The sequence below is a fragment of the Leptonotus elevatus genome, chromosome 5 (genome assembly GCF_054856555.1).
Source record: "Leptonotus elevatus isolate MCC_2025b chromosome 5, RoL_Lele_1.0, whole genome shotgun sequence".
NCBI classification, from domain to species: Eukaryota; Metazoa; Chordata; class Actinopteri; order Syngnathiformes; family Syngnathidae; genus Leptonotus; species Leptonotus elevatus.
The window spans coordinates 8,662,896-8,900,839 of record NC_141243.1 but is presented as its reverse complement, the minus strand read 5'-3'; the positions used below and the strand labels follow the sequence as shown (position 1 = coordinate 8,900,839).

The following is a 237,944-nucleotide window of genomic DNA, read 5'->3' as shown; positions in this document are numbered from 1 at the left end:
ATGTATAAATGCAGCTGCTCAGGTGAAGAAAAAAAAAATGGAACAATCAATAGGCTTGCATGTAGGCAAGGAAAGCTATATACGTATTGCATAGATGTCTGCTTATGATTACATTTATGGTTGAATAAATGTTTCCATTATATTACCCTCAAAGGAAATAATTTGAAATAGTTCCACAATTCCCCATCATAACCTCTAATGGAAATTTACTTGAAATTTTCCACTCCTTTACATCTTACTGTGAGATATATTTTTCCGCCCGGCAGATTTTAGATTGACATTTTTTTTTCACAAAACTGGCCAAGCAAGGTACAGAAATATTTAGCCAGCTGCTGTGCTAATGACACATCTGAAAATGGTTGTAGATGTACTGGAGCCTATCCTGGCTGTTGGCCGGGGGGACACTTGAGTGGTCGCCATTGCCACGTCACACCTACGGACAATTTAGCATTGAATAAATCCAACATGCATGTTTTTGTAATGAGGGAGGAAGCTGGAGTTCCTGCAGAAAACACAAGACAAGCACAGGAGAACATGCACGAGTTGAGTAGCATCAAACATCCCTAGTTACAAGTTTTACAACACATCCCGACTCAAATTAAAATCAGCTTTGTACCAACTCCCACCGTCTTGACTTTGAAGCGATTTTTGTTGCCTTGCAAGTCTGCTCTTGTGTAGCCACGATCGTAATTCAGCACACAACACGCACACGCACACACAAACATACGTATAGAGAGCGCTGTGATGGACTTGTCTGACTTTGCATAGTAATTAACAACATTCCTGCGTGCTTGTAAATTGGAACACATTTTTCCGGTGCCAAAAAAACTGGATCAAGTTGACCTGTCAAATTGTACTGAAATACCGAGAAGATGAATGACGTGATGTTTTACATTATGCAACACTATGCGTGTCAACAGGTGTCCGTTTTTGCTTCTATTTGTCTTGTGCAAATATTGAATATACCAAAACGGCTTCTTTCTTGTTTTGCATTATAGTTTCTCTGTTCTGGACACATTTGAATGTGTGAGGAAATATTACAGCAGCACTAGTACAATAATAATAACAACTTCTATTATTTTGATTATAGGCCCATGCAAGTCATGGTTATGAAGAATTTGAACCCTACATTGTATTGTGTTATTATTCTTGTTTTTAATGAAGTACAGTATCATAGAGTGTCATTTTGCTTATTAAAAAAACACAAACAAAATTCTCGTTTTTATTTGCAGGGGCAGAAACAGATGAATGAAATTTCCATTCATTTCAATAAGGAAAGATGATTTGAGATCCGAGTGTTTTGAGCTATGAGCACGGTCATGTTATCTGAAGGACCGTACAGGTAATTACACTTTATAAAATATATATACATTTTGATTGTTTTATTTTTAAAAATAAACAAGAGAATACTATTTTTGCTTTGTTAAAACACATGTAAAATTGTAATGTGTAAGTTAGTTAGTTTTTATTTATTTATATGTAACAATTGTAGACCAGTCACCCTCAATTTTTTCAGCGGGATTTGGGCAGCTGAGACGCGGATCTCCTCGCGGACCGAGAGTACAACTCCGGGTGAAGCCCCCCGACCTCGCCTGAAAGCGCCATCCACCTTGAGCCCGAGCTGCGTCGCACCTCATCCAACTGTGGAATATTTTTATGTTGTTTTTATTTTTGCCTTGCCTTTTTGGGAGCATTTTTTTTTCTTCAATCGACCTTCCCTCCGCTAGCTCGATTCAACTCACCCCATAAGTTGCACGTCTCATAGCCAATTTGACATATCGCTGGTGCAACTTCCATTTCAAATATCTCACAGTATTGTATTCGTTGTGTTTCTCCAAAACAGAAAGTAAACAGAACGTGGTGCCTCTATAGGTGATTGAGGGAATTACGACTTCCTCAAGCGCCGATCAAATGACTAATTCGTCCAAAAGACAACATCAATTATCGCTACATATATATATACATTTATTTTTCGTATTTTTCTAATTTATATTTACAGTTCAGCAATCAGCACGCTTTTTCTTTTCCAAAATATTTTAAAATATTTTTTTGTATATTATTTTTTTTTCATTGTTCATATAAATTTTTGAGGTTTATCCTTGTTTTTTTCTTAAACATTTTTAGTGATAGAGCTAAAAAAAAAAAAAAAGGGGGGGGATAGTTTATTGCCAATGCATTTATACTAGCCGTCAATTATACAATTTTTTTTTCATTTAACCTTTATTTAACCAGGTTGATCCAGTTGAGATTAAAAACCTCTTATTTCACTATTTGCGAGCCGGGCCAGTCGTTATCCTTTTGTGAATAGTAGGGTTACACTGCCACTGTATTTTCAAGGAGAAAAAAACAAATGGAATATAACTTCAATATGATTTCCAACATTTGTGATGCAAAGGTTGATGAGCTTTGCGAGATTAACACAAACTCAATGCACTAACTCCACATTGCTCTTCCCTCGTGTCCAGAGTTTAAGGGACACCCCGTACATAGACCACAATGGCTATTATTAAGGCTGTCTTTATCCTCACCACTCCCTGCAGCATGTGACCCATTTTCACCAAGCGGGACAAGCTGGAGCAACCTCAAACCGTGTAAGCGAGGACAAGAAGGTTTGATGTTGTGCCTCGTTGCTTTGGTGATCTCATAGTCCATCTGCCTCTCGCATGTGCCACACCGCACAGACTCTTTAGTCACTGACTGCATTATAAATGGAACTTTCATATGCGTCATGCTTTTTTGGACAGACATACACACAAGTGCCTGTTTGACCCACTTGGATGTAAAGTATGTGTCCATTGCAACGTGGCGTGTGTATTGTTGTGATTTTCTGAAGCAGTTACACTGTATCAAGCTAGGTCAACATACATTATTTAATTAAGATATTTATTTATATATTTATTTATTTTCATTATGTGGTGGTGTTGGGAGCAGACCAACTCTCTTCACTTCTTCAGTCGCTTCATTCCTGGAGATACGAGTCCAAATCGTTCTGTGCTCGTATCTTAAATAACGTGCATCTCCATGCAAACATCATGCAAATCCTCTTTCCCCATTGAAATGAACAGGAATTCAAATAATCTGTTCCAGTTTCCCCCAAAAACAAGGACATTTGTAAATTTGAGTTTATTTTTTAGAAAGATAACACTGTTTAATGTTGTCATTTATATGACAAAAAATATCGCGCAATGACGTCATTAAATACAATCTAAAATAATGAAACAGTTTTTGTTGTTGTATCAGTTGAATAGCCATTTCAATATTGTCAAAAAGTGCATTTATTTCAGTAGTTAAACTCATGTTTAATAAAGAGATTCATTTAATATATCTAACCCTTTTCAATTGTTTATTATATGTTATTGTAATTTATTTAGCAATACAGTAAATGTGGGTGGCTTATTAGCTCTAAAGTATAATCATCAAAATTGTACACAATTACCATATTGTCGATGTCCTGTGAAAAACAATTTTGTCAATTTTTTTTAATACGGTTTTGAGATGTCTGATGTCTGATTCTGCATTCCATTTCATCCAAAAAAATGTAAAAATAATAATAAATTAAAAAAAATACATAAATGCACATAACTGTTTTTCACAGGACAGCAACGATTGGAAATAAATATATACGAATTTACGTTTTTGAATTAAACTACTGAAATAAATGCCATTTTCCATAATATCCAACTTTATTGCCATGCAGCTGTTTGGCCTACTTTTCTACTACAACTCTAGTGACCACAAGCAAGAGTGTGTTTCTTGTCTAAACCCTGCAGACAGCAAATACTGTATAATCAATTTGAGTTGTGTGTGTTTTTGTTTTTTTGGTGACACTGCATGAGAATGTCGGGTTGGACGTGGTTGGAAGTGTACACAGTCAGCTCGATGTCAAAAGGTTCAGTCACCTCAAGAACGGAACATGAAGGCTCCTGAACTGTGAATGCCCCAATTTTGTCTTTTTGTCAACACACACCCTGACCCAAAGGAACAAAGTATTCCTGATATCATGTTACAGTTCTCTTGATAATTTTCCTACTCAACTGGGAGGAGGCGGTGCATCCATACTGTTACCACAAAGCCCCTCAAGCGAAAAAAACAGCAGATGATCCGGAGAGATTTTGGACCAAGTATCACAAATCCCGCAGTTCTTTTGCGTAATTGAAATGAGATAATGTAGTTTTCAGAACAACACTCACTGGATATAATGTAAGGTAGAGCTAAGCTATCTATTCAGAAGCAGTGGAAAAGATAGGATTTATCCAAACATGTCTTTACAAAGATAGCAGGGGCACGTCATTGAGCAGACTGACAAGGCTAAACTCCAGAGTGCTTAGCTCATTCACTGAACTTTTATTCCCAATTGAGCCAAAGTACATATCGGACTGTATGTTCAAAAAATCTCACAGCACAGAAGACACATTTGAAATTAAAATTAAAAAAAGTATTTATACTAAAATAATTTTCTCACAAATTCACATTTGCCTGATTTACACAAGATTTGCACATGCGAAAAGGTGCGCAGACTTCACACAAACTTACAAATTTGTATGTTGAAGCTGATTTACTAACCTGGCACACTTTTGATTACGTCTACCGAATACAAAGTACTGTCACCCATTTTTTTTCTTTCTGAGAAGAGTATATGGGAATAGAATAATTTAGGAAATTTAGTGTGATTCATAAAGGCATTTTTCTTGAGCAACCTCTTGCTTATTATTAGGGCCCGAACGATTAATTGGCTGCCGATTGTAATCAAACATCAACCAAAACTATCCGCCAATTGGCCGATTACTTTCCCTTTAAAACCTTATCGAAGAAAGCCAAAGTTTCCGACGCTGTGAAAGTACCCTGAATGCACTATTTTGCTTGTGTAACATTAGCAAATAGCAAGTGTGTAGCGTATGTTATTTTGGTTATTATGTTGTCCCTAAGCGTCCTTTAAGCTGTTTAATGACACCCCAGTTGGAGTTAACTGTAAAACTAAACACACGACGATAAGAATTACATCCACTGTATGTTTAAATACAAAACGTTTTTAAAACATTGCTAGCCTAGCGCTAATGCTAAAAGCAAAGGAAGGATCCCATTCAAATGCTAACAGGAAGTTAGCATCGACTTTGGAGTGTTTTTCCTTCAAATAACTGCCGTGAACACGTACCCACAGGTAAGGTAACACTACGCAAAGGCACAAATGTGTGAAAAACGAGTTATTTTAATATAATTCAATGGTAACTTTCTTCTGTACTTACTTTAAGTGTGTATATTTATATTTGATATATTTTATATTTGAAGTTGATATTTCAAGGATTCAAAGATCTTCTTTTCCTCAAAATTCTCAAAAGTCCTAACACACATTTCCACATCACATGGCACCAAATACAATCCCGAGGTCCCAGGTTAGCCCAGCAAGTCCCAACACTTGCGAGAATAACACAAGATAAAAATCTTAATAGCGAAAGTTTGTGCGTAAGTGACACCTATTGAAAAATAATTCGGGGCATGAATTTTTATGCATTAAATACATATCATTAAATAGTCGGCAGATCAACCTCTTTTCTGCCAAAAAAGATGCATATCGGTCGGGCTCTACTTATGATCTCATATACAGTATTAATGTATGTTTAATATCCTTTCAATAGACTTCCTTTAGGCCTATTAGCTGTTCACATAGCAGCTGCACATGCTAGGCAGATATTGGCACGTTTGTCTGAGTATCTCACGAGCTCCCGCCTGGGTCACATGAGGCCAAAAGTGATGCACACATTGATGGAAGTCATCCATGTAGGTGAGGAGCCGCTTCCCCAAATAGTTAATAACGTGACAACAGATGCAGTGGAAACTCCGGCCTGTTGCGATAACCTCAGAGCACCCACCTGGACAGTTCTGGTATGCCGAAAGGTCCAATCCTGGCCAGAGTTGAAAGAGCTCAGGTCACATGGATTGTCTGGCTTTCGAAGTAAAAGGGTCCAGCAGATTTTCTAGGAAACTTAAGGTGAGAAAGGGAAAAGCTTTTACTTGAATAAATACGTCGTCAAATCGAACTCAGATGTGACATTTTGAAGATGTCAGGTTTTGCGTCAGTCAAGTTTTAGCAAGCCGATTGTTTTTATTTACAGTGCGCAGGTTTAACTGGCTTGTAATGAGGAAAGACATGCCAGTAAGTCTACATTGCTGATAATGATGTCTTGAGGGAGTTTGGCAGTCAACAACATAATGATAGTAATGTCTACTCAGCTGTGTGCAGGTTTCCCTCAAGGCCAAAAAATACAGCAGGTCCTTCATTTACAACAGAGTTCCAAACCTGGGAAAATTAGTCAAAGTTCCGTCCATCCCTATCACTAAAACAACTACATAACTCTATAGCACTGTAAGAAAAATAAGGCCATGGTGCGCAAGGTGCGTTTATTAGGATGAGCAGATGATGTAAACAGATCACTTGACCATTTCAGGGCAATTTGACAATTAATTAATGTGCAAATTTTGAGAGTTGTCTGGTTTTGTGGTAAAATCACATTAAACACCTCTTTACGATATGAATTAAAGGTTGGGTTGAGTTAAAAGACTTTTTCAAAAAACTTTATGTTTTTAGAAACAAATTTTACTCTATTCACAAAAAATCGAGATATCTTATCTTGCGTTTTAAAGTATTTATATATAAGTATAATAATGACAATAATAAGTATGATAATATATAATAATAATAATAATATATATCTATGCAGCCCCACTAGTCTAAATACGGTATATTGGTTAATATTGCGTTAGTGGATTAGGAGCTAAGCATCAACATCCAGACGTTTTTTATCAATATCAGAAGGCGGCCATTTTGCCACTTGCTGGCGAGTGAAAATGACATCACAGTTGCTCAGGTCTCAGGTAACAACCAATCACAGCTCCGCTTCAGAAAACAGTTGAGCTGTGATTGGTTGTTACCTGAGCCCTGAGCAACTGTGAAAAATTGCAAAATAGCCGCCCTCTGAGATGGATAAAAACGGCTGGATTTGAGTCTGTAACTCATATTCCAAAAACGTAATATTATTCAGAATGTCAACATATTTATTGTCAAGAAATGTTTAAAATTGAATTCTGCTTTAAGTCTCTCTATGTTTTCAGCAGTTTTATCTCCAACACAAGCCACAAATGAAAAATGGTGCCATTATGTATAAAGTCACCTCTCAGTCCTACTGTTGACTGGAAACAGTGTTCTCGTGACAGTGTCCCCGCGACAATAATGTCTCACGGGGTTGCCGTGACGCCACGAGAGCACAAAACAGCACCGCGTGTGACTATTATTATGAAGCAATAATCGACTGGCCGGTGAACGTCCAATCGGGGGACGCATGCCAGGAGGTCCGGTCTCGCGTTTAAGGCTGGTTTGTTTAAGGGAGGGGGTGGCGGGCTTATGTTAAACGCGTGACAGTGGGTGACATTCAAACAGAACTTGACGTCAACGTTGTGGTGTCACGTTGATTTGCTTTTGTTTTTATGGCTGCCACTTGAAGTCATCTTTGACTGCAGTCAAAACAAAACAGGTCCTATAGAAGGGTTGGGCAACCACATGTTGATTTTTAGGCCCACTATGGAAATAAACGGTGCGAGGCGAAGTTATTTCCAAAATGTATAACAATTAGAGTATATTAGTACTCACTGCTTTTTTAAAAAGTTATTTAATTATTTTAGAATGACTTTGAAGTGTTCATTTCAACAAAACATAAATTTTCAAATTTTCAACACTAGCCATAACAATGCCACAACAACAGATTACAAATCATAATAATTTTAAGAGGTTTACGTTTGATTGAACAAATATTAGGTTTGTGCTGCTTTAAAGATTAAAATACTAATGCGATGGCCTACTTTTACGACACGAGCCTGCGGCTGAACGCAGTCATCTAAAATATGTTGTTATATATGTTCTATATAGACAATGGCGTTTTTTTAAATGAATTTCCTGAATTTCCTTATTCACTGGGGATTTATCTCTGCAGCGTAACATTTAAGGATGGAATGCTGATGATGACCTGTGTTGGGAATAATGGCGTTTAAGCTAAATCTAACTAATTATCCTCCCCATATTTTAAACCCCGTTATTGCTATTGTATGTGAAATGCTTTGCGTTACAATTCATTTATTAGTTTCAAGGCTCGACGTAAGCTTTCAAGAAGACGTTGTGGGGCGACTGGCTCTGAAAATGTCATTTGTGCACAGTAAGAGGCACTGTTGTTGTTGTCGGGCTTCGTCACAATAAAAGTGTCTCGGCAGCTGAAAAGTATAGTGACTTTTATTTTGGAGGTTTTGTGGGAAGCGTGTCACCCTGAACTTGTTGCCAGCCAATCACAGGGCACACAGAGATGAACAACCATTCATACTCACAATCACACCTAGGGCCAATTTTGTGTGAGTGTTCACTTAACCTGACATGCATGTCTTTGGAATGTGGGAGGAAACCGGAGTACCCGGAAAAAAACCCACACAGGCACGGGGAGAACATGCAAACTCCACCCAGGAAGGCCGAAGCCCGGACTCGATCTCACGTCCTCTGCACTAGGAGTCGGACGTGCTAACCAGTCAGCCACCGTGCCGCCCATTTATCACCATACTCTCTTAATTAAAAGTGTACAAAAGTTTTTTCAGAGTGATCAAGTGGAAGATGATGATTTTGAGAAGGAAATGGAGTAGTAGTTATGGCAATGATTTTGGCCATGATAGCATCAAGCACTGCATATTTCATAGTATTGGTGATTTATTTGATATATTATTGATTATTTTAGCCCGCAACAATCATAAAAAATCCATGCTCGTAAAATCCTGGAGGATAAATGACATATGTGCCACCAAAAAAGATTGTGGTAGAACATACATCACCACTCCAAATGTATTATTATTATTATTATTATTATTATTATTATTATTATTATTATTATTATTATTATTATTATTATTATTATTATTATTATTATTATTATTATTATTATTATATGATATGTCATAATGGAGTGAGGCATTTGTGTGACATGAATATTGACAAAAATAGATGAAAACACCCTATATAGCCTGGACATAATTTGAATTCCCTGTATAAAAATATAATAATAATAATAATAATCATAATAACAAAAATAATATAAAAACATTTAAAAATCCAAATTATTTGACATAGGCTAAAACGTTGTTTTTTTAAAGTAGTGAAAATAGTTTCTTTGCCTGGTAACGAGTTACTTTTATGATGACGTAATTCAATTACTAACTCAGTTACTTTTTTAAGCAAGTAATGAGTAACTATAACTAATGACTTTTTTTTTTTTAAAGTAACGTTCCCAACACTGATGATGACAATGTTAAATCTCCCTATTGTTGCACTTAACTTGTTTATTACTCCACAGCTTCCACTAAACTGCCGTGGCCCTTTTCATGCTGTCCTCTTGCTCCTCATGAATACAATTAGCCTCTTAACCACATAAAAATTCAATTAATTCAAACTGAGTTATTAGAATAGAATTAAAGGTGACTCTCCCAGCATGTAAACACAGCCGCTTTATCTGCACACAAAGGAAGCAAAAGGTCAAGTTTGGTGAATGCTTGGACTCCTACTCATCCGGATCGCTCAGTGGTTCCAAGCAGCCTACTCGGTTCTCTTGGATTGTGCCAACTATCCAGTCATGTGGTACAGCGCACGAACACCCGTTCGTTTGGGGAGGAATGTCGTTTTGGCATAAAGGGACAACAAATAATGGAAACATGTTCAAAATTAAAATTAAGTTTTCTCCTATATTTTCACATTTGACAAAGATGCAAAAAAATAAATAATATAAAATTCAAAGCAAGATATTTGACCACCACCTCAGTCAATGAAACAATGCTTTATTCTAAGAGGCGCACACACACACATGCACGCACACTAAAAGATGCTGGCTGCAGCATTATTATTTTGCTCTTTCTCTGCTTTTTGGGGGTCTCTGAAGAGAAGGCTGGGACTTTCTCATGGGAACAAATATAAGGAATGCAAAGAAAGCTGGGAAGGAGGGGAAAAAAGCGGTCGCATTCATGTACAGTAATTCTCACTTCAATTTGAAAAGGCGGCGTGTTAAAATGGTTTTATTTCGGCTGCCATGCGGCTTAAAATTAGCTTAAAGTCACAGTTAGAAACAGGAACGTTAGGATACAGGAATGTTGTTGTTTTTGTAGCTTAATGAATTAAAATACTGTCCAAGAATCTGTCTTGGGGAAAAAAACAGCCAAAAATTGCAATACACCACCTGTGCCACTACTTTGACCTGGTGTCACCTGGTCTAAAGACTAGTCTACTTTCTGTCACCAAATACGGTAAACTAAACTTACCCAGGCGCGAAAATGAAGATGTTTTTGTAACTATAGCCGAGCGGCATTTGAATGGTGTGAATTCAGGTCAAGCGAGCGAGCGAGCGAGCGAGCGAGCGCTGTGCTGTGCGGCTTTCCCATCGGATCTATACAGTAGAAGGGATTTGACCTGCAAAGTCACATGAGCGGATTCATGAGATGTGAAGATAAAAAAAAACAGAGTGGCGTGTCAGCGGAGGCCAGATCCCACCTCAAAGCAAACTTCATCCCTCATCAGGACTACAGTAGAGGATTTACTGTTAATCTTTTAATGCCAACACATGTTCGGCGGTAGTGCGTGAGCGGTGGTGAAGTGCAGCGAGGTCGATGAACGGCTGATGATGACTTTTACGGGGACAGCAACAATGAACCACCGCCAATTTGTTCATATTTGGAAACAATTTTTCCTGCGGGAAATACTGGAAACAGCATTATTATCATCCTCACAAAATATGCGGGGGAGGAAAGTGATTTTACAAGCTCAGGCGTCACGACTTTCAAGTGACTTGACTGACAATGACTTACTTACGTACATCATGTGACTTACCTTTGTCACATGACTTATGTTGAATGACTTACATAGGAGTCATGACTTACTTATGTCACCTGACTTATTGTACTCCTCCTAACTCACATGCACCCGACTTACATACATCACGTGACTTACATACATTCTGTGACTTGAATAAGTTACATGATTTATATGATTTCATTGCTAACACTCGCCATGTGACTTACATGGCGACTTACTCCTTAAAATAATCGCCTTAAAACATTTTTTTTAAATTATGTATTTATTTGTTATTTTACTTATTGTATTTTAGTACTTTATTGACTTTAAATTTTTTATTTTTTATTATTTTTATTATGTATTTATTTATTTATTTTACTTATTGTACTTTATTTACTTTTTTTTTTAATTTATAGTTGGTTTTACTGGATTTTACGTGTGTAATAGTGGAAACTCTTGATAATAGGTGATAATAATCCGGATGGATTGGATTTTGCATGACTTAACATTGCCTACCTCGCATTGCCTCGCATAAATTAAATGTGGCATGACACATGTTGCATGAGACAAACGTACATCGTGTGACATGCCACATGGCATTCACACGTCATGACTAAATATGTATGATTGAAATATGTTGCATGGGTTACAGAGTCACATTTTTAATGTCATGCAGTGTATGTCACCCATGTACATAAGTCGTGATGTCTGTAAGTCATGTCACGTGTGTAAGTCATGTGACTTAAGGCATGGTACGACGTGATGCATCGGGCGCCACTGCCTACTGGCAAAGTAAGTGCTCTGTATTGTATTAAAGATGATCTGATGTTAAGTGGAGTCAGCATATTTAATGACGATCAGCAGTTGTTTACATTCATGTTCCGGGGGACTTTCCCGTGTAATATATTCAAAAAAGGGCAGAACAGTGCAGTAATGATTCCCCCGTACGCCTCACAGTTTTTAGTTTCTTCCTCCCACATTCCAAAAGACACTAAATTGTCCATAGGTGGTAATGTTTGTTTGTACACCATAACGCTGATGAGGAGAAACGCCTTACAAAGAAAAAATTGGACAAAATAAGGCCTCTCTACTAGAAGCCACCACCCAATACACGCCTCATTTGCAGTCAAGCTATTTACTTAAAAAACGTTTTAAAATGCAGTTATCGTCAATAAATCATACAGTGTGGTTTCATTCGTTTTCATGATACAGTGTTCGTAGTTGGCAAAGACATCCTATAAGTGACACAATAACCGCAAAACGTCTGTGATGTGGAGCATGCAGCAACAAGCAGGTGTCCAACAAAGCTTTGTGAAAGAAAACCGAAAAAGAAGAAATTGAGTCATTAGATCAGCCACCAATGAAAAACTCACAAATTGTCTCCTGATCTTGCGTAGTTAGGCTGCTCATTGACATCATACGAAATGTTCTTTGTTTCTGATTAAGACTGAAGAAAAAGTTTCCGTGCTATAAAAGAACAACACCCAAACGTGAGATAAAGGCAAGATAAGCGACAGGCGGAGAAGTGGAACAGATGTTTTGTGCTTCTCCCACGTATCTCGATGAGATACCGGAAAAACTGAAACAGTTTTATTACTTACAGTTTTTACTTCATGGCTACATTCTGCGGGTGCTTTACTGTGTCGGAACTGTTCTATTTGACATCGGCTAGCCTAGCATTTAGCTAAGCATTTAGCATGCGACATTAATTGACTTTAACTCGGAAAAAAGAACTCATGGGCATTTGAAAGTATTCAATGTGAACCTACCATTTATGTTTTAGGAATGAGGGAGAAAGTACCCCAAGAAACCCACGCAAGAGAATATTTATTCAAACTCAGAACCTTGTAACTGCGAGTCAGAAGCGCTAATCACGAGAACACCGCGCAGGTCCGTGCTACCTGCTGTCAAGTCAAACAAACTCAAAACAAACCCTCCTTTCCCATCACCACCTTTGTTTGGGATGAAAAACGTACACTCCATAAAGCGTTTTCTGTTACGTTCTCGCAAAAAGACGGTCTCCAAATCAAACAAGGAATGTTTTGAGGAGCTGATCTCTCAACCTTTCCATCTCGCTCATGTTTGGGAACGGACCACCTGAGTCTTGACGCCGCGTTATGGGATTCTGTGGGAATGCGAGTTGAGGACGAAACAGACACAGTCCTGTCTTAGCTTGACGCGGATTATGCAACCGTCGTCCGCAGATGGCGGCGTTCCCGCCTCAAATTACACTCTGCGCTCATGCGGCATCTAAGTATACATCCCGGCACGCCAATATGGGACAACTTTTTTTTTCCCTTCTTAAATCCTGAGGTGATCATAAATGGCCGCCGCCGGTGACGCAGTGTCGAGCACATGGGACGGTTGACGTGGGGATTTGCCCCAGGCTATTGTGCACTGCGCAAATGAATGAGCACCGCATAATGGCGTGGCAGAGCAGCTTAAAAGAGATACGAGGACAAAAGACGAGCGAGCGACACACACCACCAACGGTAACCTAACTTCCGCCCACGGCGCTTGTGAAAGCGCATTTCATAAAGAATGAAAGGGAGCCGCAAAAACTGAAAGAGTGGAGGAGGAAGAAAAAAAATCACAAAGCACATGATTGGCTCAGAACATGCTGCCTGATTTTTGGTCCATTGTGATTGGCTGAGAGATGTGGCCTCACCTTAACCGAGGGTTACTACGGTTCAGTGACATGGAGATTTTCTTCTGCGTGTGTGCGTGTTGGTTAATAGTGCGTGTTCAGACATTCTGCACATTCCACAGCTTTCAGTCACTTCCCTCACTGTCGCATTGCTTCTATTGATTTGTCAACGCTCCATTAACGAGAATGTGTCGATTCTGGCGGGATTATGGATGACAAATTTCCGGAATGTGGAAATAAAATATGAAACGTGTCACCTGTTGTTATATGTCAGTGCTTTCTAGCAATTCTGAAACAATCTTGGTGGAACTTTTAGGAATAATGACTCATGGCTACAGTAGCTGAGTTTAAATGTCATGTATACATTTTTATTTCTATCTAGTGTCCAAGGATTATTGTTCTCTGTCAAAGTGAGAATCATATATTTAAAAAAAAATTCAACCGGAAAAAAAAAAAATAATAATCTTGACAATAATAAGTTCAATGCAGCCCCACTAGTCTAAATATGGTATTCTGGTTAATATTGCATTAGTGGAATATGAGTTAAGCAGCAAAATCCAGCCGTTTTTATCCATATCGGAAGGCGGCCATTTTGCCACTTCCTGTCGAGTGAAAATGACATCACAGTTGCCCAAATCTCAGGTAGCAACCAATCACAGCTCAGCTTCAGAAAACAGGTGAGCTGTGATTGGTCGTTGCCTGAGCCCTAAGCAACTGTGATGTCATCTTCAGTTGACAGCAAGTGGCAAAATGGCCGCCTCCTGAGATGGATAAAAATGGCTGGATTTGGCACATAACTCATATTGCACCAACGTAATATTAATCAGAATGTCATGTTTAGACTAGTGAGGTCACAAGAAAGGTTTAAGGTTGAAAAAAAGACTACCCAAACCAAGATTGTATTTGATTTTATGAGGACCCGCTCCAGCAAAAGTGTCCGCATGTCGGCGACATTAATTTTGGCTCGTGACAAAAATAGATTGTTTGGACAAAAATGTTGATTTCGAGAAATCTCCAAAAATAGCCTTTTTGAGGTCTCTATTTTCATTCTGTTCTTGAAAGCGTACAGCCACAACTAACACGGAACTCTTACAGCAGGCTTTTGCGCAAAAGCCAGAGAAAGTCTGGCAGATGCTCCAGAGCGTGATAAAGCTTTATCCATTCTGACTTTAGGTTGTTTGAAGACTTTAAGTGGAAGATTGCGACGCTTAACAAACATCCGCTGAATCCATCTTCTGTCTGAATTCATATTGCCAATGAAAAAGGGGCCGAAACAGTGAAACCCGCTCTGTTATTTATTGATATATCCTAAACGAATTCATAATAAAAAAAAATTGTTGTCATGTACACATCGCCTCGCTGCGGACAACCTCCCATCACCCCCTCGCCAACCTTAACCCTGACCTTCTTCCTCCTCAATTTCCCCCAACATGCCTTTCGGGGTGACCCTAATCCCTGTGCCGTGACCCCGAGCTCTCTTTGAATATTAGCCGACGAATGTGTGGCACCGGGCCAGACAAAAGGCACTTTGTGTCGCGCCGGTGGGAAAGTGCTCATGATGAGTTACTTCCTGAGTGAGCTTTTGCTTAATACACATAAATGTACATATATCAAGGGAAGTTAGCATCTGATAGCATCTATCATATAGCAGCTAGAACCCATTAATAGTCAGTTCAAGAAATAATGACGTCAAGTAACGATGATTCCTGTATGCTGGGTGTACAGTGTGTACGAGTGAATCATTCTGTGCCCCCCTCATTTGCATATCGACTCTTGCCGCTCTCAAAAGACATCACCTGATTAGCTTGCACAGGTGTACCTAATATAATGGCATATACTGTATAGGCCATATAGAGACAGGTTGAGAGACAGGCGGGAGGGGTGGCCACACGCATGGGGGCGTGCATTACGTACACTCGGAGCTGTAAGGCCGCCAAAGGACAGCTGGGGAACACATGAGCCTGCAGCTGCCACCTCTGTATGTGATGCCAACACACACGCGCACACACGCACACACACACACACACGCACATACTACAGAATGGATTGTAGACCGTTGGCACAACTCAAGTGGCTTTGAGGGAGATTTTGTATGACCTTATTGGTTATGACTTTTTTTGGTGAGATGACAATGACCATCAAATATGAAACTGTGCTGCAGTTTCATCATATCATAAGAAGATAAAGTTGCAATGTTACAAGAATTGAGTTGGAATTTAAAGTAGCAGATGTCAAAATTAGGGAGTGAATTTAAGGCAACATTCGGCTATAAGAAGTTGATTAAGGATGGATCAAACCCAGCAAAAAGAGTGATTTGGGTATGTATTATTTGATCGTATTATTATTGCTTTTTTTTGTGGAAAAGTAAACTTTTCCCATCTCAATGCGCTTATTCTCATTAAAGTATTTTTTTTATTATCTGATAACATTTGGATTTTTCTTGCTATGTTGTACTTTATTTATCACACTATTTCCACTTTGTTGGCCCAATATCACAACTTGATTCTATTGTTGCGAAAAAAAATTGCTTATTTTTTCTTAAAAGGATACCCCTTGACCTCGACCTTGGAGTTCTTTGTCATAATTATACTAAACTGCTATTCTTGTGATATTATAAAATTATTCTCCCCAAATGATGACTTTATTCTTATGAAAGTAATATTATTACAGTATGTTACTATCATTCTGAAACATTTTTTTGTGTTTTTTTTATTACATTTAATTCCCACATGTTTTCTCAAAATGTTCTTCTTTGTCCTTTGTATTCTTTTTTATAACTTTTTCCGTTTTTTATTATAATATCGTGACTTTATTCTCATAAAAGACAATTTCTTTCCTCACAATTTTGTTTCATGAAAAATCATGACTCTTCTTTTAATATTACAATTTTACTCTTGTAAAGTTAGGAAGTTTCGCTCACAATGTTACAAGTTTAATAACTGTGTCTTTGGTTTAGTGATATTACAATTTGTTCCACATAATATTTTATTATTTATTATTATTATTATTATTATTTTGGGTAAGAGTAAGACATTTTCCTTACACTTAACTCTTGAAAAAACACATTTGTTCTTGCGATTTTACAACTTCATTTTCGCAACATTCTGACTGTATTCCAGCAAAACTCTGACTTTATTCTTTTTGCAATGTTTTGGGGTGAAGCTTGAGTACTCCTTTGTAGTTCACTCACAATTTTCATGACTCAGTGTTTTAAACCGTTCCCTGAATCTTATCAAGATGTTGAAAAGGAATGCAAAATGAGCCATTTCAAAACTAGATGATGTTGAAACGTAATCGTTGCAAGATTGAAACTGTTGTCTAGACTGCTGGTTTCCCTTACGGTGTCCTACTTAGTTGACACCCATTCTTATGATAATTTAACAATTAGCAATAGAATAATGGCGGCCAAGTGAAAATGTATATATTTTGATCTATTTTTGTTCTGCTGTCAAAATAACCACAGCCTTTTTTTTTTACGCCACATGTGGAGTTACCGCCTTGTTCACGGTGAGTCCAAATGGCGTGCCGGCACCACAGCAACAATGTCGAGTAAAGGTTATAAACATTCCTTGGTTGTAGTGGACACGAGAAGCTTGAAAGAGTAACCACAACCTGCACGAACAGCGAACCACTTCAATGGAAATGTATTTGAAACATTTACGTTATGCCAAAACTCCATATACAGTTGTACTTTGCCTGGCAAGCGTTGCTCAGCCATATTTTTTTTTAGGTCTTAGGTTATGAGCAAAAATTTCACTTGCAAACTTCACAACAAGCAGCACTTTTGGCAGAGGCACAATTCTTCAAGAAGACACATTCTTGCTGTTCATTGCAAATCCCAGTTGAAGTTTATTTTAAAACTAAACGCCAAACAAAGCGAACTAACTACATGTTGTGTTAATCAAAGCACAAAATTTTAAAGAAAAACTTAAAGTCAGCTAGCTTAATGCTAACACAAAATACAACACCATATAGTACCAAAGTCACAGTAGTCATAACACTTTGACAGTGGAGCAATACATACAGAAAGACGATATTATAATACTTATAGGCATATCATATTTTTTATTCTCTGGAAAGAACGACTAATATAACTGAAGCTTCTCATAGAAGAGAGTCTTCCTTGTGTATGTTGTTTTGTGAGCATTATACTGCCCCCTGTTGGCCAATACATACACACCAGAGCGAGCCACGAGACGAGATGAATTGAGTTTGTATTTTGTGTTTTGTGTTCCTCTCAACTTGAAGAGCGCAGGTGGGCGGAGTGTCCTAGCTGCGCACCTGCTTTCTATTTGCCAATCAGTTGGATTGGAGCTGATGCAGCTGTGGCAGAAAGGAAACGTCAGACATTCCTATTGCATAATGAGTATTTCCCCCGAATAGATGGATGGATCCTTGAGTGTGCATACTCTTTTTTTTTTTTTTTTGTGCTCGTCTCCTTTCTACAGTACACCTTAGATTTCAATTTCATATGTGTTCTAGGTCCAATTTGGTATTTTTGACTAGATTTCTAGTGTCTTTTCCGCCATCTATTACTTTTTGTAATATTGTTCTCTTTACTCTTTGAGTGTTTTTTTTATGCTAACCTTTCGTCTTTGTCATTTTTTTGTGTCCTCGTGATCTACGTGCCGCCCTGAATGAAAAGCATTCACATCCATTTAAAGGCTCGGAGAGCAAATCTGATTCAGACATGTCCATCGCGCCGTAATGAGTCAGAGACACATTTATAACAATATTTACATAGCAACCATCTTATACTTGTAAAGCACTACACTTCCTTTGGGTTTAAATGCAGATCAGACATCAAATTTCCTTGTCTTTTCCTGCCGAGACACAGGATAAGCAATATGTGTCTATGTACTTTATAGTGGCCAATTATTGGCAGGGCAAGGAACCGTATTTCGTACAACCTGGCTCACTATGAGGAAATAAAAAGACGTAGCAACTATTATCTAGTATACTGTTTCAATGAGATGTTTATTAAAAAAAAGAAGCGATAATAAGGATAGATTTGATCAATGCCAGTACAGTTTGTACCTTCCATCCAACTAAATTGTGCTGAGTGCAGCAGTAACAAGTGGCCATCCCAACAAACGTGACATTATTTTCGTGCTTATATAATGAAGGAAATATCTGCAGCGGAAGGGAATGTTCTCATCACAATGCCGCCAAATTTGTCGCAGGACCAAAAGGTTTGGCTGCAGAAGGTTCTTGTTAACGTGTTCAGTCATCTGCAAGACACACTCGTATCATCCGCTCCGTCACATCATTTTGGAAGCCCCCCCCAACCACACACTTTTTTTTTGTTGTCAAGGGGTTACTCAGCTGAGACAATGTTATTCACGACAACCTTTGACCCCCCCCCCCCCTCAAAAAAAAATAGCATTTCGAGCTTTTAGGGCAGTCCTTCTCAAAAAGGGGAGTGGGCAAGCGAAAAGTGATGCATATCGATTCATTATGTTTGTAGAATTAGAACCCAAAGTTCACCATCTAAATTCATTCGATTATTACATAAGGTTAGGGGGAAACGGAGCAAACTCGCCGACTCAAAGTCAAAGTGCCCTTGCCATTGCACACACTAACACAAACAGAGTGACACAAACTCAAGTCACCTCTTACACATCCCACCATTTCTCACCAATCAGATGTCAGTGAGCCTGCAGTAACTCTGATTACAGTATTAAGCAAATGATAACAAAACATCAGTGCCCTAGCTAGCTAGCTAGCTAGCAGCTAACTAGATAGATAGATAGATAGATAGATAGATAGATAGATAGATAGATAGATAGATAGATAGATAGATAGATAGATAGATAGATAGATAGATAGATAGATAGATAGATAGATAGATAGATAGATAGATAGATAGATAGATAGATAGATAGATAGATAGATAGATAGATAGATAGATAGGTAATGTTGAAGGTGACCCTTTTTGAGTCTGAAGTTACCATCGGACATGCATGTTTGTGCACATGTGTGTGCACGTGTCACCAATCAGCCATTGGCAGTCTTCTTTGACACATTATGTAAGCAGGAATTTGAAGATTATATTCAGTTCGGTAAACAACAGCCTCCTAGTTTAGGGGCTAACCAATGGACGTTCTAAAAATACTGTATACACAGTACAGTAATAAAAAGCCCCCTATTGCTGACCCAACAAATGCTAGCAATATATTTATTACACATTACTTTTTTTTTTTTTTATGTGATGGTTGCATCCTTTTTTCACGAAGTGACTTTCAGAGAACTTTGTAAGAAATGGACCATGATACGAGTCATTGCTTCCATTGATGTGCCATTTAAATCATTAAGGACTTGAATCTCCAGCACGGCACCACTTTAATCTCTTTGGACTCAAGTGTAAGTCAGCGGATCTCGTCCACATATATCAACGGGTCCGAGTGAACGTTTACATTGCTTGAGTCAATGTTGAGCACACACACAAGCGACTGAGTGTAATGTTGGCGGAGTGACAGAAAGTGGATAACGGAATGTCATGCCTGCGTCATAAAAAAAATATGCTGGAATGACATGAAGTACACAATCTGTTATGCTTACAGTGGACGTATAATTAACAGTGAGTGGCCAGGGTAAATATAATGTAAGGTCGTGGTGGCCAGAAGTATATTTAACTGCCTCCGCAATGTTTTGTTTTAAGAAACTGGATCACTCTTTGACTAATTCAACACACGTGGGGGTGAAAATGCCTTTTGTGCCTTTAGGATACAATTACACATATTTAAGATCGTTTTCTAAATGAATCAAGGTTGTCATTATGGTTCACTTTGTCAACTTGTAGAATTGTGTCAAATGAAAAAAAGATTGTGTTCTCTCGAGAAACCGCATACATGATATTGCTACCCATCCATTTTATATAGTGTAGCCCTTGTTGCGGGTGAGTTGAAGCCTATCCTGAAAGATTTTGGATTTGACTGGATGCAAATCGCAGTGTACGTATAAAAAGTCCATTCACACTCACATTCACACTGATGGAAAAAGTCTTTAATGAACCTAGTTTGCATGTTTTTGGAATGTGATTCTGAGTCTGAATTTGTGAAAGTTTTTTTTTTTTTTTTAAATATCAATTAATCTTCCAATATGACAGTGGACATGAAAATTTCATAAACATATGTTTTCATATTTATTCTGGAACTAGCCACTGTTTCAGCATCCACTGAAAAAAGACAAAAATGATGGTCAATATTACTGAAAACATATTTTTAAATGATTATTATTAAAATTATCCCATAATAACAGGCTGGACAGCAATTTCAGAGACACATTTAAAACGTTTAACATGGTGATGATGCATTTTATGAGACTTATCAATCATCAATCAATCAAACTTTATTTATATAGCACTTTTCATGCAAAAAAAAAAAGCATCTCAAAGTGCTTTACATAGTTTAAAAACAAACAAAGGCCTACAAAAACAAAACAAAGACAAGAAAAAATGAACATGGAGAGGTTATGTGTAATGTTGATTTATATCCTATTACAAAGCATGTTACGTGACCTGGGGGTGTTGATGTAATGAGGGGATATGGCGGGGAAACAGATGTGTCTTCCCCTGACACGAAACAGGTGTGCAAGGAGGAACATGCTCAACGAGGAATACGGAAATAACACAATCTACCATCGGGATCATTTTAGTGACTCCCTGAGTTCAGTGAGGTGAATAAAAGAAGCACATTTTTCAATGGAAGATTATTTTAATGAAACGACCTGCATTTTTTCTTTTCTTTATTTTTTCCCAATCAACCAAGTTGGCCGCACTTCGCTCATTGCTTTGAAGAGAAACTCCCCTCCAAACGGCGCCACTTGCCGCAGGTGAGTGCAGAGGGGCCACTGACGAGCTGCAGTGGGCTTCAAGGGTGTCTCGGTCTTGTGCAGCGGCCCATCAAAATATGTTGTTATGTGAAATCAGTCACCGGTGCAGTAAAGAGGGGAGGCCCGAGAACGTTGCGCCAAATTAGATGCTAGTGCGGTCCCGTACTGTAACCCTTGTCAGAAAAACAACCTCTGGTGCTCTTTTTAGAAGCAGACCAAAATTGTCACGTGCACCCCTTTATATAGACAATCAAACATTCACGCTCGTGAACAATTCACAGTCTTCAATTAACCTAACATGTTTTTGGAATGTGGTAGGAAGCCACAGTACCCTGACAAAAACACCAAATAAAGACCAGATTTGAACCTCGAACCACAGAACTGTAAGGCCCTACCCCCCCACCAAAAAATAAATTAAAAATAAATAAATAAATAAATAAATAACAAATAACAAATAACAAATAACAAATAAAAAAATTATTTAAAAAAATAACAAATAACAAATAACAAATAACAAATAAAAAATAACAAATAACAAATAACAAAAAATAAAAAAATAAAATAAAAAAAATGAATAATAATAATACAAGTGTAAAAAATTACAAAAATAGACAAAAAAATTAAAACAAAAAATAAAATACAAATAAATAAATAAAGAACATCATTTTTTTTAAATACAAAAAAAATACAATTAAAAAAAATTATATATATATATATTAAAAAAAAATTAACATTAAAAATTAAAAATACATTCAAATTCTGGCTTTACCACAGTGTCAGGATTGCGCATAAATCCACTATTAGCCAACAAAAGAACAGAAAACATATCAATTATGTTATCTGACACCCTCTCATTAGATTGTGCAAGTGTACCTAATGTTCTAGCCAGTGAGTGCATGTTTCATTTCCTGCCTTGCTCATAATTTCAAAAGACAGCGGTTTCCCCAGCCCCCTACTCGCTATCTGATCTGCATTTCCTCTGACACTTTGACACCTGTGCCACGGCACACCGCCAACTCTCAATTCCCCTGATCGGCTTTTTGAAAATTTTGATTGAAGTCTTTCAAATAAAAAGCCACTGTTTCTGTATCAGTCCCCTGAGGTCAAAATCCTGAGTACTAACGAGTTTTGAAGTCACGCTAAGATATTTCATTTTGAAAAATAAAAACACAAGCAACAGAGGTGTCTGCTGGAGCAGACCACAGCACTTGCTCGCATGTTCTACGCCAAAGCTGGACTGGCACCATAAAATCGGCCCTGGCATTTTGACTTAGACCGGCCATCCCGCTGGTTCAGTTTTCTGTTTATATTGTAAATTGATTAACTCATTTGCAACCAAAAACATATAAATACTTTGTATTTTAAATATTACCATGCTCCCAAAGACGTATGCATACTATATATTTATATAGTTGATGCATCCTCAGAACTGGAGAGAATGCTTGAAGCAATGGTAGTTATTACCAAACAGCCAGCAGGTGGCAACAGAGTATAAGAGATCAACCAGGGCCATGTTGTAAAAAAGTTATTTTTCCCAGTGTTTTCAACATGTTTGTGAATAATGATGAAACTTAGCTATATTCTAATGCTAATTGTTGCAAAATGAAAACAGATATAAATATACTTTTTTTCCTGATGAAAGAAGAGACTCTAATATTTATTTTGGTAGGTTCCATGTTTTTATAGCAATAGAACACAATATTCTGTGGGCCTTGCAAAATCAGCCAAAATCCAGTAAAACAGCCATGAGCGAAGGGGGTTGCTTCAGTGAAAATGGGAGTGAATTACTTATTTGTCTTCTCCCTGTCTTGGGGTAAAATAGAGGAAAATACTAATTAAATAGCACAGTATTTATGCCAGATGGCCAGTCCAGCCCTGCTCTCCGCATGGTCCATGTTGCCTCTCAACCGTCTTGGATCCGTCTCAGATGCGCTGTCATCCCGAGCCCATCACGACCTCCAGACAGAACCTGGAAAAAAGAGGATGCGGGACGTTTTTATGGCACTGAGTTAGAGGGGATGAAAGGAAGGAAGGGGCAAGCGGGGGTGACAGGCGATGGATGTGATGAAGGAGAAGGAGGGCACACTGAGCTGGTAGCCTGCCAGGTGATTAGAAGCATTTGTTCTCACACACATCAAATGTGAATTAAACCGAGCCTGGTCTTTCTCTCTCACACACGAAATTAACACAATGAGACACTAATGACTGATTAAGCCATTTGACCTTTTTTTATACTCAACTTGTATCATTTCTATGCTTGTATCTCAGCTCCCTTTAGAAGACGATCACTATGTCGCAATACCTTCTATGGTTATAATAACACTTTTCCTCCAAGCCATCACTGCTACTTTCATTGCAATGCCATCACACACACACACACACACACACAAAATATGTATTTCTACAATTTTTTATCTGGTCATGTGGTTAAATAAGGTTTAAAATTTTACAAGTAAGATTAGTGTATAGTTGGTTGAGGTGTGGTGAGATTATGATATTACTGTACAATGGTCCTCTGTGTGGTCTTGTGTAAACGTGTTTATTATCCCTGGATGACATTCCAAAGCTGTGAGGGAAAACTCAACAACATGTGTCATAATGAGCTGGATCCAAGAGTTACCTGCGTTTTTAAGGTTTTGCAACATTCTTATGCAGGATTGTGTTCATCTCCATTCAGATGCAGACAGATCATTCCAGGCATGTGTCATAATATATTTAAAGATCTTACTATTTATAAACACAAGATGGCTGAGGTTGCTAAGATTTAAAGGTTAAATAAGTACATTTTCAGTCATGTCGCAGTTATGTTCATATTCAAAATTGTGCAGGAATCACGAGGCTCATTCATGCCTGATTGGGTAATGGAAAAAACGGGGGGCAAACCACAGCATGATAAGCAGGACAGCAATTCAGGAACAGAAACATATGAACTTATTTGTTCCCAAAAACGTATCAAAAACGTTCTATTTTAAATATTGCCATGGTCCAAACAGCTTCCTTATGTTTTTGTTTTTTTAAATGCTAGAGCATACAGAAGGCTTTGATGCAGCCTCTGAACTGAATAGAACACTTAAAGCTATGGTAGTTATTGCAAACACAGCCAGCAGGTGGCAGCAGAGTATAAGAGATCAACCAGGGCCATGTTGCAAAAAGCTCTTTCCCCCAGTATTTTAAACAGATTTGTGAATAATGGTATATATATATATATATATATATATTCTGTGGGCCTTGCAAAATCAGTCAAAATCCAGTAAAATGGGAGCGAATGGGGTTGCTTCAGTGAAAATCGCTGGGAGTGAATTAGTTAAGGGGATTTCTTCAAACTGCACAGTATTATTTGCTTACACATTCAAAAAGGAATTACTACTCCGTATTAAACATAAAAATTAGGTATGGGCAAGTACCAATACCAGGTATCAATACAAGTCCGACAGGAGCCGATTAATTTCACGCAGTTTTAAGGAAAATGCTTTATTAGGATATATAGGTATTTATTCTTCTTGTTATCTGTCATTGTTTTTTGTGTGTGCGTGTGTGTGTGGTGGTGGTGGTGGTGGGGGGGATTGGCAACCGGCGGTATGTGGCCCTAGACCTTTTTCCCCCCAAACATTTATTAAAAAAAAAAACTGCTAATAAACATTGAATACCAAAAAGGGCAAACCCCAAATTATGAAAAAAATATTGAGAATTTTTTTTTCAAACAGCGTTTTTGTCATACATCTGTTTAGGAAGTGCGTGATCCTATGTGGCCCTCCCACAAGCACTGATGAAAAATTGAGGACCCCCTCGAGCATTTACTAAGTTGCCCATCCCTGAACTAGCCACTACTACTACTGCACTGACATCAACAAGATACCGTTAGACCTCCTGCATATCACCTGAGCTTTACACCCAATGGCACACCTGTTCACACGCTAGGCCACGCCTCTTTCTCACCCCCGAAGACTTTTTGTCAAACCTGTTCCACCAGCTTCTTGAACCAAAAAAAAAAAAAAAAAACTGCACCTACTGGTAAATGTCATAGGAGCCATAACCAAAGTGTCTCCCATTGTTTGCCTTCACGGTGTATATCAAAGTGTACAGTGCAAGAGTCGTGATCACTCGTGTTCTCTTCACAAAAATGTTTGTTGCCATGGAGTGTTGTTAAGAATCCGGGCAGTGGACAAAAGGCAGATCTGGGTCCAGCCTCAGTCAGCACAGAAGCCGAGCCAGAATAGTTAGGTGAAGGTTTAACCATTATTTGTACTGGAATTATACACACATTTTCCTGTGAAAACCGACAAAATACATTAGCTTGCCATAATTAAAAAAAAGAAAGAGAGAGAGAGAAAGAAAGAACCTTTATGCATGCTAGATAGAGACTATTTGATACGGCTAAACTGTGGAAAGAATGTTAGCTGTGAACACTGCACGCTCAGAGCTGCAAAGAAAAACAAAAGGTGCTGAATTTGCAGGCCATGCCTATGCCGTTTTACCGCTGCAGTGGTGGGGAGCGTGCCATGCCTTAAAAAATAGATTCCGTTTGTTTTACTGACCCATGTGAAGGACAGATGTGCGCGTGTGCTCTTGAACTCGTTTTCTCAACCCCGTGGATTGTGCTGTCGTTAAGGTATGCCACTGTTCTGTTCTGAGCACGTAAGCAAAACAAGCTCTTAATTGCCATCAAAGAATAGCTCGAAAACATCAAACGCAAACAATGGCCTCTGTACCTTTAACTGTCTGCACAATGTGTTCAGTTTTCACGTGACCTCGTTGGCAACCAGACTGTACCGAAATGCTTCAAAATGGATTAGTAAAAAAACATGAAAAGAGCAGGATCGTTCCTAATGCCCTAAGATGACATTTTTACAAACGTAGGTTTCAAAACTCCATCCAAAGAAAAAGTAAATTCTTGAACATGAAACTGTAACCCTATTAATTATAATAATGTAAAAAACACAATGAACTCATTTCAATCCATAACTCTAATTTTCAACAAGGGGTTACCAACGTAAATAGCTTACCAGTTTTGATAACATTGTCAAGAACGCTGTAAAATGGAACAATAATGAGGCGTACCTTTAAAAAATATTTATATATATATTTTAGAAGCTTGCCCAGTGACACCACACCTTTAGACTAAGATCTGGTCACTTCTTGACATTTGCGTCACTACGATGGATTTATGTGATTACTAATTTTGCTGCCTCAGCAAAGAGTGACAAAAATCAGATGTTTCCCTTATTTGCAGTTATTTAGATGTTAATGTTACCCTGCAGTCAGTGCTACAAGACCAGATTTCCAGACGGATATTAAACGATATAATCAGAGAGACGCAGCTGCTGCACAAGGGATGGCGAGAAGATGTTCGAAAAGTTTCATATGTCTGTAAAAGTTATACCATTCCATTTGCTCATAATGCATGTGGTCAGGCTTGGCCACAACGTGAATGAACAAAGACAGAAAGAAAGCCCAAGGTGAGGTGTCCTTTCTCATTATGCATTTTCTTGGAATGAATTGGCGAAACATTGCATGATTCAAGAATATTTCCAGTGTGGCTCGCCTACACGGAGGCCTCCTGTATTAAATATTATATAGTCATAGTTGTCTTAAGAAGCAGGAATACCAACTTGTTCCTCTATGTCAGAGTCAGTAAGGAAAAAAAGCGCTGAGAAACATGTTCTGCTTAAGTAAAGGGGGTCATGATCGTAATCGTCGACACGTTATACCCGCAGCAGAAGCGTCACTTTTATTCTATTAATACACTGTCACATTAGCCTCTTCCATTTGGGTAGGGTGTCCGTGCAAAAGATGCAACAAGTTGATGACAAGTGCACCTTCACCTTTGAACTGTCTTGATAGTAAATAAGCTTTTTATGCATGGAGAGTGTGTTTACATTGCGTGACGCAGCAGCTCATCGTCATGCATCAGCAAATGTATTTTTATTTTATTTTAAAAGAGGGCAGTCCATTGGACTGAAGCTTCTGTTGACTCACTGGAAAGAAACATGACGCACTGCAACTTGACGCTCGGACTAAATAAAGACGTCAGTGGCGGCTGGCCAGTAGAGGGTGCTATTGGTCGCCGCTACATCACGTTTCTTGAAGACAAAATAAATAAATAAAGTACAAATTCGCTGGTGCCGGGCCAAAACCTCATAAGTCAATATGATAAATTTAATATATATATATGCAGACACGCACACGTAAACTCCACTAGCCACAATTAAAAGTCACAAGTGTATAAGGGTTGCAGCGGGATCGGAGGTCCAGCCGAACCTGTGGAACCTGAGAGACACCATGCACGTGTGCTAGCCGTCATTTACAGTCCAGTATTTGCTTGCTCCCTTTTCCCACAAACTCTCTTATCTGCGTTATTCCCTCCTCTCCCGCATGCTTGAACATCCTCACTGGCTTGCTGGTATTCATGCTGTACATCTCAATGGCATCTCTGTATCGCTGGAATCAATCACAGGGCCCCCATGAAAAAAACCACACACAAAAAAAAAAACACACACTACACTCAGAACTCCCCCGTCTGGGTGTGATTCTGGGCATTGGGATGCCTAGAAACTGGGCCTTGCGGTCATTGCCAGTTTCCATGGCATCCCCGGCAGAATCAAAGGGAGGTCCTCTCTGAGCCTGGCGTGTGTTTGTGAAGCTCGCGTGAAAAGATGGCTCTGTATCCTGGAGGTCCTGGGCCCGCTGACAGCCGCTTTACACTGCTGCCCTGCTCGAGTTGTGCAGTGTGGAAGAGGAAACACAGAAGCGACATTTCTAAGTCGTGGCTAGGGGCCATGCGTCAGTTAGGGGGAGTTTGTCCCAGTAGGTGTTTACAGGAGGAAGTAAACAGTCCCAATGTGCACAAATTGTAACCACATAATAATGACATGATCAGGCACCACCAATATGAGTTGGAAAAAGGTTGTATTTAAGCCACGTGACATTTTCTACACCAATTATCCTGACCGTGCAGGAGGAGTGATATGATATTAGAACCTGCATACTGTATTAATTACCAAAAATTTAGAATGACATTGCAAATATTTACATATGACTCATCTCTTTGCTATTGGCACTCCTTATGATGTCCTGATCCGCATCTGAAGGATCTTTTACACACCTTCATCGGAAACTGCTGTTCAACGCCCACGGTGACTCACCAGTAGGTGAGGGGGAGGTCACGCCTGCCGACATCCTGAAAGGATTCCCCAAGAAGAAATTCATTCTTTTTTTTTTATATCGCTTCATTAGGGTCACAGGTGAGCTGGATCTTGATTTTGGGTAAGAGGTGTGCTACATCCTCGACTGGTCGCCGGCCAATCACTTTGTTGACAAAGAACCATTCACACTCACATGTATACGTGTATATGACACAATGTTTCTAGTGACACCAGCTCTTCGAGTTATTTCAAATGAAGTTCTTGGACACCTTGAGAATGTTAATTTAAATTGTAAGGAGGCCAAGATTTCCCGTCAGCATCTAATTTATGCCACCATTGTTATTATTCCTCACTTCACTACCAACTCAGCGAACTGTTATTTAATCGAGCCCACGTTTTCCATCCATTACATGTTTCAAGGGCTCCCTGACACACAATTTAGGTTTGTTCACAGTTATTATCTTAGCACCACTGTGAATACAATAATTCCACGAAGGATCATATCATTCCTAAACAAGCACGGGGCAACTGTTGTGAAATCTTACCGCTGAATTGAAAAGGGGCTGACTCGGCTTTTAGGCTGTCAGACGAAAGCCTGACTTTGCACTATATATATATACATGGCAGCTTCTATTCTATTGTGGCATTTGGAAAAAAAAGCACCTGGGACTCCCCACATCGTGGCAGATGGAGGAGCAACCACACACCCACTCAGGTTTGGAGGCTTCGCTCCAAGGGGCCAAACATAACAATAACCTTTGGATTGGTACAGTGTTTCGTGAATTTGCACGGAGAGGTTCCATGTTACAGGGCCAATGAAAGCAGACCAGAACCACATTATGGATGCTGGAAGTTAAAGAGAGTAATTTGTTAATCTAATTTGAGGGGTCAAAGAAATGTGACCCAGGCACATTGACTTTTGAATGACAACTTGCCAGGATGTTCTCAATACACATTAAACAAAGTGCGAACCCCATTCTGAAGTCAACATTCTTTATTTTCAAACCTTGAACCCGTACTTATTTTCCTTTTGTTATGCTAAATGTGCAGTGTTATGGAAAGACCATAGCTTGTAAAACGATGGCAGGCCAGGTAAACTACAGTCTTCTCTCTCCATCTGCTGGACAAAGTGATCCCCTGCAGCCTTTTTTGTTTTAAATTGATTCCGGCCTGAACAATATTTTATTTTGTCAATTGCGAGGAACCACATGTAATTTGACATAAAACTAAACCATAGCGTTTAAAATATGACAAACGCAAGGCTACCTTATAAAGTTCGGCACTTCCGGGTTATTACCGAATCCCATACATTGGGAACAAGATGGTAATCCTCTCACCCTGAAACGAGAGCCATTGTTAGTTTTTAAATTACAAATATGAGTTAATTGACTTTTAAATAACGCAACTGTAATTAATGGATAGCTAAAACCACATGACACGAACGCTGTCGTCATGTTCTTAGAAATTTGGGACGGTATATTTATTGTTAAACCCGGAAGTGTCGTGCAATGTTTATCTTTGCTTATGTCAGTGCAGTACAGTACCTGGACGTATTTTGGCGGACAAAGATAACGATACCAAATCCGTCATTTTCACGTTCATTCGGAGGTCGACTGTGACTCTTCTTGTAACTGTATCAATGTACGTTATCGTTTTGTTTTGTTTCACTGTATTTTCGACCATTTGCTGGTGAAAAAACTCGCAACGTTGCGCGTCGAAACAGGATTGTTGACCTACTTTAACATACACTTCCTCTTCACACATTTAATTATAATCTATTTATATTATGGGAAGTTGTGTCACTATTCACTAAGTGGTTAAATGTGGAAATACCGAGACAAGCAGACCCGTACTGTTATTGGATTTTTTTTAAATATATTTTTAATTTTTTTTTATTTCAGTCAGGTTAGACTTTGCACCACTGGCCTGAAGCCAGAAAGGAAGAAACATTGCCAAATTTGGTTCAATTAGTGTGCTTTCCTTCAGCGTCCAATTAAATGTGATGCTGCTACGTATTTGGGGATTGACAGTTTAAAAAAAGAGTTATATTGTATCAAACAACTTTGTGTATCAAACATTATGATGAAGTAACTGTTATTATGTTTTCTTTTCAAGGTCAGGGTTCAATTACCACTTGTGGTTGCCAGTGGCTGTGGGCGTCATGTTTGTGGGTCTCCCATATTCCATCTCTCTGACTGCCCAGTTGATGCTTGGCTGGCCCACCAAACCAGGCTATAAAAAGTACCTAGAAGCTGTAAAACCGAGGTAACTTAAAAACAGTTATGTTTGCTCTGAAGAAACACAAAGTTTGATTCCTTCTTACCTGACACTTTGTCTCCACCAGACGAATTTACCGTATTACAAGAGCTATGTTGGAGTCACTGAAATGCTTGCAATATGGGAGACTTTACTTAGAGATGAAGTCATGGTACGAGAATGACAAGAACAGGATGTTTTATGAAAAGGTGTGTTTTCTATTCTTTGTGTTGTTTTTGAAAACATTCTTTAAAAAAAAAAATACTGTAGTACTAACGGTATGAGGCACACTTCCTCGAAAAACATCCAATCCGCGGAGTCACTAAAAGACTAGCATATTGTGAGCATAGATCTTGTGCTGGAATATATTTTGTAAAATATTTATAAATATTTTTCTTGACCTTTATTTGGTCATTAGGAAATGCTTCTTCATAAATCTCACTTTAAAGGGTATCGCATTTGGTCGCCGTGGGAACAAGCTTGACCTGTACCACCCTCCCCGGTTGTCTGAAGATAAGGCAGCGCCACTGCCCCTGGTGGTATTTGTCTACGGCGGTGCTTGGTGCTCCGGAGAACGACACACTTACTGTCTGCTGGCCCGACACCTGACCAAAGAACTCAATGCAACTGTCATCTGTCCTGACTACACTACTTATCCAAAGGTCAGAACCCTAAACCTTTCTCCACTCTTCAAGATTGAAATATAAAGAGCTATGAGTTCAAAGAGGACTTTTAATCAATGTTACTGACCACATTTTTCTTCTAATTGCCAGATGAACGTTTTAGGGATGGTGCAAGATATTGCAGACTGCCTGATTTGGGCTCAAGAGAGTGGCTCACAGTTCAACTTTGACAAAGTAAGAAAATTGATGTTAATGATTTTAATCTTCATGACAAGCAGACTGACATTTTTCAATTAACGAGTTTACTTCTGCAGCTACAATATTAGTACTTCCTTCCTCTATGGATATTAATAGTCAGACCGTCATAATGTATCTGAAGGGACTGATACTGGATTTTCTCATACATCATTGGATGAAAGCATAATAAGCACTCTTGCGCCACCTAGTGCTGAAGTTGGTAAATTACTGTTTCATCCACCTTTTACAACCTTACACAAAATGTTCCAAAGGAAACGGCATCTTGTGTCCTGCAGACGAAATACAAGACAAGACTACAAAGCAGCAATACAAAATGTATTGTTTACTCGCATCAGCAACCATCGTGGTTGTTTATTAATGTCTTAAGGGATTATGGTACTTTTCTGAGTGTTTTTTAGCATAACTAATTTCTCCAAACTTTGCTATTAAAAGCAGGAGCGTTATTAATTCTGTTGAAAAAATATTTTTATCGTGTCTTGTATATAATCTACAGTACATTCACGCAGTGAAGGACTATAAGCCCCTTTTATCTGTTTGTCTTTTGCAGGACAACATTGTTTTAATGGGCCATTCGGCGGGCGCACATCTTTGTGCACTGACTACGCTGTTTCTCATAGATGCAAAGGAAGAGCTTTTCATCGAAGCGAGCAAACAGCAGCGCCTTGCATCTATGATTAAAGGAGTCATCTGTAAGGATCTAATTCCTGTTTCTGTTACAGACAAAATCATACTGAAAGAACCAATTTCAACATTTATCCGTTTTCTATACCGCTTATCCTTGTGAAGGTTACGAAGAGCTTGAACTTTTGGTTCAACCCTAATAATAACTCTGCAATGTGAATCACCATTGCATTACATTAACATATTTTCTTGATAGCTAAGTTATACATATAATAGTTGTTGACAATGTCACTGAAGTATTTACCATTATTTCCAATGTAGAAAAATATGTAATTCATGCAAATTATGGCTGACATTTTTCTACAGGTCTCAGTGGCGTGTATAACATCATGGAACACTACCAGCACGAGCAGAAGCGAGGAGTGGAGTATGTCTCGTCCATGCATAAAGCCATGAATGGAGTGCAGAACTTCCCGTTCTACTCACCCACACACTTGCTGGAGACGTTCGACCAGGAAAAACTAAGCAGGTGATGAAAGATGCCAAGAAGCAGCTGATATGTCATATCTCATTGTGGTGACAGCACTTTTTTTTTGTAAAACTCCTTTCTCCTTCTTCCAGAGTGCCACCATTCACTTTGATCCACGGGATCAGGGACATCTTGATTCCGGCGGAAGCTACCGTCAAGTTCTCTGAGCTACTCACCTCACTGTCCGTGAAGGCGTCGCTCTACTTGTTGCCTGCTGTCGACCACTTGGAGATGATCACTGACCTCATGGAGGCCAAGCGACGCTTCTATCATACTATCCACAGTTGTATTAAACACAAGTTCATGGAACTTGTGGAAGTCAGCTGACCTCTCGTCAGAAGATTGATTTTATGTTATTTTTTAAATAATTTTCCTGGCTTTGAAAATATTTGTATATGATTGTTCAAAAAGCGTGGCTTCATATTTCACCAATCAGGATTTCAATACATTTCAAATCATTTATTCGTGTTATGTGTGTTATTCATTAAAATACTGTCAATAAAAGAACATTATGTGGTCTATTTTAATCCTGAAATGTAATTAGATATGCCAGTGTTACTCTTTACTTATACATACCGGTAGTTTGTCTATCTGTGCCTAAATATTGTTCCTTTGCGAACCTCGTGAAGATAAGCGGTTCAGATGATGGATGGATGTACTTTATTTTCAATATTTATTGAGCCAGAAGTCCTAGAAAGAAAACCAAAAATCCTTCCACCGAGGATTGTAAAGCTTTGAAACATATTTCTATTTTAATATACTTCTAATTATGGCGAGCTTGTGGACTTTAATTTAATTAAGGCAGTCTGCAAAATACAATAATGATCATGTTCTGGATATTACATAAAAGTTTGCGTGATGATGGACTAAAACATGACATAATGGTCTTTTTTTCTTTTCTTTTTTTTTGTATAAAGCAATTATGGATAAGTGGGCCGTCAAATTTATGTTTGGATGATCATTGACCAATTATCATTGATTAAGTGCTGCAGTATTTACATTTCTTACAGATTGTGAAATTTGCATGTGTAAATAAATAATACTAATATGTCATGTTATGAATGTATTAATTATATTTATGATCCTGTACATGTGTTTTAAACGTAATTTAATTCAAAGGGACTACACCATGGTATTTTAAGCCCTTGCATAATTAACTATAGGCATTTAATGATGAAATCTTACCTTTGACACAATCGCGATGTAATTTCTTATGAAATATTAGTTATTTCGGTGGCTATTTTTCTTACCCGGAAGTCAAACGCTCGCTTAAGACAGCCAATTGTCATTTCATTGCACTTTGGCATTGCAAATGTGAAGAATAATTGATTGCTTTGAATTAATTTGGACAGAATGTTTATTGATAAAAACTACTTTTGTCATTATCCCATGGAGGGAGGTCTCAGAGAAAGTGGGCGTGCGGGGGTGGGGCCGCACGCAATGACGTCAAACCGTGCCAACAGCTCGTTTTCTCAGGTTGGGAGGGGCTGGTGCTTGGAGAGCAGAATAACCTAGAATTTCTCATACTGGGTCGAATGGAGGAAAACACAACTTTGGTCATGTTTTTGGTGAGGAATTAGCATTTTAACATGGCTAAAAGCTCTAAAAAGTAGATTTTTCATGTTGCAGTCCCTTTAAATATACAGTATATATTTTATTTTTTATTACGTTAGTTAATGTTTTGCCTCAATGGGAAATTTCATTAGTGCGTGTATGACTTCTTGTTTGTTTTTTTGCTTCAATCTTTACCATTTAAATAGCACAATGGGCGTGGTTACACATACCATTTTTCTAATTGGCTAAGAGGCACATGTGATTGAGCCCAGTGAACTCCGCCTGGCAACAGGTGACCAGCCGGCAAACGTGCCTGAAAAAACAAACAAAGAATTCAAGTAATTCCGCTGTACTTTTATTACTGTTGTAAAAACCCACTGCTCATGACTTAAAATTGTAAAATAAAATACAAAAATAAATCACGCCACTCGTGTCTTTTGTGCTGTTATTTTGGGAAGCGCGTTCACGTGCGCACTCGCCGCGCGCTCACGAGGCGGAGTTTCTCTCGTCGTCTGTCTCGAGCCAGTGCTTGGTGGGCTCGGTGGTCCACTCTTTGCTGCGGTTTCCTCACGCACAACCCAACCAAACTGTTAAGCCGTGTCTAACTACACGCCAAAGAAGACAGAGAACCAACGTGTGCGAGCATGTGAAATGTCGACTTAGCGAAGAAAAATGTTCTCCTTTGGGAAAAGAGCCCCGAAGAAGTTAGTGCTGTGGCTCTGCGGGCTGCTTTGGTGGTCGCTCCTGGTCGAGCTAGCGTCGGGAGGTAACTGAGCTACTTTAAAACTACTCACAAACCAGGATAATTTCTCTTGCTGCATGATTACTGTACATTGCCCTCTTTTGGGTTCAACTTTTTTCTTTTTTACATTCATTCAGTATTTGAAAGCAGAGAGGTAAGGCTACCACTACCAACACATACATAAAAAGGTCAAAAGTGGCGTTAGCTGTTGCTAGCTGTTATTTCAAGTGACATGTTGCTTACAACGATTTCATTAAAGTACTGTAGTGTTAAGTCACCATTATTACAACGCAATGCCGTGATTTCTCATATTGTCCACTCACCGACCATTTCATTAGGGACACCTGTACAATACTGTCTAATGGCATCCAATGCAAAAGCTGCATAAAAAATAATACTTTATTTTCATACCATAGAGAGTTAGACACTGTAGTGCAAATTGGGCACTGCGGTCTTTTTTTCCAAATACAATACACATGCATATTTCACATGTACTTAAAAAAAAAAGTCCATAGGTGTAAATGTAAGTGTGAATAGTTGTCTGAGTCGAAGTAACCTAACTATTCATGTTTCTTTTCGTCTGACTGGTGAGATACAGTATATGAGCAGAAAATGAATGTTTTTTGTTGTTGTCTTTTTGGTCCTTGAATCTTGCTTTCTTAACATATACATTTGCATTAAATTAAAATTAGTTGTTTTGGGGGCTGTCAAAATATTGGATGTCAAAATATTGTGCAGGTTTACCAAGTTTTTATGTTGTATGTTTCTGTTAACAGCATAATGTTTCAGTGAAATGATTGGTATGAAACATTTATGCACATAGCAGTGCAGCAAAGCACACTCATTGCACAGGAAGAAGAGTATGGTGACGACAATAACACACTCAAGTGACTTCAGCCTCCTTTCCCAAGGGTCAAGGCTGTGCATGTGTGTTATTTTTATGGCAATATACATTGTTACACTCGTGACTCATATGTGTATACATTAGCCTCTCGTCTGCTTGATTTCATCCTGGGCATGTGCCATATAAACTCAGTGGACTTCACGCATCCCGGCTGTGCCAGTGGCGATAATCAGGAATAATTTCACTGTGACTCACTCACTCCATCATGCATTGAAAATAGCAACAGTAGTGGACGCAACTCGTTATGTGACAAATTGACAATGGGCAACCAACATTTATTTTTTCTAACAACATTTGCTGAATCCTCTGTTTATTTGAAAGGCGCCCGAGTGTCCCGACTCCCTACTGTAATGGTACTTAATTCATAATTATGTAAATATATGAATGAAAAAAAATTGTAGGTTGTCAATATAAAACAAATCAAGTCAAGTTTATTTATATAACCGTAATGCGATGTGCTGGTGATTCACGTGATATGCTGATGTCGCACATCATGTCCAAATTATCGGCACCATTTTGATACGTCTCCAAATCTTGCGAGCTTTCTGTTCCTGACATCCCCTTTGCTTCCCTTTGTGCCCATACAGATTACTAGAGTATTCTGTAAGAAGCCAGTTCCCCATGTAGGGCTTTGACAAACAAAAAGAGACACTTGAGTCAAGTTGCATTGCCGATTTGTTGGATAAACTTTGGCACACAAGCAGTGACAAGCTCTGGCCTTGCCTCTAATTAGACAGGCTTTGTTGTGTGCTGTGCTGACAGAACATGCTTCTTCTTACTTGTAGCAATTTCCGCCTCTCTCGTTGCCTTCGTTCCCAAAATGTCCACGATTCAAGAGTTTATGTCTCGAAACGGCTGACACCAGTCTCCTCCAACAGAAACAACAATTATTGGTCTCTTTCCACTACTCTCTAAGAATGCAGCTCTGCACAGCCAAGTGCATTTTGAGGGAAGACCTGTGTTTTTAAGTGAGCGTGACAGTCAGTCAGACATATTAAACGTCATTGTAGTCGCATCAAAATGAATCTGAGCGTGCATGTCCATCCTTGTCAGTACAGTAAAAGGGCAAAATGTCACAGATTTTTTTCATTCTTTCCACTGAAAGGGATGAGCAGTAAATGCACTTTCCGTCTGTCTGTGCCAAATAATTCTGTTTATATTTGGCTTTATATATTTAATGATTCCCTAATGGACACAATGTCATTTGCATCTGAATGACAAGAGTTTAAATCTAGGACAGTCAGGTAATAACTGCTAATTAAACGTCACCACAAATAGAAACAATACCTAAGAAACTAGAATGCACTCAGTGGAGCAAACACTAGCTCCACCAAGGCTGAACAGTTTAACCTAGTTTGCATGAGCAACAAATTGTTGATTTTCACATCTCCTTATCTCCTGTATTCACCTATTTTCTCCATTGAAAATTAAGAAACATTTTGAAAAAGATCCCATTTTATAATGTTGTAAAAAAAGAAAAAGAAAAAAGAAGTTGCACCACCACCCTCACCACAAAAATTTGTCAAAATCATTACTTCTTTTTTTACATTGTCAACCGAAACGAACAGCATTTTAAGATACAAGTTTCTCATGGATGTGGAACTCACTCATGATGATTGATTATGTCTTGTTCTGATCCAGAACATGCTTTCCTGGAGACCGCAGTATAAGAAAATATTACAATAAAATAAAAGAAGAAATGTACTTTTTCAAGAAAGACATCCGGGAGATATATATGTAAATTAACTCTACATTTAGATGACAAAGATTTGCCTTTAAATGAATGAAGTAAGTGGTGGGGAGAAAATGTGTTTGATACAATGATGGCATTTGATTCTATGCAAGGTAAGGTGTGGGGGGGGGGGGGGGGGGGTGGGGAAAGCTACCTACATTGTTAAGCAGCCCACATTAACACTGTGAAGTTTTTCTTGCTTCTTCATTGATCTTACGCAGGAAATCCAGCCACTTAACCTGTCTGTCCGTCTGTCATGTCTGTCTTTAATTGACACAAATAATACAAAACTAGAAAAAAAGACTAAATAACTTACATATACACTACGCAACTGTATTTTTAACGTTGTTTATTATGGTCGAACTTGGAGCTCTCCAGTAATGAGTTTTTTTTTCTGTGGTGTTTGGTGTAAAAAGGTTGAGAACCACTGTGTTAAAGCCCCCATTGTAGGATCATCCACTGTATACTGTGATGGCTGTAGTTTTAATTAACACGGTTTAGTGGTTTGTTGCGCTAATTTGCCTTGAAGGACAAAAAGAGAAGAAAACATTAATTAATTAGTAGTCATTCATTTCTACTCTCTCTTTATCTTTGCCTTTGCGTCAGGTGGAAGAAGAAACGGGGGATATGTATTTGACTACAGAAGCAAATATGTTTGTGGATCTTTGAATTATGTCAGTGGGAGTTGATTGAAAAGCATGCTGCCGGTGCCTGGGCATGAAGGCTTGGATGGGACAGCTTCAGAGCACATTAGTCTAGATTACAGGCTGATGTGAAATGTCAGGGAAGTGAGCTAGAAGAAACAGATGGATCTGCCCTTGTTTGTATACCGTTGCAAGAACTGGTGACCTTAGAAAATGTGGGGATGGTGGGAACCTTTCATGTTCAGGTTGAAGGTCTCCTTCGGGGAAGGATGGGTCTCAACTTGCCTGGCTCATCCAGAACCTTCATTTGAACATGCGAATGATATACCTGCTAAACTCACAAGGCATGCTGAAATTTAAAAGCCACTTGCTTTCAAACCAAGTGTGTTTCTTTTTAAATGCAATAACTCATTTGAATTCATGACTGTGCTGCTATTGTACTTAAGTGTGAATTATTAATTATGGCACAAAAAAATACAGCTTGTCCAACAGAGATGCATGGTAAAGCAAATTTATGATGTACACTGTCAGCATGCTTTCCTTTTGTGCATGAACAGCAACTGTGCATAATGCTAAATATTTTCAGGCAAAAACTTGCTTAAGGTCATGGAAACTTTAGGTTAAGGTTACTTTAAGACCCTCTGGAAAGAAATGTAATGTGCTCTGAAGTCTTTGTGCGCACATGCGTGCACGCTACTCCTGTAAGGGCAACCAGAATGCTAATTAGCCTGGTGCTTTTCTATCTAAATGTCAGATGTGTGCTATATTAAGGCCACAATACTTTACCTACTCCTGGTTTTCTGTATTTACGCCCTTGTTTTTCTTCTTCTCAATGATATACTATGACCATAATTGATTATTGTGAAATTCAGCAAAATAAATGAGTTATATGTGAGAAATATTTTGTCTATTTTTTTTCAAACAAATGTGCTTCACTCCCTTTTCTGCTATTTTTCCCCAGCGTCCTTTTATGGCGATGGCTTTGTACAGCTGAAGGCAACAGAGTCGTCCGACCATAACAAGCTCCGCATTCGCTTCCGAACTTCCAGTACCAATGGCCTGCTGTTTCTTGCCGCCGGTCAGAGCGACTATATTCTACTAGAGCTCAATGCCGGTCGCCTGCAGGTGGGTACATCCATTGCCCCCACGCATGAGCACATGTGCTCAAGCATACATTGCATGAGCACACTCAAGCATACATTGCATGAGCACACACATGCATGCCTACAAAAAGTTGTGCTCACACCATCGCTGACCGACCCGAAGCGATGACTCCAGCTCTACTGACAGTGTCAGTCTTTCGACCCGGTAACACAAGCAGACAAGTCTGCGTGACGTGGGCTGAGTGCTAGCTCCATACCAGTCCCTTCATGTCACAGCTGCGCATTCTGAAGGCTGTCTGGTGTGTGTTCCTAATTCTATTTTGTATATTATAAGCATGATTAACATTGGGAATTAACTATTTTGTTAGGATTTACAATCACTGTAGGAAATACATTTTTAATAGAAGTAATCCATTCTACAATCAAACTCTTGGCATCATTACATCAATATAAACTTTACTTCAAGCATTGTTTTAAGTCGGTTTTGATAATCATAAAAGTGAAAACGGAAACACAGTTAACATTAAAACAAAGTCCTAATTGTAATGGCAAAGTTGATAATTGTTTCCATACAGTGGCCATCCTAGCTTGAATGGCACCCTGTGTGAGACCCCTCTATAGCACAAACAAATTTTGGGGCATCAGAGCAATGTCGCCCAGTGCAGCCACACATTATACACAATTACACATGCTAGAAACCACTACTGGTTTCACACACGCTTATTTGACTTTTACCTGCTTATTTTGCCCAGTAATGATGGACATATTACGATTTGAATGACTTTGCATTTAGAAGGAAGTAAATTCCATGCTAAGAAATTAATTGTAAAGTCTGACATAAAATGATGGTTTATTTTTTAGAACCTGTGCATATTGCTGGAAGGATTTAGGAGTAAAATACATTTGTAAATTTCTGATTCTTCCTAATCTCACTCTAAGCAGCTCTGCCAGGTTAAATCTCCATACAGGGTGAACATACATGGAAACATTTAATTTACGTATTCCAAGGTAAAAGTCCTGAGAAATTCATTTTCGTAAAGTCAAGCAACTATTTTGTTAAAAGTACAAAGTGAATCACACTGTGTTTCATGACTCTCGTTCAGTGAGCATGGGGAGGGCCTGCTCATCCCCTCTTCCTTCAACAGGCTCAGGCCACCAAATAATTGTTGGGTTCACTGGCACAAGTGAACAATTGTGAGTCATGCTTGAGCGTCTCTCCCTGGAAGCCCGCGCTCGATTAGCAGGGACTCAGCAGCAAGCCTTGGCAAGCATGTCATCAGAATTAGTTTGAGAAGGTGACATGATGCACTCGGGGTATGGCTCAAGGCAAGGGGATAATCATTCTCTTCCTGTTTGGAATCTCAGACAAATTCCACCCTTATAACAACAGGTGTCATCCTTTAACACGAGGCCTCAACTAAAGTGTGTCTGACTGTCTTGTAACAAAGTGTGTCTTTCTTTTCCCCAGCTGAAACTAGACTTGGGATCTGGGGAGCAACTACTGCGATCCGAGAGAGGCACGCATCTTAATGATCTTGCCTGGCATTCGGTGGAGGTCAACCATTTCAAGCACAATGTCACTCTGACAGTAAACAAGAACTCTCACACAAGTGCAAAGATCCCTGGCCCCCATCATGTTCTCAACATCGTAGATGGTATTTATGTAGGCGGTTCAGTTGGCCTTGACAGACTTTACCTCCCCAGAGACCTAATTGGCTTTCGAGGCTGCATGGAGGATGTCGTCTTCAATGAACATGACTTGCTGTCATCGTTGAGGCCATACACTGGATTCAAGACTGTCCATGAGGTGTCGCTAGGTTGTAGTCCCCAGTTTTTTGCCACAGAAGAGGACCCTATTAGCTTCTTTAGCTCCAGGGCCTACGTTTCGCTTCCCTCCTGGAATGGCCAAAAAGAAGCGGTGTTCGAGTGTGTTGTGCATACTTCAGCCAGAGAGGGCATAGTCCTGTACAGTTCTGCCAAAGAGGGGGACTTTGTGGCATTGGAGATTCAAGAAGGTTTGCTAATGGCTATCATTGGGAAGGGTGGTAGCAAAACGGAGCTACGTTCACTTACAATTATCAATGACAGGAAATGGCATGCCATCAAGATGCGCTTAAATTCTAAAATGCTTGAATTAACTGTTGATGGGGAAATGGTGAAAAGCAGTATTAGCTCTCGCTCAAAGGGGCTGCAGTTTAAAGGCTACGTTTTTATTGGCGGCATCGATGACAGCACCAGATCGGAAGTCAGAACGGTTGAGTTGATGTCCGTGTCAGGAAAACGAATGCGTGGAGGCTCCTTCAAAGGATGTATGAAGAATATTCAAGTGAGCGCAGGGAAGGTGGGGCTTGCCAATGCAGTCGTCACAAAGGATATCTCAGTTGGCTGTGAACCTGAGAAAGAACCAGTGCCATTGACCTCTACCAGTCCAACAAGTGTGCCGGAATCGCTGTTTTTCTTGGTGACCCCAACACCGTCACTGCACATGTCAACACTTGCAAGGGGTTTGGACAGAAGGTATGGCTCTAATTTCGTTCAAGTAAAACCCCTGATAGTTGAAGAAGGCGGCCGAGCATCTCTTGAGGCCAAACACATCAAGGTGCTCTTGGATTTCAAGACGCTTGGTATTCGTCAGTCTCAAATTGTGTTCCAAATTCAAGATCAACCAATGCATGGTCAGATCAGGCTTGATGTTGATCAGGACCAACCCGAGAATACCTTCAGCATGTTGGACCTTTGGCATGAACGAGTAATGTACATCCATGGAGGCTCTGAAGATCCAGATGACTTCTTCATGTTTTCAATAGCATCCAGCAGTCGGAAAGAAGTTCCGGATTATCTCAGGGCTAGCAAATTGTACCGCTTCAACATTACAGTAACACCCACCAATGATGCACCTGAATTGAGTCTCCCCGAAGGCAATCTTTTTGTCTTGGTGGAGAACTCAAAAAAACGACTCGCTACAGATGTTCTGAAGGCCACAGACACTGACAGCAACTATAGCAATCTTGTTTTTACTGTGCTCGGGAACCTGAATGCAGACGCAGGCTATTTGGAAATTGAAAACAACCCAGGAACAGCGGTGACCTCATTCTCTCACTCAGACTTGCAAGAATTGAGAGTGTATTATGTTCACACAGGGGTTAGAAACTCAAGGATAGTGCTTAGAGTCAGTGATGGGGAGAAGGTTAGTAACACTGTAGTTTTAAGGGTGATGACTGTAGCACTTGAGTATAAAATTGCTAACAACACAGGTCTGAATGTCAATCAAGGAGAAATAGCTGGAATTGGTTCACAACAATTGTCTGTAGAAACCAACGCTGTCAAACAAGTGATTGACATCCGCTATGATGTCATTGAACAGCCGCAGTATGGAGAGCTCCAGAGACTTCACTCAAGTGGTGAATGGAGGCCCACTGACTCGTTTTCCCAAAGGCTTCTAGAAAAAGAAGGACGTTTGAGGTATGTTAGCACATACCGCGAGATCCAGACATCCAATGCCACTGATTACTTTAAATGTAAGGTCATTGTGGCTGCAAGGGCAACCACAGAAATCGTTTTCCCAATCACCGTGAATTGGGTGAGGTACAACTTGGTGAGGAATGTAATTATGAATTTGGATAAGGTTAGGAAAGTGACACTTGACTCAGAGTATCTGTTTGCTGCAACCAAGGGTGTGATTGTTTCTGAGGCGGATCTCTATTTTAGGGTTCTCACCACACCAAAGAAAGGAAAACTGCTACTGGACTCTACAGTCTTGACAAAGAACTCAACCTTCAGCCAAAGAGATGTCAGTGATCTAAAAGTACGCTATGAACTAGTTGACCGGCCTCATGAGGACACACTTGACAGATTCAAGTTTCACCTGTTTTCCAAACATGCTCAGTCCCAGAACTATGATTTTCAGTTTTCAATTAAAGCTGATGTTAACAATGTTTTCATCAGGAATGCTGGACTGGATCTCCAGGAGGGGGAAAGTAAGCTGATCACAAAAAATGAGCTCTTTGCAGAAACATTGCTTACTCAGGATATGCACTACACTGTGATAAGTAGTCCCAAACATGGAAGCCTTGCCCGTATTACTCAGTCTAATTCAAACTCAAGCTATAACAACATCTTAACCTTCAGCAATCAAGATCTTGTAGAGGACCGGATCATGTATGTTCACGATGACGGTGAAACAAGTCAGGATGAGTTCACTTTCATTGTCTCTACCACCCAAGGTTTCAAAGCTTTTATCGCAGATGATGAAATTGGGTCCAAAGAAGGAACGTTCAACATATCTATTCAACTTGTCAATGATCAAAAACCAGTACGTGTCATTGATAAAGTTTTCCATGTAGTAAGAGAGGGACAGAGGCTGCTCACTGTTGAAGATTTGCGTTACCATGATCCAGACTCAGATTTTGATGACAGTCAGTTGATTTACATCCGTCGTGGAATTCCCATGGGAGATTTGGTGCTGGCGAATGACACGAATCATCGACTATTTGAGTTTCGGCAAAAGGATTTAGAAGAAAAGAAAGTGTTGTTCATTCACAAAGGCGTAAGCGTCGGCAGGTTTGTGCTCTTTGTCTCTGATGGCAAAAACTTTGTGTCAAGTCTTTTAGACATCAGTGCACAGGACCCTTTTTTGAAATATGGCAATAACACCGGTTTACTGGTGCAAAAGGGACAGTCCGTTGCATTGTCCACCAATAATTTTACCATCACATCAAATCTGGATATTCGAGATGACCAAGAAGTTGCATTCAAGTTGGATGACACGCCTAAGTATGGAAGACTTTACCGAGACGAAATAGTGGTGGAATCCTTCACACTGTCTGACCTCAAGAAAGGATTCATCTCTTATCAACATGATGACAGCAAACATCTGGCAGACCATTTCAACTTGACAGTAACGGCTAACGACATGCACCTTGCAGCGAGGATCAACGTGAAGGTTTACCTGGAAAGTCATCAGAGGCCACCCATTGTTCAGCATCACAACAATCTACTGGTGGAGGAAGGAAAACCAGTCAAGATTGACGAGACAAAACTTGAGGTTAGTGTGAGAGACGTTGCCAGGTTTGTCTTTGTTGTTGTCTTTGTGTTTGTTGTTGTCGAAAATGTAACCACACAGTGTTTCCTACTGACACACAGGTCACACATGAGGACAATGTGCCATCTGAGATCGTGTTCACAGTCAAGACGGGACCCTATCATGGCTTTCTCCGGCATTTTGTGGAAGCTGACGAACGTTACGTCGGAAGCAAGGAGTCTCCCGTCAAGACGTTTACCCAAAAGGACATTAACAGCGGAAACATCCAGTACGTGCAGGCAGAGCCCAACAAAGTGAACGACACCTTCACCCTGGAGGCTACCAATGGCGTCACCGACGTAGGCGATATTAGCATGTCAGTCGATATCATACCCCGCCTCATCCCACTTCAAGTCTACAATTTCACCGTGGAAGAGGGTGGCTATAAAGCCCTGACAAAGGAAGTACTTGAAGTCAATAACCGACACTTTGCTGGAATGAACTTCCTGTTTAATGTGACCGAGCCCCCACATCACGGCCACATCGAGCACTCCCGACACCCCGGTGTGCCCTTGACAACTTTCAGCAGGAGGCAGGTATGGTACTTCACAGACAATCAAGCAACTACTGCAAAGCTACTGCAAATTTTAATGTGGATATAAAGCAAGTTTCTGGAAAAATACAATTTAAAATCACATGAACATTTTATGAATTTTGCTCAGTCAACATCTGAAGGATTAACTAAACAATTTGTGTTTAATAGGGCTGCAGCTATGGAAAATTTCCAGATTCTAGCAGTTATCCCATTAATGAATTGAGTAATCACATGGCAAAGCCAGCATTAGATTGGAAAAAATTATAAATTAAATGTTCATTATTTCCTATGGGAGAAAAAATATTTTAAATCTGAACAAATTGGAGGTTTGGTTCCCAAGTACATTGTAAATTGTGAGAAACTAAATTTACTTTAATCTGTACTAAAAATAATATTTTCAAGTTCCATTGACTCTCCTAATATGACTAATTATTTTAATGTCTTTCTTCTGTATCTACTTAACATTCATCCTAATGATTTGCAAATTTTTACCAGGTGGAACATGAATTCATTTACTACGTCCACGACAGCAGCGAAACGCTAGCAGACAACTTCACAGTGGTTGCCAACGACACAGGCCTGAGGAAGCAGAGTGAGGCTTGCGCGCTGTTCGTCCAAGTTACAGCTGTCAACGACGAGCCCCCTGTTATCACCGCCAACAGGGTCCTCAGGGTGAGTTGACACCGCTGCTCTATATTTTAAACGTTTACTAGTATATCTGGCAATGCACTTACGGACACTTTTCATGTGTGTATTGTTGCAAGAGAGATGTTGAGGATGATGTGTCCACACACAGTTTTTTAAGTTAATTTTTTTTTTGTTTTTTTAAGAGATTCTAAACATTTTGTATTGAGAAGTAATAATTTTATGTGACCAATATACAGCAGATGTCCTGGGTTCAAATCTTGTCTCAGGCCTTCCTGACTCTATGTAGCTTTTGTTCTCATCTTGCTTACATGATTTTCCTCCGTGTACGCTGGCTTCCTCCCGGTCTATCGTCCAAGGTCGGCTGGAATAGGCTCCAGCTCACCTGTGACCCTAATTAGGGAAAACACTATAGAAGTGATGGATCATTGCATACTATACAGTTTCAACAGATGTGCGTAACAGTTTGCTGTCCACAAGGTGGCTGTCTTGTACTTTAATGTAAATTGCTCATAGTTAGTTTGGACAATGATGTAGTGTTGTGGAAACAAAATATTTTAACAAAAATTAAAATATAATATATATTTGCTCAAATTTAAAATAAACACTTGATTTCTAACCATGTCGTTCACAATAAACTAGCTACAATAAACAATAATACAAAAAACACAATAAACTAAACTAAAATAGCTGGTAACTATACACAGGGGTCTCTGAATAAATTTGATTTTGAAAAACGTACAAAATTTGATAAGTGAAATTATATAGATTCACTACAACGGTAAAATGGATTTTTAAATATTGAACTTTTCTTTTATGTTTTCTTTTGCATTCTATATTTTCTTCTAATTTATTAAGATGCACCTCTATACTTTGTGTGTTTTATTTTGTCGCATTTTTCTCTCATTAAAAGTTAGCTGGCTGTAAACATCATTACATATTTTAAACACTGTGTGTGTGGGGGGGAGGGGGGGCTAATTATAGGTTACAATAGAACAATAATAGATGTGTCTATTTGCCTGTGACTCAAGATGTGTACAGTACTGTTTCTAAACCTGAACACGTGTAATCTCGTCATGTATTCTATATAATAGGATGAAAAGTGTTGAGAAAGTGTTGACAGGGTTGCTGTCATCTCCACCGCTAAAGCTTGATGATCTTTTGGAACCCCATGGAGATCCTGAGATTTGACGTGAGGTCTTTAGGAGACTGTGCAAATTGATCTTATGTGTCTTTGAATTTGAATCAGCGCTGACGCCGCTCGTCAGACTGATCCCCGCTGCGACTTGCTGCTAAGCGGGGGAGTGCTCGAGGTGCTTGCCATTCCCTCCGGAGGGATGCTGATTAGCACGCACATATGGAGGAGGCGTTCTGTGGTGCTGCTGATGGGAAGTGTGAGGGTCCCATGTGTGTGGCTTACAGGTGCTAATTGAAAAAGGACCCCGTGCTTCTGTTCCAGTAAAAGCAGTTTACTCACAGAGCATGTGACACATTGGCGCAAAGCCTATCATTTCATCTCCACTAAGTCAAAGCCTGTAATTTGAACACCATTTCCTCTACACTAAGTCATGAATCTTTGGAAAAGAGAAGGGGTACTGAAACAATAATAAAGAAAATATACAAATTTTAGTCACCTTACACTTTTTTGCAAGAATGACAAGATGAGTCCTCACATTCGCCTTTATTTAGAACAAGGTGACATCCATTTTGTGCTTTGTACAATGCTCCTTGTAAGACTTTCCAAGCCATAACTGACACTGGCAACAACAAAAGAGAAGCACTGTCATAGTTTGGATCTTCACTGCACAACTGCCTGTGGGAATTATGACCTGTGTTCGTGGCGGCGTTACGCAATAGCTGCTCTGGCACAGCAAGTAGGAGCTCATTCTTTGTTGTCAACTCTTTACACAGCTCGCTAGTTTTGCCTTGGAATTAAATTTGCACATCATCATGAGGCTTTTGGATTTTCAGTGTCCTTGAATGTGTGCTTACAGTCTGAATTCTTACAGTATTCACTCAGAGTGAAATTCACTTTATTAGATGGTGTACCCCGACAACTTCCTAATAATACAATTGATTATCTATCCGTTTTTTATTTATTTTTTATAGCGCTAGACTAGTCCTCATTAGGATCCCAGCTGACTTTGGGCTAAGGCGGGGTATACCCTGCGCTGGTCGCCAGCCAATCGCAGGGCACATATATACAAACGACTATTCACGCTCAAGTCAACATCACCATAAGGTAGCTTTGAGACTTCCACATTTCACCCCCAAAATGTTGACAATTTCTATCGAACTTTGAACATATTCTTTGTAACAAGTAGATGTTTGGTTACGGTCACAGTTTTCTTTTGTTTTTGTTTTATTATTAATTTTAATATAAATTAACTGCAAACAGACAATGCACATGCAAACTGCCAAATATGTAAGCCTGTTGTAGTATTTGAACAGCGCAGGATGCTGGACCTTGAATATGATTCACTGAGCAAGCTGGCTATTTAAAATTTCTGATATATATTTTTTTAATCAATTGATGTTTCATTATGACAGAAAATGGACACGTTAACCATGACACACATAATATGACGACATTTGGTAAATGTAAGTGTATTTATTCTGCAACATTACTATTTCATTTTCTCCTGAAGAAAGATTAAATCATGCTTGTAATGTCACTGAAAATGTCAGAATGTTTCTTAAAGGGGCAGTCACTCTGTATCGACAAGTTGAACAGCAAACGTGATAAAATACATGATAAAAATGACTTATTTTATCTGATAACGTTTTGAAGCCAGTAAAATCTTTTAAACTATTTTTTAAATCAAATTATTATTATAAAGAGCATTTTACAGTAAACTCCTCCCCTTCTAAAACATGCATGTTAATATGTTTGGAAATGTTAGCACATTTCTACCGGTCATTCATGCTGTCCTTTCGTGCTTTATCTAGGAGACTTTTTTTTTCTCTTTTTTTTTTATCAGTTCTGCTTCATTGGATGATGTGCAATGGGAAAAGGCTAAAGGAGATAAAAGAACAGTGTGGGAAAATAGCCTTGGAGCTGAACATCCGCAGTTTTCCGTGTCCATTGCGTGTCATAAAGAAATAAAGGGCACAGATGAGATGCCTCCAATGGCCTTCAGCTGTGTTATTGCAGCTGTTTTGTGATATTGTGATACCGTCAATTGGTATTTACTATACATCCTATTCTGTTATAGAATTTGATATCACAATCAAAATTAGCATATTACTACAAATTTGTCATTTTTAATATTCAAAGGTGCAATTATCCACAAGTTTGTGGTATTTTGTGGAGATTTTAAGCACTTCATTGAGAAAATAGTAAACATTTTAAGCCTGTCTTTTTAAAGCTGACTGTTTTTGTTTTTTGTTGACACACATTTATGTCTGTCTACCTTGTTTTAAGGTTTGGGTGTCCTCAGTGACAGCGATCAGCCTGGAGGACTTGAGGGCGCAGGACCTCGACACGCCCCCGGAGGAGCTCCACTTCATGGTGACCCCTCCCAGCAACGGACATCTGGCTCTAAAGAGTGCTCCAATGACACCTGTGCTCAACTTCACCCAGGCCCACATAGACCAGGGGCAGCTGCTGTTTGTGCATGAAGGTAAAAGTCATTTCTTAGTCGGCTGGGAAGCAGCAAGAAATAGCTGTTGTTTCTTTTGCCTCCCCTAGGGGGCGCTGCTGATGTAAATGCAGCCAATGTGATACATTTGCTGTTAAAACCAAACTATTTTCAGGTCAAATGTTTATATTCCTGTAAATTAACACAATTTTTAGTGCTTGATAATAATACTCTATTTCTGAAAATAAATGGTGTCATTGACAAAAAAAAATCATAATTTGCATGAATTACTTGCATTTGTCATCAGCAATTCCTACCTTCATGATTTAATGTTGAAATTTGGTTTCTTTCAGGTGCCATGTCTGGAGGGTTGAACTTCCAAGTCAATGACGGTGTCAATTTTACTCCCAGACAGATCTTTAGCATCACTGCAAGAGCCTTGGTCCTCAATTTGGCGCAAAATCGCCCCCTTAAGGTATTTCCAGGTAAATCAAACCATGAAGTTTAGCTGGTATTTCATCTTGATGCCTCTATATTTAATTCATCTGCACTTTACTAACCAAGAGCTGACTATTTTGAAGTATGTCTACTGTATTCTACTCATTGTGCAATCATCTGTTCATACTGACTTCTCTTCTGCTAAATAATTTATCACCAATTGATGTGAGGTCAAAACACAGTTAATCAGAGCTGCTATTAATAATGTTTAATGGTAGCTATGCTATTTTCATACAGTTGAGCTAAAAATAGGCTGCTGACTGTCTGCAAGCTTTCCTGGGATTTCCAGCCGTCTAGATTGCGAGTTTGGAAGAAAAGGATATTATGAGAGTAGCAAACAGCCAGTTGGCATGCTCTGCTGCTTCTTCCCAGAGTGGTTATTTGAAGAGCTTTACACTCCTGTCTGAGGAAGCAGAGTTTTTGCAAACAGGATCAGAGATTTAGCAGACAATTTAGGGGAGCTTGATGGTGTGAGGAGTACAATGAATTATTCTCACAATGCAGGGAGATGAATGTCTTTTCATCTTTCTCACACTCCCCAAATGTCTTTGGTTGGCCTTGGGTAAATCCCCTCTTCACTAAATGTTTGCATATGCCTCATTATGGTCATATAATGGCTTCACAATGTTTCCATGAAGTGTCTGTACCATCACCGAGACAGATGAGGATGCTGCTGCTCACGAGAAGTGATCTCTTCACTTGCCTCTTCGGTGTTGCATTCATCTATTATTGGCATGTCTTATTAGTATCCTCCTAAAGTAGAAGGATCTCAATGAGTCAATTTTTTTTAATGAACTCTCACATTGCATTTGCACCATACTATTAAAAAGTATGTTTGCTTCATTTTGTGTCTTACAAATACAAAAGGCTTTTAGTAGAATTCTCGTTCCAGCCGAACTGCATAGTAGAACGTGATGGACGGCACAACAAATGCTTCATGATCATTAATTTGTGAGAAAAACAACGCCTTTTTTTTTTGTTTAGGGTCTTCAACGGCAATTTCAAAAGAGGAATTGCAAGTCGTAACCAACGATGTCAGCAGTGTTTCTAACCGCACAATTACATTCAGTGTAATCCGACATCCTAAACTGGGGCGCCTGGTGAAGAAGCAGTCTGAAAACGTCTCAGTTGACATTTCAACTTTCACGCAAGACATGGTGGGTAGAGAACAGGAGATCTTTTCTAGCTTCTGAGCAAGACAAATTCAGACTTTGTGATGCATTTCTTGTGATTGTACGTCAGGTGGATCGGAAAGAGGTCCTGTACATTCAAACCCCTTTTGAGTCAGTGGGCTGGGAAGCTATGGACGCATTTACCTTATCTGTGGCTTCACCACCTTCATCTCTGGAGAGTCTGACCTTCAAGATTGATATCTCCTATGAGAATACAGGACCTGAACATAACACAGTCCTTTTGGCAAACACAGGTAACAACATCAATAATCTGTGAAGTTAATTTTGAGTTGTTTGTGAATACATTATACATTATTAAAGGGTAAGTCAACCCCCACTAGTCTAAATACGGTATTTTGGTTAATATTGCGTTAGTGTAATATGAGTTAAACAGCAAAATCCAGCAGTTTTTATCAATGTCAGATGGCGGCCATTTTGCCACTTGCTGTTGAGGGGAAATGACATCACAGTTTCCCCTCAGGTAATATCCAATCACAGCTCAGCTGGTGCATCAGTGGTTATCTGGCACAATTGCAAGGTGCACTTAGCTAGCTTGCTATGACTGCATCCTGAAAGTGCATCTTTCCGCTGGAGTTGCCGCTTTAAAGCGCCTCATTGTCGGCCATGAGTGCTCGCGCACTTTGCAGAGAAAAACAGGAGAGTGACGAAGGGGTGGGAGGGAAATCATTTTATTGTTGCCTTGATTTGCGTGCATGTCAGGAAGAGAAGGCGGAAGAGAATGGTCTTTTCATATACCAATTTTTGTTTTTATAATCATTCAACTTTTTGTTGTTTAGACGACATATTTATTTTGACTTTACAGCGAATTTAAGTTTCAAACCTTGGAATAATACCATGTTCCTTTATACCAGGTGCTCAAGTAACGGAAGGAGAGAGCGTCATTATTGACAAGTCCAAGCTTGACGCAACGAACCTGATGTCTAAGCTGCCACTGCCTCAGCGGAGCGCCAATGAAGTCTGGTTCCAGGTGACGTCATTGCCACGGCATGGTGTCATTGTCGTGGGCGAAAGAAACCTCACGAAGGACAAACCCAATTTCTCTCAATTCATCATCAACAAATACGGCATTACCTACAAGCACGACAACTCTGAGACAACTCACGATTCATTCGCCTTCAGCGCATGGGTCAACCCAAAGGGCAAAACGGCTCAAAGGCCCGTGGACGACATTGATGTTATCGAAGAGTCTTTCAACATTGCGATCTGTGCTGTGAATGACCAGCCACCTGTGTTGAAGACTAAAGCACCCAGTCTGACTGTGGTACAAGGAGATACTGTAGCCATTAAGCCGGACAACCTCAGTGTGGAAGACTTAGACAATCCCCCTGATGATATTGTCTTCTCTGTGATTAGCAAGCCAAATAATGGATACCTAGCGCTTGACGGAAGATTAAATGAATCGATTGGAGCCTTCACTCAAGCCCAGATCAATAATGGAAGTGTTTATTTTATCCATGACGGTAGCCCTACCCCAGGCGTGTTTTATTTCAGTGTGACGGATGGCCACCATAAGCCAATTTACAAACTCTTCAACCTCGATGTGACAAAGATCATCATCTCTCTGGTCAACCACCAAAGTTTGACACTCGAGCAGGGCAGCACAGCAGTTCTTCTAACACAAGACAACCTTGCGGCCAAGACAAATGGCAGGAACGCCACAATTCACTACCAGATTTCAAGACCACCAAAGTTTGGCAAACTTCTGCTGGACACCCAAGAGGTATCACAGTTTGATCAGGAAGACGTACGGACAGGACGTCTTGCTTACCACATGACCAATCTCACGTCGGCGGAAGACAGCTTCGAGTTCGCAGCCTTCACTTCTGAGGCCAATCTGAGCGCGCAAGTGCTAAATATCACTGTCACTCCTCTGATCCAGGTTGGCAAACGTGTTAAGGCTCCCAGTGGGATTGCTGTAAAACTGAACTCCGCTTCCCTTGACGCTTCTAAGCTGGCTGATATTTGTAGCTGTGACCCCGTGTTTGAAATTCTGTCACACCCCAATTACGGGAAAGTGGTTCGGCCAAAGACTAAAAAGTGGCGGAAATCTGAACCTCTTGAGTCTTTCACTTTCCAGGATGTTATGCAAGAAAAAATCGCCTTGGAGTTGAATGCCAACATGACAGGAGTTCAAGAGTTAAACGACTCACTGGTGTTTTTACTTAAAGCTGATAACATCCAACCTGCTAAAGGGGAGTTCCATTTTACCATTGTGCCGTATGATCCCGCGGATGTTCCAACCACAAAAAATCCTGTGGCCGCAACATCATCTCCCTCTCAGACAACAATCCAGACTCCGAGAAATGCAGCCACTTCACCAGAGCGCTCCACAGCTGTCCTTTACACCCAGCAGCCAAGCAAAAACCAACAAAGGTTCAAAGAACGCAGCCGCTGGGGGAAGTCCAATCGAACAAGCATTTTCAGCACAACTCTTGGTAAACCGACCACAGGATCTGATCATTTCCCCTTCATCAACACGCCCGTTCGTGTGGAATCCTACCCGCAAAAAAGCTCCAACCCGCTTCTGGTTATCTTACCGCTGCTCGCTCTGCTGCTGCTTGTGCTCATTTTCGTGGTGCTTGTTGTTTACCTTCGACACCACCGGCGACGGAAGCAGAGGACCGACACGCCAAGGGAGCCCGGTCTTCCAAGCAGCCAGTCAGACCAGGGCCAGACCCATAGGAGCACCGCCGTTCCCACTGTCACTGTCACCCCGTTGAGCCCCACCAGCACAGGTAGCCCTGCTCTCAGCCACTTACTGGTACGGAACCAGCGACCGTACAATTACAACACTGTCGATTCCAACATTCTTGTAAGCTCTTGGAGCAGTGATTCTCCCACTGCATTTTCACAAACGGTCCACACTGCCACTCCCTCTCTTCAGAGGAATCAGTATTGGGTTTGAGCTCAAATAGTTGGATGCATAGAATTGTCCAAAATGTCTTTGAGAGCAAACTAGTGGTTCCATTCAAACCCTGTTTTAACTCATTCACTGCCAGCCCAGTTAAAATGGATTTTTGACATCTATAGCCATCAATGATACTGAACGAGTTAAGCAATATCGTCAAAGACGTTTTGTCCATTATGAATATGTCCAGGTAGTGACACTGATTTTGAATCCTGGTTAAACACTGTAAGAATATGTGAAATTTTGGGGGAAATTGTCTAGTGTCGCTAGTGCTTTTAAGGGGAGTGTACAAGAATGAGATCATGTTTGCTGCCTCTGGGCAACTTGGAGACAGCCATTAGGAAGAATCCAACCACCATTGTTTTATTAGTCCACCCTGCTGCTGTTTGTTTAATGGTCCCGCCGCTGCACCTGGTAAGACCACCAGAGGGTGCCGTTGTTACTACTAAACGTCACAAATAGTGACTATGTAAGTTTGGTGCATGAACACTGGGTATTTGTGACAATTGATGCAGGTGCTGTCCAAGCATTAATTTCACCACATGATTTTCTAAATTGATTATATATTTTCTAAACTCAGGTACCCCCCTCCCCTTCCCCCTTTATTTTATTTGTATGTGTTGCAAGTGGGACGCTCTGAACTGAAATGCTATGTATAGGCCTGATCACTGATGAAAAAGTAAAGACTGTTCATTGAACACATATTTTACTGCATAATGTTATTACTACTAGCATGTATGAACAACAAATGCAATGTTTAAAGTTTAACACTCTACAGTGCACGCTTTCTTTTTCTGATTTGAAATGCCGCATTCACATTTGTTGTCATCAGGGCTCATTCAGAGCCCAAGAAAATGGACTGAAATGTATCGTGGTACTTATGGTTTGGGATGTTTTAAAGAAAAGCTGCTGTCAATGGAAGGTACTGAATAATCACTGGAAACAATATATTATTTTATACTGAACTGATTAGAATCCTATACCCTGTGTACAGTATGCTAATCTCTAAATGATGTAAGCTACATGATGTACAAATGCCATATTTTATTTATATCACATTTTTATTAAACCACTTTAAACTATTTAATTGTCTCCTCAACAGGCTTTAATGTCTCTAATAATTCTGCTTTGGTAGCTTTTAGGATCACTCTCATTACAAGGACTTGATACCCTGCTGGGAATCACTACTCTTTGCACTAAAATGACATCTTACGACAAAAGGTCAGAAACCGATTCTTTGCTATTACTATTATTAGTCTGACTTTCACAAGTATTGTTACCAAAGACAATTTAATTATGCATCTGCTCAGCACACCCCAGTTCTACTCACTAATGCTAATATTAGCCTTCTGTGTCTTAGTGCTGGATACAGTTTTATACTCTTTTGTTTCCCCCAGTTTTGTCTCATTCTGGGTTCAATGCGTTTTTCTTTTTAATGTTTTTTACTGGGAATTGAAACAATTAGTTGATGAGTAAAGTCAACATTAAAAATCCACATCAAGTAACACTTAAAGTTGACTAACAGCTAATCACTTGTTTTTAGGCATCTTGTCTTCCAGCCTTCCAATTTTCAGAGGACTTTTGACTCGCCCGTATGATCCGAGGTGGAGCAGCGAAATGTCCGACCAACAAGACGACACAGATTTCATATGTCTGCAGGTCAGAGAGCAGTCAAATGAACTGGTTGTGGATGAGAACAGCGGTTAGCCTCATTAGCCTTGACTATTCCGATTGCTGATAGTCTTAAAATATTCATACTCGCCAAACCACGAGGCGGCAAGGAGCAAGCACAGTAATGTGAAGTGAAGCCTTCATATATATTTCTTTTAGTACCTATTTTGAGAGGGCCACAATCCAGCATTCAAAACAGCTCTTAGTGTGGAGTCGTTCATACTGTTAGTGTCGAAAGACCTCTTGTACGATCCGTCGAAGTGACGTCTGTAATTTAAGGTTCGGTAATTGCGGGCGCGCACCAACACAAGACAACACTGAGTGCTTTTGACTTACTCGCTTTAATGAGGTTTCACACTGATGCTTTATTGAACTTCTCCAACCTCCACGCTTGCGGCATTTCACTTCCTAAGAGGCCCCCTCTCTCTCTCTCTCTCTCTCTCTCTCTCTCTCTCTCTCTCTCTCTCTCTCTCTCTCTCTCTCTCTCTCTCTCTCTCTCTCTCTCTCTCTCTCTCTCTCTCTCTCTCTCTCTCTCTCACCGCCCTCTTAAATGCACCATTAGAAGCTGTTTAGTTTCTTCCTAAGAGCCAATCAAGGCACGTAAAATACTGCAGAGGCATACAGAATGTAACATGGCAGTGTCGAGGGCAGCGTGCGTCTGGAGCGCTGTAAACGTAGACAAAAGGGCACTGATTCAGTGCTAAGTGGCTTCATTGAGATCTGCCGTATAGTTCATCACTGCTACAAATCAACGTTAGGTCCATGTAGCTTTTGTAGCTACTCCTAAGGACATAAGAGTTGCCTTCAATTTAAATGATTAAAAACAGATGCCAAGTGTGTGCAAGTTGGCATTGACTCACTCGGCTTTACATTTGCCCTCGTTGAACTGTATAGAACACAGGACCAGACTGCAGTTTATCATTCCAAAAGTGAATCTTTTTCTTTTTTGTATCAAGGGTGCCGGTGATAGAGAGGTGGTAATAACCATGGAATTGGAAATGTAACTTAACATAGGAATAGTTAGACTCAAGGCTTTTCCCCCCCTGGTTGATCCTGTTCGTTTATTTTAATTAGCGTGTTAAATGAAGCTTCGTGATCGAAACTAGCCTGGGAGAATGTACAGTGGTCCACAAAGATGCAAAATAAAAGAAAGAAAGCAAACAACATGAAAAAGGTGTGTGTTGTGTATATTATGGAGATTAGCCAGAGAGGTGGAAGCTTATTTGGGTGGGGGGTCAGTCAGCGTTTTGTCAGACGACATGAATGAGGCCCCCACCAGAAAGAGAGAGAGAGACAGAGCTTCCTGTGTGAGGGCTGTAAAAACAAAAGCAGCACTGCCGAGCGCACAGCACTCCAACATTCCTGAAGCTTTTGCCAGGTACAGGACAGGACAACCTTCCCATGATGCATTGCCTGTGATCCAAAACAAAAACAACCCACAGGAATCCAAACATGAAACGCTACACAAAGACAGAATTGTATACCCGAACAATGGGTTTGGCAACAATCTTATTTACCATTTCTATTTATAATAAATTACAGTGTTGCTTTGAGATACGAGTGACCCGAATTGCGTGTGTTTTTTTAAGATGCAAGCTGTTGTTAGGCTGATTGTTTTTTGTGACTTGTGGGCACGAAATTCAAATGAGTAAATATTCTTTCAAAAAAGGCTTCAAGTTGATTATTGAAGTTTACGGTCAAATGAAAGAAAAACAGAATTATAGCGTTTAGCCTCTGTCTTAAGGCTAATGCTAACCTAGGCAATTTACCAAGTAGCATTTAGCCTCAAGCTTAAGGCTAATGCTAACCTAGCCAATCTATCACGTAGCCTTGAGCCTCTAGCTATCTTAAGGTTAATGCTAACCTAGACAATCTACCACGTAACCTTTAGCCTCTATCTTAAGGCTAATGCTAACCTAGCCAATCTATCACGTAGCCTTGAGCCTCTAGCTAGCTTAAGGCTAATGCTAACCTAGGCAATCTATGTGGCTGTCATAAGCCTTTAAACAACAGATATTTGAGCACAAACTGTCTTAACAAGTTACAACACGGACAATATAACAGTGCTCTGTCATACACTCTGTCCTTTATCTCTGCCAACGACCACTTCCTGTATATGAATTATGATTTTTTTATTATATATTTATATGTAATAAAAAATTTTTTTAAAAGAGTAATTGAAGCTAATTTATTTCAAAAGTGAGTATCAAACCGGTAGTCTTTTGCATTAGTACTGATAGAGTAGACAATATTAAGTATTGTACTCTTTGCGTGTTCAATTAACTGAATGGTGAGATTCTGTTGAAGGAGTTCCTTTGCAAAGATTTAATTACCAGAAGCTTCTGGTCCACATTGACAAATTCACCCAAGCGATGTCTCTGTCCTGATGTGGCTCCCTCTCTCCAGCTCACATCGTTATTTATTCACAAAAAGGGTTCAGAAAAAGGTCAGCCCACAACACACCTGTTTACAACTGGATACAAGAGAATCCGTTCCCATGGGTATAAATCAGATTAAAAGAATACAGAAATAATGAGCCTGACTCCCTAGGTGACATAGCCCCGGAAACCTCCCTTTTAGATTACAGAATGAATAGACAGACCCGTTGCTCTTTCTCATGAAAGTAACACAGATAAGAATATAGGTCTATTCATTCAGCCATACTGAGTTAACATAATTATACCTACATCTACACAGTTATAACTAATAACAAAATGGTTAAAATATAAAATAAAACAGTAAAAATGTATACAAAGTTATCAATCCTTCAATTGGGCTCTTTAAAGAGCCCAAAACAAACATTTTTACAAAAATATGCCAGCAGGATCCTCGTCCCTCTCATTGGATGCGATAGAAGACACGTATGGTTTAGCAGAAGCCACCATCATATGAGAGGGCTTATTTTGGACATCATGTTTTTCAATAGCAGTGGTAATAAGTCTTTGGCAGAGAGAACGAATACACGGTATTAAGCAACAGCCACAAATCGTTAATAGTGCAGAAAAAACAGCCGCAGATATTAAAATTGAGGAAATCAAAGTTTTATAGCGGCCAAACACATTCATCCAATTATCCCATACAGAAGTATCTACACCTGATTGCTCTTTCATTTTCTTATTGAGTGTTCGCAGTCCTTCAATTGCAATTGTCAGACTTCCATCTGGAGCAGTATTGTTAGGAATAAAAGTGCAACACTGATCTCCAAACATTGAGCAAACTCCGCCCTTTTCTGCCAGTAACATATCTAGTGCAATTCGATTTTGGAATGTCATCAAAGATGTGGCGGCTAACTGGCCGCGTACAGCCTCAAAGCCAGACTGAGTCCAATTTCCTAGCCTTTGTACATTATAATGTATATAGTTAATTCTATCTACATTTTTGTTTATGGTGCACCACCAGCAAATTACGGATTCGAATCCTGAGAGTACTTGATCAGTTAATTTGTATTCATCTGGCACACCTCTTGGTACTCCAATTGCATCAATGTAGGTGGGAACATTCTGCTCTTGCCAAGAATGTCTTTTGGTCCTCTGAAAAGAAGGTTTTGGTTCCCAATTGTCAATCATTTGTAACAGGTTATCAATAGAGATGGGGTAGATTTGTACTGGCATGAGAAGGGTTATGAGGGCACAATATCCTTTTGTATTTAAAGGCAACTTATCAAATATTCTGTTGTCGCCACACCACCAGTATATGTCCGCTCTGGATCGTGGTTGGAACCTCTGTCCCACATCTACTATTGCCACGCACTGAGTGATGTAATTTAGTCCCCCCAACTGTTCTCCAGTACCTGTCATTTTAATACATGTAAAATTACCATTTGCAACTGTGTTTGAAAATACTGGTTTAGTTTTCTGCCAATCGACGAGGGGATACACCTTATCCCATTTCGAGCATTTGATATTGGGAACAGCCTTATTCATTAGTTCCATTATACAGTGATTATCTATTTTAGCCGGAATGATTCTCAATAAAGGGCGCGGACCTACACATACCACACAATTGTTTTTATCAGAGGCTCGAGCCGCTTCGTTCGCCAATAATAGCCAATTGTTACTGCCCCCGGAAAATCCTGTTGTAACCCGAAACCTCTCAACTATTCCCTCAGTTGGTACGCTGACCGCCTTCACTCCGCTCTCCATTGTGTATTTAGTCATTTTTGGCTGTTCTAAATTACTCATTGCTTTATTTACGCATATTAATATGGGGAAATATGGGTCATGTCCGGAGAACCAGGCCCACAACAGAAATCCAAAACAGGAGGCGTTATCAATTGTTGTGTTAGGCGACTGTATTTTACCTTCTGGAAAAATAAAGTTCATATAGAGTCGCCCCCCCATATTATACAATGTTATTCTTTTGCTAAAGAAGACTGCCTCCTCACTTGTTCCAGGACGCCAGTATCTTCCATCTTGTGTTGTTATTAGAGCATTCCAATCTCGTTGTACATGACCTGTCAGATACCACCAGTAATTTATCCAATCTTCCCCCTTAGTCTGTCTCCCCCTAGCAAATCCCTTTAAGGATCTAATAGGAATTTTAACAGAAGTGTTTGTATTTGGAGCAACTGTCACAGCAATTGATTTAGCATAAGTCCAGAGTGTGACCCAGGGATTATATGTAGACTTAATACTTCGCTTATTACGATATGTTGTAATTGTGTTCAAAGTTGTGTCAAAAGGCTGACAAAAATACCAAATCAACATGAAAAGAAATGTCACGATACAGCAGACGGATATATGTTTCTGCTTTGAAGCCATCTTGTGATGAAGTTCTGTTGAATGAAAAAAGTGACGCAATAGTTCTTTTTCTTCTTTAAGAATCTGGGGTAGACTACCCAAATTCTTCGATTTGTCACCTGGGATTATTCTGCCCAAAATGTGACTGATCAAAGGAATGATTGCCCAAGAAAAGGCACTTGCTCTTGATCCGTTGACTGATGTCCTCAAACGGCAGCTCCGGAACCGGGCACGGATTCAGCTGACGTGGCTCCAGGTCGGAGGTGATAAGATTGATGCTCCAGTTGTGGAATTTCGTCTCTCCTTTCAACCTGAGAGCATCAGTTGATGAGATGGCCGAGCCTGGCACGTCTCCGGAAGCCTTGTAGACCAGATGTGGCATTTTCTCTGTGCAGAGAACTGCACAAGATTTCCTCACCAACCCCCTGGGGCCGTTCTCCTGAGTGCAAAAACTTTTCATTTTTAGTTTCTCATAAACTCACATAAATTTTATTTGGAGGAAAAAACCCTGATAGTTTTTGTTAGTTGGGATTAATAAATGTTATTTGATTAAGATCCGTAGGTCCTGTGCTGTTGGAACAGGAAAAGATCTATTTTTTTTTTTTTTTGACATTAAAATAGAGCCCAGCCCTTGATTGAGTTGAATGACATTCGCTCATTCATTAATATAAGACAGAGCTTTGTAAATATTTATCTTTCAAATAGGTTTTGTTCAATAATAGGTAATTTTTTTACCATGACTAAATTTGTTCTAAATTTGCATAACTGTGCCTTTCATATCTCTTATTCTCTTCCCAGAATCCCATGACCGGCCGAATCCTGGCATGCTGGGAAAAACTCACATATATTCATATTATCTATACTCTTTTGCAAACACTGGGCTCCAAACATTACATTGTTCAAATGTGATTCTGAGATAAAAGATATAATATAATATAATTACCTTTATTCGGCGAATATGCATTATTGTCCTTGCTTGCTTCAGACTTACTTTGCGATCGATTTCCTCTGATAGATTTCTTCAAACTGTGGATTATCATTTTCAAACTCATCCTGTCAATTGGAGTGTAGGCCGATACCCCACAACCTTTTTAATTTCGTTTTTAAATTTGATTTTAATTTTCTAACTCGTCTACATTGGTTAAATTCTTAAACATAAACTCCCTCATTTGACAAAGATCCACTGATTTTTTCAAACACGTCAAGATAAAGGGAGGACAAAATAGAGACCTCATGACTCAAAAAACGTCATAAATAACTCAACCCTCTAAATCAGGCTATGAGATAAACAAAAGAGCTACAAAACACTATAAAACTAAACATAAGCAGATACAACTTAAGACACTAATATATGATGACTTTGGGGCCATAAAAATAGAGGTAACCATATTACTCTAATTCTCCTAGAGTCCCAAAAATTATTTAAACTACCAATCAACCTCACCTCTTTTATAGATTAGTGGGGCGGAGGATAAAATCACCTTCAAACTGCTAATCTTTCACATATTAGCGGGGCTCATAAAAAACACAGCACACAAAATATTTCTGGGATTTATAAATCACAGTGCTGTTAAAAAAAAAATCTAATTTAGCCATCAAACTCTTAGTTAGTCTTTTACTCGTTACTACTTATTCTATTCTATTATTTATTTTATACTATAGCTGCAGCTGGACGAAGTCCAAAAAAGTTCCTCACGGGGAAAATAAAAATATATCATATCATAACATATTAATAAAATTCCCATTGTACCAATTCAGAAACTGATTCTCCCAAAAATATAGGCAAAAATTTAGTAGGCTATAGATTGAAATAAATTTTCTCAATTTCCTGAAATATCTTGCTATAGATCACAGCTCCCCCCTCAACACATTAAAAATGCCTTGTAATCACCATGTAGCATTTTACTGAATGGATCACATCTCATTCCGACCACCAACTTTCTTTGTCCAGACCCCCAGCAAAAGGCAGGACGGCAGCTGTTGTCAATGTTCAGTCCTGGCCAGCAGGGCGGCTGTTTGTGGCAGCAATGTTCAGAGCAGGCATTTAGATTTCCTCTGGATGCAAAACAGCCATAGGGGAGAAGTCACTAGAATGAGGCGTATACACAGTCACTGGGCATCGAGGAATTTGAACATCATGTTTTTCTTAGGCACAGGACGAGAAGACTGTTGCTCTGCGGCTTTTGACCTTTGATCTCTGCCACATCCATTCAGACGCAGTCTGCAATGTGGATCCGATGACACACAGTCTTTCTGAGAGCTCACCTGATCAAAAAATGCACATTCATTGATACAATGCTTTAAAAATGCCAGACTGAGGATATGGGATCATAGCAAGACAGTTCACTCCCTGCTTTCTCAAAAATGTTTCGTAAAAAACACAGCCTCTTTATTCATTTCTCTTTTCTTTTTTTTTTTCAATACCCCTTTGAATAGCTACTAGCCATACAACGTATCAGCAGCTGGGGCGCATCCCGTTCGCAGTTTGTAATCAGTGAAGGCCATCAAACCCTCATCTGCCTTGGAACTCAAACATCAGTTTCTGAAATGACACACTCAAAAAAAAAATAAAAAAAAATATTAAAAATCATTATCAACATGTCAATTTCAAAAACATTCATAACTCCTTATTCAATTATTTTATTTCCAGCCACAGCTATAAAGATGTAGGCATAATTATATCAACTCTCAAACAAAATGCCATTATTTTATCATTACTCTTTATTCATTTGTCCCGAAAAGGAAAAGTTAACAAATTAACCATCGTCATCAATCATTAAAGTGTAAAGATTTATTAGCTCAGTCAAATACTATTACTTATTTTATATTGTTTATCATTCCTCTCTTACCATTTTGACAAAAAAAGAGTCCCATTACGAGGACACATTATGCTCACAGCGCACAGCTCAGCCCCCACCTTTTTTTCTAACCTAGAAACGGGGGAAGGGGGGGGGGGGGGGGGAATCTTAACATTATAAATCGCAAAACCTATTTTATCATATTCCCATTAATAAAACAAACGCCACTATCACAACAGTATCATCTCACACAAAACAACACCAAACTTAGTTAAAATATTAAAGAAAAACAAACAAAATCCCCATATGCACACTTCTCACTTACAAACCCCCACCTTTTTTAGAAGCTAGGTCACACACTCAAATGCATACGCACACTCTTCAGTCATTATTTAAAAAATAAAATAAACGGTGTTATTCCTTCAATTCGTTGTCTACAAATCTTATAGCATTTAAACCGCAGCTTCATACGGTGATTTCAGTAAACGGGTTAACTTCGAACACATCACCCGTAAACTACTCCAACAATGCTGGAGTCATTTTAACATCAAATTCAGCCTTTTTCCATTACCAACAAAGAAAATACAAAAGTCTGACATACCATTTTGTCCAGCGAAAGCTTTGTATACAATCGATCCATAGTTCGTTTTTTCATTGTTCATCGACGCTTTTATTTTTCGCTGAACCGGAAGCGCATTCAGGACAAACCATTCTGCATCCGGGTCGAAATCGCCTCCATTTTTGTTTGTAGTTTTTATGTTTACTTCCGGATTCAATACAGTGACGTCTCACTTTCAATATTAATAGTTCAATATGTTAACACATATGGCCACACACAGACACACATAAGAATCACGTGACCTCTCGTTTATACACAGCGGTTACCCAATCCCGCTGAGCTAAACTGTTCTCCCTTTATTGCAAAATTTCTGCAAGGCGCTTTATTAAATAATGAAATTTATCACGTGCTAACGAACTCAACCGTGGAACAAAAGAAATTCAAACGGGAATCCTGACCTCAAACCACAATAAAAGCGCCAAAAAAATAAAAGTTACACGTAATCTCTCGATTGCAAATACAGTAACACAAATCCAATTATTACTGTAATCAACCTGGACCCTCAATACTGTTCAATTTCAAACAGGCGCTTTTTCAAACAAAAAAAAATATTACGTGTTTAGGACGTTTCACACCAAGAGCCATGAACAATTATGTTACTTAGTCCTCAAATCGGCCAAAAACTGCCAAAGCAGAAGCGCAATACTATAATCTACAGGCTGCACTTCAATGCACCGCCTCACGACGTGTGTAGTTCAATATCGTCGGAATTATCACAACTCACAACATCAAACTACAACTCGTTCACACAGATCTCTTTTAAAATTTAGATAATTTTGCAAGACGAAAAAACCAGCTGCAGCGGACCAGACAGACAAAATTTCTTCTACGTGGATAAAGATCTCCACTTACCGGAATTAATATGGCGCCAGAAATTCCGCCCGTCAGTGAACGCCGCAGCCTGCTCAATCGTCAACAACACCATCCGTTTGATTCAACGGAGGAGACCATTCGTTATAATTCAGCGTCGGTGGTCACCATTTGATAGAGTAGACAATATTAAGTATTGTACTCTTTGCGTGTTCAATTAACTGAATGGTGAGATTCTGTTGAAGGAGTTCCTTTGCAAAGATTTAATTACCAGAAGCTTCTGGTCCACATTGACAAATTCACCCAAGCGATGTCTCTGTCCTGATGTGGCTCCCTCTCTCCAGCTCACATCGTTATTTATTCACAAAAAGGGTTCAGAAAAAGGTCAGCCCACAACACACCTGTTTACAACTGGATACAAGAGAATCCGTTCCCATGGGTATAAATCAGATTAAAAGAATACAGAAATAATGAGCCTGACTCCCTAGGTGACATAGCCCCGGAAACCTCCCTTTTAGATTACAGAATGAATAGACAGACCCGTTGCTCTTTCTCATGAAAGTAACACAGATAAGAATATAGGTCTATTCATTCAGCCATACTGAGTTAACATAATTATACCTACATCTACACAGTTATAACTAATAACAAAATGGTTAAAATATAAAATAAAACAGTAAAAATGTATACAAAGTTATCAGTACCCAATAAGTAGCCCTCAGTTTCTCAAAAGTTGGTAACCTCTACAAATTGGTAGAATTTCAGTAATTGATCACAGTTAGCTAGAGTGGTAGGTTTGTAGTGTAGTTAAGGTAGCTGTTGTGCGCGTGTGCTCACGTGTGTCAGTTTCCAATCAATATGCGTGATGCACAAGTGCTTGCTCTTTTTCTGGGTTCATTACACCAAAAGTCCTGTATTTATGCTTCAGTAGACATTCTGTGCTAAAATAAAAGTGTTTTCAGAGCAGGGTGTTGTTGTTGCATCATGCGGTAGTGCTGAGGTTGATGTATGATCTCATGGGAGTGCGCTGACCAGGCCCACGTGCTTGTCTAATCTCACTTCCTGCTTGTGTAAGGCCACGAATGGAGAGGATAAGGTTATTTACACTTGCAAAGGAGAAATACAATCATACAAGGAAGAAAGTGGTGTTTTTTAAAATTGTTTAATCAGCTTTAAGAGAGGATGTGAAAAGATGCAGTGTCAAGTCCAGGAAAAACTAATTCACAACAGAAGTTATTTCAAGGCAGTAATAGTCCAATGTTGACGGGAACAATGACAATTCTGGTCTGCTTCCAACACCTCCCCCTCTGGCCTCACCACCGCCGATAGCAAGCTGGTTGTCATCTGGCCATCAAATAACAGCGGATAAGCTCAATGGCCACTTACACTCTTGCATGAGTGTGACTAGATGCTTACACCTACCTGCAGGAATTGACAACAACACCTGCATTGGGAAAATGCCAATTCTAAAGACCATCGATGGTTGTCATACTCGTGGACGGGTTGGTTACCAGTGTTGTCACAGATACTTTGAAAAAGTAACTTTACTGAGAACTTGACTTGCTTATATATATAGTTATTTTCAAGGCAACAGATGCCGACAACACAAGGTAATGCAGTTATTTGCTGTGTTTTTAAATCTAGGAATAGTGTCTAGTTTTGTGTGTTCCACATACATATAAGGTAAAAGTGATTGAGAAATAGGCTAAACCTATTCAAGTGTTGTCAAATTTTACTCACTGCTGCATCCTACAGGCAGTTAACAGCACGACACCCATATAATGAATGAATAAATAAGTGACTAAATTTTCTGTGAACTGCTTGTCATCATTGTCAGTAACAAATCGGCATCTTGCAAAGTAACTTTAGTCAGATTACTTCACTGAGAAAAGTAGTGTGTATAGTTATTACTGTAAGAACTTAAAAAAAAAAATAATAATAATAAAAAAGAAAGAGTTTTGTTGTTACTTTCTAATGTGTTACTGATATCATTGTTGGTTACCATGGAACTGCTGCTTCGCTCCATCATTACTGCATTCTTTTGGGACCATTGTTTATATTCTTGCCAAATATTATGACATGCTTTGGACACTTGGCCCACCCTTAAATGACTGCATCAAAACTGGTCGGATGATTCCCGTGCGGGACAGCAGGACACGTCACAACGTCGAGTCCTCCGCCATTGATTGAAAACAGATCTCGTCAGAATGCTTCAACCAAATTTAGTGCACTGGTGAGCCCATTTGAAGCCTATTGCCTGTCAAAACTGCAGCACCGACGTGTACATTTTTATTTATTTATTTTAATATGTCTGGGGACATGTACTGTACGCTAAGGCAACTTAGCTGCAATTCTCATATTAAATGATTTTATGAAATGTTATGTCTGTGGGCCTGGGGAGAAAAAACATTTCCCTAAACTTGCTAAACACATTTTGGTGCTTCCCCACAATCGCACCTCCACTTGAAATGTGGCACGGCCATCCCAAAGCAAACCATTTCCTAACACGGGAGAAAGTGTTGTCACTTCCGGTCGCGGCTGGATAGCAGAATGACACGGAGGAATAAACGGGATGAAATATTTCGCGGTGGACCTCAGGGAATTTCCTGGTGTCCCGCAGTACCGACAGGAGGGCAGTCAATAATGACATAGCATAGCCATGACGACATCCTGCTAGTGTGTGACAGGATAAGTGAGCTGTGATTGAGTGAGGCGCACAGAAGAAATGACGAGGGATTTTGTTGGCCTTTTTTGTGTTTTTCTTGAGGAAGCAGCGCAGCTGCAACAGGAAGTGACGTGGTGGTACTGATTAGCTTTATATTCTGATTTTGAGTGCCAGCCATTGAAACAATATCCATCCATTTCCTTTATTGTCTGCATTCAGCTTATGGTTGCGCTGTGGAGACTTTACCAGCTGACTTTTGGACAAGAAACGGGCTACACCCTGGACTGGTTGCCAGTTGCCACAGGGCATTTATGAGCCACCGAAACTACATTTTAGTCGTTTTTGCAAGAGGGTGATTTAAAGATTTATGGCTGCCATAAAAACTGGGTCATATAATAATAGCCATCAAATCTACCAACACTTTATGAAAGATAATAAATATTAATTTCTTTCTGTCACTTCAGTCAATCGCTGAACCTCATTTTGGGATGTTTTTGCGGGAAGCGAAGCCAGGTTTCATGTTTGGCCAACTTTGTTGCACTGATAATCAGGAAACGTGAGTATAATTGACTCCACCTACTGTTTGAAAACTGGAAGTAAACCTTGATTTATACCATTACTGCATTTACTTGTGAAGAGATACATTTTCTTTACTCATTTTCTCCACTGAACTGAACCTAGCATGTTTTTGAATGTGTAGTCTGGTTTAATGGGTGCGGCCATCTTGGAAAAGAGTCTCAGATGAATACAAAAAAGTGACTGAAAAGTAATGTAGGCTACTGCTTTCTCCCAAATTGGAACGAAACCTTTAGCCTTTTCTCTTCATTTCTGCACTTGCCTTAAAAATGGCAAAACATTTACTTAGTCAACTCGTTCTCAGAGGATCTTTAGTGACAACCATCTGGCCTCAAGTGCTGAGCACTGCTTGTAAAATAACATTGTCTGACAGCAACAACATGGAAAAGTCAGCAGTGAGAGATGAGTCAAGTTGAAAAGGTCATTGTGCTTCTGTAGCATGTATGCTTGTGTTGTGACGCGTGTTGCATCTATTTGTGGTGCGGCGTCTTCAAACGTCTGTTTCACTTGGAACACGTTTCCTGCTTCTGCTGATTTGTGCGGTTATAGATGACGCTGTATGGAGTTGAAAGTGGCAACATTGTATATCATGACTTTGCATCCATCTTTGTTAGGGTCATGGAGGTCCGAGGAGCTGGAGTCTATCCCAACTGACTTTAGGCGGGACCCTGGACTGATTGCCGGCCAATTGCACATATAGACAACCATTTACACTCATTCACAGGTAAGAAGAATAAAAAAATAAAAAACAAGGTAGAGGATTTAGTCCTAAAAAGTAGATTTAAATTATTGTAAGCCAAAATAACTCGTATAGTTTGAAAATGAACACTTCATTTCAATAAAATACAGCAAATTATTATTATTATTATTTTTACTTGTATAATGATTCACTGAGTATATATTACACAAAATAATCCAAACAACTGTGTGACCTGTGCACAAAACACAGGTCACACAAGCGAGAGCAAATGTCCCAGCATGCACTGCGTTTCTCAAGCAAACGTCTCCAAGCCCTGCGGGAGCTGTAGAAGCCGCAAAACAAGAACACCCATTTCCTAAAGTGTTGGCAGCACACATAGGAGAAGCGAGAGGCCTCAGGCCAGCATGTGCGCATCTTGTTCACTTTATATGCACAATGAAAAGACTTGCGGAGGAAATAAAGAGGCCAGGAAAGGGAAGTCAGGGTTGCCAGTTCCAGCCTCCACCTGACAGGATACCGGGAATTAAAAAGTATTAATTAGTATTAAAAAAACAACAACACTTTGATGTAATGGGTCAGCACAAAGTTGGAAAAAATTGCCAAATGAGCTAGGGCATGATGGCAAACTACTACTAATAATATTCAACATAATTTTTCTGTAAGATTCAGTGATACCTTGAGATACAAGTGACTCGACTTGTTTTTCGAGACCAAATCTAGATAACAAGGCCGAAGGCATCAATTTCAGTCCACAGCTGAGGGTGGTATAATGTCAAAATGCTAGTGCTTTGATTAAAATAAGGCAATATGAATCCGAATACCTTTTCGACTAGTGTGGGCACATTAAATATATACGGTGTGAAGAAAATCTTCATCTAGATTTCTGCTAACGACCACATAGTCTGAGACTGCTATGTCAATGCTAATGCTAAATAGCATCTATGTTGCGGTGCTATAACCCTTGAAGCGGCAACATATATAGATAAACAATATAACAGTACTCAAGTCATTTCAATTCAAAAATGTGTTTACTGTAAATTTTTTTAAATTATGTTGTTACTGTATGTTTAAGTAAAAGTAGCATTTCTCATTAAAAATGTTTTTCTTTTTTGGTCAGATTAACGGCATTTCCATTTATTTCAATGATTGATAAATTAATTGCAGTGAAAATAACTCTAGACATAATTGACAATAATAATAAGCTTCATAAATAATCAGTTTCACTTCATAACTGGAGTGTTTGTTTACGGCCATAAGAACGACAGCTGATGATTAAAAAAAAAAAAGAGAGAAAAAAAAATCTCCCCCCAGCTGTTATTGACGTCTTCCTGTCCACCACATGCCATCAGTCGGCCCCCACTCCCACTTTAACACGACCCACATGTCCCACCCGGCCGGCGTCAGCACATCTGAGGGTCGAGTAGGAAAACACTGACGCTGCACAGAGGCGAGCGTCCCACCCCTGCAACGCTGTTGCTGTCGATGCTGCGATTTCACAACACTGTAAGCCAAGGGTGGGCAAACTTTGGTGCTCATGATGCACGTTTGATTTTTAACACAATAATTGTGGTTAAATTCCACATGTGGAATTGTTCATTTTGATGGTAAAATAAGTCAATCATTTTTAATACATATATATTTTTTATTTATTTATTTTTAGAGTTGTGTCTTGAGATTATTTTCACTCACTTCACAACAGTTTGGCAAATAGTGGACAAAAAAAGGCTTCAAACTTGTACCTAAGTCATTTCTTTTAAAGTAACAGTATTCTTACTTGTGGATAGTTTTTGGCAACTTGACCCACTTCTGCTTCCAACCTTGCATCAACATGCATGTCATAAATTGCCCAGTGTGAGTGTGAATGATTGTTGTCTAAAGTAAAGGTGCCCTATAATTTGGCTGACCACCAGTCCAGGGTGTACGATCCCAGCTGGGATTGGCTCCAGCTCCCCTATGACCAAAATGACAAGCACTATAGAAAATGGAAGGTTGAATTGTCATTTAAATATAATAGATACAAATTGAGTATTTTTTTTTTTTTTGTTCATGGATTTATTTCTTGAAATGTTCGTTAGACTGCTCTGAGATTTTCCAGACAAAAAAAATGCCAAATTTGATGCATCTTAATGAATTAGAATATAGTAGAAATTTTCATTTATTTCAGTAGTTGAATTTAAAAAAGTGAAAGCTCAATTTCTATGTTCTGTAATAATTCTCATTGTTCTGAAATTTTATAGTCTTTTTTCTGGATGTGAATTTGTTTGTTTTTTAACTAAGCTCTACTCATCAAAGTGATGAAACTTAAAATCATGAAATATTTCACTTTTTGAATGAAACTACTGAAATCATTATGATTTTTTTTAAATATTGCTGTGCTGTTTTCAGCGAAATACTTCAGTAAAAACAAATACACTTTCAACATGTACAGTATATAAAGCTTTAGTGACAAAAGGAGAAGGCACAGCGAGAGGACATGTAAACACTTTTGTCTGGGTTAGCTGCAGTAGTCTATTAAAAAATAAGGCTGGAGGAAAAAAATTAAAGTCCAATTTCATCCTGATGACTTTTGTGGCCAAACTGATGCAGATTATTTCAACAGTAGTCTTAAGAAGTTGCATTAAATGAGGGGGTGTCCAAGAGAATAATTTCAAAATCATTTATCCTTAGTTAATAGTTGTCAAGGGGCGTTGTTGCACCCTCATTTTTTTCGAGCCCCAACAACATCCCCACGTTTTTTATTAGTTTTAGTTTATGCTGCCAAAAAAATGGACAGGCCACAAATGTCCCGTGGGCCGTACTTTGGACACCCCCGCATGAACTTAAACACATTGGTCCTCCCGGCCTTGGATTTGCCCTCCTTGGAAGTTCCACCGAGCGGCAGCACCACCGTCTCAGTCAAAAGTGTGTCGCGGCGGCGGCGCGCATTGGGCTACGCGTCGTCGTACTTGCGTAGCGCCTCCTCCAGCGTGGCGGTGATCTTGTGGAAGAAGGCCATCTGCTGCGTCAGGAAGTGCTGCATCTGCGCCCGGAAGTCGCGCACGCGAATCTGGTGGAAGTGCTGGATCTCGGCCAGCGTGGCGCACGAGATGATGTTGCAGCGCTCCGTGATGCCCTCCGCCTGCGCCGCCTCCATCTTGCCCTCCTCCACGTGACGCTGGCTCTCCTTCACCTTGGTCAGGGCGCCTGCTCGCACAAAACATAAAGAAAAATGGCTATCAAGACCAAGTTGGTCACACTCCCGTAGTTTGACTTGTAGTACACGTGGCATTTGTTTTCTCAACTGCAGACGGGGAAGGCATGCTTTGGGGTAAGTCATTATTTACACAAAACTGCATTTATTTATTCAAATGCAAATGAGGGAGGTATTTATTTTTACAAATTGTTTTTTATTTACTCAGCAGACAGGACATGGTCATTTATTTGCACCATAAATGATTTTATTTTTTTATTTAACTGCAGATGGGAGGTCTTTATTAGTGCAAAAACTGCATTCATTGAACTGTAAATGAGGGAGGTATTTATTTTTACAATTTTTTTTAAAAATGTTATTTACTTAGCAGATAGGACATTGTCTTTGTATTTACGCCAAACACGCAATCAATTGAAAATGTTTAAAAAATAAATACAAAATGGCATTTATTTATTTAACTGCAGATTTGTATTTAATAGTGCAAAAACTGCATTTATTTAATTGTAAATGAGAGAGGTTTTTATTTTTACAAAATTATATTTATTTAATTAACTATAAATGTTAGAATGTCTTTATTTGTACAAAACGGCATTCATTTAATTGTAAATGAGGGAGGCTTTTATTTGTATTAGAACAGCACATATTTAATCAACTAAAAATGAGGGAGGTCTTTATTTGTAGAAAATCCCATTTTTTGTCAACTACAAATGAGGAGGCATCTACCAGGAAATGTGTTTTGTACAATGACAGCCTTTATGTACTTGACTACAAATTGCAAATAGTATTTATATACTGCAGTTGGGGGAGGTCCTCATTTGTTAAATAAAAAAGGCTTTTATTTACTATAGCTTGAGGAGTTATTCATTTATTTACTCAATTGCAGATGGGCTCTGCAGAAAACGGATGAATGCGCGTGGCTTTGACTTAGTCTGAGACTGTTTATTTGCTTTGGTGGGTTCTGCTGTTTTGGTTAGCAACATGATTTAAACAAGATGGCATTTATTTGGTGGAGGCATTTATTTGTCTTGAATGGATAACTAATTGATGCATGGCGTTTATTAGAGTGACGGCAAAATGTGGTATTTATTGTTGCGGTCTGAGAGAGGAAGTCATGAGGGGAAAACGGCTCGCAGGTTCTTAATTTTTAACCAGTGTTTCTCACTTTAACCTAAAAACAACCTTACATCCACTTTTATTTTTTTATTTATTTTTTGTTGCTACAGTCTGCAAGTTAACGTCCAACATTGCGCGCACACACACGATTAAAGGATTTTGCGAAAGCGCCATTTAAGGAAATCCCCGCCTGCTAAGTCAGTGGCTATTTCAAGGGGAAAACATTAGCACCGCCCCAGCAGCATGCTTCATTTTGAATAATGATGTCATCATACAGGCCACGCGCTCAACCATTACTCAGTCAAACGCAAAGAAATCTTTTTCCGCACTTGTGGGAACGTTTGTACATGCGTGACGAGCAGATTAAGACACGATGATGCTTCGCAACCTCGTACTTTCACACTGAAACCACAGTGGAGCCACTTCCTTTAAAACACACACACGTTGCTGTATGCAAGCCATCCTGTTGGCCCAATTTAGCAGTCAACACAGGAAGATATCCCGAGAAAAAAAAAATCTGTTTAAAAGTCACGGAAAGCAAACCTAAGAAGTTCCTTCTTCATTTTTAATTCCCCCCCCCCCCCCCAGCAGCTATTCATACTGTAGCAAAACACAAAAAAAAACTGATGTCATCAATTCATCTGTCAACATGTTAGCATTGACGACAAAAAATCTGACGTGATATTTTTTAGTTAGTCTTCTTGCTTAATTTTGTTTGGCGATAAGACCCCCCCGGCCATTACAAGTTCTCCCAGGGGACTCTTGCTGTTGAAACATTCTCCTGGAATAGCATGAGAAAATATATCCAAGCTGGCCGATAAGTCACGCACTTAAACAAAACATTACTAATTTACTAAGCCATTTTCACACTGGACAGACACAAAGTACTGTTGATTTACCATCTCCCTCCCCTCGGTTGCAGCAATGCAGGCAACAATAAAGAGTGTAAATGCAGCGGTCCACAGTCTGAAATGCTTCAAACCTCAAAGGTGCGCACTTTACCTCCCGTCCGCTAATGCTCGAAACAGGAAGAACTGTTTGCAAGAAATACAACCTTGGCAACAAATCAAACAATCACAACTTGAAGTGGACATATTATGGAAAAACGACTTTTGAATTTGTAAAAAAAAAAAAATCCTCCTTTATGTTCAACAGATCTGCACCAAAATGTAAGATATCTTCCATGGATTGAGTTGGCCTTTTTTGGGGGGGGGGGGGGGGGTTGCGTGATCCTGTTGAGATGAGATGAGTAAACAAAGTCTCCTTCGTGAAGGTACAAGTTTTCTTTCTAACGGTTTATTTCAAACCAAAAACTAGCCTCAAATGTGGTCGTTCTCTGATGTCATCCATAAGGAGCTTTTAAATATCGCATCATCGTGTATGCTGCTATGTCGCCATAACACGCTTCCATAATACTAAAAAAATGTGAATATCATCCGCTCTCAACGGATCCACGGGTTCAAAGCTCTTCGGCCACAGGCAGATGTTGGACTGCATGGCCCACCACCCAATGCCTCTGAGGAGATCCCACCCCAGGGAGGTAGGCGCAGGAGGCACAGAGCCCCGCCGAGCCGATTTTACGTAATCCCTGATTACATAATACTCAGCGAGTCGAGCGTGCGACGCGAGCAACAATCCCTATCTTGTCGCCACGCTCGTCCGTTGACGGCCGCCGACCAGGTTGTTTCTCACTTGTGTGATTTTTGCTCATCAGTTAAATAATCAAATGTTGGGGAGGACATTCTATCTGACCCTATTTTAATGTTGTTTCAGATGGCCTTGTGTAATCCCGAGCTTCAACCTCGTTATCACTTTTGAGGTTTATAAATAGTGAAGGCGTTATTATTTTTAGCTTAATGATGCACTTTGTAACGATTTGCTCAAAAATATCTTTTCAATAGCCTTTTTATTTGACCATTTATGACTGAAACATTTTTTAATTAGTAGATTAACACTTTAGCTGTTGATAATGGATGCAGATGTGATATGAAGAAGGGAAAATGCAGTTTTATGTTCGGCCACAGGTGGCAGTAGCGATTCGAAATGCAATCAGCATTCAGTAGCTTTAACCACCTCTAACGTAGATTCATAGCAGGACCCAATTCCAATTTTATTCCTAAACAAATGCTAGGGTGTTGAAAATAAATGACACAACAGTCAACAGGCTTCCAAAAGCTGAATAAGGGCTCCTATCATGAGCAAGCCAACCCTGCTCAGGCTAATGGCTAATGGAGTCCCTGCAGATGTCGAGATCAATAGTGATGTCCAATTTATTTTTTTTTGCTACTAAGGTTGCCACACATTGTCTGGTGTGGCTTTCATTTCCGTTTGTGACTACGTGTGTGGTAAAAATGTTAATGTTTTTCTATGAAAAAAAAAGTCCTGCAAATAACACTGCCAGGAAGCTCATGTGCTCCGAGAATAAATAGCACTTGAGATGAATAAACATGCTGGAAACATCATTTTGGCTATAGTTAGAAAAAGGCCTCTGGCTGTCACTTTTATTTCCTGCTGTTAGCTACCGAGTCATGATGATCTCGAGGATATTGGACATGTTGTCACAGCAGTCAACACGGAGGACTGAGTCACCTGGTAAAGGTCCGCTGACTCATGAAAGATGGCACTTAGAGCTTTTTATCATGGAGTCAATGGGTCCAGTGTGAAATCGGACAGTCAACATCGTTACTTTGGAATGTTGGCAGTTTGTGCATTGCATTTGGAATTTAATTGTTTGACAAGAGATTTGAAAAAGTGTTGACCTTCTTAAATTCTTAACTTTTGTTGTTGTTGCATCATTTCTTAACTTTAATATTTAAGATCATCATCTCAACCGCTTGACAAAAGTAAATATCAGACCTAGATATGCCAAAAACATGTACCGGTAGTTTTTAAATGGTGATTTTTTATTTTTTTTACCTATATGGTTAAACCTTGGTGAAGGTCTGCTCTCTTACAAATTGGAGCGTTCCTAACCACGACGAAGATGGCATTCCGAGACCAGAATTGTAGCAGCTGTTGAAAGCTCTCAAGGTATTGAACGTGAACAGACACCATCGGAGCTTCGGGCATGAATTATTAATGTCTCATCCAGTGGTGGTATTTATATTTAGTGAGACATGGATGGAACATGGCATTACAAGGATTAATTTGCATTATCCTCTTATCTCGTCTTGGTTTCCACGTTCGACACGATGCTTTCTCCGTGGTGCTCAGCGACGGCTACAAGAAGTAAATATGCTGCCTGCAGCACATTAACCACGCCACGTACTTAATTGCGGAGGGTGTTTGTAAGTAAAGCCTTCCTATCTTCTCAGAAGGAAGCAATTGTGGCTTTATTGCAAGAAGCGGCGCTTACATCCTCCTTCGACAAATGCCTCAACTGTGTGTCTTTGTGTCACCACCGAACAATGTTGCCTCTCAGGAGGCGACCACTCCGTGAGAACAATCGAGTGTTCGCTTCTTGTGGGATGTTGACCTCGACCGACTTTCTGTGGCAATCAATGATTGGAACGCGTTAAGTATACAATAACATATGTCGCTGGGAACTTAGAAACTTTGGCAAATAGTGAACAATTCTTCAAAAAGAGGCTTTAGCTAATTAATGCCACTCCATATGAAGTTTAGTCAAACTAAGGATCCAACGAAGAGAATTACAACTTTAAAAAAAACACACACATAACTTAGCCTTTCAGTCTGCTAACTCAATGCTAATGCTAAATAGTATCTATGTTGCAGTCCAATCACATGTTAAGCAACTGGCTGAACACAATGTAACAAAAAAATAAAATAAAAATAATACAACATTACTCAGTCGTATAATATTTATCCTCTGCGAAGAATGACTAATATTAGTGCTGCACCCTGAGTACCAATACCAGTCTTATTTTAAGGTATTGGTACTTGCGGCGGTGACCGATACCATTATGGGCTGCCCTTTGCAGCCATTTTATGAAATTAGAAATTATATCAATATAATTTGCAATTCATTTTTGCAATTTTTTAACTACAATCATTTAAAATTCATCCCACTAGTACATATTAAATTGTAAATATTGTTAAGCATTGTTGTAAAACACTATTATGTTTATTGTATAAACTGTGTTTTTTTAGACTTTGGCGATGGCGTGTGCAACGGTTGCTCCATGATCTGTTTCTTCTTCGGTACATCAGAGTTAAAAAAAGAAAAAAAAGAAAGCTGTTTCTTCTTCGGTTGTTGCTTCAGGTCTTTCCGGTGAACTGCTGTTGATATAGCGCCTCCATAATGGCACAACACTGCAACTGCAGTTAAAATGTGTTCCTGCCGAGTTCAACCGACACAGCTGGAGCGCTGTGTCGAGCGATATCAGTGGCTCAGGCTGGAGGTGCCAAGAGCAAAATTTTGTGCACAGGAAAAAAAAACGCAATGCACATGACGTCACATCGGCAGACAGAGGGCGGGAAATTCTAACCCGAATCCTATCTGAAAATGATAGCCCAGAGGCTTGCAGGAGTTCCCATTATGAACAGCTAAGGTGTTAATCTACTAATTAAAAAATGCTTCAGTCAAATAAAAAGGTTATTGTAATGATATTTTGGGGCAAATTGTTACAAAGTGCAGCTTTTTAAGAGGGCGAGCAGAATAGAAAATGGACGGGCAGCTGGATAGAACAAGTTTGGACACCCCTGTTGATGATCTAATGTGACGTGCGTTACCTTTCTGGACGTGGATGATGTCCGGGTAATTGGCCAGGTGTCCCTGATAAAGCGCTAACAGGTCCATGATAGGGTCCAGATCCTTGTTGGGCTGTTCAGCGAAGTAATCCCCGATGTTTTCAAATGCGTCGCCCGTCAAGGAGATGGCCTGGTTGAGTCCGGCCGAGTAGACCTGCTGGTCCATCTCGAAGGCCTGGCTGAGAACCTTGAAGGACACTCCCATCTTGTGGTACTCCTTCCGGAAGCCGCTCATCTGCTTGCGCGCAAATTCGCCGGCGGTGGCGTTCAGCTGCAGGGCGCTGTCGTCCATCCGCTTGGTGAAAGCCTTGAAGCCGTCGATCTTGCTCTCCACCTCTTGGAAGTCGAGCGGCGCCGCCGGCGTGCTGATGGTGAGGAAGAAGTTGGCGCCCACCATCTCGTCCTTCTCCGCCTTCCTCTTGCCCATCTTCCAGGCTTTCTCGTCCGTGCTGCAGGTGAGGAAGTGCTGGAAGACGTCGCAGCGCGCCAGCACAGGGTGGCTGGTCATGTGGTTCATCCACCAGATGAGGCCCTTGCGCCTCTTGGAGATGAAGTCCTCCTCGAAGCGCCCCGTGGCCTGCTTCTCGGGGATGTGGGGCACCGAGATGACGGGGAACTTCTCCACCAGGCGGGCGTACAACCAGTCGAAGTGCTTGTAGCGCCGGTTGACCTGCTCCTGGGTGTGCGTGGGCGTCAGTTTATACGACATGTAGCTCTTCATCCCTTTGAACTTGGTCTGCTTGGTGGGGTCGTCGATGGCGCAGGTGAACGGGTACGGGTTCTCCTGCCACTCGGGACCGTGCTGGTCCATCACCACGCAGATCTTATCCCCGTCCTTCACGAAACCCGCCGCCTCGCCCAGCACGAAGGCCTCACCTCCGGATTTGACGAAAGTGGAGAACCGGTTCAGGTTTCGGCTGACTGTCGCCGAGCTCTTGGGGTGCTGTCCTCTCGCCATGGAGGATGTGGACACCCTGTAGGTGGATGACCCGTTGCCCTCAAAGTCCCGGTACCGGCCTCCCGTGGTGCCCGGCTCGTCCGCCACAGTGGAGCTGTCATCCCAGTCGTCATCCCAATCGTCGTCGCTACCCTGGCTGGGCTGCTGGTCAATCTTTTGCTGCGAAGGGGGCGGGAAGGCATTATCCACCCTCCCCGTGGATGGCACGTTGGCATAGCGGGACTCGGGGTGCGTGTCCCCGGACGTCTCGTCGTTGTCCCCCTGCAGGATCTCCACGTACGACGCGGGGAAGAGCCCCCTCTCGCCTTTACTATTCGTTCCCTCCAGCCATCCCTCGATGTCCTTCTCGCTGTACAAACTTACTATCTCGTTCTCGCGCACAGACACCTCGCCGGGGTTCTCTGAGATGAAGTCGTAAATGGCCCTGGCCCGGAGAAGCGCCGCCATGCTCGGAATGAAGCGGGGGAACGAGCAAAAGGGGGCGGCGGGCTAAGTTCCGACCCGCTGACCGGGGCCGGGGTGGGGGGCTATAGAGAGCAGCGCGGCGGGCAGTCCCAGCTAGCTGCCCCTCTCAGCCCGACACTTACTACGTACAAGTCCGTATTCACGCTTCTTAAATCAGCATGTATTCCCTTTAGCCCCAACGACTGTAAAATGGACGTTTTGGTCTCCTGCTCCTCACCTCCCGACTGCCTTCGATCCCCTTCGGACGCTGCTTGCTGCCTGGTGCTGCTCAGCAACAGCAAGTCGGCCAGGCTGGTTAATCGAAGGCGGAGCTGTGATTCATTCCCCTACCCGCCCCTAGACAGCGACAATCTATCCCCCTTCGCCTCATCAAAGATGAGTTTGAAAGAATATTCTTTCTGACGAATTTTGGAGACTCTATGTTTAAATGCTTTGAATTATTGGTGCCTTGAAAGCGTTTATTTATTTATTTGAACTTTTTAGCATTTTGGGCCAAACATAAACAATTTTCTTTGAACTATTGGTGCCTTGAAAGCGTTTATTTATTTATTTGAACTTTTGAGTATTTTGGGCCAAACATAAACAATTTTCATAGAGCAAATAATAATTAATTAACCACAGATAATATTTATTAAACAAAAAGACTATTCATTTTATTTGCATTTGCATCTTTTTATTTTTAGATGCAATTAATTGGAAAAATCATTTGTCATGCTTTTTTGACACATATACACACTTAAGTTCAGTGTCCAGTGTCCAGACTGCCTTCGGCATGTTGCCCCATGTGAAAATGAGTCAAGTAATTTTACTTCAGAACTCGACCATATGCCCCTATAAATGTTCTACCTGCGCCCCTAAAATTTCAGATAAGGGGGTAGGGCCACTGTTCTCCTAGTAAAATAAGAAACCCTGATATATTTTAAAAGACCTAGGGCCAAAAAACGAAGACAGACAGACAAACTTTCACGATTCATGAAGGCATTGCAAGGGCCTAGGTTTGGCTCTGTTAGACACTGCCATCTTGTGGTTATCTGCAATTTTGCGTTTTGTAGACTAATGATCCCCAGATCATCCATATAAATAGAAAATGAATGGTTACTATTATTTAGTACTAATACATACAAGTGTGTTAATAACTTTACACACCCTATGGGTATGTATGTATATAAAGTGACGAGCACAACTGTGCCTACTGCTATTGCTTACTAATACTACAATTTTCTATTAATAGTTCCTAGTACTAATTACTATTGATAACATATTCCTGTATCATTTAATTATTATATGCAATAATTTAGCTAGTGTAACTTTTTTTGTTTCATGTTTTATTTGCATGACTTTAAAAAAACCCCTATTATTTTAAGTTTGTAACACAATTACACATCAAAGGTAAATATATTTTCTCTAAAATGATGATGAAAAAATCAATAAAAACAGGGAGTTTCCATCACACCAATACAATTCTCATATGTATTTTCTCATATCTATTGCTGTGTAATTGTCACGTTTGTTTCCACTGGTTGATTGGTGCTCCTTTTGTCAAGGTAATTTGGCCCATGGTTTTTGTGTCCAGCAGTACTTGTTGAATACAAGACCTTTGACCCCCCCCCCCCCCCAACATTACAGAATGTAGTTGTAAATGCCAACATATAGGCTAGTGCAAACAATGTTAGTACAACCTGCATTTTTGTGTGAATTTGACATCTAACACATAATTTGCTTTTCCCATCTCCATTTTGTGTACTGTCCTGCCAAGGCCTACATATTAACAAGGAACCAGACATGGACTTTGTACTGTCTCTCAAAGTACATTCAGTGTCATCTTCCTTCCCGCATGTGTTGTGCAATGTATTACATCAAAGTTCACAGCAGATCATTTGTGGTTCAAGTCTACTCTTGTTGTCTTCTTGAGCTCATACTCACAGTCCACTGAAATGTGTTTGTATGTTACCTTATGTTACCTGTTATATTACCTTATGTTTAACAATGATGTAAACAATGACCGTTTACGGTAATTGTTTCATTACATTTCGCGGTCAGAATGATAGCTCCAGCCAGCTCAGTAGGCCACAATATTAAACCATTATGAAATATAATTTTTAATCTAATTTTTAATCTATTTTGATTAAATAAGAGTTGTAGCAGAGTTCCTCCATCCATGGAAAATCTATGAAATATCTTCAGTTACAAGTGAGCTTTTGGGCACATTATCAGAGGGTCACATATTATTATTATTATTATAATTATTATTATTTAGCATCAACATTATTATCATCATCATCATCCATAATAATAGTAATATTACGCAATACATTTTATATTCTTCATATTTAAATTATTTTGCGCCTTTTATTATATGCAATACATAATTATATTTATAAAATAAATATAATGATAGTGAATTGTTAGTAGCATTATTGATGCTATATTATCCTCCTCAATCCTCATTTTCCGTATTTCAAAATGCTATACTTTTTTTTCTTCCTATTGCTACTTATCATTGGCAACGGGCCGAAACCTCATAAGTCCCAATTTGGTAAATTTCACATTGGCCAGTCTACACGCGTGGGTGTTATTATTTATTTACAAACTATTGCCCAATCATAAGTGTTGAAAATGTGTTGCTCTCTTTAAGTAATGGTTGAACAAACATGCCGTTTGGGGTGGTCTCCTGAAAAGTGATGATTTTTGAGCGCCAGCGTTTTATTATATTTTTTATTTTAGTACATGCTTTTGAACAGGTCAGGCTACAATTTGATATGCATTGTACATTAAATTATTATGTAGTTACAGAAAATCGGTCGCTAAAATCCATTACAAATGTAAATAAACGGGAAACTAAAAGCGATTAAAGTAACCCTGGACAAATTTATTTTATTTATTTATGAATTTATTTTTCTTGATTTGTTTCCCCTCTGGGCGCTTTTCTGAATAATAGTTGAGTCGCCATGTGTTTGGTCACGTGAGCAGGCTACGCGCATACGTTGACGTTCATGACGTCACCACGGAGGCTTCGTCGGTTTCCTCAACAAGCCAACCAACCACAGCAACAAACTGTTCCGGTGTGTGAGCGTGTGGGACAAAAACTGCGAGTTCTTGCCCCAGACAAGAAAGAACCCCTCGAACCGACCACCTTCCCTCCGCTCGCGTCGACCCGGGACGTCGCTGCCTGGTTCCGGTGTGCTTTCAGGCGGAGAGACTGTGAAGAAGAAAAGCCCCAGTGCTAGCCCCACTGAAGGCTGTTTTTACTTCCACCCCACCGTGGCTTGTCGGAAGGCGGGGAATACGAAGCGACGTGTTGCCTGGACGCCCCTTTTCGAACATTTTGGACTCGCTTAAGCTGAAAGGGCGTTTTCGTCCAAGTCTGGTCGTGTTGTTGGGACTGCACAGCGGTTGTACATGGATTATCTGGTGAGTAAATGTGTCAAAATGGAGTGGCGTTGGCTGCTTTCTGCCCTCCAGGATGACGCCTTTTGACGTTGCTGTTTTTGAAATGAGGGGGTCGCCCAGGTATGCTACAACTGTGTGTGTGGGGGGGATCCTGATGCTAATGAGCTAAGTCAACCAGACACTCTTGTACTATGTTGTTTAGATGTGCTCCAGGTGTAATTAATTTTCGGACCACTTTTTACATTTGCACGCTACATTTGAGGGGATCTGTGGAGAGGATCCTGATATGAATTCACCCCAGAACCAGCCATTGTTTACATCACATCATTTACGTACACCATTGTTTACAGTAAACCATGTGTTTTATGTAATGGTGCATTGACATATGCGATCACTTCGTTCCGTGACTACGGTAGTAACTCACAACACTCGAAGTGTGAATAATCCGATTACGAAATTGGGTTTCTAAATCAGGAAAAAATAGCACTCTGTAATCGTGTACTTTATAAAAGTATAACATAATTTCTTGATTACCCCTGAAAAGGCGACATCGGTCTTGATGAGTTTTTATTTTCTGGTTAATTAAAGGTTTTGGTCGATTGATTTAGAATATGAAGAATTAAATAGTTTGTGCATCAATATTTAATGCTACAATTCATTGCATTTTCATACAGTCATGCAGACACAAATGAAGAATAGTCAGAAGTTAGTCCATAAACTGTTATAAGTATTCATTTTGACAGAGGATAAATATTAGGGGTGTGAATTGCCTAGTACCTGGCGATTCGATTCGTATCACAATTCATAGGTCACGATTCGATACCGATTAATCCCGATACGAATCTATAAATGGATTATTGCGATTATTTTTTTTGTACTCAAATTAAAAAAAATACTCATCAGTAAACTTGTACATGTACACTGTAAGATTTGTATGAAAATGTATTTATTTATCTGAAAATTCAGGCTTATAATTGAGCCACTGCATTTAACAAACAGGTTGCAGTCTGTTTCATGTTTGAACAGCATTGAAATAAAAATAATAAGGCATAATGTTCTATTAATATAACATTCTTCCATGCTTAATGTGTGAATCCTAACCCTAAATACGACATTTTGTTGAATATTCCCATAAAAAATTGATGTTTAAAAATCGATTCGGCCGCATATCGAATCGATTTGAGAATTGCGTGCTGTAATATCGCGATATATTGCCGAATCGATTTTTTCTAACACCCCTAATAAATATGTGCTTGTGAGTTGAGATGCAACGATTAATCGACAACTAATTGATTAGAAAATAAATCGATAAAATCAATTAATTGTTATTAAATAACCTTGTTTAATTTAAAATGATCAAAACCATTAGTTTTACACTCTCAAAAGTAAATGTTAAATTTCTGTAGACCTCCATGAAATCAGACTGATTATCTGGTGTTGAATTAAAAATAAGACATTTGCAAATGCATGCTTTCAATTTGGAAAAGAATGATCAACATTTTTGCCCATTTTCTGACATGTTTATGGACCAAACCAGTAACTGAATCTTTGTCTGGGCCTTTTCTGCACTGTCAATTTCAAATAATGTTTGTTAGCATGGAAGTAAGTAGAAAATTCATTTTGACTTCTGATTCTACATTTTGGAGTCTGTACTCTGTACTTTCTTTTTCAAACTACTGAGGTTGAATCAGTACTTCTATTTTATCAGTCTTTTTTTTAAAACAAGATATACCTCTATTTCAGAACTTAGTGTAAGTACTTTTTACACCTCTGCATGTTAACAACTAAAGGTGGACTCTCAAAATTGGCGTCATATGTTAGTTAGGCTGCTTTCATCCACTCACCTGTACATCACTCACATGGCTGTTTGTTATGAATAGCCTGTGACCAAAACAAATTGTATTTACAGTGCAGTCAGTAGTATCGTTAGCTTGAGTCGTAGGTGGCTTGGATGTGGTGGTGGTAGCGGCGGGGTATGGGGGGGTTGAGCCTTTTGCCTCTGATGGGAAGGGTGCTGCTGAGCTTAAACAGTGCAACAATAGACAGGAAGCAGAGGAAAATAATAACACAGACATTGTTGTTGTCGTCGTCCTTTAGAGAGGCCAAATGCAGAGGAATAGCTTATAACAAGATGCACATGCAACCAATATGGAACTAAATGGATTGCGATGCCCATCCATCCAATTTCTATTGGGCTTGTCCTCATTTTGGTCGCGGGTGAGCTGGCGCTTAGCCCAGCTGACTTTGGGCGAGAGGTGTGGTACATCCTGGCCTGGTCGCCAGTCAGTCGCAGGACAAATATAGACAAATGACCATTCACACTCACACACAGACTGAGATCCACCCATTTTCTATTACGTGTATCCTCATTTAGGGTTGTTGGTAGACAAACAGGCGTCCACATTCTCATTCGCAAGTAGATTGCGCAGATTCTGATGATCTGATTAAAGCAGGACAATTGTTCTATTGGTTTAACAATTTGACAGTGGTTAGACAATGTGACGTAACTTGAGGAATTTGAGTAAAAATGCTCTTTATGATATGGTCTATGCAGCCCTACCAGTCTTAAATTGGATTATAATTGCGTTTGTGGAATAAGAATTAAGCAGCAAAATCACACATTTTTAGCCATCTCAGTGGGCGGCCATTTTGCTACTTGCTGTCAACTGAAAATTACATCACAGTGCTCAAGTAACAATCAATTGCGGCTCACCTGGATTCTGGGTTTGGTCATGTGAGTTCGCAAAAATGAGATTATAGCTCCGTATAGAAATGTAAAAGTGTTGAAATGCATCCCAAATCAAGATTGACACTTTTCTACAGAAATAGCCACTCTCATTTCTGGGGTCAGCATTCCAGGGTACTGGAGGCCAAGTAGCGAATGCTCAGGAACGTGCTGACTCTTTAAATAACTACAAGGAAGAAAAAAAAACCATTTGGCATTTATTTCTAATTGCAAATATTGTGTACTGTGTAGTTGTATGGAGAAATTTGGTAGTTACATGGTGAGCAAAGTGTTAAAAGGGACCACACAACTCGGCATTGATCAGAGAAGAATTTGCTGCTAGCTGTTGCCATGATACAGCCCTCCTAAATCACAAGTCCACCAAGCGGCCGGACACGACCTGGCAGCGCACTGGACGCTCGTCTAGTGTGAGACGGAGCCAGCCTATGACGGTGTGAGGTTTGACTGTCCACTAATCTGGAATGTTTGCAACGCTTGATTGATTCATACCACAGCCGTTTCGTTGCATTGTGTGCTTCTGGTTGGGGGACTATTCACTGCCCTGAGGCTATGCTTTGAAAAAAAAAAAGAAGATGTTTGCACATTATTTATCTGCTCCACATTGTCCTGTCTTCCATTTTTTTCAAATGCAATTTTCTGTGTTGTACAGAAGCCACTTCGGCCTTGTTCAGACTGGCAGCCCAAATCCGATTTTTAGCCCGTCCAGATTGAATGTGGATGGCTCTTGTGTCGTCTGAACAGTCACAAAGCACATGAAATCCGATTTTTGCGGGACAGATTGAAACCGCATGCGGGTGGTAGTTTCATATCCAATTTGGACAGGAAGCGTCTCATTCTGATCAGCTCGAAACGGATTTGACTGACCTGACGTCACTATGCGTGCAAAACCAATGCGCCCGCACTGTCCATATCCAATCGGTTCGCTGCCCGGCTGTTTCCTCGCAGTCACTCGCCTTGACGGCTCCACTGCCCCGTCGGTTCCTGTCTTGCTCAACCGGAAACACGGTGACAGTTTACGTTACTTGCGCTGAAGTCGGTCTCGCTACACCATCGGAGCTTCACATGCGCAACCGGAAGTAGCGAAATAGTGCCCGGTCGGAGCCATAGGCACACGGTCGTTAAAAAAATAAATGAATAAAAAGAAAAGAAAACCGCTTAACGCTCTTGCGAGGAACGGGAAGTACGGAGCGGTAAACAGCGTCACATGACGCCGTTGCTACAGCAACCTGTCAGATGGGTCAATAATGTGGCTCAGTCTGAACAGGGCCAGATCGGATTTGGAAAGTTGCTAAAAACAGTGTGGACAGTCAGCCCTAAAAACTGGATTTGAGGAGGAATCCGATTTGCCTGCAGTCTGAACGCAGCCTTAAGTGTTTATGAAAACACACAATGACAAAGTTAAGCGTGCTTAAAAGATAGTGATTGGGAGGAGTTAGAAGGCGTACAGTGGAAAGATTTGTGACAAAAGCATAATTTATGAATATCTGATTTTCATCGACTTGTGTTTTCATATAGTGAATTCCATATTTTTGTACTTGTCCCAGGAGAGTTGAACCACAAAACTCAGTAATCCATCCATCCTGCATTTGAGGCACACAGCAGTAAATGGATAACGCCTCCGTTTAACTATGAACAAAGGGAAACTGTCACGATAGTTAAATGCTCTCCAGAGGTTGTTTATTTTAGCCACATGACTGCTCCTTGGATCCCCGAGTGAAATGTCCTGCTCTGCACATAACCCGCAGGAATGCTTTGCTCCACAAAATTCGGTGAAACTTCCAAGGTCGAACACAGTCCGTGCACTTTTTTTTTATTGGCTTTATTGAGCAAACGCGAGAAAACAAACGCATAATAAGCACGTCCATTCACAAGCTGTGGATGGCCTCAAGTAACTAAACGCGTAGATTGGCTAAAGGGTTGGCCAGTTAACAGCCAGCCGACTCTATCCTCTCATTTGCTGACGCCCGCATCACGCACCAGATCAGGCCCCACCTTTTAAGTCACAGCAGAGTACGAGGATCGTGACCCCAAGTGCACCCCATGTAGCTTGTAGCCCTCGTCGCGTTGGCCATATTATACTGAACAGCGAGGACAAAGACTTGTCTACCACTTTGTGGTTGTAAATAACAAGAAAAATGGAGGTTCCCTAACTTAGGAGTGACCTTGGTTTTATGAGTTTTTCCAGATATGAGCCCTTGCTCGGCTGGTTTTTGCTTTGACTTGTGAGCAAAAATATGAGAGCGTAGCGCTGAACTGGTGTTAGCGTACTTCCCAACAAGCACATTTGGAAGATGGTGAACAATTCTTCACAAAAGGGACCAAGTGCTTGCTTTGAGCTGTTTATTAGGTCTCAGTGTAATTCCAAAGTAGCTGAAAACGAGTCTGCTAGTGATAGTCTTAACAATGAACTTAATTGTATGACTGTAGAGTATATAAGCCTTATTTGAAATGTCTTCCTGGTCACTTTGAGTGTGATTCATTGCCTGAGTTTCAGTTCAGTTCCCACTCAGTGACGTGAGGTTCAATGCTTGTCTGTTTCTATTTTATGTGTTTTGAGATTGACCAGTCCAGGGTGTAGCCTGCATTTGGCCCAAACTCAGTGGGCATATATGCTTCCAGTTCACTGCAGCCCTCAACAGAAAATGGATGGATGGATGTTTCTCCTTTTCAAACGCAAACATTCATTTAAAGATCCTCGAGGCATGCCACGCTGAGCTCCACAAGTGAAAAGTAATAAATGGACCTTCTAAGATGAGTAGACAAGACATACTTTGAAATATGATGCTGCCTCTACAGCTCCGGTCCGGGGGGGCCGCAGTCCTGCAGGTTTTGGAGGTTTCCCTCTTTCAACACAAGCTGATTTCAATCAGCAGAATCGTTATCAGGCTTATGCAGAGCTTGCTGATGAGCTGATCGTATATCAACTGTGTTGGAGAACGGAAACATCCAAAACCTGCAGGACTGCGGCCCTCCAGGACCGGAGTTTGACACCTATGCATTACACCATCACGTCATTTTCGCGTCATTTTTGATCACCCAGAAAAATACACCGGTAATATCGTAGAAGGCATGATATGGGAACTAATTATTAAAATTTTCAGAGATGCTGCTGGCCCTGCACGTTCTGTTTTTATTTGAAATTAAGATAAGTACAATTTTTACTTCAGATATTTTTACATTTTGGAAAGCTTTATTTACTGTAGAAGACAATAGAGAGCTGTTTACTTAAGTTTTTATTTACTTTTAAAAACATGCTATTGCCCCTTAGATTTTTAAAACAAAGATGTCAATTGACAAAGTTGTCATATTATAAACATATTCTTAAAAATTCATAACATTTAAAAGCTGTAGTTTGTATTTTTTTTTCTTCAAATTTTGATGCCAATATGTTCCCTTTAAAAAAAATTAACATCTGCTCCAAATATCGGTTATCGGTGTCCTTGACTACTAATAATCAGTATCGGCCCTGAAAAAAACATATTGGTTTATCTCTATTGTTTATTTTCAATCACTTAACCAGATTGGACACACTAAAGTGGCTTTACCTGTTCTCTCATTGGTCCACAGCCTCTGGCTGTTATGTCAAATTACCAGTCCAACATTCCTGGAGCCAATTCTGGAGTTTTGGCTGCATGTTTGTGTGCTGCTGCCGCGTGCATCTGCAGAGGCTCCCTCAGCCTCAAGTCTTGACCTGGCAATAAAGAGAGGATTTATGGGCTTTGATGATGCTATCATCATAATTGAAAGCGGGCACTTTTATATTGTTCTTTAAAATATTGATAGGCCATCACACAAAATTTTTGTTTGTCTTTTTTGTGTGTAATTGCAGCCATTTGTTAGAGTTGTGACTACTGCAGGGCACATTTATTTATTGTGAATGAATGTTTTCTCAGTGGTTCATTTTTCTGCGAGTCAGCTAAATCACTGAAGTAATGCATCTTATTTATACTTTATTTTAAAAGACAAAAGAGAAAAACCATTGAACTTACTGAACTATCTTGTCAGATGAAAACTTGCTAACTTTAACATGATCTGCTGTACTATCTGTGTCATAACCGAGATCTTGAGATAACCAATTTTATCTGTTGAAACAGAATGAATGATTCACATTAGATAAGCTTCATATGTTTTCACAAATTAGAACACAAATGACAGAACTGTGGGCCATGCCTATACACTGCTCTTGAAACCATAGTGGAACTCTGAGATTGAACAAAAAAAAAAGTGACTTTACCATCTGTATCATTATTACATCACTGTTTACTACAGTAAGGACCAGAAAAGCTGTCTGGACACTGCACAGATTCAAATAAGTGCTGGATTAATTACAGTCAATCTATTATTAGGTTTGGGCCCATACAGAAAGAATTCTTGATGGCGCTTCTGAATTTTTGTGCATTTTTTTGTTCAGTATCCCAAGTGTATTTCCATAGGGGTGATAGTGGGCATTTAGCAGCCAATAGTGGCGACTGTCACTCGACATCTGAGCTGAATCAGCACCATGTTGACTCACTTGACTCCCCATATACCACCACTGCAAACGCCAGTGTTTCCTTTATCCTCCTCACACACACACACACACGCACACACACACAAGAGCAGTGTTTTCTAACTACTATAGACAGTATGGAGTGTGTAGGTGTGTAATAGTGACTAATCCAATTTGTGGTCTTATTCTGGATCTCTAGTTGTCACTGAGTCCTTAATCTTTGTGGCAAGGTTTCTTGCTCTGTTTTTCATTCATCCTTGTGACAATTTCATGCACTTTCAATTTCTCATGAATGAATATGGCGAGCAAACACAAGGCAAGCTTCATTCCGGCCCCTCCGCCAAAGCGAAACGGCAGACGCGTGTTGTTGCCCCGACGCCGTTGAGCTCAGCGACTCCCGATCCGCCTCCATCCATTCACTCACTCAGGGAGGCTTGGCTTGCGTGTTGCCGTGGGATACGCCTGTTGCTCAGCACAATGTCGGAGCACATGCAGCTCTCCCTTGCCTTGTGCAGAATTGGGCTTTACAGGGTAAGAAACATTCCCAAAAATACTGCAGTCGTTGCACCAGAGAGATTTTCTTGCGTTGGGCATGCTTGGATGTGCGTTGTGAGTTTCATCATGGTGGATTTCATCGCGTGTTTTCAAGCAAGCGTTGACCAACTGTGGCTGTTGCCTGGCCACTGAATGGAGTGTTTGCTGTGTTTCATGTATGCCGGTCACACTTAGCAGGAACCAGAGGATGTCATGTCAGTGCTGTAGAGTTTCATGTTGAGTCTATGAATGTGCACGGCGCTACCAATAAGCGGATATTTTTGAGTTAGGCTTGTTTTGGTGCCATTTTCGCCATATGAAAGAAATACTAATGATATTTGAAATATTTTATGCTAACGTCTGTCAGTTTTAATCTACCCACAGGCCACAGCTGGTCGCTACTGTTCCCTGTTATTCCCAAAAGCAGGGGTGTGTAAGGGAGTGCTATATGCTCTCATGGGTCATATGTAGCCCACAGGCTTTAGGTTCCCCACCACTGCCTTAAAACAATCTTAAGAGTAAAAAAAAAAAAATCGATATTATTCTAACAATTTAAATGCAACATGAGCTGATGAGCAGTGAGCCTCTTTGCGCCTATTAATACCACGTCTCACACATGACTCATCCCCTCAGTCGCACTTGAATCGAATGTGTGGGAACACCACAGATAAACGTTGGGTTGGGTTTATTGTACGTCGGTTTTGCTGAGCCCTCTTTGTTTATTCTCATACAGGCAGATGCACTTGACAAAGTTGACAACCTAGTCATAGGGGACCTCATCCTATAGTAGAGCTTTTTGTGGCCTTGATTGGGCGCAAGATTTTAATAAGCGGCTTGCTTGTTAGATTTAATGATGATTGTTCACTGAATTTGGGCTGCCTGCAGCTATTGATTATTTTTAAAACAGAGTATTCCGCTTATTATTCGGGATGGGCGAGTACCAATACCATGTATCTGTATCCTAAACTTTATAAATCATCAGTGTTTTTCAGACTGCTTCCTCTGCCGTTGTGCTACTTCATTTCTACACAGAGTGCTGCGTCTGTCTCTAGCAACTGTAGTTTTTTTTTCTTCAACCCAGTTTACACATACATTCTATGACTAACAAATGAAGATTAAGGGAACTGTATCAACGATGGGGTATGGTGTCTAACGCAAATAAGCATTTACGGTGGCGCTGCTTGAGCCAGGAGCGTGGATGTAACCATCATACGTTACACTTCATTACACCATACATCCGTAAAAATGTGTTTTACAATCTGATTTTTCAAATGGTATTCTTCCCTCGATAGTTGTTTTGTTTTATCTTAAAATGATTTTTTAAATCATTTTCAATAGGTAAGGGGGTAGGAATCAGAATTGTGCGACTAGCACCATGCAGTTTAAATCCAACCCAAGAGACACAACTTGACTGCTCAGACAGTACATTCAAGACATTTATGTTCCACTTAAGTCCTGTGACATGCATTTATTTGGACACTCAAAAAAAAGAAAGATCAAGCAGAAAATTTTTCTTTAGTGGTTAAAAAATATATAGTTTTTATTGGTTTTATGACATTAAGTTAAAAATGACTCTGATTATGCTTCAGTGTTGGTGATGTGTAGAGGTTCCATTGCAGTGAGAAGACTACTTATTTACCAAAAGGGCTCAACAATTATTTAGTTCAGCAGGTGATTGATGAGCAGCAAAGCAGCTTTTGCGATTGTGACTTTTTATATTTCAAACCCAAGGCTCAACATGCTGACAGCAGTCAGATTTTGTCTAAATCTTTGCGGGTTAATGGTCCTACCAGGCACGCTGTGGTCAATTCATTATGTCATTAATGGGCTGGAAAATTACCTTTCAGACCCACCCCCCCAAATCCTTCACTTCGAAAGTCTCAAGGCTTGTTCGTGCTTTGCTGAAAAACAAACCCAGCAGAGTGTGCATACCGGAATGGCCCAATTAAAGCGAAAACGCACCCTGGAAGTTGCACGTCACAGCACCTTACAGCAGATAAGCTGCTTCAGCTTCTCAAAGCTAAAAGAGATCATTTTGTACTGGGTGTGTGTATCTTAGTCCTGTAATTGCAACAAAATGAACAAGATGATTCTTATGTCTTTGTTTGACCATTAACAGCCGTAAGCAGTGATCTGTAGAAGAATATGCACTTAGTGCATAAATATTGCATATAGTGTTACTAATTTATGCATTTTTAACATTATTCCTATAGAACGGAACTGAAATAAGTTAATTGGTGTGCAACCGTGCATGTGTATGTTAAAAAAAGAGGCCCCTGCATAAAAACAGTTGTATCGACATCGGCAAGTACTAACAAGTAACATGCCGATACCATTATTTCCATTATTTCGACGCTAATATAGGACTTTGGCACGATATTCACTTATGTGTGACATGTTCACTGTATGTCGAGCCAAGATATCCCATTGGCCCTTGAATGCTCTGAACCAATGGCGGGGCAGCTTTTTCATGTCGAAAAAAAAAAAAGACTAGGTATCGTTAAGTATCGGCATCGGCCAATACTGCAAAACTGGGTGTCGGAATCGGTATCGAAGGCCCAAAAAAAAAAACGGTATCGGAACAACACTACTTTTTACTCATTTGAAACACAAAAAATAGAAAAATGAATACTTGTAAAATTGCTATAACAGCCCTTTTCCACAACACAGCCACAATCGAACATTTAGGCTGGCCACTGAACTGGATAGTTGCCCGCCAAAAATAATAATAAAAAATACGCTTGGCGATTCTTTATCATGCTTTGCTGGGTTCAACGTCAAAGGCACAGTTGGCTATATGCTTTATTTACGGCTTTGATTCAGTAATTTTGTGGGATCTCTGTATCAGAGGCTAGTGTGCTAATGCTAAGTGTATATTGTAGAAGCAGACATTGGACAGGAGCTTTTTGCAGCTTCAAATCCAAACAAGCGTAGCTTATAGTCTTTATAGAGTTCTTGTTTTTCTGTTACATCTTGTAAAAAAATTACTCTCATCTAAGAAGCAAAACAGTCTTGTGTTTACTGTGAGGCAACTCGGGAAGTGCTATTTTTAGCTCTCTTATCTTGCTATACTCAGGTATTTGGTGTAATCCTCTCATCTTATTAAGACTTTACCTCATGGCAGAATAATATGAACTTTAAACTACGACATGTTGAAAGGGCACACTGGTATAGATCAAATGTGTACAAGGAATACGCTTGTGCGGGAGTCGTAAATGTGGAAGGTGCATTGTTTAGTTTAGGTTAGGTTTGTTATGTCACAGGAAGTTATATTTTTGTACTGTAAACTCAGCTGTGCTCACATAGTGTGGGACCAACTTATATTTCCACTGGCTTCCGTCCTTTTCTAAAGCAGGATGGGAGCAGCCATTGGGCCACCCCGGGCCATAAGTCTCCCACACTTGAAACTGCATGGTGGGATGTTGATTGAAAGGTCACTCACCCACTATCTTGTACTGGTTTCCTTAAACCCGAATGCCAAGCTTTACTGGTTTGTTTTGTTGCGTCAAGGTCGTTTTTCGGAAGGAATTCTGGTCTGCTTGTTTGGGAAAAAACAATGGAAAACTTCCTGTTTGATGGCTAACCAAAGGGAGCGATACCACATCGGCCTTTTGTGAACTTTGTATACTAGGAACTGGGGCGTAGTAAAGCGTGTCATAATGTCTATGTGTTAAAGCCAAATAGAACAACTATTGTACAAAAAAATGGACTGATTTTTCTCTCTCTCATTTCTTCACTTTGTTACATTCTCTGTATCCTTGTAATGTGGCCAAACGATCAATACACCCATCAAACCATGTCAATTTGCCAGTCTGCCAAAGAAAAACACGTTAGACCACAATACTCCCTCATTCCATTTATTTGACATGTACTAGTAGTAGTAGTAGTAGTAGTAGTAGAGTCTGATTCAATGTAGGTGAAAATCTGATCTCAATGTAACAAATGTCAACAAATGTATCCAAAACAAACACAGAACTAAAACATTTTGGGTTTTTTTTATAAGAAAAATTGAATGGATAATACAGGATTTAATATAAACATTTAATAGTGACGTAATAAAATAGAATGTAAAGAATTGACATATTAGCTCATTTCGCCTATTGCACAAACATACAGATATGCATTGAGAAGTCTCAGCTGCTCAGTAAGATGCGGCAATATAGTGGTTCTTTGCAGAGGATAAAGAATATATGCCCGCGAGTATTGTTATATAATCTGCCAACACGTGTTGTTGCACAGTGTTTTAAGTATTGGTTGCTTGAAGTTAGCCTGTCTATGGTGTTTCCCATGATGTTTTACCATTAAGCTAGTGCACATTAAGGCACAGTTGCTTGGTTGTTGTTTTTTTCCCCTTTGTTTAATCTTTAGTTTGATAGTAAACATACCAATGGGAAATAATGTCATAATTTGCTTGGCAGTTTTTGCCTTTGTAATAGAATAAGAAGCTCTTCCTCGTAGGCTTTCGTTGTAACGTGCGACGGGGCGTCTTTCTGCGTTAGTGACAGACAGTGAGTCAAAAATAAACATTTTCACACGGAGCTCAGGGCCTCAAGCGTCTTGTCATAGCCAGAGATTGTGATAAGCGAGCGGGTCCAAGAGCCCGATACTTATCCAAGTCTTAGGGCCTCTTTTTATTTTTGCTTCTTTTGGCTGCCAGTCATTGCCATCATGTGAACTTTGTGTGGACGTGCATCAAATTGGATTTGATTAAAAATTGTGATTATTCACATTTCTTTGGGGTGGGGAAAAAGGCAGTTGTCTTTCATTAACAAAAATATGTTTCTTTTCAGTGTTCTACCTTAATAGTGGCCCGGTGCCGTCGGGCCACTTGAAGTTCACTGACGCTGTCAGGCCAATAGAAATGTCATAATATGATGAAATCAACACCTTCTAGCATTTTTTAAAAGAAAATATTTAATATTTTGAGTTTTACCCATTTACACTGATCAGTTATCATTGATCTTTTTTACCACACTGGTTCAGATTACAAGTTAAGGAAACCTATAAGGCAGCGTCACTATACAGAGTCCATTCTGGATAATTCATGTATGTGTATTGCTTGATTACATTTAGTAAATATAATTAAGATGTTTTTTCTCCCCGCACAGTGAATCAGATTTCTTTCTTCTTTTGGAGTACTTGTGCACACTCTCACCTTCTTGTGGTCAAATCATAGAGAGATTTGTGCTATATGAGAGGGTGGGGTAGGGGATTTATGGATTAATGTTCATTTGTGGCTGCTGACACACACACACACACACACGCCCACACACACGTGCCCCCCCCCCCACACACACACATACGCACACACAAAAATGAGATTACATTTTTGTGTTGGTTAGAGTTTCTAATCCAACACACATTAATCCGATCCACACATGGAAATAGTATCTCCAAAAACTGACTTCAATAAAATAGGAAATACGGAATACATACAAGGACTCCAACGTAACAATCATGCTCCAATTACTATTCGTGACTGACGGCTCAACTTTCAATAGAGATAAACTACTGTACAGCAGCTGATCTTGTCATTGTCATAGAAAGAGCAATGGCGCCCTCTATTGGTATTAAAGCTGAAACGCTTTAGTCATTGCATAGTTTGTCAATGGTGCTGACAAAAAAAACTTTGCCTAAATATATTTTTTTGTTTCAAAATATAGCAAAAGTATCTATGGTTATTGTGAATATATATATATATATATATATATATATATATATATTCTCATTTTCTCTATTTATATTTTGAATCGAACTATAGAAATAAATGAACTTTCGTATGATATTGTAATTCATTGAGATGCACCTCAAATTGTAAAAGAGTACTGTTTGTGCTATTCTCACCAACACATTTTCTGTAGATTGTCATGTTACTTACAAAATAATATTCATTCTTAAATTTTTTTTTTTGCTTTCTAAGAAGGGAAAGTTAACACCACTTGCAGTTTAATTAGTTTATTTAGTAAACCAATTTGGTCATCTCATCATCATTACTTCCGGATTTTCATCACTTCATGAGCACAGTCAGGACAACACAGGCTTGGTAATAGCCTTACCTGCCTGATCCGCGGCAAGATAAAATATTTGAGAATTTTACCAACATCTAAAAAAAGAAAAGAAAAGATGGACGTCAAGTATTGTCGTTTTCATTTAAGTACACCAAAAGCGCTAAATTGTGGTTGTTCTTGAAAGCGGCTCTGGATGTTTGCTCAGCCTACCTTATGTCACAAGTGGAGAAACTTGGGGTAGTTATTATGTAAAAGTGGAAGTGCAGAACAGCTTTCTCCCAGACACATTTTCATATTCATATTTTTCTGATTTATTTTAATTTCACACTTGGGTTGTCACGCAGCCCAGAGACCCAACTATTGCAAGCAATTAAAAAGTCAATTTTCTGTAAATTTCAAAAAAATCAGTTTGAAAGTACATGGTGAAATTCCTTCTTGCGTCCTATGGGTAGAGCCAAAGAGTTGCTGATCAGGTCTCAAATCAGACAAGTGAACGTCCAAGAAAAGACAGTGATGACTATTTGTTACCCGCTACCTCAGCACTAGCCATCATCTTATATAGTGTTGCATTATTTTATTGCTTTATATCTTGCCTGAGCAGATACTTACGACTGAGGTTTGTTTGTATGAGCATTAAAAACAACCATGATCCTAAATGGAGTTATGACAAACGTGTGGCCAGTTAACGGCATATTATAAGTGCAGTGTTTTTGTGGTATTTTGAGACATGTGTGTGTCAACCAGCAGATCAAAGAGGCACACATTTTCAGTGAAATTACAATCTGCTTTAATTGTGCACAGCCCTTTGTACCTCTTAAAACAAATAGTTTCTGTGAACAGCGGCCAGGACATGTTGAAACATTTCAAGCATTTATTATAAGCACTTGTTTGCCTGGACTCCATTTACTTGTTCTCACTTTAGAGGCCACTTAAAATGTTTTTTTATTTTTTATTATTTATTTTTATTATTATTATTTTTTACCCAACTCTGGCTCCATTTGTATGCCCAAATATTTTGATATCCTCCACTTTGAGTTAGGAAAGATCCAAACAGTTAGTGCTGCCTGTGAGTCTTTTCAGTGATATCAGATAAATGCCCTTCTACATTTCACACTGCTCGCCCAGCGTCTGGGCGACATTTGAGTCAGAGTAGGAAAGCGCTTATGTTCCAAATGTGCTCTTCAAGAGGCTTTGTAGTGGGATGTAGCAATATGGCAAAAAAATAAAATAATCAAATCCAATTAGATTTGTAAAAGTGACCCCAAGGCGAGGTGAGGTAACCTCAGCATTATATTTTCATTTTGGAAGCACATAGCTCGGGTCAAAAGTGTCGATAAAATCCCCGCTTTTACAATTTACCAGGCCAGGGCCCGCCTTTTAAAGCCACATATGTTCAAAGTCAAAGATACTACAGTGTAGAACGAGAGCATGGTTGACTCCAAGTGGACAACAAATAATATCGGCACCTCACATGCACATTTTTATTGATATTGGTATTGTTGTTAGTACTGCAAACTATTTTCAAAAGGTTGCTAAATCGATAAGATAATTGGTAAAGTACTCGTCTTGAAATATTTGATAGCTCAGCCCTAGATTGGAGCACTATCATGTGCTTTCAGTTGCCCAGTATGTCATTGTCTATTACTTTTGATCGCACAATTGATCTCTTTATAAGGCCAGCATCTGGACATTTATGTCATTTTTTTCCTGAGAAGGGGTTCAGGTACATGTCAATTGTAGCCTTAAAAAATAAATAAATCCTTCAATGGGTCATCTGGATGCTGTGTCTGGGGAGGCGGCACCAGGAAAATTGAACTGTGCGCATCACAGTTTGGCCTGTGATGGATCATGGCACAGTTGACCTCTGTTCTTTCCTGTGTTTTTGACTCAATAAATGTTTCCCTCTGTGCTCGCTCATTCGCATAAAGAATTATCTGTGGTTTCACTACTTCCAGACACACGTGTTCATCAGCCTTGGCGCTTTAAACTCTGTGTACACATGTGCTCTTTTTTCTGGTGTCCAACCTCAGTTCCGCTTTAGTGTTTTTTGTTATTTCTCTGAAGTCTTTGTGTCATGTCTCATGTTTTTTCTCAAATAGAGTGCAAATGATACATGGAAGTATTAAAATACGTTAAGATCCTGTGACGTTCATGGTAAATGTTTTCGCAGTTTCTTTTTTAAATACAAATGTTATGTTCATAATTGTTCATAACTAGAACTGGACAATTAATTGATAATCAAATTTGAGACAGGCCAATAAAAAAAAATCTAACTTAATTAATTGATTAATCGATACATTTTCATACATTGTCATAATATCAAAGGATTATGCTTAGGAACTTCCAATTCTGTTTTATCATATATGTCAACCATGATGTGAACTACTTCATGGTAATGATTTTGGGACATCCAGTAGGTGGCATCGTAATACAAAGAAAGCATCAGTTCAAGCGATGCAGCACTCTACTAGTAACCACAAACACTAAATTGTTATTGTGTAAAAATTGGCTGTTTTGGTTTACTTTCTCTTCTTTGCTTATTTATATCTGTATACATAAAAGAAAGTCAAGGGAACTTGGTTACCTCTTTGAGCAAGCACATCCAAGTAGGACCATTAAGTCAAACACTGAGGGATTATGGTTGTTGTTGATTTTGTTTTTGCAGTCAAATGTTTTCCTTGGCTGTCACTGCTCGAAGATGGCTTCTCTCACACGTTCGCTACACGTACAAACTGTGACGTTGACACATGTTTTTAATACACACTAATTTTGATCACCGGAAATTATTACTTTAATGAAAGTGTCATGTGCATGTTAGAACAGAAATCAGCGTAGGCGTATGTAACAATAGTGGTCATAGTTGATAAAACATGCTTGATGTTCCTATTGAAGATGAGCCAGACATGTTCTGCAGCTGTCTACATTCTGGGCTTGTTTGTTTTCCTTTCTGTGCAGATTATACAAATTGGCTGTGAGAATTTAGACTGAGTGATGACAGTGATGACATTATTAACAGCATTATTATGTTAATGTGTCTCAATATTTGCTGAATTCGGCCAACTTGTCCTAAAATGCCAAAGGGGATTGACTTGTGCATGTGCAATTGTGGCATTACCCTGTGGTATTATGGGAAAATACCGTGTGGCATTATGGGGGAAAATGTGATGTTTTTAGCATTTGACTTGCATTTTACCAATACGTTCGAACGACTTTGCAGTACATTGCAACGACATAACCTATTCAAAACTGTTTACTCCACATTGACTCTTCCGTACTGGTGTATGTGACTCAATGGTACATAAAGGTGGTGGACCGCTGAGCTAGCACCCTCGTTTTTGAGTTAACTACAAACAAGCATTCACTCATAGTCGTAGTATTCTAATAAAATGACTTTTATTTGATGTAGGTTTTTTTGTTATTTTTTATTTACTGCTACCACATGGCGAATAACAAGAAAATAAATGCAGTGTGAAAAGGCCTTCATGCGTGTCTCCAGGATTTCCGGGCAGCCTTGGATGTCGGTGAATCAAGCATCCCACTCTTTCCCAGGTTACACGCTGTGGGTATGTCAAAAGTCTAGACTTGAGAATCCGCATCGATAAAAAACAAAATACAGACAAGTTCAGGAATCTGTCTTTGGGTGCCACCATAACCACGAGAGAATGTCATTCCTACAAAAATCGCAATGCTACTGCTCGTACCAGCCAGGTACACTGAATTTAGTTTTTGAGTAGTCGTCTCATTTGTTTTTTGCAGAAAATTACATATGGTATGGAATTCGTCTGTGCCAAAAATGTCCAACACATCAACGGCACAGAATAACTTTGCCTACAAGGTCACACGGGCAGCGCATCATGAAAATATCACAGCGTGCTCACAGTCGAGCTCTGCGTCCATCGTCTGTTCTTACGTGCGCATCTGGAACGTGTCTGTCTGGTACTCATTTTCTGTTACGCAAGTACATTTAGTGTGTTGTTTGTTAGAACTGAGCACTTTATTTGCGAGTTTGGGAAAATAAAGTCAACAACAGGCCAGGGCGACTTTAAATGTGGTGTGTAAAACATACAATGCTTCTTCTCCATTACTCAGAAGTAAACCGGTTGAATCAGATGGAGGGCTGAGCGGGAGCTGCCTAAATTAGCCCCTATAGCAGTTGTCTACACAATAAATGGAGAGAACCCCTCTTAATAGTTGACTAACAATGTACCTGATCTACACTCCAGCCTGTTCTATGCAATCCAGCAGAGATACAGTCACAAGGGCCTATCAGGTGACATTGGATTCATGGTTTGGAGTAGACCCAACTGAGGGGCCCAAGGCGTGCCATTATTAATTACTGATGGCTGCCCGGCCGCAGAGAGTCATGGGGCCATTGACATCACATGTGTGGAGAGGCAGAAGAGCAAAAGGCCTGTCATTACCATCACTCCAAAACAATGGCCGAATTTGCCTGTCATGCATTTTATTTGCCTAATTGACTGTTTTGATGCACTTTTTCGACCTCATTTTTGTTGTGGAGGAGGCGCCCATGCCCTCCCACACGGCAGGTCTTGATGAGGAGAACTTGGTGGGCTTTCAGCCTCACCCAGCAAGAATCTTCCGGAGGTTCTTTGATGGCAAGAAAAGCCACTGGAGATCTCAGGGGCCTCGTTGGCCTCCATTGATGTATGGACACCATAACACAGTTTGGATTCTTCTTGACAAGTAGTGAGTGAGGAGCAAAAATAACGTATGAAAGGCGGGACAGCGCATATGTGGGATATGGTGGGTATGCATCTCCCATGCATTTTGTCTATGTGAGGAGGCAATGAAAGGGTGAGGCCATGGACTCATACTGGGTCTCCTAATTTGCATAATTAACTGTTGACACTAACTGTGCTTAATGAAGGCCTATTGAAGTCATTGACCCTTCTACACAGCCAGCCCCTGGGAATGAGACACAGGCTCCTCCGGCAAAGGTTAAAACAATGTGTCTGCTTAGTTTCTGACAAAGAATCATGCTCCATGCGAAACGACCTCCCATTTCCCACATACTGTCACGTCCATTATGATTGTTATCATTCACATTCGACAGACTTCTGTTACTCGTTAGGACGTTTTCAGCTTTTGCATCTGAACATAGTCAGAGTAGATGTATACTCTGTCAGAATCACTATAAAGTGTCTCACCAGAATCGCTATTATCATGAAAATAAGGAAACTGAGGTCTTATTGTAAGTGGCCTAACATTTTCATACATACCAGTACAATGATAAATCTAAAATATTTCATTATTGACTACAAGTTACTTGATAAAATGAGTCAGGTTGATCATTTATTCTGTTTTAATAATCATATTAAACACTTTGCATGTGTTCCTGAAATTGCTGTCCACACTGTCATTATGGGCTATCTGCCCCAATGAGAAGCTCGCTATTGTTTTCAGTGTCATAACAACCAGCATGTTGTCATGCTCCAATTGAGGTTAAAAGCGTGGATAGTTGCAGAATAAATATTTACACTATAATCTTCCAACATATTTTTTTCTGTAGTGTCCACTCAGTCATTGTAAAATGTGAATTTATATATTAAAAAACGTAACACACTTAAACAGTACACATCCAGTTTGTTCCTAAGTGAAAGTCTACCATGTGCTCATTAAATGCTAACATTAGCCAAAAATGTCCACCCTGTCAGAAAGTTTGTATGTAACAGTATAGTATATTATCTACCTGCAGTGAATTTTTTGAAAAATACTGGGAGCTTGACCAATCTACATTTCTAACTGCGTAACATATTCTAATAAAGTGAATATGAAGTTCAATGGAAAATTTCAACTTGTGTGTGAAGTAGGGACGTATCAAAGGCCTTAATGGTGATACACACTTTCTATACTTGCTTTTCAAGATTGATATTGGACAATATTTTTATTGACTGTGTAAATCAAAGGATATACTCATCATTAGTTATATTCAATGGGATGGATAAATCACTGTGTTCGGAATTTCTCTTTCAATGCAAGTGTCATAATAGAGCAGAATAATGAGTATTGCATCATTGAGGTTTTCGTTGATGTTGCTCAACTTCCCATAGTTGACATCATGTTTTTCTTTAGACGGCAAACAAGTTGAGACTTAAGGCCAGACATCATTTATACAACATGCTAACCCCCCCCTATAGCAGTTGCACATTTATGGAGTGCATATAGGCCAGCTACTTCGCATGAATAAAGTATGTCACATGAAAAACAAAACCCGTGGGATTACTGTTGGATTTTTACCTTGTACTGTAGTTTGTTGCTGTTGGGGAATGGGCATCGAATATAAGACAAGCGTGGGAGCAGCATTAATTTTTGGTTAATAAAACACCAGAAATGAACTCACACCATTGTACAATGGATGTGTGTTGTGAAGAGAGGAAACTACTTTTGCGCTGGGGGATCTTTTAAGACATGTCTATCATCCCCACTTAAAGCCTCAAAATAGGCTCTTATGAAAAGTTATGTTTGTATCTGCCCTAATTGCTCACAGTATCAATATCTGCTTTTGCTTTGGGCCAACAAGCTTTTAACAGAGATGTTATTCAAACACTTGAATAATTTGATAGTGTTTTTGTGTAGTTTGCCTGTAGTACAAATCACATGCAAGATGTCTTTCCAGAAAGACAAGCCAATGACATTCTGGTCCACTTTCATGAACGTCAACATGCTTAGCAATAGGAAACGGTAATGGTGAAATCGGTTAATTGCAAAATATGCCCCAGTTAGTTACTGTTTTTAATTTGATTGTTTTAGTTGTGTGTCTTTAAAAAAAAAAAAAAAAAAAACTTAGATAATACTGTATATTAATTGATGATTGCAAAGATATAACAAATACATTTGAAAACATACATTCTATATTAGTAGTAGTTTAACTGTAGTATTCGTTCTTGTAAGTTTATAATAATGTGCCATAGTTTTGTAGCGATAGTTGTGTTATATTACATTTTGTTCACTTATCGTGTCAATTAGAGACTGGTCGGTGTGGACAAACCATGCTTCTCCGATACAATATGATATACGGATTAGTGTCTTCTATTTGAAGAATCAAACATGTGTCGTATCCAACAAGGACTTTTTTTTAATGCCCCGGTAATTGAAAAGGCTTTCCCAGATTGTGGGTCCTACTCATTCAGTGCTATTCTCTATGTGTAAAAACAGATTTATTGTTCACTTGGTCCCCATCAGGTCTTTTTTGTCTCAGAGGGGCCTAGAAATAGTTGATGGGGCTGGCTCTTTCATATTTAATGACAGTGTCCTCTAGCAGGAAACTTTCCCACACTTGTTTCAGTGAGAATGGGGGCCCAAAGATGAGTTTTTATCAAAATTTAGTTTGTCATCTCAAGATGCCATATGAAAATGTGCTATAACTGATGTAAATGGGACAAGTAACCACCCCATCCACCCTTTTAATGTCTATGAGTTGGGGCTCCCTGCACCCCCCTCGGTTCTTGCACACTGGTTTCTGGGCGTTCAAAAGGGGGCCCCTCAAGCTTTGATCCTCTATATGGGTATGGAAAAACATCTTTTTGCCCTACAGTTTGCCTACGAAACCAAAGTTTTTGCCGCCATATGCTAATGCAGCCGAGCTAATCACCCTTTCCAATTACAAGATTTATATACCATAATGGTGCCCTGTGGCTCCCCTCCATTCTGTGCCCCCCCCTTACCTCCCCTCCGGATGTCCCACAGAGCAAAGGTGTCTTCTGTCTTTGAATGCAGCTGCCATGCCACCACCTCAGCCTCCTGCTTTCTTGTACAAAAAAGGGGGGCAGCATGAAAACAGTCCTTGGGTGGGCCCCTTAATGCGCGCCCCCCTCCTGTCCTAATGTACTTTTGCAGAAACACACTGTTCCTGCCAGGTAGGCTCCAGACAGATAAATGTGTCGGGCGGGGTGGGTGTTGGAAGCAGGCTACAGCTCCTCTATTAATTTCTACCATTTAAAGACTGGTAGAAAGTGAATTATGAGATTTGTTTTTAAATACATTATAGATACATATTTGAAGATAATTGCTGAAAAATGGGAAAAGACTGGTAACTATGCAACACTGAGTTGTGTAGCTAAAGCCTTAAACAGTTTTTCACTATCTGAGTTTTCATTATTTATTTATTTTTCTAAAAAAAAAAAAATGGCACTATAGTCTCCTACTCTTGAGCACCTTCCTTTCCATCCTTTCCTTTCCATTCCTTACTATCTTTGGTAGTTTGCCACAATTGTAAAATACTTAGTTATTATTACGAGGCCCATTAATACCAAATAGCATGCAGTTAACTAGTTAGCTATTCCTACAACCCAAAAGTGCAGCTTCCGTGAATGCCCCAATTAACAAAACAGCACAGTGTTGTTATTTAAATTTTCCAAGCGAGGAGGTGACACCATGGAGACTGTCCACCAGCCAAGAGGAAGCATGTTAGCTGGTGAGTAGCGCCTCTTGTTGCAGCATGGGAACCCTATGATGACCCGTTGGGAATTATTCCAGACACCAGCCATTTCGTGGTCTGATTTGTGTGGATCTAGCATGTAGGTGGGGTGTGTTTAGCATTGGGTGGCTGTGGCTCAGTTGGTAGAGCGGGTTGTCAAGTGACCTAAACGTCGCCAGTTCAAATTCTGGCTTGGATTGACTGCTGTTGAGGTGTCCTTGGGCAAGACACTGACTCCCAATTTGCTACCAGTGGGCCTGGCAGTGAGGTTTTTGTAAAGCGCTTTAGACAGCATATTGTGGAGATAAAGCGCAATATAAGTGCAGACCTGTCATGAACATAAATATTGTAGCGAATTCTTGTGCAATTTCCATTAAATGGCGCATTAGCGCCCTCTACACATTTTAATGAAGCATTCCCGATTGTATGATTCACCTACATTTGTGCTGAAAAAATATTATTGATGTGACTTGACTTTCATCATAATATAGTCGACCGTAACAAATCTTCAGTCGCTCAACCGTCATTTGCCACCATTTTGTGGCATCTATAGGTATTGCTGAACTTTTTTTTTTTTTAAATAGCTAGCTGCTAACCTGAGCGCACAGCAGCCAACTTGACACTCTGATTCACTGACTCCCACGTCACTCACCAGGCTAGGCTCCGCCTTTTAAAGACGCGCTGCTTTTAATGTTAACACTTTACTATTTATTATAATTAATATAATTAAATATTGTGTGTATATATAGCCTTTACAATAATATCTGTATGAAATTCATGTATTTAGATGGCAGAATGTCCATTTAACATATGTATTTCTTAGAGAAACTTGAGATTAAATTGAAAAAGCAGTCAAGTTCAACTATGTTAAAAAAAGAAAAGAAAATGTGGAGTTTGAGAAGAGGCCAAATACTTTTTAATTGCGCTATATCAATTTTTTTTTTTTAAAGTTCCTTCATTATGTCCAATTCATAAATTTTACAGTAGCAGTAGTCACTTGAAGGCAAGGGCATAATTGTTCAGAATTTTTTTTTATGCAGGTTTTGTGTACATGTATGTATACAGGTAGTTAACCTGTTGTCATATCGTTTGCCTGGATTGATACTTTGATTAGACTGTCACCAAATTACACAAAATTCACAGTATTGTTAAAGTAAAATACATGTCAAAGCCTTTGCAGCGCCTATTGGTATGATGCACTTTTTACACTTGTGTTTGTGTGCGTGTTGCTGTGTTTATGTGAACCATAACAGCAGACACTTACTGCCACATCCAGATGGTGTTGGAAACAAACAGGGCTACGCTGTAGGACCCCTCAATAGGAGCGTCTAGACTGGTCCTTTAGCAGACAGATACAGCCTCCCATCAAATTAGTGTTTGTCAGATTTATGGTAATGGCCTGCAACAGTCTTCCTGTCAGTGACATCAAGATTTACAGCACCCTCCACCCCCTAACACACACACACACGCACACACACATGCACACACTATACTCATCCTCAGCACTTTTGCCTCCGCCTCGATATGCGTCGCTTCCATTTCACTTTCTTTTCATGCACCAATGTCTTTGCTTCAGAACAACTTTCATAGCGTTCTGTAGTTGGATAGTTGCGGTTGTGAGTGTGTATGTGTGTGCTTCAGGGAGGTTAGTGAGAGGGCTGAGAGTACCCCGGTCTCACAATCTTAAGTGGAGGCAAAAAAAGAAGACCCACACAGGGTGGCAAAAGCACACAAGCCCCCTTCTGCCTCCGTAACAATGGCTTGTGTCAAGGTTTCCGGTTAATCCTCTGTGATGAAGCTTGAGTGTTTTTTGGGGTGAAGGGTTGGGCTGGTGGGAAGGGTGTTGTGCAGCTTGGGGGTTTAAGGGGGTGCTAGGCTGGTGGTGTCTCAGAAGAACAAGGTTCTGCAACAGACGCTTTATTGATGGTGGACAGAGCGTTGGCTGTATGTATGTATGTCGCTGGCTATCCGACATTCGGGCCTGGTGGGAAGGGCCTCCTGACAGACGTGTCGTCCATTCTCAGCCCAAATGTTTTTCCAAGGCGACCCCTCTGCCTTTGATCTGCTCCCTCACCCCTAAACCATGCTCGGGTCGCAAGCCACCACGTCAGAGCAGAAGGACGGCGCTTCCTGAAAAGGGCAGCGGAAAGACATGGAAGTCTCCAAAGACAGTATAGTAATGTCGAGCATTCTGTCATCATATGCAGCACCTGTTAATGTCGAGTGGTATTCTTGACACTCTGGCTTTTTTTTTTTTTAAGCAAGATATTGAGGGATGTCCAGTTCACATTTTTTAAGTCCGTCGATTTTGGATGTCTGCCAAAATTGTGTCCCGACAAACGACAAGCCGTTTTATGGAAACTCGGCACCCGTTTGACATCAATACATGATTGAGCCGGAAATATTAACTTGTGTAGTATAGAATTTACCTTATTGCTGTTTCATTTGGCAATGCAGTGGGCCTTGAGATACAAGTGACCTGATTTCCGAGGTTTTTTTCAAGATATGAGCCATCATCTTGCCGATGTTTTCATGAGATACGAGCACTGTTTAAATTGTTATATTCTATTTCATTATGCTGTTATGTTTTTATAAAGTACAGTAGTTTTTTCCCTTAACTAATTTGCTCCCAAAAACGTATAAAAACGTTCTATTTTAAATGTTTTAAGTGTCCCAAAGACGTATTTACACGTTTAAAAAATAATAATAATGTTTTTCCATTAATGCTAGAACATACAGAAAGCTTTGATGCAGCCTCTCTAGTTGCAAAGAACGGTTGAAGAAATTGTAGTTATTACACAAACTGCCAGCAGGTGGGAGCAGAGCATAGGAATTAAACAGCCATCTTGAAAAAAACGTCAGTTACTCAGAATTCTAAATAGGTTTGTGAATAATGATGAAAGTTAGCTATATTTTAATGTTAATTGCTGCAAAACGGAAACAGATAGAAATAAAACTTTTTTCCTGATGAAAGAAGAAACTTTAATATTGTAGCTTTTATGGTTTTATAGCAATACAACACAATATTCTGTGGGCCTTGCAAAATCAGTCAAAATCCAGTAAAACAGCGAGTGAAGGGGATTGATTCTGTGAAAATGGCTAGTAAGTGGGAAGGGGGGGGAGTTGAACGGATTAATGGCATTTCCATTTATTTCAATGTGAAAACATAATTTGAGATATAAGTATTTTGAGTTTCGAGTGTGGTGATGGTCTTAACTTAAGGCACCACTGTATCTTTGCATGTCAGGGTTATTTTGTCACTTAACTCTTTGACCGCCAAAAACGTTTAATAACGTTTAGTAAAATCCAAATGAGTGCCGCCAAAAACGTTAAAAGACGTTAACTATGTTTTTTTTTTGGGGGGGGGGGGACGGGTGGAGGAAAGCCTTGGCCAGCTGTGCTGAAAGTATCAAGCAGATCGAGTTAGTATAATGACTATTTTTGGGCACTAGATGGCAGCGATGACTCTCTTTGGACAAGATCTGGTAGGAGTCAGTAGAAGACGTGAGGCGGAGCTAGAGTGTTGAGGGGAGAATGGCTGAGGAAGCGAAAATGGCGACCGGTTGCAAGCAGCTCACGCTTGAGCATTTTTTTCATAGACGAAAAGCATCGACCAATGCTAAAGAGCACATTGATGATGATGATGGTGACTCAGAGGTTGACACCGAAGTTGGAAGCATTGACGCCGAAGTTGGAAGCGTTGACGCGGCGGCTTCGATCACGTCGTAAAGCCTCACCGGCTAGCGATGCTAACGCCGGAAAACAAGCACTTCTGCACAGGCGGACGTTCAATCGGACGATGAAGAGTACCCCGAGTCCAATGCATATTCATCGGAGGAGTGGGTACAGTCTGATCACGGAGAAGACACTTGTTCTGGACTACGATGCCACCACGAATGGAGTGGATAAGATGGATCAGAACATCTCTTGCCACCCGGTATAGGAACTGAAGGACATGAGGAAGCCAGACGTAACACCAGGTCACCGTATCATGATCCTGAGAGTAGACTTGATGGCAACATGGCCAAACACACTCTGCAGTATCTGCACGTGAAGGGGCAATCGCAGTGAAACTAATCTGTGGTGCAAATCCTGCTGCGTCCCCTTGCACGCAGGGGAGAGTTACACAATATACCACACAAAAAGAAAAACTGTGTAGTTGAAGCATCCACACAATTGTAAATAGTACCACAGTTGCACACATTTGTAAATAGTTTGCCAAATTGTTTTGTCAAATTGTTACACTGTTGAATGTAAATAAACATATTTTGCTATCAAAAAACACTTTTTCATTGTTGGTGGTAGTGTTTTACAGAAGTAAAGCACTGTTTAGGTGTTTGTGGCATCATTCATGGGAAAAAAAAAGTTGTCAAATTCACTATAGTGCATGAAATAATATCGTTTCACAAAAGCTTGATTTCTCCGTATTTTGGTCCAAAACAGCATTTGGGTGAAACTAACCTATTTTCTATTGTTGATTACTGAAAAACGGAATAAGGTAGAAACAAACTTTTTTTTCTGATGAAAGATGAGAGTTCAATCTTTCATTTGGTAGTACCTGTGTTTCCATAGTCCAAACACAACATTTTCTGTGGACCTTGAAAGATCAGTCAAAATGCTTAAATCAGCTGGCACCCACATGTTCTCTTTTCTGAAAATGCTTGGCAGTCAAAGAGTTAATGATCTTTACAAATGGAGAAAAAAAAAAGGAGAAATTTGGTAACGACTAGTTGCGGCTCACCTGTTTTCTGGGTTTGATCATGTGACGTTTACAAACAGAGTCCTTTTTGTGATGTCTTTTTCAGTGGACAGCAAGTGGCAAAATGGTCACCTCCTGAATTGTATAGAAATGGCTGCATTTTGCTGCTTAATTCATATTCTACAAATGCAATGTAAAAAATAATGTTGAATTTAGACTATAGTGGCTGAATAGAACATATTGTAAAGAAAGTTTTTGTCTTGACTTCCCCTTACACAGTGCAAATGGAACATTATTTATGAGAAGACCATGTGAAGAACAATGGGTCATGTTCATGTTGGGTCGTGTCAGATTTAGAAAATTCCACCAAGATGACAGCCACTGGTCCCATTGCTAATAATATCCATAATTCCCTTCATCTTAAGTTCAAACCTAACATTTCCTTTTTTCAAACCAATTGTGTGAGTTTCAGCACTGCATGTGTCCTAAGTGTGTAATGTGCTCTATACGAATGCCAGGGGGCGCTCTAACTTCACTGTAGCTCTTTGTGTGTGGTGTGTGTATGCGAGCGGTGTGGTGTGGTGTGTGTTCCAGCTTGTCTCCTTGTCCAGACACCTTAGCGTCAGGGCAGTAGTGTCAAAGCTCTGAAATGAAGGCCAGACAGACAGAAGTGGGGTGAATGAATTGGGCAGCAGGGGTGATAGGAGAGAGAGTGCAAGAGAGAGAAAGGGAGAGCGAGGATATGGCTTCAGTATAAGGGGATGATGTGCCTGCAAAACGGTGACAAGAAAATCTGCTTTAAAACAGGGTGGTGGTGGTGCTGGGGGAGTGTACACCGTACACACATAGACACGCAGGCATAATAGTTTGCCGGTTGTTTTGTCCACCCAGGTAAGACACGGCCTACTTCCCCAGACGGGATATTGCGCTGGTGCAGATGGGGTCGTCTTATTATTGCTCTATGTCTGCCATTTCAATCCACTCTGTCTCTGAGATATCACCTTTTCCACCATCCAAGTAAACAGTGGACATATTCTACGTTCATTGCATCGTTCCACACCACTGCAAGCCCATTGTTCAGGCGCGGAGTGTCTCATATCCCCCAAAGGTTCTCATCTACTTGTGTGTGTGCGTGTGTGTGTGTTTGTGTCCTTGTGGGCGTGTGCGTCTGTCTGTTTGTACAGGGATCTATTTCTGATGCGGGGGGTAATGACTGGCACCTGTTTTAGTGTCCTTAGTTGGCCATCATTTTTAAAGCGTAGTAAATCTTAAATTTCATCACCAGCGCCGACAGACAAGCGTATTACCAAATGCACGACGTATTGTCTGTTGTATCTTGAACTTATCTTTTGGCACACAGGTGCCTCGCCTGTGGCAACGAGCGTTCTCGTAGCATCAGTTTGCTGCCACTCCATGGTCAAAGTAGATGTAAGGTGGTTGTGGTCACATTCCTTTTTTTTTTTACACTTCTTTTTTTGGTAGTGTGGTGCGTTTAATGCGTTAGTGTGAAAGCAGCAAACAGACAGACCTTTACTGTTTGAAGAGGGATGTCCAGATTCAATTGTTAAAAAAAAAGAAAGAAAAAGGGGGTGGTCAGGTCAGTTACACTGAATTATACAGCTGTGCTCATAAATTTACATACCCCTAGTCTATGTAAACTTTTGAGCACAACTGTACATGTACAAAAGCTAAACGTCACTTATTGACACAAAAATGCTTTGAATCATCACCAGAATTCACATGCACATCTTGACTCTTGTCCACTTAAGCCACTGAAAATATTAAAACATTTGACACACTATTTGGGATTTTATGGGTAATAATCCTTTGTCTCACCATACAGTTGTTTTTATAAGTTTGCATACATGTAATGTCAATTTATGAGCACAACTTTCAATGCTATACTGACCAAAGTATAAAAATTACTCTTTAAAAAGTAAATGGGGCATCCTGAAAAAACATTAGGTTAATTAAGGACTAGATGTGTGAATGGGATTGGCTTCAACTCACCCACAACGCTAATGAGGACAGGCTGTATAGAACATGGTTGGATGGATGCAACAGTTAAGCCTGGACAGTTGTCAGAATCTCTGTCTCATTACGATATTTCTATCTGGTAAAATGAAAAGAAAAGAAAAACCCAAAAAAGCACACATTTAGCATCTGTAACTTAGCAAGACAACATTTTGTTTTGTCTGTGTCTGTCTGAAAGTTGCAACTTTTTACTTGACTATTTTTTGGTGTGAACACTTAATTGCTCAATTGCTTTGAGGGACATTACAAGTGCCTTTTACACAGCAGTTCCTTCGTTTTTTAAATGTTGTCATTCCAGGGTAGAATGGAATTGGGTGATTTGAGCGTTGTGTAGCAGGGACCTAAGCTTTGACACAGCATCAACGAAGCATGGGAAGAGTCCAGTATGCCGCTTTTTGTGTCTCGCATGTCTCTCTTCCCCCTTAATGAGAATGGCATGCAACGCGCCCCAAGCACCCTCTTCCTTCCCTCACTGTACTGAATCCCACCGTGCAGCCCCCCACCCAGCTTCAAAGCGGCAAATAACAACAACTGAAGGGGGGAGAAGATGAATGAGGATGAATGAATGCCCCCCACCCCCCTCCCTGTACACCCCACCTTTCCTGCCTCCAATCCCCACTACTCTCTCTTACATCCCCGACTGACTGTTCTCCTGCACGCTTCCACTTTCTCTTGCTGGCGTTGCGGGCCCGTGTTATGACTGCGTGCACGCTAATCTGTTAGCGCCACTCCTCTGTCAGGATGGACGCCCATATAAAGGACTGTCATTTCCAAAGGTCACAAGTGAGCCCTGCACACAAGTGTTGTCCCGACACGTCGTCTGGAAATATAAAAAATGGCTCGGTAGCCAGTTCGTGTCTTATATCCGCCTGTTTGTGGAGATGATTCGCAGGGGCTGCTATCTCGCATGTCTTTCTCCTGTCTTCCATCCACTGCTCCTCGAGATTAGCGTTTCCAAACCTTTGTTGAGCTAAGGCAAATGTTTTACATCAGAAAAATATCATTGTACAACCCCATACAAAAATGTAAGACAAAGTCAGTACACAGTAAATTATGTATAGAAGAGTATTTTTTATGTTTTTTATCCCTTTGATTGTTTTCATTGCAGATGTGGGGGGGAAAAAATCAACAATCCTCACATCCCAGGATAATTGGACAGGGTAAATTATAGAGCTGCCCAATAATCAGACCTTTGCTGACTTATCGTTATGTGTGAAATGGGGTTTACACTCATTAGCACCATCGCTGGGCCAAGCGCAAACGTTTCGAGCATATCAGTTGTTGCGTAATCTACCTATTGCTGTGCTAAGTGCTTGAGCAAGGATCTGTTTGCACAACATTTTTTTTTTTACGACCATAGGGATTGCCTGATTTAAAAATGTATAAAAGGATTGGCAAACAAGATAATGAGTCAAGCCTTAATCTAATATACTTTGCCTTGATTGGTATTTACCAGTCAGTGACAACAGAGAATTAGCATAGTAGCCTTCGGTGGGCTTTTTAAGTTTTGACCTGGCAATCCGTTTTGTGCAAGTTGTTAATCACATCGTTTGCAGTGAATTTAGCATCTCAAAAATAATGCGTTGAGATTCTGAATAGGTGTGTTTGATTAATTGACTTATGATCACTGTTATGGCCATGAGAAGTGCAATTTGAAGGTTTATTTAAGTAGCAAAAATGTTCATATGAAAGCGAACGTTCATGTCTAATAGAAACAAATACACAGTACATGTGCCCTTGTGACAACCCTGACACTCTGCAGTGATTTCACAAGGGAGAAGGAAACTACGCCATAGAAAATGAACGCTTGGTTGGGTGCCTCAATTTGGACTATGCTCTCATTCATGTCTCAGCCCAGCTTTATGTTTTTTGGTGTCCCAACGGTAGCCATGGAGTACGGGAGTGAAACATGAACCAGTCTGCCGCGACGGTAGCGGCTTCCCTCTAACCTACATTTATTACCTCTAAAAATACAAAGGGGTTTTCTAAAAAGAGCCCGGCTCCTGTTTTGTCCGACCGCAGCAGGTGTATTTTCAACACGGTGGGTTATCACTCATTTGCAGGATGGATTTCACATTTTATTTTTCAACTCCAATTGATAATGGCTCAATCCAGTGCCCTGAGCATTTTCCATCGCTCTACAGCCCAAACATCCATGGATCTGACCCGTTATAAAAGTACAAATCAACAGACGGTCATCTGAGGTCAGCTTCTACGTAGGTTTTTTTGGTTGATTGCTTTTTAGCGCAGTTTACTGACATTCACTGAACTGTGTTCAAAGGCAGGAATCAAATGGCCCCAGATAATGTTTCATTCACAATTTCAATTACGTGTAATGGTTTTAGGTTTTATATAGAGCTGTTCTGACCTTGACACAACCAAGCTCCATCAGCAGTTGTATCTTAAGTCTCTTCTACTTCTGTTTAAGCATCGGTCCACTGCCAGGGGCTCAGTTATGTCACCCATTTAAATCTTGACTTTTTAATAATTTTTTTATTTTTTATTTGGCAGCACAGGCTGTTTTCTCCATTTTTGTTTCCAGTCATATTCCTTTTTAGGAGAGCGTTTATCATTTACATAAAGCCTGGTTAATCAGTTTTCACAGTAACAATGAGGTAATGTCTCGTCTGGCCTTCCAAGGAATCACAATTCAGATATGCCTGATCCTTCAAGAGAGACGATCAATAAAATGTATTTAATGGAGAGTGTTTGGCAGGGGCTTACAGCACTTTTATTATAGACCATTTTTTAGTGCATGCGTCCTCAGAATTGTCATATTCAAGATCATTTGCGGCAGTTTTCTTCTTGACAACATGTTCCACTCTCCTGCCTGATGCTTGAGGCGTGCGACATTTATTTCATGCATCAAAATGAGATGTTTGAATTGTGAGAGGTGACCTGAAAAGGACCCAGAATTTAAGCAAGGGAAATGAAACGCACTGTTTGCGAATGAGGCTCATTGTGAGGGTATGATGATTTTTTTATTGTTAACTTGCCTTAAGTTAAACATTTACTGTAGATGAACAGGCTGATAGAGAAATGAGGATGTTTTATTTCATGCATCAAAATGAGATGTTTGAATTGTGAGAGGTGACCCGAAAAGGACCCAGAATTTAAGCAAGGGAAATGAAACGCACTGTTTGCGAATGAGGCTCATTGTGAGGGTATGATGATTTTTTTATTGTTAACTTGCCTTAAGTTAAACATTTACTGTAGATGAACAGGCTGATAGAGAAATGAGGATGAGAGTGTCCAAGTCATGGCGAAGAGATGGTAAAATGGCCACATTTAACTGCACTTCTGAATCAAATGTAGGTATTTTTAATTGCTTAAATGTGTTTGGCAATGTGTTGAGCCGGTAGTCACTGTGAGACAGTCACGCTTTGCGTTTGTGTCTCTTACGCAGGGAGCCTCTCTGACAAGCGAGGGTCATCTCTTGACTCTCTTTAAGTCAGTAAAGGCCTTCGGATGTATTTATTTTTCTCCTGTGAGTCTTTTGACCAAGCTCCCCCTCGTCAATCTTGGCGCTGTCAAAGGGGGCCAGAGGTGGGAGCTACCATTTCTCTTGTTCGCAGTGACCCGGTGTGCATCGGGACCCCGGGGTCAGGCACTGGGTGCTTCTTTAGTAGCGCTTGTGAAATCTGCACTGTACATGAAAGAAAGAAGTTTGCCTCCACTAATCCCAGTTGAACACTTTTATTGCGTCATCAAATGGTCGAACAAATATTTATCACCCAAATCAACTTCGATGCTACACGTTTAGCATTTCTGTGCCGAAGATTGACAGCTGAGGGCAGATTTCACCCTCTACATACATCTTTACATGTAGCCTTGGGGGAAAGTAGATGGGAGGTGGTGGTAGCGACCAAAGCATCTGAGCAGAGCAGAGAGAATAGAGCGATTTCATCAAACCAACCTTCTACATGTGTTGCTCCTTCTGACGTGTGTGTGTTTCTGATCTTCCCATTTCTCTGGAAGAGGAGAATGTTTCCTGTTTGAGCAGACCGGTGGGTTCATGAAGGAGTCGGGGGGTCGGGTTGCTCAGTCAACGTCTGGTTCTGTTGAAGCAGATTCCCCACATCTCCATCAAACAGCAGCTCTGTTTTGGCACAGCACTGAAAACTGACCCTATTGGTCACCAATGTCTGGACTTTGGAGTCCACGCAAGACTTTAGGCATCTCCGTCGTGAGATGATCTTTGAAAGAAACAAAGAGCTGGGTCTCATCATATCAGAGCATGTCTGAGGACGACGCAGGGTCAAAGTGCACCGTCCATCTCGTGATTGAGAAGTCAGTGTTATAAGTGGTTCGATAGGAATTCTTCCTGTCTTATCAAGCCTCGTATGTTTTCTTTCTTCTTTTTTTTTTTTTTTTTATAGTTGGTAAGGTTTTTTAATTACACGCTTGAGCACACCTGGAGAATGTGCTTGCAGTTTGTGCACGCTTGCATGTTTTCCTTTCTGTCATCCTTTGCTTGAACAGGATAGAGGTGTCTTGAACAGGGTCGTCAACTGACAAGAGCCGTAAGCTACCTTGTTTTGATCTTCTTTCCCCCTGAAATGTGATAGTAGATGCCAAGAGTCACGGTGTGTCTCTACTCTACCTTGGCCAGACTGGTTCATGCCTTGATAGTAAAAAAAAAAAAAAACTTTAGTTTTGGATATGGACCCTTTTACATACGTTAAAAAGATCTCATTCACGGTTCACACTGCATTTGCCCCTTAATGTCTCACAGCAGGCCTTCAGTCCCAGGCCGTGATTCATTGAGTGTCAGGTCTGCCTCTGGCTGACATAAGGGCCCAATCAGACAGGGTATCCACACACACAAACACGCACACACTGAAGACACAAATAATTTGCACCAGCGTTTTGATGCACCCATCCAACACCCCTCTTAACTCCTACAATATGACTTAATGACATTAAAATTAAACAAATCAAAGTTGTGGTTTTGTTCTTTGTCATTTCTCATTCCCCTTTCAAGATATTGGTGGCACTCTGGTGGAAGGAGGTTAAACTGTTTGGCTGTGCTCACATCAGCTGCCACTCTGAAAGTATTTCATAGCGCAAACAGGTTTTGTTTAGTTAAAAAAAAGAAGAAGAAGGTTTTCCTGCTCCTTTTGTATGAAGACAGCTTGGTGGCCCAGGAGAGTCTTCCTGCTGAGCTCCAAATGCAGAAACTTAATCACTATCCCAGTCTCGCTGAAGAATTTGATGCCTCATCCAGTCGATTCATGATCATGTTTGTTTTCGTTTCAGTGTTTCCGGGCACTGTGCTGTAAAGGACCGCCGCCGCCAAGACCGGAGTATGATGTGGTGTGCATTGGCCTGACAGGTGCTGGAAAGACCAGCCTGCTGTCGCGTCTCTGTAGTGAAGGAAGCGATGGAATCGTTCCCACCACAGGTATGCGGACGATAGTTTTGGACCACTGTCCTTAGAAGATTAAATATGTCACCTTTGCCTTCCAATAATTGCTTTTCAAGCCTTGAACTGCTCTAACCCTTCTATAATACTGAATGTTGTCCTTCAAATTTGAACCAACCCACTTATTATAGCTATCAAGCAACGGGGGTGGGGAGTGTGGGGGGGCATGTCTTCATACATCTGTCCAATAGTCATGCCAGAAATGCTGTTGCAACCCACCAGCCAATACGCAGATTCCCCCTTCCAGTCTAGTGGGCGGTGGGTGTTAAGTATGTCCAGAAGAGGAGGCTTTGTGGTGAGCGCACGAGTCTCCTGGTAGTCAGTGCTCCACTTTCCGTACACGTAATGCAACCCCTCAAGGTCGCTGGCATTCCTCTTCCCTCCTCTGGCTTTGTCGGCAATCAGTGTTGAGCTGTTGCAGAAATCCCATCATAGCTTTAGTCATTGTGTACCTTAACTGGGAGAAATGTGCTGCCTATGGCCACCAAGTACGTCTCTTTTGGAATGAGGTTGTTCAAATGAAGGGAAATCTGTCTGCACCTGTCATAGATTTAAAAAAAAAAATTGGGGTTTGTTTATTCAGCAGAAAATTATTTTACTAAGGTTCTCTGAAATTACATTTAGCTGTCAGCACCATGTCCATCTGGCAAAATCTGCTGGGAAGAATCGTAAGTGATGCGCCTGCCATTTCCCACCCACATCTGCCTTCATAGTTTTTCAATGTTGTAATGCTCTTAAAACCACGTTGCAATCCAATAAAATGTGTTTGTGTCTACAGATAGAAGTCAATATAATTTGGACATTATCCAGATACAATCTCGACCCCCCATTGTGTTTTCCGTGCTGCTTTTTCTCCTACAACTGCACGCAAAACTGCGCAATGCATGTTTAGATCATATTGTCCCCCCCCTCTCCACCAATCTCCCAACTTGGACCACACAAAATATTGGTGTTATGCCATGCAAATATGTTTTCAATCCGTCTATTCACCCACCAGCAGAAATTCTTACTGAATGAGGGAACAAAATGAGATGCATAGTGAAATCCCTGGAATTATTTGGGGAATTTCAAGGAATAATCCCACCATTTCTGATTGTCATTACAATGACGTTTGTGTTTCTCTTTAGGTTTTAGCATCAAAGCAGTGCCATTTCCTAATGCCATCTTGAATGTAAAAGAACTTGGAGGTAAGCCATATTACAGTTTGATTTCTCTATGATGCTGAATCTTACAAGGTGACTTTATACAAATGTTGAAACTAAGCTTTAATAGTACTTTTTTTTAGAATGTTATAATTGGTGTATCAACATGCTTCAATATTAATAATTATATAGGTTAAATAGTTCCAGGTTTTATAATTTAGTGTTCATCACTCTAACAGACTCTTTGCCTCAATTAGTCTCCAAGTGACTCATACACTTAAGACAAATAAATTCCTCCCTCCAAAAGCCACCTCCTATTTCCCATCATGTGAAAAAAAATTGATTAACTATAATTCTCTCACTTCATTGAATCTGTTTTTCCCACACAGACATGAAAAACCGCGAGACACATAAACTGATCATTTAAAGTGTAGTGACTTGCCAAAAGTTGTAAACAATTTCTCCATGCAGTGTTAAAGATGATTTTTCTTATGTTATGTGTCTTTAACAATGATTCATGTTCCAGTAGACTCTGACATGTTGTTGCGCCTTATTGTTGTTCGCATTCTTCCATTTATCCCATTCCATTTGCATTCTGGATTTTGCTGTCATTTCTCTATATTTACTCATATAGTCTTTTTTTGTTGTTTTAAACTCCACATTCACTTGACATACACTATTTATTAGTTTCATCTCCTTTCAAAAATGTAAGGCCTTCCCCTAAGGATGCCTGTGGTAGGTAAATTTACATTTATTTGGTGTAAATACTAGTAAATAGTAATAATTATGCAATTTTACTCTATAATATTGATATTTCACACACTTATCATGATTTGCAACATGGAAGATTGAAAGTTTATTTTTATTTTTTATTTAATTACTATTTTGTCATCCCTTTTAGTCTTGGTTTAAATCATTAATTAAACATTATTGTCAACCTCATATTTGTAAGCGAGCAAAGGAGGCGAAAGCGTAGACCCCCCCACACCCTCCCACCCCCCGTGATTGTGTCCCACACAGTTTCGCACACATGCTGCCATTTGTGTACAGACGTCAGACTTGTTGATGTTTTTCTTTCGTGTGGCTTTGTACATCCAAACGGTGTGATTCCTGGAAGTGCACAGCACTCGAGGAAGCCGTTTAACAAGCACAGATGCAGGATCTTAAGGTGGAGAAACGTAAACACACAGAATGGCAATGGGAGTACCTCCCCTTACCTTAAAGGGAGCCTGAGTTGAGGGGCGCATAGGTGCTCTAAGTTCTCCTACCAACAGGCCTGCAACACAAGATGTATTGTTTTGTTGGATGTTATGATTGATGTTGTCTTTGCACACTCTGCATGTGACATGTGCAGTGTGTACTTTGAATACTCACCCAACATGGCTTCCTTAGAAGATAAAACACGTACATGCAAAGAGGCACTGGGGGACCACCAACGCGAGTGCTACCAAATTTGGACAGAGCACATTAGAGGGGGTCTGAAAGAGGTTTTTCTGGTTTGGGTCAAAGCCAGTCTGCTGGGACATTATTGTGATTGAAAATAACAGTTGTCTCACGGATGACACTTTTGATTTAAAGGAGTTAAGTGTATACGCTGGAATCGGATTACTTGTTTTTCTGTGCTCCCATCTCCTAGCAACCTTTGTTTTTCTATACTTGTAAATACAGTGGAACTTCCCGTAGGACACAATCTGTTCTGTGACGTTGGTTGACACTGAAGTTGTATTGTTCCCTTCTTATATCCTAAAAAAAGAAGAAGAAAAACATTAATATTGTATAATACAACTAAAATGTTCTAAAATTACTCAATGACGCATAATGAAGAAGGATGAATTTCTGAACGCACTCTGTGTTGACGGCATTGAGCGAGTTTCATTTGCATTCAAAACTTCTGCTTCTAACTATGGAAAAGTTGTTCTTTTTAGTTTTAAGTGGCTTAACTTAAATAAAATCCTGTGTTGCATTTTGGCCAAAGGTAAAATCCTGGTCGGTTATTGCGCCCTTTGCTGCTCTAGTAAACCTTTCTCGCGGCCGCATGCTAGCGGCAGCAACTAACTGACGTCAAACATTTCTTCCATTTCATCTACTTCCATTTCTTCTTCTACTGTCTTGGCAGTTGGCATATACTTTTGGTGTATTACCGCTGGTGGAAAGAAGGTGGCAATAATGCACAGAAAGTCAACACTAATAGGGAATTGGGATTTTGGGTGCCAGTCCCAGCTCTAACTTGAATGTAGTGTAAGTTACTGAGTAAATAAGTCACAGCACCAGCCAAACTATGAAACAAAGTGCAACTTACAGTCCGAAAAATACAGTAACCAATTTTAGGGGGTCGGGGGGAACAAAAATGAAACAAGTCAAATGAATGCATCAAATATTAAAGGACGTTGGAATGCTTGGTGGGCTCGATTATAGAGCAAAAAGGACCGTTGGCCATACTTTAACCACTCCTTGGCTAGACCCTTTTTCTTATTTCCATTGCAGGTTCAATTTCAATGTTCTACGATTATCATTGCGCAAATTTTCTTCTCTTGATTCCCTTGAGAGTTTGTGGTTCGGTCCATTGAAGCAGCGCTACACTGGGTAGAAAAAAAATATGTTTTGACGCCTCCACTGGCAGCTTTCTATTAGAGGAATGCAGTTGAGATGTTGACATACTTCCTGTATGTTTGGTCGAGTGAAGACTTACTCCGCCTGTTCCGAATGTACGTGACGTAAGCCTGGCGTCTGGGGAACTCCAAACCTTGCGTGTTGTTCCATGTGTTCATAATGAGTCTTTCCGATGGTTTCCTGATTAACGACCCCTTGTAGCTTGCTCAACACTAGTTTGCCTTTCTGTATTTTCAGCTCTCTCCCAGTGGTTTTTAAACAAGCAAACATGCCTGTGATATTTTGCATTACTCTGCGATGATGCGGAAAAACGATACAAGATGTGAAGCGTGTTAGTATTTCTAAGCCTAAAAACACACTTTACACGCTACATTTGTGGCTTGTCCTGCTCACTCAGCCTTGACTAAGGTACGGCCAGAGGGGTCTGTTAAAACGCAAGAAGCACTTTCTATGTATTTCCTTCCTTTTCGCAACGGAAAGCTCTCTTGGATGCTTATGACGTAGAAAGAACTATGCATCAAGTCTTGCATATACAGTTGTCTTTTAAGTGCAAGAGGTTCAAAAGTCCATCCGAGGCATAGCAGATGAATTAATGATTTGCCTGTGGATGAATGTGGGAAAGAAATATTGTGTTTTACACATGAGAAGCCAAAGACGCTCATCTTTATGGGAGGTTTGAATTTAACAGTAAACTGCTTTCATTTGTTCTAAACCAGTGGTTCGCCAAGTTTTTTTTCACCAAATACTACTTAAAAAATACTTAGTTCTCCGCGGACCACCATAATGACCAACATTAAAATATAGCAATGATGTCATAAGTGTTCATCAAAAATGAGGCAGGTTTTGTTTCTAAAAGGTAAATGTTACATGGACTGCTTTTTATATAGCGCTTTTATCTACACCATTTGGAGCCCAAAACACTTTTAAGTATATTTAATGTTATATTTGACAAGCTTTAAGGTCTTCAACTTTGATCATGTTACACTGTTCTTGGTCAAGAAGTCAGCGCTTCACCTGTGACTTATGTATTGTTGTAAACGAAAGCCCTCTTTGCATTTGAGTTCGCTGGCCTGGATTTGTCCTAAGCTCAAGCTGTCCAGAGGCTCAAAGCAGCTTATGTGCAGGGAACCCTGATGTATGATACCGTTAATACTTGTGGGTGCTCTTTACATGCCCGTTGCAAACATACATTTCTCACTCAGGTGATGCTTTGTTGCCAGTGGCTGCTTTACTTTCGGCCAACCTCTTGCTAAGTCTTGCTTGTTAATTTGAACATATTGTCTGGCCTTAATGAAGTGCACACAGCCATTACTAGACTCTACTTTGACTGTCTTTTCATTTAAAGTGTTTCCAAATTTACCAGTCTAAGAAACATTGCCCTGAGATGGGCAAAAATATATCCAAGCTTGAACCTTACTGTATATCAAATGACGGTACAGTATTCTCATTTCCTACAGTTATCTACAAATCTACTCCCAATTCTGATCAAATACATGTTGAAATGTCTGCCGTTCAGAATTTTGTCATAAACTGCGTCACTTTTATTGTGAAATTTACAGGAGAGAGAAAAAAGCTTTAAGAGTTTGTAGGTTTAGTAAAGGTACACTCGGTGTTCATAGTAAATTAAATAAAGCCATTGTACTATGTATGAATTTATAATGCATTTTCGATTGCTCTCTTACAATAATGTAGTCTAATGTGATGTAGTGATACCATTCAATGGAAACCATCCATCCAACATTTTGCTTATGTGATTTTGGAAAACTTTCTATCTTCTACATTTTAGAAGGTAGTGATGTCTTGCACAATTACTAAATTTAGTAACCCATACTTTTCATACCCTTTATATACCCAAATGGAAATGTCCATTACAGAGGGAGACTTGCGTCTCATTTTGTTTTGCGGTTTCTCTGATAACTGCAACAAAACTGACTAACTGAATCAAGTGGGATCAAATCTTAATTCAGTTGACCAATTAGGATATGGTGCCCGTGACAAATTTTTGTCACTCAGTCACTGTCATGGCTGCAAGGATGCAATCTGTGTATTTAAGTGCGTATTTGCGTGCGTGCGTGTCTGTGTGTGTGTGTGTGTGTGTGTGTGTGTGTTGTGTGTCTGCGCGCAAGATGGGCTATGTCGTGACGTCAAGTCTAGACAGACCATTTCACAGTCTGCTTTGATGCCACACTATGACAGCTGATGAAGAGGTGGTCCAAATAATCCACACTCATCGCTGTTGTTCTTTAGAGTCGTGCCTATCATAACTGGAAGTACAGTGGCAGATTTACCATATGCACCTGCTGGCCACATAGTTTTATATATTTATGTACACGCAGACTGCACAGCATTAGTCATTAGGCTGCAATTGATTGGAAATCCCACAAATTGCATATTGTTGTTGTCGCTCTTTAAAATGCGCACAATTGCACTTTGCAGTCATTTGCTGTGGTTGACCAAATGAATTTCTGCCATGTTTCATGACAAACAACCCGCATATAGAGAGCTTTGTTTCTTTCTGGGACCTCAGAGATTGTGTCCGGTCATGTGACTGCATGGCTCCGTTTGTTTGGTCAAGTGGAGTCAAACGTCACTTGTAGAACCAAATAGAACCTTGAAAGCAATAAAAAAAATAGCTATAGGTATAAATACAAGTAACTGTAGCTCAATGTAATGAAGTAAAAGTTGTGTTACTCCTAAACCACAACAAAAAATAATCAAGTGACGGTAAAAAGTACTGTATTGCAAGAAAACGACTCTCATAATCACAATTTTTTCCGAAAAGCTACTTAAATAAATGTGAGAGCGTTTAAGGTAGCTCATTATTACCTCCCACCTCAGTCAACTACTGGTGATATTAATGACGGTGTTGAATGACATACACACCCCCACTGTAAAAACAACATCTTTAATAACAATAACAAGTAGTGCAAGGTATGGTTTTATTTCTTTAAATGAGTCTGCTTAACTACTTCTTCTGGTCTATTGACCATTTGCACCGACGTCACGTGATCACGTGACTGCCCTATGACGGACGGCGGAAGGAAATGATTGTTGAATGGAAGTGGACGTGACCCGGAACGACTTAGTGACGAGCGACTATTTATTTGACAAATTAAAAGTTATTATTGGCCATAGAGCCATGGAATCTATTACTTCAACCGAAGGTCGCCTGTCAATCGAAGTTGCACATTTAGTCGGGACTCATAGAGCGCGATATTTACTTAAGTTGGAGATCGCTAATTTGAAAACAGCCCTTAACCTTCTGTTGCCTGCTGTTTTTACCAAGTTAATCAAATCGCCGACTTTGCCGGCATTGACAGCGCACGACCTATATCATTATGGTAGTCAATTTCGTCTCTTCTCCTTACACCGGGGCCGATTCAAAAGCTTGTCGCTGGCTGAGTCTCTGGGACGAGATGCTACGCTCACACCGGGGGACAATATACCTCGTAATGCAAAGGTAAAACTTGTTTATCATACTATAACTGACTTATTTTGACACAGTCCGTTCTAAATTGAAACGTTGTGATGATGTTATGTTACTGTGTTTACGAGCATGGAATAAATGATTATCGTAGTGGCAAGCTATGCGGTAATTTCATGAAAAACTCCAAGCACAAAGACGAAATCCCCCATTATTAAACAGTCAAATACACTTAATAGTTTTGAAGAAGGTACATTTTAAAACTAAGCTGTGTGTTCGTGCAGTTGGAGTGGACGCTAACTATCTGGCTCGTTAATGTGATTTGAAACACGCAATTCGACACCTCTGTTACAATCTTTGTTAGAGTGTACGTTTACTAGTAAAATGTATGAACATTGATCTACTAATTACAACATTTATCTACTAACCTCACAAAAAACGGATTGCTGCAAATCTGTGAATACTTTGTGGGCTGCCAGTCCTTTCTGTTGATTGCTGCTATCAGTCGACGTCGTTCGTCTTCATTAGTGGGTATGGGATAAAAAGCAACATTTGGTTTACTCCTTTGTCTGTCTGTACGACCGACCGCACAGCAAGATATGACCATTTTATAAGATAATCGATTAGATAAAGGACTTAACGCTGTACGAGATTCAATGGTTACAATACAGGCAAGTGGCTCTTTTGCCGTCCAGCGTCCCGGAGGGGGCGTTCCCATGAGGGCTGTGACGTCACGTGCAAAAGGTCAATACGGTATTCTTGTTCTCTTAACAACCCTTGTTTAGACTGGTTCTACTTTTGGAATGAGTAAAACATGAGGTAATCTTTTGGTTCCTTGTTGAAATGAGGTCTCATGAGATGCACTGACGTCTCTCGTCACATATTCATGATGGAGGTTGCCAAAGGTCCAAGTTGAGACAAGATTGAAAAGACCAGCTTTACTGACACCTTCAGGTTGATGATTGTAACCTGCGGTTCAAATTCTTAGTTTTGTTCGACTTTTTGGGGGAATATAAGGCTGTCCTGGTCCTGAGGGGGGCAAAAACTCCCCGTTCCTGATTTCTGTTTTTGTGATCGTTAAACAAATTTTCATGTCACAAAGATAACTGAAGTTAGCATAAATTAAAAATGCAGTTTCTAAATGTGAAAAAATAATAATATGCAATATTTTTTTAACCATTGCTCAGTCAACACATGAAACGTTTTGCAGAAATACGAGGACTATTGTTATGATTATTATTTTTTTTTTATCCAACATTTTAGCTTTACTCGCCTTTCGTTGCCACCATTTTTTTAATTAGTTAGAAAAATCTTTTTTGTGTGCACACTACAAACTCAACGCCTTCTATCAACTGTTGGGATGCACTAATTTATGTTGCACACTCTATGTCAAATATTTAGAGTTGCCATATCTAATTTGTGGAGTCTAGTGTAGTCTCCCACATACATCTGCCGGGGGGTCCTAACACATGTCAGTCCCGGACTTCCTGTTTACTATTTACTTCCAAACAGCTGTGTTTCAAACGTCACAGCTCTGGATACACCCTCGGCTCGTTCGTCAGTGAAGTAAGTAAACTTCCAGAGCTGGTCCTCGACACCTTCAAAGCCCCTCTAACCATTTTGTTTAGAGAACATATTTCATTCAGTGAATCACCCTTTACACGTGAAGTTGATTAGACATACACCACCACAAAATTATTGACTCTTCAAATCCATAGTTTCAATATAAACGGTGAGTGTAAATGTAATAATATATATTTTTTAAACTACTAAATGTATCTAAATGAATGTTTGAGAACAAAGGTTCAGTTAAACAAATGTACTGTACTGGTTGAAAAAAAGCTCAAGCCACTGTGACATTATTCATTCTTTCATTCATTCATTTATTCTCTGCGTAGCGGAAGAAGGATACCACATACAATGAGGTACGCACACCACACTTTGAGAATCACTGATTTACAGCGACTTAATGTGAATGGCAGGTGCACAGTCCAAGGCTGTGTGAGAAAATGTTTCTAGTTGGCTAGGAAGTGATAGATTCCTAAAACAAACAAATGAAAACTTCTCAATAGCCCAAGATAAACAAAATGTGCCGATCTGGACTTTATTAGTAATGTCAGGATAAGTAATTTGTTTATGAAGGGATTCTCAGTAGCTGTCGGCAAAATATTTTTGTTTTTTAAAATCTAAGTAGTTTGCAGTGAATGTGTTGCAGGCTCAATTATGTGTCCTATGGTTGTTGAACCCTACTACGTCAACCCCTGAACAAGATGTCCTCATTGTGAGCAATGTTGTTGTTTGTGCCTCGGTTGCAAAGGGGGAAAAAAAAAAAACTCATTTGTGTTTTGAATTATTTTGCAAGGTTAACCATTGCGTGTTGACTCACACAATATACCTTCACTTTCAATGATCTCTCGCTGACCTCAGAGCGCACCCAACTAAATGAGAATGTGTCACGTTGATGAAGTTATTCAAGTCCTTGTTTCAGCTTGTCTTCATCTGCAAGCGAGGGCTGACAAAGTATTTCTTGGCCGAGCTGGAGCTGGAGGGATTGGTGGGTGGGCTGCTTTGACGTGTTTTCCTCAGATCAGATGTTAAGCCATTTGATTCCACAGAGACCTCACTTTGACCCCTCTTTGTTAACTCTTTTCCCCTTTTCAACACTTTCAAAAGTGTTATAATTGTATACCGCAGATGAATGTTACGGTCCAAATTTAAAACACTTGTCATGGAATTCGGGGTCTTGGGGCTGTGCAACTTCCTTCAGAGAACATCTCTCTCACCGAGTTGGGTCCAAGACAGCTGCACTTGTGTGTAATGTAACAATAGTCCCATGCAACACGCACACACACACCAGATTAATCTTGACTAAGCAAGAAAAGCACTTCTTTTGTCACGTGTGGCCCTCAAAGACAGCCACGTCAAAGACGCTTCCTTTTTTCTACATTTGATTTTATTTCACAATTGTCAATCAATGCTTAATTTAATCAATCCCTGCTTTAATAGAAACCCATACAGTAAATGAGACACAACTTCCCACATGCTGTTTAAAACGTAAAGCGTAAATTTAGAGCAAAAGAACATGTCTAAGAAAGACCCAAGATCGTAACGTTTAAGTCTTCCTTGATGCCCTCAACATTATTTAGAATCTGTGATTCATGATCTTGTGTTTAGGAGTCCTGCCGTCACACCAATAGGTGGCAGAAGTTGCCAACGAGAGCCAATGAGACGTGACGGACACAGCAAAGATGAGAGGGTCACTCTCAAGTGGCACTTGGTCGAACAGCTTTCCTTTTCAGCTGGAGGTCTCAGCAGGGAGGGGGAGGAAGGGACGGAGGCAGTCTGAGCACATGGGGAAGGGGGAGAAAAGGGAAAGGAAGATGTCTCCTTTGGATTTTTTGTGTGGAAGTGGCTATTTGTTAGTTGTTAATTTTGCATGGTGTTAGTTTATTTAATCTCTAGCTATTAACTATATAAGAACTTGCCATTATCTCCTCTTCTTCTAACCTCATTATTTCATTTGCACCCAACCGTATATCTGCTTCACAACATTTTGTATTGCGATTGAACTACTGGTTTTAGCATTTTTTATACAGAGAAATGTTCACAAGTTGTCAAATGTAAATGGATGTAAAAATTGTGTTTCGTTGATTGATCTCACGTGTGGTCCACGTAAAGCCAACATTTAGTTTTTTTTTTTTAATTTTAGGGTTAGGGAAAAACAACAGATGAAGCCTATGTGGATGATTCCCCGGAGTATCTTGGCTCTCATCCATCTGCTGGAAATGACCTCACCCCATATAGAAATAATTTTCAAACTAGAATTAAACTGATTGTAACAATGCGAGAGAGAAAAAAATTGATCAAGCACTGTGTGAAGGCAGTGAACTCAACTCGCTTCACAACAATCAGACGTTTGGCAAACAGAACAGTTTTTCATAAAAGAGGCTTCAAGCTGTTTAATGCCACTCCCAGTTAGAGTTTACTGGCCCACTAAACATGGAACAAAGACAATTACACGTTGTGTATTTAATACAACTACATGACCTTAACGTCTGATATCTTAAGGCTAACACATGATGGGGAAACACCATAGATGGGTCACTTAAAGTAGATGTGAAACTCTTCTTTGTTTGTGTCTGTTGGACTATATTGTTCTTCCACACTTCAGAAGGAGCAGAAATGATCTTTGAATCTTTCAATTATGTTGAATTGTTTATCATTCTGCTTATACAAAGTACAATAGGCCTATGACAGAGTGCTATTTTCCTTTTGGTTTGTCCCTTTCTATTTATTTTAATATGGAAAGAGGATTTACATTACTTAAGTTACGAGCACGGTCATGAAATAAATGCAACTTGTATCTCTAGGCACCACTGTAAAAACAACAGTGACATATTCAGGTGAAGGAAAAACTAAAGCTATGTATTTCTTTTGTAATGGTACATAGTGGATTACGTTTTTTCATTTTTTTTTCATTTATAGATTCTTTGAACTGAAATAGTAGCACTGAACACATTTTATTAGCCTCTAGCTCAGAGATCCCCAACCACCCAGATTGCACAAAGAATAACACATTTTAAGAATATTTTATTTCATTCACATCTTTATCTAGGAAAAAAATCCTACTTCGCCATGACGCCCATTTTATTTTCTTACATGCCAACAGTAACATCAGTTTTGACAATGACTCCCTCCAAAAGTTGACCATCTAATGGCGTCACGTCCTTCCACAGGAGCTGACAACATCAAGAAATATTGGTGCCGCTACTACCAGGGGTCGCAGGGTGTCGTCTTCGTATTGGACAGTGCTTCATCAGACGAGGACCTTGAGGCAGCGCGTAATGAGCTGCACTCGGCCCTGCAGCACCCTCAGCTCTGCACGCTGCCTTTCCTCATCCTCGCCAATCACCAGGACAAGCCAGCTGCAAGGACGCCAAACCAGGTAACCCGGGCCCTCTCAGGTCACCTCAGCACGGCTCTTCCACTTACTTTGTTGGACACATTTGAACCACTACGGAACACATTAAGGGTTGGAATTGGAGGGTTAGATCACCAAATGATTCCCGCTGCACACCGCTCCCTCGGGGGATGGGTCAAATACGGAGAAAGAATTTCGCCCCACTTAGGTGGGTGTGACAATCAGTGGTACCTTAATTTAATTTAATGAAAGGAAATCAAAACCATTTTTATTGGATTAGCATCAGAGATATAAGATGTTATTCAACTGACTTGACACAAGCACAACCTCTCGAAGTGTGGAGGATGCAGACTAATGATGTATAGTCTTGGAATATCACCACCTGTATGTTGACCACACATATCGTACCAGAGTCCAGGCTTCATTGACGGCCAGTAATAGATTGATGCAGGAACGTGCTGATCACTGCTCTACTCTGTTCACAACACTGATTGGATATTAAGGTGGTGGTGCTGCACTGATATCTGGGGCTTCACCTTGAAAAGTCAACTCACATGTTGGATAAGATGGATGTTCCATCAGCTGGGTAAGCTATTGTACCTTACTCAAACACTTATCCATCAATGTTTTCAACATTAAGAAGAAGTTGGGGGTTTATATTTCATGTTCCCCAGGTCATATTACACGAAACGTTGTAATACAATCAAGCATATTTGTAGTAAGAGCATGTTGAAATATTTACATAATAATGGAGTGGTGGATTTGCCTTGCAGCAAATATTAAACACTGATGCTGGTTTATATTTCTTCTACATTTGTTGTACTCCAGAAGCACGATGATTAATAGAAACACATTGACAATGGAAGGAATCCGATGAGAATAATCTTTAATTTTGACTTCTCCCCACATTAGCTCCCTTTTGTAGTAGAGAGTTGCCTTGACTTAGGTTTGACCCGATTTCCTGAGCAGTTGTGAGCATCTGCTTCATGTATGACGATTTGAGATGCAAGTCTTTTGAGTTAAGAGTGTGGTCACAGAACATATTAAACTTATAAGTCAAAGCACCGCTGTATATCTGTGTGTTTGCAATCAAGAACAAACAGTGCAGTGTTGCTGTTGTTTTTTTGTTTTGTTTTTTTGTTATTTTTCCACCGCTCACTCTTTATCCTTGCTAGCAAATTGTCCATGAAACAGTTTTTGGGCTCAGGCACACAAATTCCCCTAATTCCTTTTTTTCTCTCCCAACATGTATTTAACCTCCCTTCAAGCACATAAAGTTGTTTTGCTATGTGGCCGATTATTGTTTGCGATATAGCTTGTAATGTACGATAACTACATTTATTTTTGTGTGCATTCTTGAAGTTTATTCAACACTATTCTAATTTCTCCTGTATAGTCACAGAGTAGGAAATCATCATACTCACGGCCAACTCAGAACCTCATATCAAACATTTGTCTTTGTTTTGCTCAATAATTAACGGCGTAAATGTCATGGAATAGTCATGTAGTTATGGGTCATGTTATCACCTCCTTGTAGATCGCAATGAATCACTCTTTGTGGAGGCAGAGACAAAAAAACAAGGATTGTCTGCTACACCTTTCTTTTCTCTCTCTCTCTCTCTCTATTCTCTCATGTCCTCCTTGCTTCACCCACTCCACCTCCCTTACAGAAGGTGTCTCTGGGTGCAGGATGTTACGGCTAGCGTTCCCAGTACGACTCTTGCTCGGGTTTTGAAAAACCTGGAGCCTCACTTTGCTACAAATGCATTCACTCGCACATACATCATCTACCGCAGACTATTGTAATGTCTCTGAAGGATTCACTTAGATGGATGCCTGCAGTGAGGGCCATCTGTATTTCCTTGCTCGGACCACCGGTGTTACGGCTCTAAAGGGATGGGGAATCCACTCTGGGAAACGATAGTGAGAAAAGTCCTCTACCAGATTGTGTTATTATGACCCAAAGTGGAACCTTTTGACTGCCCTTCAATCAGTTTAACTCGGGTTAAGTCATTAGTATGGATTGATTGCATTTGTGCACAAGTCACAACGGTCACGGAAAACCACTAATCTCATTGATGGTTTAAAATTGCAAGCGCTTGCAGCGGACGCGACAACACTGCAGTCTTTGTTGGTGCCCATAACGTAGCCAGTTAATACAGCCTGTGAGCTGCGCACACTGGCTCACTGGTCTTAGCGTGATGTGTCCTTTGCCATATTTGACCCTCCGTTGTATCAATTTCTGGAAGTATTGACTTTTTGCAACTGTTTGCAAACACCAATGACACGTGTGATTGACTGATGTGGAAGGATGAATGGGGATGGATGTCGCCCAAAGGCCTCATTTGCACTTTGTTGGGAAGGCCATGTCAGTTCAACTGAATGACTTACATAAAGTCGATCTGCTTCTATTACTGATGAGATGTCTGCCTCGCTCAACTATGTAAAATCCATCATTGGGACATAAAAGCTCTGATGACTGTGATGCTATTTTGCATTTATCTACGCTATTTATGACCTGCAAGCCCTTTCTCAGGTTTCCTCCGCTCATTGCAGTCAAACTACTTTTAATGTCATCAAATTTGGCTCACATGAACACATGAGGTGTGTCAGAAAGATTCCAGGATTGGTGTCACAAATGCCAACTCCAAGACTTCCCCTTTTGAAGTGATCCCACTGGAGTCTAATGCACTTTTCCAGCCTTCTGTGCCACGCTTTCATGCCCTCCTGGAAGGATTTATCCAAGATCTTGTGCAGCTCTGTCCTCTTGGCCGTCTTGATATCTTCAAAACGAGTCTCCTCGATGACCTCCTTGAGTTTGGGAAACAGGGCAACAAAATCACATGGACACCAAACTTAACAACGTGAACCCGTTTGTGGTTACAAAGTTGTAGCATGATGTAGTCTTTCATTTAGTCATCGATGCCGTTTGTATTATGTTTACGATAGCATTCTGACAGTGTGAATGCATTATCACTGACTCACGACTGTGTCAGTTGGTATTCAGTGACTCACAAAAGAAGCGTTGCTGAGATGAAACCGCAACCAGTCACTGCCCACACCACGTGCTTCCTTGCCTCCGTACCGCTTCCTGTCAATGAAGTCATGGCCGTCTTGCCTTCTGATTATGTTGTCCCCTCCACACTCTTAAAAAGACATAAGGAAATAGTAAACTTGCGCGACCACTGGAGTGTGCCAGAAGAAAGCAGCGGGCCTCCATATGTTAACCAAACATTTGCTCAACATCTGTAGGGGTCTCCTCCTCGGCTTTATTTTCACTTCTCCCCAGGTTCCCATTCTATCACTTTCTGTTCACTTGAAAGGTTTAATGCGTATGCCGTACAGCATGCGTAACAGGGTAAAGAGCTTACCTGAGTAAGTAAACAAATGACATGTGTGCATACTTTTCTTTACTATTGCTGTTTAAGGGTGTATTGAATCACTCAATTAAAGTTAAAATGGTATTTCAGTATATTTTCAATTAGGCTTGGATGAGTATTGGATTTTGACGGTTTGATTCCCTTGAGCAAACATATGTAGAATATTTTAGAATATATCAAAAACAGTTAATTCCCCTAGCATTTGAATTGTTCATTGCAATAACCTGATTACTGCAATCATCACATTCCATATTAATAAAATGTGTATTTGCTTCTGAATTATAAATTCCCTTTCTATGGTAAATTATTCAAAAAATAAGAGGTTCTTCTCAATTGTTTGTCTTGCTATAACTTATTGATGAAGGTCAAGATGCTGCACTAAGGTGCTTAATATTAAATGACAGTTACACTTAGAGTACACAGGTACATGTCTGAAACATGTCTCACTAGTGGCCCAGTATAAGTGCAGTTGTGTCTCTCTTGCAAAGGGTAGAAGTTCAGTTCAAGAAACTTGCTTGTCCAACAGTATCCATCCTGTCTCAGGGTTGTTATTGTTAGCCTGTGAAGTTGGCCCATTTTAGTATGGCTCATAAAGTATATGGGTGTGTTTTTCTGTGGATGACGCTCCATTTGTTGTAAAATTGTTTTAGAATCAAAGTTGGTGCTGATTGCCAACGCTACACTATTACTACCGCACTATTATTTCTTTTATAACATCTTTTGGCCAAACTGCTTTTTCAACTTCTCCGTCAACGTAAACTTGAAAAAGAAGCAATTGGGAAATCATATCAAAGAAACCCACATGCAGCATTGCCTCTACTCCCCAAAATACTGGAATGATGTCACATGCGCCCTATAGGAGAAACCATATATGCCCTGCTATGCATCTTTTCATTATTCATTAGAATTTCCATTAGCTTTTTACATGTAAGTCGTGTTCAGGGCCAGTGCACATTGCTTTTCAGACGTTTTGAGAAACTGGAGCTACTTCAGGAAAACTATTCCATGCTGGAGCTTTTTTTTTTTTTATTACATTCTTTATATGGTCATGACACATGAAGGAAGCTAACATCATCAAGGCCAATTTTGATGAAAGTAGTTCTACAAAATAACGTCTTTTACCAAGGGTTATCAGGGTTTCCCCCAGAAAACTTCCTTAGCCTGGTGGTCCAGACAGACTGGGAACAAAATTCTGCCCGGGAAAATATTTGTCAATGGGTGGGGGTGGTAGCAGACGACGAACGAGAAGCGGCAAAAAACATAAGTGAGAGGGACTCGGGGGCCGGGGTCGAATTTCAGATGACGACCATTAAAAATAACAATAATAACACACACACACATCCCCAAAAGTTTTTTTTCCTTGCCTACGTCCCTTGCGGTTGACTTAGGATCAGTGCTGGACGGTAGACCACGGTTGACTGGTTGGACACTCTTGGTCTATGGCATTTAGAAAAATGCTGGTATAAATGTGAGAGCTCACTGTCATTGCATGGTCTGAATAATGTTACAGCCTGTAAAGAAAACCATATTGAGTCGATTATTAACCTTGTGAATTTGATTTTTACTTTTTATTTGATTTTGCTCTGATATGAGTGAAATTATGTATCAGTACAGAGACATACGGGAACAAGAATCCGTCCGCAACAGGTTTCCATGTGAAGTCCACTAAACTCCAGCGACACCAGCTGCATTGCATGTTGTTAAGAATTATTGATAAAACTGAAATCTTCCCAAATTCAGTTGGTCTAAATCCTCCCCTGGCGATGACACTGTATACAAACGACGTCTTCGTTTTGACCTCTTTCGCACAGGAACTGCTGTATTGACAGAAAAGGTGACTCATTTCCTCAATATACAAACAAACTTGCATTTGCTAGTGCTGTTTTCTAATGGCATTCCTTGTTTCCAGTATTACATTAGCGATTTTGGGTGTTTCTAGCACGGCCAGAGTGAGGGGTGAAGGAAGGTGCTGGTGCTTAATACGGCTCTGCAGACCTGCTAAGGCCTCACTGGGGCTCTCTGTGCTGGTGCAAATGTTTGTCAGGAGCTGGGTGGGTCTGGACGAGTTGGACGGAAACATGGGACAAAATTCCTTGTTGACATCAATCTCCTGCCATTGGGGGGCCCAAGGAAGCTGGGTAGGAGTGGAGGGAGGTCACCCTGTTGATATAACACCTCAACAAAGCAGGTCTGTTTGGATGGTTGGGCCTAATGGACTGCGTCCACGAAAAGCTCTTGTCTTAGAAAATGCTGTCTGTGTTTGTAGCTAGAAGTGGAGCTGTTGGTGGCTGTTCACACTTTTGCCAAGGTAGAGGAATATGAGAAACTGAAACTGGTGATACTATGTAATCCCTAAATCAAATCAGAGTCTGGGCTGACTTTTGCGGGAAATAGATGGAATGACACAAATGATGAAGATGAAAAGACGAATGGTTGTTGGCTTGTATATCCAAACTTATTACCCATGACGGCAGCTCCACCCTAAAATCAAGAACTTCAAGAATCAAACTTTGATGTCAAATCCCCAGATTACAGAACAGATCAGCCCTTCCAAAAGACTCGATCACTCTTTCAAACCCAACGTAATCTGGTCCTGAATCATCCCTTTAAACTTTAGTCCAGTTTGAGGAAAACAGTGCCTGGTATGAGTTGGAGAACATCTGTTTTCACTGGACAAAATCAAGATTTGCTTTTGCATTGTGACAGACTTACAGCACATAGACAAGCTACAACTCAAATGTGTAATCGCCGTACAGGACCAGAAAGGTGAATTGCTGTGAATGACGTCGCCGCTTTTTACAACATTGTTTTGTGTATTAACTTTAACTTCCCCACAGTGTGGGCAACAATACGCAGAGTGGAGACAGTCACCACTTGACCAGCAAATGTATCATTAATCATCAATTTGCCACAGAAACAGTCAGACAGACACACATTTGCTCGATGACGCAGACGTTTCGTACGTCTCATGTATGTGCTTTCATCTCACCCGAGGAGTCATAGTCTCTGAAAAGGAAGCTTTTGTCTTGGCTCCTCCTGACCACTGTTGACAGAATCGCATGCACAATCAAGAACGCCTCTTACTTTTTCGTTAAAACCTGCACAATCAAATAAACATTTGAACATCAGTTCAAGGTTAACGGCCTCTTTCTTGGCTTTGCACTTGCTGCAAATATGACTCACTCTGACTTTCCGTATTTACTTACAGGTCATAATGCCTTGGTGGTTACAATTAATTTGTGCCTCCATTAGTTGTAGTAAGTTCTGACCATTCGTAGAGGCAGGTGACTACCTAGAGCAAAATGCTTTTAGATTCATGTGATGTGGCATGGAATTTCAGTTTTCCTGGGAGCTTGTGAAACTAGGTGCTTTTTATTTTCTTCTTTTATTAAGCGTTTTGATCGCCCCTTTAGGAACAAGTAAATAAACTTGTCATTACAGTAGGGGTTCCTTTTAAGCATGGGTTTTATTAGTGCTGTCAAAGTTAAAGCGTTAACTCATTGATTAAACACCCAAAAAATGTGCGCATTAATCATGTATTAAGACAGATTAATCACATTATTAATTTTGACCGCAGATGATCCCTTAGCTTGACAGCAGATGGTTAAAGGTGACAGGTCTTTTTTGCCATCTTAAATTATGCTGGTAATTAATTGATTAGAAAAAGGAGGATGAGAGTGTGTGCAGTGGATCAAAAATTTTTAAAGACGTCCTCATAACATTAAATTAAGAATTTACACATAACATGTGCCGGACGCATTTTTTTGATAAAATGCCTTTTTAATTAAGTGATTAATCATGTTTAATCAAAGTTCCAAGATATCATTAATCTGATTTTAAATAAATTAATCGTTTGACAGCTGTAGTTTTAATAAACAATACAAATGCAACCATTTAACAGGATTTGTAGGGCTGCAGCTACCCAATATTTTAGTATTGAAACATCCTGCTGAAAATTCAATTGAATAATCGAGCGTTCAGATCAAATGTGTTTTGCCTTACTATGGATGTAATTAAACAAATTTCTGAAATGAATGGTTGCCTTTTGAGCAGATGTAAATGTATAAATCCAAAGAATATCCTTTAATTGCAAAGGCTACTAAACCATAAACTGAATGTCATTCATAAAAATGCCTTATAAATTCCAACGGAATTGAATGAAAGGGCTAATGAATGGACTTGAAAGAACATGTTAAGATATTTGGATGCTTTGCGCCTTCACTGGAGACGTCGCTCTGATTAGACAGAGTACTTTTTGTATCTCACTTTTAAGTGATGGAGACATCCTGATCGGTGATTGGTGCAGTGACAGCCATAGGTGACACTGCCGTTGCAGATTAAGAGGCTGTCTTGGTCATGGTTTAGAGAAGTAATTGTTAGCCAGCTTTTTTGTCTCTATTTCAGTAAGCCTGATAATAAAGTGGGTGGAGTGGGGCCATGGGGGCTGGGCCCGGCTCCCTGTTTGATCATTGATCTCCATGACCCCATTTGAAGGGTCTTAATCTCTCAGTTGACCTCCTCCAGGATATTTTTGAGGGAGGGTGACAGGGGTGGATGTTTACTGGGAACCATCAAGAGTGAGGATACTGTGGTGAAAGTGATTGGGGGGGGGCTTTTTCCACTTGAGTGGAGTGGTGTAATGAGCCTGGGAGGTCTGCGGATGCACGTTTGTATGTGGGACGTTTCGTGAAGTCATATGGCACTTTTTACTGTTCTACCTATAAAATACAAACTGCTGTTGTTGTTTTTTTTATATCTGGCTACTATTGTTAAAGACAAACTTGTTTCTGTACTTTTGCCAAAAAAAGAAGAAGAAATAAGCGCCTTATCAAACTGTCTGAACTCAAATCCTTCTTAAGATGTTTGTCTGTCATGCAGATGTATACCTCTGTCCACAAAGAAGATTTAAGGCTAACTTTCCTTCAGCTTTTGTTCCACGAGACTGCAAGGTACTCTTCATCTCAATAAGAGGATAACACAGTGTCTGTCTTCAGGGCTCAAACTAAATGTTGTGACAGGACATGCAAGCTCCACCCGTTTATTTAAGTTTGCACTGTACTTTGTGTACTACATATGGCAGAGCATTGGCATTTTGCAACCCCAAATCAAGAGACTCCCCCAGACATGTCAACCGCGTTCACCTCTATAGTATACTTGATGTGATTACAATAAGCAATCATGCATGCATTCAGCCATCTCTTGATCACCGAACAGTTTTCAGACAATTTACCATATTAGTTGAGGTCACCCATTTCGTTAGATTACAAAGAATAACACAGTATGTCGTTTTCAAACCAGTTTTATATCAAACTTTACAAATCACAGCATTGCGGTGATGTTTATTTGAGACACTTTACTCTTGACGATCCTGAGACATTCAGGTACTTACTTATTTCATTTTGAGTCTTCCGTGTGCATTGTAAAAGTCGAGCCATTTTATGTAGAGAGAAGTAAATAGGAAGAGAGAGGGAATAAGATGAGATGAGAGCATTTTCATTTGAGCATCTTTGGAGTTCAGGCAAGATAAAAAAATGCTGCTCTTCATGGAGACTGCCAGACGATATAAGTATTTTTAGACAAGGTGTAGCTCCTGTACACCCATCCATGATGGACACTGTAGATGTCTGTACACGTGTGATCAAACTGCTGTCTTTTGATTTGATCAAAAACATAATTCTTGAATCAAAATGTAAATAACTTCAGAGGTCCTCTTTGATGCTTGTTACATGAGGGGGGGGCTCTCCAATCCGCATCATAGCATACCAATGGCCTGTCAAATTCGAAAATAGAACAAATTATGCAGATTTTCAAATAATTTGGCAAAGACTTGTTCAGTCATGCACTGTGGTTTAGGTCCAAGTCAAGCTGAGGTCTTTAACTTTAGGTTTAGCCAAGTAAATTCCAAGTCCCAAATTGGTGACCTAAATCTGAATGGAGTCAAGTCATCAGTGGGAGTTGAGTCCCAAATCTCTGCTTACGAGTACTACAAAACACCATCTGCATTCATAGACACTTTTCCCCATGATCTTTTCTGTCCTCAGCTGGAAAGACTTAAGAAGTACAGTATGTTGCACAAGGTCTCCTGTACAGAATCCATAATGACTGGAGTTGGTGCTCGGATTAAGCCCACAGTGCTGGGCGAATTGTGTTAATGACAGACGGAACACTTCCTGGCTTCTTGTTTTGAGGGAAGATAGGCATCTTGAATGGCGTTGCTAAGGGAAACAAAAATCTCCAAATAAGTGTGGAACTGTAGCAGAACTCATTGCTCCAGACTAACTTCCACTTATCTTTCTACCAATCGTCTGAGTTTGTTTTATCAGCAAAGCAATACAATCCAGGTCAGTAGTTAGTTCAAACACAGTAAATTGAGGTTTTGCACAGCGATGAGGATGGATGGAAATCTCATATTATAAATTTGATTCGCAACTCAGCATTGTGACTGGAACGGACTTCACCGTAGAGCATCCTGTTAACTGCTGTCGGCCTCCAACATCAACATTGACTGGTCAGATGTTGTTGTATGTTTTCTAAATGAGTAGGTGCTATAAACTAGGCCCACGCGCTCGTTCGTATACATTCTGTATATTGACGCAATGACGGTCCACACTCGTTCCAAAGCCTTTTACTTGAAGCATCTGCATTCCTTCATGGCACAACCACATCCAGATGTTCACCTCTTATACTGCACCCCCCCCCCCCCCCCACACCACACCACACACACATAACTGTGCCAATATTTTCTTTCTTTTTGGCAGCTTTGACATGTGAAGCCCTTCATAGAAAATTTTATAACAGCAGCAAGCGATCTACAACTTATAAACAAAAATATTCCCTAAAAGACTTTAGTTATATGCTTTGGACCCCCCAAAAATAGATGCATCACCCCAGCAACAGTTCATAATGTCGATCTTTCAGCAATACATTGAGTAACATTTCACAAGCATATGCCAGTCTCACGTTTCTCCTTGTATTTTTGTTTCATTGAAGCATTTTTTTTTTCATTTTGCGCTCAATTCTTCAACCAACTTACCCCCTGCAATGGCAGACATGACTGATCTGTGGGCTTGTCAGGTACCATCAGTGCAAAGCTGGTGCCATGTGACGCCCCCGGCGGCTTGCCAAAAGCTAATTGTGCTAATTGGTGAGCGCCAATCCTGTAACAAGGCTTTGAGGGGCGACCCACCGACACAGATGAAAGCTCACAGATTTGTCTTGTGTCAAGGACTTGCGGGTAATCGGCGCGTCCAATGACCTGCAGGCCAGGAGGGCAAGACCGGGACAGTGTTGTGGCCTGTCTGTGAAGGCTGAAGAAGCAAAGGGATGGGAATTAAAGGTTCCAGCCAGACACACCGTGGCTTCAAATTGGATTTGAATTACATTGCAGAAAGTCTAAGGATCTCTTCTGAAATCCAGCCATAAAATTATGCGAAACTTGTTGGGCCTTGGTTTACTGTATGTGCACGATCAAGTTTAATCTGGAAATGTCATAAACTAATTCCTATTTTCCTCATTCACAGAGGTGTGAGCATCCAAAGTCAGTCCTTCCATTTTGTTGGTGAAGTATGAACAATGCTGTCTCTGGGTTGATGGATGAGCCCAGAAAACAGACATACCTCTCTCAAGAGCTTTACCAGTCAGCAGGTCATTTGACTTTTTTAGCTTTGTCTGATAAGTCTTAGCTTGGAGCACATAGTATGAGAAGGTGGATGGTGTTTCTTGGGTCTTACGGCTGTTTTCAATGGTCAACGGTTAATATATTACCCATTTCTCGACCCATGTTCATTAGTTGACTTAAGCTACCACTAATGACTGCAACATCCTGTTTCCAAGAAATTCGTCTTTCAATTTTCACACTGCTTTGAAATGTGAAACGGTTTTAGGAGTCTTTGTTTTATCGCCTGCCTCCTTGATATACGTATCTGCACAAACAGAGCCATAATCATGTCAAGGTATTCTTGCCATGGCACATAATACATTCTGATCCATATCCTGTAGTTATAGAATAATAGATTTAACAACTTGTAGCGACTTTGACTGAATGTGACATCTGCTTTTAAAGTTTAAGTTTTGCTTAAAGTTTTGCATTGTGTTTTTGTTTTGTTTTTACTTTTGGGATTTGCTTTCTTTCTCCTGAAACCTTGTTGTGTTTTTAAATCAAGCATTACTTGCATCCACTTCAACAGAAATTTTATCTACACATCTTTGTGTCTTTATAGATTGAAAATACATGCTTCCACTTATCAAAACTTTTATGAACATTTTCGATTTAACAATCTTTCAATTTAAAAATGATCCTCAAATAAACACGGCTCAGCTGGTGCATACGTCTGTTGCCAGCTCACTCGTGTTGTGAGTTGTACCGATGAGTCAAGGCGACCTTGGAAGCATACCGCGGGTCCAAAGTTTCCAACATGTTGCTTAATCCCTGCTTTTGCGGCATGTGAAATGGTACCATCACCATAATCTTTGAATATGTTCATGATTGAATCTGCGATGGCCTTCTGCTGGGCTCCCTTCTTGTCATGTGGAATGCAATGTGAAATTTGTTCCGTTGACTGTTTTTGAAGCGGACTTTAAATTTGCAAGGTAAATAATCGCAATACTCAATTTTCTTCAAACAAAATTAGTAAAGAAATATTCTGATAATTAAATGTGAATTGATTAATTAAAAAATATATATTAATCACCTAGCCCTATGGGCAAGTAAGTCTTGCTTTGGAGCATGTAAACAAGGTTGGGCAGTTAATTTTTTAATGTTTAATAATAATAATAATTTAATAATGTTAATGTACCCCCCCCCCAAAAAAGCACATTGCTATATTTTGTTTTAGTTCATATTATACACTTTTTAATTATAGTGACTTTGTAAACCGACTGACACCACGAGGTTTTATATATTGCAGATTCCGACTGTAAACATCCACATGCATGCACATTGTCCTTTATTCATCTCATCAATTCTCTGCAAGTCTCCGGGTAACTGTGGCAGGATGTTCCCGATTGACATGCCAACAAACGAGACAGGGTTCTGAATAAACGAAGGGGTTGCTTACGCTGGATCGTTTTGAACTGAAAGCAGAAAGTATTTGTATTGATGTGCCATCATTAGCATTTTTCAAACTTTTGATAGCAGTTCAGATTTTTTTGAAAACACAAATACTAAAAGGTTTCCAATTTTACTAGGCAATCCCTAAATTGGGCATAGCATGACAGACTTTTTCAAACAAGTCAAATTGAATTACCGGGAGTGATCATTACTTCTTAGCCTTGGATTTGGAAAGGTAATTAAATTCACTTTTCTCTGTAATCAAGTGTGAAATAGATAATTACCTAATTATGTGCGATTTCTTTCTACATACCTGCGTTGGATAATGTCTGGGCTTTTGACAGATTCCTGCTCCCCATGTCCATTCAACCACACTATACTGTCATTACCCTGCTGCTAAGGTAGCGATAATCGTATATTAAAATGTAACAAAGCAGAAGACTCAACAGTCGGCCGGTAACAAAGCCATGTGGCTGCGTTACCCCAGACTCAATGAAAGATCAAACGCACCTCCCGCTTTGACTTTATCACACCTCTGACAGCTCATGTCGGAGGGGTTAATCTGCAAGTGCCAGAAATCAAATGAATGCGCAGAATACTTGGCATGTCACTCTTCCCCAGTGAGATGTAGCCACATGAACATGTAAACTGTCTGAGTTTTGCAGACATGGCTGCAGGGCAGAGGGAATTACACTGTCACACAGAGGATAGGGAGCTGCCGTGACATCCTCTTGGCACATAGTTGAAGGCCATCCAGGTGGAAATTGCTGCGCTCTGCCAAGAGCGAGGTGGAGAAGGGAGGCGGTTATGTTTTGTTGCATCTGCATCAGCAAGGATCGTCTTTCATGTGTATTATTTGCTGTTACCTGTTGTAGCTGTCATGCGCAAGGGAAGTGTTTAGTGTTAATCAGTGGAAATGCTTGCAGATGTTGAAGCTTTTTTTCCCCCTTTCTCTGCTTTGCACAGTTTATGAATCAAACTACCAAGACCACATGGGTGCCGTTAATGCCGGGCAATATTAACAAAAGTTTATATCCTGAAAATAACATCATTAAAATCATGTGATGTGCGATATAGTTGCTGAATAAAGCGATATTGATATTATTGCGATATTTAACATGCATCTAAAGAAATGACATTTTTATTATCTAATGAAACGAGACAAATCAAACTCGATATATTCTTAGTTAGTTAATTAATTTTAATTGTGTCTTTGCGATATGCATATTGCATGGGCCAATATCGTGATATCGATATTTTTTCGATATATTGTGCAGCCCTAATGCAAATAAAATAAAACACAAATATCCAGTGGCCACTTAAATAACATAAAAAATGTCAGAGGAATGCAGTGCAAAGTGCAAATTATTGAAATTAATATAACAATAACATCATAAAAATAACATAAGTACACCTACCCTTTAACCAGTAAAAGTGCTAATAAATGACATGTTTCTTATGTTGAATTTTGAAATGGAATATTAAAAAGAGTGTGCAGATAACAGATGTCAAGAGATGCCATAAGTAGATGCCTTGTTAGCTCTGTAAAGTGAATGGAAAAAAAAGTACAAGACATATTCTTGAGAATATTACACCGGCCAAACCCGCCCGACGGGAGCAGGTGGCCCACCCAAGCCAGCGATAACCAACCAGACCAAAACAAATCGCAACAACTCTTAGCAGTGGCTCACTCGATGAAGAATGTGGCTAGCTCTGGAAACAAATGTGAATTGCAGGATGCATTGATGGTCCAACTTTGAATGCACCTTGCGGATGCGGCTCTGCTCCCGCGGCTGGAGCTGCCACTCGTTTTGCTGGGTGCGGTAGCCAATCGACCAGCGTGACTTTTAGCCGTCCCGCGAAAGCATATGACTAAGAGGAGGGGAAAATAAATAAAGGATTCCCTCATTAGCGGCCAAGGAAATCTAAAAAGAGGGATGTTAATGGCTGTCTATCTCTATACTGCAATACGTGCATACGTTGCATTTTATAAAAGCGTTTTTTTATATTCCTTTTTCATTGCATTTTATTTTGTTTTCATAAAATATTTTTATTGAAAAAGCCAAGGTACCATTGTAGTTATTCTACAGCTTTCATTTCAGTACTTTTCCAGGTGTTGATAAAGCAACAACAAAATTATCTTCACAGCCATCTTTCTATGCAGTGTGTGAAAATACTTTTTTTTTTTTACATTTTAAGGGTGCTGTGGAAAAATACTCCCACTGCTTACATTTGACTGTATACCTTGAGAGTTTATGGGCCTTTGGAAGAGAAGCTCTGCAGTGTAACATGATGTAACCTGAATTTCATGGCGTGCCTTTGGAAATGTCTGCGGAAATAAATTGTGATGACAGGATTGGCAGAAAATCAAAGCACAGTCTATTCTTCATAAAACCTTCACAGATACTTTCCTTGTCGAGTTCCAGTGACTGTGGTCTTTGCTTTTTCCACACGTTCACGATCAAATCAATCAATCAAATGAATTGATGTTGATAGAGCAGCTCATTTCTTCAGATTGCATTTTTTGAAGTATTGCAAAACCTTGCCAATTCCATGGCAGGCAATACTTAATTATATAATTAATCACTTACTAATTGTGTGACTGTTCAAAATGTAGTTTAATTAGTTTACAATAACTGAAATAAATGTGAATTACCTTCTAATTGAATTAGTTTAAGAAAATAAATTGAGCATATTTAATTTCTTTGGATTTCAGTTTTTCAAGTTTTCCCATTGCAAATACAAATAATGCCTCCTAAAGTTCACCTTTTGTGCTTTCTGAACTCGTAAGGGTACGCTGAGGTCTCGTGTGACATCATGGATGGTAGCTGTTCCAACTCGAATTCTCATTTGTTGTTGGGGAAGGTTTGCAAACCTGACAATGGAATAAATGGAAATGTTTTGGAAGGCTTTTGGTGTGGTCTACTTGCACATATTTGTATTTTCCTCTGGCCGCAAAAACGCCCTCGGGAGTAAAATGATGTCTCTGTTGAAAAGCTATTTGTATAATCATTAATCCAACCTGACGTGTATTGATGCGAGATTGGTTCAACACACAAGACAACATTCAGAGAGGACTTGATGGGAAATCAATTCAACAACACACAGATGGGGGGAGTCCTTGTGAAAAGTTCCTATTAAACTTCCAGAAAGTTCCAAGAGCCTTTTTGGAAACAAGCATGAACATGTAGGTCAGCCATATTTCCATCGTCTTCACTCATGAAACACATAAACGAAAGCGGCCTAACTGTTTTGCTTAGTTTATCACAAATCTTCAAATGTGTCAAATAGTTGTCAACATCGCTACTTAGACGGCAGCTCTTTTCTTAAACAGCAGCAGAGGGAGGAGGACCGCGGTGGAAAACACGATATTTGGTATTGTCTCTCATTTGTCTGTTTAATATTGGGTTTTCACTTTCATGCAGGCTGAAAGGAAGAAATTAAGTAGATAAGAGAGGGTGTTTTGAACACTAGACTCCTGCGTGGCATGCTTTGGTTCTATGATTTGTCAAATTCTAGTTGTTTCCGAACCTTTACCTATAGTATATTCTATGGAGCCGCTTTGGTAAGTTCAAAGGATGATGACAGTTAGGAGAATGGCCAGTCTAAAGAGAAAAAAAAAAGTACTATCTATACAGTATAGCTTTCGGACGGTAACATATTAGTCAAACTTGTCATGCAATCGGGCAACAGCAGCCACTAGTTTCTCACTAGACCTACCTGCCATAAATTAACTGGTTAATATCATTAAAGGCCCTGTTAAGTAAATTTAGAGAATGAAATAATTGCTTAGAGTGCCTCGTTGTTATGACATGGAAAGCCCATAGCCAGTAATTTTCTTGACTTTGAAATTTGTAAACTGACCATGACCATCTCTAGGTTAATGTGAATCAATCTTTAGACTATCTTTTATTGAAAGTGAAAAACTATAAATTAAGCAAGTATGTTAGGAAGCTTATGGAGAAAAAAAAAAAGCGGAGTGCAGAATGTTCTGTATTTGTGACCTCCACCGATGAGACTTCAATTCCTTCCAGTTGTTCCTTTTGGAAACCGTTTGACACAGTTTTATTTTTCCTTTTTTTTTGAGTCAAGCTCCAGTGTCCTCATCCATCCCTGTCTGTCTGGGAAGCCCACCCCTCCACCTTAGTCCCGCAGTGTCCTTTTCGAGGGCCAGCTTGTCTGAACCTTAAACAACGGTTCCATTTGTTCTGCCAGGGTTGGGAATGTACTCAGCCACCTTAAGCGGTGTTTCTGCCAATCCCCCTTGATGCCAAACCTGTGGGCCTTACTCATATGCCAGCTCTTTTTTTATGCTCTCTTTTCACCCTGTCTGCTTCGCTCTGTGACAGTGTCACAGTTGCTGGCGAAGGGTCCCAAGAAGGAGGAGCCATCTGTGTGGTTACATGATAGTGAACTAGTCTACAATTAAAGTAATAAACAGTTTTCACTGCAATTTTTGGATGTTGAATCTATGAGCTTGGGGAAACTAACAAGATTCAGTCATAAATTCTGGTCGTTCTTTTATTTGACTCATACCTTAAAACCAAATACTTGATTATTAGTTTAACAAATGTGTCTAGACTCAGTCCAACTCTAAGTAATAAATATACGCGTTTATGTATCTGTCTATCTAAGCAGCCACTGTTCACTGGAACCAAATACGCGATGGACTTCATGCCTCATTGGCCGACACTCTTCCATCACCATTGTGTGTGAGATGGATGAGTGAGCGTGTGTAAACACAACATAGGGTCGCAGAACTGTCCACAGCACACAACCAATGTGGAACTCTTCAGAATGCTCTTGAAGTACTTAAGAAAACACAAGCTACCGATTGCTATCTGTGTGTCGGCTCTTTTCTCCACTCAAAACAACCCTTGTTTCTGCATTGAATATGCAGGGGAATTTAGGACAATATCTGGAACAACACATTATTTGCGTAACATCTAACATGGACCATGGTGTGAAGTTGAACTACATGGAGGGGGAAAAAAACAACAATTCCAGTTTTTCGTCAATCTGGTATTGATCTTATCTATTAAACTTTTGACCCAACGGCTTTAAATGTTCCGTGTCAGGAACATCAATGCCATCAGCTAACAAGCAGCACAACAGAGAAAGTGGGCGACAAGGCACTGACAGGGAGGGCTTCCTTGGCTGAGCGCAGAGAATGAAGAAAGAGGAGTCATCTGTTCTGTCTGCTACATTACCCATGAATGAGGCCTGGGCACGTTGGCCCGATTCACAGAGGGTGCACTCTGGCCTCAGGAAACAAAGAAAGGACACATCCAGTCACTTTGTAGCACTTAAAGCCTCTTCTTCTTCTTCTACATACACAATGAGAAAAGTATTTGGTCACCTGTCCATTACGCTTACATGCAGTGCAATGATCCTGTCATTTGCAGCTATGGCACTATGCACCTTTCTAGGAAAATCAACAAGATTTAGGAGTGTTTCTTATAGGAAATGAAAATAGAGATAAACTCTTCAACTCCGGGCATCCTCTGCCGATGCTTCCTGGTTACCTGGCAAGGTATTCTGGGCATGACCAAGTACTTGCTAGATGGCCTCAGTTTGCTTTGCGTTTTTCAGGCCTTCATTCCAGTTAGATGATCAGCATTCTACCAATGAAGATGGAAGAGGTGGCCAGAAATAAGAAATTATGGGCTTTCCTGCTCAGACTGCTGCACCCGTGACAAGGACTCCACAATGAGTCCACTGGGACATGGTCTTGCAGTGGAAGAAAATGACCTCCCACTAAGTTGGCCAGATGAATTAACATTTAAACGGAAGCAAAGGTTTGAGCTAGCTTGATGATTTATTAGTTCATGTAGATAAGTGTCTCGACTCCAAAGTCTTGCCAAGACTCTCTCAGAAATACTTTCACATCAGATATTAGACACCATGTATTTTCCAATAGCAGGAGCAAAATGGTGCATCACCTGTTTCCTTGTCCCGCTAGTTCCTATCTGTGTCATTGGGCAAACACCTTGTAAACAACCGGATATGTGATCCATGCGCACCATCTCTCTCTACTTTTAGAACCAGGCGGGCCCTGAATGGGGATGTCCGGGCTGGCATTGACATGTCCGGACTTGTTCTCCAACCAGGCGGGCCCTGAATGGGGATGTCCGGGCTGGCATTGACATGTCCGGACTTGTTCTCCAGCCTTTGCCCCCACCAATAACTGGAAGCCCTCCCTGTGAATCACAGGCATGTCTTGTAAGGGATATGTTAACCTTTCAAGCACATTGGGCAGCAATACCCTCCATGCCTTATTCTTGACATTGGTTACTATGTAGAGGATCTGATTATAGCAGTATAGTGACATATTCTGTGGTTATGCTGTCGCGAGCACAAGACATGTCCATGACCTCAGTGCAACATGATTATGCACTAGGCTTAACCCAGGGCACCAGAGGGGAGTCAAGGGTCTGCATTCCTCTTTGTGAGTATTATGATCTCATGGACTCCAGTGACACTGATTCACGTTTCCTTGATCTGTCTCTCGAGTGTGCTGAATACTTTGCTGCACATCAGACAAGTGAAGAGGTTTAACAAAAATAAAATAAAAATCTGTGTGAAATGCAATTTGCACAAATGACAGAAATGTTGTCTCATGCGTGGTCTCAAGTGGGGATCCTACACATAAACATAACACACAAAGATATGCTCCAAAGCAATACTGCTGTTGTATTTGCAGAACAAGCCACATTAAGGGGATGAGGTGAACATTTTTGGTATTCAGATGAGCAGCTTGAGGCTAGAGTTGTTGTGCCCAGACATTTAAAGATGGTTTTTCTTCTGCAGAGCAAGACTGCGAGCACAGCTATTCAGTGCAGACAGTATTGTGTGGGACTTGGCAGACACCCCCTGAAGCGTCTTTTGAAAGAGGTTACCTTGTTTGCCCCTTTAGCTATTTTCGCTCTGCCTGTGTCTGGACTCGCAAGCCTGTGAAAATACTCCTCACAAACCTTATCTCCACCTTCCTCTCCTCCATCCGTGCCTGCCATGACGTCACCGACGTCAGGTATCCAAAGCACACAGCGGTAAATGGACGTTTATTGAATACGAACTATTTACACACCTGCTTTGCAGCACATTCCTGATTACATGGTCTAATGGGATGGGCACTCCAAACGGGATTAGTTAAGCCTGGGGGCATACACCTGAACCGCTGTGCAACCACTACACAAACATCCTCCTGCTAAGACAAAAGCTTGTGGAAAAGTTTACTGTAACCTAGTGTTGTCGGTGCTTCTTTGGCATATTCATGTATATATGCCAAAGGCTGCAATGCCAAATGGAAAGAAACATTGCGAAAGCTTGATTTCACCATGCAGGAAAAAATATTGAATTTTATGTGCAAATGGAAATCTGTCCTGATTCCCACGCAAGTTCCAATGTGGGTGGTGGTAATTGTTGTCAATTTATCACCTAAATGTTTCTGTATCCCCGGCATGTACCAAATTTCCAAAACCATCTTTTCATTCCTTTTTATCCTTGTGGATGAGCAAGCACCAATTTAGAGCATTTCCCCCGGTGTGCCATGTTGCATTATACCATGAAGGGCTGGTGGGCTGCTAGTCAGGCTTGTTTTTGGTAGCCATTTTTCAAATTAGTGTTAACTTTATTTTATTTGAATAGAATGTAGATTTTTTTCACCCTCTAAATTAGAAAATCACATCACTTCAGATATATGAATTTGCATCAAAACCACGCGTTCTTGGCTATGCGGCTGCGTCAAAGCCCTCTGGCACAAATGCGCAATGTTGAGGCCATGAACAAAATGTGTCGGGAAATGACTCACCCCGTCGAGACCTGATTGGAGCTAATTGAGAAATTTTTAAGGTCTCTAATGTGACAGGATGATCCTCATGGTTTACTCTCAAGCAAGTTGACTCACTGACATTCTCTGGATACTTTGGGCCACGTTCTGCGTACGTTCTTTACGTGCCTGACTTGCACACTTTGTGTACGCCGATGCTCCTGTAATGAGGACACACCTGCCGTGCGTAACTGGTTCAAGTGCAAGCAAGGACTAAGGAGACGTGACTCATTGAAGTCTGAGGGTGGCTGTAATTTACGGAGAGTGGACTTTTCCTGAGACATTTGATTGCCATAGAAATCCATTTGGAAATTACGTCACACTTTAAATGTGAAATTAACGTCTATAGCAGATATGGAAGTTAATCATCGCCGCGCTGCTGATGACGTGCCCGCTGCCATTCACAAGTAATACTGGGCTTATGACAGAATGCTCCGGTGACAGCAGTGACAGGCCTACTGCTCCAACACACTTCGTTGAAGAGCATAAGACTTAAAAAAAAAAAATTAATAATAAAATAAAAAAATTCAGATTAACTAAATCTAATAAAAGCAATTTAATCCGAATACTTTGCTTATGACATCAATATAAATGAACAAAGCGGGTGTGTCTGCTGTTCTATAGATCTGCCGTCATGCATGTTTCAGTATCAGTGTTGAAATATACATTGAAATCTTTCTCGTCTCGACGGTACTGTATTGTTCAATTACTGAGCCATTCTTGGCTCTTTTTAGATTTCTTCTGCCTTATTGATAAACGTTGAGAAACATCTGTCAAAACTGGCATCAGAAACAGGGATACATTTTTATTCGGTATTTCGGTTTACCTGACATGATTAGATTCTAATTAGATCGTTGGAACATTATTGTTTTGTTGTACAACAAAATGTGTCAAAATTTTAACACGGATTAATTAATAAAAACATTTTTATTACAAGCTTTTGATTTACTTTACATACTACTATCGGTTTAAGGTTGACATTTTCTGTACCTACAGGGTACGATGGGAATGTTCCACCCACGTAATAAATATTTACAGTTTATTTTATTTTATTGTCCTTGTTAAATTACATGAGAGTTTCACTTGAAGACCTCATTGAATATCTCTGTTTACGGTCTGTGTCCGGGGTGACAGGAAGTGTCTCCGCAATATTGATCAGAATCATCTTCTAGAGTGTGCGGATATACCACTTTTCTAGGATTTCCTCACATAAGCAGAAAGTTAGAATTGACTATTGTATCAGATGAACGCTCAGTGAAACATGTTACATCCTGACTCCAAACATCTCCGTCTTGTTGGCCTTCTACATTGTGTCTGGATTCCTCTGATTGATTGATTTCATTGCATACTTGTTTGGAGATAATGACTCACCCCCGCATAATGGGTGGGGTGGACTGACTTATAAATATAAGAAACCTTGATTAATAGCTTGATTATACGTGCTGTCAATGTGAAATGAATATGAAGCAAGGAAGCTCAAATTCAAATTGATTGACTGTTCCGCGAACATGAGTTAAATATTTTATTTGCTCGATGACTATTCAGTAGTTCATGTTAACTTGGCTGCATGGAGCATGTCACTAAGTATGCTGCCAAGTAAACTGCATACTGCTGCATGTCGTACCATGCACAACTTTTAAAAACAGATTCATGCAGAATCTTGCCTGCCCTGCTCAGTGTCTTCCAATCATAGCAAACATTAGCATGATTTAGAATAGCAGGATGTTCCTGAAAAAAATGATCATTTTGTTAAGTTTGAGGGTAATTCGTCTTAATGACAGGCTACTTAGCATTACCATGGAATTGGTGTAATGTCTAAACCTTGTCGATTCCCGTTGATGGGTTCACCTTTTTCTTAGGTTTGGACTGGAATGGGAGTTGTAATCGTCAGTCCGTCTTTTTATTTTAGCCATGCTTCCATTATCACTCCGACACCACTATTTTAGGACCAACAGACATAGGTGGGCATTCCGTCAGTAGTACGGTCCGCCAGTCTGTCAATCGTCAGCAAAACGGGTGTCCGCTAGTGAAGGACTTGATGCACAGTCTGTCAGTAGTGATAAATGCTCACCTCTGGAAAATCTAGCTTGGTCCTGTGGCTGATACAGATTATTTTTGTTTCCATTCATTTTAATGTGGAGGGGTGGGCGGGAATCAGCATTTCATGAATATTACAGTTTGTGAACAGTTCACGAAAGGTGTCTCAGAGAATGAGAGACAATGTCAAACTGGTTCATTGCAGTAACCGAAAAGGTTACAAAGACCACCAATTTCACCGTCGGATTAGACTCCCCGTGTAATGTATGCACTAATTTCCATGGAAAGTGCAGAAAGTGTAATGAGGCAAACTGCGCTAGACACGGTCCAAGACGGAAGCAGCTTGTCAACCACTGTCCTTCGTCATATTTGTGCACATGGCGAACTTGCAACCTGGCACACGTTGGGTGGTGGCTGTGCTGCGTGACTCATGTGGCGCCCAGTGTCTGAAAGTTTCGTCAAACGTCTGGCACATGGCGTGTGTGTCATCGGGGCTGGTGACGTCCGTGGCTCTAAATTCTCCGCCGGCCGCTGATTGGATGCGCAGCGGATGAGGCACAGGTGAGGGCCAATCAATGGACCTTTTGAAAGAAACAACACAGCGTGAGCAACTGTGTCACCAAATGTCTCGAAGTTACTTGTTAAGATCATCCTTATTATACCTTGCACTTGCGTCACTACTGATGGGAAATGTTGATTTGAATATTGCCAGCTCACTCACAGTTTGGAACAAAGTGAAAGTTGCAGATTAGTCACTGGCAAATACGTGGATGCTTTTTCGTTTTTGAATTATTGAAGAGGAATTAGTACTTGATGTTAATTGCATCCATCTTTGCTGCTAATTGGTTCATTTTCCTTAACCTTTTCATATCCTCAATCAAACAAATATCAAGATTATTTTGCAAGCTTGTGACCTATTGTTAGTGTGAATTTGCAGAAAATGTAAGGAATTGATTCGGGGAATACAGTCAGTAAATTATTATTGGATGGTTATTCTGTGGCATTTTCTGCTTAAAAATCACAAGTTTTTGATAATGATCATTCCTCATCAATATTCTCATTACTTTTTATTATCATGTACTACTTATTCTCATTCGGGTCACGGATGAGCTGGAGCCTATCCCATCTGACTTCAGGCAAGATTAAGGGTAGACTCTGGACTGGTTATCAGGCCAATCAGAGCGCGCACTCACCCCTAAGGACAATTTAGAGTCTTCAATTAACCCAATGTTCAAGTTTTGGGAATGTGGGAGAAAACCAGGGTAATCCGAGAAAACCCACGCAAGCATGGTGAGAACATGCGTTGACAATGATTCGAAAGCCAACAGAAACGAAACGTCCTGTTCTTTTACATCGTTCTCATCTAAACGTCCCGTTAGCAATCCCGATGGGGCTTGTGTGCTCACCACATTTGCTGCAACTCCATAAACACTTTGGATCAAAGTGATGCCTGGTGTCGCACTTTATGCAACTGTTGTCGTCGTACTTTGCTCTGTTTCATGCTTCATCACAGGTCAGCGCTTAATCGTCATTTGAGATAGTGTCTTAGTCCCCCACGTCAAGGATTGCTGCATTCCTGTCAACTGATTCAGCAGATGTCTCCTTCATTCACTGCTTTTCTTTTCTGCCTTGAGAGACTTGAGCAACGTTGCACTTTTTTTTTTTTTACCTTTCTTTCTGCAGAATATTGATTAAGAAAAGTTCCAAAAAGGGCGCCCTGCCAGTCCCGTAAAAATGAGATCATTGTGCAGTGTCACCAATTCTTTATCTACTAGACAGCCAAAGTTTGGGAGTAATGAAAATGAGTGCAGTCAGGGATGTTTTATTCAATTTTGTTACATTACCGTCGTAGCCTGTCTACATGAAGATGAAATGTGCTCTCAACTTGCTCAGCTGCAGAATTTTTACTGGAGAATCCCCCTCGTGGACTGTCCTTTACAGCCGCTCGTGCCCTCTGTCTCAGTATGCTTACTTGCACTAATGAAGACCAAACTACTGCATTAAATCAATTGAAACCAGAATGTACCATGTTTGAGTTTGACTATACTATTGGAAACTAAACTTCTCTGGCATGTTGTGTACACTTCTATCGATCGAGTATTGGATCCACCTTTCTGTGTATTGTCCTATCTTTGTGACTTAACAACTTCAATTCACAAGTAAAGAACAGGGAGCCAAGTAGGAGTTGTGTTGAAAGGCAGGCCACATTCTTGCTCGATCATGTTTTATAAAGTCAATAGTGGAAGAAAAATATCTGTTAAAAAGCGGTCACACCAAAATGGCTTTCCCCATTCACATTTGAATTAGATACACAAATAATAGAGCAATGCTTTGCTAATCAATTATTTCATAATTGTCGATTCCCATTATCCAAATTAAACGCACCCTCAGAAAATGTATTTAGATATATATGTATATTAATAGTACTGTATTGTGAGTTTAATCACACTTTATTTAGTCATTATTTAGATTAAATAATGGCCTGATCAATGGATGATGTTTAAAAAAATTAAAATTAAAAAATCAATGCTAGTCATCAGATTTTGTTTAATCCATTTACAAACTCAACATTTTTTTTTTAATTCTCTGCATTTTGAGTGCCACCAAGAGCCACGGCAAATTAATTTTGTTACAAAAAAAACAAAAAATTTTAATCTGACATTTCCGCTCATACGAGATTTACAGAGCTGTAAAGTTATCCCTTTTGCCACTATGCTTGTAAGCGGCAAGAAGGCTTTAATTTATTATCAAACCCAACTACATCATCACCACCTAGCGTAGTGGAGGCAGGCATCATTTGGCCAAAGATTAAATTGCACTCAGTTGGTTAGGCGTGGCCTGTTAATGACATTCTGCTCGTATCATAATCTTGAGCAAAAATTTTGTGGTTCAGCTCTGAAATGAATTATTTAGATTTTTTCTCTCGATTGAACACAATCTATTTTATTTTAAACAGCATTTGCTACGTTAGTAAACGTAAAAGGAAAATAAATACAATACCTTAAAACTGGTAACCGGCCCATGCTTATGCTCACTGCATGTGGGGCTTCACGGAAATGTGAAACGGGGTGAGAACGAACTACCAAAAGCTGGATATCCCGAAAATGTTGTGAGTAGTAGTAAAATTAAATGAATCTGCTGAATATCTGCACCTAATTGTAGTACCGGGTGATGGAAATAGTGATGGGCTCGAATGATAAGATAGCAGACAGGCAAAGAGGATTGGGGGGGTAAGGTGGTGTGATTTTGAACACCGCAGCTCGCTTGACCTTGACAATGGAGCCACAGAGCATGAGCAGGACAGCGTTGCATCTCCCTCTTTTGTCTCCATTCGCTTTCCTCCTAACGGCGAGCGCGCTTGTCAGCGGGCGCGTCGAGTGCCGCCGCCGCCGCCGCTGCTGCGGCAGCCAAATCGCACCGCCGCATCTCTGCTGTAGCACATCCCCCCACGCGCTCGCCCCACCCTCCCCCCCTACCTCACCTCACGTCTGCTCTGTTTCCAGACAAGCGGGTTTAAAAAGTCAACTGCGTATTGAGCCGTCTAGACTGAAGTTGGTCAGCAAGCAGCCCTCCCCACCCCCGACTTGTGATTTGCTGGCTACAGTGGAAAAAACGGATGAGGAGCAGGTGACCTTGCTGCGCTCTGTCCTTCACTTTTGGCTCTATGGCCACATTATAGAAACGTATTGACAACGATGCAGCGAGGCTCCGTGCACGCCACAACATCAGCTTGGACCTGAACGTACGATAATTCACTCGGATGACAAATTAATATCTAATACCCACCCTGCTCCAACACATTGCCTGCCATTACCACCACCCTTTTTTGTTTACGTTGACCTGAATTGGGGCTGCCATGGCCACCTGGAACATAATTCCATAGGTAGCCATAGGAACAGAACGACACGTCACTCACCTTGTTGCGTGTGACAAAATAGAGGTAAACGTTGCAGGCTTAGAGCGATATTCATTTCATGTGTGTTAAACGGCTCATTTCAAGGATTGACACAACTTCCGAAGCTAAGCACCAATTTCTCAACGTTGCCTGCAGACGGTGGCGCTACAGTGGCAAGCTTTTGCCTCTTTCACACAGAGGTCCAGCAGAATTGCCAAAAGGTGGGATATTGCTGCAGAAGTGCAGACGATTGAGGTGTGGAAATTCGTTTCTTGAATTGTCGCACTTTTGTTATGGGTCTGATACCTCATGTCATTGAGTTTATGCAAGTCCATGCAGTTTATGCAGAACAGTGACATGGGGGAAAGATAGAAAATGTATTTTACAAGCAGTAAATGGTGGTTGGGTTCCGTCTAAAAAAACGGTTGAACATGTTCCAGGTCCACGAGGGTAAGATGAGCATCCATGATGTAAAGACTACATACTGTACAAAACAATGTTTTCATAGCTTTACTCCTCCCATGCACTCGTTAAAATCAGCAACTGTAACTATACTTTATTTATTTAAACATGTACTGTATAATCAATCTGCTTTCATGAAGTACAGACAAGAGAATATTTCCTTTTGAGAGTCTGTCAAAATAGTTGTCAATTAACCGATTAACTTTGACACCCCTAAAGCACACATTAAATAAAGAGTGCAAGCAATGAACCACAATATGGCCAGGTAACACATTGAAAGGTTTTTTTGCGTTTTTGACAGGAATGCGGTCCACTCGCCTTCACGACAACTGACACAAAAAAGAAAAAAATGGATTTGAGGAAAAATTGTGTAAGATTTAGACAATTTTCTGAACGACCTTCATGTTGTTTTTCCAAAATATGTTCATTGAGATTTTTTTTTAAAGGTTTGCCATGTCTCGCTTGTTCCGGCTAATCACGTCCATTCAAACCTCAATCACCTCTGATGCTGATTGATCTCGATTCTTTACCTCTCCTGCATCTTTGTCTTTCTGCAGCCCTCCCACTCATCTTCATCTCCGCTTTCTTTCCGTTTCCCACCCATACAGCCTTTCTCATTCTTTCATCCCCGGGCTGGTGGTCCGCCCCTCTGGGAGGTTAAGGGGCATTTTGGGTGAGAAGGCTGTCGGCAGGTTGTGCGGGCACGTAGCTTGCCTTTTCCCACAGCTCACGTCAAATGTTGCTGAACCCTGACCTCAGCGGGTCCTCTCAAAATCAGGGAGGAACGGAATTCAGCCAGCCAGACCCTATTCAAAACTGGACTGTCCATTGGAGGGGGGAAAAAAAAGAATCCCATCCAATTGTGGCCCGTGCCCTCCCTTTTGTGCGCTGTTCAAGCAGGGTCGGACGACTGGCCGCCGCTAGCCGGGACAAGACTTCCGAAAAGCCTATTCAGCATTTGATTTGACCCCTGGTTCCATTGCTGACTCACAGGGATCAAACACTGGGAACCTTTTGGCGATCTATTGAGACAAATATTTTTAGCAAACTGTCCAATAGTTTGTGGTGTTGTGCCAACGTTCAGTCAATGTTCAACTTAAGTGGCACCTCTTGCGTGTCAATTTTGATTGCCACTTGTTAAAGTCTTTACTTTTGATGCGTGTGTGCGTTCATGATTTGCAGTAGTATGAAAATAGTCGTTAGTGTCAAGTCTCAATTGGCTCGACGTGGATTCTTTGGAAGTCTTTTAAAATAGCCAGGATCAGTTTCTGCAACGGGTAACGGCGCTTTAAAATTAACACAATTCCAAGAGAACATCAGCTGTCACTTTTGCTGCTCGCAAAGACCAAGTAAGGAAGCTACTAAACGAGGCCAAGGCTGTTGCAACAACTGCACTGTTTGTCGATTGAGCAAATTCAAACTAGGGCTGCAACTAACAATTATTTAAATAATCTATTTATCTGTCAATTAAAAAGGACATTATTTCAAATTGGCGGTCCAGAAACATCAATTATGATTGAGTTACTGGTTTGGTGTGTAATATGTCAGAAAAAGGGCAAACATTTTCAAACATTGATCAGTCTGCTTTCATGGAGGACTACAGAAATAATATTTACTGTTGAGAAGCTGAAATGGAGCTGAATGAAGAATCATGTGGACATTTAAACTAAAAAAAGTATCTAAACAATTAATCGATTATGAAAAATAATTGATTACTTTGATTACTTGTCAATTCATCTTTACGCCTCTAGTTTAAACTGCGAAAAACTGAAAAGAGTACATTCATGATTGTGAAATGTGACTATGCAACGCATTTGAGGTAGAAAACGGCACGAGTTTTCAAGACCGCGACATGTGCGTGCGTTTGTGTGTTTGCCTTCGTGAAAGCTTGTACAGACGCCAGCGTGATGCATGTTTTAAATCTTTTGCAGAAGGCCAGCACTTTGATTGTAATGCCGCGTGCTGTGTGCTAAAGTGGGGGGCCTGCTACATCTTTCAAGCTGGTCAACTGTCAGGACCAGTGCATGAAAGGGGGCCTCAGAGTGAAAGGGGGGCTGGGGGTCTTACTAGGGGGTCCTGCAGAAGGGAGGGTGAGGGTAGCTTGTGATGGACCGCCCGGGCTCGGAGGACCCTCTGTGTGGGCTGCGACAGCGCGGCAGGCCTCCTTGCAAGAAACTGAGAGGAAAGTGGGGAGGGGCTGCTTGTTGGTTGTTGGCACGTCGGCCCCTGCAGCGTGGCACACGGGCAAGATGCCAGCTCACCCGCCCGGGACCCAAAGACCAGATGTTCTTTGTCAGGGCGCCTTTGGGCCTTTACCAAATGGAGTTACTGTAAAGCTGTAATAAGCCAAACGGGGACCACGCGTCCACCTCGGCACACACTTCCCAGGTACTTAATCCTCACTGGCTTTTCTTCACGTGGACCAGGTCAACCCCCGGTAAAGGGGCCACAGCTCTGCCACTCAACCTGACAATTATTTTCTAGCCCACATGAGAGGATTGTAGCCCAACTATTAATACTGATTGTTCACGTTCAGTCCACTTTCATCGCACATCTTGCATGGCTGCATGGAAAGGACATTATCGCCACGCTTACGACCAGTAGCATTGTTGCGTGGAGCACACCGAATGGGTCAGCGAGAACGTCTCCTGTGCAGTCTATCTCAGATTTACTGCACCTCTGAGGGATGGCTCTGATCTGGCACTGGCCACTTGGCTTTGAAGAGAAGCGTACCATCAGCGGATCACTTTGAACACGTCCCGGGCCGAGCCTGGGGGAGACCCCTGCTCCCACCGCAGTAGAATAGGACAGTAAATCTTAATGCAGCTCAGCCTTGCGCTGCGGCGTTGGGGACCCGCGTCTTAATGCGATACAATTCAACAACTGCAGCTTGGTTCCAGGGTGGCCTCGGCATTTTCACTTGCCGGTTGGGCCTGGATCCGGTAAACTGTAAGCTGAAGTTTTTCCATCCTTCTGTTACTTTCCCATTTGCAAGTGCACACTTCAGGTATAGTATAGTGCAGTTAACATTTTTGTATCTAGGACTTGTTGAATTTTTATATATATAGTATTCAGAATTTTTATAGCGGCAACCCACATTAACACAGGCACCACCCAAAGACTTGTCATTTGATCACCCTTCATCGACTATTAAAATGCCTTTGTAATAAAAACAAACCTGACATTTTATTTGAAAATGTGTAAACATGTCAAGAGCCCTTTAGAGTACCTGCCAAAAAGTTTTTGCCCTTGGAGGGAATGGATTTTCCAGCATATTGATTTAAGGAAAATGCAGATTTGCCAATAAACGATGACAGGAACGGATACCACATTGCACATTTTGACCAGAGGGAGGGCACTTGCGTCTTTAGTCTCTTTCTGTCGTTGACGGATGCCCACTTTTGGCGAGTGCTTCCGCATTTTCGGCGAGTGCTTTTTGACGTGAAGCCTCGAAAAAATGCAAGTGGGGAAGTCGGGAAGAGACGTGAGATAGAAGTGCCTACCTCTGGATATTACGTTGTAGTCACAAAAAAATGCCGGCAGACGATAAAGTAAGGGGGATGAAGAAATTGAAATATTTCTGGAATTAATAAACGAAGGGAATATTTATTCCACTCTCGATGGAGAACGACGCAGTGGTTTCTTTATCTCCGACAGTATTCGTAACATAAACGGTCTTCTTTGCCGTCTCCTTTTCACGATGGCTCGGAATGCAGTGAAGGCTTTCACAATCGTGACCAGAGTTCTTCCAAACCAGAAAACCTGATCAGCGGTCTGTCCATGATCACTTTTGTTGACAGTCAGCCAAGTGACGCTCTCGTGTGACGTCATCTCATGGTATCTTATTGACTTTGCTTTACGTCGGGTCAGGCTGGGGTCCGGTAATCTCCTCAAAACGCAGCGGGCCTTGCGTCAATGAGTTTTATTTACTGGCCAGTGGGCTGTTTCATTTGACACCTCCCGCAGATTGTGGTGCAATGTTTGTTTTTTCCACTGACCTCCCAAGCACTCCCCTTGTGGAGACCTGCAGGCGTTCTCGTGTCTTGTAGACTCTTGAGGTAAGCCGGAAAAGCAAACAAAGGCCATACCTATTATATGGTAAGTAGATCTCGTGTTACGCCGCCATTTCAACGCAGTCGCCAGTGTGGGCCACTTTCCAGGTGACTGATATCTTGGCGGGGGCCGACATGTCAAGGGACGGGGTAATTGATTGTCTTGATATTTGAGTATGCCACTTTCCCTAGTTCATAGAAGTCCTAAGTCTTCCTCTGAGAGACAGGGACCCCACATCTTCATATTTCAAGACGCCTGTTCCGTTTACGACGTTTTGACGAAATCAAAAGAATACGGTGTTTAAAGATGCGCTCTGGCAGCGTTTTCCCGTCCTCCCTATAGGTCTCTTCTGCACCACATGATCCGAAGGAGCGTTTGAACAAAGGATGTTATTTTTGTTGAACAGAGCCCCCGCTGAAGGTTGCCCAAATGAAAACCTCAAGGCTGAAATCAAGTCGGCTCTCCAATGAGTTTATTGAGTAAAGCTCCCCTTGCTCGACAGAGCAGTTTTGATGTTGCCTGCAGGAAAGTTAGCGTCTGAAGGATAGCATATCGCTTTGAGTCAGCCTTTTTTTTTATCAGCTTCTCTCGTCTTTTGGGCTTTTTTTTTTTTCTTCACCAAAGGCTAAAAGGCAAAATGTTCTCAAGTGAACATTTCCTGTTCTTCCTTTTTTATGATCCTATTACTTAAACAGGAAGAGTAATATTAGTATTATTCAATATTATTGAATTTAATTTAGATTTGTTTCTCAGACTTCAGGGACCTCGGGCAAATAAATGCAATAGCCAGACTCAACAAAGAATAGCTGTCCTACATAAGAAATCCAGAGTTTACGGCGCGGGCCATTAAAGGTTATTCTTCGATACGGATCTGCTGCAGGAGTGCGTCTTGCAGACCGACATGTGCTCCATCTGGCATTGCTCTTATCCTCCTGCAAGAACGCTTGACTTGAATTCCCAAATATGTGAGCGTATCATAAGATAGCTCAAACAAAGTAGCTTGCCTTATCGGAAAAATCCCATTCATGTTCATTTAGTCTACTTTCGCCTTTTGGTCCTGCAATGACACCCATGAGAAAGACACTAATTAGAGGAGATGCTGCCATTGATAAGAACGACAATCATTTTACATCCAATAGCACCATTGATGCAAAAGGCACTGGTTTCTCTTTCCGAGTCAGTCTCGCTCTTGCGGTCTGCTTCCATCGCGTGCCTATGTGGCCAGGAGGCACCGACTGGCACAAGGCGGGCAGCCAAGCCTATTTATCCTGACAGGATATCCTCTTCACTTGACACGAGTCTACTAGCGAGCATCACATGTAGCGTTCCTGGCACGGGCCACCGAGAAGCCCGGGTGCCATGCGTGGCCATCGGTGCTCTAAGCTGCCGCAACTCCATGTGCCAGGGTTGCAGCTTATGCACAGCTGACCAACTGTACAGCGACTTCCTGCGCACACTCGGCCAGTGTTGCCTCGCATCTCGCGTTTGTAGTGAGTCGAGGACAAGTATGTGTTTGAACGTGAAGTGAATGTAGCTTGAATTTGTATATAATGGGAACGCGCCGTAGTCACGGAGTTCTATAAATGTACCGACAATGGCGCGTAGCGAGACGTGAAGCCACTGGCGGCCATTTTTACTCACCACTTAATAAGCTTGCCCAACTTGAATGCATTGATTTGGTGTTTTCAGGTTATTTTCTGTCTCTACGGCAAAAATGCTACAATGTGTAGCATGCGGTTGTACCATTAAGTCTGAGAGAAGTGCAATATGAAGATGCAGTACCATCTACAATGTAATGAAAGCAAAGCCCGAGGTCAATCAGGCCTCTCTGTGAGTCACAATTCACAATATTGAGATCATATACTCTGAATGGTCGAAATAAACAGGGATCGAAGGCGCACCGATAACTGTTTTCAGCAAAACCCGAACAGAAATTGTCAATAACAATGGCATCGCAAGATGGCTGGCTTCAGCCACGATGGAGCAATTGTTAGTCCATTCATATATAAGTCTCACGAGCCTAGTAAATAGAGCTTGAACAGACTAATTGACACTTTGCTTTAGCACTCCGCAGTGACGATTATAGCTTGAAGTTGATTCGTTGCCAATCACATTTAACAGCACAGATGCGTCGCTGAAATCAGCAGGTGGTCGGTCGGCGCAGCAAACTAGCAGTGGTGCCTCAACTGTCTGGAAATATTTCGACGGGTATTATGGTCGCTTGCAAAATAGGCAAGACTGTCCTCAAATATAAGAAATGCACACTAACGCTAGTTGAGGGACAGCCTTAAAGACAAACGATCGACTGTCGCGTCTGTTTTAGACGATAAAAGCAAGACAAGCAGCAGTTGAACATAGAAACATCCAATTAGCAATTTTCTCAAGTAAGCATATGCTCGCGGTTCTCTTCCTCCGAGGGCGGGGGAGAGTGCGACAAAAAAAAATATATATATATATAATAAGAAGTCATTCAACACCTAGCTGTAAATTTGTAATTGCAGTAAATAATTGTAAGAAAAACACTTTTGGGGAATGTGGCAGTTTCATATCGTCCTACCGTTTTATCGTGAAGCGCGGGCCGTCTGTTTGCTAGCTCTTGCCAAATACGGTCCCTTGGCGTACGTTCAATGTATAAGTGCAATTGCTAGTTATAAATGTCAATACTTTTGTTTTGGTTGGTGTTTGTCTCAGAACAAATGTGGTGTAAGAGCGCGCCGTGCATCAAGCGCAAGTCAAAGCTCACTTTCCGTTGCGCTCTTCTGAGCCCGGCTGGATTCCACCGACCCAAAATGCAACCGATGCAGGTGATTCTATATTTTGTTTTTGACGCCCGTCCTTGCGCGCGTACGCGTAAGCCGCTTTCTCTTATGTATAAGGTGGGTGTGTATGACCTAGAAGACACTAGACTGGATGACCCAACGGCCATTCTCGGAGCCATCTGGCAACGGCGTGCTTGTGGCTTACCCTTCCCGCTGCCTCACGCAATTCCTTAAGCAAGCATAAGTGCGCTTAGGAGGACTTAATCTTAAAGAAACGGGTTCGGGCCGCGCTGTTGGCGAGCCGGCGTGGATGCGCCCAGCCATTAGGTCACAGGGTTCCTTCAGCCTCATAACGCTAAAGCGGTTTGGAGGCCAAAGCTCCACCTGTTGTTGCCGCGGCTAAAACCTCTGGATTGATTGATTGAGCTGATCACCAGAACCGTCTCAGACAAAGGCCTGTCGAGACCCATTCAAGGACGCTGGAGAAGAATTTGTGGCCATAGCATCACAATCCTTTCATCATAAGTTCAATTCTGACTTATCTCAGTCAAACCCCTCCCCAAAAAATTTAAATAATATGTTCAACTTCTATGCAGCCCCACTCGTCTAAATATGGTATTCTGGTTTATATTATGTTAGTGGAATATGAGTTATGAAACAAAATCCAGCCGTTGTTATCAATCTCAGGGTGCGGCCATTTTGCCACTTGCTGTCATTGTTGCTCAGGTCTCAGGTAACAACCAATCACAGCTCAGCTTCAGAAAACAGGTGAGCTGTGATGTCATCTTCAGTCGACAGCAAGCGACTGGCAAAATGGCCGCCCCCTGAGATGGATAAAAATGGCTGGATTTTGCTTCATGAGGCATATTCCACAATGTTTAAAGACTAATGAGGTCACATATAACATATTATTGTCAAGAAATGTTTATGGTTGACTTGCCCTTTAAAATGTTATAATAGAAGAAAATGTATTTATTTGTAGAACGGCGCAGTGCGCTTACAAGTTCCCAAGGTGAAAGTACCCTGCGTAGCAGCATGTAGCATTTGTAGCTGACATCCCAGGTGGAGTTTACTGAAAACTAAAAACTAAACACAACAAAAAGAGTTACACACATTGTATATTTAAATACAAAGCGTTGTTTGTTTTTAAAGCATCTCTAGCGCGAATGCTAAAGTCAATGTAATGTCCCATTGAAATGCTAACAGGAAATTAGCATCAACTTCAGGAGTGATATAATGAATATTCAAGTATTCCAGCCAAAAATGACTGTGCACGTATTAATGAATTATTTGGTGAACAAATGGTGCTTGAGAAGTTTTTTTTTGTTTTTTGTCCAGAAAAGCAACCAGCGCAGGGTCATAGGTCATAATAAGAGCAGTATCTATAAAAGACCTTTACTGCCTAATCTTTGCTCTCATGTTCTTACTGTACTGGCAGAACATAATTCAACTCGTGTGATTGACCAGCGATGTCGTCTGCCAATGCTAAAGAAGGCAACTGCCCTTTTGTGAATTGTGGAAGAGCGAGCGAGGCTTGAGCCTGTCTCCACGCACGCACGCACACACACACTGCAGGCCTTTTGACTGTCAGCCAGTGCAGGGCTCACAATCTTCCAGAAGAGGGCCTTGGTACAGGCAAGACAGGCAGCAAGACAGGCAGCCAGACAGGCAGCAAGACAGGCAGCAAGACAGGCAGCCAGACAGGCAGCCAGCCGCATCGTCTGCAGTCTCGGTCCGGGGCTACTGCCTGCGCCGAGGCGGCTCATGTTACCCAGACGGATTTGTTAACACTGTTTGGGTCCGCTCGGCTTTCTATCCGGGCCCCCGGGCCAAACGCGGCCGAGGTGACTTAATCTGTCATTAAACTCACATTACACCCGGACAGAGACTCGGCTCAGGGGGGGCGGAGACGGCGCTCCCTCTCCCGCTCGCTGGCATGGCTGGTTGCATTTGAGCAGGCGCAAGACCCCGCCCCCGTCTCCCCCATCCTGGGCATGCCGCACACCATGGCACAGCGTGACAGCACAACACGCTGCAGGAATAAACAATTTCACTTCACGGGGGGGTTCACCGCCCCGTCCGCGGATCGCTTTGGCTTGAAGGGAGTTAGAAGGACCTGCTAGTGATCACAAGCATGAAAAATGTCCAAAATAAAATTTGAAAAACATAAATTCAGTCTTTGCATGTTGTGGGAAACAATTTGAAATATGTGCATTTATTTCCAGTCTTTGCTTTTAATAATAGTGCAAATTGCCAATGATTGTGTGCGTTATTCATATGCAGACTAAAACTGGCAAGATATAAAACAGATAATAATTTTAAAAAAACTAACATTGAATTGATGATGTGTCAACTGCACCTGTTTGCTGTTCCTCATTTCATATCGCCGTCCTTGCCAGCTGACCTCAAGACGCTCGTCTCAAAAACAACAGCGGCGGCCAAAGAATTGCATTGATTGCTTCCTTTTTCATCTGCCGTCGCTCCTCAAATCACCCGCTTGGGCGTGCTTGCGCGGGAACATGTGCGGACTTGTGAACAACTTCCAATTTGTTCCCATTTCAAAAGCGATGGTCCCATAGGATCGACTGGAAATCATCAGTTGCGGGGTCAAACTGTGGCTGTCATAAACACTTGAATTTACAGCCAATGTTTTTGAAGTGGCATTTGAGCATCCTTGCAATGGAACAGAATAACGGCATTTCCATTCATTTCAATGGGGAAGGATGATCTGAGATTTGAGTTTGGAGCATGGTCATTCACTCCCAGCCATTTTCACTGAAGCAACCCCCTTCGCTCCCGGCTGTTTTACTGGATTTTCACTGATTTTGCACAGCCCACAGAATATTGTGTTCTGTTGCTATAAAAACATGGAACCTACCAAAAGAAAGATTAGAATCTCTTTTTTCGTCAGGAAAACAAATATATGTATTTGTATCTGTTTCCGTTTTGCAGCAATTAGCATTAGAATATAGCCAAGTTGCATCATTATTCACAAACCTGTTGAAAACGCTAGGGGAAAAGAGCTTGTTGCAACATGGCCCTGTTTGATCTCTTATACTCTACTTTAAGCGACCTCTTCAGGTCAGAGGATGCATCAAGGCCTTCTGTATGAGCTAGCATTAAAAAAAACGTATAAATACGTTTTGGGGATTATAGCAATATTTAAAATAAAACGCGTTTATACGTTTTTGGGAGCAAATGAGTTAAACTCGTATCTCAAAGCCCCATGTAATATATTGTGCGTTTCTGTGTGCAGGTGAAGAAGTACTTTGAGCTGGAGCCGCTGGCTCGGGGCAAGCGCTGGATCCTGGAGGGCAGCAGCACGGACCAAATGGACGGCGTGAAGGAAAGCTTCGCCCAGTTCATCATTCTGCTGGAGGACAAAGACGCGCAGGGCGCCAGGATATGACGGCGCGAGTTAGCGCCGAGAGACACGAACGCCGGACGATGACGCGGAAAAGTCCCGCTGGCGCGCGCGCCGATGGATCCACGCCCCCCTACTTCAGGACAACCTTCCAGGGGCCTTCAGAACCACGTAGAACCTCGTTGTTATGATGCTCCTCCTGCACCGTGTGTCGAGGTGGGCTTTGTAATCTCTAGCTCGCACCCTTGCTCACACACACACACACACACACATGCGCACACACAAAGTGGAGGCCAGGTTGCCTGTTGAACTCTTCCGCTAATTACTTTTCAGGATGTCCGAGTGGGAAGCGTCGATGTTGTTTCCGCTGTACGTGTGTCAAATGTGTCATGTACACAAGCCTCCATATTAGCGTGTGACGTCATATCGAACCTGAGCCTTGCAAGCGCGATCCCATGGAGTCGACTGTCGTTACCACGCCAACGGCACGCCGATCGCAGTCGTGCTGCAAATCACGCAGGCGCAATACGTCTTCAATGCTTTTAGCAATGCACAAACATGTCACGCTTTATCTGGTGTAAAAAAATTGTTTTTTAAATACATTTCACATCACTTAAAGGAGTTTGAGTTCACTTCTCAAGCCAATGACCAATACACGAGTATTTGGGGCGCACTAAAAAGAGAAAATAGATCCCACAAAAAGTAGCAGAATAAAGCTGGAATTTTATAAAGGGGGAGGGGCGTCACAATAGTTGAGATAAATAAAAATATTATTGTATTTTTGTTGTTGTTGTATCAAGTTGCAATATTATGAGAATAAAGTCATGAAAAAGTTGTAATTAATAGGAATGAACAGCATACACACTAGTACGACAACAAAAATGTCATTTATAATTTCCTTATTTTGTTAAGATATTTTTCTTAAAATTAGGAAATGTTACAACTTCACAAGAATACATTTGAAATATGAGGATAAAGTTGTAAAAAGAAAAAAAAAATTGAGGGAAAAAAGTTTCGTCGAAACAGAACAAGGGAACGTTAGCTTGTCATCTTTGAAAGTCAATAATCAAGTTGTATTAAGACGGAATAAAAAATGAAATTTTACTCAAGCATTAAGTTGTAATATTAGAAGAGAAAAAGTCAGCATTTTACAAGAATAACATTTAATTAAGATGGTGAGAAAGCACAAGTTGGCAAAGTTGCAAGATTAAAGTCAATATTACGAGAATAATATTATGAGGAAAAGGTTCTGCAAAAATGATGTTGGACCTAACAGGCAAAGTGAAGTCATCATTTTATGACAATAAAGTTTCGTTTAATGGAAAAAACAAAATATGCCAAGCATAAATGTGTAACGTTTTACAAGTATAAGATTGGGAACAAGCTATTTGTGTAATATTCCAACTTAATACCTACAGTATGAAATTATTTTTTTCATATATTGCTAGAACTTCTTTTAATTACGAGACTCGGGTCATTACATTTGGATTAAAAAAATGAATTCTGACACTGACTTGATTCACATAATATTGCAACTGTTTTCCCCCTCCAAAAATCTGTTAATCATTTTTATAACCTTTCTTGTCCTTTTTAGTGTGCCTGTCCTTTTTCGTAGAATAATTGCGCAAGCTGGATGTATTGACAAACGCACTCGATGTTTTTTACTTGAGTGTTTTCGTCTCCCGGGTCACTTGTTGTTGTTTTTGTTGTGGTATTTGTCCTAATCCGCGCCGGACGCACGCGCGCACGCACGCACGCACGCAGTCTGCTGCCATGGCGGCCCAATGCAAAGTCAATCAATCAGCCGCAGCAACAGCTGCATGTGACAAGTCCCGGTCTGACACCCTAATGCCTTCCAACTGTCTGTGGAGAGCCCCCCCCCCCCCCCCCCCTCTGGCCCAGACCGACCTAGACGACCCCCCCCCCCCCAATGTACACACCCAAGTGTATTTGTGTTCTGTTTTGCTCGGACCTTCACGTCGTCCATGTACCTGCCATCTCGTCGGCAACATCGACAAACAACACAACAACTTTCAGTCTTTTTCATCTTTACTTCTTTAGTCTTTTTCTGTTTGTCTACGTCTATTAAATTTGTAAAAATCTCAACTGTTGTATGCTGTATCTTTGCACTATATGGAACGACAACCGCAGCGTTTAAATAGCATCTGTGTGGAGGTGGCGTTAACCTTTAAGCAGTTGACATCTGAAAACAAATTTAAATACTAGGGGTGTCAAAATGAGTGTGTTAATTTTTAGTTAATTTAGTTTCTTTAATGCCGCAAAAAAAATTTTAAACGCGCGTTTAATGAAAATCACTTGGAAAGCCTGTACTGGTCGCAAAGCAGCACACACGTCCACGTCAAAATTTAGCAGTAATAATAGAATTTAATAATAATGCATATATTTGTGGAGACTGGGGTCAAGTTGTATTTGACAATTTTAAAAATGTGCAGAAATTCACAAGTTACTTCATGTTAAAGATTAGATAGCTCTTAATATGAAAAGCAAAATGTGCTAAGTTGTCACCGTCTTACAAATGTGGCAGAAAAATGACCTCAACACAACACAAATTAATATTTTACTTTACAAGAGCAGTTTTCAAAGTTTGCGGTTTGACATACTCCACTCACAGTCAAGGAAATTGCAACACTTTTTATTGACACAAATTTACTTACACGTTAGAGTGCAACAAAAGAAAGTGTAAGCCGAAATCTGTAGATTCATGAAAAACTAATAAAATTATACCTTGCGCACAGCGTAAATGAAGAACTGCTGTAACATTTTCACTACACAGTAAATTCTATCGGGTACATTTGACTCTATTTAGAGTGGGACCAAATAGACTCAGTTTGAGAGTAATATTTATACTTGAAAGAGTGTAAAATAAAGAAATGAAAAATAAATAAATAAAAGTCACTCAATGGTTTGAGGAACGAACTAACGACCTTCAGCTTGGGAGGCAGCCGATCGACGCCCCGAGCAACAGAGATCCCGCTGTGTGTTACTGTAGTAAGTATATCGCTCGCGTCAGCTCGAATCTTCATAACTCCGAGACTAAAAACATCTTGGAGCTAAGCAAACAGTAGAAGTGGCGTAGCTCAGGTGGTACTGCGGCCGTCCCCCGACCTGAAGGTTCCTCAACCCTTCAGTGACTTTTTTGTCAATTCTTTATTTTACTCTCTTCCAAGTGTAAATATTACTCTAAAACTGAGTTTATTTGGTCCCACTCAAAATGGAGTCAAATTTACTCTGGGGACGAGAGTAGCTCACATGTTTCTGTATATTGTGCATGGGTAGAAAGTGTCCTCCAATTCCCGAACGACCCATATAGCCTTCAGTCCAAAGGCAAGGTGTGGACATTCAAGCAAGCAAGCGAGACGCTACAGGCGATAAATCGACTGTGAGCTCCTGGTGGTGAGCACAATGTGTGTTACGCAGGTTGCCGCGGCGACCCTTTGATCCTGTTTTCCAGTGTGTGCCTCTGGGCCAGACGTGCTTCTCTTCAGTCTGCTGCGCAGGACAGCACCTCGGGAAGACGCTGCCCTCCCCGGACAAAAACCCTCTTCTTCTTCTTTTTTTTCTTTTTTTTTTAATCGCCCTCCCCTCTCGCTCCGCTTCCCCTTCGGTCACACCAGAGGAGACTTTAGTCACTTTTGGGTATCTTTCTGTTTTGTGACATGTGACTTTTCTTTTGTACTCCTGATGAATATTGTGATTGTGTAACATGAATTCAGCAGCAAAATTTACCCGTTTTTATCCATCTCAGGCAGCGGCCATTTTGCTACCTGCTGTCCACTAAAAATGAAGTCAAATAATAACCAATGGCAGCTCAGTTTGTGACCGTCACATGACCATACTCAAAAAACAGGTGGAACATTTTATACAAACCTGTGAGATCATGTGTCCCCTTATTCGTGGCTTCTCCACCTATTAAGGATTTATCCTCATCACCCACACGTTCCGCCGGATTGATTTGGAATTACGATTTATTTTTTCTTTCTGTCCTGTAAACTCTCCCCTCAATGAACCCTGTGAGTTTGTCACATGCAAATGTGTGTTTACAAGACAAACACAAGCAGGCGTGTTTTTTTAAACCCGGCGAAGAATGCCTACCCGCGATCTTCCCTGTCTTCTTCCATCAAGTGTGTTTGCGCTGATAGCAGATGTTACCCTGACATCCATCTGGGCCTCGTACCCCTGCTCTGCCTCCCACTGTTGATGATGATGATGATGCTCCACGCTGAACACTCCGCTTTCCCGGGACCCTCACAGCGAGGGTTATTCGTCACTGTATAGACAAAAGTATTGAGACGTGCATCTTGTGCTTGGGTTCGAGTTCTTCAGAGGCGTCCTGTCCTCTGCGTGATCTTTGTGCGATCTCGCCGCTCTGAGCTGTAAAAGTCATTAATGCCTGATTGACTCTTAATGAGTTGAACTTTGAACTGCTTCACACAAGTCATATTGTCTCGAGAGGCTTTTGTTTACAGTACGCGCATGCATAAAAGCCGCCTTGCACCTTATTTGGTGTCGAACCGCTTGACATTTTGAACGAACAGTCGGTCGGTACTTACAAGTCAAAGGCGGAGATTAACCATTAATCAGCACTCATCGGTGTACGCGGGACTTGTTATGTTTAAAAATGCAAACTCATTTATTTTACAACATAACACACTTCCGTGTCAAAGTCTGCAAGTACACACATTTTTAATATTTACAATGGTTGTCACGCTTCCCCCCCCCCACCCCCCACCAACCACAGGATAATCGCTCAGGATAATCTTTTCGCATCATGACTAAAATAGGAATGGGTGGGAGTGTCATTCCAGTCAGCGTTAGTTAGCATGCTACTTCCTGGAACACGGCAAGGTGACAGATCGGACCACGTTTGATGGTGGGGAGGGGGGACTGTTCCGACCTGTGTAAAGGCAAAAAGAGGGGGGGGGGGGGGGTGGCCGAATTTATTGTCTTGATTTGCTACACCTCTTTGTTCCTCTGTTGTTGTTTTTAGCTCCTCCCACCAAATATTTTGTCGAGGAGAACAACAGGGGAGTCAAGAGGGTCAAACGTTTGGAGAAATGAAACGTCTGCCCATCGACATCATCACTTCGTGGACATGACAGTCAAAGATGATGGCCATGTGTCATACATTGATCTTCTGTTAGACTTTGGTAAAAGTGGAATTAAAGTTAAATATGATCAACAGTTAGTTAGTTGGCTACTTTGGGGGTCACATTCAGGTGACACGTTCGGACCACTTTTGATTGTAGGATTTAAAAATGCTGGTAAGTTAGTAAGTTAGTTGACTACTTAAGTTATCACAGTCAGGTGACACGTTCGGACCACTTTTGATTGTAGGATTTAAAAATGCTGGTAAGTTAGTTGACTACTTAAGTTTTCACAGTCAGGTGACACGTTCGGACCACTTTTGATTGTAGGATTTAAAAATGCTGGTAAGTTAGTTGACTACTTAAGTTATCACAGTCAGGTGACACGTTCGGACCACTTTTGATTGTGGGATTTTAAGAGTTAGTTAGTTAAAAAGTTAGTTGACTACTTAAGTTATCACAGTCAGGTGACACATTCGGACCACTTTTGATTGTGGGATTTTAAAATAGTTAGTTAGTTAAAAAGTTAGTTAGTTGACTACTTTAGTTATCAGTTAGGTGACACGTTCGGACCACTTTTGATTGTGGGATTTTAAAAATGCTAGTTAGTCGACTACTTTGGGGATCACAGTCAGGTGACACGTTCGAATCACTTTTGATTGTGGGATTTAAAAAATGCTAGTTAGTTAGTTGGCTACTTTGTGGAAAAAAAGTTAATTTTGGGTTCACAGTCAGATGACACTTTCTGACCATGTTTGATTGTGAGATTTAAAAACAACAACAAAGAAGCTAGTTAGTTAGTTAGTCAGCTAGTTAGTCAGCTAGTTTGTTAGTTATTCGGCTACATTGTGGACCACGTCAGGTGACATGATTGAACGGTCAGGTGACAACTGTACCAGTTTTGATTGTGGGATTTTAAAACTATGTTTTAGATAGTTATTTAATTAGTGGGCTACTTTCTGGATCACGGTCAGGTGACACAGTTGCACGACTTGGTTGTGGGATTTAGACAAATCTGTTTTAGTTAGTTAGTTAGCAGAAGACTTTCTGGATGACAGTCAGCTGACATGATTGTACCATCTTTGATTGTGGAGTAACAAACAAATGGGATCAAAAGGACAAAGTCTCAATCAAGTCCTCTGTCTGCACTTCTATCACAATTTGCACCAACGTTTTTTTGTCAAGGAAGACTCTCGCGCCATCATCCAAACATTCAAACTCCATCAGCGCGGCGAACAAGTTCCCCCTACGGCGCGCGTTTATCCGAGGCCACTTGAACACCTCGTGGTGTTTTTCCCGCCTGGCTTGTCGCTGGTGTTGTTTGCCTGCTGTCTAAATGTGTGTGCGTGCTGTTTCTCTTCCCCTCCGCGTGGTCCGGGTGCTGATGGAGACCTGCATCCCAGGTGGGCCCCCTTTAACCCCCCCCCCCCTCGCCACATCAAAACAAGAGCAGGGAGAGCGACCCTTTTGCTTTTCAGACAAACATCACTCACTTTCTTTGTTGTCTGAGGCACGGGGGGAACGGCAGTTTACCCCCCCCCCCCCCCCCCCCCAGCTATCACCTTGCACCCGTCCGTCGCTAAAAGCAAACGTCCGTCAAATCGAGGGTGGCGCATTCCTTCAAAAGGTCAATTAACGGCAACCACGACATTTTCCTCTACAAAATGGACCGCAACATTCTCAAATTCTAAATGCATCTTTCGTACCATATGCCCTCCTTCGGAGTCTACGCCATTCCACACTCATCTTCACACCTGTGGACAATTGATGGCAAAAACCTAGCCAAGGTTTGAACCCGGAACCCCGTCACTGTGAGGCAGGCATGCTAACCGCTAATTCACCGTGTTGCCCAAAGGCCCCGTCACACAAATTCAAACGGTTCCCCCGGCATCTCATCAAAACACACCAAGGATCCAAAAATCGCTCGCCGTCCCGTATTTGATCTTGCGTGCGTCAAGACACGAGGAGAGCGGATGAAGCCCAGGAGCATGTGGGCAGGTGATTTTGTGTCCGAGCGGAGCGGGAGGGGGGCGCGCGGGGGGGGGGGGGGGGGCTTTTATGAGCGTGACCCTAACATGGCCGTCTCGAGCAGTCTAGACTCGGGAGTCCCCGTCCTGCTGCTGCCTACCAGACTGTGACTTTTTACAAGCCACCAAACAAAGCAGGAGTGAACTCATCAAAAGCTCCATTTACTTAACTGCAGAGAATACCGGGCATCTCTTGAGGGTCAGGGTGTGTTACAAAAGCTATTTTTGCTACATAGTCATGCGCTAACGCATCTATTTGAGGGTTAGGTCTTTATTAGTTGTTGTTGTTTTAGGAAATATGTCAATAACATTCTATTCTAGACAATTATAAAGGTTTTCTTTTCTTTTTTTTCAAATCAATGATTCTTGATGAAAAAATTAAATCTTGTAAAATAAACTTATATGCATGTATTAGAACAAACAAGACAGGCAAATAAAGTTTCCTCTTCTTCCATCCATTTTTTTTTATTATGCTCTTCATTAGGGTCATCTAAGCTTGGTCATTCTTTGCAGAGGATAAAGAATATATGAGTGTACTGTTATATTGTCTGTCTGCACTGTTTGTGTTGAGTAAATTGCTTGAAACTAAAGGTGTTGTAGCGTGGTCGCGACACAGATTCTATTTAGTGTTAGCATTGAGCCAGTAGCTTAAGCTGTTAAATATACAAAGTGGAATTCTCTTTGTTTTGGTATTCGAGTCATGCAGACAGAAGGCCAGAGTTCAGATTTGAACCCAGAACTCGGGAACTGAGAGGCAGAAGTGCCGACCACTAGCACACCACACTGCCCAAATGAATCCTTATAAACGCAGCCTTTTGCCAAACGACTTGGCCGCGTGGCGGTAGGCTAAACGCCGTAGGTGGATTAGCTCATCGAATCCAAACAGTTTACGGCTGACGACACACTGTGGGCAGCTTGGACGTCTCCACAATACAAATGAGAGAAGAAGAAAAACAAAAACAGCGCGTCTTTGGTGGGGGACAATCGCGTAAACACGGCCGAGCGCGCTGAGAAAGAACACCTGCGTGCCGTACGATCGCCGACGAGCGGGCGGCGCGACTCACGGCGCAAAACTGCAAAGTCAGACGAGCAGCCGCGGAGAAGCGAAGGTGGCCGTGAGTCAGCTTTGTGGCGGCGGCCAATAAGCCGGGAGCCGCGTCCAGAAATAGCGGTTAAGGTGGTTGGAGATTAGGGTTAAAGTTCACACGGGTCATGGAAGACACAGGTTTAGCTTGGCTGGAGAAGAAAAAAAGTTGTGGAAAGCTCCAAGAACACGTTTCGTAGGTAAAAAAAACCCAAAAAAACATTCAAGGTCAAGGTGTGATAAAGCCATCGAACACGCACATGCACACGTGTGAAATGTTTCCGGTGTTTAGATCACATGATGATCACATGTTTACTGTTGTGCTCAGGACGGAGTCTAAACATCCTAATGGGATTAGCGGCACAAAGACCCGAGAAGAAAAGAAATGGAGATTCTTAACCACCACTCAAAATTGGGCTCTTGTGAATCGAATCGAATCAATTTTGGAAATCGGAATCGATACGCGGCCCTAATGTTTTTTACATTAAAAAATAATAAGAATACGTGGGTATGTCCAAGCTGAATAAATTGACTTTAAAGATAAGTTAACTGAAAATGTCTGCCTCGGAGGTCCGCTGTTCCCATGTTTGCGCCGTAGTCCATGTTTCTACACGGACATTTTTTGCAGATGCACGCAGTGGACAGGAAGTTATTGATGCTAAGAGGTTTACTCATTTTCAAAGGAAAAGAAAAGAAAAGATTTCATGTGTAATGTAGATATAATTATGTATCTGTAAACTAGGACTGTGCAATTAATCTGCATAATCGTAAACAAAAATAAAAGATTATTAATACTCATTTTGAGTTGTTTAAATGTATATAGTTGCACCTTTTATATTTTACAATAACTAATTTAATAAATCTTGTGTGGTCCAAAAGAACTTGCATAATTATAGTGTTTTAAAGAAATGTATTTGTCGTAATATTTTTTGCGTTTAAACATTTACTTGTTTTGTACCAAAGAAAAACTAATGATTGTCCTAATCGTGATTTCAATTATTACCAAATGAATTGTGATTGATATTTTCTTCATAATCGAGCAGCCCTACTGTGAACTTAAATGGTAGTTACCTTAAATGGTCATCGTTAGCGTGCTAATGCTAATCGCGATTGCTAACCGTTTAGCATAGGCTAATTGTTTTGGAGTTTAATAATGGTTATGCACAGAAAATAATTAGTAGTTGTAGCCACTCAATTCAACTCATGTAGATATAATGATGTATGTGTAAACAAAATGGTGGTTAGTGTTTGTTTACCTTAAATGTTCATCGCTAGCGCACTGATGCTAATCGTTAAGCTAATTTTGTTGGTGTTTAATAATGCATATGTACAGAAGATAATAAGTAATGAGAAGTTATATCCACTCCAAAAATAATACCGATTAGAATAAAAAAATAAAAATTATGGGGGGGGGGTAATAAATACAATTGAATAATCAATAGGATAATCGATTTTAAAAAGATTTGACAGTGACAGCCCTAAAACTGTTAAGTACAGAAGCGAGCGTTCCTCCTCCACTAACCCAAACCAAGTAGCGCGTTTACGGCAGCGCCAGTGCGCGTCTGCGCCCCACCTCTCGGCCCCTCCCGCCGCGCCTGCTTCACATACACAAGATTAAGTAGCAAAAGTGACATCCAAGACCAATCGGGCCACCCAAGAGAAGCGCAAGCGGCGGAAAGGCTGTCAGAGCCCCCTTTGGCCGCATTCATCTTCCAGCCTCTCCTGCCCTGCCAACTCGCATCGCCTTCAAACGGCGGCGGAGTGAACTTTTCCCTCCCTTGCGCTCCGAGCCGCGCCATCAATTAACTCTTTGGGGGACAATTCATGCGCGCCCGCCGCGGCCCGGGCCGCTTCAAACACGCACGCTGAATGGATGACTTTTCCAGACTCTGCCAGACTTGCGTGTCATTTAGCGTCGATGGGACGAGGCGGATAAACGACGTTTGGGAAGCTCAACGAGGGCAACGTGCTAACTGGTCACATACAGTGGAGCCTCACAAGCTTGCTTCTGCAAAAAAAAAGCGATCACCGCGATCGATTTTTAACACAAACCCCACTCAAATGTTTCTAACCTATTATTGACAACAACAAAAAAAACAATTTTAATCTTGAGGCGGCATAATGCTGCTAGGCTCCTGCAGAGCAAGGAAGAGTTAGACAACACTTGTCAAACAGCTGAAGCGTCCATTCACTCTCAAGCCATTTTCAACACTTAGGATTGGTTATTAATTTGTAAAATAACAGAAAACCAATTTTTTTTTTTAAACATATGCTATTTTATGTTAGCTCATCTATGGCGCTTCACAAGCTTTCATTAGACTAAATTAGATGAAGTGCCTGAACATTTTGGTGTTTACAAATGTAATGTTTAATTCTATTTTTCTTTTCTATCAGTTCTACAGCAATCTTCAAATGATAGTAACAAATAAAGCGAGTGGCGTGCGTAAATGTGTTTAGTGTGTGTATAAAACTAAATAAATATATTTTGTGTATAGTCTTTCTATCTTTTCAACTATACATCTGCAATGAGTTCACATCTTTCATCTTTTTGGAAGGGGGTGAGGTGTGTTGGGGTTGGGGGTCTCATCCAACCTGATATTGGTGTGAATGGGAAAGTGGCACAGGCGGATAAATGGCGGAACATGAGTGTGTAATGCAGCGAATGCCTTCGGTCCCAGGAGAGGGCCTTCCCCTAACCCTGGGCCCAAATAGAGGGGGCATGTCGCGCCATCTAAACCGAGTCCTACCCCCCCCCCCCTTCTTTTTGAAGATGCTGGGAATCAAGCAGCATGCCACAGATACTTTCTACTGGTTCCAATTTACTCCAATACACATGGTTGTAACTGTAAATATGTCAGCTCGCATCAGCTACTCAAGAACATTCTCAGAGTGGATGTGGATTAATAAACGTCAGTCTAAGATTTGTTTTTCAGTGTCAACGTGATGTGTATTTATTTATTTTTTGCATTTGTGTGGCAGATGAGAATTTTTTTTTTTTTGTAGCGCAGTTTTTGGTTTGTTGTACACCTTTGTCAATAAAGTTAAGAGCTGTTTTGTTTGGATGTGTCAATGTTAGCAAATGTCCCACTGCAGACAACAAAAATCACTTCATCATTTTAAGTGCCTCTAAATAATCCTAAATAAAGTTGAGATGGTCAAGTTGTCTTTTCCCACAAAAATCTTTTGTCTTGTGTCAAGTTTTTAGATCAAGGCCAAAAAGTTGAACCCTGATTTCATTGGGTAATAACACATTTTTCCGTATGTATGTATATTTCTGAGTCTGCACCTTTTTTTTTTTTTTAACAGAAGTTGAACCTGAACTTTGACTGCACTCTTTTGGGGTTCGTTGTCGGTTAATGGAACACTCTTCATAAGATGAGAAAGCAGAATGGAGACGGATTTCTTCTGGAACGACGCTGTTTACGACTCACACACGCAGCTACAGCGGCAACACTTCCTGACAACTCATCAGCTGACCAACACGAGCCAATCAGGAGCTAACAAACTTTTTGGTGAATGCTAGTGAATGAGAACAGCAGATTCAACACGTCAATTTAGCTACTCGTATAAAAAAAAATATATATATATATATATATATATATATATATATGTAAATTGTAAATAATAATTCTGGAAACATAAATGTATAAGTAAATATATATTTTAACAGATTAACTTAAATCTTACTCAAGTATATACAGTGCACATTTGCCATGTTTGCCATTTTGACGACAGCCATTTTCCTTCAAACGTTTGTGTTCTAATGAGTCCACTATACCAAATTCCATTTCTGCCTCGAGTGCACATTGAATCTGCTGTAGAACAGCAGCCGGTCATAATGAGGATGTTGTACAATCCCTGCTCTCATTGCGCATACATTCGTGCACTTATAACGCTTTCAACTTTTACGAAGAGCGTTTTTTTTTTTCCTTCTTCTTCTTCTTTCCCCCTGCGCCGCTTCTCACCGAGCGCATTTCAAAGGCTAACAGCAACACATTGCCATCATTCACGGCCCGCCGACCCCACCGGACCATTACACTCATATCAGATCGGTGCCTTTGATGCGCCCGGCGACAGAACAACATAAATAGCGAGCACAAGGCTGTGAAAGATTTGCAATGCAGTGCGTTAATTAACGAAGGCTTATACCAATTAGGCACCCACGGCTGGTATGCGAACGTCAGTGCAGTCACGCAGAGTGGGACCGGGCGGCAGAGTAACACCACTGTTTACTGAACACAAAGGCCGCAAACAAGCTCCGGGAGCGAGTACGCCGCCAAGTGTGAAGCCCCTCTCTTTCAAACCCTTCGCCGCTCGTTCACATCGCCGCGGAAATGCGTTTTGCTACGCTTTTTGTTAGCAGTCCGTGGGTATGTGGCGTGCCACTGTATATGTATGTTTGGTATAAACAGAACGTGTGACGCAGTTCATGGCGTGAATGACAAAAAACGCCACTCAAGTTCAACTTGAGCCATGTCGCTCATTTAAAATGGTCTCGGCATGGAAATGTCACGGTTACAAACAGCATGCAATGATCTACACTGAATGAAATATATAAATCCATTCCTTCTAGAGCTGTCAAATTAATCCCATTTTAGAATTTTCATTAATCACCATTAATCACTTAATTAAAAAACGCTTTTTATTCAAATTTTTAGTGTTCATTTCCCCCTAATCAGTTAATTACGTGCATTATTTAAAATGAAAAACAAATTGTCCCAATAGTTTGACATGAAGAAATATTCTGAATGTCATAGACAAAAATGTATTAAATGCTTTACTTTAATCCATGTATGTGTGTTTATTGTTCAAACAACCCGTGCTACCTTTAGCGTAACCATCCGCTGTCAAGATAAAGGATCATCTGCGGTCAAAATTAATAGTACGATTCATCTGTGTTAAAACATGATTAATGCAATAATTTTGGGTGATTAATCAATAAGTTAACTCTGACAGCACTAATTGGAACCCAAGTCAATCAATCACTTACTTATGCTAACGCAGTCTTACCGGTATTTATATATATTTTTTTTAAATCTGTATGAACAACACTTGTCGGCCATAAATATAAAACAAATGAAAAGTACATCAGTTTGCCTTCTCGGGTCACATGACGACACAGCTGCGAGTCGAGACTGTCGTAACTCCAGAACAACCGTCATCTTAAATGTTCCCTTTCCTCTTTCCCGCTGTCAAGTCCATTTAGAGGTTTGACGTGTTGCCTAAAGACCACAGACGCGAGTTTGGCGACATGGATTTGACTGACAATTGTATTGTCTGTCATGCAAAGGTGCATAATTGACAATGCAAAAGGCTACTTTTTGGAATAAAGCGTGTGAAGAACTCACCATGTTGTCTTGAGGGTGGAACCATCATCTATGGAAAGAAAACTCCAAAGGCAGATGGAAACAAAACGTCGGCCAGAAAAACACAGCCGGTTTGGCCAACACATATATTTATCCCATCGTTTAAACAGGTTGCGATTGTACTAATCGAATCTGTTCCTCTTCAGCCGCCTCACACTTCATGAATCAAGTGCGAATTATTAGGAAGTCGCTAATGAGGTGAATGTTTGAAAAATGAAAAAGCCATAATGACGGCAAGGTTTTGGTTTCAACGTGTGATGTCGTTTTTATTGACAGTAATTGCACAAGTCGGCCGCGGGGCGGGAGGGACAACGGGAGGTCACGGCGACTAACAGACGCCCAACGGGGTTTACTTAGCGGACCTTCTGGTCCTCTTATCCCAAGAGAAGTTGGCTCCGTAGGATTTGACGCGAGGCTTTGGGCTCCGTTTGTCGGTGATGTGGTAGCTCCAACCTGGAGGGCAAACATCAGCGTGAGTATGTTCGCCTTGGACCGCTTCCAACCGCGGCGAAGGCGTCGGGTGGACATCAGCGAGCTGGCTGTTGTCACCCGGTCGTAAACACAGGACGGCCGTCTTTTCAACAAACTTTTTCCCCGCACGCGCTCAGGCGACAGACATCGGCCCGTTTGAATCCGCTCGCTCACACTTTGGACGCGATTATTTCAAGTTGCATGCCACCATCTTGATCTCTGAATGTATATTTCAAGCCGTCCGTGTGATCGTCAGTGCTATTTGAGTAGAAACTTTGTATTGTTTAACTGAAAAAGTCAACCAGTCTTCACTATGATGGAAGGCGTTTGATCCTATAAGGATACTCAAACACAACAAAACGTTGAGTGGACTATAATCGTCTCACCCCCCACCATGTATATATCCAATCTTTACGACTGGCATCTTAAAGAATTTACAATTTACAGTGAGCTTTAGGTGATGTTGGCCCTGCAGTGAAAACCTACCCGAAGTATTTGCCCAGTCGTGCTACACTCTAAAAACTGTTGGGTCAAATGTAACCCAATTATGGATCAAAAATGGACCGATCCACTTTATTGGTCAATTTGACGCAACTTTATGGGTTGTTTTATATAAAATGACCCAATTTTTTGACCCAAGTAAAGGATCTGACCAATATTTATTTATGAGTTGTTTTACTCTGAAAGACTCAAAGTTGGGTCAGAACGACCCAAGTAGATGATCGGTCCATTTTTGACCCGTAGTTGGGTTATTTTTGACCCAACTCTTTTTAGAGTGTAGTATGGTAGGGAGCAACATCGGCTTGCCTATTTACACATTATATAACAACATCTACAAGTATTAACCTTCTATAGCTGATAACTTATTTGTAATGAAAATATCTTGTTTCCAAAAGAATACACAATGCGTATCAATCGTAATATTGTGACATTAACTCATCCATGAATTAAAAACAGAAGAGAAAATCAACACAGAATAGTAGTAATAGACCAGGGCCGATACCAATTATGGACTGAACTAAACCACACCAGGACACACAGATTAAAAGGCTGAAATATAATTACCGTTTTTCTCCGCAAAAGCAACGGCGTCTTCCTTGGAGGAGAAAGACAGCAACATGTTGGATAAGGGATCAGCACTGCAAAACAAAAATAAAAAGTCACATCAAGAACCTTGTACGTAAAACATATTTGAAGAGCGCTTTCGTACGTTGAGGCCCAGCCCATCAGCGGGTTCTCCCAACGTTCCCTGGTGTCAAAGTCCATCTTCCACTTCTTGGTGGTGTTCACTCCCGACTGCATCGCGGTTTTGGCGGGCACGAAGATGTGAACTTTGCGTGTTTTCACGTGCTCCTCCGGCACCCCTGTCACAGGAGTGATGTCCTGGGAGCACACATAAGAGGGGCAATATAAGCATGTAGTCACACGAAGTTGATAAGGTGAGTTGAGGTGAACATCTGCTTCAGATGCTACGTTATTTTGGCAATCGGCTAAACTGCGCTCTTCCAGGATTTTCAATTTGATTTGTTAAATTATGTTCCCCCCACATGTGAACATAAAAGATTTGCGAGGAGGAGGGGAGGTTCATGCGAGAAGGTTGACTTGCAGGTGCTCCACAAAACGCCAATGTATTCTCCATGCCAGAATCATAGAAGAGAGCAGAAGCTACCTTTTAAATCATGGAGGCTTTGCATGCATCAGCAAATATTTATGTCCCCTTTTATACTATACACTAAAAATGTTTTATTGTTTTGAACATATATTTAAAGGTAACGTTAATGTCAACATTTCATAAAGATATATCTTTCCCACAGCTGTCCAGAAACTCAAGTTGCCTTCAGCTCTTTTAAACACAAGACAAAAGCCTACAGTGCCTCTCCAAAGGGCCAGTGACCCGAGTCCCGGTTAGACCCTTTTCACCAAAATCCAGAGGTGGAAAATCCAGGTCCAGAAAGTAAAAACCCTGCCACAGTTTGGCTTTAGCGCCTGATGCTAGCTAGCTAGCTCACCAGCTGCCACAGTTTGTTCCCTAGCTAGGTAGCTTCAGGGGCTAAAGCCAAACTGTGGCAGGGGTTTTACTTTCTGGACCTAGCTAGCTATCTCCCTAGCAGGAAAACGAGCTAGCTAGCTCCATGGTGCTCGTTTACCTGCCACAGTTTGGCTTTAGCGCCTAATGCTAGCTAGCTAGCTCCCTAGCTGCCCCAGTTTGCTTCCTAGCTCCCTAGCTAACTAGCATCAGGGGCTTAAGGCAAACTGTGCCATGTTTTTTACTTTCTGGACCAAGCTAACTAGCTCCCTAGCTGCCACAGTTTGCTTCCTAGCTCCCTAGCTAGCTAGCACCTGCGGCTAATGCCAAACTGTGGCAAGGTTTTTTACTTTCTAGACCTTGATTTACCACCTCTGCCAATATTATTATTACTCATTTTGGAACTAAAAGTTAACAGAACTTGAGGCTCATGATTGTGGTGATATATTTACTCTAGAGGTGTCAAACTTAATGGATGAAAATGACAACTAATCGATTATGAAATGAAGAAAGAACCTTTTTTTAATTTCTTCTTCTTTTTTTTTTTATTAATTAGCGTAATCATTCAAAGCTAGTGCAGAGTTTCCCCAGCGTTTTATTAGTCTGACGGCAGACCAGCCAAATCTCACCCTGTATGGACTATTTGATTCATCGATGGAATACTCGATTCCAAAATGATTCGATAGTGACATGACAAGCCCAATTTCACACCAAGAGAAAGTAGGCCACTGTGACAAGAAGATGGAATAGTTAGGGGGGTTGGTGATGATGTATTTTCCGGAGCAACTGGTGGCCCTTCAAGCTATATCAAAGACCAGGTCCAATTCTTGGCCGAATTAGCAAACAAGCGATGTGAAGCGGGCGACAAACCCCAGACGAACCTCCCATCGCGCCGGCAGCAGCCACCCAAGACTGAGGCCTTCCCATTCAATTGAAGAATTTTACACGTTTCAATGGCCATTACAACTTCAAAGAATCAAATTTTCATCATTGTCTGCCATCCGCCGCTTGATTTGTAGAGAGGAGGAAGGGAGGGTGGCGGGGTCGCTTTGCATGAACTCCACACACAAAAGCCCGTCTATGCTGCGGCAAAAGAGCTTCCAATGCTATTGTAAATGACAGGTCCAACTACTAAACTACTAAACATCTTTGGCCGTGCTGCGACTCAATGTAATCATAAACAAGATCTGCACATTGAAAGGATTGTGAAGAGGAAAGGAGGGACAAAAGGGGGAGAAGAATTCACAAGTGCTTGGTAATTATTTCCGTCTGCCCCATCTACTTAACCTTAACAATTCCTGCGTGTCGCCGAGAAGAGAAAAACATGTTCTCTTCACCCGAAGGGAGAGCGGCGAATGGCTGATGACACAAGAACAGCCAAGACAGTGTGAGAGTGCAACTAAATTAAGACGCCTAAGTTTTCCTTTTTTTTTTTTGCAAGTAGGAAGCTGCTGAAGAAACACAAACATGTTGCCGTCGGCTGGATTTAAGTAGCAATTGTATGCGGACGGATGACAGAAGGATCCAAAGGACGGCACTATGGAGACCAAACCATGACTTGATTCTCAGCATTCACATCGGACATTTCAAATACATTTCCTCCCAAAAATTGTATTTACACTCTGGAGCGACTTGATGCACTTTTTGCCTGAAAAAATACGGTAATCCATTGGTCATTTGGTACCAGGCTGCACAGTTTAAGTCTAGGGGGGGGGGGGGGGGGGGGATTAGCTGAGCATATGTTAGAATAAATGTACACAAGTTATCCCATATTTACTCTTATAGTATTGCAAAGCATGGCTCATGCTCCTGCAGCTTGCCCTTATCACAAGATAAGGACTGAAACATTTTGTTGTTGGCGCTGTGTGTTCTCCCTCCCCTTTAGAGCAACAACGGCTGTGTAGGGAATGTCCCGTAAAAAAAAAATATAGAGGAGGCCTGGCTGAATGTGTCCAGTTCTCCTCGCGTGCAAAAATCATTTAAATCTCTTGTCTTCCTTCCTTGTCTATTTTTTTTTAAATGTTCTAGGTTGACTAAACCTGACAGCATATACGTACTGAACATCATCATTACGGTGAGAATATTTGATTTTTGCCATTTACAGGTCAGGTGATTAAACTTTTTAATCGTAATTAATCGCATGACTTCAATAGTTAGCTCACAATTAATTGCATATTTTATATCTGTTCTAAATGGGAAAAAAAATCTAAATTTTTATACTCTTGTTAACATAGAAGTAGGAAAAAATAAATTAATAGAAATATGGCTGCATCATTGATAGTAATTTCATAATTCATAAAACTGACTTAAAATTAAAAAGATGTACTGTGTTGTAAAAAAAAAAAAGAGCGTGATATTGATTTGTGCTGGTCGTTTTTCTGCCACTGGGTGGCATAATTGCATTTGTAAGACATTGGTGACAGCTCAGTGCATTTTCCTTTTCATATTAAGAGCTGCCTAATCTTTAACATGAAGTAACTTTGTGAAATTCTGCACATTTTAAAAATTGTAAAATACAACTTGACCACAGTCTCCTCAAATATATGCATTGTTATTACCGTAAATTTATTACTGTTAAATTTTGACATGGACGTATCTGCTGCATTGCTGCTAGAATTCCCCCAGTACAGACTTTCCAAGTAAGGGGCGGTCATTAATTGTGCATTTAAAAAAGTGACTCCAAATAAACGGACACATTTTGACACCCCTAGTTTTGACACAGAAAAGTAAGAATGCATTTTTCTTTACATTCACTCGACAAGAAGTACATGTTATGTACAGCAGCATTAGTGTGAACACTTGATACTCCGATTTCACCATCCAGACGTAAGAGAAATAGTACGGTGAGTGATTCATCCGGATTGAGTGGTGCTTGAATCACATCTCACTCAAAGGTCCTTGATGAAGGCGGTAGGATGTGTCAAAACAAAGGCACTGGAAACACACTTAGCTCATTATGGGCCACTGTAAGCACAAGTAGCAGTCTAGACTTGGACCATGCCTGCATACATGAGACCGAGCACTCACGAGGTGATCGGCCCCGGCAGACTGTGGGCCACAATACCGGGATTCACAAAGGGAACGATTGTGGCTGGAATGCGCTGTGTTCCCAGGAGGACTAGGCAGTAGCCTTTACAAAAGGAAAAACCCGCACGGTGGGCACTTTTTCTTCTGCCACGTACAGGAAGCAAAAATGAGAACTATCAAGTTTGACACTATTCACAGGGCCTTCACGGGGCCCGACAATACCTGGCTGCGCAGACAGAATGCAGAGCTTAAGAGCGGGGGGGCGCGGGCGCTAAAGTCTCCGTCACGTGAAAGCGTGTCGGTATTTGTGACACCTCCGGGCCGCATGCCAAATAAAGAGCACAGGGGGCTTGTCGCGGTGGGGCCGCCACAATGCTGCAAGCCGGTACCCCTAATGCGCGGTTGCATAAACACCGCATGCACATGATAACAAGCACAATATGGCTGCCTAGATAGGCTGTAAGAATGTATTTCTGAACTGCAGGTTGAAGCACAATAACAACATGTGAGATTTTTTTTTTTCTTCAATGCTCAAAGTATCCATGAAATCAAAGATATTTGGCCCTATTTTGGCATTTCAAGTTAAGTCTGACTTCCTGTCCACTGGAGCATTTTGTTATTTTGCACTTGGATGACCTCCCCTCCTTTAATCCTGATTGGTTACGTTCAGTCTGCCATTAATGACCATGAATGTCAGACTTTTTAGAGTTGTTTCCCAAAAAAACTATCAAGGCACAGCTAAGGATGCTTAGCGAGGCTCAAAAAAACGCGGCCGTGTGTGTGCGTGCGTGCGTGCGTGCGTGCGTGCGTGCGTGCGTGCGTGCGTGCGTGCGTGCGTGCGTGCGTGCGTGTGTGTGTGTGGATGTGACAGACACAAACTTTCTTCAAGCCAACATCGTGTCCATATTGTTTGAATGATTTACACAAGATTGTTCACATTTCCTGCAGTGCATTTCCCACAGTTTCAACAGTGGAAATTCAAACCTACTTTTGCCTCCTCGGTGATATCTGCTCTCAACGTTCTTGCTGATTTCATTTGCAGATCGACTTTCTTTTTTTTAAAGTAGGGGACATTTTAAGGATTTTTGTGGCAAAAGTAAATGGAAATAAAAGTGCCTTGAAAATATTTCTGACTAAGGACATCCAAGAAAACGCACTAGACAATTCATCTGAGATCACGAGCGGCCAAGTTGGATGAAGGTAGAAACCGCGTGGGGGATAAGGACTAGCAGCTAATACCGAAGGACCTCACGGAGTTTTGGCGGATCGTCGCCAAGATCTGGGAGCGGCGAGTCCTCTGCGCCGTTACTGTTTGTTCGCTTAACCCCGCTTTTCTTGCTCGAACACTTGATACTCCCCTTGCGACTATTGAGAAGAAGAGGATTATTTTAGTCCTAAAACAAACCATAAAAAGAAAATTCACATCTGTTTGTGTTGCTCCTTGACGGCTCAATTATTAGAAAATCATCTGCGTGCGACGACGCCAAGAGGTGGACGTGCACAACGTTAGCATAGTAGACCTCAGCTACAATTTTTTGGGTTGCTTTTTCTTTAGCACTTGGACATACTGTATATACAGTAAATATTATTTTTACATTTAGAATTGGCTACATCTTTTCAGTGCTGTCACTATCGAATATTTTTAGAATCGATTAATCTATCGATTATTCAATTAATTAATCGACTAATCTGATTCATTTAAATTTTGCATTTAAGTGTATTAAAAAATATTTTTTCCTTGATTTCTGTTTATTAACTAATTTCCTCGCAAAAACATATAAATACATTCTATTTCAAATGTTTAAGTGACCCAAAGACATATTTATACGTTTTTTTTTAAAATGCTAGAGCATACAGAAGTCTTTGATGCAGCCTCTCAACTGCACAGAACGGTTGAAGCAATGGTAGTGATTACAAAAACGGCCAGCAGGTGGAAGTAGAGTATAAGAGATCAACCAGGGCCATGTTGCAACAAGCTCTTTTCCCCAGTGTTTTAAATAGATTTGTAAATAATGAGGACATTTTGCTATATTGTAATGCTAATTGCTTCTAAACAGAAACAGATAGAAATATACTTTTTTCCTAATGAAAGAAGAGACAAATTTTTCTTTTGGTTTTATAGCAATAGAACACACTATTCTGCGGGCCTTGCAATATCAGTCAAAATCCAGTGAAACAGCCGGGACCGAAAGGGGATTGCTTCAGTAAAAATGGCTGGGAGTGAACGAGTTAACCAGTCATCAAAACAGATGTTTGCAAATGTCTTATTTTGAAACACAGAAGATAATCAGTCTTCTTTCATGAAGAACTACAGAAATCAATGAACAATTACTGTTTATATGCTGAAATCAGAGGATTTAGACAATTTTAAATAAAAAAAGAATGGCTCCAAACAATTACTCGATTATTAAAATAGTTGTCGATTACTTTGATAATCGATTATTTGTCGATTAATTTTGACATCTTTTTACACTTGACAATAAGAAATTTGAAAAAGTGAAATGCCCACAAGTGGTACAACTTTCCTTATTCTAGAGTCAAATTATTTGCTATTATTTGTGCTACCTATGAATAAGGGAATTCAGTTCATTCTAATATGACAACTAAAGTAATTGATTGAATGTCTGACCGATGGACCCCGATTGTTTGGCAAAAATGTCTCACTCGGCAGCAGACGCCATGACAGCTATGACACCTCGGTCATACGGTCAGACTATCGTAGCACAAACATCCGTACGGCAAAGCTGCAGCTCGGCAGCCCGGAGAGGTCGGGGGGTCAGCGGAGCTGAATCATGTTGAGTCAGCATGTGTTGAAAGCCCAAACACATCACCCTTAACCCCACCCCCAGCCCCGGTGTCCAGGCAGCACCCAGACCCAGACCCTCACTCAACAACCTTCGCCGGTTCCCACCTTGGCAACATCTTTGAAGTGTAAAAAGTGTGCCAATTACTGATTTGTACGTAGAAACAAATCTCAGGTTGCTTGCTCGTGTATGCGAGTGGTCGTGGCCAAGAGAACAAGAAGCAGCTGGCGCGAGGGTCATCTCGAATCTCACATTACGCATACCATCAGGATGGAAAAGACCGGATGGACCTTTTTGGCTATCATGTCTGCTGTGTAGCAGCATCCTATACATGCTTGATTTGAGTGTTCTTTTGGACAATGTTGCCAGTTTATGCAAAAATGACTTTGAAGCCTCCATCTTTACTAAAATAGCGCAGATCCAGAACAACCGATTTGCCAACACTGGACTGCAATCAATTTAAAAAAAAAACTGTTGACGCATTGTTGTTAGCGCACTTGAAGTCCCAACGAAAATGTGTTTGGCATGACAGCTTCATGAGTCTTAAAATACCTGAAACGCGATCTGAAATGGAACCGGCTATTAGAATTTGTCACTCATTAATCCTGCCTGTCTGTAGTCTGGAGTCTTCCAACAAATCTCAACAGTGATACGTTACTCTTTGGTGGATTAGTCGACTCAGTCAGTCCATTTGTTTAGTGGCACAACTACAACAAGCAGCCAGGAGGGGGATAAAAGACGGGTTTCACATGAAATCCGACTGTGTCTAGATTATAAACATACTGTGTCCCTCGGAGTAAACACAAGTAGCATGCAAGCTGCCAACAAGACTTGGAAACTGCCTATAAAATTGCTCAATACTGACAGAGCTGAGGACTCCTCTTAAGAGGCTTAGTCTCTATGGAAGAGAGTGTTAATGAATGAAGTCCTATTTAGTGGATGATGCATAATAAAGCCACTTGTCTGACGCCCTTCAAAGACATCCGACATCCGCAGACACAGCTGACATTTTTTATTTCACGTGCCTTTCGAGAGGGCGACCAGACAAAACACACTTGAGTTTGTGTCTGGGGTGGGTGCGAGGGGACGGGAGGTGGGGTTGGGTCTGGTGTCGCGAACGTGCTCGGTGTCTGAGGCTAGACAGCCGTAGAGAATATACACCCCTGTACTGCCGACTTAAAACTGCTTGGGCTAAATATAGCCCGCCTGCGAGCAGTTTGCGTTTTATAGTGATTCCTCTTCACTGGGCAAAGAAGCACATTTGATTTTAGTTTTATGTTGTATTATTAGTATGACATCAAGTTTACTGTTTGAGTAACAGTAGCTTGTAATGCCATGGTGAGAATAGTCAGGTTTACATCCAATTGTTTGGAATTTTTTAAGCAAATTTACTGAAAATGCGCAAAACATACATGCGACTGTTTCCATCTGTTCTTTTTTTGCGAATATTGCGAGGGGACTCCTGATCCACCAGTAATTTTAAGACGACGACCAGGATGCAACTGCGCCGTGCGATGACAGCTTTTGTAGTTCTTAATAAACGGTAGTGTTGCTTTGCTGTTTTCCATCTAAAATAGCATTAATATTCACTTATTTAATTCATTCCAGTAAGATTTCTATTTCGTCGTCTCTCCAAACATGCCATTCGACATTGCGTTAGGATTACAAACGTACAAGAAGGTCTTGTCAGCGTTTATTCGCAAAACTTGTTTGCGTAGCCAAAATTTGCATTTTTCTTTTTTTCGACCATCCACCAGCTCCAAGCGTTAACTTTTTTGCGAATTTTGGGCCCTTTTTCGAATTACAAGCGTTTCCATTCAGTTTTATTGTCGCATTTCTTGAAAATTCTAATAAAAATGGGTGGATGGAAACCCAACTAATGTCTACTCTCTGGCTAATGATATTAGTTAATTCATTCGATAATGAAACAAAGGGACTCTTTGTCCAACCACTAATGCTCAGTTTGGATTGGTTATTTATCATGTTCATTTTTATCTCCGTATCCACTGTCCAGGTAGCAGGATCAGACAAAAACAACGTAATCATTTCCACAAAATAAAGGCAAACATTTTATTCCTATTCTTAATAAAAAAAGTACATTATGAATGGTTACGTACCAAGTTGTACAGAAATGGGGAAGATTCAAATCAGAACTGGACTTCAAGGTTTGTGCTCTAGCCATGGCTGAGGAATTACAATGCCACCTGGAAGAATATACATGCATAGGGGGTGAATGAACAGCTCCCCCGTCCGCCTCGAGCACTGGTTCTCAAGCCTTCCTCGAGTACCCCTATACAGCCTGTTTTCCATGTCCCCCCCCAACCAACAAAGCTGAGGATCGTTATCAGACTTCATGCAAAGCTTGCTGGTTAGCTGATCGCTTGAAACACCTGTGTTGCTTGTGGGAGACATGGAAAACAGGCTGGATAAGGGTACTCGAGGACTGCGGCGGAGAACTACTGCCCTAGAGTACCCCCATCACTTGAGGCTGAGTTGCTCTTGCGCAATACATGAATGTGTTCATGAGTCATAATCCCTACTGAGGGCCTTTCTATTTGTAGTTCCCACTTCCATCTTTGTGAAGGCAGAATGTTTGATACAGGTCCTGATTACAGGGTTAAGGTGTACATAATTCAGAACAATGAGGTTACATAAACCACCAACCCACTACAACAACTTTTGGGTCGTTTTTGAGAAGTTGCTGACAACCTAACTCGCACCGATGAGAACATAGCCTCGTTGGCAGAAGTAATAACAGCGCCGTCCAAAACTTCCCTACGCCATACGAACTAAGCAAAAGCGTGATTGGTTGTGACACAATTAGGACGATGATAATTGGACGCATCTTGGAGCTGTCATGTATTTCATAACAAGACGGCACGGACTTGGCGCCAAGAAAGATGTGGTTTGGTTTTCTCACAAGCAGATCAGTTCAGTTAGATGTTATCTGCGAACATTGCAGTTCTACTGCTGGCTCCATTGGCGGTGTTGCCGCACAACTATAAAGGAAGCGGGAACAATTGCGAGGGCTTATGAATGTACCCTGTGTCTTTGCAGCAACCACCTTGATTGACAATCTGACATTTTGCATTTTGATTTCAGTTTAGGGCTGAACACGCCACAGAGTTTGAGCCGCGAGTCTTTTCTTTCTCAGATGGGACGTTAGATAGCCAACAAAGACTCCTCTAAATGTACAAGAAAGTAAATATTTCCCAATTAGAAGACTCACCGTGCAAAGCATCCAACAGGCCAAATAGTTTCATGCTTCAGCATATGTCTTTTTCTTTGCCTCCCCTTCTCAATTCCCCGCTCACCAATAACCTGCCTCCTCTCCCTTGTAAAACCGAAGTGCCTTAAGAGAACTCTATAACAAGGCTTCACAAGCACTTTAAGATGATGGTGTTGTCTTTATGTGGAGAGAGGGAGCGTGCTTGCCCTTGGCTAAATTCAACATAGATACTCAGACATATTGCCATTGGATTATCGCTTATTTTACGTACTTTCCGGGACTAGCGGTGTAAACTATCTCTGCCAAGGGGTGAGAAAGCAAAGCAGAAGGCTGGGCCACGAGTGAGGGAGGTCGCAGACATTCCGTGTAAAGCTGTGTATCAGTGGCCTGCCAGCCGGACGCTGGGAGCTGCCCAGCATGCTTAATCAAACAGTAATTACAAACAAAAGCAGGTCGGCATGGGCAGTCTAGGGAACAGCTCTGGGCACTGGGGCTCCATCACGCAGGGCTTTTTTTCATCCCTTCTTTTTGGCAGGGTCTCAATTGAGGCGCTTTTTCGACTATGTGCTCAGAGACATGTCAAACATTTACATTTTTGCACAATATGCTAAGTATTAAGTTTAGTCCATCTGCATAGACGTTCACTTAAACGACAGAAAGAAAATTATTTCAATTTGTTTCCTCTACATATGAATGGCTTCTAGGAAAGAATTATTTTTTGTTCGTTGCAAAATGTATGGTACAACAAATAAATGCTCGTTGCTATCCAATAAACCTTATGGTATATTTAACTGATGTGTGTAACGTCGACACTAAAATCTGCTTTATATGGAATACCAGACTTTTCTGTTTTATTAATACTCTAACATAAGCTTCCTAGTCTTACAACATCCAGCAAATTATTGGTTTATTCATCTCAGTTTTTGTTCTAAGCTCTAGCAAAATCCTGAGCTCCAGGAGACTCACCCAGCCACCCCCACCCCTCAAACCTCCCAATCCATCTGTAATGGAGATGAGCAATGCACAAACTGCGGATGCAAGTTCCTGTAAGCATTGTTTTGTTTGGGACAGATGGGATCGATGGGCAAGATACTGAATGTCACCCAAAGATTCAGACAAGACTTTTTGGCGCTATATCAAAAGATCGTTTGGCTGCGGCCAATATGCAAGCTCATCTAAATGAGGTTATTCAGAAACGTTGGCACCACGACACAGCACTTTCTCCTCGGGCTGCTCGGGAGGGAGGCCGGACTGAGACCTTTGTTTGATTGGTCTAACCAGAAAGCAATTCGCACTTATTGACGTCCGGATGAACGACTAGCGTGCTGACATAGTCGGAATGGCCAAAAGGGAGAGTGCTCCCATTAGCCTCTCCCATGTGAGACGGGGACGGCGGTACTGTAAACGGCTGAGGGCCTTCTCTTTTTGGGCCCGTCTGAGCAAGTGTTGGAGTTCTTCCCGCCCGTCGCCAGTAACAGCGGCCCACAAAGGGTCCTCTGTGGCCGGCAACACTGAAGTGGCCACTGTCTTTTTTTCGCGAGTCTCAGGGTGTCTCACAAACTTTTTCCAAGCTTCTTTTCTTTCACCGCCGCCCCCTCCTCATTTTTGAGGCCCTTTTTTTTTTCCTCCTCTCTGCTGTTCCTCTCAGTAGCCCCCACTGAGAGGACAGAGACAGACACTCCACCCAGCCAAAGGTTTGTCTGCCAGTATGGTCAGCTTTGGTGCGGGACAAAAGCACACTGACGCTGCCCACACACAGAACCAAGCCCCCCACCCCACCCCACCCCACCCCCAACCCAGCAAACCCCAAAAACAAGCCCACAACAGACTCCCTCATTCTTACCAAACTCACTATTTATTATCTCTTATCTCCCTTCTCTTTTAATGGCTTTAACAGTAGAAACTCTTAAGGTCCAGCACAATCTGCTCCCGGACAACTGTCCACCTCAGATTTGTTCAAAACCAATTTTTTTTTTTTTTTAAAGAAACAATGGAAATATACACCATTGATAGATCACCAACGAATGGTTTCTCTCATTTTGCTTTCTATCGGTACATGTTTGTGTAAGCCATTTGTTTAAATTCTATAAATAAATGACAACGATTCCAAATATAAATATTGTCATTTATAGCAATAATTTGAAGAAATAAAGAGTTTAGTGTTTGTTTTGGTCTCTTTTTTTCCAAAACTTCCTTGTGACAAGAAAAAAAACATTAAAACATGAACTAATGTTTAGAGAATGTTTAGAAAAAATTGGACAAATCAGACAAACCCTGACGAGAAATCAACATTCACTACCTTTGCAAACGTTTGCTCCCTCAGTGGGATATGGGTGAAAATCGGAATTGAATTGAATTGACGGGCACTGTCCCCACCCAAATCCCCATCGACGAATATGATTCGGCGCATGTCATCCGTCTCCCACCATTTACGAATATTTCTCAGGCCGAATTTTATGCCCAGCACGTCTTAAAAAAAATAATAATAATTAAAAAATTATTGTAATTGTATTAAAAAAATGTTTTATATTATGCACTTTTTTCACCATTTCCTACATACATTTCCTTGCTTTATCTAACACTTTAAAATGGCTGTTTTGTTTGAAGCACACTAGTGACATACACGGTCTCATTCTCACCGATATGTGATGAGAATGAGTTTGTCTGAATTGCATTGAATTCACTTCCCGTTACTGCCATTCATATTCAAATTCATATTCATCCATTGAATCGAATTGAATTGATATCTGAAATTCTTGAATTTTGCCCAGCACTGGACTCCATATACTTCACATAACTGGCAGTGTATTTGCTTCTTTTTGTCTGCATCTTATCGGTCAGGTATTGCAAAATACTAGCTAACTGGCCTCTTAAGCTGAAGTCTTTTGTGGCTTTTGAGGTTCCACTGCATTTCAAAGAATCTGCTTTTGTTTTCACTTATATTGGTGTGGGTTTCAAAAACTGTGCTACTTCATATGAAAAGTATGAACATACCCCCCAAAGACTCATTGTGTGGGATGTTTTTACAAAATTAAATGAAGCTGAAAAATATGAGCAAGTTCATGAGTAATAAAGAAGAATCGGAATGTGAAGAATGCAAGTTCAACATCGAAGGCCCAAAGTGGATCATAAGACAAAAGCTACATTAGTTCCATATTCATTTACAGTGTATTCACAAAGCAGCCTAGGAAGTTCAAAATAAACTGTAAGGTACACGTAAATTAGCAGCACAGTGTCCTAGTGTTTAGAACATCTACATCAAAGTTCTGAGGTTTGGGGTTTGGATCTTGGCTCGTGGTCTCTTGTGAGGAATTTGGATGTTCTCCTGTGGTTGCGTGGGTGTACTCCTGGTTTGCTTCATCCCACATTCCAAAAGCTTTCACATTAAAAGTTCAATGCAGACTGTGAAAAAGAAATTGCCCAAAAGTATGAATGGTTGTTTGGTTCTATGAAGCAATTGATTGGCGACCAGGCTCCAGCTCCCCAGTGACCTTAATGAGGACAAGCACTACATAGAAGATGGATGGATGGATAGATAGATGATATTACCCTCCTTTGGTTGTCTGCATTCATTACTGGTAAATTTAAATAATAAAAAACATTTTTCGTAGGTGGATTCGAAGATTGCTGCTTTTAAGGTAATGGGTATTATTGAAATCACAGTTTGTTTTTTAAATATTTTGTAATAGTCATTTTGTTATTCCACCTTATCTTAAGCATGTCGCCCGCCAGCACAAATCACTGTATCATAATTATAGTGCTTGCCAGTATTTCACACAGTATCCAATTTGACTGATTCCGGGGTCAATTTGGCAGACTAGAAGAGTTTGTAACATTTTCTTCCACAAAAGCGGAATTGTTCTGGCCTCTGATAAAACCATTGTGTAGTCGGAAAGTAGCGCATGAGACACGTATCAATTTGTGTGTCACGTTGTAACAAGGAGAGAGTCCTTACCAGTTTCTCATCAACTGTGATAAGCTGCGTGTCTCGTCCCGCGCCCTCTGCCAGCCTTTGTGCGGACGTGCTTGTAAACCTAAAATCATTAGGGTACGCATTACACACAGAGAAAAACAAATCATAAAATACATGACAAGCGGCAAAAGTGACAATTACGCAGGTCAGACTATCGCGGGAAAAAAAAACGACAAAGTGGGAACCCCCTCACCCCCAACTATTACTTCTGTCTGGTGAATTTCTGGCCGAGTGTAGCTCTCATCCTAATGACAGGACGTGCTTCGTGTCAACTGTGGTCAACTGTCCGACGAGGACCGACTGTGTAGCTCTTTGTCAATGTGCAATGCGCATCCACAGCGTCATTCTTTTGAACAACCACAAAGACGCTCCTCCGCTTTGCCCTCTGTAGTGTCGGTGCCGATACTGTACGGATTTGAAAAACATAATTCGATGATACGTCACTAGCATATATTCTTTCTACTCTGTGAAATAGGATTTATATTATATTATATTAATGCCATTCCAATAGGGTGAGAATCTCTGTCATCCGGGGGGCAGCTGAGGAGGGAGACTGACGCAATAATTGAGCAACACAACAAATCGTTAATTAAGTTTGTCGCCAACTCTTTTAATAATTGATTTTTATCGATTCGTTTTTGCGGCCCAAGTATTTTTTAACAGCTGAAATGCTACTTTTTTTACTCTGTTACATTCAGCTTGCTACTTTGTATTCATTCCTGCCTCTGTTAGTGTTTGACGAGCTCAACCTGCAACAAGGCAAACAACTTTTCAACTGATCACAAACGATCTACCACTGTGTGTACATTAATTAAGCTATTAATGAATGTAATTGCTACCTAAAAGGCAAGTTTTCATTGGCAGCCCCTTTGCCGGATGTTACCGGAAATCGTAGAATAAATTAGATAAATGAGTACCAAATAAACAGCAGATAAAGCTGTACATGATATGGCGATCAATATTAGCATACAATACATTTAAAAACATCGCACAAATACTATAATATCGCAATCTTTGTTCACATCTTCGGGTGTCAACAAGCCATTTCCTTGGCATTGTGGAGATTCACTAATTGATTGTGGTACTGAATTCCACTGGTGGGGTACCATTAAGGATAAGACTGTCTGGACGAATACATCAAGATTGTTGTTAGCTCCTCTATTAGTAACAACTTACTTATCTTACTTAAGTAAAAAAAAAAATGGCTACTCTCCCTTCCTCCAGACTTACGGAGTTTTGTTTTGTTTTTCCAGTCATGACAAAAACTTTTCAATAGATGTTTAGCTCCCGCAAAGAAATGTTGCGCAACTGTAATTTTCGACTCCAGCTGAGGTAGCATTGGCTAGTTACTAGCTGGCAAGCAGAGTGTTAAAGGACGTTAGGACATTGTCTTTTATTTTATTGTTTTTGAAGTCTTGACACAATCATTTAATTTGTTAATACGTACGTCTACCTTCCACTTATTGCCAATATTTTTATTTAATAGGGCATAAACGTATCTGAAGTATACTTTTAGCCGGTGGCAAGCTAGCCACACAGTCTGCGTGCTACATTCTCGTTCTCTATCTATTAGAAGTCGCATTTGATCCAAATTCACTCCACGGCTGCGCAAACGAATGTCGAAGGACCACACAAATTAGGTCATATCTACCTGAGGGGGTTCAGGAACGCTTTAGAAGTCGCGTTTATCAAAGAAAGACGTCCCAGTCCCACAAGTGACATTGAGGTCGCCATGTTTGTTGTCAACAAGCACATACGGCAGCCGCGGAGGGGAAAAAACAGTCAAGAACGCGAAAAAGTGTGGCAGCCGGTAGAATGTGACCCATTCATAGTCCAGACATGTTGAACAAGAGGAAGAATTTTTTCACAGCACATTAAACGAGTCATCACTTGCAGAGTATAACAAAATCCATGCAAGCATTTTCTCTCCACCACGATGTCATGGTGAACGAAGTCCAAATGTGGTAAAAGTAACTACAAGTACAGAATGGATACCTACTGGTACAGCCCTTGTACTTTAGAAAAAATACAATGACATGAAAACACTGACTTGGACATGTCCGTAAGTACGAAAATGAAATAAATACATAAATAAAATACTTTCAACTATATTGGTTATTGCGAAATTAGAGGACATTTTAGGAACATACATTTGATAAATGGACAGTTTATTAGCTTTTTGTGGGGGGGGAAACATGAAATTATCATTTGATTTGTACACTTTTAATGGGTTTTTGTTATATTAGCTGCTCTGTTTGGCACTCATATATGAACGTATATTGAAATATATATCTGAATAATTCCTTTATGGTCAGCTTTGTTGAAGGAAATTAAATTATATTTGAATACCAATTTAATGAACAGAATAGTAAGTCAATGCCGATTTTAACATTTGTGCTCAAGAGGTGTCAATATGTGCTGGCAACTGTTACTGCCACCGCAATGTCTGTTATTGGCTGTAATTGGGGGTCGGGTCAGGTAAAATAAACACCCCCTACAGAATTGTTTTTTAATCCATGGTAAATGACCTAAGAATGGCAATTCACTTTCTTTTTCATGGCATTCAGTTTTGACATATAACCTATAAAGTTGCACAGACACGTTAAGCATGATTACGCTGTAAGTTGTAAATGTATGTCAGTGCTTCCGAAAAAAGCTCTTGCAAGCCTGACTTGACACTACTGATGAATATATACAGTCGATTATATCCTTTTTATATCCTTGAGACACCAAGGGGTCAATGCAACCCAATCCCATAATTGTTCATAAAACAGGAAGTACCAGTAGTCAATATTGGGACAAACCACAATGATGTTTTTTTATCACATACACAAGACACCAGAGTCAGGAAAATGTATAAGGAAAAAAACTTTTATTGTTTTACTCTTCATATCTGTACAAATACCCTCAAACTTTTTGTATGTACATATGACATTTACATAAAAAATACAAAACTATATATTCATAACAGAATTTTGTATTTCTCTTGCTGATGCTAGAAAATTAAAATGCAATTACAGGGAAAAAAAACAAGAAAAGAAACAGAGTAACGAAATGTGATATTGTGTTGAATACTGCAGTAAAATACGCATGAATCCTATCGAAGCTCTGCGAGAGCAACATTGGCATAGGAGAAAGACAACAGCACACAAATGTAAATGGCACATTGTTTCCAAAGTCATCAAGTATCACCCCAAACGTACCTTTAATTTTTTCTTGTTGTTCTAATGCGACAATATAAATGCTATCGTAGAACGATGACAAAGCTGAAGGCCTAAACGTGAACTGAAAAATAGCGAAAGAAAAATTAAATGGCTCTTCCATGTTTAATTACTGCTGTGTTGCATTTGTTTAGGAAAATCCATTGAGTGACTCCCTTTGGTCAATTATTATTATGATCTGTAAACAAACCAGAAACACATCTGTACATAAAAAAAAAGGTGATATATTCCCAATAAATAAACACACAGCCTGAACATGCATTTACGTAGGTGTGACATAAACATCTGTGATAGAGATTTGACAGTAACAAGCAGATTTTCGTTTACTTTCTTTCTTTCTTTTTTCTTTTTACAGCTGAATGAAAGCGGAATGCAATTTACAGCATTTGTCGAGGACTCATACTTACACGGTAATGTGACAAATAAATAACACTGTTTCTCTTTGGACAAATATATTTCTTCATGATAAAAAAAAAAAAAGGGAAAAAGGTCAACAACAACAACAAAAAGGGAGAAAATGAGTGGTAGATTGTAAGCCTGACATTGTAAATGTATAAATAAGAAAACACACCGAAAAAAAGTATAAATAAACATCTAGCAGACTGGACTATATGTATACTTCCTTTTTGTTTAAAAATAAATAAGCATACACGTCATGTACAGTATGGACATGGTTCCTCGGGACTCTTGATTGGAAGGGGGGGTCATTGGGGATGGGGGGGTGCGGGGTGCTTGGGGGGCTATCCATCCAGTATAGAAGATAAACGCACATAGGCCTTGTAGTCTTCATCATCCTCATCCTCTTCCTGCTCTTCTCTGATGGCTATATGAAGGAATATAGCTGTTGTATGAATGCCGACCACAACACATCACTAGCGAGTCAGAGGGTCTACAAAGGGGTGGGGGTTGATGGATGGATGGGAGGTGTCAGTGAGGGGGGGGGCTGAGAGGGTCCGGGGTCCAGTGGATTGGGATGGATTTGTGAAAGAAATGCAGCTTTCCTGCTCTGTTTGTTGCTTCTTGTTGTTGTTAGTTGTTGAGCGGAGGAGGCGAACAGCTCAAACATCAGCAACACAACTCTGAGGTATTTCCTTTTCTTTTGACTTTTTTTTTTTTTTTTTTTTACATTTTGGACACACAATCCCCAAAAAATCTAAGCAAAGCAAGGATGACAGTAATTAAAAAAAAAAAAAAAAAGAAGTCAGTCCCTTGTCAAATCCAAACATTCGGAAATGATATATTACATTCAGTGGAAAACAGCCAAGACAATAAAGGTTTGTTGTTGTTTTTTTGTTGATTTTTTGTTTTTTAAATGATGAAAGGAGGACGTGGGTGAGCTTCCTATGTCAAATATAACATTGAGAAATATTCAACCCATGAGGTGATCGTAAAGTTGGTCCCTCTGGTGTCATAGCATGAGAACCTAACAATGAGACATTCTTTTGAGTGGAGCAACATGGAATGTAAATGCGATACTTCCTTCAGGGCTCTTGCTCAATTTCAACACCGCTTAACCTCCAGCAACCCGCGCCCCCCCCCTTCCCCCCGCCCCCCGACAAACGCTGTCTGCTCTCCAGATAGATAGGTAGTCTACACGCGTTTATCAAGGTTCAAATGCGTCGTTCGTCTTGACCTTTCACGACACCAATGTTACAATCACCGTCACGTGAATATCGTGAAAGGGTTGGCGAGACAATGGAAATGATTAAATTACAGCTGAGCAAAATAACACGTATTTATACATAAACTCAAACAAAAACACACAAATATATACTAGTAAGGTAAATTGGGGAATTTACAACTATGGGTGGGCATTATAATAAAACATGATTGGCTTCATTGGTTGTTGAGACAACTTGCGTTTTGACAATTCATGACACTGCAATGCACTATATGAATTGTTTGTAGTCATTGCACATTCAAAAAACATGAATGTTTAATGAAGACTCAAAATTGTCCATAGGTGTGAGTGTGAATGCGACTCGTCCGAGGTACAGTGGAGGGATATGGACCAATATCGAAATAGCGAAAATCCACATATAATTGATGGCCATTGAAATGTATTGGAATTTTTGTTTTTCACAGGAAAGTCCAGTCAAAAATTGTTCTCTAAAATGTCATCATCTATGCAGCACCATTAGTCTAAACGTGGCATTCTGATTAATATTTTGTTTGTGGCATATAAATTAAGCAGCAAAATCCATCTCAGGGGGCGGCCATTTTGCCACTTGCAAGTCGACTGAAGATGACATCACAGTTGCTTAGGGCTCAGGTAACGACCAATCACGGCTCAGCTTGTGAATGTCACATGATGTCCAATTCACAAAACAGATGCACTAATTTTAACACCCCTAATATATATATATATATAGGTATACATGGTATAGGTCAATAGGTCCACTGTACCCCGCCTCTCGCCTCAAGTCAGTTGGGAAGGACTCCAGGTCAACCCTAATGAAAGATGAGCACGAATGGGTGGACGGATGGTCTGCACTCCCCTGGGCACCATTCTTCTACCGACATGGTAATAGGAGTTCAGAACATTCAGAGACTAGCTAAATTGCCTGTACTTGTGAAATGTAGTTCAAATGCCCACCCTTACCTAGTTACAGGCGCGTGTGACGGAATCGCTCCATTAGTTGCTCGGCTGAGTGAGATTTAAGGCAAAAATATACTCCGGCACACATTACATACATGTGGATATTTACATATGACGACTGTTCCACTGCAAACGCCCACGTCACTCGTGTTGAATTAGTCTCTCTGTTACAATGCTTTGCAGAGGAATTACATCGGGGAATAAAAAAAAGAAAAAGAAAAGACAACATCATGCAAGTCCGTTCCATTCCAAGTCCGTTCTCCTTGCGAAAGCTGTGCTTGGTGGTTTGTCTGGGGTGGGAATTCAGGGAAAGGAAAAGAAAGGAAGGGATGGGGCATGGGGGTCTTTTTTTTTTTTTTTAGCAGTGTGGAATTGTCTTTTTGCTTTGGACAGGGGAGGGGGTGGTTCTTTTTTTATGGCCGTGTTGTCATATTTACTTACAGTTGCAAGATCCCGAGTGCTTGACCTCCAGCAGCACCCCGTCGGAGCAAGCGGCCTGCTTCATGGCGCACTCGCTAGGGTAGGTGGTGTTGTCGCTGGCGCACACTGCCTCGTCCGTCCGGCTCTCCGGACACGTTTCTTCGCACAGCGAGCAGCGTCCTCGGCTCATGCGGGCGTCCCACAGGCACTTCTTGCCACCGCCGCACTGGATGTCCTCGCATGACTTGGCCTCTGGAGGGGGGGGGGGGGGGGGGCAGACAACAGGCGAGGGGGTTAGGGAAAAAGGGATTTGTCACGTTTGGGCGCCGTTATGTGTTTGATGTAATTTGTATAAACACTTGAAATTCTATTCATGTAATCCCACACCTGACCAGAAGGGGCGTACTCACACTATGTAGTTAGGTAGAAGTGCAGATACTTGCAAAGACTGGTTAAAGTAGATTTGATGATTACGACGGCGTTTTATGGCCACGTATAAATGTTTTTTTTTTTAGAGGGCGTGGGTAATATTCCGAGAAAAAATACATGTAGGGTACGACTCGCATGTTTGTGCCAATATTCTTCGGTCGGGTTTTCAAATAAGGAGGTAGCAGAGATTAACTATATCATTAATTAAGCATTCGCTCTTTGTTTCCAGAATCAGGCCTATTATTTACACATTCATACATTTTGTTATGTTTTGGTACAAGTAGCTAAGTTGACATGTCGAATCTGCTGCTCTCCGTCATTCACTTGCATTTACCTAACGTATGCTAGCTTCTGATTGGCTAGTGTTAGTCAGCTGATAGGGGATCAGGAAGTGTTGTCGCTCTCGCTGCGGTGAATGACGAGTAAAGTTTAAATTAAGAATGAACCCGTCTCCATCCTGCCTTTGTGTCCTATCAACCAATGAATCCTCACATTCGACTATAGCTACGCTACGTGTATTTCTCGTAAGTTTTAAATGAATGTAGGTGTCCTTAAGAAGTAGCTCGCAAGTATTGTTATAAAGTCTGATATAGCACCACCACATAGATGACATGTTGTTTTCCCTTGAGTTAGCATTAAGATAGCGGACTTTAACAAAGTGATGTGGTCGTTTGAAAAAGACAAAGTGTAATTCTCTTTATTTTATGTTTGACAGTCAAATTAAACGGCGAGTGGAATTAAACAGCTTGAAGCTTCTTTCACTCTGCCAAACTGTTGTGAGTTGAGTTGGGTGGCGTTCACTGACGCCAAACAACAGTCGCATCTCTCATTTTTGCTTGTAAGCAGGCCTGGACAGACCATCTGGGGTATAGGGCAGATGCCCGGTGGGCCGGCATCTTTTGGGGCCATATTATTATTTTCCTCCATTTTTTTTCCACAAAAGACCACCCCACAATTTAGAAGGAACAGCCCATTAATCCATTTAAGATATAGACAACATACTGAACCAATCAACAACAGTGGCAGAGTTATAAGGTAGGCAGGGGTGGTTAGGAGTCATTTCAAAATACCAAGGCCAATTTTTGGTGCCAGTCCAGCCCTGCTTGTAAGTAGTTGTAACTCAAAAAAACTCTCCGAATTGGGTCACTCAAATCTCAAGGCACCATTGTACAATATACATTTTTATAATTTGGTCAAATAAACAAATTGTAGAAATAGTTAGCACATTATCAAAAGAATGTCTTCCCATAGCTTTGCTAATGCTCTGAACTGATTTCTTGTTTTAAATTAGCAGATGATAAAAACTGAAACAATAAACCTTACCTGCATGTGCTTGTAAGATTAAATTGGGAATTTTTGAATACCAGAAGCTGGTGATTTTTAGGCTAGCGCAAAACAAAACGCATTCGCCATGAATCTTTCTTAGAGCTGCCAAACTTCTCCATTAATGTCAATGACTTGTCCTCTTTGTCATAGCTGTTCCTGTTTTGAACATCTTTTGTATTGCACATTGCAGAAATATGTCGTTTATAGAAATATTTTTTCCATGACTTTTTGCTGTATTTTATACATTAATATACAGTAAGTGCAGTATTGAAAAGAAAAGAAAAAGATTAAAATGCAGTAAAAAGTCAATATGCATATAAATTCAATGTAAAAGTACAAATTTGGCCTGAAAATTGATCTTCAAATAAAGTACAGATAACTAAAAAAAAAAAAAAGTAAGGAAGTGTTTGTATTTGGTGGACTTAGTTCCCCCCCCCCCCCCCCTGCACTACACTTTGCTGTTCCTCTGCTGCCAACATCAGGAAATAATCAAGCGTCCATCATTCCTTGAGCAAACACTCTCCATCCACCATGGAATGTTGGCAGCAATAAACACTCTCATTTGAGGAGGTGAATCGTGCGCGTACGTGTGGAGAGGAAGGGGTATGGGGGGGGTGGGTACTTACTGATGCATTTGCCCTCATAGGCCACCCCAATGGAGCGGCCCAGGAGGCAGGTGGCCCGCCTCAGGTGGCAGGCGCTGGCGTAAATGATGCCGTCGTTGCCGCACAGGTACTGCTCGGGAGACGTCACCTCGGGGCAGATCCGATTACACGTCACGCAGTAGGCGTTGTTGGTCTGGTCCACCACGCAGGTGGAGCTGCCCGGGCACAGCACGTCGCGGCACGTTTCTGCACGACGGGCGAGACCGATAACGAGACAATCAATGCTGGTTCATTTGATATTTTTCACAAATTGGTCTTTTCTTGCGTGAGTCTGCTGGTTTTTGTTGTTGTTGTTTTTTTTGTTTTGTTTTTAGAAATGACAGTTCCGCTCAGTTGCTTTGGTGTCAAAACTACTTGTTCATTCAGAACGTCCTTGTGTCGCTTGTGCGCATTAAAAAAAAGCTGTTTCTCTTTTTTTTTAACAAGTTGCTTTACGTTGGCACATCCATGCGTGAAATAATCAAAGACGTGTTGACGCACATTCCTGATTAAAAAAACAAAAACCTAAATCCACTTGTGCGGCCCAATACCAAACGGTCCAGGGACCGGTATCGAGCCCAGGACCAGTGGTTGGGGACCACTGCATTTAAGTGTAACTTACAATTTTACAATTTCTACTTACAAAACTTGAGCACACAGTACATATAGTTACAACATGATTAAGTCTTATTAATGTATACAGAATGACACAAAGACGTTATTCTGATGCCACACACACAAGCTCAATGACATTGACTTTCACTTTTGAGAGATGAACTAAGGATTCTGAGCAAAACACTCGTGACTTTTGCAGGTAATCCATGACGTTTTGCTATTCGTACAAAATAATTTTGAGTATTGCACTTACTGATTTGCAAATTTCGAGAAACGTACCAAAGTGATCCGAGAAAAACTGCAACAACCCATAAAGGGATGAAAATAGCTTGAAAGTTTTAACGATACAGTATAACAAAAAAAGTATTTTGTTTGGTTGTCCCCCCCCCCCTCCCCCATGAAAAAATAATGGTTTAGGAGATGAGAGAGACTAGAGAAATGCTACAGCGCATGATATAGATACATCAATCAATTAAACCATAGATATATGGATATAGATATATAGATATATAGATAGATAGATAGATAGATAGATAGATAGATAGATAGATAGATAGATAGATAGATAGATAGATAGATAGATAGATAGATAGATAGATAGATAGATAGATAGATAGATAGATAGATAGATAGATAGATAGAGAAAGTGACTGACTTTTGCATTTTCCTTGGTACTGCACGTCCAGGTCGGGGTGCGCTTTGCATTTGGCCTTGAGCAGCGCGCACTCGTCCTTGTAGGTCTTCCCGTCCGAGCCGCACACGGGTCCCTTCCACGTGACGTTGGAGCAGTCTGGCGCGCAAACGCACCGCGGCTTACTCCTCCTGTTCATTTTGCACCTCTTGCCCGGCCCGCAGTCCACATTATCGCACGACTCTATTGCGCAGCGGGTTGGGGTGGGAAGGGGGGGGGGGGGGGAAGCGAAATCAAGTCGGTTACAACTGGCGCGCCAACGATTACGCACGGCTTTAAAAGGAGAAAATACGCATGCGTAATAATGTGCAAACCAAGGGAAATTGAGTGCACCTCCACCTTTGCAAGGTATGCAATTGGGGGCTCCGCCGTTGAAGATCATCCACCTGAACAGCGTGCTGTTGGGGACGTCCTCCTCGGTCCAGGACGTGCCCAGTCTCCCGCTCCTGCAGCACTCCTCCCTACTCATCCCGGGCATGTAGAGCACCTGGCAGCGGCCGTTCTTGCCCTGCTGCAACCAGCAGTTACCGGCTGGAAACGACACAAAACAAAAAAACAAACATCGCAAATGAAAAGTTGACACAAGCCACCCCGGACACTCTCCCCCGCGCTATTTCAGCACTCGCTCCCGTGCGCGTGAGTGACAGCGCGTACAATGCGAGCACCAAATAAAGCACACGGGGGAAATAAAGAGGGTGCTTCCTAATTCCCACAGCCGCGGAGCGTCTAGACATGCAGCACTAATAAGCAGCGGCGGCGCGCGATGACGCGCCGAACACGCTTTTCTTTCGACGCCAAATGTTTAGCATAATCGGACTCATGCGTGGTGATTTCATTCAAACCAAAACATTTGTATAAAAAACAAAACAAAAAAAACCCTGAGAAACAAGAAAATATCCCTCTCAAGTTTCCCACAACTTAGTCCAAACAACAGAAAACTTGTCATCTCACTTTAAACGACACCTGTTTTGCGCACTATTTTACCTCGTGAAAAAAAAAAAAATTGCAGAAAAGTTGCCTGTGCACTCCATGTGAATCTGCGTGTGGGTTGAGAAGAAGAAGAAGAAAAAAGTTGATAAAAGATGAGAATGGCTTACCTTGAACTTTCTGATGCTCCATGAGGTGGCAGAACCACACGAAGAAGAAGAAAAAGCCCGGCTGGAGGTGATCTTTCAGCATCCCAAACATGATGGAGAAAGAAGGCAAAGTGGAAAGAGAGGAGAAGGAGGAGGAGAAGAAGAAGAGGGAGAAGAAGAAGAAGAAGAAGAAGCAACACGAAAGCGCCTGTTTTGACCCGGCGAGGCAGCGCAAAAAAAAAAAAAAAGTAATCTGCTTAAGGTAGCACTGTTGAATAAGTGTCAGTCTGAGAATGCAGCCTCTCTTTTTAAATCTATAAGGGGTCTCGGGTTGACTGTCTCTGGTGGGCGGTCTCCTTTTTTCCGTGGGGGTGGGGAGATGTTTTTTCTTCTTCTTCTTCTTCTTCTTCTCTTTCTTCTTCGCTTACCAAAGTTCTTTCGCTCCATGCAGTCAGGTGACATGCAACTTTCTCCTGAACCAAAAAGAGCAATTATGGAAGCAATAATTGTATTATTATTATTATTATTATTAAGAAAAGCACCTTGAAACGGACTTATTGTTATTATTATTATTATTATTTCAATCATCATTATTATTATTAACTGATATTTTACAAATACATAATATTACTATACCATAACAGACAAGCTATTATTATTATTATTATTATTAACTGATATTTTACAAATACATAATAATAATAATGATAATAATAATAAGTCCTCTCACGTTTCAAGGTGCTTTTCTGCAATGTTATTGGACATCTGTCCGTCCATGTAAAAGGGGCTTCTATGGCGGTAACTGATATTTCCCCCCCCCCCCCCCCCCCTCCCACCAACTGCAGACAAATGTGTCAATCTTGCGATAGAATCACCACCTCCTCCATGCACCAATAATATGTGCAGGTCCCCCACAGGCGCGCATGCGTCTAATATTAGTACAGACAGTTGTTTGGGTTTCTCTCCCGGGTCAAGCTTTTAAATATAATCAAACCTGTTTCCGAAAGGGGCTTCAGACAGAGGAGCCGGGTGTTACGTTTCACTGAATGAAGCTCGCGCGCACGCACGCACGCGCGTGCGTCACAAACAGCGCGGCAAAGTTTGTACCTTTCAGAAGTCCTTGTGCGACCTCTTCTGCAGGAGTTTGGTCATAGTGGAAGAAGAGCGACCCCCCCCCCCCCCCCCACACACACACACACACAAGCGGACGCTGTCGAGAGGTGACGATCTGGCGGTGATCCCTTCTTTTTCAACAGCACCATCCAATTGTAGTCAAATAGAGTTAATTCATTAATTCATTCATATTGATTCTTTCTTTAAAAAAAAAAAAAAATGGTGCTGCGACTTCATGTGGCTTTCCTTGCAGACAAGAACCAGGGGTCATCAATATGGTCGCCCCAAAGGACCAAATGAATAGCTTGCATGCCTGTGCTAAAAAAAGCTCACCTGTGATGAGACATTGAGATTTCCTAAGAACGTTGATGCCCATTTGAAAAAGTAAGCACTTGAAAAGATTTAAAGAAACTGCTTATTGATATAAATGTATTTCTTATCTCATTAAATCATTGTTAAACTGAAATGTGTTAAACTATTTGCACAATTATTCGACAATGCCAAGTCTAACACAAATTAATTATTAGAATGTCATTTATTGGGACCTCCCAAAAACAAATGATCCTTTACCTGCAGTAAAATCCACCTTCAGATCAAAACAAATATTACATTGATTGCAAAACTGCACAATAAAGCAAAGCTGCCTATTTGAAAGCTAAATGCAGAGCAACTGTATTCACATCGGTTTGACTTTTGCAAAAATAATTCATCTGAGTGTCACAGTGATCCAATCAGGAGACGTGTGCGTGTGTGCTTGTGTGTGTGTGTGTGTGTCGTGCTCATCAGCTTTTCATTCAAGCAACATTTGGCCTCCAGATGAGAAAAGCTGTAGAAGGGTGATTTGGAAGGAAAACTACAAGATAATTAATGCTCAGTTTTGATTGCCATGACAGGTATTAATTTCACCATATGCTTATTAACTGTGGATGTCGTTTGCAGCACGGTCATACTGAGATTGTAAGGTATAATTATCAGCAGCTGTCTGTATGATGCAGTGTAGTTTTACAACCACAATGGTTAACTTGTACATGAATGAAAACATCTCTGACAGTGCCGATCAAATGTGGGCAATTATGAGCATGACTGCTGATGCCAAGTGGGAGACATTTATTCACTTATTTGCAGCTTGCTTGTACAACAAAAAGAAATACTGTGTGGTTAGTAGGCGCCCATTAATAAGATTCATGTCGCATTCAAGATTAAGTCCAAATTAAGTCGTCTGGGAAACATTCAAAGCCATTTCGACAACACAAAAGAAAAACCGCCACCAAAAAAAAAAATTAAGAAAAAGTGCAATCAAAGGTAAACTAATGTTGGACAATGTGAATTATTCAAGATTTACTTGTAACATGTTGGCTGTACCTGTCATTTTTAATCAACAATGTCCACATATACAGAACTATAGTGTACAGGCAGATTCCATAAAATATACACAATACAAAATTCTCCATAAAAACAAAAACATACATTCTAAAAGCATTTATAGGGCTGTCTAACCCAAAACATTGATTGTCAAAACTTAGGTTATTGATATCAATGGGCAAAAGCTGTGGGCTGTGGTTTAATTTTTATTAAATAAGAAGAAAGGGTAAGTCACAATATAATAATAAGTGTGTCTTAATTTGTCAATGACAAAAAAAAAGTCAAACTGGCCCATGGAGAACCGCTGAGGAATGTCAATCAGTAATTTAGATCTTTGCTGCTCTCTTGTGGTAAAAGTATGCATTACGCCGCCTTCTGGCAAACCAGTTTTAGCTTGCGACGCAAACGTTTAAAAAAGAAAAGAAAAAAAGCAAAGACAGTTTATAGAGTTAAAATTACCTCTGGTCATTTTCACATTTGATAATGTTGTAAGTATTGGACCGTTGCTTGGTGCCTATTCAAGACCATCCAGTTTTAAAGCCCTAAAAGAAACATATACATAAAAAAAATATCACTCGTAGACACAACGTTTTAAACCATTCAACCATAAAACTGTAGCCATTATTTAATCTAGTATATACAATAAAAAATATACAGAAAAGAAACACACATATTTCACAACTTGCACTATTTTGCACTTTCACGAACGATCCATCCATCCATTCATTTCTATAGTACTTGCCCTCGTTTGACAAACAGCCATTTACACTCTTACACGCACCATCACTGAATGGGAACGGTACCAACACTGCATCTATGGCAGTTTTTGGCATATGCGAGGGCGGTGCTGCTTGGGAGGGGAGCAATTGGCTACATAAAAGCATTCACACTCACACCTATGGACATGTTCTTCCACAATCATAACATGCATATTTTTGTAATGTTGGAGAAAATGCAAACAGTTGCAGAGATTCGAACCCCAAGCTATTTCACCATGCGGCCCCACCACAATTTACAAAAAGCCCTGAGTATCAGTCATGCCAGTAGTTTATGCACACAGGGCAACACCGTTTGTGTGTGTGTGTGTGTGTGTGAGTACAGTAGATCCGTGATGGTGTTGTGCAAGTTTTGTTGTTGTTACAAAACAAAACACCAGTGTTAAATCTATGGGGTACAAAAAGGAACATTCTGACTGCATGTCTTTTCACCTTAACATGACAACTTTCAATTGTTCAACGGGGAAAGAAGTCTCTTAACATATCCAAGTGACTTGTGCAAAAGGACCGAATGGGAAGAGGGAGAGAGCTTCTGTTGGTCAGCACACTTGAGAAGTACCAGTAAGCACACTGGACGAACATCCAGTGGAGAAGGAAGACGTAACCTGTTTGACGTGGTGGCAGTTCACAACACCCCATCCTCGTCGTCGGCTTCTTTTTGCAGCTGCTGGTATTTCCTTTTGAAAAATCCAAACTAAGGGGGGAAAAATGCACACATTGAATGTCACTGACTGTCAATCTGCTATACATTCACTAGATGGCAGTAGAAAAACATGAACTTTGCTTGGAGAGACAGCATTTCATGACTGTACGCCATCATTTGTTGGGCACAAATCCATTAAGAATAAATAGCTCAATTGCACCAACGTTTGATGGTACAGTACTTGCTTACTGACGGACTGAATCACGAGTCGATGGACTGAAAAACTCACTGGCTGACTGAATAACTTATTGAGTCTATAACTAACCAAAGAACAAACAAAAAAAATCAATGCCTAACTCAGTAACTGAGTGACTGAACAACTGAGTTATTAACTAAGCAGCCAATCAACCAGCCAACCAACAAACTAAATAAGTCACCAGGGAATAGTGTCTGACTCAGTCGCTAATTAATTGACCTGTCCGAATGACTGAAAGGTTAACTGACTAAATTATATATGACCAACCAACCGTCCAGACAGTAGTCAGCCAGTCAAATGACCAGCTAAAAGACAAACTAAAAAATCTAAAAGACAGATGATCTAATTGACCAGCCAACTAACCAACTCTCTAAATAACTGACTGATGGTCTAATTGACCAGACAACTAACTAACTCTCTAATTAACTGACTGATGGTCTAATTGACCAGACAACTAACTAACTAACTAAAAAAATCTGTTGAAGCAGTGACTAACTACTGGGTGACTGATGAACTAATTAAAAGACTGTCTAATGGATCATCCAACTAAACTAGCACTCAACAACTAACCCTAACTAACTAACTAACTAATTACCAACAAACCAACCAAGTGTCTGACGCTAACTAACCAACAAACCGGTTGACTAAGTGACTAACTACTGGCGGACTGACAAAGTAATTAACTAGCTGTCTGACTAATTGACTGATAATCCAACTAAACAAGCACTCAGCAACTAACTAACTAACTAATTACCAAGCTGACAGACTGTCTAATTAACTAGCTGCCTGACTAATTGACCGATTGATCATCCAACTAAACAAGCACTCAGCAACTAACTAACTAACTAACTAAATAAGCGATTACCAAGCTTTTTGAAAACAAACATCGAGAGCTACAGTATGTTTATATTACGAGTCAAGAGATCTTCTGAAATGTCGACATGAGCTGACCTTCCAAAGCAGAGCAATAGCCAGGCCCAGCAGCACCAGTCCACCGATCACACTGCCAACAATCACTCCCACCGGAACGTCGCCCTTCGCTCCAGGTTTACTCACTGTGACCACCACCTGTAAGACATCCGGTCAAAAAGTCTTCCATGCATCATGTCCCTCGTGAATTCATGAACATGATGCCATGTGACTTTACCGGCAGCTCTTTGAGGCGGATGATGAATAAATCGGGGTTGAAGCTCTCGACCTCGACTGTGGAGATCAACTCCGTGGTCTGATAGGCCGCCTAAAAGGGGCACATATGGTGAGCTTTAAAATGACCACTAAGATGGTACAACGTGTGCTCATTTAGGCGAATACCGTAATAAATGTGCCACTCCAAATCCTTGTTTTAACTTTCACATAGTAGTCGCTCTTGACATCAGCGTCTTTGAGGAGACATTTGATCCGCTCGCACTTTGCACTCTGGCAATCCTGGAAATGAAACGAGCAACACATGAGCCAATACTGAGCAAAAGCACAATAAAGGTCGTCACATTTAAAGAGACACATCCGTTAAATTCTGAAGTTCTGCGCAGTGACCAACCAGCTTCTCGATTCCTTTGAGACTTTCCTCGGCGAAGGAGGCTTGGTGGCCCTTGACACCGATCTTCAGTGGGTCCACCAGGCTGCTGGAATCACAGCTGACAGAACCGCCCTGCTCAAGAAGAATTTGAGGTTCTATTACAGCAACTGTTGAGTATCAGAGACAGTCATTAACGTATGTGACGACTCACAACTTGTGTGTCCACATTGGTGAGATAGAGGAGCGGGTTTCCTCCCTTGGTGCTCATCGGTAGGGAGATGGTCAGATAGAGGAGGCTGACTGGAAAGCTTCCTGTTGAAACCTTTGAAATGAACCAAGTTCAAGTAGATTTATGCCTTGAAGTAGTCACATTAGGAATGTTCTAATGTACAGTATATAGTAACTCTAATTATTTTTACCTTCACAGTAAAGTTAAACTCGGGTCCAATGTCATCCAATGTTTTCACCATTGTTTCCGGTGCAGTGGTTGAATTTGCAACATAGAAGTTGATGTTTGACTTCCTGCAAAAAATTAATCAGGAAATCCATTTTGTACAGTTATGCATGTTCATGGTTCAAACGTCATTATTATTTCATTTAACACAATGAACAAAACTTTTTTTTCTGACGTCGATGATGATTCGCTGATATGTCAAACTGCCGCAGTATAGCGCCAACTATTGTTGAGGAGGACTTACTCGATGTCAGATTGGTCTTTGCCTTAAGTATCGAGGGCTGGTATCTGCAGCTTCTACGAGTACCCGATAAAATAAGGCCGTTATCAGCCCGATAGTGATACCTGGTATTGGTACCATCCCTAGTTTTTAAAATAATTTCGATAGTGGGCATCTATCTAACTTCCTGTTCCTGCTGACCACGAGTCCCTACCTTGTTATTCAAACAAACTAGTTGGCTTGACTGGCATTAGTCAATTATTTTATGACTTAATGATTGCACTGAATTCTGCCCAGCAATAAGTTTCCAATTCTGATGTGCCCAGAAAACAAAAAATCTGCAATTCTCGAGATCCTGAATCATTTTGCCCCTGCTGAATAGCTAACATTTAATTTTATTAGAGCTGTTTTATAATTAATCATGGATATTTTGTGTTCTAAATGTGATTTATAATATTGTTGAAAAAAAATGGAATTAAAGAAGTGTTTTGTAATCTAAGTAGTGGGAGGAACACCTACTGTCTCTTTTGCAAAGTTTGAGATTTGTATTAATAATAATTTTTTAAAAAATATCACCTGGATAAAACAATGCCTGCATCATATTGAAGAGGAATGGACACGTCCACTTTATTGTCCGCGGGGACCTGCTCTTTACTGTCACTGGAAAGCAGCAAAGGACAAACAACATAGAAGTATGGATTTATTGTCAAATAAGAACTGAGCAATATTCTTTTTCCTAGTCATTATTGCCTGTAGTTTACCTTTTAGCCTCAAACTTGACCTTTGCCCGATTCAGCGGCTGATTGAGGTTGTATTCGAAATTGAGCTGGAATTTCATCTAAGAAGAAACAAGACAGTTTGAGCAAACAAGCACATGTGAAAGAGAAAAGAAAGAGCTGAGTTTTATTGCACTCACCGTTTGGTCTTTTTTCAAGGCCGGGTAGCCCACTTGACAAACAACAGTTTGCTCTTGCGTTGAGGTGCATTTCACTCCTTCTGCCTGTAAAAGATTCAGTCCATAGAATTGTACTTCTACATTTCTTAACTGATTAAATAAATAAAGTGTCAAATTATTCGGCTCATTCAATTTCTAACATTCCAAAAATTGCCACTTTTACCAAATCCACATTTTCCATGACAAAGTTTGCATTCAAATAGATACATTTACATTTTTTTCCCGCAATCCTTCCACATTATTAAACTTATTCAAAGCATTACAGCATGAAACCAATTTAGCAGTTTCCCAGAAATCCAGTCTCCAAATGAACACTTTTACCCAGAATTCCATATTTCCCAACGCAGAATTACCAAATTAATGGAGACATTCTACAATTTTCCTAACCCTTCCACACTTAAATAATGTAGTTAATATACGTTATATTAGCAAAGTAACTGTTAGCATTTTGTAAATTCTCATGAAAAATAGTACCAGATTACATGGAGTGACGTAAGACACCAATCGGTTGGCCTCAGAATTTTGTCTATTCAGGTTGTTATTTTGCAAAAGTTAGCATACCACCTGATGATTTGATCACTACTCATTATATTAGGACGAAATGTAGTTAAAAAAAACACACACACAAAAAAGTACTTCGATGGCATGTTCTCCAGCTCCAAAAATTTCAATAAATTCTACAGCATTTCATTTCAGCATCAACTTTTCAACATTCACGTTTCTTTTGAAATCTAGTAGTAATAATACTACTACTACTACTAATAATAATAATAATAAAATATAGAAAAATACACTTACAGGAGGAAATACAGAAGAGTAGAAGAGGTTGCCCGAATATGTGGCCAACACTTGAGTGTTATAAGCATTTTCTTTTTTGTTTTTCACTGTGATCTCGAATGACAGCTCCCGCTTATTGGTGCTGACCAGAAAAGGAGCTGAGCTGTAACACATACAGTAAGCTCACATTATGGGATGCAATCAAAGCGATTCAAATTGTGCATTTTGGAAATCAAAACACATTTTTCCCCATAAATGAAAAATTGTCAACAAATTATTTGATCATCAATTTTCCAATGTCGATCGAGGTCAACATGCATCCATAGACAGAAACATGTCAAAATTGCAATTGACAAACCATTTTGGGCCCTTGTTGAGGTGCAATGTTATTAAAACATTAATGTGGAAAAAAATAATAATAGCGTTAAAATGTAATACATTTTGGAAGAATGTATTTAACAAATCAAGAATGTGAGACAATTTTCATTGTTATGGCCAGAAAGTTAAACACCATATAAACACCAAAGAGACAAATCCCAGACAAGTTGTGGTTTTATGGGTTAAGTATTAAGCAACCCTTATAGTTAAACATTTACACAAAACTGAATCAGGTCATTGGCGTTGTAAAGCCGGGGTGTGAGAAGATAAACGCACAATATACTGTATGTCAACCTCACCTGGACCCCTTTGTGTCAGTCTTCACAGTCAGTACCAGATCACTGACGCACACCTCATCGGAGCCACAGTCTTTAGTGAAGGGGATCTGAAACACGTCAAAACTTTATCACTCAAATATCATATTTCTCTACATACAGTAGTTCCCAATTTTAATTGAGCCAAAGCGGACAAAATCGCATTGCAAGCCAACAAACAAAAGTGGATAAATAAACAAACAAACAAATAAGTAAATAAATAAATAAATACATTTTGAGGAACCACTACTTTAGTACTCACGTATACCAACCAATGCGTGAGTGGCAAACATTAAAAAACTTCCTGTATTGCAAAATTGAACTTGTAAAAGGTGAGCACTTATGTGACTCATTCAGCGAGCGACCGTAATCATCAGGTTATGTCATCTTCTACGAGTGTCTGCAAAATAACTATTAACTCTGGAGCCTTTAAAAAAAAATAAGACGTCAACTTACGAAGAACTCCCAGGCGGTTGGCGAAAAGACGTCCAGGACTGGGTTAGCGTCGGCATTCTGCTGCTCGATTTCCACCTTCAAACTGACTGAATTGACAAAATCTGGTGTCTCCTAATGGCAAAACAAAACATACCAGGTGTCAGGTGATCATTTCAGTCCAACGCATGAATCTGGTTGGTAACTTTTCCAAATGATTGAAGCACAAGTTTTAGGTCTCCTTTACATTTGCTGTCCCTTTCTAAGAAAAAAAAAAACATCGCCAAGGCTCAACTGTTAAAAAATAACGATTACATTAGCTTTTCCTTGTCCATCTGTAATAGTTAGCTAGTGGTTAGTTAGCAAGCAAGATCAACAACAGCCCAGCAATTCACATTCACTCACTAACACACACACGTAACGGACACGCATATCACCTAGAAGTCCTACAGATGGCCACAAGGGGTCGCAAATTCAAACGACAATGTTTTAACGGGTTATGCTTTTACAATTTACACAATAAAAAAGTATTGAGGTAGCAAATTGCTCCCCCAGCAATGCTGGCCTGTTTAGTTCCCATTCGGTGATAGTGTAAATGTGAGTGTATTTGGATGTCTTGTCTCTATATGTGCCCCGCGATTGAGAGGCGACTATTCCAGGTTGTCCGCTGCCTTTGCCCAAGGTCAGCTGGGATAGTCTCCAGCTTCCCACGAGCTTCAACAGAATAAGCAGAATAGAAACTGGACGGATGAGCGACCAGTCGGCCACTACCTGTACGTAGACTTGGAAGTCTTGACACTGTACTGTAGATGATATCTTGCTGTTCCCTGTAAGCAAACGCTCATTGTTTTGCATGAAGAGCCCTCTGGAGGTTACACGAGAAGCCTGCAAATCGGCGTCCAGAGTCAACGTGTAGGTGATATCTACAAAGGAAGAACACAATTTAGAGTTCACATGACGCTTTGTGATCAATGTTGAAAAGAAAATAGTGAATTGGATTTACCAATGGGACCAACGGGATTTTTGGGTCTAAAGGTTGGGTTGAAACAGAGTTTGGTGTCAAAACATGACATCTTACGTCCACCAACGTCACAAAGTTTGCTGAAAATGTCAATCTTCCCAGGTTTGAAGGAAGCAGTGGCTGCTAGCGTGGCCACACCTCGGGACCTGGAGGACGATTAAAAAAAAAAAACATGAGCTCCATCCGTTCATCTATTTTCTACAGGGTGTGATCTGCAATTGACTTTTTGTCTCACCCTCGAGTGGGTGTCATTTAGTTGCAATAGTCAGACAAACAAATATTCATAATCATATGCTCATTTACTCCAATAGACAATCTAGAATCTTTAATATACTGTACCTAACATGCATGTTTTTTTGTTTTTTAATGTGTAAGGTTGCTGGAGTACCTGAAGAAAACTCACACAAGCACGAGGACTACAAGGAAAGACCAAGTATGTGTAAAATGATCATTTCAAACGGTTTATTTATTAAATAATAATTTAAAAAAATAGATACATTTAATTAATTACATTATTTTTAATTAATTAATTAATTAATTTTGTGTGTGTGTGTGTGTGTGTGTATATATATATATATATATATATATATATATATATATATATTTATTTATTTTTTTATTAAACTTTGGCTCACCAAAGCTGGACCACTTTTCCATATGCACCCACTGAGATATCAGTGAGCGTATCATCATTCAAGTCCTTGTAGCTATCGAGGGACCTCCCAAAAAACTTCACTTGAGGGTCCATTTTAGAGCCGTAAATTTTCTGGGAAAAGAGGAAACAACGAGTCATGTATGGAATTTGCACCCATCGTTTATCGTACTACAAGAACATGTCGGTACTTGTGAGAACTGCTTGTCTAATGTCTTCTTCCTGCCATTGTAGATGTAGAGGACACCTCTCTCTTTGTCCTCTAGGGGCGCTCCAACAACGACATCATTGTAACCGTCGAGGTCCAGGTCGGGAATTGCCGACATGGCCATCCCGAAACGAGCGTTCTCAGTGGGAGGAGAGCCTATGAGGAATCCTTGTTCATTCAGGATACCCTTCGGATAAGAACACAGAAAATAACACGGATGAGAGATGATGCTACAGTCTACTACCACTATGCTGCACGTTCTTGTCTTGAAGAGATCTATTGCAAGTTAGTCACAAATCAAACAATTCAGATAACCGAATAATAACGATCTGGCTTATCTAAAAACAGATATTTTGCTACATTTCTATTTTATGATTTCATTTTTAGTTCATCTTATTCACAGATAAGACATGTTAAGTGGCATGGTGGCAGCCCAGCGCCCTCTATTGGCCAGCTGCCACAGCCCTGGAATCGTCCCCATACAGACAAACATTTCCATCCGTCCGTCCGTTCGTCCATCCATCCATCATCGCTCATATAACAATATTTACATAGTATTACTATATTAACATAACAATTGGTATAGATCATGTGTAATATTTAATATATTATATGATAATTTAAATGGTAGTTTTATTGTAATTGTATTAAATAATTGGTTAATTTTACTTTTGTAAAAAAATAGACAACAATATTAATATTAATATAGATAAGAAATTAATGGTTAACATTTAAAAAAAAAAATATTAAGCAATTGGTAAATTGTTAAACGTTAAAACATGAAACTGATTCATTATTTTATTTCTAAAACTAACACAGAATTTAACACAAACTTTTTTTTTTTTTATCTTAGCACACCCATTTAAAAAAAGAGTTTTGAGTACAAATATTGCACAAATGTTTGCCCCAATAGCCCCTAAGCAGGGTGAGTAGTAAACAGTAGAAAATGGATAAATGGCTGATCATTGTTACCTTGGTGACGGTGAAGAGGTAAACACGACCTTGCTCTCTCTTCTGCTCGCTCATAAACATGGGCGCGCCAACCAGCAGCAGATCCGTCACGCCGTCGTTGTCCACATCCAGCGAACACAGGACGCCGCCAAAATAAGCTCCAATCTACGACGCAAAAGCCTCCGCTGCTCACTAATGTCCACTTCAAACTGATCGGCGCCATTTTTGTGGATTCTGGATAGTCGGACTACCTGCTTTCCTCGTTCTGAATCAATGATGGTGAATTGCTTCTGCGCATTGAATCTGTAGACGATTACTTGTCCGGAGTGGTTGGAGCGAGGCGCACCAGCCACAAAATATTCTGTCGCGCCCTCACTCAGCATGCAGACAGAGTAACCTGCAGTAAGTCAGGTAAAAGAAAAGAAGCCATCAAGTACTTGAAGTATGCTGTATGTTGTGGCTAGCCATCATGATAACAGTGCAATGTTCATTACCCAGTAACGAGCTGTGATTTCTATCTTGAAGTGTTCCCTCAAAGGCTGAGTCCGGGAGAACATCCACTTTTGAGCCCGTTTGGTGGACCACAGTCCCAGCCCAACCATAGGCACCCACTGCTCCCAGCATCATCATGTCCTTTCACAGCAAATTGAACAAAGAGCTTTTAAGCAACTTTTTTGACTCTGCAAAAATTGTAATGGTACAGTATATTGATTTGATTTCACTGTAGCTGTTAATGATGTCATTTGTATTGAATTGATTGTTGAGTAATTGGATCTTGAAGCAATTGAGGAAAAATGTCCTGTGATCCAGCTGGTAGACTCTGAAAACAGTTGGGCCAAAAATAACCCAACTGTGGATCAAAAATGGACCGATCCTCTATTTGGGTCAACTTGACCCAACTTTGAGTCAAGAAATGTGTCTTTTAGTGTAAAACAACTCATAAATATCGGAGGATCGGTCCATTTTTGACCCATCCATCCATCCATCCATTTTCTGTACCGCTTGTCCTCACAAGGGTCGCGGGGGTTGCTGGAGCCTATCCCAGCTGGCTTCGGGCAGTAGGCGGGGTACACCCTGAACTGGTTGGCAGCCAATCGCAGGGCAATTTTTGACCCATAGTTGGGTTCTTTTTGACCCAACTGTTTTTAGAGTGTATGAATATTTCAAGATAAGGCAACTGGAATAGCCAAAGCTGGCGAGGTTAACTGCTATTTTCATCCACAACCAGCATAAATGTGTACTCTTGAACCCGCGCAAATGTATGAAGACAGTGTCAACTTGTTGGACATTCAGCTGCTCCAAAGAGCGTTTCGTTATAACTTACAACAATCTCATATATTATTAGTTGGTTAATACATTTTCAAATTTTTTGAATAATAAACAATACTTTTTGTGACCTTTGAAAAAAATCTTACACTTAAAAAAAATAAGACTGTATAAAAAAAACGTTAAAAAAAAACTCAAATTAATCAACTAAACTGAAACTAAGCATTTTCCCAAAATTTAAAACTAATAAAAACTAACAAATATATTCTAAAAACTAATTAATTAGAACTGAATTTGGGGAAAAATATGTCAAAATGAAATAAAAACTAAACTATAATGAAAAATCCAAAACTATAACGACCCTGGTTATAAACTAGCAACAGGGAAGTCGGAAGTACTCTGTAAATTGGCCAATTGGAAGACGAGATGCCAAAAACAAGTGATTAGCGATTAGTTGACTTTAAACTTTAAACATGCACGTGGAGTAGTGAAATCAATTCATTGAATAATCTGATTAACCCCTACTCTCAACGAGTTTGTTGTCTTAAAAGAAGACGATTATGACGTCAGTTGTGTTATTTGTTACATTTAATCATATATTGTGAAAACATATGTTAAAAAAGAAACCATCCCAAGTATTATTAAATCAATTAATCAAACCAATCAATCAAATCAATTCATAACATGAGAGGAAACCAACATTTTTAAGATGTATCTATTTAAAAAATAAAGTAAACGAAGGCTATTGGATTATTTTTCCAGTCACGTCACACGTTTGCAACTGTTGCTAGGTAGAGTTCAGAGGGCTAACATTTTTTGGGTTGATTCATTGAAGGTGAAGAAGGTACATCTCATACTTTTGATTTTGACACAATTATTGTTTTTGAAGTTTTGCTTCAGGACAACTGAAAAATATCATTTTACATGCGAGTTTATGGTTAATATGATTGCTGTTTTGACAACATTTTACAATTGCAAGCAGGGTTGGGGAATCCACGTCCAGAAGGGAAAAACCCTGCCACAGATTGGCTTTAGCAGACGGACACGAGTTTTTTTTTACCTGCCAAATTATCAAACGAAAGTATGAATGTACCTTTTTGCTGGAGTAGTGAGCGCTAAAGCCCACTTGCGACATCTCCATCTTGAAATTGTCACCCCCCTTTCCTGTACCTTTAGTGAACACAAATAGAAAAGGATGAAAAGATGAGCAGACACGTCGAGACCTGCCTGGATGAGAATCAACCATGACGTGCTGAGTAAATGACAACACGAGAAATAATACGCACCTTCAATGTTGAAGATGCGGCTGCCCAGCGTTCCGGCGATGTTGGACAGGGCCGCCTCTTCGGACACGTTAAAAAAGAAATTTTCTGTGGGCAAGCTGGCGATGGATTTGATTTCTTTGATGAGGTTTTCAGTGTCGATGTTGTTTCTGGTGTAGTAACCCAGCACCTGGGGAGAAAAGGAGAAAATAGTTCAGTGTGTGAGTAGCCTTATATTGCCAGCAAGTTGACTGACATGAGGAAAACAAAGCACACAAAAAACGGAAGATTACACATAGATAGTGGAACAAAAGTGAGAAGAAAAAAAACACGCTGAGCCAAAACTCCATATGTCCATAAATGGTCAATTATATATTTTTTTCAGGAAGCTACACTATTTGTCTGTCCCCTTAGCATCTGTTATTTTTGGACATTATTAACTCATTCACTCACAGCCATTTTCACTGAAGCAACCCCCTTCGCTCCCGGCAGTTTTACTGGATTTTGACTGATTTGACACATAATGTTGTGTTCTATTGCTATAAAAACATGGAACCTACCAAAAGAAAGATAAGAGTCTTTTCTTTCATCAGGAAAAAAGTATATTTCTATCTGTTTCTGTGTTGCAGCAATTAGCATTAGATAATAGCTAAGTTTGATCATTATTCACAAATCTGTTTAAAACAGTGGGGGGAAGAGCTTTTTGCAACATGGCCCTGGTTGATCTCTTATACTCTGCTGCCACCTGCTGGCCGTTTTTGTAATAACTACCATTGATTCAAGCATTCTCTTCAGTTCATATGCTGCATCAAAGCCTTCTGTATGCTCTAGCATAAAAACACACATAAAAGTACGTCTTTGGGAGCACGGTAATATTTAAAATAGAAGATATTTATACGTTTTTGGGAGCAAATGAGTTAACCACTTTAAAGTGTTAAAAATAGCTTAAGATATCTTTCAGACATTGCAACTGTCAAAGAAGTGTAAAACTCCACCTCTTTCTCACTCTGCAGGAGCTATGCAGCATGATTGCGCCTCAAAATTGAAAGGCTGATTTTTTTTTTAAAGCAACACTAAGGGACTTTCACTTTACGTTGATTATGGCGACGCCATATAGACAAAAGCGGTAACGCTATACCTGACGTATGTGACTTATGCCATAAAGCAGTCAGCACAATTGTAGTTTTTTGTGTGGGAGTGTTCCTACCATCCTCCTCAAAGTGTTTTTTTTTTTTAATGTTAGTCTTCTGTACTTACTAATGCCCCTAAAAATAACAAAAGACAAATTCCTGGCTGTTGACTGCTCTTCCTTAGTACTCTTATGTCTTGTGCCGTCTCTGTGTATACCATCAGCGCGGTTGGTCATCACTTACAGCGATACCGAAGCGTGTGATTCCTTGCTTTTCACATTCAGGGATGACTGAATCTTTGAAGGCGTGATCATGGGACTCGCCATCGGTGATCACCACCATCACTTTTGAAGCACCCGGGCGGGCACCGTAGGTTGGATTGAACCCCCACTGACTTCAAAGGGAAACACACACATGGATAAACAATTATAGATGTACGTATATGTGCACAGAAGGAAACCATACTGCGGCACCAACCTGGCATACTGAATGGCGTGGAACGTATTGGTAGAGGAACCTTGCATTTGTGTGAGCTTGGATGCTGCTTTCAGCAACTCATCTTTGGTTCGATACTGATTGAGCGGGAATTCAATCTTGGTTTCGACGGCATACTGAATGACACTGACCTGGCCACACGCAATCACACGTTGCGATGATGAGATGATGATTGTTTTTCCTTTGAACACTTGAGGTAAAACATATTCTTATCATGGTGTCACACCTGGGTGTTTTGGGGTCCGATTTCAAGAGATGGTAAGAGTTTCTCAATGAACTCCCTCATCGGAGCCCAGGGATAGATGCTGTTGGAGCCGTCCAGTACGATCACAATGTCCATCGGCCCTCCACAAGCTGGAGAGGAGGCAAAGCAACAGCTACAGCAAGCGGCCTCGCACAACTGACGCCGAGTACGATTAGGCGGGATTACAAGATGTGTATGTTGATAACAGTTGATTTCGAGGCACTCACTCTGTACAGCGGGAGCGAAGGCAGGTTGAGGCTGAAAGAGGGGGCTCAGTCTTGAGCATATTCCGGGGTAGTAGTTTTGATCGCCACACTTCTGTGCCCAAAGTGGACCACATGTCTGCAGGATGGAAGAAATTTCACTTTTTGAATTGACTACTGGAATAAATGACCTTTTGTACAATTTTCTATTTTATTAAGATGCGCTTGTGTATGTACATATTGAGCTCTGGAAAAAAGTTGATCTAGGGGCAAGTGTGAGATGCCGGGAAATATATATACTGTGCGCTGCCCAAGTTTAGGGTGACTCATGCAAACAATCAGTTGTATATAGATATGCATACGTTGTATACACCCCCGATGTCCCTGGGGAATATGGAACGGGCTCGCCGCATATAATTGACACCCATTGAAAAAAAATGTTTTTACTTAAAAAAAAGCTGATAATCATTCAGTATGCATTTTCCACAAAAAATGAGAAAATGGGGGGGACAAAAAACCCTAAAAACATCAGTTTTTTTTTTTACTGCAAATCTGTGGGTGCCGAACCACGAGTATGCAAGGGTGCACTGTACAGTTTACACTTTAAGGTATCACTTAGTACAAACTTTTTAAAAGTTGGGCACAAATATTTTTACCACAAAATATCAATATCTAGACTTGATCATTCTTATGATTGAAAATAACTGAATGCTTTCATAAAAAATATGATGAAAACATAATCATAGAAATTAATTAAACATACAGCATGGAAATAGATTTTAGTTGGCCAATTCCTAACTAATTTCTGTATTAAAAAAAATTTGATTGTTTAATACATCACATTTTTGAAGATGAATTTGGGGTTTTCTCTAGCAGTAAACTTTAATCCTCCAAATAACATCTAAAAAAAAATTAAAACACACTTTATATATAATATATACTAAGCCGCTGTGTGTAGTGAATCTAAATAATGAGTTTCACTTTTTGAATTGAACTATTAATTGTGATGCACTTGTATACATACATAAATATAGACCCAAATAACCGCCCAATGCAACATTTACAACTGTACATTGTTGACTGCACCAGCCACAATCTCATGCAGGGGGTGAGATATTTTCTCTCACCCACTTCCTCTCCGGTGACCAGAAGACATTGAGATACCAACACATCCTTTCATTTTTAATCGGCTGGTTCAGTGTCTTTATGTTTTCTGTCCACAGCCCTAACACAACTGTATTTCTTCTTCTTTTTATATGCGTCTTCTTAAAAATGTTAATTGATAGACGGACAGACAGATGGATGCGTACCATCAGACCATTGACTGCAGGCATGCGGGTCAGGGTCATTCCAAGAGACATGTTGACGTTGACGTTTGTCACATCTGGAATACTGATGGAATCTGTGAGGGATATTTGAAAAGTAGCTTTTAGAATGAAGCACATTTCATTTGTTCAGAGCAACAACAGGTGAGGCTCAAAGGTTAGAGCAAGAAGCCACACCTCACCTCCAAGGTTGAGCTTGTCGCAGCTGGTTCTGGACCCCGACACCGGACACTTGTACAAATCTCCCTTCCTGTTTTGAGTATAACCACTCCAAGGAGCACCAACCAGAAGCCTATAGAGACAACAATATTTATCTCCTTCTTGCTTGTCACGGTGTTGTGGGCAATTAAAATTAGGCTTAAATTGTCCAAAAAAAAAAGAAGAAAAAAAGAAGAGTAAACTGTCGTGTCAGCTTTCTCAGACGCTGAATACTCAAAAGCTCAGTAAAAGCAAACAGGACACTCCTCCAGACGATGAATCAGTGTATTCTGAGGACTAATCTCACACTTCAAACCTCAACATTCCCAACAACACATTTAGCAACGTCTGAAAGCATGAGGAAGTAACGACGGGTCATTGATGAAAACCTGTGAATGATTGTTACCATTTGCCCTCATGGTTGGCGGCCTGTTGGACCGTGTAGCCGAACTCCTCTACCGGTGAACCGCTGAAAATCTTAGCCCCCGCAGTGCCCACATTGAAGGAGTGTGAGGGGTCGATTCTGTCAGCTGGTGGAAGACACATGAATAAACAAATCAGTATTCACAGTAATACTAAGATGTTGCCAATTTAAACCTCTCATACAATATAATCCTTTAGCATTTATTAGATTGACCTTGCTGCTGCCGAGGGTCAGGTCATTTTTATTTATGTACTACCATCAGTACGTTGTTTTTTTTTAAGTTTGTTTTTTTTTAAACGGCAAACTCCTTTAAGGAAAACACCAAATAGCAGCTTGTCTAGTGGTGAGGATGTTTGCCTCACAGTTCTGTTGTTCTGAGTTTGAATCCTGGGTGGAGTTTGCATGTTCTCCCAGTACTTGCACGTTTACGTCCAAGTACCCTGATTATTTCCCCTGACATTTTAAAAAATAGGTTAGATTATTGAAGATTCTAAATCAAGGGTCACCTCTTTGTTCCCTAAAGGCCCCCCGACTACACGAGTCGCCCATTGGACTCTACCAAGAATAGCTCACCACTCACCAGTGATGGAACATTGCGGTTTTCTAGGAATGTTGCAGAAGTGAATGTTAACAATACATTGGTGAAAATGTATATACTTTGTATTACATATTGTTTCCTAATTATTGTGCAAAATCCTTAACATGACCAGTGTCTTTACCTAAATGAATAAAATACTTTGTATCATAAATAAATAACATTACTAAAGGAAATGGTAGCATATTTTATGTTGTTATTATTATTATTATTAAGAAGTGTGTATCACAGTGGCAGCCATTTGCATTAAGTTAAAAAAAAAAAAAAAAAGGTAGTCCCAGCTCTAAACTGTCTATATATGTGAAAGGTGGTTTGTATGTTCCCTGTGACCAGTCCAGGGTAGCGCAACAGAAAATGGGTGTAAAATATCACATTTTGTAAACGATTTAAAGAAAACCCTACGAAAGCGAATGGGACAAAATGCTCCGTTGTCAAACAAAGAGTTTCTTTTGGGAGCTTAATCAATAATCACCTACGTTTGAACAAGCAGTCAGCTTTGACTCAAGGTGGCAACACACACACACACACGACAAAAAGCTTGACAACAAATGCGAGGTTCTACTGCATGTGTTGCTCCTCCATAAACAGTAGGAAGTGCATCAATGTGAAGTTGTGAACTTGCCCCTGAGGACATGGAATCTATCACAGCCGCACAAGTCCACACAGGCACAAGAGGTTAGGAATGTGAACGTTCACCAGCACAACCACGCCCGTTTACCCCCAACACTAACTTACCCGTGCGTGCATCATTTTTTTTTTTAATCACGTATTATTTGCTACACCGCGTCATTTCGTATAACGCTGACGTACAATCAGAAATGTGATTCGTTAATCGCCTTTCAATCTGCCGAGGCCCATTTATAAACAAACAAACACGCAAACAAACAAACAAACAAACAAAAGATAACATTCTATCATCGTAAGGGAACATAATGGGCATAAAGCAGAGACTTCGGAGCGTGCACATCCGAGAGGAGGCAAGTTCAAGGGGAGAAACTGTTCAATACTCACTGATGACAATCAACGCAAAGCAGGCGACGAAGTACTTCATGGTCAACTTTATTCCATTTGACGGAAGCGTCTCAATGCAGCCGCAGCAAAAGACTCGGCTCAGTGATCTTTAGCAGGCACTGACTCACGATAAGAACCTGCGCTTCTTCCTGCTGTGTGCGCGTGCGTATGTTCGCGTCTGTGGTAACTTTGACTCAGCAACGTACGTGCCCTGATGCCTGGACGAGGAGGAAAAGGAAGCAAGTTAGGAAACAGCTACAATGCATGTTCATATAACTGCAGCCTACTGTAAATGACCGCATTTTTTAAACAGTTGGGATAAAAAAAATAAATTCTACAATTGCCAGTACTCGTACAAAATCATCGGTCATCATCAACATAAAGACATCAAAACATTTACTTTATTGGTATTTCTCTTTATTTAATAGTTGTGGTTTGTAGGGGCAATTAACTGGACTACAATACTGTATATTTAGAGCTTTTTATTTTAATTTTTAATTTTTTTTGTAGATCAAAAAAAAAAGCAAAATATAAGTGGCTGAAATGAATTTCGTCTATAGGGTGTCTGGGCTTTTCCTTTGAGATAAGGTGAGAACCTCGGTCAACCAGGTGGGGCTCCGAGTAGAGAGGAGCCAGATGAGGTGGCTCAGGCATCTGGCTAGATACCTTCTGGTGAAGTGTTTAAGGCTATGTTTCACCGAGAGGAAGCACCGCGGGACAACCCAGGACACGCCGCAGAGACTATCGCTCTCAGCTGGCATGGGAACGTCTGGATGAAGTGGTTGGGGAGAGGAACGTTCTTCTTTGTTTAGGCTGCTATACAGTCAATTCATAGCCTACATGTATTTGCATCTAAATAAGATTAGAATCTATCTATCTGCATATAGTATTTTATTGAACCATATTTTCCTTTTGCTGAAGGTGTTCAAAAATAATATGAGCAATTGTATTGGCTTAATCATGTCAATCAATGTATTATTGGATCTGCAATTCGGTGTACCATGCAGTGAGTGTATACATTTCCATAACGATATTTCAGCTGAAAGCGGGCGGCTTGCTCAATGGCCGCTTCAATTTCATAATCACGCCCCGCAAACGTCACATTCCACACATTGAATGCATCATTTGAGGAAGACTTTTCGGCGTTGCTGCGTTTCCTCTTGACGTGTTCTCAATGAAGCAACCCTGATGACATCACCAAAATGCAAACATTATAGAGTTTTGACAAAAAAGTCTTTGTTATGGACTGGGAATGTGGCATTTGAAAAATGTGGGCTCTTAGGGCCGATATAGCAAGACTGGTTTGCTGGTGGAAGTATGTAGGCTAGCCGAAGGTCAGAAAACATTCATATGCTATCTTTTTACGAGAGGCGCACTCAAACCTTGAAGAGGGAGGATGAAGCGTAAATTAGTCAGCAGCCTGTCTCAGACTTGCGTCCACGCTTGTAAAAAGTCTCGGGGGAGGCAGATAGCGCACAAAACAAACAAAAGTCCTGTTAATGATTCAGCCCAAGTCATGATGCGCCATTGAGAAGGCATATACAAGCACCTGCTCTGTTTGTACACCATGAATGAAACTACTCAGACATGCGAAGATCATTTGTCTCGTCATCTTACGAATGTATACAGTAATGGTCCAGTCAGACCCTTATGGCCCAAAATGGACTTCCAAGGTCTGATCTTTCCTGGGCCTAAAACGTTACAGGATAGGTAGTCTCAAGATGTCAAAGTCAAAGGGACTGGAAATTGATCCTGCAGCGACACTAAATCAGCTTTGTGAACCACTACACTGATAGTGTCACATCGCCATAGCAACACTAAAGTCACACATTCCCATTGTTTTGGTCCCTTTTTCCTCTCATGCTCCAGATTTATGAATGACAAAATGCTTGAGCCAGACTTCTTTTTTCCCATTACTTCTAGTCCCTATATAATGAACACTGACTCTGTTTCAACTTCCTCAGGAAGAAGAGTATTTGTTTGTCCTTCCATAGCTTCCTATTAATTTAGGGGGTTTTCTTAGCGGATATACAGTGTCGTATAAATGTACAATAGGTGTCGTAAACACAGTTAAGAGTAATTTATCCAAAGATGTTGACTCATGTTTAGTGTTACAAATTTGCTACGTGGGTCCCATAACGCAACAATGTAGGCAAGTTATTAAAAATCCCCAATGACTCATCCGTCTTGGCTTTTTTTTCCCCCAGCAGACTTTGCCCCCTGTTAGTTGTTGATTGGTTCATTCATATCAAGCAGTTCATTTGTCACTTGACCCTCATATACAGTAAATAAGTTGGCCATTGAAATGTCAATGCTGTCTCAAAATGAAAACAAGTTTTAAATTACTGGTCATTAACAAAAGAGTCACAAGCTATCCTTTTTTTTTTTTCTCCAGGATTTTTGTTCCATTTCAAGTTTATGTAAACTTCCTGTTTGTAGCCGTACAGTACAGCTCCTGTATTTTTGCTCCCTCTGATGTTTGATTAGCCCAGATACTTTGGACATTTTGACATTCATTCAAGAGTTTTACAGCCACAATTTAAAAAAGCATGCGCACACACACACACACACACACACACACACACACAGACCATAGGAATTCTGAGTGAATGGATTGCAACACTGAGCTAATCCCTCTTTTGCACTCATTTGCTGACCCATGTGAGTCTTTTCTTTCTTATTGTGCACCCACAAAAGAGCATGCTCAGAGGGTCTTATGACTCAGAGACTGCACATTAAGGATGTCAACATGTGGAGGACTTTATGCATCAATATTTTACATGCATATAAGGGACCATTAATGACATCATTCAGGATTAACTCTCATACACACTACAGAAATGCTTTCATACAGCTTTTTTTTTTTTTGCTTATATGCACTACTGGAACACTCGTGCCCATTTCTGAAATAAGCATTTTAGTACTGTTTCAGTTGTGTGTGTACATGTGAGCTTTTCACTAGTATGAGTGAAACTATTTCCGTAGCGTATAAACAACATTTCTGAAGTGTTTCCCCCACTCATACACAGTACTGAAACGCCCCCAAACACAAAATTGGAGCACCCTCATAAACCCTTCTCATTTATTTTCACTCATATACACTATTTGAATGCTCTCATAAATACTGCTGAAACATGCATTTCGGTATATCGCTGGCCATTTGGTAAATGTCATGTTTACACAAGTCTATATGATTCGTAAGGCCAATCTTGATTAGAGTATGAGAAAGTGGTGCCATCTGCCTTAACAGATATAAGATAATCATACATTAAAGATAACGCTAGCCGCTGAATTTATGAACATCCTGGCAAGACGTTAGCAGATTCAAACGGCGTGAGGGCCTCCAGCTCCAAGAATTAACACACCTTCACCAAGTTTACACATAAAAGTACAGGTTACAAAACACATACACTTCTAAATATCCATTAAAAATACATTTACCTTCTTAACAAGCTATATACACAAACAAAACGAACACAATGTGACATTATAAAGATTTTTATTGCAGGCAAACAAAACTATAAATAATATGTGCACACTATATATAAAACAACATTCCTTTATACAGCCTCTCAGGATTTCTAACAAACCGTCTGAGTCTCGGATGACAACGAATGCTTAATGCAGTCAATGGACTTGAGACACCGACTGATGCCTACATTCATGATTTTTTTTCTTCCTTTTTAACATATATACTTAGATTTCTGATGCTCACCTACTGTAGATTTGTGCACGTTGAACAAACTGGGAAAAATTCAGAGGAAAAACAAACACCACTGCACTCTTGGTGGTTACTTTGGCCTTAAACTACTTTCAAGAAGGCTAAATGATACTTCTGCAACAAAAGAAAACAAACAATGAAAGTATCCAGGAACCAAGAAGATATATGTAAATACCTCAACTTTTTTTTTTCCCTGCCTTGTTTATTAATCTACTCTGACTGGACACAAAGTGTCAGAAGTGCATCTATGAACAGCTTTTCTCGAAACGCTTATTGTTTACAGTCAAAATAATATTTGAAGGCTATGAGACAGTAGCTTGTTTTGCTTCACAACTTGACGGCAAAGTACTTGGAGTGGCCCCTGGTGTCATTGCTGTCGTTTCCTCTCTGACTCTAAACAGAAATTCTCAAAGGCTTCTTCGATCTCGGGATCCATCTCGTCGTCAGAGTCGTAACTGTGAACACAATAGGAAGCATTTCGTTTTTCTCAGAATCTTTACGGATACATGTGGTCTTGTTGTGGATAAGGTTACACAAATATAACACACAGGCCAATCCAATTGCATTTTGACTTCTACGACAAGCCCCTTATAAGCTGCGTTCTTACGGTGGCACGAGGACATCATAGGAGGGTCGAAGTCGCAATCAGCTAACTACAGCCTACGAGCCACCTACGGCCCACATCGTTCTTGAATAATCTTGTAGTTCCTATTGGTTGCACTCATTTAGGAGTTTTTGTCCCCAAGGATTGGTCATTAAAAATTTTCTTATTTTTTTTTATTTTGAAATAATAAATAATGTATTTATTACTTGTAAATGCATTTTTAAAAAACACTTAGATTTTTTTTTAAGCACTTTTACATCTCTTGTAGATGTAAAGTGCGTTACAAATAAAATTATTATTAAACATTTGTGTATCAACATTTACTATTTATATATTTTATTAAATTGATTAATAATGATTAAATTCTACATGATAACAGTTAAACATGAGATGGAATTATTTTATTATTAAACTGAACTGTTTTACCTAAACATTTTAAACAGGTTTTTCCTTTTACCTGATCTATGAATAACCTGGCCCACTTATCCATTAAAAAATGAGACGTAGGACTTAAGCACCAAGGCTTGCTCACTCCGAGGCTTTTTAACTTATTCACTCCCAGCCATTTTCACTGAAGTAACCCCCTTCGCTCCCGGCTGGTTTACTGTATTTTGACTGACTTTGCAAGGCCAACAGAATATTGTGTTCTATAGCTATGAAAAACATGCAACCTACCCAAAGAAAGATTAGAGTCTTCTTTCATTAGGGAAAAAAAGTATATTTCTATTCGTTTCTATTTTGGAGCAATTAGCATTAGTATAGGTTTCATTATTCACATATCTGCTTCAAACATTGGGAGAAACATGTTGCTTGTTGCAACATGGCCCTGATTGTTATTATTATTATACTCTGCTGTCACCTGCTGGCCGTTTTTGTAAAAACTACCATTGCTTCATGCATTCTCTTCAGTTCAGTGGCTGCATCAAAGCCATGCTATAGCATTAAAAAAATATATATATATTTTTATAAATACATCTTTAGGAGCAGTGTAATATTTAAAATATAATGTATTTATATGTTTTTGGCAGCAAAGGAGTTAATTCTGCTATTGACTACAAACTGAACTTGAAGAAATGTCGTGTGAATACCAAACGATCTAATAAAAACAAATTAGATACATCTACTTACTCATCGTTTTCAGTTTCATTTTCGTCACCGACATCACAGAAATAGTCTTGCTTTTCCATGATTTCCTGGTATTTCTCAGCATATTCTGCGAAAGCAAAATAGTCCCATTTAGCAGATAATTTTTTTTTCTAGTAGGACTTTTCGCTTACTTGAACAGACGAAACATCACCAAAGTAGTCTGAATTGGGTTATTTCTACCTCCACTATTACGTCACATTTTTACCTGGGTCTGCTGCTGTAAAAGGAGTTCCGTCCTCTGTGTAGAAGGTGGGCTCATTCTGTCGGAAAAAGCAGAGATAATTAACGAACAAAGAAGGAGGAGTCCAGTACATGTCACACTCACCATGAAGTAGTTTGGGTCATTGTCAGGCGTGGCGTTGCTGGTCACTGCAGCGCACACTCTTCCCCAGTCACTGGACCTCAGCTCTACCAGCTTCAGAAGCATTTGTCGCACATCCCTGAGATGGAAAGTAGACTTCATCATACTACTCCATTGAAACAACATGTTCAGCTGCTTACAAACACACCTACTGCATGTGGCATCCAGTACAATAATTTCTATCCTTTGGATCAGCTCTTCCATGAATGGGTCTCCTCTTTCTTTCCAAGCATCGTCCAAGGCGGAACCTGTCAGCTTGAAAAAGTGGAGGAAAAAAAGAAATCATTATACTTGCCAACTGCTAAATTCAATCGGGCAAAATAAGTGAGTAAGGCATTAAAGCTTTCGAACCTTGAGCAACTTGACAGCACAGATGATGTTTGCATCCACAGGATTGGAGAGCAGAGTGTTTAAGAGCTCTTTCAATGCGAGCAGGAGAATATGAGCTCGAGTCAAAGTTCCTTTGCTGCTCTTTAACTAAACGAAAACAGAATGAAAGGCCTTTACACACATGGCGTTGCATGGTGTTCCGCCAGTCAATCACATTGCACATATATTAACCCTATAAAGCCAAACGTATCATATTAAATATTAAGTCATTTTGAGCCCTCTATTTCATTAGTATGTTTTTTCCCCATTAAAACCTAGACGATACCTGCATTGCACAGATAATCCATTAGAGGGCAGTATCACCCAGCTGATGGCTTTTCCAGCAACCTTGCAAGATTGCCTCAATTGAGAAAGGAGAGACACATATACTTATTAATAGTGGGAAATGTTCTTTCTGATTTTTGAAAATAATATGTTTGATATATCTGTTTATTATTATATTTTTGACAGTGACAAAAGGGGTGGCAAAAAAAACCCGATTCGGCAATATATTGCGATATTACAGCGTGCAATTCTCGATTCATCGATTTGATATGCGGCCGAATCGATGTTTAAACCTAATTTTTTTTAATGGAAATATTCAACAAAACGTCTTACTTAGGGTTAACGTTCAAACGTCAAGCATGGATTTTTTTTTTTACAATTAATGGAACATTAAGCCTTAATATTTTATTTCAATGCTGTTCAAACATGGAACAGATTGTTTGTTAAATACAGTGGCTCGGTTATAAACCTGAAGTTTCAGATAAATAATAAATTTTCATACAAATCTTACAGTGTACATGTACAAGTTTACTGATTAGTATATTCTAAATTTGAGTAAAAAAAATGCAATAATCAATTTATAGATTTGTATCAAGATTAATTGGTATCGAATCGAATCGTTACCTATGAATCGTGATACAGATCGAATCGCCAGGTACTAGGCAATTCACACCCCTAGTTAAAAATGTATGAATTTAAAGCATTGTGACTGGATGCATCAAATATGACACAAATCAAAAGTGTCATATGTGGAAGTAGATTTTTTGTATGTTCAAAAGGACCAATAAATACTCTCGTTACAAAGAATCAGAATTTTCTTTCAAATATTTCATGCTTCAGGCTTTATAGGGTTAAAAAAAAAAAACATCTCAGATTAGATTAGACCCTTTTGACTGAATTACGACTTCTTACCTCCAGATGAAGGTAAAGCTCTCCAAGAAACAGTACGAACGCATGGAACTTCTTCTGCGTGGCAGGGTCTCCTTGCACGGCTTTATCTCTCTGCTCAAATTCTTTTTGACACCTGCAACACACAATACGCTGTTGTTGCATGGGGAGAAAACTGTGAACTACCGGAGACTCTATCGTAGAAGTGAATTGTATTTTACTTTCGCAGGAGCAGCTGACGAAAGTTACCGCTGGGTGGGCTGAGGTTGAGATGATGCGACAAGTAGTTACAAAGTCGTGCGCCTGTGTAAGCGAAGTTGGGAATGGCGGTGGACTGCAATGAAAAGGATGAGAAATCACAAGAAAGTAGGGGTCTACAACATTTCAGCATCTGTGAGATACAGAGCAATTTTTAAAAATAATTGAATTGCAATTCCCCCCCCCCTCTCCTCAAATATTGTTATTGCGAAGATTCCACCTTAACTGCTCCACATTTTACACTAGCTCATGTGCACGTAGACACCTATTATAAGGTTAAAGACAAAATGGAGCTATACCGGGCATGAACAGCCATACCTCTGTGTAGATCAGCTCCACCAGCTCTGCCAACAATTCCACTGTAGTAACGTAAGAATTAAGCACGCTTGTTATGTGTTCAACGTCTGACTCAAACATTCCAGGTGAGGAGCTCAGGTGGCAAAGGAAGTCCCGCACCATGTCGGCCAAGGACGGAGCGTCGTAAGTCTCACCATCGTCCTCATAAAAAGTCTGGACCTTAATAAGAAAAGGCAAGAAAACATGAGCGAATCATAATTTTGACATTGTTTTAAAAGGAAAAAAAATGGCCCGATCATGCTACTTACGTCATTTTGGTACACAGCAGTCGGGAAAAACTCTGGAGCACTGGCGGAGAGCTTGGACGACTCAACCAAGGAATCCAAATTATTACACCCCATGGACACAGAAGGGCCGTTGGCATTTACACTGTTCTGGCCTCCGCTCTGTCTTTTACTGTCTGAAAGTAGTAGATGGGAGATTGGTGACAACTGAGTAAACCCCAACAATTCAATCTCATGTACTATTTTTCATAGTAAATCTTGTCAATTTACCACACCAGTAATCTTAAGGCAGTTTTTATAAGTCACAGGTCTTGTATGTTCCTCACAAATCAACAGAATCCCCCCCCCCCAAAAAAAAGCGACCGTTAACATTAATTCCTACTGAGAAGTGGACATGAGTGGAATCGTTTTCACATTGAGCTCCATATGACATGAGAGCAGCCTTGTAGAAAGCCATCATGAAGTCAATCATGCAAAAACATTTCTATAAACATAATGGCCAAACTGTCCATTTATACATTGCAAAGGCAGCAATTTATCGTAATGTTGGAAACTTTTGACCCGAGTGACGTGCTTCCAAGCTGCAAATATTTTGCCCTAGTCGCCTGCCTCCTCTGGCCCATTTTATGCTAAATTGTTAAACTTTTGAAATTGAATTAAACATTGTGTTTATATACCAGCACAATGGTTTGACAAATGTTACTTTTTTTTTCCTCCAAGAGGAAATGCTAATATTATTTTTTTACATTATCTGTTAGGAAAAATATACATTTAAGAAGAAGTTGGCCCAAGTTTGGAACATTTTATTTATTTTGACCTTTTTCACAATACCGTGGTGCATTGAGATATGAGTTTAATCAATCAATCAATCAATCAATCAATCATTCCACAGACCCAAGACAAGAGAGTAGGGAGGTAGGTAAGAAACTGTCAGATGCTCAGTGTGTTGTCATGCTGTAGTAGCCACAACTGGTTCCTTCTTGCTATAAGGAACGAAGCAAAAGTCACAGGATCTCTTTTTAGATGTGCTGGTTGATCGCTTGGTCCACACTTAAGGGGGAACAAATTGCAACTTGGGTTTGAAATGTGTTTTTTGTGTGACTCCACTCCAGTCCTGGAACTTTCCTGACACACGTCATATGCTTTTCACTTTATGCAATGAGTGACAAAAATATTTAATCTTTCTGGTGATTTTTCTTTTTCTTTTCTTTAGATTCGACACAGCCTACGGAAAATGCACAATGGCATTTTTGTACACAACATAGCGAGTCTTGCAGTATGTTGGACGGATTTTGCAACACTAGTCACCTGACCATATAGTTATTATCTGTCTGTGCAGGTTTTACCAATTATAGCTATTGGCAAACGTATAATTTTAATTTGAAGCGACGTCATCACCTACGACACGACATAAAAACGCTAATGCTAAATTAGCTCCACTCGGAGTTATTTTTGGCTCGCTCGTGATGATACTTCCACATTTGGACGTGTACGTGGACGAGTAGTTTGCTTTTAAGTGAAATGAATACTTACGTGGCATGTGTTTAAATAGAAGCCACGCATTTTGGCCCACGCTAGTGTAACAAAACAGGTGCAAGTTAAGAGCACAGATACAAATATGAAAGCTAAAGGCTAACTAGCGTTAGCCATCTGTGTGTACGCTCCTTACCGCCGCTACCACCTGCAGCGCCATTTTCAGTGGCCGTGCTAATGTGGCTGTCCCCGGGAGCTGGGTATGTTCGAGGCTGTCTCAAAGGTTCCCTTTGGTTGAAAAATGTTACGTGACTGTCGCTGTCCCAACCTGTACTCGGGAGTGTGGTGTCTGCTGGAAGATTTCGGCTTCTCCCTGCTCCGGGAGCTCTGTTAAAATTCTCGTTCATGTCCCGCTTGCTGTTTCCGCTTTACCCCTCAGAAGAAAACATCTACAGGCAAGGCGGAAAGTCTGTTTTCCCAAACAGATCCTGGTTGTTTTGACGCGCTGCTCCCTCGGTTAGACGATCATGTTAGCGTTTCGACCATTATTAACTTTTTGGTGGGCCACTTCCTGACAACAAACCCACAGTTGTTTTAATACTAGATGGCGAGTTGTCGTCATCTGGTGGTGTGGAGTGGAAGCTCAGTAAGAATATGTCTGAAAGTAAGGTGGAAATGACAAGTTCAAAGGCGAGGTTTTTGCCATAAAAATAAGATCGTGATAAATCATTAAAAAAAAAAAAATTCCACCATCAGTGTGACCTAACATAATCTAACCTTTTCATTACCAAGGCTGAGCTTTTGGACCATTATTCCCCCCAAAAATTTTTGTGCAATTACAACACCGATCTTCACCAATTATCAGTTTATGCCAACAAGCCTTCACTGAGATGCAAAGGTCCTGTTCCTGTAAAGGTCTATATGACATGAGCAGTAACTAAGATCACTTTTTTTCTTCTTTACTCTGCAGTCAGCATGTGTGGAGTCTATCAGATTCTAAAAAATATGTTTATTTTTATTATTACTTAAAATATAAATGTTTAAATGTTGAAAATGGCTAGACTATACTGTATGTGTACCTCGTGATTTGGACGCAATATTAGAATGAACCTGCAAAAGGATTATGAAATTGACCTCTCAGAGACCTCATTGTTAATTACGATCTTTCCTTTGTTTTGAAGCAGATATTTTCTAACTATATGGGTGGTATAAGTGCTCATATAGTTTCTCTGCAGAAAATCTGATGACGCTGAAAAGTTTTCTGTGTGACATTGTTCTTTGTAATGCAACCTAACAAACATTTTTGCCCCACTGAATATATTGGGAAGCGTCTCTCCCACCCAGAGCTCATTCAGTAGCAACCCGCTACAAACATGTGTTGCACCAGACTTCTCAGAGTAAGTATTCATTAGTTGTTTTCAGCCTCCAGTCATTTTCCACTTGTTTCCCAAAGCTGGATCGCATTATGCCACAGTGAATTCCCGCGCCAGAATGCGAGGACCTACTTTGATAAAAGATTGCCGCAGCTATTTTCTCTTATTGCTGTCCCCCATATGCCAGCGTCCTGGAGGTAGTTTGAACACTTTCAAGTGTCTGGGGAGTGCACATGATGACAAATGACACTGGTGCTAATGGTGGAGGAGGGGTTCGGGCACAAGTGTCTCTGCTGATGGACCGCCCTTCCCTACAAGGCCGTTATTCATTAGCTCCATTTAGGTTATTTCCCTGGTGCCTCATTATATAGTATCAAGAGTCATTAGGAATGAATTAAAGAAAATTCAAGGCTACTCAGTGGTTTAATTTCATCCAGGGGGTCAAAAGACTCCCTCTGTGAACATGTGTTCACTAAATGATCTTGAATTTAGTAACGCCAACTACTTTGCACTGATACAGTAAATACCATTCCACTGGAGAAATGCACAGCAGCATTTCTTATTCCTTCAGTCGCTATGTTGAGTCATTGGGAATAAAATAGTGAATGGAATTGGTAGTAAGAAATTACTAAGTGTAAGAATACGCTGTCAGCAAGTATCTATCTATCTATCTATCTATCTATCTATCTAACTACCTTTCTACCTACCTACCTCTGCAAAATTGGGTCTTGACTTTATCACATTAGGACAATGCTCGTCCCCGAGTGACAACCGTTGAGAACCACTCCTCTATACCTTCCCAGAGTTCCATAGCTTCGTCAAGATGGATATTCATTGGGACAGGATACAAGGCCCCGGAAGCTTGTGGCGTTAACGTTCGCCCCGCACTCTTTTTGGTCTGGCAACAAGACATCTGTCACTGATTAGCACGCTTGTACATAATGACTGAGGGAAGTGGGTGGTCAGACGTAGGTCACGTTGC

The 237,944-nt window shown here is 40.5% G+C and overlaps 8 protein-coding genes and 1 long non-coding RNA gene across 13 annotated transcripts; 3 read left to right on the top strand and 6 right to left on the bottom strand.

Annotated features, from left to right (window-relative positions):
* Positions 1 to 29,994: 29,994 nt before the first annotated feature.
* LOC147173572 (uncharacterized) lies at positions 29,995 to 33,823 on the top strand. The gene is made up of 8 exons (XM_086076571.1): positions 29,995 to 30,124; positions 30,599 to 30,748; positions 30,828 to 30,948; positions 31,189 to 31,401; positions 31,513 to 31,596; positions 32,168 to 32,309; positions 32,608 to 32,770; positions 32,863 to 33,823. Coding segments are annotated over exons 1-8 (1,110 nt in total). The 5' UTR covers positions 29,995 to 30,122; the 3' UTR covers positions 33,098 to 33,823.
* Positions 33,824 to 34,839: 1,016 nt separating this feature from the next.
* Positions 34,840 to 54,971, top strand: cspg4ba (chondroitin sulfate proteoglycan 4ba). Its single transcript, XM_086076957.1, has 10 exons — positions 34,840 to 35,090; positions 39,308 to 39,471; positions 40,918 to 44,493; positions 44,592 to 45,065; positions 45,560 to 45,736; positions 49,134 to 49,332; positions 49,644 to 49,775; positions 50,773 to 50,945; positions 51,031 to 51,214; positions 51,833 to 54,971. Exons 1-10 carry the CDS (start codon positions 34,997 to 34,999, stop codon positions 53,884 to 53,886), a joined length of 7,227 nt encoding a protein of 2,408 aa, XP_085933083.1. The 5' UTR covers positions 34,840 to 34,996; the 3' UTR covers positions 53,887 to 54,971.
* Positions 54,972 to 57,935: 2,964 nt separating this feature from the next.
* LOC147173570 (uncharacterized) lies at positions 57,936 to 64,562 on the bottom strand. The gene is made up of 2 exons (XR_015094875.1): positions 63,699 to 64,562; positions 57,936 to 60,738 (listed from the first exon to the last, which is right to left on the bottom strand). It is a non-coding gene; the product is annotated as an uncharacterized LOC147173570 (long non-coding RNA).
* Positions 64,563 to 68,061: 3,499 nt separating this feature from the next.
* snx18a (sorting nexin 18a) lies at positions 68,062 to 79,199 on the bottom strand. Its single transcript, XM_086075568.1, has 2 exons — positions 77,463 to 79,199; positions 68,062 to 71,650 (listed from the first exon to the last, which is right to left on the bottom strand). Exons 1-2 carry the CDS (start codon positions 78,883 to 78,885, stop codon positions 71,397 to 71,399), a joined length of 1,677 nt encoding a protein of 558 aa, XP_085931694.1. The 5' UTR covers positions 78,886 to 79,199; the 3' UTR covers positions 68,062 to 71,396.
* A 2,716-nt stretch (positions 79,200 to 81,915) lies between these two features.
* Positions 81,916 to 177,321, top strand: arl15a (ADP-ribosylation factor-like 15a). 3 transcript variants are annotated; one of them, XR_015094807.1, is made up of 6 exons: positions 89,767 to 90,059; positions 116,500 to 116,644; positions 117,793 to 117,852; positions 128,578 to 128,786; positions 165,482 to 165,805; positions 177,112 to 177,321. XR_015094807.1 is itself a non-coding variant. In XM_086075570.1 (5 exons), exons 1-5 carry the CDS (start codon positions 82,303 to 82,305, stop codon positions 165,632 to 165,634), a joined length of 579 nt encoding a protein of 192 aa, XP_085931696.1. In that variant the 5' UTR covers positions 81,916 to 82,302; the 3' UTR covers positions 165,635 to 167,695. The 3 variants fall into 3 exon arrangements, 2 of the variants coding, with proteins under 2 accessions (XP_085931696.1, XP_085931695.1); XM_086075570.1 differs by lacking the exons at positions 89,767 to 90,059; positions 177,112 to 177,321 and adding an exon at positions 81,916 to 82,314 and having other exon boundaries at positions 165,482 to 167,695; XM_086075569.1 differs by lacking the exon at positions 177,112 to 177,321 and having other exon boundaries at positions 165,482 to 167,695.
* A 2,089-nt stretch (positions 177,322 to 179,410) lies between these two features.
* On the bottom strand, positions 179,411 to 196,516 carry ndufs4 (NADH:ubiquinone oxidoreductase subunit S4). Its single transcript, XM_086075571.1, has 5 exons — positions 196,353 to 196,516; positions 194,684 to 194,762; positions 180,853 to 181,025; positions 180,708 to 180,781; positions 179,411 to 179,624 (listed from the first exon to the last, which is right to left on the bottom strand). The coding sequence occupies exons 1-5, from the start codon at positions 196,454 to 196,456 to the stop codon at positions 179,521 to 179,523; spliced, it is 534 nt and encodes a 177-aa protein (XP_085931697.1). The 5' UTR covers positions 196,457 to 196,516; the 3' UTR covers positions 179,411 to 179,520.
* Positions 196,517 to 197,556: 1,040 nt separating this feature from the next.
* Positions 197,557 to 206,738, bottom strand: fsta (follistatin a). 2 transcript variants are annotated; one of them, XM_086076676.1, is made up of 7 exons: positions 206,717 to 206,738; positions 205,744 to 206,195; positions 204,980 to 205,177; positions 204,611 to 204,829; positions 203,323 to 203,547; positions 200,963 to 201,193; positions 197,557 to 198,745 (listed from the first exon to the last, which is right to left on the bottom strand). In XM_086076676.1, the coding sequence occupies exons 2-7, from the start codon at positions 205,832 to 205,834 to the stop codon at positions 198,663 to 198,665; spliced, it is 1,047 nt and encodes a 348-aa protein (XP_085932802.1). In that variant the 5' UTR covers positions 205,835 to 206,195; positions 206,717 to 206,738; the 3' UTR covers positions 197,557 to 198,662. The 2 variants fall into 2 exon arrangements, with proteins under 2 accessions (XP_085932802.1, XP_085932805.1); XM_086076679.1 differs by having other exon boundaries at positions 204,986 to 205,177; positions 206,717 to 206,734.
* A 1,189-nt stretch (positions 206,739 to 207,927) lies between these two features.
* Positions 207,928 to 226,098, bottom strand: itga2.2 (integrin, alpha 2 (CD49B, alpha 2 subunit of VLA-2 receptor), tandem duplicate 2). Its single transcript, XM_086076801.1, has 30 exons — positions 225,904 to 226,098; positions 224,280 to 224,403; positions 223,858 to 223,967; positions 223,661 to 223,752; positions 222,375 to 222,489; positions 222,130 to 222,257; positions 221,886 to 222,034; positions 221,652 to 221,802; positions 220,303 to 220,468; positions 220,110 to 220,186; positions 218,245 to 218,383; positions 218,002 to 218,147; positions 217,772 to 217,915; positions 216,783 to 216,986; positions 216,575 to 216,705; positions 215,922 to 216,085; positions 215,690 to 215,841; positions 214,943 to 215,053; positions 214,472 to 214,557; positions 213,816 to 213,957; positions 212,979 to 213,062; positions 212,824 to 212,900; positions 212,639 to 212,722; positions 211,808 to 211,910; positions 211,600 to 211,710; positions 211,410 to 211,520; positions 211,184 to 211,297; positions 211,020 to 211,109; positions 210,824 to 210,940; positions 207,928 to 209,667 (listed from the first exon to the last, which is right to left on the bottom strand). Exons 1-30 carry the CDS (start codon positions 225,941 to 225,943, stop codon positions 209,599 to 209,601), a joined length of 3,531 nt encoding a protein of 1,176 aa, XP_085932927.1. The 5' UTR covers positions 225,944 to 226,098; the 3' UTR covers positions 207,928 to 209,598.
* Positions 226,099 to 229,385: 3,287 nt separating this feature from the next.
* On the bottom strand, positions 229,386 to 236,179 carry paip1 (poly(A) binding protein interacting protein 1). Of its 2 annotated transcripts, XM_086077194.1 has the most exons (11): positions 235,786 to 236,179; positions 234,141 to 234,292; positions 233,854 to 234,051; positions 233,499 to 233,611; positions 233,302 to 233,413; positions 232,087 to 232,212; positions 231,884 to 231,990; positions 231,700 to 231,814; positions 231,580 to 231,634; positions 231,357 to 231,441; positions 229,386 to 230,079 (listed from the first exon to the last, which is right to left on the bottom strand). In XM_086077194.1, the coding sequence occupies exons 1-11, from the start codon at positions 235,994 to 235,996 to the stop codon at positions 229,992 to 229,994; spliced, it is 1,362 nt and encodes a 453-aa protein (XP_085933320.1). In that variant the 5' UTR covers positions 235,997 to 236,179; the 3' UTR covers positions 229,386 to 229,991. The 2 variants fall into 2 exon arrangements, with proteins under 2 accessions (XP_085933320.1, XP_085933319.1); XM_086077193.1 differs by having other exon boundaries at positions 231,580 to 231,814.
* Between the last annotated feature and the right edge of the window lie 1,765 nt (positions 236,180 to 237,944).

Bases quoted from the DNA above. Each gene is read 5' to 3' on its own strand.
- cspg4ba (XM_086076957.1), top strand. From the start codon at position 34,997: ATGTTCTCCTTTGGGAAAAGAGCCCCGAAGAAGTTAGTGCTGTGGCTC. The intron at 49,333-49,643 runs GTAAAAGTCATT...GGTTTCTTTCAG, and splicing joins GCTGCTGTTTGTGCATGAAG to GTGCCATGTCTGGAGGGTTG. The intron at 49,776-50,772 runs GTAAATCAAACC...TTTTTTGTTTAG, and splicing joins CCCCCTTAAGGTATTTCCAG to GGTCTTCAACGGCAATTTCA.
- paip1 (XM_086077193.1), bottom strand. From the start codon at position 235,996: ATGAACGAGAATTTTAACAGAGCTCCCGGAGCAGGGAGAAGCCGAAAT. The intron at 233,414-233,498 runs GTAAAATACAAT...TGTGTGTTGCAG, and splicing joins CGTCAGCTGCTCCTGCGAAA to GTGTCAAAAAGAATTTGAGC. The intron at 231,815-231,883 runs GTGTGTTTGTAA...TTTCCATCTCAG, and splicing joins CTGGATGCCACATGCAGTAG to GGATGTGCGACAAATGCTTC.
- snx18a (XM_086075568.1), bottom strand. From the start codon at position 78,885: ATGGCGGCGCTTCTCCGGGCCAGGGCCATTTACGACTTCATCTCAGAG. The intron at 71,651-77,462 runs GTAACGCACGTC...TTGTGCGAGCAG, and splicing joins CATCATCCACGTCCAGAAAG to GCGCCCTGACCAAGGTGAAG.
- arl15a (XM_086075569.1), top strand. From the start codon at position 89,799: ATGCACTTTCAATTTCTCATGAATGAATATGGCGAGCAAACACAAGGC. The intron at 116,645-117,792 runs GTATGCGGACGA...GTTTCTCTTTAG, and splicing joins TGGAATCGTTCCCACCACAG to GTTTTAGCATCAAAGCAGTG. The intron at 128,787-165,481 runs GTAACCCGGGCC...TTCTGTGTGCAG, and splicing joins CTGCAAGGACGCCAAACCAG to GTGAAGAAGTACTTTGAGCT.
- LOC147173572 (XM_086076571.1), top strand. The intron at 31,597-32,167 runs GTAAGAAAATTG...TGTCTTTTGCAG, and splicing joins CACAGTTCAACTTTGACAAA to GACAACATTGTTTTAATGGG. The intron at 32,310-32,607 runs GTAAGGATCTAA...ATTTTTCTACAG, and splicing joins TATGATTAAAGGAGTCATCT to GTCTCAGTGGCGTGTATAAC.
- ndufs4 (XM_086075571.1), bottom strand. From the start codon at position 196,456: ATGTGCTTGTTGACAACAAACATGGCGACCTCAATGTCACTTGTGGGA. The intron at 181,026-194,683 runs GTAAGGACTCTC...GTGTGCTCCCAG, and splicing joins TCACAGTTGATGAGAAACTG to GACATCACTCCTGTGACAGG. The intron at 180,782-180,852 runs GTACGAAAGCGC...TTTGTTTTGCAG, and splicing joins CTGATGGGCTGGGCCTCAAC to TGCTGATCCCTTATCCAACA.
- fsta (XM_086076676.1), bottom strand. From the start codon at position 205,834: ATGTTTGGGATGCTGAAAGATCACCTCCAGCCGGGCTTTTTCTTCTTC. The intron at 203,548-204,610 runs GTCAGTCACTTT...CCCGTCGTGCAG, and splicing joins GTACCAAGGAAAATGCAAAA to AAACGTGCCGCGACGTGCTG. The intron at 201,194-203,322 runs GTAAGTACCCAC...CCCCCCCTCCAG, and splicing joins CTATGAGGGCAAATGCATCA to AGGCCAAGTCATGCGAGGAC.
- itga2.2 (XM_086076801.1), bottom strand. From the start codon at position 225,943: ATGAAGTACTTCGTCGCCTGCTTTGCGTTGATTGTCATCA. The intron at 221,803-221,885 runs GTTGGTGCCGCA...TTCCCTTTGAAG, and splicing joins CACGCCATTCAGTATGCCAG to TCAGTGGGGGTTCAATCCAA. The intron at 217,916-218,001 runs GTAGTCCGACTA...TTTGCGTCGTAG, and splicing joins ATTCAGAACGAGGAAAGCAG to ATTGGAGCTTATTTTGGCGG.